General features: G+C 45.3%; 6 protein-coding genes across 33 annotated transcripts; 3 read left to right on the top strand and 3 right to left on the bottom strand.

The window, feature by feature from the left end:
• Window positions 1-7,651: 7,651 nt before the first annotated feature.
• LOC101726560 (uncharacterized) lies at window positions 7,652-14,215 on the bottom strand. The gene is made up of 3 exons (XM_021237389.2): window positions 14,129-14,215; window positions 12,539-12,964; window positions 7,652-10,257 (listed from the first exon to the last, which is right to left on the bottom strand). Exons 1-3 carry the CDS (start codon window positions 14,213-14,215, stop codon window positions 9,637-9,639), a joined length of 1,134 nt encoding a protein of 377 aa, XP_021093048.2. The 3' UTR covers window positions 7,652-9,636.
• Window positions 14,150-20,991, top strand: Proc (protein C, inactivator of coagulation factors Va and VIIIa). Of its 4 annotated transcripts, XM_004835952.3 has the most exons (9): window positions 14,150-14,259; window positions 14,531-14,617; window positions 15,680-15,846; window positions 16,786-16,810; window positions 16,923-17,060; window positions 17,133-17,267; window positions 18,779-18,936; window positions 19,388-19,505; window positions 20,313-20,991. In XM_004835952.3, exons 1-9 carry the CDS (start codon window positions 14,214-14,216, stop codon window positions 20,900-20,902), a joined length of 1,464 nt encoding a protein of 487 aa, XP_004836009.1. In that variant the 5' UTR covers window positions 14,150-14,213; the 3' UTR covers window positions 20,903-20,991. The 4 variants fall into 4 exon arrangements, with proteins under 4 accessions (XP_004836009.1, XP_087054595.1, XP_012931910.1 ...); XM_087198469.1 differs by having other exon boundaries at window positions 16,923-17,267; XM_013076456.3 differs by lacking the exon at window positions 17,133-17,267.
• Window positions 20,992-60,774: 39,783 nt separating this feature from the next.
• On the bottom strand, window positions 60,775-100,551 carry Iws1 (interacts with SUPT6H, CTD assembly factor 1). 10 transcript variants are annotated; one of them, XM_087198521.1, is made up of 15 exons: window positions 100,410-100,551; window positions 98,235-98,350; window positions 88,478-89,621; window positions 86,790-86,976; window positions 86,185-86,242; window positions 79,015-79,112; window positions 77,740-77,890; window positions 74,171-74,253; window positions 72,919-73,048; window positions 71,961-72,078; window positions 69,639-69,750; window positions 69,015-69,071; window positions 65,968-66,079; window positions 65,207-65,364; window positions 60,775-61,144 (listed from the first exon to the last, which is right to left on the bottom strand). In XM_087198521.1, exons 1-14 carry the CDS (start codon window positions 100,441-100,443, stop codon window positions 65,236-65,238), a joined length of 2,529 nt encoding a protein of 842 aa, XP_087054647.1. In that variant the 5' UTR covers window positions 100,444-100,551; the 3' UTR covers window positions 60,775-61,144; window positions 65,207-65,235. The 10 variants fall into 10 exon arrangements, 7 of the variants coding, with proteins under 7 accessions (XP_087054647.1, XP_087054654.1, XP_021121981.1 ...); XM_087198528.1 differs by lacking the exon at window positions 65,207-65,364 and adding an exon at window positions 93,255-93,375; XM_021266322.2 differs by lacking the exons at window positions 65,207-65,364; window positions 100,410-100,551 and adding exons at window positions 93,255-93,375; window positions 100,132-100,358.
• Window positions 100,552-100,702: 151 nt separating this feature from the next.
• Window positions 100,703-201,135, top strand: Myo7b (myosin VIIB). 8 transcript variants are annotated; one of them, XM_021266307.2, is made up of 48 exons: window positions 100,725-100,853; window positions 110,168-110,321; window positions 132,498-132,611; window positions 133,625-133,777; window positions 134,874-135,058; window positions 146,871-146,992; window positions 149,743-149,885; window positions 151,132-151,245; window positions 152,460-152,613; window positions 154,638-154,714; window positions 156,196-156,315; window positions 156,576-156,718; window positions 160,258-160,468; window positions 160,934-161,069; window positions 161,778-161,941; window positions 162,221-162,358; window positions 164,378-164,530; window positions 165,198-165,296; window positions 166,727-166,821; window positions 174,282-174,366; window positions 175,769-176,014; window positions 177,209-177,382; window positions 178,147-178,356; window positions 178,469-178,636; window positions 180,258-180,335; window positions 180,464-180,591; window positions 184,677-184,803; window positions 186,156-186,275; window positions 187,487-187,660; window positions 187,864-188,091; window positions 188,985-189,152; window positions 190,528-190,645; window positions 190,729-190,855; window positions 192,330-192,496; window positions 193,306-193,487; window positions 194,358-194,488; window positions 194,678-194,835; window positions 195,127-195,280; window positions 195,703-195,858; window positions 196,733-196,838; window positions 197,535-197,648; window positions 197,980-198,067; window positions 198,386-198,492; window positions 198,884-199,069; window positions 199,337-199,453; window positions 199,637-199,720; window positions 199,892-200,011; window positions 200,334-201,135. In XM_021266307.2, exons 2-48 carry the CDS (start codon window positions 110,175-110,177, stop codon window positions 200,433-200,435), a joined length of 6,591 nt encoding a protein of 2,196 aa, XP_021121966.2. In that variant the 5' UTR covers window positions 100,725-100,853; window positions 110,168-110,174; the 3' UTR covers window positions 200,436-201,135. The 8 variants fall into 8 exon arrangements, with proteins under 8 accessions (XP_087054627.1, XP_021121966.2, XP_087054612.1 ...); XM_013076461.3 differs by lacking the exons at window positions 100,725-100,853; window positions 110,168-110,321 and adding exons at window positions 115,472-115,689; window positions 122,579-122,621 and having other exon boundaries at window positions 162,218-162,358; XM_087198486.1 differs by having other exon boundaries at window positions 199,892-201,135.
• A 129-nt stretch (window positions 201,136-201,264) lies between these two features.
• Lims2 (LIM zinc finger domain containing 2) lies at window positions 201,265-243,485 on the bottom strand. 7 transcript variants are annotated; one of them, XM_004835968.3, is made up of 11 exons: window positions 242,910-243,130; window positions 239,982-240,136; window positions 229,405-229,564; window positions 227,321-227,387; window positions 226,956-227,076; window positions 205,012-205,161; window positions 204,237-204,387; window positions 203,298-203,390; window positions 202,778-202,826; window positions 202,591-202,666; window positions 201,265-202,113 (listed from the first exon to the last, which is right to left on the bottom strand). In XM_004835968.3, the coding sequence occupies exons 2-11, from the start codon at window positions 240,032-240,034 to the stop codon at window positions 201,966-201,968; spliced, it is 1,068 nt and encodes a 355-aa protein (XP_004836025.1). In that variant the 5' UTR covers window positions 240,035-240,136; window positions 242,910-243,130; the 3' UTR covers window positions 201,265-201,965. The 7 variants fall into 7 exon arrangements, 6 of the variants coding, with proteins under 6 accessions (XP_004836025.1, XP_004836023.3, XP_004836024.1 ...); XM_004835966.4 differs by lacking the exon at window positions 239,982-240,136 and having other exon boundaries at window positions 242,910-243,400; XM_004835967.3 differs by lacking the exons at window positions 239,982-240,136; window positions 242,910-243,130 and adding an exon at window positions 235,121-235,744.
• On the top strand, window positions 214,020-228,497 carry Gpr17 (G protein-coupled receptor 17). 3 transcript variants are annotated; one of them, XM_004835965.4, is made up of 3 exons: window positions 214,020-214,384; window positions 222,664-222,811; window positions 223,473-228,497. In XM_004835965.4, exon 3 carries the CDS (start codon window positions 223,503-223,505, stop codon window positions 224,517-224,519), a length of 1,017 nt encoding a protein of 338 aa, XP_004836022.1. In that variant the 5' UTR covers window positions 214,020-214,384; window positions 222,664-222,811; window positions 223,473-223,502; the 3' UTR covers window positions 224,520-228,497. The 3 variants fall into 3 exon arrangements, with proteins under 3 accessions (XP_004836022.1, XP_004836021.1, XP_087054688.1); XM_004835964.4 differs by having other exon boundaries at window positions 214,021-214,384; window positions 222,664-222,844; XM_087198562.1 differs by lacking the exon at window positions 214,020-214,384 and having other exon boundaries at window positions 222,647-222,811.
• Window positions 243,486-243,793: the final 308 nt, after the last annotated feature.

Here is a 243,793-nt window from a genome sequence, read left to right on the forward strand (position 1 = left end):
AGAGCCAGTAACCCATGAAGAATGAGCATTATTTAGCTCGGAGCTCAGGAGGCTGGAAGTCCAAGAGTGGGGTTGGTGTCTGATGTGGACTTTCCTGCCACATCCTAACGTGCAGAGGATGTCATTGGCAAGACAGCAAATATGCTGGAGAGGGCTTGCTTTCCTTACAAAGCCACTCCACAAGTAACCAGGTAGCCCAGTCACCTCCCAACAGTTCCACCTTCAAATACCGAACATGTATGATTTCTTATACATTCAGACCTTAGCAAATTGCAATCCTTTCCTCCATCTTCATTCTCAATATATTTCCAAATTAGTGGACACTGTTCTTGTCCCATACCTTGAAAATATGATTTTGGGGTTGCTATCTAAGTGGCACAGTGCATGTGTAGTACACACAAGACCCTGGGTGTGATCTCCAGCATGGGAAAAGAAAGGAGAAAGGAAAAAGGAAAGAAAGATGTGATAGCAGGCTGACTTTTTAGCCTGGCAACAATGACAGCCACCTTCCAGGAGTACGTTAAAAAGATACAGTATTGGGGCCGGAGATTTAGCTCAGTGGTTTCACCACCTGCTGCACAAGCACAAGGACCTGAGTTTGATCCCTGGTACCAAAAAAAAAAAAAAAAAAAAAGACACAGTATGGAGCTGGGGATGCGGCTCCATGGTACAGTGCTTGCCTAGCACACATGATGCCTGGGTCCCATCCTAAGAAAAACAAAAAAAGGATAGAGAAACACATCTTTTCCTTCCATTTTTTTAGAATCTCAAAAATCTCAGTAAGCAGCCAAGGATTTAGCTCAGTGGTGCCACCACCTGCCTCAGTAAGAGCTTTGGCATGTTTTGAGGAAACTGAAAAGTAGCCAAAAGCTTTTATTCTGAAAGCCTCAGTATCACCAGGAATCTAAGCCCACTCCCCTTGGTAGTGGTTGAGCACAGGGTGTGTAGGACATTTAATGGCTAACATCTTTTTGTTTTCTTTGGGGAAGAGTTCATAAACTGAATGGAATTTGCAAAAATTTACTTTGCCCAAATAGGCAGACAGATGGGCAAAGTCTCCTTTATATTTAGACAAGATATCATCAATGTTCTTTTGTTTTATATTTTATTTTCTACTATTTCATTAAAACCTTCATAGAAAAAATTTTAAAACTATCTGAAATTTCATTTCTCAAGTCAAGTACTTAAGCAGCAGGGGAACTTTTTAAAAAATTGAGACAGGGACTTGCCATAGTCCAGGCTGGCCTCAAACTCACTATGTAGCCCAGGCTGGCCTCAGCCTCCAAAGTGCTGGGATTACAGGAGTGCACCACCATACCTGGCAGTAAGGGAACATTTTTATTGGAATAATTTGCTGCAGCTCTTGGTAAATTGTCAAGTATGACTGTTTGGTGGATCTGACAGACTCAGCTCTGTGCTGTAAAGGACCACACAGGTGTCATCAGAATTTCTTCTTTTGTTCACCCACAGGGTATTTCAGTTACAGCCTTTGAAAGAAGAAATGTGACTTAACTTTTCATAGAATACTCCAAGGAGCAATATAAGCATGCAAGTTCATTGATCTGGCTTGTTCAAGCTAATTAAGTGGCCACTCATTTCAACTAAGATTGGGATCTTTGGAGGAGAAAACACATTTTGGTTTTAATTTAGAAATCTTTGCCTGCCTCATTGGGCACTTGTGAGACTCACTCTCACATTTATTTCTCAAATGCCCAATCCCAAATTCTTTTTTTTTTCCTTTTGGTGCCAGGGATTAAACTCGGGACCTTGTGCTTGCCAGGCAGGGTGGTCCCATTAAGCTAAATCCCCGGCCCTTTTTTTTTTTTTTTTTTGAGACAGGGTCTCGCTATGTATTTCAAGCTAGCATTGAACTCACTAGGTAGCCCATTCTTTTCTGCATGTTGTGCAGTATGCTCTGTCTTGATCTTTTTTTTTTTTTTTTTTGGTGCCGGGGATCAAACTTGGGACCTTGTGCTGCAAGACAGGCGCCAGAACCACTGAGGTAAATCCCTGGCCCTTGAGATCTTTTTTTTTCTTATATATATAGTATTTTTACTATCACTCAGCCCATACATATATACTATATATGCAATGCATCAACATAGAACAATTTCTTATCCTTGGGCTTTTATTTTACTGTTTTCTTTTCTTTCTTTCTTTCTTTCTTTCTTTCTTTCTTTCTTTCTTTCTTTCTTTCTTTCTTTCTTTCTTTTCTTTTCTTTCCTTTCTTTCCTTTCTTTTTGCGGTACCGGGGATCGGTACCACTGAGCTACATCCCCAGCCCTTATGTCTTGATCTCTATCTCAGGTGTATGTGTTATTCCAACTCTCACTGAAATAATGGTCCTTTAGCCTTGCAAATGACCATTGTAGTTATTAGCATTTTAATTATCCTAATTCTTAAAAAGCATGGTTCCAATATTCACCATGTTAAAATTAAACCAGTACTCCATCAATACAAAGCATCACAATGAATCCACAGGCAGGTGGATGTTCGTGCTCAGGATGACAGTCCACAAGTTGCATCACTCAGAGTGATGCAATAATGGATGATCCATGATTGTGATTACAAATCATGGTTACTGTCACCAGCAGCAGAGACCAAGGAAGATGCTGTCCCCATTTGGTACTAAAACTAGTGTTCCTCTCAAACTCTATCTTTGGGGTTGCCATTTCAGGCTTTGTATTTTTCCCTTAATCTTGTGCATTCATCACTGAAAACCAGGAATTTCTCAATCTAGGAAATAGTTTTTAAGTTCTAAAAATTTTAGTGCTGAAATTGGGACAGTCTCAGACACACTGGGATGGCTGGTCACTTTAGCACACCAATAAAGTCTAGAAATAATGTCTTAATAAAAATTAATTGCATTTCTGTATACTAACAACACACAATAACAAATTCAAATCTTTGAAATGCCACTTACAAAAGCATTATTAAAACATTAAATAAGAAAGGATAAACTACCAAACATTAATGAAAGAAATGAATAAAGACCTAAATGGAGAGAAATACCATGCTGATGCACCAGAAGATTTGATACTAAGATGTATCTTCTCTCCAGATTGTTCTATAAACAACTCAATCCCAATCAAAATCTCGGCAAGCATTTTTTTGTAGAAACTGATAATCTGATTCTAAAATGTATCCATAGAAATAGAAAGAACCAGGGCCAGGGATTTAGCTCAGTGGCTCTGCCGCATGTCTCGCAAGTGCAAGGTCCCGAGTTTGATCCCTGGTACCAAAAAAAAAAGAAATAGAAAGGACCTGATACTAAAACCAGAGAAGGTGACAACAAAAAGCTATAGACTAATAGGTTTCATGGACATAGATACAAAACTCCTTAATTAAATACTTACAAACCAAATTCAACAACACATTAAAAAAGATTATACACTATGATCAAGGTGGTTTCATTCCAGGAAAGCAAGAATGGCTGAAAATATGCAAATTAATAAACATGACACATGATACAAATCAAGACTAAAAATCACATAGTCATCTCAATTGAAAAAGACTTTGACAAAATTCAACATCCCTTCATGATAAAAACCCTGAAGAAACTAGGTACTGAAGGATCATACCTCAATATAGTAAAGGCCATATATGGCAAACCTACAGCCAATAGTGTTTTAAATGGGTTTCCTCTAAAATCAGGAACCATGCAAGTATATCCACTCCTACCACTTGTAATATAGTAGTTGAAATTTTAAAGCAATTATGCAACAAAAATTAAAGGGATACAAATGGGAAAAGTAAAAGTCAAATTACCCTTATTTATAGATGATATAATCCTATGCTTAGAAGACCCTACACACTCTACCAAAATACTTTTAAAGCTTAGAAATGAATTCAGCAAAAGAGCAGGACATAAAATCAACATTTAAACACCAATAGCTTTTTTAGTGGTTCCGCCACCTGCCTCGCAAGTGCAAGGACCCGAGTTCCATCCCTGGTACCAAAAAACCCACAAAAACCAAAAACCAGTAGCTTTTGTATATAACAAACTACCTGAGAAAGAAATCAGGAAAACAATACCATTCACAATAGTTTTGAAAAGTCGGGTGTGGTGGCGCACACCTGTAGTCCCAGCACTGGGGAGGCTGAGGCAGGAGGATCACTGGGAGTTTGAGACCAGCCTAGGCTACATAGTGAGTTCAAGGCCAGCCTGAACTACATAATGAGACCCTGTCTCAAAAAAAAAAAAAAAGAAAGAAAGAAAATAGTTTCAAAAAATAAATTACCTTGGTTAGATAACCAAGGAGGTAAAAAAAAATTTTGAGACAGCGTAATTTAGGCTTGCCTTGAACTCACTATGTAGTCCAGGCTGGCCTCAAACGTGAGGCAATCCTCCTGCCTCAGACTTCAGGAGTGCTGGGATTACAGGTGTGCACCACCAAGTCCACCAAGGAGGTTAAATTTAATCAGGGAGTTTAAATTTCAGAACACTGGGCCAGGGATTTAGCTCAGTGGTGCCACTGCCTCCCTCACAAGTGCAAGGTCCCGAGTTCCATCCCCAATACCAAAAAAAAAAAAAAATTCAGAGCATTGAAGAAAGAAATTGAAGAAGACAGTAGAAGATGGAAAGGCTTCCCATGTTCATGGATCAGAAGAATTAGTACTTGTTAAAATGGTCATATCACCAAAAATGATCTACAAAGTCAGTGTAGTCCCTATCTAAATACGAATTATATTATTCATAGAACTAGAAAAAAACGACCTTAAAACTCATATGGAAACCCAAAAGACCCAGAATAGCCAAAGCAATCCTAACCAAGGCTGGAGTGATCAGAATACCTGATTTCAAATTATACTATAAATCCATAGTAACAACATCATGGTAGACCGGGGATTTAACTCAGTGGTTCCGCCGCCTGCCTCGCAAGTGGAAGGAAGGTCCCGAGTTTGATCCCCAGTACCCAAAAACAAACAAACAAACAAAAACATCATGGTACTGGCACAAAAATAGACCAATGGAACAGAATACAGGGCACAGAAACAAACCAACAAAACTATAGCCATTTGGTTCTTGACAAAGGAACCAAAAATATGTTGGACAAAAGATGGCCACTTTATAAATGGTGCTGGGGAAACTGGATACTCATATGCAGAAGATTGAAACTAGATCCCAATCTCTCACCCTGTAATAAAGGAAACCCAAAATGAATCAAAGACCTAGGTATAAGACCGGAAACTTTGACAGGGCCAGGGATTTAGCTCAGTGGCACCATGCCTGTCTTGCAAGCGCAAGGCCCTAAAAAGACCAAAAAAAAAAAAAAAGACCCGAAACTTTGAAACTGCTAAAAGAAAACATAAAGGAAATACTTAAAGCCATAGGAACAGGTAAAGACTTCCTGAATTGGACTCCAATAGCACAGAAAATAATCATCAAGAATCAACAAATAGAATTTCATCAAATTAAAAAGTTTCTGCACGGGAAAGGAAACAACTAACAGCGTGAGGAGAGAGCCTAGAGAATGGGAGAAAATCTTTGCCATTCTACTTTTCTGACAGAGGATTAATATGTAGAATATATAAAGAACTCAAAAAATCAAATGGCCCAATCAATAAATGGGCAAATGACTTGAATAGATACTTCTCAAAAGAAGTACAAATGGCCAATAAGTGTATGAAAAATTGTTCATAACATCTGTAGTCATTAGGGAAAAGCAAATCAAAACTATATTAAGATTTCATCTCACCTAAGTCAGAATGGTTAACATCAATAATACAAAAAAAAAACCAAATGTTTTTGTAAAGGGACTCTTTTATACTCTTTTACAGTCTCTATGGAAATCAGTATGAACTTTCCTTAAAAAACCTAAAAATAACACAACTGTTTTGTCCATCTATACCACTTCTTGGTAATACCCAAAGAAATTAAAGTCAGCACACTGTAGGGATACCTGCATACCCATGTTTATTGTGGCATAATTCACAATAGCCAAGATATAGAACCAGCCTAGGTGCCCATCAACAGATGAATGCATAAGGAAAATGTGTATATATACAATGGAGTGTTATTCAGCCATAAGAAGATTGAAACTTTGTCATTTCCAAGAAAATAGATGGAACTGGGGGTCATCTTGTTAACCAAAATAAGCCAGACTCAGAAAGACAAGTATAATTAATTCTTCATAATTACAGTTAGTATAAATAGTTCTCCCTAATATGTGGGATTTTTAAAAAATGACATGAAAGTAGAAAGGAGACTATTATTAAACAAGAGGAAAGGAATAAGGGGGAAGGGAAGGTGATTGCAAGGAGGTAGGGGAAGGGATAATAGGAGGAATGGATATGATCAAAATATACACTTGAAGCCAAATATTTTTTTAAAAGACACAAAAATTTAATATTCTGTAAATATAGCATTACAAATGAAAATAGTGGCTTACAATACCGAAGCAATTGATAAACTCTTTGCAAAGATTAACCTTACATCCTCACCTCACACAGTATCTCCAAATAAACTTGAGATTGATCAAAATTTCCTTTTCATTTCATTTATGTAGATTAAATGAGTTATGTGTATAAACAAAATAAAATTCCTACTGAATTAAAGACAATTGTAAAAAAGGAAAAAAGAAAACAAAAACCCAAAACAAAACCAAAACTAGTATATTTACCCATACCTGGGTTAAGATAAGTATGTTCAAGGACACATGTAAAGGCAGACTTCTAAAGAAAACTATGCTGAAATATCGTAAGCTGTACAAAAAGGCAACTAACACATTAAAATGTTATATGACAAAGGATGGATGTTCTTAATTTATAAAGAATTTAAACCAAGATAAAGGGCAAGCTCTCCAAAACAGTAACAGGACAAAAACATATGAATAAGCAGTTCTCAAAAGAAGGAATAGAAATGGAAAATAAACATGAAAAAACACCCTTCACTAAGATTTTTCTGTAATAAACTTGCAAATATCTTAAATAGTAATTTTAAATTCTGGATGATTGATAGATTGCTAAAGGGAATAGAAGTGGACACAATCTCTGAAATTAGTGATATATAACAAGATTCTCAAAAGCTTATATACCTTTCCTCTAGCAATTTAACTTCTTAAAAAATGTCTCTGGAAATAAATGTATGCATGTTTTTTTCTGGGGTTTTGGTTTTTTTGAGGGGGGATACCAGGAATTGAACCCAGAGTTTGCATTGAGCTACATTCCTACATTCCTCTGCCCTTTTTAAATTGAGACAGGGTCTCAATAAGGCACTACATTGCCCAAACTAGGCTCCAACTTGTGATCCTTCTGCCTCAGCCTCTCAGAGTGCTGGGATTACAGGTATGCACCACCACACCTGGTAGATGTGATTATCTTTTAAGATACTGATCAAATCATTATTGAGATTACATAATGAACAATTTTTACACAATAAGAAATTCTTTTAAAAATTATGATACACCCATGAAAAATATTCTGCTATCTAAAATGCAAATATTTAATGAAGACAAATGTTTGTGATGTTCAAGTATTCATATTGTCTATGAAACATATGGTATGACTGCATTTTCAAAATATAAATGTACAGCTATACATAAAAAATTAAACAACAGTACGAAAGCTTAAATGTTACAGGCTTGTGTCTGGCTGGTGGGTTTCAAGACAATGAAAGAAGCAAAATTTAGATACCAGTAAAATATCAACATTAGCATTTGAAGTTGCTCTAATATTTTATTCTTTTCTTTCAGTACTGAATTTTTTGATAACATAAGTGTTAATTCCTTTGGAGACAACTATCATTTAAAATGACAGGGGGCCGGGAATTTAGCTCAGTGGTTTCACCGCCTGCTGCGTAAGCGCAAGGACCCGTGTTTGATCCCCGGTACCAAAATAAATAAATAAATAAATAATAAAAAAATAAAATGACAGGAACATGTGTATATATATGTATAGAAGGACCCTAGTTAGCAAGACAGCCTCCATATTGCTGCTTGACTCACCTGCCTGCCCTTTAGATAAACTCAGAAGGAGGAAGCTTAAAAACCTCCTCCCCTTAGAAAGTCTCTTTAGAAATAACAATTAATCAACTATTGTTTTACAAATGTCCTAACAGCAGGACGTTCTGCTTCTGTACCTTTTGCTTGCTTTACTAGTTCTATCCCATAGGGGGGCCTAGAAACTGTTGGCCTCAAAGGTGTATAAAACATGTTTGTCAACCCCCAGAATCTGATGCTCGGCTCAGGTCCCAGCTGGTAATAAACTCCTGTGTGGATTTAATATTGGTCTCTGGTTGGTTCTCTCTCACTGGTTGTAACATATATATATGACATTTTTTGGGGAAAAAGAAAGCAATGTATTGACAGCTCAACTGTAACTTTTACAAACTGGTTTCCTTATCAGACACATATGTCCCACACATGGACAAACAGCACCAATGCCCGAGACACACCTCCTTTCACCTAGCTCAGTCGGGGCTTGGACATATCCTGTACCAAAAGTTACTCCAGGCAAATCCGACCTTCTAGTAAGACACCCGCCCCCCAGGATCTCCTCAAAGTACCCCTTTTTCCTGAAGAGAAGGGAACAGCTTTCTAACGTAAGACAGGGGAAGGAAACAAACACCTGCTGAGGTTTTCCTGAGTGTCCTCCTAGATACTTCACCTCCAACAGCTCAGGATTCCATGCAGGCTGCATTGTCTTCTCAAGACAGCTCCTTCCATTGCTTAGGAAAGGAGGGAACTGACTTCCTCGTTCACTTTAGCTGTCTAGGACAACTGTGTACTTTATTGAAAGATATGATAAATGCTATTTGATAGAAGTAAGATTAAGGAAAAAGTCATCTGATTTCATTTGGCTTACAGAAAAGAAAAATGTGCTCTACCACATATCAAAATACCAGATCAATGCACAACAAACTGCAAAACTTTAATACAATATGGTTAAGCACAATATTCAAATATTAAACTTTCCAAGCACATGAAGATCATCATCTGAAAGACAAACTGGGCTTCTTCTTGTAGCTACCTTTGTGTAACTATAAAATGTTTCCCTCAACTACGTCTGACACTGATCTTGATACTTGTTAGAAAGTCTGGTGATATTAGGTAATGACATCTCAACCATCAGAGACTTAGGAGATTACCCCAACGCCCATCTTCAGAATTCCTCATTCCTCATCCGAGGACAGAACATCATCTTCATCCCTTACTTCTCGGTTCTTCCTCAAGGACTCCCCTTCTGGATTGTAACTCTGCATTTTAATATTCAGTTTTTCTGCTAATTTTTGTGCTACGAGCTTCGCTTGGATCTCCTCAAAATTCTGTTTCTGCTGTCGCTGAAGTGCCAAAGTTTCTTCTATGGTCAGCAGCTGTGAGGGCAGATGGTGCAGCAGCAAGAGCCGCGCTGCCATGATGTCATCAAGATGCTGCCTGTCTCTGCGTCGCCGCTCCTCGGAGGAGATAGGAGACTCCCCTCTGGCAGTGACCAAGTGTGCCACTGTCCTGTTACGGTACCACATAGGTTTTAAACTTTTGTGGCGGGGGCACTGGGTTTTTGACTCGCATTTCTAGCACTTCCATGTAATGAGGTCTCTTAGGAGGCCCAGTACAGAGGCTCGTCAAGATCTCTGCACCCGTGCTTGCTCCTGAGTGGCGTTCACCTTGGTCTCCAATCGTGATCCTTTGCAACCTGTCAATAAACAGGTTGTCCAAGCCGCTGGAAATATCGTCTGTGTGACCGGAAACAGCGCTGTGGGAGATGCTCCGCCTCCTCCGTTGGGGAAAGTGTCCCGGCCCGGCCGTTGGGAGCTGGGTGCTGATTCACTGTGGACTCAGCCTCCGGAGTCTCTTCATTATCTTTGTGAGTAGGAGGCACAAGTCCCTGTTTTTCAGAAATTGTTTTGGATGATTTGATTTTATCTACAAGCGAACAGCCAGGAACTAGTGACGAAGTATCAAGCATCTGGTCAGAACTCGGGGTCTTATCTATGTTCACATCAACTCCTGCAATTGCCTTTTGCCTTAGCTCAAAGTCTACACTAACAAGGTAAAACAGTTCACTTTTTCTTCTGTCCTCTTCACGTTCTGTAATGGCAGCTTTCAGTTTGGCAACGGTGTCTGAGATCTCTTTAGCTTTCTCGAACAATTTGCAAATGAATTTTCCCTTGCGCAAAAGTCTCTCCGGCGCCTCAGCATCTCCTGCAGCTCCGCCGAACTCTGGCGCCCCCAGCCCTCGGGAACTCGGGGCTCGAGGCTGTGCGGCGGCAAGGACTTGCTGCGGGGGCTGCGGCGGGCCGAGCGGCGGGCGCCGAATCTGCCGAAGCCAAATATTTTGTAAAATTAATAGGCACTAATAATTAAAAAGGAAAATTAAAAAAGAAAAAGAAAAGACAGCGTAGGCAAAACAATTTTGAAAAGGAAGAAAAAAAATTAGAGCACTTACATTACCTGATTTCATGACCTGAGTCTTGTAACAGCAATTCAGCAATTAAGAGACTATGGTCTTGGCATAAGAATGGACAGACAGAACAGCAAAGCAAAATGGAGCCCAGAAGTGATCCATACATATGATCCATACATATAGGGTTGATTTCTGATGAACGGCCAAGGCAATTCAATGTGGAAAAGGAGAGTGTTTGCCACAATTAGGTAGCTATATGGGTGTGGGGGGGGGGAGCTTGCCATTCACCTCACAAAATATACAAAAAAGTAATAAATTCAAAATGAGTCAGAGATCTAAATGTAAGAGCTAAAACCATAAAGCTTCTAAATGAAAATGTAAAGAAAACGTTTGTGAGCTTGGATTAGGCAGATTTATTTGATAGGACACAAAAATATGAATTACAAAAGAAAATGTAGACAATGACTTCATCAAAATTAAAAACATTTGCTCATCAAATCGTCAGTAGCACGGGAACTTGCACAAAGAATCAACAACTGGGATCTCATCTTATTAAAAAGCTTCTGCACTGCAAGAGAAACCACCAACAGAGCTAAGAGACAACCTACAATGTGGGAAAAAATTTTTACCAGCTGTTCCTCAGACAAAGGTCTACTATTTGGAACATATAAAGAACTCAAAAAAAAGTCAGACACACCAGGGATTTAGCTCAGTGGTTCTGCCACCTACCTCGAAAACACAAGGAACTGAGTTCAATCCCTGGTACCAAAAGAAAAAAATCAGACCCCCAAAATATAAAAACCTGATTCAAAAACGGGCATCTGAAATGAACAGACATTTCTCAGACAAACAAGTAAAAGCAGCAAATAAATATATGAAAAAATGTTCAACATCACTGGTCATTGGAGAGATGCAGATGAAAACAACACTGAGATTCCATCTCACTCCAGAAAGAATGGCTGCTATCAAGAAATCAACCAGTAACAAATGTGGGTGGGGCTGTGGGGGGAAAGAAACCCTTCTCCATTGTTGGTGGGAGTGCAGACTGGTGCAACCACTGTGGAAATCAATATGGAAATACCTCAAAAAACTAGGATTAGAGGTCCCGTTTGACCCAGCCATCCATCTGCTGGGTATCTTTCCAAAAGAATTAGAAGAATCGTACCACAGTAATATATGCACACCCATGTTTATAGCGGCACAGTTTGTAATAGCTGAAACTTGGAAACAGCCCAAATGCCCACCAGCTGAAGACTGGATAAAGAAGATGTGGTTTTTCTATAAAATGGAGTACTACTCAGCCATAAAGAATGAGAAACTAGTCATTTATAGCTAAATGGATGCACATTGAGGCCATACTCGTAAATGAAATAAATAGGACACACATGTGTAAATACTAAATAGTTTCTCTGGCATGAAATACTAAGAGTGTTAATAAGGGTCAAATGATATAATTGATAATAGCAAATAGGAAGAAAAGGTCTAAAGGGGCAGGGGAAGTGGGAAGGGTAGGGGAAAGGAAAGATGGGAAAAGAAAAAATATGAGAAAAGGAAAAAATGGTAACAAAGTCTCTAAATAGGGAAGGGTGGAGGAGGTGAAGGGAGGTCAGGGAACTGGGGAAAAAATAAGAACTAAGATACATCATGTAAAGGTACAAGATCCCAACGATGAATGTAACTTTTTATACCAAAAATGTACCAATAAACTTAATGAAAAAAATATAGAATATCTTTTTTAAAACCACCTTGATCGTCGCAACAGCCATCTGAGGTAGATGCTAATATCAACCCCATTTTACAGATGTGGAAAGTTAGGCTCTGGGAAATTAACCAGGGGAGAAGCAGCCAAGTTGGGGTTTGAGCCCATGGGAGCCTAACTAGAAAGATGGGGTTCCTGGAACATCCAGACTGAGTATCCGCCTCTTTCTCACAACCCCTCCGCCCCCACGGTTGCTCAGCCCCTCGCTCAGACCCTGAATCCCAGCCCTGCACGCCTTCTACTCTCCCTGTCACGGTGTGCTAGTTGCCCACACCACCCTGTACCTGGGGTCGCTCTGAGGAACTCGGCCACGCGAGCTGACTCGGCTCTGTGAGGAGAATCCGAGTGGGGCCTTCTGAGCCCGTCCCGCGGCGGGCACCACCTGCAAACGAACGCACTTCCCCGCGTGGAGGAGCCGCGGGCCGTATGGCTCACCAGGCTGGCTGCTTCTCGCACTGGCCCTGGGGGCACTGTAGCGGCCCTGGCGGGATGGACACCGGCGCTCTGGACCCCAGCCGTTGTGGACGCGGGTGCTCCCTGACCCAGGGCTGGGCGCCGGCGGGGAGAAGCGCGGAGGTGCGGGTGGGCGTGGGGGGCGGCGAGTTCCCCACGCTCCCGGCAGGCTGGGGTGGCTCTGTGGCTGACCACTGGCTTGGCAGAAGCGACGCCCTGGCTTCCTTCCCCAGCACTGCAGACCCAAACAAAAACAAGAAACGTCCCCGCGTGCGAGCCGCTGCTCTCATGGGGCCTCACTGGGCCTCCGGCTTCTGCCTGGCAGGATCTCGGCTCCCCTCCTCCAGCCGGCCTCCGCAGCTCCACACATGGCCACCGGCTCCCCACCACCCGTAGGCTCCATCCTGCCTACCTCCTCTCCACCCCTCCAAGCCCAGCACTGTCCCCACGGCCTGTCTTTTGAGCCTCCTGCTTCCCTCCCCAAGGCGCAATGGGAGATCAGGCCCCAGCTTCAAAATCCTCTGGGCTCAGGTTTGCACCACAGAAAGAAGGCATGAGGCTGGGACTTCCGGGCCAGGTGACTTCCTTGTCAATCACCAGAGGCCAGCAGGGAGGGCCACACGGCCCGTTGCGGGCACAGCCTTTGAGGGGCCACAGGGTCAAGTCCTCCGGGAAGGCAGCAGGGCAGGGAGAAGTGTGGGCTGCTCTGGGAAGCCCATCCAGGGAAGGAAGATGCTCAACAAAGGCTGGCGGACTTCCGGGCACACCAAGGCTTCGAGCCAGGCCCTTTATTTCTGCTCTTTTCCTGACATTCCAGCTAGAAACTTCCTGCAGCCTTTCCAGAATCCTGTTTCTTTTTCTCACATTTTCACAAAATGGCTTCTTTTCCTACTTCTTTTACTGACCTAAACTTGCTTTGCAGAGCATGTTTCATTAATCAATGTACAACCTCCCTACTTTTTGCATTTGGCTTGACCAATTCTTTGCTCAGGACACAAAGAACTTAGAAATCACCTGTAGAAGGAGACTTAACACCCAAAAACCTGGTAACATAGCCAGTATTCCACAGGAATTTGTCTTTATCAAGCTAGGTGTGACAGCACATGCCTGTAATCCCAGCTGTTTCTGAGTCTGAGGCAGTACTATCCCAAGTTCAAGGACAGCCTGGGCAACTTAGCAAGACCCTGTTGAAAGAAAGGAAGGGGAGAGGGGGAGAGGAGAAAAGAAAAAGGGCTGGAGATTGAGCTCATCATTCCCTGGATTCAATCCCTAGTACAGGGAAGAAAAAGAGAGAAAAGAAATTGTCATTGTATAATAGATTGTCTTTCTTCTTTTATAGTAGCACATAAACAACCTCTTTATTTGATGAAATATGAAATTACTATGTATTCTGTTGATTTTGGACAAATTGTAGTATTTTGTAGTAAAACATCCCTCCCTTAGCCCACCACACTGAGGTGAAAAGAGACCACATCTGTCACTGGTTTTAAGAGTGCTGGCCCTCCCTCCCTCCCAGATGGCAACCTTGTGGGCAGAGGTGAGCCCTGAGTGACCCGGGTGTCAGGGCCAGACCAGAGTGTCAGCATCGCTTGTTTGTTTTTCTGAGGAGAGGCCCGAGCAAATACCTGGGTTATGGATTAACCCAGTTCCAGCTGTCATGGCAGCGGGAAGGCAGACTTACCGTCTCTCCAGGGCCCACCCCTGTAAGTCCCCCTCAAGGCAGATGGGAGGGTGTAGAAGGGCAAGAAGGGCTCAGCCCTGATGGAGGTAGAACCCTTCAAGCACAGCTTGGGGTCAAAGAAGCTAGGCCCTGCCTGGACCAGGCCAGAGCATGGGTTGGCATTCCTAGGCCTAAGTGCCACAGTCCACAGGCCCTGTACCATGTGCCCCTGCACTCAGCTTCCTCCTAGAAGGCTGCGGGCAGAGCAGTACAGGGTAGGGGCTGCCAGAAGCTCAGACAACCTCCTCAGACAGGTGTCAGCGACTGCAGAATGTGGCGGCTGGCAGGTTTGCTGCTGTTCGTGACCACCTGGGGCATTTCCAGCACCCCAGTCCCTCCTGGTAAGGCCACCCTCCCATACCCTGTAGTCTCTGCAGGGGACCCTCAAATATCAAGGAATTTTCAGGACTCTAGAAGCCTTGGCCTTTATACCTTCCCCTGCCTTTGAGCTTAAGTGAGCTGAAGGGAGTCAGGGGCAGCAGGAATTGGTTGGCAAGGCCCAAGGGCTGTGAGGGCAGACACAGGTGATGGCAGGGCTTGGGGTGGATCACAGAGTCACCTGGGCTTTCCCACCAACACTTACTCACAGAGCTCAGGCCCAGGCCTCTGCCCACACTACTCTGCATGCCTCACCTAAAATGCCCATCAGTGCCCACAGCCAACAGGAGGCAGCCATGATTCTGTGGGAGGACCACGGGACCCAGAATTGCATCTGTGCCTTTTCCAGAGCTGCCTATCTTCCTAGATAGGCACTTTCTCACTCCCCTGCCCCACCACACCTTCGGTCTACTTCATCTGCCACCTCGGCTCAAGCACATCTTCCTCTTCTCTCTCCAACCACTGTTGCTCACTACCCTTACTGGGCCCTCTCTCCTAGCATCCCCTTGCCAAGACAGACACCTGCCAGAGCCCAGGAGACATGTGGGGACGCACGCTGAGGGACAGGTCTCTGTCTTCCAGGTGTTCCTGACCAAGGGGAAGAGATGAGAAACACTCTGTGGTGGGAGGGCAGGGAGGGTCAGTCAAGTCAAGAAAGGATTGTACCAGAGCTGCTGGAGAATAACACTCAAACTTTGCAGTCTTGGTGGCAGCAGCAGCAGCAGGTGGCATTTGTCACTGAGTACTTATTTCCACGCCAGGCATTTTTACATGATTATGTGTACCTATTTTCTGGATGAGTAAACCAAAGTTTAAAGACATAAAAGCTCAAGGTCACACCATCAGGGTGGTATTCATAGGGAGGGCCATCCGTCTCTGAACAGTCAAGGCTCCTGTTCTCCTCCAGTCTGCTTCATGTGGAGGGACAGAGTAGTGTGGACACAGTGACACCATTAGGAATTAGATTAAGCCCACAGGAGCCATAGACAATGCCTCTCCAGGCCCTCTCACTCCCCTGAATCCAGACTCAGTATTCTCCAGCAGCCAGCGTGCCCACCAGGTGCTGAGGATCCAAAAACGTGCCAACACCTTCTTGGAGGAGGTCCGGCCTGGCAACCTGGAGCGTGAGTGCTATGAGGAGGTCTGTGACTTCGAGGAGGCCAAGGAAATTTTCCAGAATGTGGATGACACAGTAAGACCCCCAGCTGGCCCCTGAAGATGAGGCTCCGTGGTGAGGGGGGAGGTGGCTTGGGCCTAGATGAGCAGGCAGGGACCAACTGCTGAGGCTCTGCTGGGAATCCAGGGGGTGGGAGGCACCAGCCCCTATTCCTCCCAGCTTGTTGGGGTGGCCAAGTAGACACTGGCCTTATAGTCTTAGTCAGGGCACAAGAAGCAGGCTTCTGCAGTGAGCTCCAGGAAAAAGAGTTTGGGGCTCTGAGATACCCAGCAGCCCCTTGGCCTGGGAGCTCAATCCGCCCTCCAGCAGCCACTACGCCCTGCTCACCACAAGGCCACAGGCCGCTTCTACCCATGCACCTGCAGTGCTGGCCAGGGCGAGTGTGACAGAGAGGGCCTGAAATCTGCCCACACTTATACTTATGCTGTGCCTCAGCTCATATTTGTAGGGAGCCACTCTAGTCGTTTGGGAGAGCAGAGGTGAGGTCTGGGTCCTCTCTAACCTAAAGGTCAAAGCCAGCAGCCCCAGCAGCATTTGGGACCTAGTTAGAAACAAGACTCTGCCACCTCAGACTTTCTGAGTTGGCAACACTGGCTTAGGGAAAGACTGGACTATGAGGGGACCCCAAAAGCTGGGTAGGGAGTGAGGGGCTAGGAGGAAGCAGAGCAGCCTGGTGCAGATGGGGTTCCTGCCTGCCCCTGTGCTGTGGAAGCCCCCGAGAGCAGGGTGCCAGTAGCACGATGCCCACACCTGAGGAGGGGTGTTATTGATGGTCTGTTGGGTGGAGGTGGGGTGGGGAAAGGAGCACGGCAAACTAGGTGCTAGGAGCTGGTGATCATCAATAAATGACCCCTGCTTAGATGGACCAGCCCAGTGGGCGCCAAGGGTCACACCCAGGAGGAGCAGGGCACCTATCCACACACAGGCTGGCTGACGCTGCCCTTCTCCCCACAGCTAGACTTCTGGTCCACGTACTTCGGTGAGTGCCTTTTATACTGGCGGGGCTCCCCTTGGGTCTCTAGATGCTGCTGCGGGGCGAGAGAGGAGCCGGCGGGACTGCTGACCTCCACTCCTACCCGCCCACGTGGCAGACGGTGACCAGTGCATAAGCCTGCCGCCGGAGCACCTGTGCGTCAGTTCCTGCTGCGGACACGGCACGTGCATCGACGGCCTTGGCGGCTTCACCTGCGCCTGCAGCAGGGGCTGGGAGGGGCGCTTCTGCCAGAACGGTGAGGGGCGGCCGGGGCGGCCGGGGCAACCGGGGGTGGCCGGGCGGCCGGTGCTGACTCGCATCCCCGCAGAGGTGGGCTTCAGCAACTGCTCGGCCGACAACGGCGGGTGCGCGCACTACTGCCTGGAGGAAGGGGAGGCGCGGCGCTGCTACTGCGCGCCGGGTTACCAGCTGGCCGATAACCACCTGCAGTGCGAGCCCACGGGTGAGCCGCCGGTCTGTCTGGGGGCCTCCTGCCGTTTCCTTTTGCTTGCCTGCTTACCCGCATCCCTCCAGGCCCTGCTACCTCCGGAACGACTCCTGGAGCAGAAACCCAGCATCTCCCTCTGTCTAGCCTGGAGGTGTTTAATTTCCTCTTTGTACCTCCTTAGCCGCACATCCCCTTTCGATCTTTACCATTACCCTTAGCTTCTCCAGGGGAGAACAGCCCCTGATTCTGCCTTCCTTTATATTTTCCTTTTTACGTTTTTGTTTTTGTTTTTTTTAAAGACAGGGTCTTGTTAGGTAGTTCAAGCTGTCCTTGAACTTTCTGTGTAGCCCAGTCTATCCTCAAACCCACGGTGATCCTTCTGCCTCAGCCTTTGGAATGTTGGGATTACAGGCATGAGCCATCACGCCTGGCCACTTCTTTGTGTTCTTCCAGAGAACTTTTACAACTTTATGATTCTTCTGTAACTCATTTTTTTAAAAACTTGGTATTTTGAAATAATGAGGTTCACAGGAACTTGCAGAGAAATGCCTGGTGGAACCGTGGGCCTGTGAGTTTTCTTGCATGGCCAATGAGAGGCCACAGTCATTGGCAGAGCCCTGCTGTTCAGAGAGCCCTGTGGCTTTGTATTTAGGTGAATTTGGAGAGGCTGGAGGACATGCTGTGGGGTATTAATGGCTGGCTTCCAGCCACTTAGAGCAGACTGGCAGAGGACCTGGTGTCTGTGTGGCCTGATTTTGTGCAACTCCGTGTGATCAGCCAAGTGTGACACTTTTTGCCTCCCTCGTGCCTTGCCCGGAGTCCCCAGCTTTTGTTCACCCCCTGCAGGGGAGGGAGTGGAGTACTGAGGAGGGCCAGGCACCAGTCCCCAGCACACTCGCCTCTGAGGTCCCAAGGCTCCGGAGGGGCCGAGTTGCAGTCCCTGGCTGGGGGCTGCTTTCCCAGTCTGCCAGTGTGAGTCTGCTTGCTGTCCAGCTTCTGTCTCCTTTCCCTGCTGTCATTCCAGAGCCCCCTGCCGATGGTGCCCCACTGCCATACAAGTCTAGACCCCCCAACCTAGCATTCGGGCACTATTAGGAGCAGATCCTGGAAGACCACCTGACTCTGGCCCTAGAAGGAGGCCTCACCAGATTGCTCCAGCTGCTTTGGGCTGTCCAAGAATGTTCATCTCCTCTGCCCCGGAATTTCTTACCTCTTTTAGAAGACCTTACTCATGTATCTCAAGGATTCCCACAACAGCTCCAGGGTATCATGAACCTCAGAAGTTTGCCAGCCTGTGAAAGGACAGTTACAGTGATGTGGCTTGGTCTGTGTCTTGCCATTAGGTGGCACCGTTTGTTTACTGACAGTGGAAGGGGTTTCACAGCTAATATTGAGTGTTCTAAGCATTATTTATCCTTTGAATCCTACCATGTAGCAAACTTTGAATCCCACAGTGTAGTGATATAGCCTGTAGGCCGGGGGAGGACCAAGATGGGAGGGCCCTTACCACCTCCTTCCATGTTCAGTGATGTTCCCATGTGGGAGGATACAGAAGCAAACGCAGAAGAAGCGAAGTAACTTCAAACGGGACACAGACCAAGTAGAGCAAGAAGATCAAGAAGATCAGTTAGATCCAAGGATTGTCAACGGGACTGAGACCAGACAGGGAGAGAGTCCCTGGCAGGTGGGCAGAGAGGCAGAGCAGTCTGTCATTTGGTGGGCCTGGGGTCACAGAGCCTTCCTGGGAGTTCTCACTCGCTCAGATGCAGAGGGGAGGGAAGTATCTTGCTACTGGGGCCATTGAGGCATGAGGAGGGCAGACCAGGGAAAGACAGGGGTAACCCCATCAGGGCAGGGACAGCAGGAGGGCAGGTAGGCTGTGGGCCGTGGAGGGGCCATGCAAGGAGTTTGGTTTTGTTTGTTTGGTACTGTGGATCGAATTCAAGTCCTTGTGCCTGCAAAGCAGGCAGCAGAACCACTGAGCTAAATCCCCAGCCCCAGGTGTTCTGTTTTTAAAAGAGCCAGAGAGGCACATGTGGCCAGGGCATCCAGAGCCATGCTTGAGAACGGTGCCTGGGCCTGTGCAGGAGCTGTCGGAGCAGCCCTGTGATGCCGCTGCTGTGCGTCCATCCCAGGTGATCCTGCTGGACTCCAAGAGGAAGCTGGCCTGCGGCGGGGTGCTCATTCATGCCTCCTGGGTACTGACTGCAGCCCACTGCATGGATGGATCCAGGAAGCTCACTGTCAGGCTTGGTGCGGGCTGCAGCCCAGCAGCTGTCGGGGTTGGGAGACTGGTCCGGGGAACCTGGGCTCCACACTGCTATTTGGGAAAACAGGCCTTGGCACCTTTGAGCCCCGGCAAGGAGGGACTGTCTGGTGCTCATTTGTCTGGGCATGGGTGTGAAAGAGAGGGGGTTCCACACATCCTGAGCGCCTCACTCCCACTTGCATGCAGCCTCAGCACACCGGGGTGCTGCTTTCCCCAGCAGGTTGGGGGTTGCCAGATGGAGGCCCCACACTATCAGTTTCTGGAGGGAGGTCTCATTATACTCTACATGTCAAAAAGAAGGGACAGGTGGGCTAAGAATGTCCAAATTCATGCTTATTACAATTATTTTCAGCACAACCAGTGGCCCGTGGCCCCACTGGGGCTAGGTGTGGGATTTCCACACCCTCTTTTCCAGGGACCATCAGACTTGGCTGGAAGGAACCTGTCTCTTACATGTGATCCTGACAGTTCTTCCCCCTCAGTGCCCTGTCCTGTTGGTCCTCCTCTGTGGGTCTTGCTGCTCCTGCCCTTGTCCTTCCCCATGTCCAAGGGCCCTGTGCTTCCTTGGTCTCCACTGCTCCACTGAGTCCTCAATCCAGATCAGAATCCTGTTCCTTTGAGATCAACACAATAGGCCACTCCTTCCGTCAGGAACAGTTGCTTGTGATAAGGATCCAGGGCACAGAGAGGCCTGTGAACACTGTCTAGTCATGGGCCAGTCCTGGCCCACAGGGGTGCAGCAGCCAGATACCCCTGGCCAGGCCACTCTGATGATGCCCTCTGCCCTGCAGGTGAGTACGACCTGAGGCGCAGAGACAAAGGGGAAGTGGACCTGGCCATCAAAGAGATCCTCATCCACCCCAACTACACGCGGAGAACCACCAACAACGACATTGCACTGCTCCGCCTGGCACGGCCCACCATCCTCTCCAAGACCATCGTGCCCATCTGCCTCCCAGACAACGGCCTTGCAGAGCGAGAGCTCACTCAGGCTGGCCAGGAGACAGTAGTGACAGGCTGGGGCTACCAGTCTGAGCGGAAAGGGGATGCCAAGAGGAGCCCCACCTTCATCCTCAACTTCATCAGGATTCCCGTGGCCCCTCGAAACGAGTGCATCCAGGTCATGAAGAATGTGGTCTCTGAGAACATGCTGTGTGCAGGCATCCTTGGGGACCCCCGGGATGCCTGCGATGGTGACAGTGGGGGGCCCATGGTTGCCTCCTTCCAAGGCACCTGGTTCCTGGTGGGCCTAGTGAGCTGGGGCGAGGGCTGTGGGCTGCCTAACAACTATGGCATCTACACCAAAGTCAGCCGCTACCTTGACTGGATCCACAGCCACATTGGGAAGGAGGACAACTCCCCCCATGGCCATGTGCCATAGCCCCCTGCTCATCTCTGGACCCCAGAGGCCCTTGTGTGGGGCTGGGTGGCCGGTGGCAGTGTATGAGCCATTAAAGTGGCATACAGTAAGCACATGGGCCTGCAGGTGCATCTGTGCATCATCTTTTCTGAACTTTCTTTACAGAAGTAACATTTATTGAACATCTACTGTATACCACACACTTTATGAACTAAATTTTATTTAACTCCCAAAGCAATACTGCAGGGCAGGGAAAAGCAACTCCAACTTTTATGGAGACTAAAGCTGATACAGTAGGAGGATACGTGTACTCTCTTTAAAAAGAATAGGAAATATAACCAAAGAGCTGCTGGAGCCTTTCCCAAGGCCTTGGGAAGAGCAGGTGTGAGTCGTGGATCCTGAAGCTGGAGCTTGACTTGCTTCACAATGAGCCCAGTGGAGGGGGCACATAAGACTCAAGAGGGCTTGGTAGGGGCAGGGTTTCAATTGAGGTCTGACTCCAAAACCAGGGGCTTTTCTCTATTCTCCACTGTTCTCTGAAGGTGGCTGTTTTACACCTGTTAGGTAGGAAATAGCCAGAGACCCATAAGGAATTGTTTAGAATTAATTCACAATTTAGTTGAGGAAGCTAACTCAAGAAGAATGGTTATAAGGAGGGCTAGAACGGATGCCTGGGGCCCCAGCCACTCTGGAGGCTGAGACTGGAGGCTGAGATGGGAGGCTGTGGAGTCCAAGAGTTAGGGGCTAGGCTGGACAACACAGTAAAACCCTGCCTTGGAGGGGGGAGAAGGGAGAAAGTTAAATAATCATGCAGAAAGCTGTCTTGTCCTTATAGGCATACTGGGTGAGACAGAGAAATAAATCAGGATGTCCTGATTTGAAATCATTAAGTAACCAAGGCAAGAAAAGCTAGAAAATCAGTCCAAAAGTGAAAACTAGTGGAGCTGTCTGAATGGCCTCAGGCAGGTCATTTATCTCTGTGTGTGACGGTTCTTTAAGGAAAACTCTAATGGCTGGTATATTCCCTCATCTTTTGTTACAAGAGGCAGGCTAACTTCATAAAGAGAAGGTCTATTCCATTCAGGCTAGAAGGCTGAGCATCCAAGACCGGGGAGCCCTCTGGTTTAGCCTCTGGTGAGGGCCCTGGGGCAGAGGATGTCCTGGCAGGAGCACATGCAAAAGCAGACCCTGCTGCCAGACAGAGCAAAGAGCTCAGGCCTTGTGCTCACTTGCATTACCACTCACTGTTGGGACAGCACAGGGGCCCAAGAGAACCACCTGGTCCCTTCCAAGGGCAGCACCCCAATGGCCAGAAACCCTCCCTCAGGCTCCCTCTTTCAAAGGTTTCACACCATTTCCCAGGACTGCCAAGCTTGGGGTACACACTAGGCCGTAGTAGCCAGTAAAGCATTATTTCTGAGTGTGTCTGTGTGTGTGTCTCTGGAGGCCCAGCGTGTGAGTTGGTGGACTGGGTGGGACCATCCAGTCAGTTGGGGGGCCAGAGAGAACAAAAAGGAGGAGAAAAGGGGAATGCGTCCTCGCTTCTGGAGCTAGGACACCAGGACACCAGAACACCAGGCCTTCCAGCCTCTGGACTCTAGGACTTGCACCAGTGGCTGTGGGCTTTCTTTTACTCTCGGGCTGAGGGTGACACCATCAGCTTCCCTGCTTCTGAGGCCATTTGATGTAGACTGAGATCTGCCACTGAATTCTCTGGTTCTGCAGCTTACAAACAGTCTGGTAGTGAGTGGTGAGGATGTTCAGCCTCCACAGTCACAGGAGTCCCAATTCCAATAAATCCGTCTTACTTGTTTCTCCATCCATCCATCATACATCCACCCATCTGTCCATCTGTCCATCCATCCATCCCATGGGTTCTGGCTCTCTGGAGAACCCTAATGCCCTAAGCAGTAGTACAATGAAGGGTTTTCAAGCCTGGCTGCACATACTTGACTTTTCCTGAGAGCTTTCAGTGATACCCATGACCTGTCTGACCCTCACAGATTTTGATTTAATTGATTGGGGTGGGGGTGGGGCAGACTCAGATTTTTTTTTTTTTCCTTCCTTCCTTCCTTCTTCTTTTTTTTTTTGGTGCTGAAGATCAAACCCAGGTTAGAGGTAGCACAAGCACTGTTGCTGGGCTGCACCCCCAGCCCTACACATTATTTTTACAGCTCGCCATTTCATTTTTATGTGTGGCTGTGATTAAAAGCTACTGGACCATGGGCCAGGGATTTAGCTCAGTGGTTTCGCCGCCCAAGGACCCGAGATCAATCCCCAGTACCAAAAAAAAAAAAAAAAGCTACTGGACCAAATGGTTTACTCTTTCTATGGGTCCTGTTCTAGGACTATCAGGGCCAAGAAGGATGATCAGAATTCTCAGAAAGCACAGCACAGCCCAGTCAACAGTAGGGGAAGACTGAGTGATTCTGCCCAGACTATCAGGCCATAGCTGTTGCTCACAGACCAGAAGGGACACTAGGATACACCGAGTTAGTAATCTGTGTGCAGCTACAAGAAAAGAGGCCACCCTGAGACAGGCCTGCAGGATCCATCCCCTATTGATCTGGGGAAGGAAAAGGTGAGTCTGTTTGGAAATGGGAGTAAGCCAAGCCAGAGCCACTGCCAAGTAGTGGGGTGGGGTGGGGGATGGGGTGTGTGTGTGTGTGTGTGTGTGTGTATGAGAAAGAGAAAGGCAGAGGAGGAGGGGGATGGAGAAGGAGGAGGAGGGGAGAAGAAGAGAAGAGAGAATTGGCTCCCTGTTGTGGAAGCAAACAAAATCTGCAGGCAAGACCAAAGGCATCATACTGAAAGGATTCCTTCTGGCCTGGGGGAGGTCAGTCTGTGTTTTATTAAATCCTTCAAGGGATTGGATGAGGTGCACCCATATTATGGATAGCAGTCTGCTTTACTCAGAGTCCACTGGTTTAAATGTTAATCTTGTCCAAAAAAATATATGCACAGGAAACATTCCAAATAATGTGTGACCATGTATCTAGGCACTATGGCCTAGCCAAATGACACATAAAATTAACACGCAAAGTGTGTGAGATTGAACTGTGTTCTGCAGTCATATGTTGAATTCCTAAACACTAGACATTTTGAATGCAATCTTATTTGGAAATACAGTTGCTGCAGATGTAATTAGTCATCATGGTCATACTGGGATAGGGTAGACTCCTAGGGTGATGTTCTTATAAAAAGGGAAATTTGAGCTGGGCACAGCTGGGCTACTTGGCAGGCTGAGGCAAGAGGATGGCAAGTTCAAGACCAGCCTTGGCAAGTCTGTCTGAAAATAAAATTCAATCAAATTAAATAAAGAGCTGGGGATGTAGCTCTGTGGAAAAGTGCTTGCCTAGCACATGTGAGTCTCTAGTTTCAATCCCCAGTGGACACACACACATAGGAAAGGGCTATCTGGACATATACACACATAGGGGGATGACAATATGAATACACAAGAAGGCCATGTGAAAAGGAAGGCAGAGGTCAGGATGATGTACTGCAAGCCAAGGAATGCCAGCAAAACCACCAGCAGCTGGAAGCAAGGCACACATCAGAGGGAACCAGCCCTGCTGACACCTTGAAATTTCAGCCTCCAAAACTGTGGAACAATAAATCTCTATTGCTTCAGTCACTCAATTTGTGGTACTTTTTATTGAAGCCCTGGCAAATACAGAGGTAACCTAAGAAATTGAGGAACACAAACCCAAAGAAACAAGGAAGGAAGGAAGGAAGGAAGGAAATATAAAGACAGAGGCCAGAAATCCATGTAACAGAGGGTGTCTTAGTTACTTTTCTCATTGCTGAGACAAAATACCTGACATGCAAAGTTAAAGGAGGAAAAGTTTATTTAGCTCACAGGAGAGGTTTCAGTCTATAATCAGCTGGCTCCAAGGCAGGGTGGCATGGCAAACAGGCATCAAAGAGGAGAAACAGTTCATGGTGGGCAGAAGGCAGCAAAGCAACAAGGGTTGACCACAGCTCTTTCTCTCCCTTTTATCTTATCCAGGCTACTTAGAGCAGGTAGTGCTCACACCCTTAATCCTAGTGCCCTTGATCCTAGCATTGCACCATGAATCAGTCCCAGCATCACATACTCTACATCCAACCACCTCTGAAAAAGCCCCACTTATGCCCACATGAGGCTTTGTGGGGACATCTAGACACAATCCATAAAGGGGGAAATGAAACAGAGATGAGAAATAAAACCCAAACCAGCACTTTGAAAAGGTAGAGAGGCAAGCCTCTTGCAAGCAGAAAAGTGGGAAATGCAAATTAAAAATATAAAGTGCAAAGAGAGGTGGGTGATTAGGAACTTTTTTTTTTTTTGTACCAGGGATCAAACTCGGGACCGTGTGGTTGCAAGGCAGGCACCAGAACCACTGAGCTAAATCCTCGGCCCATAGGAACTAATTTTTATTATGGGCCAATAAATTTGAAAACTTGGATGAAATAGATACACTCCTGACAAATACAAAATATTCACTGCAATGATAGTAAAAGCCTGTTCCTCTCAGAAGCCTTGACTTTCTGGGTTTTATGAGAGTTCTACCAACTTAGTTCTACCTAGTTAGTTCTCATCTTAAATAAGTTTCCCCCTAAAAAGGAAAAGAAGAAAAATCACCCAGCTCATTCTTTATTTAGGCACCACGTAGCTAGACTGCTGCTTGGCCAGGCTGGCTGGCTGAAGACTGCCTTTCCTGGAGAGTGGGGGCCCACAATTCCCCATGTGCCACAGCTCAGTCAACTCAGTCACTTAGATGTTCTCCTATACATTCTATGGGTTAGCTCTTGAAATTAGGTCTATGATTCATTTGAGGGTTTTTTTTGTATGTGGTATGAGTTAATATCAGATATTTAATTTTTTGCATATCTAGTTATAAAAGTTTCCCTTTTGCCAGGTGTAACAGCACACACCTGTAATACCAGCTACTTGGGAAGATGAGGCAGGAGGATAGCAAGTTCAAAGCCAGCCTGGGCAATTTAGCAAGATCTTGTCTCAAAGTGAAAAAAAGGGTTGGGGACGTAGCTCAGTGGTAGAGTGGCTGGTCAGCACGTACAAGGCCCCAGTTCAATCCCCAGTACTGCTAAAAAAGTTAAAAAGTGAAATAAGGATTATTTTTTCTCAGTTAATTGACACCTTTGGCAAAAACTCTACCTGTGTGAGTCTTGCCTGGACTTTTGGTTCTGCTCCATTGATCTATTTGTCTCTGTGCCAATATCACATTTTCATCATAAGCCTCCAAATGATGTAGGATAAGTCATCCAACTTTTAAAGTCATTTTTCAAGATTTTTTGGCTATTCTAGGCCTTTTGCATTTCAATATAAATTTTACAATCAGCTTATCAAATTTTATTTAAAAACCTGTATTTGATTGGTATTTTAAATTTATAGGTCAATTTGGAGAATTGAGACCTTAACAATATTATCTTCTAAAACATGATCAGAGCATAGCTCTCAATTTATTTAGGTCTTTAATTTTTCCTACCAATTGTTTCTTTTTTTTTTGGTACCAGGGATTGAACTCGGGACCTTGTGCTTGCAAGACAGGGTGCGGCACCACTGAGATCAATCCCCAGCCCCCAATTGTCTCAACACACAAGACTTAAACAACTTTTGTCAAAGCAATTCATAAATATTTCCTAATTTTGAGACTATTTAAAAATATGTATTTTTAAAAATTCAATTTCCAATTGTTTGTTGCTAATATACTGACATATAATTGAATTTTCATATTGATATTATATCCTGAAACTATGCTATTCACTTATTAATGCTAAGAATTCTTCAGCATATCACTTGAAATTCTTTACATAATTACATTGTTTGTGCTCATTTTGGTAGCACATATACTAAAATTGCGTTGTTTGTGAATCAAGACTTTTATTCTTTTTCAAACTGTGTGTGTGTGTGTGTGTGTGTGTGTGTGTGTGTGTGTGTCTGGGGACTGAACCCATGGCCTTTGTACTGAGTTACATCCCCATCCCTTTTTATGTTTTTATTTTGAGACAGTGTCCTGTTAAGTCTCTAAGTTGCCCAGGCTGAACTTGTGATGCTTCTGCCTCAGCTTCCCACAGTGCTGGGATTATAGGTGTGCAGCACCATGCCTGGCTATATCTTACCCTATTGCACTGGCTAGGAACACCCAATTCTCCAATTGCGTAGAACTGACATTATTTCTTCTTTAAATGTTTAATAGAATTCACTAGTAAAGGCATCTTGGTATGGAATATTCCTTGTGGGGAGGTCTTCAGCTACAAATTTAATTTTTAAAAAAATAGTGTAGGGCTATTCAAATTATTTCTTCTTGAGGTAGCTCTGGTAATGTTTTACAAAAAGTTGTCGAAGTTGTAAAATTTATTGGCATACGGTTGTTTATAATATTTCCTTTTTATCCTTTTGATATAAATAAAACAGCCATGTTCTCATTCCTGATATTAACTTGTATCTTCTGTTTCTTGATCAGGCTGAGCTACCTACATAAATAAACCAAAGATAGCTGCCACTCTTTCCTTCTGCTTGTGCTCTTCCCTCCCACCTTCCCCCTCTCTCTGCCCTATCCCTTTCCCTCCATCCCTCACTCCTTTTCCTTCCTTCAATACTGCTGAGGATGGAACCCATGCTTGCAAATGCAAGGCAAGTGCTTTACCACTGAGCTCTACACCAGCCCAAAGATATTTTCTGCATATTGGCTTTACTTCTTCAGAACAAGCTGGGACAAGTTATTGCAAAAGCCACCCATCCCAAAATCAAATTGTACACATCTAATTATTTTAAATATAGCCCAAAGAAGCATCGTTTTAGCCATTTAGAGCTTGTCTACTTTGCATACTCCAGGAAACTGATTCATCATCTGCTAGCCACAGACAAGATAAACCTGGTGGTGTGAAAAAACCACAAACCACAGCTGCCCTTTGGAAACCACTGTGCTGCTGGACAACATTATCCAGACACAGCAGCCCTGTCTTCAATTCTCCTTCCTCCTTGGGAGTTTCCTACAGTCCCTGGCTGTAAGTGCTGGGTGGCCTTGTGATGTAAGGAACTTTCCCAAATAAAAAGTGCTGGCCAAATAAAGTTCATTATTACTACCTTGTGGTCAGATGTTTTTTGTTAGACCTCAAATCCTTTAAGCTCACTACAAATGGTGATGAGGAAAGAGGAAGATTTGGGAAATGCTGAAGAAACTGATGGGGGGCAATCAATTGGAAAAATGATCCTGGGGACCTGCAGGTGGTTTGAAGATCAAAATCTAGAACATTTTCACCTCAGTTTGGTATAGTTGTGCTCTGTGCAGTATGTAATTCTGTATGTTTTGTGGTCTTTCCCAGTGACTCATTAGCTTAGGTAGTGGTAACACCAATGTCAGACTGACCCTGCACCACTTGAACTGACTTTTGGAGTTGGAGGTACCAAGGTGGCCCCAAGAGAGAGGCCAGCTCAAGCCCTGGCTCTTCCAGCAGGCAAGTGCTGGACTAAGACATCCAGGGGGACCTGAGTAATAAAAGTGGGGCAGAAAAGAGGTGGCTATTCCAGTAAACAAGTGCTCTAAGCCATAGCATGCATGTTGGGCCATGCTTGTGGCCAATTCTCACCAGAATGCCCCTGGATAGGAGGCAGGAGCTTTAACTCCCAGGAAAGTGGAGTTTAGGAAAAGCTCCTGAGAAAGAGAGCTCTAGAAGAGAGGGCAGCAGCACACTACCACCATGAGAGCCATGATGGGCATGATTTACACCCTCTGCTTTGCTGAAAACTGTCACAAAGTAGTACAAAGAGAAAAGGCAAATGGAGGGACCAAGAGGAAGGGGCTGATTCTTGCTTGGAAGAAGAAATGGGTCCTCTCTCACCCTGAGTCATGGTTTCTCCTAGACCAGGAACCAAAAAAATAGGGGCTATCTAGCATACAGAGTGTATCTGGTGGGGTACCACGTAACAGGGACTGAAATCCAACAGCCAGCTGCCACAGTATGGGATGGAAAATGGTGTCTCTACAAAAGGACTGTGCACAATTGGTAAGGAAGGTGGTAAGGATGCCTAAAAGAGGCTTTGGTCACTGACTCACAGACACCTTGATGATGAGAATTTTTATAGCTAGGGGAGGGTACTGTTCATCCTAAACTAGGCCTCATAAATGACTGGGCAGACCATTGAGTGGAAATGTCACCCAAGGCCAAAGATCACCCAGGTCACCTGGGGATGTTGGGTAGGCTTATCAGGCAACAGACTGAATGGAGCAAGATTTGGAAAGCCCAATGGGAGTCCTGGGTCCCCTCAGCTGTTTCTTAGGAAACTTCTGACAAAGTCCTGTTTACTAGCAATTATGGCTAATGCTAAAACAATTCAAGAGATATCACTGCTCTGGATTTAATGGAAACATGTAAAACACAAACTCAGAACCAATCTACTGCCTACTCATTCTATGAACAATACTATACCTGGCTTAAATAAAAATTACTATCAACAGAGAGGCTGTCCTGCTCCCAAACAAACCACTTACAGCCAGACCCCTACTTAAATGTGAACCTTGAGATCATATGGAATCCTGAAGGTAAATTGGAGTATTTACAACACTCATTGGGGTTAAACTACAATCCTCAGTAGGTATCTTCTTTGGAAACAGCCCCATCTTGCCATTGTCTGAGCCTGCACCTACAGGAATCAGATGATCAGAGAAGTCCAACCTTTTTAGCAGGCTAGTTTAGACTCCAAAAACAAACAAAAAACAACCACTGCCAAAATACACACACACACACACACACACACACACACAACAACAACAACAACAGTGGATGCCCAAATCTGCCAAATACTAGGAAACAATCACATTTTAAAAGGACTCCTCCCCAAGAAGGGGACCATCTTGGAAGGATTAACAAAAGGAGTAACCACCTACTTATCTATTATTATTGGTCCAGTTTTACTAAAAGATACTTCTTCCTATTATTGGTACACTCAAGAGCAGGAGTGGTTTAGCTGGGTAGAGGGTGTGGACAGAGGACTGGACTGGAAGAGGTGTGGACAGAGAGGTATGCAGGACACAGCCTCTGCCTCCCTGATCTGTTGCTTGTGTGAACTTCTCAGATCAATTCCCACAGACACATCTCTCTAGGAGGCTTTCTAGTGGCAGAAACCATTGTCTTTGGATGGAGCTGCTGGAAAAGAGAAGCTTGGCTTTTTCTCTCTCCTTTTCCCTGCCTGCCCTCCCTCCCTTCTTTCCTTCCTATTGAGTTATTTAGTTTGTAGGAATGTATGGCTAGAACTTCTTGGTGAGCCTGCCTATGCAAAACTCAACAGCAGATTTGAACTGGCAGATTAAAAAAAAAATCAGTGAACATGAAGATAGGTCAGTTGGGATTAGCCAGTCTGATTTCAGAAAGAAGTGAAGATTAATACACTGAGCCTTACAACGGGACGTGGTGGCGCACACCTGTAATCCTAGCACTCAGGAGGCCGAGGCAGGAGGATTGCTGTGAGTTTGAGGCCAGCCTGGGCTACAGAGTGAGTTCAAGGCAAGCCTGAACTACATAATGAGACCCTGTCTCAAAAACAAACAAACCAAAAAAACCTGAGTCTTAGAGACCTGTTGCAGAGCATCACGTGTATCAAATGTTCATAATAAAGGCCAAGAATGAGAGGAGTAAGAGAATGAGAAAGAATATTTGAAGAAACAATAGCCAAATGTCTGCCAAATTTGATGAAAAACATTAATCTGCATATCAAAAAACCCCAGTGAACTCCATGTAGATTAAATTCAAGAAGACCTACACTTGAAAGAAAAAAAAAAAAAAAGAAGAAGACCTATACCTTGATACATGGTTAAACTGTCAAAAGCCAAGGGAGGGGAGAGAAAATGAATTTTTTTTTTTTTTTTGGTACCAGGGATTGAACTCAGGACCTTGAACTAAATCCCCGGTCCAGAAAATGAATCTTGAAAATACCAAGACATTTAAAGAATAATTAATTTAAACTCCCAACTCATTCTAGGGAGCCAATATACAGCCTAATGTCAAAAGCAAAGACTTCCAAGAAAACTACAGATCAATATCCCTTATGAATATAGATGAAAAACTCCTTACAGAAAATCAGCAATCCCATTCTAGCAATTGACAAGCTTATCTTAAAATTTATATGGAACTATAAAGGACTGAATGGCTGAAACAATTTTGAACAGTTGGGAGGATTCACATTTTGATTTCAAATTTTGCTACAAGCTACACTCATCACTTACTTGTCTGGCATGCACAAAGCCTTGGGTTCAATCTCTAGTGCCCCATCCATCCACTCCCCCAAAAGACAGCATAGTATTTGCAAAATGCTACACAAATAGATGAAAGAAATAGAATGGAGAGCCCAGAAGTAAACCCTTACATATGTTCAACTGATTTTTTTGAAGCAAAACATTTATTGGTACATTTTAGATACACATGATAACATTCCTCATAGGGAATTTGTACCTGTACATGATATAGCTTGGTTCTTTTTTTTCCATTCCCCTCCTCTCCTTTCAATCCTCTTCTCATTTACAAAGGGTTTGTTTACATTTTTTCCTTCTGTTGTTTTTTTCTTATGCCCTCTTTCCTATCTCCCTCCTCCCTCCCTTGTTCCCCTTCTTATTTGAACATTTTCTTCCCATTTCCCAGTATCTATTATACATTTTGGTCCTTATTTCCATTTTCAGTTTTGCACATCAGAGAAACAATGTGGTATTTAAACATGTGTGTCTGATTTATCTCACTTAAGAGTATGGTCTCAAGGTCTACCCATTTAACTATAAATGTCTGAAGCTTACCCTTCTTTATGGTAGAGAAGTACTACATTATATTAAAAAACACATCTTCTTTATCTGTTCATCAGTCGATGGGCATTTGGGCTGTTTCCAGGATTTAGTTACTACAAACTGTGCTTCTATAAACATGGGTGTGCATATATTGCTATGATAGCATGCTTTTAATTCTTTTTGGAAGATATCAAGAAGAATAGCTGGGTTGAATGGAACCTCTAGTTTTAGTTTTCTGTCTCCACACTGATTTCCACCGTGGTTACATCAGTCTATACTTCCACCAACAGTGGAGAAAGGTTCCTTTTTACCCACAGCCTCTCCAGAATTTGTTATTGGTTGATTTCATGAAAACAGCCATTCTTTCTGGAGTGAAATGGAATCTCAGAGTTGTTTTAATTTGCATCTCTTGAGTGACTAATGATGCTGAACATTTTTTCATATATTTATTTGCCATTTGTAATTCTTCATCTGAGAAATATATTTTCATTTTAGATGCCCTTTTTTTTTTTTTTTTTTGGTACCGGGGATCGAACTTGAGACCTTGCGCTATCTATCCTTCCCTCCCCAACTCCTTCTAAGTCCTCATCCTGAAGGGTAAAGTTGATATATTGAAAAGTTTATTCACTATAAATATATTTTGGGCTGATTCTCAATTTTTATTTAATTCACATGGTTAAAGGTGATAGATTAATTGCTACCACAAATTGTCATTTTCTAAGCTGTGCTTGATGCTATTGTTGTTGCTGATTATATCACTTGGGCTAAGGTGTTGTGATTTATCTAATCAGTTGTCCTTCCTGGTATAATGAAAATGAGATCGCCTAAGAGTCACTAGAGACTCAAAACCTAAAGACCAACTATATCTGGAAGACACCTCTGAGAAGCAATCATTCCATACGGGTTCTAAATACAAGCAAAAAAAGATACTTACAATAAGCATAATTGAAGTATCAACCCAGGAATTAAACCAAAAACAGTACCAACAACAAAAACAGAAATGAGAAGACACCTAAGCAAGGCGTAAACCCAGACTTCTAGCTCACCAAAGGCAAATTCTGGGAGAAATGAGGTGGAAAAATCTGACAAGACACCCTGAACTGATAGCACAGGAAGTAACAAAACAGAGAACGAGGGTCTAGAAAAATTCAAAACAGAAATAATCTCCCAGATAACTACAGAGATGGTGAGCAGAGTGAAAGACATGATTAGAGGCTCTAGAACCAAAACAGATTAAAAAAAAAGTAGATGAGCTCAGAAATATGCTGGAAGCCATGAATGGCCAGCATAAGAAAGAAATGGAAACCATGATCACCCAACATAAGAAAGAAATGGAATCCATGAAACAGATTCAAACAGATATTCAGGAGATTAAAAACTCCACTGAAAGCATGCAGAGAAGATTAAGGGAATCTGAAGATAGACTATCAGATACAGAAGACAGGATTGCAGTTAAGGACCATGAAAACAGATATTTCTTTAAAATGGTAAAGGACCACGAGAAATCAATCCAGAAGCTGCTAGATGATGCAAAGAAGAATAACATAAGACTGATAGGAGTCCATGAAAAAACAGGAGAAAGTACAATTGACATAAAAAAAACTTCACAGAAGTAATAGTAGAAAATTTCCCACACAGAGGTGGAGAATTGGACATACAGATAATTGAGGCATATAGAACTCCAATTAGCCATGATCAAAAAAAATCTACACCTAGACATATAATAGTCAAGATCCCAGAAACCCAACAGAAGAACAAAATCCTACAGGCAGTCAGAGAAAAGAAACAAATCACCTACAAAGGAAAGCCCATCAGAATCACAGCAGACTTTTCAACACAAACCCTCAAATCAAGGAGACCCTGGAGTAAAGTATTTCAAGCCCTAAAAGAAAATAACTTCCAACCTAGACTGTTGTATCTTGCAAAATTATCCTTAAAATCGATGGGGAAATTAGATACTTCCATGACAAAGAACACCTGAGAAATTTCCTGAACACCAAACCAGCACTCCAAACAATTTTAAGCAATAGCCTAGAAAAAGACAATGAAGGTCACAACTCCATGAGGCCCAACAGAGGGAAGCCACCAGGCAAGGTAAGACACTAAAGGGAAAGGGGGAAGAAATAAGAAATAAAAGAGCCAACAACAGTAAAACATCATGACAAGGATGAGTCAATATCTATCAATTATAACTACCAATGTTAATGGCCCTAATTCACCAATCAAAAGAAACAGACTGACAGAATGGATTAAGAAGCAAAATCCAGCAATATGCTGTATACAAGAAATATGCCTAACTCAAAAGGAAATTCATAGACTGAAAGTAAAAGGATGGAAAACAGTTCTCCAAGTGACAGGAACCCAGAAAAGAGCAGGTGTAGTAATCTTATTTGCAGACAAAGTATATTTCAAACCAAAACTAATTAAGAGACAAAGATGGTCACTACATCCTTGTGAAGGGAACAATCCAAGAGGAAGAGATGACAATCCTAAATATATATGCACCAAATACAAATGACCCCAACTATACAAAACAAATATTAATGGACATGAAAAACGAAATAAGCACTAATACAATTGTAGTGGGGGACCTCAATACCAACTGTCACAAATAGACAGATCATCTAGACAAAAAAATCAACAACAAATTACTAGAACTCAACCAAGCTTTTGAACAAATTGACCTAATAATGTCTATAGAGTCTTCCACCACACAAAATCAGAATATACATTCTTTTTGGCTGCACATGGGTCATTCTCCAAAATAGATCACATGCTAGCTCATAGGACATGTCTAAGTAAGTGCAGAGGAATTGAAGTTATCCCCTCTATATTATCAGACCAGAGTGCAATTAAATTGGAGATCAGTAGCGTAAGAAACCACAAGAACACCACAAACACATGGAAATTGAATGACACTTTCCTGAAAAACCAATGGGTCACAGAGGAAATTAAGAAATTAGACAGTTTCTACAATTAAATGATTATGCCAATACAACATACAGGAATCTATGGGACACAATGAAAGCAGCTCTACAAGGGAAATTCATAGCAGTGAATGCCCACGTTGGGAAAACAGACCAAGTTCAAATAAACAACCCAATGCTGAACCTCAAGCTCCTAGAAAAAGTAGAACAAGACAAATCCAAAGTTCATACAAGGGAGGAAATTATAAAGATCAGAGCAGAAATCAACGCAATGGAGTCTAAGAGAACAATACAAAAAAATCAATGAATCGAAGAGTTGGTTTTTCAAAAGAATAAATAAAATTGATAAACCCTTAGCTAACCTTATCAAAAAAGGAAAGAAAAGGCTAAACTCCATGCAATTAGGAATGAAAAAGGTGAAGTCACAACAGATCCCAGCAGCAATCCAGAGGATCATCAATACCTACTTCAAGAACCTGTACTCCAATAAAATGGAAAACAGAAGAAATGGACAGATTCCTAGATACATATGAATTACCAAAGTTAAAAGAAGGGATATAAAAAGTCTAAACACCCCAATCACAATCAGTGAAATTGAAAACATAATTAAAAATTTACCAACAAAGAAAAGCCCAGGTCCTGATGACTTCACTACTGAATTCTACACGACATTTAGAGAAGAACTATTGCCACTATTCTTTAAACTCTTGGATGAAATTGAAAGGGAAGCAAGGCTTTCAAATTCATTCCTGGAAGCAAGTGTTACTTTGTTTCCAAAAGCAGAGAAAGACCCAACCCCAAAAGAGAACTACAGGCCAATCTCCCTAATGAACATAGATGCAAAAATCCTCAGTAAGATCCTGGCAAACAGAATACAGAGGGTCATCAAGAAGATTACAGACCCTGATCAAGTCGGATTTATCCCAGGGATGCAAGGATGGTTCAGCATATATAAATCAATAAATGTAATACACTATATTAACAGAGCCACGGACAAAAACCATATGATCATCTCAATAGATGCAGAAAAAACATTGGACAAAATCCAATACCCATTCATGATTAAAAACCCTACAGAAAATTGGAATAGATGGTCTTTATCTCAACTTGATAAAGGCTATCTATAAAAAATCAACAGCCAACATTATACTAAAGGGTGAAAAATTGAAAACTTTCATGCTAAAATCAGGAACAAGACAAGGATGTCCACTATCACTATCCTGTTCAATATAGTTCTGTAAACATTAACCACAGCAATTAGACAAGAGAAATAAATAAAAGGAATAAAGATAGAAAAGGAAGAAGTTAAACTATCATTATTTGCTGATGACATGTTACTCTACATAGAAGACCCAAAAAACTCCACCAAAAGACTTCTAGACTTAATTGACAAATTCTGTAGAGTAGCTGGATACAAGGTCAACACTCAAAAATCAATAGCTGGGCTGGGGATTTAGCTCAGTGGTTCCACCACCTGCCTCGCAAGCACAAGGTCCCAAGTTCGATCCCTGGTACCAAAAAAAAAAAAAATCAATATCCTTCTTGTACACAAATAACAGACTCACTGAGAGAGAAATTAGGGAAGCAATTTCTTTCACAGTACCATCCAAAAAAATGAAATATCTAGGAATCAATCTAATGAAGGAAGCAAAGGACCTCTACATTGAAAACTATAGCACTCTGAAAAAAGAGATCGAAAGGATGTAAGAAAATGGAAAGACATCCCTTGTTCCTGGATAGGAAGAACCAATATAGTGAAAATGGCCATACTTCCCAAACCACTATACAGATTCAATGCAATCCCAATTGAAATCTCAACAGTATATTTCACAGAACTAGAAAAAGCAATCCAAAAATTCATTTGGAACCAGAAGAGACCTAGATTAGCAAAAGCAATTCTAGGCAATAGAGACATGACAAGGTGTATCACAATCCCCAGCTTGAAACTATACTATAAAGCCACTGTGATAAAAACAGCAAGGTACTGGCAAAGAAACAGACCCAAGGATCAGTGGAATAGATTAGAAGATGCAGAAACAACTCCAAACATACTCAGCTACCTCATCTTTGAAAAGGAGCCAACCGTCCTCACTGGAGGAAAGACAGTTTTTTTAATAAATGGCGTGGGAAAAACTGGATTTCATCCTGCCAAAGATTAAAACTAGGCCCCTGTCTTTCACCATGCACTAAACTAAAATTGAAGTGGATTAAAGATCTAAATATTAAAACAGAAACACTAAACTTGGTGGAAGATAAGTTAGGTAAAACTCTCGAAGACATTGTCATAGGAAAAGACTTTATGATAAAAACCTCAGTAGCACGGGAACTAGCAAAAAGAATCAATAACTGTGATCTTATTAAAAAGCTTCTGCACTGCAAGAAAAACCACCAACAGAGCTAAGAGACAACCTTCAATGTGGGAAGAAATTTTTATCAGCTGTTCCTCAGACAAAGGACTACTATCTAGAATATATAAAGAACTTTAAAAAATCAGACTCTCCAAATATAAAGACCCAATTCAAAAATGAACAGACATTTCTCAGGCAAAGAAGTAAAAGTAGCAAATAAACATATGACAAAAATGTTCAACATCTCTGATCATTCAAAGATGGAAATGAAAACGACGCTGAGATTCCACCTCACCCCAAAAAGAATGGCTACTATCAAGAAATCAACCAATAACAAATGCTGGTGGGGCTCTGGGGAGAAAGGAACCCTTCTCCATTGTTGGTGGGAGTGCAGACTGGTGCAACCACTGTGGAAATCAATATGAAGATCCTCAAAAACTAGGATTAGAGGTCCCATTTGACCCAGCTATTCCTCTGCTGGGTATCTTCCCAAAAGAATTAAAAGAATCACACCACAGCTATATATGTGCACCCATGTTTATAGTGGCACAGTTTGTAATAGCTAAAGCTTGGAAACAGCCCAATTGCCCATCAACTGGAAAATGGATAAAGAAGATGTGGTTTTTGTTTTATGAAATGGAGTACTCCGCCATAAAGAATGAGAAACTAGACAGTTATAGCTAAATGGATGCACACTGAGGCCACACTCTTAAGTGAAATAAATAGGACACACATGTGTAAATACCGAATACTTTCTCTGGTGTGAGAAACTAAAAGTGTAAATAAGGATCAAAATGTATAATTGATAATGTGAAATAGGAAGAAAATATCTAAAGGGCCTGGGGAAGTGGGAGGGGTAGGGGAAAGAAAAGAAGGGAAAGAAAAAATGAGAAAGGGAAAACATGGAAACGAAGTCTTTGTAAATAGGGAGGGGTGGAGGGGTTGAAGGGAGGGCAGGAGAGTGGGGGAAAAAAACCCCAAGATACATACATCACGTAAAGGTACAAGTTCCCAATGATGACTGAAACTGTATTGTATACCTAAAATATACCAATAACCTTAATGAAAAAAAAAAAGATGAGAGGGCTGGGGATTTAGCTCAGTGGTTTTGTCGCCTGCTGTGCAAGCACAAGGACCCAAGTTTGATCCCTGGTACCAAACAAAAAACAAACAAAAAAAAGATGAGTTCCCATTTGTTGATTCCTTGTGATATTTCCCATGTGATCAGGTTTTGTTCATAAAATCTTTGCCTACATCAATGTCTTCCAGGGTTTTACCTAGTCTATCTTCCAGCAGATTTAGTGTTTCCATTTTATTAGATCTTTAATCCATTTTGATTTCAGTTTAGTGCATGGTGAAAGATATGGGACTACTCTTTTTTGTTTTGTTTTCTGTTATGGGGATTGAACTCAGGACCTTGCACTTGCAAGGCAGGCACAGCGCCACTGTGCTACATTTCTAGTTTTAATCTTTTGCATAAGGAAAGCCAGTTTCTCCAGCACCATTTACCAAAGAGGCTATTTTTCTTCCAGTGAAGGTGTTTGGCTCTTTTGTCAAAGATGAGGTGGCTGAGTATGTCTGGAGTTCTTTCTGCATCTTCTAATCTGTTCTATTAGTTCTCAAGTATGTTTTTTTTGCTAGTACCATGTTGTTTTTATCACAGTACCTTTATAGGATAATTTCAAGTCAAAGATTGTGATCCCCCTGCCTTGCCTTTGTTGATCAAAATTGCCTTTGCTATTCCAGGTCTCTTTTGCTTACAAATGGATTTTAGGGTTTTTTTCTCTAATTCTGTTTATTGGTATTGTGATTGTGACTGCATTAAATCTGTATAACAATTTTGGAAGTATGGCCATTTTCACTATATTTGTTCTTCCTACCCTAAAACATCTTTCAATTTTCTGATATCCTCTTCCATCTCCTTTTTTAGAGTAATGTAGTTTTCAATGTAAAGTCCTTTACTTCTCTCCTTAGACTGATTCCTAGGTTTTTTTTGTTTTTTTGCTGCTATTGTGAAAAGTGTTATTTCCCTAATTTTCTCTCAGCAAGTTTGTTGTTCGTGTACAGGAAGGCTATTGATTTTTGAATGTTGATTTTGTATCCAGCTATGCTGAATTTGGCTATTAAATCTAAAAATCTTTTGGTGGAGCTTTTGGGATCTTCTATGTAGAGTATCGTATCATCCACAAATAATGATAATTTAACTTCTTCCTTTCCTATCCTTATTCCTTTATTTTTTCTCTTGTGTAAATGCTCTGGCTTATGTTTCCAGAACTATATTGAGTAAGAATGGTGACAGTGGACATCCTTGTCTTGTTTCTGATTTTAGGGGGAAAGCTTTCAGTTTTTGTCCATTTAGTATGATGGTTGTTGATTTGTTCCTGTCACATGTAATATTGTATTCCATCCCTTGCCTTTCAGTCTACAAATTTCTTTTTAAATTAAATGTGTTTCTTGTATGCAGCGTATTGTTGGCTCTTGCTTCCTGATCCATTCTACCAGTCTGCTTCTTTTGATTGGTAAATTCAGACAATTTACATTGATGCCTATAACTGATATGTATTGACTTATCCTTGTCATATTATTTTCCTGTTGTTGGATCCCTTTTTCCATTTAATTGCTTGCCTTATCTGGTGGATTCATTCTGTTGGAGTTCATGGAGTTGTAGTCCTTGTTATCTCTTTCTAGAATGTCCTTCAGAACATTTTGGAGTGCTGGTTTGATGGTCATGAATTTCTTCAGGTGCTCTTTGTCACGGAAGTATTTTATTTCTCTGTCAATTTTTTTTTTTGTACCAGGGATTGAAATTGGGACCCTGTGCCCCTGTGCTTGTGAGGTAGACACTGGAACCACTGAGCTAAACCCCTGGCAAGAATTTCTCTGTCAATTTTGAAAGATAGTTTTCTAGGGTACAGGAATCTAGGTTGGAGGTTGTTTTCTTTTAGGGCTTGAAATACTTCATTCCAAGCTCTCCTTGACTTGCGGGTTTGTGTTGAGAAGCCTTCTGTGATTCTGATGGGCTTTCCTTTATAGGTGATTTGTTTCTTTTCTCTAACCACTTTTAATATTCTGTTCTTGTATTGAATTTCTGGAATCTTGACTATAATATGCCTTGGTGTAGATTTTTTTCCATCATGGCTAATTGGGGTTCTATATGCCTCACTTATCTGTATGTCAAATTCTTTTTCCCTACTTGGGAATTTGTCTCCCATTACTTCTGTGAACAGGTTTTTTATGTCATTTGAGCTATCTCCTGCTTTTTCATTGACTCAGATCAATCTTATGTTATTCTGTGCATCATCTACCAGCTGTTGGATTGATTTTTTTTTGTGGTCCCTTAGTTTTTAAAGAAATCTTTCTTTTCATGATTGCTAACCGCAATCCCGTCTTCTGTATTTGATAATCTCTCCTCACATTGGCTCATTCTGCTGCATATACTTTCAATAGAATTTTTAATCTTCTAGGTATCTGTTTTAATCTGTTTCATGGATTCCATTTCTTTCCTATTTTAGGTGTTCACAGTTTCCATCATTTTCCTAAGCTTCTCTCTCTTTTTTTTTTTTAAATCTGTATCTTCTCTAGAGTCACTAACCATTTCTTTCATTATGGTCACCATCTCTGTAGTCATCTGAGTCATCAAGTCATCTGAATTGATTTTTTCTAGAGCTCATTCATGTGCTTTGTTACTTCTGCTGTTACCACTTCAGAGTCCAAGTGGGTGGCTTTCAAATTGTTCTGCCTCATTGCCCCCTGGGTTTGCCATTGGTGAGCTAGAAGTTTGGGGTTGCATCTTGCTTAAGTTTCTTCTCATTTTCTTTTTTTATTTTATTTTTTTTGGTACCAGGGATCAAACTCAGGTCCTTGCACTTGTGCAGCAGGCAGTGAAACCACTGAGCTAAATCCCCGGCCCTCTTTTTTTTTTTTTTTAGTTTAATTCCTGGGTTGATGCTTATACATTGCTTATGGCAAGTAGCTTTCTTGCTAGTATTTAGAACCCTTAGGAAATGACTACTTCTAAGAGGTGTCTTCCAGGTGTAGCTAGCTTTTGAGTTTTGAGTCTCTTGCAAGATCCTATCTCTTCAATTTATTGGGAATGAGAAGTTGCTGCCTATTTGGCCTAGACCCTGGTTCTTTGGCACTGCCCTATAGTATTGCTTATGACACGTAGGCAATCTCAGTCCTCGCATATCAGGAAGAACAACTGACTAGAACAATTATGATCCCTTGGCTATGATCCACAAAACAATATCATCAAACACAGCCTAGAAAGTGACGAACTGTGGTAACTATTAATTTGCTACCTTTAACCATATGAAAGAAATAAAAACAAGAACAGAACAACAACAAAATTAGAAACAATGTTCACATTTATATAAGAAGAACAATCAAGAAAAAAGAAAAGAAAACAAGCCCCAAAAGAAAAGAATAAAATAAGAAAAAAAAATCTACTTTAAGGTGTGTCTCTGCTGTCATTGGTAGACAAGTTGGGCACTCAGAGCCCAGATCTGTGTTGATTAATCCCAATAAGCCAGCCATAGATTCATGGTAGGGTAATGGATAATCCCAGCAAGCCTGTATTTTTGGTTCTAAAGTCCAGGCTGGTTTCTGGCTGTGAGGCTGGAACCTGATTTGTTCAGCCTACAACACTCTGTGCCTCCTGTTGGCTTGAACTTGGATTCTTGACCTCCTGCCAACTTGAACTCACATCCACCTCACCCTGATGGAGCAAGCCTGCAGTTTCTCTGAGTTCTGAGCTCAGATGGGTCCTCTCCAAGATGGCTATTGGCCAAACACCCTCTCCTGGGGGACATCTGAACCTAAATAACTCACCAGACACTGCAGTCCCCTGTATCCACTACTACATTCCACTGATGCATCTCTCCACAGAGGCCTCTGGGGTTGCTATCAGTCACTGTGCATCTGCAGGTTTAGCCATGCAGTGAGTCAGGGCTCAGGGAGAAAGCACTGCTTGCCACCTCCTTCTTCTTTGTTGAAGTCTCTCTCCTCACTCTCCCCATGGGCCTCAATTCTTGCTTCAGATGCTTGCTGGGTCCTGGGGACCCATGTCTCTCCTTCCTGTCTTCCTCACATTGCTATATTCCAACATCTGGAACCAAATCTCAGAGAGGTTGTTTCTCTGATGTTCACCACTCCGCCACCTTCCTGGAAGTCCTCTGTTCAATTTATTTTTAAAAGTTAATAGATTTTATTTTTTAGAACAATTTTAGACAAATAGAAAAACTGAGCAGAAAATAATTTTCCATACACCCACAGCTTCCCCTGCATTAATGTCTCCCATTAGCATGACACATTTGTTATAACTGCTAAGCCAATATTGAGAAATTACAGTCTGAGCCTGATTTAGGATAGTTTGACTTATGATTCTCCAGTTTCACAATGGTGGAAGAGTGATACATATTCAGTAGAAAGTATATTTTGAATTTTGACCTTTTCCCAGGCTAAACACATGTAAAACAATCCTCTTTTGATGCTAGGAATGGCAGTAAGTCATGGCTCCCAATTAGCCACATGATCAGAAGGGTAAACAACCTATACACAAGAGAAGTGATGGCAAACATTTTAGAGTTTTCAATGATTCAAACAGCATGCTGCAGCACACATGCCATAGGTGTTCCACTACTGTACTAGACTGTACTGCTAAGCTATCGTGGGTTTTTTGTTTGTTTTATGAGACAGGGTCATACTTTGTAGAGCAGGCTGAGCTTGAACTCTCTATGTAGCCCAGGCTGGCCTTAAACTTGAGGTGAACCCCCTACCCTCAGCCTCTTGAGTGCTGGGATTTACAGGCATGTGCCACCATACGCAGCCTAAACTATGGTGTTTGGTAGGTCAGCTTTCTAAATGTATCTTTGACTTACAATATTTTCAACTAATAATGGACTTATTGGGATGTAACCCCACCGGTATTATTATTATTGCTAAAGTTTAACGTTTTACAAGTATACCAAGCCATTCAATGGAAGAAAGAATAGTCCTTTCAACAAATGAAGGAGCTTATCCTTCATTTGTTTAACTGGGTAGTTACAAAAATTAACTCAATATGATGTAAAACTCTTAGAAGAAAATCTAGGAGTAAATCATGGAATCAATAGTGGGTCTTAGATATGACACCAAAAACACAAGCAACATAAAAAAAAAATAGGTAAACTGGATTCTACCAAAATTTAAAATGTTTGTGCTTCAAAGGAGAATGTGAAGAAAGGGAAAAGATAACCATTGACTGGGAAGATATTTTTTCAAATCATGTCTAAGGAACTTTCATGAAGAATTTATGAAAAACTCATATCTCCCACAATAAAAAGACAACTGCATTTTTTAAAAAAGACAACTGAATTTTTAAAATGGACCAAAAGATCTGAATAAATGTTTGTCCAAAGAAGAGATACGAACCACGAGACAAGATGTTCAATATCAATATTCATCAGGGAAATGTAAATCAAATCTACCCTAAGACACCACTTCACTATAATGGCTATAACAACAGCAACAAAAGACCCAACACAATAGGTGAAGATGTGGAGAAATCTGAATCTTCATATGTTTGCTGGCAGGAATGTAAAATGTTGCAGGCACTTTGGAAAACGGTTTGGTAATTCATCGAAAGGTTGATCACAAAGTTATCATATGATCTGGTGATTACCTTCTTAGTTATAAATCCATGAAAATTGAAAACATATGTCCACACAAAAACTTGTGGATGAATGTTCATAGCATTACTTATAAGAGTCAAAAAGTGTAAATAATAAAAATGTTCATAAACTGACTAAATAAGCACCATGTGGTATGCATCTGATACACAATGAAATATTATTGGCATAAAAATAAATGAGGTACTGATTCATGTCACAATGTGAATGACCCTTGAAAATACTGTGCTAAGTAAAAGAAGCCAGATAAAAAAGCTATGTACAGAATAGTCAAATCTCTAGAGACTGAAAGTAGATTAACGGTTGCCAGAGGCTGGAATAAGAGATAATGGGGAGTATTATAATGCATATTTAAAATGTCCCCCAAAACTTCTTGCACTCCTAGGTGGGGCCTTTGGGAGTGACTGGATCATGGGTGCATGACACTGGATAACTGGTGTGACAACTGGACCAGTTCACTGATTGAATTAGCATAGTTCTGTATATGACTAGATGGATTTACTGAAGACAGGAGACCCACTCTGGGTGTGAGTGGCATCAACCAATAGGCTTGTAGCCTGAATGGAATATAAAGGAAAAGAGAGGCTCACTAGTGCTGATTTTTCTTTTCCCTGCCTACCCTGCCATGGACTATTCCTCTTCTGCCATGCCCCTCTGCCATGCCCTCTGCCATGTTGCCCTTACTTGGACCCAGCTGAAACCTCTACAAACTATGAGCTAAAATAAACCTTTCCTCCTTTAACTTGTGGATGTTGTGTATTTTGTCCCAGCAATGAGGAAGTAACTAAGATGAAATGATTCCCAATAGTTATGGGGTTTTCTTTTTGGGGTGATGAGAATGTTCTAACCAGAAATTGAGGTGACAGTGGTACAACTATAAATATACTAACAAAATACTAAAATAAACACACTCAAATGATATATTTTATATCTTGTGAATTCTATCTCAAGAAAGCTGTTGTGTTTTTTAAAAAGCTAAAGTGAAAATAGTATTATTCAGGAATTGCAAGGCTATAAAACAATATGATGAAATCCTCAAAAGAATAAGGCAGACAGTGAGGCCTGGCCAAGCTTCATGGAAAGGACTCTCTGGAAGGGAGTCTGGCATCCATTTTGAAGGAGCTGAGGAATGTGGGACAACGATATGCTGTGGGTAGGGAAATCTCTTTGTTCTGAGAAAGTGGAGGACAGGAGCCTCTCCATGTTTTTCCCAGGCCCTGATATGGAATGATCAAAACAAGGTTTTCTGTGGTGGAGGCCTCATCAGTGGATGCTGAGTAGCTACTGTGGCATGTCTTGGTGAATAGGCTGCCTCACCATGTCATGTCGGGTGGACTGGCCTGTGTGTGGTCTCTCTCCATCTGAGACTGGCAGCCTTCACTTAGCCTAGAATTCCAGACCCTCCTGTGCCCTCTTATCTGCTGAAGTAAAAATTAGAGACACCTGCTTGACTCAAGGGGCTTCTAACTAGGCCACTCTGCTCAGACATTGATAGAAGAATACTTCAAGGAGATCTCATGTTTTCAGATATTTTAATTATTTGTTTATTTGTTTATTTTTTGTTTTGCTGAGACAGGGTCTCACTCTGTAGTTCAGGCTGGCTTTGAACTCATTATATAGTCTAGGCTAGCCTCCAGATATTTTATTTATTTATTTATTTATTTAGGGTGGGTTTTTTTGGTACCTGGGATCGAACTTGGGACCTTGTGCTTGCGAGGCAGGCAGAAGCATGACTGAGCTAACTCCCTGGCCCTAGATATTTTTTTAAACCAAGAAAATTTCAAAAAACTCCCTGAAAAGTATAAATAATGTATTTGTCTGATAATTATCTCACAACAAGTCATCTGAAAATAATATAATACTGGTCTAAAGCTGTCAGTGCCAAGAAGATTCCTAGCATCCCTATGGCTGGTTCTTATGTGCTAGGGCTCCCAAAAGTCCCATTCCTAGCCTTTTGGTTGTTCTCTCAGGCTCTCCTCTTGGGCAATAACAAATTTGGAGAAGCTGATTTTCGTCAGCTCTGTGACTCCACCCAGAGCTCCAGCCTTCTCCATCCAGATCAGCACTGAGCACCTCCTTGCTCCACGAGTCACAGGCTCTTCACATCAGCATCACCTCATCTCCCCCTCTCCTCAGCTCTCTCCTGCATGCTCTGTTCTGGCTAGTGGCACTGTTATCCCCCTACTCACCCCGGCCTAGCCTCTTGCCTCTCTAACACCCATATGGGGACCAAACTCAAGCAGTTCTGTCTCTAAACATCATTCCCATCTGTCATCTCTCCTTTATTCTCACAGTTACTATCCTAATCAAGGACTTACTCTCCCATCTGAGCAACTACAAAGACACAGTTCAGTTTCTGCTTCAGTCATGAAACTCTTTGTACGGAGCAAAGCAAATTCAGAAGCCCAGTACAGTAACAAGAGCAAGCTACTCTAGAAGGAAGATGAAAGGTATCAGATGATAGAGGTATGAGAAATCTGTGCAAGGTTAGTCCATTTTTGGTCACTGCAACAAAATACCCAATGTTAGTACTTTATAAAGCAATGCTCTTTATTTAGTTCACAGTTTGGGATTCTGAAGATGGTGGGCCCATTTGTTCAGCCTATGGTCAAGGCTCCTTAATTGCATCACATTCTGTCACATGGTATCATGGCAAGGGTGAATAAGGGAGAGACCAAATGGCAAGGCAGGAAGTCAGAAACTGAGGAGGGGCCAATTCTATTCTTTTTATAACAATCCAGTCTCGTGAGAATTAATCTGGGTCTTGTGTAAATACCAAATAGTTTCTCTAGTGTGAGAAACTGAAAGTGTAAATAAGAATCAAAATGTATAATAGATAATGTGAAATATGAAGAAAAGGTCTAAAGGGGAGGAGGGAGGGGGAGGAGTAGGGGAAAGGAAAGAAGGGAAAGGAATAAATATGAGAAAAGGAAAAAATGGAAACAAAGTCTTTGTAAATAGGGAAGGGTGGAAGGGTTGAAGGGAGGGCTAGGAATGGGGAAAAATAACCAAGATACATCATGTAAAGGTACAAATTCCCAATGATGAATGTCATTATATTATACACCTAAAATGTACCAATAAAGTTAATGAAAACAAAAGAATTAACCTGGGTCTTGTAAAATGTATATGAATCCCTTCTGAGGCAGTGCTTCCAGTGGCCTAATTACCTCCCACCAGTTCTCCCTCTTAAAGGTTCCTCCGCCTCTTACATTGCCACAGTAGGGACCCCCAATTTATGATTTTTTGGGCCACACAATCAAACCATATCCAAACCACAGGATGTGGCCAGGTGAAGTATGCTTCTACCGCTTCTCTTTCTATACTTTCTAGAATTCCTACAGCTCCCTGAAATACGCCACAGAGTTTCAAGTCTTGGTATATATTATTTCTTCTGTTCACAATGTATAACCTTCTTGTCTGCCCATATATGTTAAAAAATGAGACCTAGAATCAGAAAGAACCAGGTTTGAATCTCAGTTCCACCAAGTTGACCTTGGTTCTTTCTGAGTTTGCTTCCTTATCCCACCCCATCCCCCCAAAATATAGTATCAGCACTTATGTTATAAAACAACATTAAATGATGCTGTTTTTAAGTTGCCTAGCAGAGAGACAGTGAGCAATCAGTAAGTGTTAACAAGTCATAACTACTCTCACCTTTCATGGGTCAACCTAATACCACCTCCTCCATGAAACTTTCCCAGGTCTTCTTCAGTTACATCCACATGGAAACTACCACACTGTATTTAAAGTTAGGGTCATTTATCTGCTTCCCTCCTCACACCATGCTTATTTGGTGCTGAGGCTATCCTGTTCATCTTTGGTTCTCTGCTATTCAGTAGTATCTGGCATTTAGGGCTCAGTGTTTGCTAAGTGAGTAAATGAATGAATGAAAAAAAGAAGAAAGGAAGGCCACTGGTTAACAAGTTTATTGGTTGTACACTGTGACACACAATGTTCTGGTTGCTAGGGGTACATGAATACACAGATGGAGTCCCTGCCCTCATTGGGGCTCCCATTTTGATGAGGATACACTCAATAAACAAATAAATGCTTTGGAGAAAAATAAAACCAATTAAGGGGCAGCTGTTGCTCTTTTGTTAAGGAGGTCTTGGAAGGCCTAACAGGTAAGGTGACACCTGAACAGAGGCATGAAGGAAGCGAGACATATGGGTATTTGAGGAGATGGGGGCAGTTTAGGGGAGGAGCATGATCCAGATCAAGGGAACAGGCCAAGCACAAAGCTCCTGAGGTGAGTGTGCTGGGTATGTATGAAGAACAGGAAGCTGGCCAGTGGTCCTGGAGCTGCAGGAGTATGAGACAAGCTCAGAGAAGAAGTGGGGGCAGAACTTTTAGTTTTCTGTGAGGTACATATCATGGGCTATATGGGGCTCAACCATTCCTTAATAAAGAGGTAAGCTATCACTTTTTTGGGCATCTTGAAAAATCCTACTTATTTTTAAATGCAGCAAAAAGAAAAACCTTCCCAGCCTCAGTTAGCCTTAATGAGTTCAAATGAAACTACTCATATGATCTAAATCTCAATGGCTTTTGAGTTCTTGCCTGTGCAAACCAGAAAGCCCCATCTCAAGAACAATCCTTCTCCAAGTGTTCGTAGGAATCCTAACAGTGTGCACATGATCCCAATTGGTTGCTATGGCTAGTCAAATGTTTGCAGCTTCAGGCCTGATGGTCCCACAGATGTGTCACAGTGGTAAGCTCCCCTCATGTCATCATTCCCTAGGCTGGCCAGAGGATCTGCAATTCCAGAACTCACAGAGGTGGATCCAGAAAGCTACCACTGTCCTTTAATACAAGAACCCTGCTCTTGTCAGGTGAGAATATTCCTTCTGGTTCAGATGAATGAAGCTGGAACTCAGCAAAACTTTGAACTGCAGCGTTACAGTGTCTATTGACACAGCTTTTGGTTTATACCTACAGCCCTTCTCTCCCCAGGCTGCACATTTACCTTCAAGTTGGTTGGATCAGGACATACCTGGAACCATGGCTCACCTCAATACTGTACTCCGTGGGGAGATGGGTCTGCTGTCAGCTTGTTCCTTCTTGCATGCCAAGTGTTCCTTTGGGACTGCTGTAGTTTCTGTAAGTAGGCCTCTGCCAAAGCCACTGCAACCTGTTGGACCTGTCAATAACCAAGCCCAAAGGAGGACAAAGTTCAAGACCTTCACCCAGGATCCTCGGCCCCAATAACAATCAACAAACACGAAATCTGAAGACAGTCATCACTCAAATATGTACCAGTATGGCTGAATCACATTTCCTTCTTGGCTGGGCCCACTGAATATCTTCTTTGGGATATCAGCTCTATCAACATCTTAACATTTTCCATTCCATTTGTTATCCACCAATGTGTGATTATGTTGAGCAGTAGCATCAAACCTGGAAAAGAAGGGGACCCATGTTCATTTCAGCTGGTCCAAGTACAACAAGGTCCAAGAACATCTTAAGTTCAACACAAAAATGCTAAACTTGTAAGTAAATCCTAGTATTTCATTCAGAAAACACCGTAACATAACACAGCTTTGGAGGCAGAGAGAATAGACTTTGGATCTGCAATTTTTGGGTGACCCTTCACTTTGGACCCATTTTTCTCATGAAAATGTAATGACAACTATTTCTTGCAAAACTGAAATATGTAAAGTGTGACCTGACGAGAACATTCCAGAGGGGAGTGGGGAGGGGTGGCACCCTTGCTCAGCATTCCTGCAGGCTGTCACAGCTCAGTTGTGTCCCTCAATAGGTCATCAGGCGCTGATGCTGGTGTGGACAGAGGCATTGGTGGACAGCCACTAGATCTGCCGTATAAGACATGTTAAAGGGAGTCCTTCAAGTTCTAAGGAAAGGAAATTAGACCGAAACTGAAAGCCATATTTTATAAGATTTTCCAATAAAGGTAAATACATAGACAAGTATAAAAACCTACATTATTGTAATTTTGCTTCATAACTCCACTTTTTATTCTTTTACATGATTTAAGATAGAAAAGCATAAAAGTTATAAATTTTTGTTAGTGGGCAAACAATATATAAAGTTATAGTTTGTGGTGTCAATAACATAAAAGGGGACAGAGTTATAAAGAGTAGAAGCTTTGTATGATGGAAATTATTATTTTAAAAAAAGATTATTATAACTTTAGGAAGTTTTAGGTAAGTTCCATTGTAACTACAAAGAAAAAAACATACAGAATATATGAGAAGGGAATCAAACATACCATTCCCCCAAAAAATCAACTAAACACAAAGGAAGGCTGAGGCAGGAGGCAGTAAGGGAGGAAATGAGGGACAGGAAAAGATAAACAGAAAACAAGTAACAAAAGAGTGATAGTAAATCCATCTCTAACAGTAATTACTTTAAATATAAATGGATTTAACTTCAAAATAAAATGCATGTTGGCAGAATAGATTTAAAAAACGGTATCTGAAGCCAGGTGTGGTGGCACATGCCTGTAATCCCAGCACTCAGGAGGCCGAGGCAGGAGGATTGCCACAAGTTTGAGCCAGCCTAGACTACATAGTGAGTTCAAGGGCAGCCTGAGCTAAATAGCAAGACCCTGTCTCAAAAAAAGAATAGGGCCAGGGATTTAGCTCAGTGCACTGTGCCTGCCTCACAAGTTCAAGGTCCTCAGTTCAATCCCCGGTACCAAAAAAAAAAGAACAAACAAACAAACAAAAAGCCAGTTTCACCGCCTGCTGCGCAAGCGCAAGGACCCAAGTTCGATCCCCAGTACCAAAAAACCCAAAAAAACAAAAAGCCAGGATGCGAATATATGCTCCCTTCAAGACTCATTTTAGACCTAAGTACACATAAGTTGACAATAAAAGGATGAAGAAAGATATTCCATAAAAACAATAACCAAAAGAGTAAGAGTAGCTATAGTAATATCAGACAAAAAAGACTAAGTAAAAAACTGTTACAAGAGACAATGAAGAAAATTATATAATAAAATAAAGGTCAATTTAGTAAGTAGATTTAACAATTATAAACATATATGCACCAAACACCATAGATACTAGAAGCAAATATTGACAGAAACAAAGAGAAAAGTAGACAGCTATATGATTATTGTGGTGGGCTTCAGTATCCACTGTCAATTATATATAAGACAGTAAGACAGAAGATCAATAAGGAAATAGAAGACTTAAACAACACCATAGGTTACTTGAACCTAATACTCATATATACAACATTATCAGCTAATAATAAATAGAATAAACATTTTTTGCAGTGCACATGGTTGTGGGATATGTAACGCCAAAAAATGAATCTTAATGAATTTTAAAATGCTGAAACTATACAAAGTAGCTTTCTAATCACAATCATAATACATTAAAACTAGAAATCAATAGCAGAAGGAAAACTAGAAAATTCCTAAATATGTGGAAATTAAACAGTACATTCTTTTTTTTCTTCTTCTTCTTCATTTTTGGTAACAGTACTGGGAACTAAACCCAAGATCTTGCACATGCTAGGCAAGCACTCTACTTCTGAGCTACATACCTAGTCCTTTTAAATTTTATTTTGAGACAGGGTCTTGCTAAGTTGCCTATGGTGGATTTGAACTGGAATCCTTCTGTCTCAGCCTTTCAAGTAACTAGGATTACAAGTATGTATTACCATGCCTAGTAAAACAGTTTATTCTTAAACAACCAATGGGTCACAACAAAAATCACAATGGATATTAGAAAATACCTTGAGACAAATTTGAAAAACACACAAAATACTAAAACTTAATGAACACGACAAAAGCAATGCTGAAAGAGAAATTTATAGCTATAAATGCTTTTAAAAAGATTTTAGCAGCAGCAACAACAAAAATAATGCAATGACACGAATAAGTCAGTACCTTTCAGTAATAACTCAGTGTGAATGGTCTCAAATCCCCAACTAAGACAGTGATGAGCAGACTGGATCAAAAAGCAAAACCCTGGGCTGGGGATTTAGCTCAGTGGTTCCACTGCCTGCTTTGCAAGCACAAGGACCCAAGTTCAATCCCCAGCACCAAAAAAAAAAAAAAAAAGCAAAACCAATGATATGCTGTATGCAAGAAACACATTTAATCAAAAAGGAAATTCACAGACTAAAATCTAAAGGATGGAAAACAATATTCCAGGCCATGGGACCCTGAAAATAAGTAGGAATACCTATTCTATTTTAGACAAAGTGAACTTCAAGCCAAAACTGATAGAATAGGTAAAGAAGGTCACTACATATTGGCAAAGGAACAAATCAACAGGAAACAGTAACAATTACAAAAATATACGCAATGAAGGCCAGGGATTTAGCTCAGTGGTACTGCACCTGCCTCACAAGCACAAGGTTGTGAGTTCGATCCCTGGTACTGCAAAATAAATAAATAAAATTATATATATATATTTTTATATATGAACATATGCACTGAACACTGGCACACCCAACTTCATTAAACAAACTACTGGACATAAAAGATCACATAAACATCAATACAATAGGGAACCTCAATACCCCACTATCACAAACAGTTCAACTAGAGAAAAAAATCTAATGAAGAAATGTCAGAGTTGGACCACACCTTCAAACGAATGGACTAATAGATACCTACAGTGCTTCAACCAACAACAAAATATACATTCTCAGCAGCACAGGAAACTTTCTCTAAAATAGACCATATACTTGCCCATAAAGCATGCTTAAATGAACACAAAATAATCAAAATTATCCAGGCATATTATAAGATCACACTACAATGAAACTACAAATATAGGGTGAGCTAGACAGGGTGAGCCCTTGAGGGAGACAATACAGAAGACAACTGAGGCCAATTTACTGAAGGCCAGGAATCAAAAAAGAGGAACTACTGTCTATACTCACATACTTACCTTAGGAACCAACTGCAGTGATTAATATCCTAAATAGGTATCAATCACCAGGGTGGATGGGGGACCAAAACCTCCCTAGCCCATTGCTTACTAGAAAATCCTTATTCATTGCTTGCTACATGACTTGCCTCCTCATTTGATCTCCATTTAATCAATATTATCTAAGTGACTATACTTGTAATCTTATTGGTTGATCCTAGTTTTGTTCTACTTCATACCCACCTTGTGATTTCCCATTGGATTAATACTATCTAAGTGACTATACTTTTGATCTTATTAGTTGACTACAGTTTTGTCCCACTTTGAACCTGCCTAACCTCATGGCTTTGCTCAAAACACCCTTGAGGAGTGAGGTCAGTGGCCAACCCATTTTCCGAATGTCCCCTCCTGTTCCTCTCAGGCAGGAGCGGTCCTTCCCTCAATAAATATTCCCTACTCTTAACCTTTCCTGTTCCTAGAATTCATTCTTCAGTTTTAGAGAACATGAACTCAGTGTTTCAGATATTTAACAGGTTGGGAGTTATAATATTTGGATTATTTGGACGTCCTATATCATATGCCCTATATCACTATAGGCCAATCTCTTAAATGAACTTAGATGCAAAGATCCTCAACAAGATACTAGCAAACAGAATGGAACAAAACATTAAAAAGATCATACACCATGACCAAGTAAGATTCATTCCAGGGATGCAAGGATGGATCAACATATGCAAATCAAATGTTATACATCACATGAATAGAAGTAAAGACAAAAATCACGTGACCATCTCAATAGATGTAAAAAAAACCCCAACCCTTTGACAAAATCCAATATCCACTCATTAAAACAAACAAAAACAAACAAACAAAAAACCCTGAGTAAGTATTGTCAGACCCCCACCCAGGCAGAAGAGAAAAACTTCCCAGGCAATGCAGTTACACAACCGCAAGGTGCAAAGGATATCAGGAAGCTAAGGCCTGGGTTGAGATAAGCAGCCTGCCCCATGCAGCAACATCTGCGGTGGAGATACCCCCTGGAGACCACCAGACTTCCTCTGCCCCAGAACAAAGACTTCCTCCACTCCAGGACAAAATTTTCCACTCCTCCTGGTACTACCCCTCCCCTACCCAAACTCTTCTATAAGGTTTCCCCTCACCCAAGCTCCCAGGGTCAACATTGCCCTTGACTGGCCTGTCCCCAGGCTGAAAAATAAAACCTCGCTTGTTGCTTCATTTTTGCCTGCTCTGGTGGTCTTGAACATGCCTCAGTTCACCCTAACAGGTATAGAAGGACTTTATCTCAATCTGATAAAAGCCATTTATGACACATCATATTAAATGGGGGAAAAACTGAAAGCTTTCCCTCTAAAATCAGAAACAAGACAAGGACATTCCCTATCACCATGCCATTTCAATATAGTTACATACATGAAACTTTAGACAGAACAATCAGACAAGGACATAAAAGAGGTATGTTCCATGAGGAATGTAATCATGTACTGCAAACATTTACCAATAAAAATAAAAATTTTAAAAATGGGATATGTATAGGACACGATGAAGTCAAACTATCCTAATTTGTAGACAACATGGAAGACCCCAGAAAACCTCCACTAAAAGACTCCTAGAACTAATAAATTCAGTAAGATAGCAAGATACAAAATCAGCACACAAAAATCAGTAGTTTTGTTTGTTTTTGGTTTTTTGAGACAGGGTCTTGCTATATAGTCCAGGCTAGCCTTGAATTCACTGTGTAACCCAGGCTGGCCTCAAACTAGCTGGGATCCTCCTGCCTCAGCTTCTCCAGTGCTGGGATTACAGGGGTGTGCAACCATGCCCAGTTATCAATAGTGTTCTTATACACCAATAAAACCACTGAAAGACAAATTAGGAAAAGAAGGAGCTGAAAGAGTTCTATAAGGTAAACTACAATACTCAGAAAAAGGAGATTAAAGAGGACGTGAGAAAAATGGAAAGATGTCCTCTGTTCCTTGATAAGCAGAACCAATTTTGTCAAAACAGCCATATTTCCATAACTGATATACAGACTCAAGATATCTAAATCAAAGTATCAATGGCATTCCTCCAAGAACTAGAGAAAACAATCCTAAATTCATATGGAACCAGAAGACATGCAGAATGGCAAAAGCAACCATGGACAACAAGAGCAAAGCATGAGGTATCAACAACCCCAGATTTAAAGTTACATTACAAAGCTACAGTGATAAAAACAGCATTGTACTGGCAGAAAAACAGATATGTGGATCAATGGAACAGAACAGAGGATGCAGAAACCACCTCAGGCACATTCAATCATCTGATCTTTGACAAAGGGGCCAAAACCATACACTGGAGGAAAGATAGTCTTTTAATAAATGGTGTTAGGAAAAGTGGCTATCCACATGCAGAAGAATGAATTTAGACCTGTATCTCTCCATGTACTAAACTAGAATAAGAACAGATAAAAGAACTAAATGTTAAAACAGAAATGATCTTCTGGAAGATAAAAATTGTACAATTCTTGAAGGTACAGGCAAGGACTTTCTGAACATAACCTTAAGTGGACCAAAATCATCAAGAAGTCAACAAATGGGAGTGCACCAAATAAAAAAGCTGTGCAGCAAAGAAAACAATCAAGTGAAGAGACAACTGACAGAACAATAATGATAATGATAATAATAATAATAATAAAAACCTGCCAGCTACTCCAGCTACTCCTTGGACAGAAGCCTAATATCTAGAACATAGAATGAACTAAAAAAATTAGACCTCCCAAAATAAAAGACCTAATTTAAAAAAATGGGCACCTGAAATGAATAGATACTGCTCAGTACAAATGGCCAGTAAATACATGAAAAAATGTTCAACATCTCTGGCCATTAGAGAAATGCAAATTAAAACAATGCTGAGATTCCATATCACTCCAGAAAGAATGGCTATCATCAAGAAATCAAATAATAACAAATCCTGGTAAGGCTTCTGGGAAAAAGGAGCTTTTCTACATTGTTGCTGTGAATGTAAGTAGTACAACCACTACAGCTATCAGTATGGAGATTCTTCAAAAAATTTAAACTAGAAATTCCTTTCAATCTAGCTGTTCCTCTTCTAGGTATCTTCCTGAAAAAGTTAAACATGTCATATTAAAATGATGCACACATATCCATGTGTATAGCAATATAACTCCTAAAAGCTAAATCTTGGAAGCAGCCTATATGTCTATCAATAGATGAATAAGTAAAGAAAATGTGTTTATACACAATGGAGTAGTACTCTGCTTTAAAGAGTAACTTTGACCATTTGTAGGTAAATGGATAGACCTTGAGACCATGTTAAGTGAAACAAACCAGACATACATATCACACAGTTTATCTTATATGAGAAACCCAAAGCCAAGACAAATGGAGGAAACAGTGAGACACATCTCTTGCAAATGGGAAGGGACCAATCTGGAAGGATAGAGGGAAGGGAAACGAGACATAAAAAGAATTAAGATGTTATATACATGTACAAATTTCCCAGGATGAATGTAATTACTATGTATTATAAATGTGTACTAAAAAAATAAAAATTTGAAAGAAAAAAATTTCAAATTAAGAACCTAATTTTATACCTTAAGGAATTAGAAAAAGAACAAACTAAACACAAAGCAAATACCAGGAAAAAAATGGTGAAGATCAGAGCAGAGATAAATAGACTAGAAAAAAGAAAAACACAAGGAAAACCAAGAGTTGGTTCTTCAAAAATATCAGCAAAATTGACAAACCTTTAGGTTAAGCAAGAGAGGGAAATAAAAATTAGAATAAAAAGGAGCCAGGCACTCCTATAATCCCAGGGCTCGAGAGGCTGAGGCAGAATTGCCATGAGTTCAAGGCCAGCCTGGGCTACATAGTGACTTCAAAACCAGCCTGAATGACACAGTGAGACCCTGTCTTAAAAAACCAAAATTAAAAAAAAAAAAGAAAAAAGAAAAAGGAGACATTATGATCAATTGTACAGAAATAAAAGAGTATAGAGTACTGTGACCATCTATATATCATCAAATTGGGTAACAGATAAAATGAACAAAGTCCTATGCACAACCTACCAACTCTGAGTCATTTAGAAGTGTAAATCTGAGTAGATCTGTAACTAGTACGGAGATGGGATCAGTTACCAAAAACCTCCCAACAAAGAAAAGTTCAGGACCAGATGGCTTTACTGGTGAAGTCTACCAAACATTTAAAGAAGGAACACCAGTCCTCCTCAAATTATTCCAAGAGATTTGAGAGAGTACTTCCAAACTAAGGGCAGGATTATTGTGATACCAAAACCAGACATACCCTACAAGAAAACTACAGACCAATATTCTTGATGAATATTTTTCCAAAACTTCTCAACAAAATACTAGCAAACAAAATTCAGCAGTACATTAAAAGGATTATATACCATGGCCAAGAAGGGTTTACTTCCAGAATGCAAAGATGATTCAACATAACAAAAATCAGTGTAATATACCACATTAACAGAAGGAAGGAAAAAATCTATGATCATCTGGGTGCAGAAAAAAAACATTTGACAAGCCCAAATTTCTTATAAAAACACTTCAATAAATTAGGAACAGGAGAAAAGTCAGCATAATAAAGGGCATCTATGAAAATCCCACAGTGATAAAAGACTGAAAACTGGTTCTCTAACATCGGAAATAAAACAAGGGTGCCCACTTTCACCATCATATATTCAACATAGTATTGGAAATCTCAGCCAAATCAACTAGGCAAGAAAAATAAATAAAAGATATCCAAATAGAAAAGTAAAATTATGTACAGATGACATATTAAATGAAGAAATGCCCAAAGATTCCACAAAACAAACAAAACACCCTCCAAAACAACAAAACCAACTGTTAGAACTAATAAATTCAGCACAGCTGTAGGATGAGAAATCAACACAAAAATCAGTTGCATTTGTATATGCAAACAATGAACAATTCTAAAGGAAATTAAGAAAATAACTTACAATAGCATAAAAAAATAATTTGGAGTAAACTTAACCAAGGATGCAGAAGACTTGTATACTGAAAATGGTGCTGAAATTAAAAATAATTTAAAATAAATGGAAAATCCCAGATGAGCCCCCACCCCAAAATAAAATAAACGGAAAGATACTGTGCTTATGTACTAGAAGACTTAATATTATAAGGATGTTGCTACTACCTGAAATGATCTACAGATTCAATGGAATCCTTATCAAAATCCCAACAACGTTTACTGCAGAAACAGAAAAATTTATCCTAATGTTCATATGAAACCGTGAGGAACCTCAAGCAGCCAAACAAATCTTAAGAAAAAAAGGTAGGGCTGGGGGTTTAGCTCAGTGGTTCCGGTGCCTGCCTCACAAGCGCAAGGTCCCGAGTCTGATCCCTGGTACCAAAAAAAAAAAGGTAAGAGGACTCACATTTCCTGAATGCAAAGCTACAGTAAGCAAAACAGGGTTATCTTGGGGAGAAAGACAGAGCAACTGAACAGAAAAAACTACAAAAATAAATCCTCATATGTGATGAAATGATTCTAGGAATGGTATCAAGAGTACTCACTGGGAAAAGGATACTCTTTTTTAACAAATGGTGTTGGGAAAATTGTATATCCACATTCAAAGAATGAAACTGGAGTCTTATCTCAAAATGGATCAAATACCTAAATATAAGAGCTAAAGCTACAAATTCTAGAAAACATAGGGCAAAAGCTTTATAACCCTCAATTTGGCAATGATTTTCAGATGACATCAAAAAAGCACAAGCAATAAATGAAACAGATAAACTATATGAAAATTATAATTATTCATGTATCAAAGGACACACTCAACAAACTGAAAGGCAACCTAGGATAGAAAAAATGATTCGCAAATAATATATCTAAAACATTAATACCAGAATATAGAAAGAAGTTGCTACCTAGAATAGTCAAAATCACAGCGATGGAAAGTATGGTTGTCGACAACTGGAAGAGAAAACAGGGACTTGTTTAAGGTAAGCTATGTTTTGCAAGACGAAAAGATTTCTGGAGATGGATAGTACTGATAGCTGCATAACAATGTGGATGCACTCAAATACCACTAACTACATCTAAAAATGGTTGAAATGGTAAACTTTATGTAACTTTTTACACAATTAAAAATATTTTACCAAAAAAAATAGAAAAATAAAAGTGATTTGCCCAGCAAGGCGGTACACCCTATAATCCTAGTACTCAGGAGGCTGAGGCAGGATTGCATCAAGCTTGAGGCCAGCCTAAACTACATAGCGATAACCTGTCTCAACTTCCTCCCCTCAAAAAGTGACTGTATTATTCTATCCAAGTGATTAAAGTTAGTAACACTAATTCTTGGACAAACTAAAATCCATGTTCTTGAGAGAAATGGATTTGCAAACCAACAATATGCTTATGTAAGATGACATAAATGTGGCAAAATGGTAAATACCAGAACTTGAATACGGGAGTTAATCTTACCATTCTCAAAGTACTATAAATTGGAAATATCTCCAAATTATTTTTTAGAAAAATTATTCTGGTAGGCCAAGCTTCATACTTCCCCAAATAAATCATGTACAGTACTCAGGATGATGTAGGCAGGAACTAGCAATTTCCCCTTCCAAAACCAGTAGAAGAGAATGAATTTCCCAAGTATGATCATCACTTTATTACCTGATGCCATCACTTGCCCTGATGTCATTAAGTGGTATTTTCAGATAACTGGAACTTGCCCTACTAAAGGCCAAAATGTTGGTATCTTTAAAATATTCCTGAAAAACTTGTCTTTTTTGTTTATAATGGTAAGCATCTGTAAGGTTTCACTAGATGTGCATTTTTTTGCGCTCAAGTATTTTTGATGGTAAATAAAACTGCCAAAAGTAGTTTAGATTTTTGTCTCCACCTAGTGGTCAGCATTACCGTTGACTGCCTTTGCATACTTGCTTTGTACGTCCCATTTGTGAATCTGAGTTTGTTGAAAGTTAAGTGTAAAAACATTGAGAGGTCCTTTCAGTAAAAGTTTTTGTGCATTAGCTTTCTGAAAGGTCTTCATGGCCAGTAATATTCTCATGTGTTCCCAATTTGTATCAGAGTAGGATTTCTATAATTTAAATGGTTACTGATTAAGTTTTCTTGGGCTTACTCATCTTGACCCATCAGAGTTCTCATAAATCTTGCAGACTAACAATTTAAAATATCACAAAAATAAAGCAGTAAGAAACACAACTTTAAACTGTAATTTCTCCCTCTTCTGTAACTGCCCAACTTTCATAAGCAATTGGTGTATTTTCAATTATATCCATGTTTCTAGGGTTTTTTTCAAGACAGGGTCTTGTTATGTAATGTAAGCTGGTCTTGAACTCACTATGCAGCCCAGCCTGGACTCAAATTTGTGTGAACCTCCTGCTTTAGCCTGAGTGCTGGAATTACAGGTGTGCACTGCCACACCCAGCCACATCCATACTTCTAAGACATTCTCTCTTTTTTGGAAGGCGGCATCTATGTAGTCCAAGCTGGCCTCAAATTCCCAATCCTCCTGCCTCAGCCTCCTGAGTGCTGGAATTACTGGTGTGTACCACCATATCCCTCTAAGGCAGTATTTAACCTATTCCTGGAGAGAAATTAAAATGTATTAAAATAAACTATTTCCTAACAAGAGAAACACATAGATTTTGTTGGTATTGTATTTCAACTCCAACTGGGATACTGCAATTCAGCTGATACTAAATGCCCGGGGTTAGTACTGGGCTGCACAAATTTAAGGCATAGCCCTCCCTTCATAAGACTCCCTCCAGTTCAGATGTTAGCTCCAAGTGAGGTCTCCATGCCATCAATAGTTCTGACTGATTACAAATCTGGGGTACCCATGAGTCTCTTCATTCAAGAATTTGCTAAAATCAGTCACAGAATTCAGACCATCTATATAATGGCCTGGAACGTCTGTATACAGAAAGTCTGTAATCAAAGCTCTTAATTGAGGTTGCACTACAAAGGCAAAAACAAAAACAAAAGCCCCATGAATGGACCTCTACAATCTGACTTGGTTAAAGATCTTTATGGTGACCATTCTTCAATCTAAAGCTACCTAGGGACCAGCCCTGAGTTGCTCTTATCAGCATAACAAAGACACACATCATTTAGGAAAACCAAGGGACCCAAGGGTTTATCACCTTTCTTGTCAGAAACCAGGGACAAAAACCAAACAAATTCCTTATTATGCCAGTCAGTATGAGATATTTTTTACTCACCAAAAACCAATCTCTGGCTCCAGCAAGAATGCATTCTGTAAGACAATGAATAGACGGCCCTCCAAACCAGAATGAAATTTTATTGTGTAAAGCTTATAGAGGGACAACTACTATTTTTCTGTACAAAGTACACAACAGTTTTAAATACAACTAAGAGAAATGTGAGTCCTATGACAACATGTGATACAAGCTGAACCATTTACAGACATACTAAAAAAAAATTTTAAAATATCTTCTTTCTCCAAAGAGTCCATTGTGCATCTCTTAGAGCAGAGATAGGGACATATCCCAGGCAAGGTCACAACGGCATTTTATTGCCCTCGATGCTGATTTTCACTGCGTGTGCAGATCTGCTTTTTTTCCTGATATCTGTGAATTTTCTCATCTGCTTATCCAGTCGACTGATACCTTTCTTGGAAGTTGCCTGAAACTAAGAGTGGGGGAGAAATTAAAGAGCAAATTATTAAAATATGTAAATCCAGTTTTGTCTTTCATCTTTTATTGAAGGTTAGCAGTCAGAGAGTTCTTAGCTCTAGAATAATCAGAATATGCTTTCGTGACTTGAAGAACAGAACAAGTACACACAGCAGTGTTAGAAACACATTAAATTTCCAAAGACAAGTTTGGTTGTTCCCTATGCCTTATTTCCAGTCCATGGGAATCTAGAGGAGAGAAGGGGAAATATTTTGACTACAAATCCTCCCAGATCCATCATTTGCATTACATCTAACTTTCTCCCTGTCAAAGAGTAATGTGGGGGGGATGGCCACCTGACATTTTCAAACAGTGCAGCATAAAAAAACCCTAATTCTAAATATTATATCAATCTCAACACGTGGCACTAAGTATTATGAGTTGGCATAAAAATTCATTGTCACATGAGAAAGAGCTATGCCACCATCACACTATTCCTCAGATTTCCTGGGCTGTCCTGAATATCTGACCTCTTTTTGGTTAATGTGCTCTAATTTTAGTACTTAGAATCAGTCCACTCAGAAAGCTCAGCTGCTCAGATCTCTGACAACCACCCAGCACCAAGCAGCTCCACACACTAGGCTGGCCTTCTCTTTCCCACTCCTGGATCCTCCCTCCAAACTCTGAGACCTGACAGATCTGTTCAGGCCCAGCATCAGGGACACACTTAGGAGGGGTCAATCTACTCCTGCTGATGCTTAGTTGTTCCATGCCTGAAAACACACAGATCCCCACAGTACCTAACATAGTTCTAATCTCCCCTCCTAATTCATCAATTCTATATCACACTTCTTCAGGACACCAAAAGTATGTGATATATACAGTTTTATCAGTGAAAAAAAAAAGGAACTTAAAGGACTAGCAAGGAGAGTTTGCTTTAAAAAATTATGGTATGATTGTATGACAACAGAGTATTAAATCACATTCAGTCAAATGGAATTCTACTATGTTGAGTAAAAATCCAATAAGGCATATGAATATGATCACATTACTCCTCAGAAAAAAAACAAAAGAACAAAAAAACAGTAATAATATTTTTGCATGCATATAAAAAGGAGCAGAAAGGAATAATCCAAAATGCTAATATTAAGTTGTGGCAAGATTTCAGGTAGCATTAATTTTGTGCTTTTTGTATTTTTAAGAAGTTTATACAAAAGCATGGATTGCTTCTGCCATTTATTGTTAATTTTAAAAAGCACTCCACAAACTTGACAAACATACAAGAGACAGTGTAGTACATGTTACTGCCTTACTTAATAAACAGTGAAAAATCAGAAACCAGAGGAAAGACTAAATTATTACATATTCATGCAAAGGTCACATAGAGTATTATGTAGCCATTAAAAATACTCTACGGGTGGCTTAACAGGTGAAATGACCAGCTGGGCATGGTGGAGCATACCTGTACTCCCAGCACTCAGGAGGCTGAGGCAGAGGGATCGCTGTGTGCTTGAGACTAGCCTAGGCTACAAAGTGAGTTCAAGGCCAGCCTGAATTAGAGTGAGACCCAGTCTCAAAAAATAAAAATGAAACGAAAAAAACCCAAAAAACAAAAAAGTGAAATGACCAAAATTATAGTAGTACAATTTCAATTATATGAAGTATCAAAAGAAAAAAGGGCAGCAAATCTATCAAACTGGTTTGAATGTTGAGACCATAGATGATTTCTTTTTTTAACCATCTCAAATTTTTCCACAAGTATAAAAGTTAAGTTTCAGGTATAACTGGAAATACATTTAAAACATTAAATTGTTAACAGTGGTGACTTAGTGGAAGAGCAGAGCTTTGGGAATGGAGGTTAATTCACAGTTTCACAATTAAAACTAAAAATGTTTAAAACAAAAGGTTTCATTTGAAAGCTATTTATCACTCCAGTTTTCTTCATGGACAATATGATTTCTAGTAATACTCATTAGTGTCTATACAATGTAAGCATTAAGAGAATATGCAAGAAACCTTCCTGAAGAGGGAAATAGTGTCAGGTAGTTTAAGGACAGTAAGAAAGAAGGTAATATCAGATCATCAGCCCCTAAAACATTAGCTCTTTTCCTTCTTTCTGAGACAGGGCCTTACTGTGTAATGCAGGCTGGCCTTGAACTCACTATGTAGCCCAGGCTGGCCTTAAACTCACAGCAATCCCCCTGCCTCAGCCTCTCAAATGCTGGGATTACAGGCGTGCAGCACCACACCTGATTTCTTACTTTGGCAGGGATTGAATCCAGGGCCTTGAGCACGCTAGGCAAGCACTCTACCACTGAGCCATACCCCTAGATCAAAATATGACTGGATAGAGCTCCAAGGCCAAACTACAGCCCCAATAAAAACCAGCACATTATGACTGTGGTGTGCTGAGAGCTTCTAACTGGAGGTCAGGCCACTCTTCTGCACCTACCCCAGGGTGGTGAGACCAGGACCAGCAGCAGCGGCAGATAGGCATACAGCCCCGGGGAACAGGACTGCTTCCAAAGACTGGCCATTGAGCTCCTATTATGCTTTCTTGGTCATACTATACTGTATTTCCCTGAAAATAAGTCCTAACCAGAAAATAAACCCTAGCATGAATTTTCCTCAAAAATAAGCCCCAGTTAAGACTGTCAGCCAGATTGATGCATTTCATATGCGCACTGCAACACATGATGATGTACTGAATTATAAAATAATATGGATTTCATATGACTAACATTAAATTTTAAAATAAATATAAATCATAATTAAGATGAACTCGAGACTCACCAAGTGACCAATCCGACCAATGCATGAATGACGTGTGCACTTGGTAACAAACGGATGTGCCTGTGTGTAATGTGAATCTTCATAATTCAGTATGTCATGTGTTATAATAATCCACTACGAGTAGGCTACATGGACAAGAAGTACTCATTTAAGGAGAGCTCTACTGCTGGATGTGAGAGGTTGGGGCCAATGGTTCTAGGGGAAATGGAGTTGCAAAAAGTTCTGGCTAGAACTCAGGGTTTGCAGAGTTATGATGATGCTCCAGAAGATGACACGACTATAGATTTTTATACACGAATAAATGAATAAATGTAATTGTTGTACATGAAAAAATAAGATATCCCCTGAAAATAAGTCCTACTGCATCTTTTAGAGCAAAAATTAATATAAGACCTAGTCTTATTTTGGGGGAAACACAGAAGTTTCCAATTCTAAGAAAAGTATTGGGCAAGAAAATAATACAAATGGAGTTTAGAAAGAGGTTAAGAGATAGCAAGAAAAAAGGAGAAGTTAAAAAAAGAAATGGAGAGAGGATACCAAAGGACATATAGATGGTATCAGTTTTTTAAAAAAAGAAGTACTACAGAGGAAGAAGTCCTTGGCACAGAAGTAATCCTCCTCTATCCTTATTTATTCTCAGTAAGTAAGAAAGCAGGCTCTGTCTTGACAGTTGCTTGACAGCGTAGTTAACTGGAAGGAAGGTAAGTGGAGCCTGTGCAAATAATTGCCAAAGCAGAGGTCAGAGAAGCACAAAAGGCAGGCAACATGCATAAACTCTGTACACTGCAGCAAAGGTGCTGCCATGAATCTCAGAGCACACAGGGTCAAGGGGTACGGCTTATGAATCTTCTCAAGTCACTTCTGACCATGTACTGAATGAGCTTTGTATCATGAGTTCTCAATTGCATGTTACTGAGCCACTGACAACTGGAAACTCTCCCTTCTACCAAGAAGCCACCAGCCAGTTTATATGCCTGTATGCAGACTACTATGATGCTTGGCCCTGACAGAAGTCTTTTTTATAAAAAAACAGGTACTGGACAGGAAGAACAAAATGCCTACCAGGGAAGTAATGGCCTATTAGTCTCTAGGGCACTGCCAAAGGAAGGAACTTCCATGATAACTTCTAAATATCAGAGAGGCCACGCCTGTCTCAAGGGGCCTGTCAGGGTCACTACTTCAGAAACTAACACAGAGAGGCCTTTCTGGTTAAGAAAGCACATGCGCACCTGCCTTCACTCTGCTGACAATGCAAGCCCATGCACCCATGCTTCCTTGAGGATACCTCTCAGATACACTCTGGGAGGGCCAGGCCTACAAGGGCATCCTGTTGCCTTCAATACTGAACTTGACAGCACGGTGCACTTTGCTGAGCCGTTTCTGTTCTGCAAATCGCCGTTTATGCTTTTCCAATCGGCTTAAGCCTTTTTTAAGAATACCAGGCTAGAAAGAGTGGTTTAATTAGAGAATAAGAAAGATTACCAAGAAGCGGTGTTTGAGAAATGTCTACAATGATGACAGAGGAAGTGTCTAACCTAACAATTTCACAACAGAATTGCTTAAACAGCTGGAAGAGAAAGGGAGGGGGGACTCTGTGGAAGCATGAAAACTGGTACTTACGTTGTTCTTAACAACAAACATCACTGCACCAGAACACTCTAGGCTTCAAAATTCCCTTGAAATAGGGGCTAGGGATTTAGCTCAGTGGCACCGTGCCTATCTTGCAAGGGCAAGGTCCTGAGTTTGATCCCCAGTACTAGAAAAAAAAAATTCCTTTGAAATAAAGGGATTAATAGGGAGAAACTTCTGGTCACATGATACTGGTTTAAGTGAAGAAAAGCTTATCAGCAATGAACTTTAATCTTGGGTAATACTTTTCCCTATCTTGATTGTTTGACCTGTGATTTGGCTACATAAAAGGTCAATAAACAGATGTTTATAAATGAGATAAACCTTAAGAGATGTAAGGATTCTTAAACACAAAGAAAAAATATTAAATGGTAATATGCATCTGAAGTCCACCCTGCTCCTCCTCTGCTTGCTTACCCGAGATGACTCCATTTCCACATTCCACTTGGGCCTGACAACATAGTCCTTATTTGAAGGCATTGGGACCCTTGCTCGGGCACAGAATCCAGGATCTCCAGGCCTAAGAGCTCTGAGAAAAAGGAAAAGGAAAAGCATGCTGATTGCAGTGCAGTCAGCCACTGTGGAGCCCAGAAGCCAACCTCCTGCTCCCAGTCCTACACTATCCAGCTGCAATGCTTCAAAACTGTCCTCTGCCCTCCCAAAGTCACTGCCTTATGCTCCTGCCCTCTAAGTTAAGTGTGTTATCAGATACACTGCTGTCCTGTGTGAATCTCCCAAAGCCAAGTTCCTCTGCATTCACAGGAATCTTCTTTGCTCTCTGTAGGATGGATATCATCATATCCTCTCCTTCCAAGACTGGTCCTCCAGCAGGACTCTGAATCCTAAGTTCACAGGTCTCGTGGAGTTACTCAGGAGTTCACTTGTGAGGTGAAAAATCATGTAGTCAAAATGAGCCCCAAGACCCTATGATGAATGTTATGATTACACATATCTAAAATGTACTAAGAAATGTTTTGCTTTAAGAAAAAGAGCCAAGAGGGCTGGGGAGGCCCAGTGGTTCCACCGCCTGCCTTGCAAGTGCAAGGTCCCAAGTTTAATCCCCAGTACCAAAAAAAAAAAAAAAGCCCCTGTGTAGATGGCTGGGCACTCCACTTTTGGGTAACTTCCTCTAGTGGTGAATGGAAAGTGGTGTATCTTGTGAGTGAGGAGACAAGGATAGACTCTCTAAATTGTTTCTATTCCCTTGTATGGTTTGCCCTCCATTCTCCACTCTTTATAGTTTTTTTGTGTAGTACTAGGGATTGAACCTAAGGCATCACACATGTTAAATAAGCAAGCACTCTACCACTTGCCTTTTACACTGTATTTTGAAACAAGGTTTCATTAAGTTGCCCAAGGTGGTCTTCAATTTGCAATCCTCCTGCCTAACCTCGAGTTGCTGAGATCTCAGGCATGTGTCACTGTATCCAGCTCTAGTTTGCCCCATGTTTTAACATTAAGCTTTCTATAATTTTCCATATATCTGACTAGCCAGCGAAAATTCTCAACTCTTCTTTGCTCCTTGAAACCACTGTCTCAACACCAAAACTTATCTATAAACATGTTTGCACTTTGCTTTTTCTAGCTCATCTCCCACCCTCCTCTTGCAATGTGGATGCTGACTGCCAATACTCCCAGCACTCTTCTGTACCTGGATTCTGTGCCCTGCTTTACCACTGCCCACCTCACATGCACCCTCAATCCTCTTCTGGCATTGCTCTAACATGCGTGAGCACATTCTCTCTCTCCACTAGTCACTTTGCTTTCCAAAGTTGATTCATTTCTTTTCTTTTCTGCAATACTAGGGATTGAACCCAGGGCTTTGCACATGCCAGGCAAGTGCTCTACTACTGAGCTACCTCTTCAGCCCAGCTTAATTTCTTTCTTTCTCTACACTCTTTCCTTTTTTTTGCGGTACCAGGAATTGAACTCAGAACTTTTGCTTGTGAGGCAATTGTGGTGCTACTGAGCTAAATCCCCGGCCCTCTCTACCCTCTCTTAATTCAACAATTTTTCTGATGATAACAATCAAATACATGTCTCTAGCCCAAATCCCAATTTCTAGACCTATGATATAGAAGTTCTTCATTAGGCACCTCATATTTAATAGCTTGAAATGATACTCACCAATGACCACAAATTTGTCCCTTCTTTAATTTTAATGAATGGTAATTATCACTGTCTCAGTATGTGGCTTAAAATTTTGGTTGGAGCCTTCAATTCTAGCCAAATTCTCCCCTACTAGGTTACCAGCTCTGGTAGTGTTGCTGCTGCCATGTCCTCCCAACCTTCTGCTCCTACATGTCTCTGTTGACTTGGTTTAACAGTGTGACTATTTTCTAATAACAGCAAGAAAAATGTAGCTATCAACACGCTTTCACAATAATGGAAAATAAGTTTCAGAATTTTCAGTCAGATGCTATGGGCCAGTTACTGGTTTAATATCTAATCATAATAATTTTTTTTCCTTTTGCAAAATACATCAAAATGTGTTCCTAATAAAACATGTCACATACAAAAAATTTTGATATAAATTTGATATCTTAATATCTTCTTTGGGGCACTGTTTTGGAGTGAACACATTATGTTTTACACAATGTGTAGATGTGATTGTTCTACAAGAATCTCAACTCCAGAAGATGTTCTTACAGGTGAAATAGTTTCACACATCAGTATTAGGGATCAGCTGAAACTGTGCTGAGCAGGCTATAAAGTATTATTGAATTGGCTTATCAATTAGCTCTTGATTAAACTGTGAGTCTTTCCTAGGCCTGCGTGACTTGCTACATGAGCCTTCGGCTGCCATGTAGAAGCAGAATTCCCTATGCCAGCATCACAGTTGAGGCCTCAATGGTCGGTGAAACTGTGGTGTCCTTGATAGCAAGATGACACTGCAGCTGAGGATTTATGACTCTTATGTAGCCATTCTCCCAGAACAAATGTTAGTTCTACCAACTCTTCTTCCTGGTTCTGTTGATTTGTTTCACAGCATCCAGTTACATTGGCCTTAGCCCTTCCTATACAATGCTCTGGACATCAGCATTCCAAATTAAACCTGGTGGCTTTATATCTAGGCTTAAAAGTGTTCTATGGCATCACAAAGAGAAGTGAAAATGCCTCATCTTGATTTTATCCCTCACTAAGCCACATCAGTCTCTCCAATTTTGTTTTGCACCACTCCCGACCCCACACTGCTGCTCACTCACTTCCATCTACTTGCCACTCTGAGACCAAACCTTGTTCACTGACCCCATGTCCTAGCCCATTATCCCTCTCTACACTTACACCTGAGAGCATGGGCTGTCTGCTTTTGTATTCAGAAAACTTAAGAAGACTAGCACCTTAAAACAGCAACAAAAATTTAATGAATGAACTGTTAATTTTCCAAAGTACTATTTTTCTTAAGGTAGCAAACAGAAATCCTCTATACACTCTAGTAAGAAAAATTAATACAAAAACCTTACTTCTCCTCTCCTGTTAGCACCTTTTCTAGGTCTCTTCGGGGTGTCTGGCCACCAGTGCTAGGAAAAGAGTAAAGTGAGATTACTGAGAACCTTTAGACCCTTTTAACTAAGCAAAGAACAAACCAGAATATCAGTTTGACCATAATTAGTTCCTTTATACTGGATCAGGGAAAATAACTTCTAGTCATTTAGAAGTACTGTTCATTTGCCTAACAGGTTTCATGCTGTGTGAGGCAACTCCGTATGTGACCATCCTCTTGGATGCAACTGTGTCCAGTATATTCACCCAAACAGAATAGTAACTTCATTTTCTCCCAGGATTTTGGAAATGGACTAGGAAAGTAATTTTGTGCAAGTGGCTGGATCAACACATTCCCCAGAACCATGAAAGAGGGCCCATAGGAACAAATTTACCCAGAAAGGTCTTGGTATGGGGGGAAGACCCTTACCATACACTACCATATTTAACTAAAAGGATATTATAAACTGCTTTCTTCTCAGACATAACAAATAAGAGGAAAGACAAAATTCTATCAGCTTGCAGATGATCCCAAGATCCTATGATCTCCTCTCCCCAACACAGGTAATGATATTACCCCACTTACTCATACCTGTCCTTCATACCTGCTCAGTCGTCGTCGTTGAGGCATTTGTTCTAGATCTCTCTGCTCCCTTTCTTCTCTTGTCATTCCTTTGTAGTTTGAGGTAAGACCAAATATAGGCCGAGACCACTCATCTGTAACAAGAAAAAAAAATCAATTACTTAGTCCACAAAACAGAATTTTCTCCTGCTAGGCTTTTAAATAATCACACCCTTGTACAGTGATGGTGAACCTTTTAGAGCTTTCAATGATACAAACAGCCTGCTACAGCACACATACTGTAGGTTTGCCACCATTGCTCTAGATCCTTAACATATGCTCTTCTTAATAATGCTATTATTTCAGGACCATTCACAGGATAAACACAGCATAATATCAGTATGGTAACAAACCCTAGATAACTCAGGAAAATAGTGAAAAAAGACCAATTCAATCAGTAATCACCAGAGATGTAAAGAAAGAAACATCTGACCTGCTTTGACAGTCATAAATGAGCTGGGATGATACTTCAAAAAAATCTAATTTTCTTTTTAAAAAGTATTTCTAAAAAGCAGCTTAATTTCTAGGCTTACTCTGCTGAAAACAGGAAATATTTAAATTCTTCTACTTTCTTATCCTAACCAAAAACAGCCTCCCTATCACTTGTCAAAATGGTCTAAATCTTTAAAAATTACATTTCTAAGCCAGGTGTGGTAGCATATACCTGTAATCCTAGCACTTGGGAGGCTGAGGCAGGAGGATTGTTATGAGTTTGAGGCCAGCTGGGGCTACACAGAATTCAAGGCCAGCCTCACTGCAAAGTGAGACCCTGTCTCAAAAAAGCAAACAAACAAATAAATAAAATAAATAATAAAAATTACATTTTAATAGTATGGTGTAGACTATATTTCCTTAATTCTAATACAGTTGCTCAGTAACCATGAAAAAAAGTACAACATGTATATTCTTCACTCACTAAAGGTCCAGAGGTGCTAAATGATGAGTCTGTCTGAAACATAATGTAGTTTACTGCTGCATTAATACACTATATAAACCAGAAAGCACGTTTACAGACAAAAAACAGACATAGTCACACTAAGAAAAGAGGTAGGGATTCTCAGGGGTCTACATTATATTCTAAAACTGTCCCACTGATTCCACCCCAGGATTCAGAATCACTATTGTAACTCAGGTATACTAGAAAGAATACTCTTTCTCTCAGTCTGGGGGGAGCTGAGAAACACTGCTTTAAAGCAATCCAAAGTTTATCATTCAATAGACAGTAAATTGCAGACCAAAGATGGTATTTTGGCTCTGGTTTATAAGAGAAATTTATATTTCTCTCAACATTTTGATAATCTTAAAAATTTAACAGTTTCCAAATACAGAAGCTTAAATATCTTTCCAATGTGAAGCATGGGAAGAGTTGAGCGAGATAATGAAAACAAATACAGATTTCATTCTTAAAACTGAAGGATTTCAGAAATAATACGGCACTTGAATAAATGTATTTCAGTTAGGCTCTGGATTTCTATGTTAAGATTTCACTATTAAGAACATGAGGGCCGGGGATTTAGCTCAGTGGTTTTGCCATGTGCTGCACAAGCGCAAGGACCTGAGTTCAATCCCTGGTACCATTAAAAAAAAAAAGAACATGAAAAAGGTTCTGGAGATCATTAAGAAGTAATAACTGCAGTGGTAGTAACTATAACAGGGCTAATATTTCTTGAGTACTTACTATGTGCTAGACATTGTGCTTTCTAAACTCTCACCTAATCTTTTTTTTTTTTTTTTTTTTTTTTAAGAGTAGGCAAATTTATTGAGAGAAAGATAGCTTCTGTCCAAGACAGACAGAAGGTGGACCGGAAAGTGGGTTGCCCCTCATCTAATCTTTATAATAACCCAAAGAAAACACATGTCAACTTTACAAAGGAGGAGACCAAGCATGGAGTGTAAATCATTAACTAAGGATATGCAGTAAGGGAGTAGTGGACCCATGCTGGAACCAGGTATGGCTAACTCCAGGGCCTGAATTCTACCCTCTCCATGTTTGTGATCCATGACTAGATAATACATGCTACAAATTCCCTATGATGAATGTGATCATTATGTATGGCAAATGTGTACCTAAAAAGGGTAATACATGCTTTTACTTGCTATATTTAACACTGGAGAGCATATTAAGTATGCTGAGAAGCATTTTAAGTGTAAAAAAAAGCTGGTATTTACAAGAAGCTACTAAAATGTTTCTATTCTACTTAACTGACTCATTTAAAATAAATATTGGTAAAAAATACAGTTAGCTTTTATATACATGTCTCTCTATACAGACAAAAACAACAAACAAAAAGCAAAATTTACATACTGATTAATTTCCCTGCCATGTCCTTGTTGGACCTTGATTCCTTGGGGTGTTTATAGAGATACATCACTGCTCGTCCAATCCCACTATGCTTCAGGGTCTCCTGGCTCACACTAGGTAGCTGGGGAACATAAACACATACACACAAATTAATCACTCAGAAGCTGGGAGCTTTGCTAATCTATGCTAAAGGACCTTTAAGACCTGGTTCATTCACATCAGAACAAATTTTAAAAGTTCATTTCCAAGATTTATAGATACTGAACACATAGATCCTTTGTGTTCACATCAGAAGTTGAGAGTTTAATATTATCATTAAGTTGAACTAAAACTGACCAGTGTGAGAAAGTGTGAACCAAGCATACTTACAAGTAGCAGTTTAATACAGGAGTTGGCACAGGCCTCAGAAGTCAACACACCTAAGACTGAACCCAAGCACAGCCACCTGCCTGCTATCTGACCTTGGACAAGCCATTTAACTTCTGAGTCTTCATTTCCTCATCTGTAAAATGGAGACAATACGTCTACCTTACAGGTTTATTGTGAGGAATAGGTGAGGCAATACATACACAAAGCACCTGGCACAGTGCCTGGCACATAGATTCCTCAGGAATTCCTTGGCAAGTTAAGGAGCTGGCCCAAGGCATCAAAGTCATGCAAGGAAGCATAGCTCGAGTCCGTACAGGTTCACATGACTCTGAACTTAAATGTCCACTACTGGATTGTTCTTCACAGAGACACCATTGCTACTTCAAAATCTTTTGTTCAACACTACAGTTACAAGAAGTTTTATGGCCTCTTCCTTTTTATGTTCATTTTATTAGGTAGTTCCTTTTTCCAGTCCCTTTTTGGAAGGCTTTGGCAGAAAGAATTCATAAATACACAGTAAAATAGAGAGGTCAAGCAAATACAAGCCACATCAGATAATTAATGAAGCACAATCAGATTATCTGCTGCTAACCTCTTGCAGAATCTTCAACAGCTCCTCCCGAATCTTAAGCGCTGGCAAACTCCTATCTGGTAGAGGTGAGAGCCACTCTTTGATAGCAGACATCACACCACTGTCAATAAATGTTTCTTTAAGGTCCTGTCTGCAATAATAACAATAAAAAAGTCAGGTCTATGAACCTTAGTTCCACTGCCTCTCTGTCAGACTTTTCTTACATGTTTAGTGATATTTCAAAATATCACTTAAAAAACTATAATATACATTCAATATTACTGGGCCTCTATTCTGGTCTCAAAAGCAGAATAAAATTTTTTATTTTCTAGAAAAATATATACTTGACCAGCAAAGATGATTTGTTAAAAACAAAATCAGAATAAACTCTAATCACACAAGACAGATTAATGCTGATAGGAATGGTACATTGCTCACTCTATCAGAATAATAATTCTTAAAACAGTTTGAGGAGGCAGAGAAACCAGAATTGTGCTATTCTTTGCAGGACACAAGTTGGTAATTAAATTCCACTTTAAGCAACAGAATCGATTACATTTATAGAAAACCTAGCCACACAGTTCTGCCTGTTGGGACTGAAGCAGCAATTGTTAGTCACAGTTGTCTGAAGTCATGCTGGGGGCTCATTAATGTACTAATGCATTTCAGCCATCAAAAACAGGCTGTGACTTTATTCAAAGAGAAAGCAAAACTGCCAATGAACAAGAGAAAACCAATGAAAAAATTTCTTAACAAGGACCTAATAAGAAGGGCATCATTATTATAGAAAGATTAATGGTCATGATTTATAGGGACATACAAGTTTTGAATAATATATATTTCAAGTTGCCTTCCAAGATTTGTCTTGTTTTTAATCACACTGAGAAAACAGAAGCAATTTTACCAGACCCCAAACTGTCTATGAAGAATAAAATTAGTAGTTTTCAAGATTTCCTTTCATTAAGTCAGTTTTTTGTTTCTATCAGGCATCAAAGTTTAAGAAAAATTAATGAAATGTAATTTAGGAAATTTTATTTATTATTGTATTTCTGTGATCTGACAGATACTATCATTATTTAATACCCTAGAATACCAGTACATAGTTTGAATATTACACCATTAAATGAAAAACTTTTTCAAGAAAAGAAAATACTGGGCCAGGGGTTTAGCTCAGTGGCACCACGCCTGCCTCGCAACTACAAGGTCCTAAATTTGATCCCCAGTACCAGAAAAAAAAAAAAAAAGAAAGAAAGAAAGAAAAGAAAATACTTACTTCTTAAGATGCATAACCACAGTAGGCAATAAAGTTAATTTTTTCAGAGCTGGCTTTTTTTGATTGTTCAACTGTCTGTCTTCCTATTCAGAAAAAACAAAAAAGATTTTTAAAATATAGAACTAATTGTTACTAATGAATTATTACCACTGTAATTCTGAACCTTAGTGTAGCAGTTTCTCAAAGAAACTGCAACTTTTTGCCAGATGTGGTGGAACATGCTTGTAATCCTAGCACTCTGGGAGCAGAGGCATGAGGATTCCAAGATTAAGGCCCACCTGCACAACTAAGTAAGATCGTCTCAAAACAAGTCAAAAAACCAACACCACCAGCACTACCCACCACCACCACCAACGGGTGGGATACAGATCAGTATGAAGGCTCTGGGTTCAATCTTCAGTTCTGAAAAAAACTACAATTTTTCCTATGAGACAGGATAATTAAATATTAATATACAGACATTCTTCATTTAACAACCTACTTATGGCCCTGCATCTACGTCATTAAATGACTTGGTTGCTAAATGAGGAATCCTATATAGCATGTACATTAAAATATTCAGAACAATGAAATGGTCAAAGGAAACTCCAACTTGATGACTTTGCTTTTACTTGCATAACTCTTACATGCAGTACTGTAATGTGTAACAAAACATAAAACTGCAGTACTGTACAGTACAATCGGCAAAAATTACAGTACTATATAAACAAGGTGTATGGCACCAAAAAAATAAATGGATCCTAAGTCTGAACAGCGCACCTCAATTATAAGCCCAATTATAAGACATTAAACAGATAGGTTGTTATATGAGGAATGTCTGTATTATGAATATACATATTTTTTCTATCTGTGTTAGTCAAACCCATAAAATTATTACAGTAGTTACCTTCAAAAATTCTAAATCAAGAGGTACAATTTTAATTTCAAATACTGGCAGAATTATCAAGTTTTCAGTTCATTCAAAGGACAAATTATTATAGCTGGTAAGTTTTAGTTCATCTTCAAGAATTAATCTTCCACATATAAGACATGTATGCTATATTACCAAATAAGAGTTTTGGTAGTTACTTGGGTAATTTTTATATTTTAGTTATGAAAAATGTCAAATTCTATAAATATAGAATGTACCTGGTCCTGTACATTTAAACAAGTAATCACATAGGGCAGTCTTACTTTAGCTAGATCTTGACCTATTTTCCCCTCTGCTCTTGTTCTTAAACAGATCCCAGACATGGATCATTGAATCCATTAATACTTCAGCAAGTATGTCTAAAAGAACTGGTACTAGTTACTAATGAATTATAGCTATTGTAACTGGTTTTTAAAGTTAACACTTGGACAATTTTTACAATTTGGACAGATTTTTAATATGTAATGAATTAGATGTGATCTCTTGATAACAGGCAAGAGAATGACACAATTGTATCTTTAAAATTTATTTCAGATGATTTAGCCAACTTCTATCATCACTTTTTGCTCCTCCCCCTACAAAAGAAAAGCTCTTTTCTGCCTGCTGAGATGCTTGCAGATCTCATAGATAGGGCTTTCCCCCTACTGTATTACTCTTTTCTTGAACAGTCATGTCTTATGTCAACCAGCATTTCATCTAGAACAATGTCTAGAAACCGAATGAGGACAATAACAATTATGGCAGCACAACTCCCCTTCCACTTAACCCCAACTACATATGCATAGGAATCCTCCTTTCCAATGAGTTTGGAAAAGTGGGGAAGCATATAAAAAGCACTGAGCTGAGGGATAGGTTGTGGATATATGTCCTCACTTCCCAAACATTTAGAAATTCAGGGTAATCAGGTCCACCCTGGGGAAAATGAAAGAACCAGGAACCACACACCATAGTTCCTCCTGATATAAACCCACATGTTGAGTGGGGAGTCTCCTCCTGACTCTCCTGCAGCCAACCTATGCAGTTCAAGGAGATAGGAGCTATGGAGGTAGCCCAAAAATACTGCAACTGGGCCCAAGTCACTGCACAGGAGACAGGACAGGACAATGGCATGGTGCCCACCACCCCAGCCCCACACTACATGGGATGGAGGGCAGAGCAGTGTATCAGTGATGGACTTGCACTGCAGACCCTGGGAGGTTGGGTCCCTCCAAAGTCAGATCCTGATGGTTTCAACCAATCCCTCTCTCAGCCTTGGGATGCTAGTCTCCCCTCAGCAGTTCACCATTTCCAGATTCCAGGTTTTTCATGTCCAACACATGCAACCTGTGGCCAGAGTGATGGAGGCTTGGCCACCTGGGGCTGCTTTCAGCAGCATACAGGGTTGCCAGTATGGTGGTGCCACAGTGAAGACTCTCAGGGCTATGGAGCATCACCTCCTCCCTAATGACACAATCTTATGACCCTTTTTATATATAAAGATTTGTCGAACTTGGTGGTGGAATAGTCAAACCTGAGAACAAGTTAAACCAGCAAAGCCATTCATCCAAAAAAGTTTGTTTCACTTAATACTTGGTCTTTTCATTTTTTTCCCTAAACATAACTAAAATATTTAAATTATTTCCAAGTTTAAAATTTAGAATATTAAAACATCATAAAAAATTATTAGCACTGAATCTAATAAGGGATTCCTTTGAAATGTCCTCTGAAAATGTTCATGGGACAGATGCAGTTTAGAATCTGCCTCATTCTGAACCCGATTTCACAGGTTTTTCTATGAGCTAAAATTTACATCAGCTATGACAGAATCTAACGCTACTGAGATACTTTAGTTCAACAAATCAATTGTCATTTATTGTTTTAATGTTCTTGCTATTTTAACCTGTTTTCTTTGTTAGGGACTTGAGAAAAGAAAGAAAATAGCTTGGGTAGGAATGATGAGACAGGCAGAGATGTAATGAATCAGTTTGTTTGGGAAGCTGATCCAACTCTCTCATCTTTCTGTATTAAGCCTGTTCTCAAATGAAAATGACTGTTTCCTCATGAGTTCCTCTGAGTTTTGTTAATGTCTGCATTGCTGGATTTATGGTCAAATGTAACATATAGATGAAATGTGAACTTTCAGAGTTTTCACACTGTCCTGAACTTCTCTTTATAAACTTTAGTCCCTGACTGATTGTGCTAAATCTGTTGTAAGAATGTTTAATTGCAGACTCCACTAATTATTCAGTACTGCAGCAGCAAAGTATTATTTGTAAGAATTTGGTTATTTTTATACTTATACCGACTATAAATCTGCTCCTCTAGTCAGTAAAATGATGCAATAAAACGCCATTTTCAAAAAAATTCAGAGGTCTGGGGATTTAGCTCAGTGGTGCCGCCGCCTGCCTTGCAAGCACAAGGTCCCCAGTTCGATCCCTGGTACCAAAAAAAAAAAAAAATTCTTTAACATTTACTGCTCTGAATTTTTTTTTTTTTTTGTACCAGGGATCGAACTGGGGACCTTGTGCTTGCAAGGCAGGCGGCGGCACCACTGAGCTAAATCCCCGGCCCTCAAAAAGTAAATTATTTTTAACCTAGTTTAAGGATTAAGCATTTAAAAAAACACCACCCAACCATTACTAAGGGAGAAAGAAGTGAATCTGGAAGAGAATCCTCTCACCTCGGCAGCTTCATTCATCTTGACAATCATGGCGCTAACGACATCATCAGCATCACTAATAAAGGTGCCACCATCACGATTACGTCTACGCTTGCCACTCATGCTTTTTTTCCGCTGCAACATCATCTCAAAATCCGACAGGAAGTCCATACTAAGCAGTAACATAAAATTAAGTGACATCCAAGTTCTTTTAATCACACATTTATCACAAGAAAACTAAATTCCTTAACTCTAACTCAACGGGATGCTGCTTTTTAAAAGTGCAAGTTCTTATAACCTGTTATTAAAACAGCTTACTGCAGCCCTTATATCCACCTTCTGTTCTACCCCATGGGCTATACATTAATCACCAACAGCCTTAACCACCTCACACTTGCATCTATCAGCTTTGAGAAGAAACATTTCAAGTTTTCATTCAGCTGTAGATGCATTGCCTTTTTTTGGAATAGGTGTTCAAGTAATTATTTGTATGTTTCTATCTTTTTTTTTTTTTGGTACTGGGGATTGAACTCGGGACCTTGCGCTTGCAAGGCAGGCTGCAGAACCACTGAGCTAAACCCCTGGCCCTGTATGTTTCTATCTTATACTGCTTAAGCAGAAAAAAAAAACAACTATTGCTTTTTCATGATAAGAGAACAACTCACAACAATGACACTGAGATAAAAGATGAAAATTTATATAGGCTTATTAAGAATCTCAGACATTTATAGCTTTTAAGTCACACTTAAAAGAGGAAGTTGGGGCAGGGGATTTAGCTCAGTGATTCCAGCACCTGCCTTGAAAGCACAAGGTCCTGAGTTCGATTTCCGGTACCAAAAAAAAAAAAGAAGTTGACTCACTCTCTGACACTATTTGTATAAATTTAAATTTCTAAGTACTGTACTGCCAAACTCAGCTTAATTCTAGAATATGTGAGTACAATACGATCACATACTCAGTTGTTAAGACTTCAGAATTATTTCCTTCCCCCTCAAAATCAGCTTTCTCTAAAACAAACATATTTTTAAAGTTTTTTTTTTTGGAAGAGTTGCTTGGTGAGACATAAATTAAGAGTCTGATGTCATATAAAAGTAACATCACAAATTAGGACATCTAAGCACAGGCAAATAATAAATAATTCACTGACAACAGCATATACACTGAAGATAGAGAAAAATGGAACAGATGTTTTCCTAAATTTAGAAATCAAAATGAAACCATAAAGTTTAAGTTTCTACCTTCATTTATTTAGCTTCCTTTAAACAAATTCCTTAAAAAACAAATATCAAAACTTACTGCTTGCCTCTCTTGATGTTATCATCAGAATCTGAATCTTCTACTTCTTTCACCTGTGTTTCACCTTTTTCTTCTTCCAAATCTTCTTGATTAAAACCCTAAAGACAGAGTTAGTTATTACATCCCCCTTACAGATTTTTCTTCTGTAAACTACTCTTAATTTTTTGCAATGTATCCACAAAGAACAAAAATAGGTATCAAAAAGGATGTAGCAAAAACTCCCTCCCTAGCCATTAGTGTTACTAGTTTTCTTATTTCCTTCCAAAAACAGTCTTTTTATATAAGTATTTCTGCCTATATATTTAGTATCTTTTAGTATATGAATAGATTATTCACAGAGGGTATGAGACATTGCTCTGCACTTCCCAAAATTAACAAGAAAATGTACACACCAATCCATATCAGCATGAAGTATCCTCATTCTTTTTAAGGCTTTGGGTTATTTCACCAGATAGGGCTGTGACAATAATTTGCTTAACACATTTGCCTGCCATTGTTATGCGTATCTGAAATTCTTAGACATATTTGCCACACTGTCTTCCACAGATGTTATGCCAATTATCCATCCTTCCAGCAAAATGTCAGCGTATGCTTCCCTAATCTCCTCATACAGCAGGTTATCAAACACTGATATCCACCAATCTCTGGACCAAAACACAAAAAGCTTTTCAGTATGGTTTTATTTTCATTCTCTTATTATGACTGAATTGGGACTTTTTTCATGTTTAAGAAGCCATTTGTAATCCTTTCTCTGTAGGGGACCGCAATATTGATTATGTCCAAAGCAGGCTGTAAGCAGTACAGGCTATAAAGAGTTAACCCCTCAATTGGCTTATTTTGAAAAGTGAGTCTGGCTGAGGCCAAAGTGCCAAGGTCAAAGTAACTCACACCCAAATTCTGTTCCAATTAAAATCTTCTTGATTAGGACAAGGATTTAATTATAACCATATTTTATCTATTCTGTTCCTAATTTAAGAGTGCTTTGTCCTTTTCCTTTACAAACCTTGCCTGCATTAGTTTCCACAGAAACTGCATGACTGCATGTCCTCGCACATAGTTTGCCTTTACCTCAACTGATCACCAATAAAAATGAGTGGCTTGGTCTGACCAGTGCTTTTGGTGATTAAGCAGCATCAGCCATCTTGGCTCCCTGGTATCTCTGTCTCTTTAGTTCTGTCTTTTTAGTTTTTTTTCTTAGCCTTGCGCCGTAGCACTGAGCAGATGAGAACCTACTGCAGAGGTCTCTGATATTTCTCTATGAATTCTACTTTCCATTTTTATGGAAATGAAATGGCCAGTCTTTTCAGTACAGCTTCTCATTTTTGTTAGAAGCTCTCATACTTCAAGATGCCTTAATGGTTCACCTTAGTATGTTCTTTTTCTCAGTAAACTAAACTACAGCAAGGTGACGTTAACTCTCTAAACTAGATAAATACATCTTACTGTTGTTCTGTAATGCTGTATGAGTGAACTACATTAGGGCAGTAGCTGATGTCTGTGGCATACAGTCTTTCAAAAATTGTTAAATGAATTATTTCTTAGTATTTTCCTTAGCTTTGTTACTTTTTTACTACTTTGAATTAAATTCCCAATTCATCTACTTTCACTTTTTTTTTTTGGTACCGGGGATTGAACTTGGGACCTTGCACTTTTGAGGCAGGCAGCAGAACCACTGAGCTAAATCCCTGGGCCCCATCTACTTTCACTTTTGCTTTCATAAACTAACTTGATTTCTCTTCTGACTCAAGAACTATTTTTTTTTTTTGTACTGGGGATGGAACTCAGGAATTTGCACTTGTGAGGCAGGTGGCAGAACCACTGAGCTAAATCCCCAACCATCAAGAACCATTTTAACAAGGCGTCAAAATTTCCTAGTGGCAAGATGTTTTATTAATTGTTATTTTTAATTTCATTGCACTGGATTCAGAAAATATTAACTGTACTTCCTACTTTTTGGAAAAACTTAGTTTAAAATATATGTGGAAATGCAAAGAACCAAGAAAAGCCAAAGAAATGCTGATTATTAACAAGGTTTGAGGACATGACCAATTATTCAGAACTAATAATGTGCTAAAAGTACAACGATAGAGACCAACAGAACTGAGAAGATGGTACAGAAACAGTATGGAAAATATGTAATTAACTTATGAGAGAGATGGAAACACTGAGTACTAGGAAAGAATGATCATTTTTTTTTGTTGGTACTGGGGATCAAACTCAGGACCTTGTACTTTCGAGGCAGGCACCAGAACCACTGAGCGAAAAATCCCCAGCCCAAGAATGATCATTTCAATAAACTGTGCTAGGTAAACCACATATTCCAAACTGGGTGTGTTTATATAATGATTTTAACTTCTACTTCAAATCAAAAACCAATTCTAGGTGGACTGTACAGATATGAAAAGTAAAAAATAACTTTCTAGAAGATAACCTGTTAGAAAATCTTCATGACCTTGGGGATAGGCCAAAATTTTATTCATCGAAAGGTTCCATTAAGAAACGGTGGGGCCAGGGATTTAGCTCAGCGGGTGCCTGCCTTGCAAGCACAAGGTTCTGAGTTTGATCCCCAGGTATCAAAAAAAAAAAGAAAGGGTGGTGGTACACGCCTATAATCCCAGCATTTGGGAGGCTAAAGCAGGAAGACTGTCACAAGTTTGAGGCCAGCCTGGACTACATAGTAAGTTCAAAGCCAGACTGAATTACATAGTGAGACTGTCTCAAAACAAACAAACAAACAAACAAACAAAAAACAGGGAGAGAGAAAAGGTGGGCTGGGAATGGGATGTAGCTCATCAAGAGTACTTGCCTAGTGCATACAAGGTCCTGAGTTCATCCCTAGTACCAAACTAATGGATGAAGTAGGCAAACAAATGGAAGATCTTGTTAAAGGGTCCATATCCAGATTATATACAGAAAAATTTCCTGTGGCTTTTTGGGCTGTTTGTTCTGTTAGTTACATTCCTCTTTGTTCATGGATTTGCCCATTTCTCTTTGCAGTTTTGTAGATATTTAGAGCCATATTATCAAGCTCACAGAAGTAATGTTTTCTGCCTTAAGTCCACCTCTCTGACTAAATGTAGCTATATTTTCTTTTTTTTTTGGTACTGGGGATGAACTCAGGACCCTGCGCCTGCGAGACAGGTGCGTTGCCACTGAGATAAATCCCCAGCCCGATTTTCTTTTGCTAAGTGTTGATTTGGAGCATCTTTTCTTACTTTTATTTTCAATATTCATGTCAGATGATTCTCTTGCAATGTATAATTGGTTTTAAAATCCTGTCTTGATCATCTTTGTCCTTTATTAGAGTTTTTTTTTTTTTTTGGTGTGGTACAAGGATCAAACTCAGGACCTTGTACTTGCAAGGCAGGCGTGGTGCCACTGAGCTAAATCCCCGGCCCTAACATTTAATATATTTACGTTTTATTAATATCTGATATTATCAAAGGTTAAGTCTGTATCATTACTACATGCTACTTTATAACTGCTCTCTACTCTACATTTCTTTCCTCTTTTCCTGCATCCTTTTGGATTGATTAGCTTTTTTTTTTTGTAGTACTGGGGATCAAACTTGGGACCTTGCGCTTGCAAGGCAGACGGCAGAACCAGAGCTAAATCCCCGGCCCCTGATTAGCTTATATTATTCCATTATTTCTCCCAAAGTCTACTAGTGTACATTTCCATTCATTTGCAAAGACCTACAAACTCTGCAATTCCATATATATTCTCAGCTTGTTACTGCTGTCACATTTTAATTCTATATTTTAAAATGCACCAGACATAAATTTGTTTTCTTCAGTCAATGTTGAGACTAAGCCACATACTTTTTCATTTTCATTTTTCTTCCTTTTTACATCTCCCACCTTCTACTTGAGATCATTTTCTTCCTGTTAATTTCTTTAGGTTCTTCCTTTAGTTAATATATTGTTAATTCATTCCCTCTTTTATTTCACACTTATTCCTAAGAAGCACTTCTGCTGGATATAACAGATTTTTTAACTTCACAGCTATTGGATTCTACTGTTTCTGCTGAAAAGTTGGCTATTAGTCTAGTTGCTGCTTCCATGCATGCAGGCATGCACTCATTCATTCATTTACTCTATAGGGGACTGAAGCCAAGTAGGCTCTACCAGTACACAGGCTACAACCCCATCCTAGACTAGACTAGAGGATTCCGCTACCCTACCCAGCTGGTTGTTGCTTTCCTTAATGTTTTAATTCTTTTTTACTGTTATTGCTTTTAAGACTTTCTCATTTTCTTTGATCTACTCAAGTTTTACTGTAATGTTCTCAGATATAGATTTCTTTTTACTGTATTTACCCTGCATGCAATTTGTAGGACTTTCATAGTATATAGTTTTTTGTATTATTTCTGTAAACACTGCTTCAATTATATGTTTTTCCTTCTCTACTGGTACTCCAATTGGTTATGTTAAACTTTATCAAGAACTATGTCTTTTGTTTTTTTACATTTCCAATAATATATCTCAATTCTTCATTGTAGATATTTCCTTGTAACTTATCTTACAGTTTACCAACTCTCTTTTGAAATATGTTTCTTGTTAAACTCATTTGTTGAATTTTTAATTTTAGCTATTACATATTGTAGTTCTGAAACTTCTACTTGTTTCTTGTTTTTATATTTTTGGTTTTGGTTTTTGAGACAGGGTCTCACTATGGAGTTCAGGTTGGCCTTGAATTCACTGTGTAGCCCACGGTGGCCTTGAACTCTCTGCAATCCTCCTGCCTCAGTCTCCAGAGTGCTGGGATTACAGGCATGTGCCACCATGCCTGGCTTTTACTTGGGTCTTTCCTAGATCTGTCTTGTCCTTCTAAGTATGCTTTGCTCTGATGAAATTTTTCTTTTTTTTCTCCTTGAACATATTTTTAAGGTTGTGTCTGAAATTCCTGTATTAAAAGCCCCTGGGTCTATTTTTTTTTTTTGATACCGGGAATCAAACTCCAGTCCTTGCGCTTTCGAGGCAGGCGGCGGAACCACTGAGCTAAATCCCCAGCCCAACCCTGGGTCTATTTTTATTGTCTTCAGTTACTATTGTTTCCTTTTATCTTTCACTGAATACTGTATTGTATATATGAAAAACCTGAATCATTAAAATCTGATTTCTGAGCTAAGATTTACTAGCCTTCTAGATGACTCAAGTTGACCTAAAACTCAAGCAAAGGCTATTTTTCTTCAGTTCACTCTTAATCCTTTGGTGCTGCTCTTGGAGTCCCAATCTACAGCATGGGGTTTTCAGGGTCTTCTAACCTCCCCAGGCCTGGAACTTTAAATTTTGTTCTTTTTTTTTTTTTTTTTAATTTATTGGTACATTTTAGGTATACAATACATTTACATTTATCAATGGGTGCTTGTACCTGAACATATATTAGTTATTTTTTCCCCCATTACCTATGCGCCCTTCACCCTCTCCACCCTTCCCTATTTACATATACTTTGTTTCCATTTTTTTTTTTCTTCCTCATAATTTTTCATTTCCCTTCTTCTCTTTCCCCTTCCACTCCCACCACCCCTACACCTTTGGACCTTTTCTTTCTATTTCAAATTATCAATTATTCATTTTAATCATTTTCATCCTTATTTACACTTTCAGTTTCTCACACTAGAGAAACTTTTCAGTATTTACACGTGTGTCCTATTTATTTTACTTAAGAGTATGGCCTCAATATGCATTCATTTAGCTATAAATGTCTCTAGTTTTTCATTCTTTATGGCTGAGTAATACTCCATTTATAAAAAAAACCACATCTTCTTTATCCAGTTTCCAGTTGATGGGCACTTGGGCTGTTGCCAAGCTTTAGCTATTACAAAAGAAAGAAAAGTAAAAATTTGAAAAGAGTAGAAAAAAGTAAACACTAAGAATTAAAAATAAGAGGAAAAGAAAATTTTTTTTCCTTTTTTGCAAATACCAAAAAATAAAAATGATGGGCCTCCTTCAGGGTATGTCTCTGCTGTCACAGTAGGCAACATAGGCATCCATGTGCGTATACGAGTCAATGAGTCTCAGCAAGCCAGCAGCAGACCTGTGAGATTCAGGCAGATTTCTAGCTGCTAGTCCCAAGTTGAGCTCCCTGTCCTCCTGCAGGGTTGAACTCTGCAAAGTTCTACTGCAGGTTCCAGTTGCCCTTCCCCTGAAGATAATGCAGGTTTTGATGGGAGGTAATGGTCCCAGGTGATGATCCCTCCAACTTACCAAGTACGGTGGTATGGTGTGCCTTTATTATAGAGATTTTCTTTATTTTTCCGCTGAGCTTCAGTTTTCATCAAGGAGCCTGAGAAGCCCTCTTTCTGTTACTAACTTCTGCTCTATCTTGTGGTGCTCAGGACAAGGGCCTTTATAATCCCCTGTGCCTCTGTAGTGTGGGACCAGGTAGCAGAAGAGCCGGAAGGCCAGAGGCGGGGTGGGGGTGGGGGTGGAAGTGGGCCTTGGAGGCATCCACGGGGCTAAGCTGAGTGCCGGATGGGAACGGAGCTCCAAGCCTCGCCTAGGACCTCACCGTGGTGTGGGCAGGGCCCGGGATGGGAGCTGGGGAGCTTCACACTGCTTGTCTCACCGGCTTGTGCTGGCTAGTTGCGCTGAGCAGAGTGCCAGATCTAAATTTTGTTCTTAAGGCCTGGTTTGCAGTGGGGCAAACACTCCTGAAGAAAAAGCAGTCTCAACTGCTGTTACCTTTCCAGGTTTCTATCTGCTGCCTTAGTAATTCCTTGCTACTTTGTTCCTTAGATGATGATTTCCAAATGTTTTTCTAGTTGTCTGTTTAATCCAAAATACCTAAACTGCCAATGGCAAAAGGAGAAGCTCCACAACTACTGTGACTCTAATTTTTAGCATAGTGCCTGTCTCTCTTTTTTTGGTCCCGGGGATCGAACTCAGGACCTTATGCTTGCGAGGCAGGCAGCAGAACCACTGAGCTAAATCTCAGGCCCAGCCTTTGCCTCTTAAAGTATTCCTTCACCCCACTATCTCAATTGGTACTTTCATGTCTTTTCATTTCATTTTGTGTTTTACTATTTCACTTTCTGAATCATTTTCTTCTGGATTTTTCTCCTGAATACATCATAGTGATTTATTCCTACTTATTGTAATAGTGTAATAGATAACTACTACCATAAAATAGAAAAAAAAGCAGTTAAAGTATTTCCATCATACTTACTGTGAATTCTTCTTCTTCTTCATCACCAGATTCTCCAAATATGTCTGCAATAAGATTTCTAGAAAAGAAACAAATTATAAAAGCATTAATCTGCTTTTTCCCCATTTGCAGAGAAATCATTTTTTAATAGGGTATAATTTATACATAGTAAAATTTGCATATCTTAAAAGTGTCCAATTCAATGGGCTTTAAGAATTTATGCATTCATTTAACCCATACCCCTATCAACATGCAAAACAATCCCATCTCCCCAGAAAGTTCCCCATCCACCCTTCTAGTCAGTCCCCCTACATCAACATCCTGGGAGCAATCAGTACTCTGATTCCCATCATCACAAATTAGTTTCGGCTGTTCTTAAACTTTACATAAATAGAATCATATGTCTCTGTGCTCTCTGCTTTCTTCATTTACTATCTTATTTTTGGGATCCAACCATGTATATATAGTATGTGTACAGGTAGCTCAGGAACTAAAATCCTAATTTCCAAAGTCATGAAATTAGGCAGTATCTCATCATGAAATCTTTATGCAAGTTTAAAAATTTTGCAAGACAAACACTCCATACTACCTAATAACTAGAAAAGTTACATTATACTGTCACTTACTCTTCATCATTGCCCGACTCACTATCACTGCCAAACAGATCCTTCTCTTCATTTTTCTTATCAGACAATTCTTTCCCTCCTTCTTCGCTGTCTGATGCTACAGTCTTCTCTCTTTTGCTTGACTTGTCTGACACAACATCACTGTCAGAGTCATCAGCGTCAGAGGCAACACGACTCTTCTTTGCTGCTTTTGAGGAAGAAAATCATCATTAATCTTACTCTGTCATGGTCATTCTACTACTAAAAATAATGAAGCCGGGTGTGGTGGCACATGCCTGTAATTCTAGTACTCAGGAGGCTGAAGGAGGAGGATTGCCAGGAGTTTGAGGCCAGCCTGGGCTACACAGTGAGTTCAAGGTCAGCCTGAACTACATCACGAAAAGACTCTGTCTCAATAAATAAATAAATAAATAAATAAACAAACAAACAAACATAATGGGTGCTCTCAGGTGTCAGTATTGTGACACTGAAAAAAAAAGAAACAAAAAACAAAGGATCTCCTAACACATGGTTAAAAAGTGAAAATAAATAAAAAAGAAAGAGGGCCGGGGATTTAGCTCAGTGGTTTCGCCGCCTGTTGTGCAAGTGCAAGGACTCGAGTTCGATCCCCAGTACCAAAAAAAAAAAAAAAGAAAGAAAGAACTAGCAGTAAGTGTAGCTCAGTGGTAGAGCTTGCTTAGTATGCCCAAGGTCCTGCATTCAACCCTCAGTACTGCAAAAACAAAAACAAAACCTCCCAAATACCTCACATTCAGAGTCATCTTACAAACTGTGTTATTTTGCTTAGGAAAAAAATGGTCAAAAGATGAAGAAAGAAATCATCATTATAAAGCTGGTATTAAAAATCACCTTTCCTTTTAAGGTCAGCAAGTAAGGATAGCAACTGGCATCGTTTTCACACTGGCTAGTATTACAACTAATAAGGCATGAGGATCGCCACGAGTTCGACATCAGCCTGGGCTACACAGTGAGTTCATGGCCAGACTGAACCACATAGTGAGACTCCAACTCAAAAAAACCAAAGAGGGGAAAAAGAGACTGGCTATTCCTTTCTAGGACTATTCATGTTTCTTAATTATTGCTTATCAGTTTAACATTTCTCATCCTTCTTGATAAACTGACAGTATGTGTGAGACTCTTTTAACCTTCTCCTCCTGTAACTGTCAAGTTATTATGGAATGTTTTTTTCCAAAGACGTCAAGTTTCACAAGAAAGTAATCAAGTAAAATTACTACCTGTGAAAATGGGGTCTCAGGTAGCCAAGGCTGGAATACCCTGTAGACAATCTCTTCCAAACCTCCCACTATCTGGGTACTCAATGGTGTTTAACAAACAAAGAGAAATACCCACGGAGCCTCAGTTACTATCTGGTGGGAACCTACTGAACCAGCCATTAGAGACCCACAGCCAACTCTTGAAACACTTGGGTTTTCGCGTGAACTCATTTCTCTGGAACATTCCCCTTTCTGGTAAAGACAATCTAAGTCTTACACTCAGTCTACCTTATCACTCTGACCAGCCAAAAGGTAACAGATGCTGCCAGAACATGTCAAAGGGTGTTTAAATAAGCTCAGGCAATGAGAACCAGGAATAGAGAGTATCAAGTGAAGAATATGGATCTAACATAACAGAAAAGGACATAGCTAAAAGCTTGGGCAATAAGGAAAGCTACCCAAAATAACCCTTACAGGCTCTTTCTTCATCTTCACTATCAGAAAGCACAGCGGCTTTCCGCTTTGCTACTCTTTCTTCCTCGTCTTCTTTTTCTTCATCTTCATCACTGTCCATTTTCTGCCTTTTGGGCACTTCGTCCTCGCTGTCAGAACTGTGAAACTTTTTTCTGGCTGTATGGCTATCTGAGTAGGAGTCATTCTGAACCTCTGCATCCGCTCCCTTATTCTCCCCGTCACTGTCATCATCTGACTGTGGCTTCTGTTTGAGGGGGGCAGCGTCCTCAGCTTCAGAGTCACTAGCCGGTCCCTTCTGAGGCTCCTCATTCTCAGAGTCGCTGACTTGTGGTTTGGGGAGCTCCTCATTTTCTGAGTCACTGGCCTGGTGCCTTGGGGGTTCCTCACTTTCCGAGTCACTAATTTGGGGCTTGGGGAGCTCCTCATTTTCTGAGTCACTGGCCTGGTGCCTTGGGGGGTCTTCACTTTCAGAGTCACTAACTCGGGGCTTGGGGAGCTCTTCATTTTCTGAGTCACTGGCCTGGTGTCTTGGAGGGTCCTCACTTTCTGAGTCACTTATCCGGGGTTTGGAGAGCTCCTCATTTTCTGAGTCACTGGCCTGGTGCCTCGGGGGTTCCTCACTTTCTGAGTCACTGACCCGAGGCTTAGGAAGCTCCTCACTTTCTGAATCACTCATTTGTGGTTTGGGGGCCTCCTCGTTTTCCGAGTCACTGGCCTGGTGCTGTGGCAGCTCCTCACTCTCAGAGTCAGTGCCTTGAGGTTTTAGAGCCTCAGTCTCAGAGTCACTGGTGGGACTCTTCTGGACCTCTTCTATCTCTGAGTCACTGGCAGCATGCTTTTGAACCTCTTCATTTTCAGAGTCACTTGCATGTCCATTAAGCAGCTCCTCATTTTCAGAGTCACTCCCAGGTAATTTCTGGGTCTCCTCACTCTCTGAGTCACTCCCGTGCTGATTGGCATCCTCATTTTCAGAATCACTCACAGGAGGCTCTGCCCGCTCCTCAGACTCAGAGTCACTGTCCTTGGGCCTGTGAAGCTCCTCACTTTCAGAGTCACTAGCATTAAGATTTGAGGGCTCATCATTCTCAGAGTCTGTCATGTGATGTCTTTTGATGAGACCATCTTCTGGATCGCTACGTTCATTCTGAAAAAAAAGAACACCTTAGCACCACGCAAAACAAATTTGATAGTCAAATGTTTAAATTTTTCAACAATTCTTTAAATGTAGGAATATATACACTTAAATGTGTAATTCTTATCCCATACCTATAGAGAAACATCCCACTTTAGAGGCCAATCTGTGAAATGGCTTACTATACATAGTGTGAACATCTGAAAGAGGAAAGATAACTAAAACTAATCTGTACAGCATGAGGTTAATTCTGAAGAGCTAGATTTTTTAAAAAAGGAAAGAATGAATTCCTAACTTCCTCATATAATTCTAGTTCCCAAAATCCTATTTTTCAGATTAGTGTAACAAAGTTCTTTTACATATAAGCATTCTTGGGTTTTATTTTAGGGAAAAAGATCATAAAACTTAATTGTATTAAAAGGTCAAATAATACACATTCTCCAATGAGAATCTAAACAAGGAAAGGAGGAGTTACCATTTTCTAAGCATTTATTAGGAGCTCATAGTATTTTGTGCTCTCATGTACATTGTTTCCTCACAACATTACTTCATGTAAGAAAACAGGCTTTGCATAGTCACAGTTACACACCTTCTACCTCTGGAACAAAAGCTTAGTTTTAGGGAGAACATGATTAATCTAAACTAACACATAATGTAACCTGAAATAACTACTTTGAAAACATGCTCCAGGGCACAAACTTAACAAACACATGCTATATAAAAATACAGAAAAGATATACGAAACTAAACACATCAAAATACCAGTAACAAGTATTTTAGGATTTAGAAAATCTCTAGAATCTCTACAGAAACACAAAGTATTTCTGTGTTTGAATGTTCTGTCTTAAAAAACCTACTGAGCCAAATATTTCTTGAGAACATATGACTGAGGATACATGGACTTAGCACAGACTAATATTCAAGAATCAGAGTCTCTAATAACAAATATGCCCGTCATCACACTATGAACAGTTAAGTGATGAGAGAATTCAATGACAAGAAAAAATGGCACGAAGATATTTTCATAAAACTGATTCTTCAACTTCCTTGGGCTCATTTAAAGACTGAGTACGCTGTGTTTACAACTTTAAAGACCACATAAGCAAGCCTACAAAGCAAAGTTTGTTTTTATTACTGTGACAACACAGCATGCCAAAGAAACAATTGCTATATAAATTAACTGAAATATGAACTCACCAAAATCATAAAAATTTCAAAATTCCCAAGGGCATTTTCTTGACTTCTCACTCAGCATGGTACTAGACTCCCTGTCACATACCTACTATCCCAGTGAAAGTGGTATTTACCTATTAAGTGTGGCATCAGCATAGGAGGGAGAACACAGAATCTTGCCAGTATAGTGCAATACTCCATATACTCAAGGTTTACTTTAGCCATACTTCCTAACTTAAAAGAATGTAGATGAAAAATTTATCTAGAATGTAAGCTCTAAGAACACAGGTAGTATTGGGTTTATTTTCTTCACTAAGATATGCCTAGAGCATAGAATGGTTTCCAGCCACATATATTCACAATAAAGTACTTACTGAATGGATGATAATAAAAAAGTAGAAATAATATAAAGTAAGGAATAATTAATTCCATAAGCATGTGTAAGGTCTACTGTGTGCAAGGCACTAACAATCAAAGCTAAGTATGTTTCTCAGTGCCTGACCCTGAGGAGCTATTATCTAATGAGAAACCAGCCAAACATACCATAAACCCACTGATACAATAGTATACATACTATTATGAAAGTCTGTACACGGCATTTTGAAAACCTATAGGAAATGAGTGTATTTATGAAACCGAATTGTAAAAGGTGTGAAGACCACAGGTATTTCTCCACTTAGTTTGTGATGACTACATAGTTAATTAGGATGGAGAAGGAACCAGAAGAAGGCAAAATGGAAAGTGCAAACTGGCCTTTGGAAAGCTTTTCATGGCACACACCTCATATAACTTGTTTATGCGTGAGTCAACTTATTTTAGCTGCAAACGGTAACCATCATGGTTAGGTCCAGAAACAGGAATGATCTTCAGAACCAAAATGAGAAAAATGACTAATAGAAAGTAAGAATCTGGGCAGCTCAGAGAACTCAGAAAAGGGAACTCCAGATCTTTTCACTAGAATACTATCAATAACATGACTCAGCTCTAATCATGCTACTTCACTGTCTAAAATCTAACTTTTAAATGTCTAGGGGAGGTGACCTAGTTGGCCAACACAGTTTCAGATGTAACTCAAAGGCCAAAGTAGAAGGCAGCACTGGGAGCCACTCCCAAAGCACAGAGATACCATCACTGGACAAGGGCCCTAGAACTTACAGACAACCCTCTATCCTGGATATCCTGACACACAATGTATGCACTGCAAAACAAACAGTACAAGGACATTACATATGAAAACAATTGTAAAACTTATGGATTTCCATCAACTTTAAAGGAGTTTCACAAGAGCCTGGGTATCATGTGGCAACACAGGGAGAAATCAGTGAGGCAAGAAAGTGCTAGTCAACAGACTCAAGCGAGAAGATAAATAGCCAATGACACAGAACTTGGGAAAAATACGTTATAAATTATACAGCTAATTCAAAGTTATAATATTCAAAAGTTTCAGGCCAGTTTTGGCAATTAAATTGTAAATTTGGAATACAAGTTTTTAGAAGTCAAATAATAAGCACAACATACAGTAGAAAGTGCAAGTGAAATGGTATTTTTTTAATAACACAAGAAACACTCTGGTTGGCACTGTCAGAAAAACAGAACATACTGAGGCTTTAGAAATGTCTATAACGCCTCACACCTCACTTTACACTGCAGTTGTAAAGTACTACTGGTTACCCATTGTAAGGAAAAATCTTGTTTAATTTAGCATACAACTCTTTTCCAGACCAAGGCCACAATACACAGAGAAATAACTGATATTCTTTTTTTGTCCCAGTACCAGGGATTAAACTCAGGACCTTACACTTATGAAGCAGGTGGGGCACCACTAAGCTACATCCCCAGCCCTCTAACTGACATTGTTAAACCAAAAAGCAAATATTAAAACTGTGGTAAACGTTAATTTGGACATTTCAAAGTAGTCTAAAAACTGTCAAACAAGATACTTGTTTTTCTTCACCCATCAGAAATGTCAAACTCAAAACAACTGAAATTGTATACAACCTTAACATTATAAATTAGTAAAACACTGAACAAACAGTAAGTTACACAGTAAATTCCATGAGGAAATAACTATAGGACAATTTTGAAAAACATGTTTCACCTGATCCTACATCCAGAAAATCTTAACATCCCTCTACTGGAATTTGTCAATGCAGGAAAGAAGCTGAGAGAGGCTGGGGATATATCTCCGTGGTAACACACTTGCCTAGCATGTGTGAGATGTTCGCAGCAACACAAAATAAATAAATACAAGTTTAAAAAAGAAAGAAAGAATCTGAGAAAACCAACAACAAAATAATACAATGTTGTTAATCCACTGTAGTACTTGGGCAGCTGCTCAAGAGAAACTCCATTTTTATTAGAACACACCTAAAATGAAGCTACACAGAGTGAAAAACACTCCTAATGAGTACTGGGAAGAAAGAGTCTATATAATGAATGCTTAAGATTTACAAAAAGTCAAATCTTGCCTACCTCTCCAGACTCATTTCTGCCAGCTCAGCAACATTAATAAAAGATACATCCAAAGTTCCCAGGAATCTCTTGAGGAGCTTTGGTGAAAGCTTCTCACCTCCAGATACCAATTTCATTAGATCTGGGGAATGAGTCAAAGAATTTTCATTTTGACAAGTGATCTACATGACTGACCACATTTAAAAAATCCTATTCCAGCAATCTGGAAGTACTGATTTCAGTTAGCTTCATCCATGCATTTACAAATGTTGTTCCATTTGCCTAGATGCTCTGATCTTTACCTTGTCCTTTTCATAACTTTAAACCTGGCAAAAATATTCCTCTCCTGAAGCCTCTTCCATCTGTCTAGGTGCAACAGAACGTGACAGTTAAGAACACAGATTTTAGAGTCAGAAAGGCCTGGGGTCCAAACTCAAGCTCTGCCACATTCTACTGTGTGATGGCTAGAAATTTTCTCAATTCCTCAAACCTCCATGGTCTCAATGTGATGGGTATCCCTGGCTCCTCACCCAAGTGGCAGTAAACAATGTGAAGAGGCCATTTTGGGTTGTCCATGACAGGGGTGGATGTGTTACTAGCATTTCATTTCATGCCTGAGGGACCAAAAATGCAAAATAATCTGTAATACAGGTATGTTCAAGCACCCACAGCTGCCCTGGAAGAATGTCTTGATTGGGAAGCAACATGACATGTCTTGATTGGGAGGCCAAGGATAGGACCTGGAGATCTGACCAATGCATACACAGACAGGAGGCCTCATGAGTTTAAAGAATTCACAAGGTCCAAAAGAGACTGTGGCAAGAGATAAGCAAAGGACACTGGTCCCTATGAGATCTGAGAAGGTGAATATGGTCAGGGAACAAGAGAGAAAAATGAAGCCAAATGAGGAGTTCTGGTATCACAGCATGTCAAGTTCTCTAGACCTGCTCCCCAGGAAAATAGTGACAGATCATTCAAAAGCAACGATTACTTAAGCCTCTAGAAATGGTCCTAAGGGGCAAAGAGAAAATGAAGAAATATCTATAAAATTTTGGCAAAAGAAACAAGAGCTAGTTTCTGGTATTCGAACCAAGATTACTGTCTCCTTCCAACCTCAAAGCTAGCTCAGCAAGGCAGAACCCCTTCTCCGGACTACTGCAGACAAAACACAGGGCTCCCCATCTCCACTACTCTGAGCCTGAGGTCGTTCTTCCTTGGGAGATCTGGACATTCTGCCTTCAGATGTCTAAGTCCTGGGCAAGTGGACTTCAGAGGTGGGTGCTCGCATCTTCAGCTCAGCCCTTACTTAATGAAAGGGGTCGCTACTGAGAACAGGTGCCTCACACAGAGAATACAAGGGTTCTTGTCACCCTTACCTCGGCTTGTGACCCATGTCAGGAGAACAGCTGGCATCTCATTCCCACCCAGCAACTTCTAGAGGTGGGATGTCGCTGAAGGAGAAACTAGCCATTATCTTAAGCCCAGGGTGAGAGATTTTGCTGGGAGAAAAAAGACCACAACCAGACAACTCCTAATCTCTCCTTAAATAATATGAGTTCACTGGCAACTAGATTGGGGAAGTTATGGAGGAAAACATTTTGGGAAGGATTCTAGACACAGATTAAACTGCAAGCCAGCTAGTTTGCAGGAAAGAACCAAGGACTGGGACAGCTAGGAGGAGCCATCCTGAGGTTAGAATACCTACCAAACACTGTTCTCAGATTATCATTCCTTCAAAGCAGCCAGAATTTGATGAGATTAATACACAGAGCAATTTGTGCCCAGGGCACTGTTATACACAACAGCAGAACTGAGGAGCAACAAGGAATTTAAACACAGGAAGCAGGGAATTTAATCTCAAAGAAAAAGAGACCTGACAGCCTAAAAGTTAACAATTTAAGAAATGCTGAATAAGTATTCAACCAAGCACAGATCTCAGATTGAAAGTATCTGAAGAAACAGTATCTTACCTGGGTATAGTCTACTATGTAATAGGCCCTAGAACAATTTTTTCTTGTTATTATTCCCCTGACAATACAGTGTCACAACTACTTACATCGAATTTTCATTGTAGTATAGGCATAAGCACCTAGAAGATAACTAAAATTCTACAGGAGAATGCCCATAGGTCATATGCAAATATTACGCCATTTTAATTATTTCTGTTTGGGGCTTTGAGGCCCTAACCCATTTAAGTGTGCACTCTACCACTGAGCTATAGCCTAGCCCTTATGCTACTTTATGTAAGGGGGTTAGAGTATCCTGACTTTTGATAACCCCTGGGCACAGGCAACAGAGTTTTGGAACCAAGCCCCAGGCTCACAGAGGAAGGAGTGTGATGCTGCATCCATATCGTGCAACCACTAAAATTACACTTAGTGAGATTCTTTAATGCCATGGAGAAATACTTAAGGCATAATCTTAAGTCTAGACATAAAATATACACAATAAAGTCTTGAGTAACTTAAAATACTTTACATGTAAAGTACTTTATATGCATGGGGAGAATTAAAACATAGAAGATATATCATTTGTTTAGGTCATTTTCATTCTATGACTCATGTATTTTTTTGTTCTGTTTTGTTTTGGTACTGGGGATCGAACTTGGGACCTTGCGTTTTCGAGGTGTGCGGCAGAACCAGAGCTAAATCCCCGGCCCTAAAACGTAGAAGAAATAAGTCAAAAGATTAACAGTCATTTCTGTGATAGGAGTATGTTGATTTTAACTTTCTTCTTTAAACTTTAATATAATTTCCATTTTTTCAACAATATGGACATTTATTTAGAATTCATTATTATTACAAAAAGCAGCTAAAGTTGAGCTACATTACATTTATGTATAACTGAGGCAAGAAACCACGAACTGATACTGATCAAACTAATATTGCTTCCAAGGTAGAAATATTACACACCAAATGTAATAATGTTTATATTATCAAATAATTCCTATAATTAATATATTGGAATCTAGCCTAAATATCTAAGAGCCTATAAACAGAGAAGTGACATCAAAATAACCACAGGATGAGCCATCGCTGCACTTGTGTTTAGCTCTCTGACCTTCTCGTCCCTTACAGACTCCACTCTAGCCGCGCTGACTCCTTGGTGCTTGCTCGGGTTTAAGTCTAAAACGCCCTCCTAAAGGTTCACAGGTTCAGGGACAGCGTTTCTGCAAGTTCAGGCCTGGATCCTGAGGGCTCTACCTCCATCATTGGGTTAATCCCTTGATGAGATCACAATTTAATGGCATAACTGACAGCTGACAGAAACCGGTGGGGGCCTACATGAAGGGAATGAAACCTGGTCCCAGGCCCCTTCTCCTCAGACTCTTTCCCTCTCTCCTTGGCTGCCACAAAGTGAGGGGCTTTCCTCCACTAAGATATGTCTACATCATCCCAGGCCTAAAAGCAATGGAGCTGGCATTGCTATGGACTGAAACTTCTGAAACTGTTAACCAAATCTTTAAGTTGTTTTTCTCAGAGACTTGGTCACAGTGATGAAAGACCAACTCATATTGAGCCCTTTAATACTTCAAGCACACTCCCACCCTGGGGCCCTTGACTCAAATGTTCTCCCCTACAGACACTTTCCACATGGCTATTTCCTGCTTCCCTTCCTGCCTTCGCTCCAATGCCAGATTCCAGATAGGCCTACAGAGACTTCCCTATTCAACAGTGAAGCCCCTTCATCCTGGCAGCTGACAACATTCTCACCCTTTTTTGCTTCTTAGCAGTACTGAGATTGAAGCCAGGGCCTCGAATATGCCAGATAGGTGGCTCTACCACTGAGATACAACCCAGGCGTCTAGTTTTCTTCTTTGTCCACAGCACTTGTCACCTTCTAACAAACTATACAACTTTTAAAAACATGTATAGTCTGCATGTCTTTCTCTACCCACTGCAAAATAAATCCAAGAGAAAGATTTTTACTTTTAGTCATTGATATGTTCAAGGCACCAAAAGAGCACCATGCATATTAAGTGCTCAAAAAGCACATGATAAATGTATTAATACCTAATAACACAAATGTATAAATATAAAAATGACATGACAGAATTCTATCTACTACTTAAAATTGCACAATTTTCTGTGTATGTGTAATCAAGCAAAATATAACACACATACAGTTCTTAGAAAATCTGTCCATCTTTATCATTCTTACTTGTTTCAGTTTGTGTCTACTAAAAAACTTATGTTGACTTACTGAAAAATGTCTCAATTTTATTTCGCTAACACTGTGTAGGAGAGGCTGTACATAACAGGGAGGTACATTACGTAGTTTCAAAAGTATTTATAGGGAGGCCGGGGATTTAGCTCAGTGGTGCTGCCGCTTGCCTTGCAAGTGCAAGGTCCTGAGTTCGATCCCCCGTACCACAAAAAAAAAAAAAAAAATTATAGGGGCCAGGGATTTAGCTCAGTGGTACCGCCACCTGCCTCGCAAGCACAAGGTCCTGAGTTCAATCCCCGGTACCAAAAAAAAAAATCATGTATTAGGCCAAATATATTAACATGTATAAGATCTATTTTGTATTATTAAACAAAAGCAACTCTTAAAACTACACTTGCTTTATTATATGCACTGTAACAGTTCAAAGAAGGCCAACTCTTGATATAAAGTTTGAGAGGTGATAACCTTGTAACTATTTTAACTTTTCTTCAGATTGCAAATGATCACTGCTCCAATGAGACATTATTTGGAATGGGGAACCCCAGTCAAATTTGAAAGGCCTAGGTTATTTTCAAAATAGATTATGTGTTGTTAAAAAGATGCCTAATACTTGAAATTCGACCCAATCGGAACTTATTTACCTGTGAATATATCAGTAACAAGAACATCCCATTTCTTTTAAGAGCAGTTTTCTATTACTATTTATTTCTACTTCCTTTACTATCAAAGATTAAAACCTAAACCCTGTGGTAGGGACTCTACAACCCCTAAATGAAAGACACCTTATAGAGACATAAGGGAAAAGCTTCCTCAAAGATGTTGCTTAGCCAATACCTCTGAATGCCGTTCTAAGCTTCCAGTGTCGGATCCGGAATGCTGCTCATTGATATCATCCTCACCGTCTGACCCTGAATCCCGTTCATCCTGTACTGGGGTAGCACCACCATCATCTGCTTCAAAAAAAACAAAAAAAACAAAAAAAAACAAAGGTGGATGACATCTACAGGTGAAATGAACACAATGAATCAAGAATATCAGAGCAGGGCTTGGGATTTAGCTCAGTGGTGCCACCACCTGCCTCGAAAGTGCAAGGTCCTGAGTTCGATCCCCGATACCAAAAAAAAAAAGCGTATCAGAGCAAAAGTTACCGCTGACAAAAGTATAAGTAATGATACTAATATTCTGAACAAAACAATATTCATACAAATTCCAACAATTACTAACACATAATGTGTCATAAGTGGTAGCAAAAATACTTGAGGAATTATGAACCTTTAGAAAATCACTAAAGTTGGATGTGGTGGCAAATGCCTGTAATCCCAGCACTCAGGAGGCTCGGATAGGAGGATTGACACAAGTTCAAGACCAGCCTGGGCTACATAATGAGTTCAGGGTCAGCCTGGACCACAGAGAAAGAACTTGTCTCAAAAAAATAAAGACTATCACTAAAAACCAAGTTAGTAACTTCTAAATAATAGTGTGTTGCTCAATTATTTCAATTTTTATGCTAAAAACGTCTTTCTACAGCACTTACCACCTTCTAATGCATTACATGATTTTTCAAATTATTTTATTTCAGGTGGGTCTTTCACTTTACTGTCCAATCCTTGGAGCCTAGAACACTGCCTGACACATGATACACTGTTTATGCATGAAGAGTGCAATAACTCCAGTCTGGAAAGTGAAAATTTATTTAAGTAAAGCATACACTATTACAAAATGAGCTGTAAATATGAATTGCTACCTCACTTTAACCAATGCTTTAAAAATATGAACTAAAAACTAGGATTTAGGGCTGTTTAAGGCTATAGGAAGATTTGGTGAGATATTTAACAAAAATATTTTACTTCAACTTTGTTACCTCTTAACCTATGAACTATATTACACATAATTATTTTTTTTAAAGTAATTTAAGGGGGCCGGAGATTTAGCTCAGTGGTTCTGTCGCCTGCCTCACAAGCACAAGGTCCCGAGTTCGATCCCCGGTACCAAAAAAATAAAAAATAAAAAGTAATTTAAGGGCCGGGGATTTAGCTCAGTGGTTCCGCTGCCTGCCTCGAAAGCTTAAGGTCCCGAGTTCGATCCTTGGTACCAAAAAAAGAAAAAAAAAAAATTTAAAAACACAAATGAATTGAAAAAACTTCTGAAAACATTACAAAAAGCTTTAAGCAAAACAGCAGTACACTACTGAAAGGCATTTGCGGTCATTTTTATTTGCTGTCATAATAAGGAATGGAGATGAACTCAAAGCAATAACATCTTAAAAAAAAAAAAAAGCAGTAACATGTTAAGGCTTAACCAACTACTTAAGCACTTTGATATAGAACACCCAAATGGAAGGATACGAAGGGAAAGCAAACAACCTATGTCTTCCCACTACGTCCTGTCCTGTGAGTCTTTGTGTTCTGGGTGCCTGGCACAGTGTTAGCAGAGTGGGCCCCAGTGTGTGTACCTGAATAAACAAGGAAGACCAAACGTAAGTGAGGAGGAAAAAGAAAGATCTCCAAGTGAAGGAAAAGCACAACAATCGCCAATAGCCTTACTCTAAAATATTTATGCAACTCAAACAAGGGTGATGAATGTTCTCGCTGGGGAGCCAGCACTGCAGAAGAAATTAAACTAGCCCTAAATCGAGTGAAAAGTCTAGGAAGGATCCCTGACCCCTAGTGAACATTTCTTTGGATTCTCGATAAACTCATCTCAAAAAACCCCTTCAACCAGAAAGACGTACCTTCCCTAGCAGTGTTCCACAGTACCGTAGTAGGTGCTTCATTTGTGGAAGTGGCTCCCCTATTTCAGCAAAACTTCGCCAGTTCCGAAGACCGCTTTCCCTCTAACTCCCTTCTCCAAAGTTCTACCCCGAGGCCGCGGCTGGTTGCTTGCTAGGTGCGTCCCGCTCCGCCCCGCTGTCCCCTTCGGGACAGGTCCAGGAGGAAGGGTCTGCGGATCTCTCCCTCCCCTCCCGCCGGGAACCGCTCTGCCCCCTGCCACGTCCCGGCCCCTGCCCACCTGACTGGTCGCCGCTGTAGTACTCAGAGTCCATTGCAGGCGGGCTCTCCGCGGGGAGTGTCCGCACTCCGCGCCGCCCCCGTCACCTCCTTTCAAGTGTTGTGACCTCCGATGGCGCGGCTCAGTGCTCCGAGGCTCCCACCTAATCGGAGAGTTCGGAGAAAAAGGAGAATAAAAAAAGAGCGGCTGCAGGGCTGAAAGCTTCGACCGGAAGCCGGCGCAGAAAGGGCCGTACCGAGAAGCCGGCAGGCGTGCGGGTCAAGGCTCTACTTCCGAGAAGCACCGCTGGGGCCAAAATGGCGTCTACTCACGACCCTCAAAGGGATGCAGTGCGCAGGCGCTGTCGTGCGTCAAATCGGCCAATGAGAAGACGCGACAGTAACGAGGCAAGGCGCGGCCGAAATGGAGACTACTGGGAAAACTGAGCGGGAGTTCTGGTTTCGGGTAAGTTTAACTTCCTCTCCAGAAGCTTTGTCTGTTTTCCGTGGAAAGGATGTTACTTGCTTACGTCTGCGTCTACACTTTCATTGAGGAGTATTTGAGTTACTGTTCCGAAAAATGAAGACCTGTCAAAATTATACCTTACATCAGCCAAATAAACTATCATTCCCATCCTGCAGCTAGGCTCTTGATTCCCGCCCCAGGTTCGTGGAGGAAGTGGCGCGTCACGTGCTGGGACTTGTAGTTCAGAGCCTGCGGCGCTACGATGCATTAGTTTATAAGAACAAAGTATTGATTATTGAAGAAAAGGAAAAAGAGACAAATGAGTGAGAAGCGTTTACTTCTTTTATCATACATAATACTTTTGCCCCAAATGATATTTTCTGTTTGGTTCTATTTAATTTTGTTATTGTGATAGTTTATTTTAGCTGTCAACTTGACCAGGGTTTTGGTATTAGACAGAATTATACCACCATCTTCCCTACTTTAGATCTTCAGACTTAGACTGAGCCTTCTACTAGCATCTCAGTATCGCAAGCTGCAGATTTGTCAGCCTCCATAATCTTGTGATCCAATTCTGCTAGTAAATCCCCTGCCATCTATCTTGTCTGTCTGCCTGTCCATCCATCCATCCATCCATCCATCCATCCTACTATCCTACTGCTTTTCTCTTTGGACAACTCTAATAAAGTCATAGCATACCACGTTAACGCCTCAACTCACTAATAGTTTAGAGCCCACAGTTTTAAAACTTTAGAAGTGGCAGTCTTCAGTTACCCAAAATATGGAAGCCACCCATTGGCCAAGATGAGGATACATCTCCTAGCTCAGACAATGTAAGCAGCAGTACAGTAAATATGGATGTGTGCCCAGTCTAAGAAAAGCTCTATTTCTAGCCACACTTATGTATGTGTGTACATCTATATGGGTAGATAAGGATTCTTTGTTTTTGTTTTGTTTTAGTTTAGTTTAGTTTTGGTTGGTGGTGAGTTCTACATCACTAAGCATAGGAGCAGAGACCACACGTATGTTTTACAGGAATTATGATAGCCAGCTTTGCACTGTGGTACCAAAATACCTGAAAATATCAACTTAAAGGAAGTCAAATTTTATTTTGGTTTCATCCCATGATCAGCTGATTCTGTTGCTTTTAGGAGTGAGGTGCAGTAGAAATATCATGGCAGTAAAGCCAGACATGGTGGCATACACCTGTAATCCCAGCTCTCAAGAGGCTGAGGCAGGAGGATCGCCAAGATTTTGAGGCAGCCTGGGCTACATAATGAGTTCAAGGCCAGCCTGAACTGCATACTGAGACCCGGTATCCAAAACAAAACAACAACAACAACAACAACAAAAAGAAATATCATGGCACCAAGGCATGGCAGAGGAAAGCTGCTCACCTCATAGCAGCCCACAGAAAGAGACAGAGACAGAGAAGAGAGGAGAGAGAGAGGCAAATAGCCAGAGGGGATAGGCTGGGGACCCCAGTGACCCACTTCTTCCAATAAGGTCCTGCCTCCTAATAACCCATTCTACTGTGAACTCATCATGGATCTATTGATGAAGTCAGTACCTTCATGATCCAGTCACCTCTAGGCCCCACCTCTGAACACTGCTGCATTAAGGATTAAGCCCTCAATATTGTACATGAGTCTTTGGAGAAAATACTTCATATTTATTTATTTATTTTGATTTTTGGAGACACTATGTAATTCAGGCTGTCCTTGAACTCACTATATAGCCAAGGCTAGCCTCAAACTCACAGTGATCCTCCTGCCTCAGCTTTCCAAGTGCTGGGATTACAGGCACTTCATAGTAAACAATAGTATAGATTAAGCTTTGGGACCATGATTGAACCCTGTGTTCTTCCCAGCTTTTTTTTCTAAACTATTATTTATTGTGAATATATATATTCACAGAATTTACCATTTTAACTATTTTAAGTGTACAGTTACACATCATTTATTACATTCACAGTATTATGTAATCATCACCACTGTCTGTTTTCAAAAATTTCCATCAGTATAAACAGAAACTCTATATCCAGTAAGTAATACTCTCCTTTTCCTTTTTGCCATAGCCCTGAGTAACTTTTACTTTCTTTCTCAATGAATTTGCCTATTTTAGAGATTTCTCATAAGTGGAAGCATGCAATATTTGTCCTTTTGTGACTGGCTTATTTCACTTAGCATATTTTCAAGGTTCTTCCACATCGTAGTAACTATCAAGGTTTCATTCATTTTTTTTTTTTTGTACTGAGGATCGAACTCAGGTCCTTGCACTTGTGAGGCAGTTGGCAGAACCACTGAGCTAAATCCCCGGCCCAAGGTTTCATTCATTTTTGTGAATAATATTCCATCAGATACATTCATTCATCTGTTTTTTTTTTAAGTTATATATTGGACACTCACAATGCGTTAGATGTAGTTCTGGGTATTGTGATTTTTATTGGTTTGTGGGTACCGGGAATTGAACTCGGGACCTTGCACTTGTAAGGCAGGCGCCGAAACCACTGAGTTAAATCCCCAGCCCTCATTCATCTGTTGATAGACAATTGGATAGTTTATGCCTTTTGACTACTGTGAATAATAGTGCTAAGACCAGTAGAATTTCAGGATATAAAAATTAATATATAAAAATCTGTTGTATTTCTATACAATAATAATAATGAGCAAACTGCTCAGAAAAGAATGATAACAACCCCATTTACAATAATGTCCAAAATAATACTATACTTAGGAAATTTAACCAAGGGGATGTGCACTGAAAACTACAAAACTGCTAAGAGAAATGAAAGAAGATATAGATTAAAAAAAAATACCTTGTGCTCATGGATTGCAACACTTAATATTATTAAGATGATCTACAGTTTCAATCACAAAGTGACCGATAGTTTAAATGCAATCTCTATCTAAATATCAATGGGCATCTTTTTACAGGAATAAAAAAACACATACTGAAATTTACATGTAAGTTCAAGGAGCTTCTGAATAGCTAAAACTGTCTTGAATAAGAACAATATTGGAGGGCTGGGTATTTAGCTCAGTGGCTCCACCCCCTGCCTCGAAAGCACAAGGTCTTGAGTTCAATCCCCAGTACCAAAAAAAAAGAGAACAATATTGGAGGACTCATACTTCCTGATTTCAAAGTTTACTAATGAAAAAAAAAAAGTGTGGTGTTTGTATAAGGATAGACATATAGACCAGTGGAATAGAATTAAAAGCCCTGAAATAAATCCCTACATATTTAATCCACTGATTTTTGACAAAGGTAGCAATACCATTTGATGAGGGAAAGAGCAGTTACATCAACAAATGATGCCAGGAAAACTGGATATCTACATGGAAAAGAATAAACTTGGACCCTTATCTTATACTATATACAAATATTAGCTAATAATGGATCAAAGACCTAAATTTAGGAGTTGAAACTATAAAACTCTAAGAAGATAACATAGATGTGTATCTGCATGACCTTGAAATTTGCAGTGGTTCCTTTTTTTTTTTTTAAACAGGGTCTTGCCATGTTGCCCTGGCTATGTGTAGCTGAGGCTGCCCTTGAACTCACAGCAATCCTCCTGCGTCAGCCTCCCCAGTGCTGGGATTACAGGCATGCACCACCATACTCAGGCCTCTAATGGTTTCTTAAACATGACACTGAAAGTGTGGGCAACAAAAGAAAAATAAATAAATAAATTGAAACTTATAGAAATAAAAACTTCTGCACATCAAAGAACAGCTATCAAGAAAGTAATGAAACAACTCCCAGAATGGGAGAGTAGTTATGTAAATTATATATCTGATAAGGGTTTAATATCTAGAATATATGAAGAGCTCCTAAATCTCAATAACAAGAAGATAACCCAATTAGGAAATGGGCAAAATAACTCAATAGACATTTCTCAAAGAAGATGAACAAATGGCTAATAAGCATATGAAAAGATGTTCATCTTCATTAGTCATTAGGGATGTACACATCAAAACCACAATGGGATACCACTTCATATCAACTGCAATAGCCATAGTAAAATAATAGAAACTAACTGGATCTTCATACATTTGTTGGTGAAATGTTAAATGACTCAAACACTGTGAAACCAGTTTGGTGATTCCTCAAAAAGTTAAACAGTTATTCTGTGAACCAATGATTGGTAGTCCTGTGAACTCAAAGGAATTGTACATAGCAGCTCAAATGGATTCTTTGGGGGTTTTGTTTGTTGCTTTTTGTTTTTGAGATGGGGGGTCTCCTGATGCTGCCCATTAATTCCTGAGATCAAATGATTGTCCTACATTGGCCTCCCAGATGTCTGGGATTACAGATGTGAGCCACTGTGTCCAGGTAGATTCTTCAATACACTTTTTATTTTGGAGAAATTTTAGATTTACAGAAAATCTACTGAAATTTCAGGTTTCTGTATATTCCTCATCAAGTCACCTTCAACATTAACTTCTTACACTACCATTTTTCATTATATTACATTTGTCAAAGTTAAGAAACCAACATTGGTGTATACTAGTAGTATAACTCTAGATTAATTTAGATTTCAGCAGTTTTTTATTAGCATCTTTCTTCTGTCTCAGGATCCTTTCTAGGATAAAACATTGCATTTAATCATCACGTCTCCTTAGTCTTCTCTAGTCTACAAAAGTTTATCAAACTTCTTTTTTTTCATAATGACATCATAGGTGATGTTAAACTTGATCATTTGGTGTGTTGGTCTGCTAGTGCTATCACAAGAAATATCACACTCTGTTTACCTTCATGACAGAAATTTATTTCTTCACATTATTTCTGGAGACTAGAAGTCTAAGATCAATATGTGAGAAGGCTGGCTTCTTCTGAGGGCTCTCTCTGTGGTGTGTAGAGGGCCATCTTCTCCCTGTGTCCTCACTGGGTCTTCCCTCTGGTGTTTGTGTCCTAATCTCTTCTTATAAGATTGAATTAGGGCCCACTCTCCTAACCTCATTTGACCTTAACCACCTCTTTAGATGTCTTATCTCCAAATACACTCACATTCTGAGGCCCTGGAGGTGAGGGTTTTAATATATAAGTTGGGGAAAGGACACATTCATCCTATAACACTTCGTTAGTCACTTAATAATATCTTCTAGTTTTCAGCAAGATAAAGTTACTACCTTTCTCTTTCCAAACTTGATTCTTCGGAAATGAATCACTAAGCCAAGCCCACAAGAGATGTGGAATTGTCTGATTAAATTTTCCAGGATTCCCTGAGAAATTCTTCCCAGGAGCCCTGTTCATGTGAACTCCAAAGTGAGAAGACCTACTGTGTATCTCCCCGGTCTCCTTCTGCTACCCACAATGGTTTGAAGAGGAACAGGCTCAGCAAACAGTCTCTGGGGATATGACTGACTGACAGGTCAGAGAGGGAGTTCCACAGTAGGTAACGTTGAGGCCCTAAATGACCTTTTGGCTCCAACAGTCTATTTGAAGATGGTTTTGAGGGCTAGGTTTCACAGGAGCTTAATTATATGGGAAGATAATTAAGAAAAAATTTAGAAATAACAGTGGGGTTATAATCGGCTTTGAGAGATTATGCAGAAATAAAAATTATTCATACTACTTTTAAGAAGCAGAGAATTTTTGTGGACAGTTTGACACTTTCCACTGCACTGGATGGTAAATACATACCAGCACCAAGAGCAAATCCTTTCTTTTCCTGCCCTGCCCTGCCTACCCTGCCTTGCCCTCTTGGCTTCCAGCTGGCCTGCACCATGGGTGGCAGCTTCTCTGTTTCTGGTTCTCACATACTAGAGGGAATGAGATGGGCAATACTGGTTCCTGACTGCAAAGGGTCTGAGGTTACACTGGACCTACAAGCTGATAATCAGTTCCTGAAGTAACTGTGGTTAAGTTGACATAATTACTGGATGCTCATTTGTTACTCAAGTTTACGGGTTTGAATTCTGTCTCTGTTACTTACTAGGTGTATGACTTTGAGCAAGTTTTTTTAAACCTCTTTGTGCTTCCCTTCCTTATCCATAAGTTGGGAATAAAGTACCACTTGTCTCATGGAGTTGTTATAAGGATTATTGGCAATTACTATGTATAAACAATGATTCACAGGACATAAGATATATGTTAGCATTATTGTTATTTATTACTGTGAAGTCACAAAAGAATCTAACACATGATTCCTACATTAGTCTGTTTTTTGTTGCCATATTCCTAAGACTGAATACTTTATGAAGAAAAAGAGTTCTATTTAGCTCAGTTTTGGATGTTCAAGGGCATGGTGCTGGTGTCCACTGGGCACTGGCAAGCCTTGTGACGGATGGCATGATGAAGCAAGCATGAGAGATGACATAGTGAGACAGGAGGCCAGAGGGTGCGAGGTGGGGTCCTGCTGTTCTAAAACAGCCTCTCATGAGAACTAAGCAGGGTCCTGTGACAGTAACAACAAATTTTGGTGGCTTGTACAGTGACCTAACAACATCTCACTAGGCCCCACCTCTTAAGGATTCCACCTCTTCAACACCACCATCCTCACAGTTTGTAGAAGTTTCAGTTTCCACAGTTGGCTGGCTCCAAGGGAAAGATGGCAAACAAGCATCGCAGAGGAGAAACAAGTGCACACAGGTAGCAGAGGTAACAAAGGTCCTCAACAGAGTCTTTCTGTTCCTTATTCAGACTGATATAGGGGAAATAGATGTAACTCACACACCTACTAGATATCTGAAACTGGAGTTCTTGTTGTCTAAAATCGAAGAATGAATTCTAGGAAGAACAGAGGTTAAGAGTAGGAAAAATTTATTGAAAGAAAGATAGCTTCTGTCTAGAGAGACAGAAGGGGGACTGGAAAGTGGGTTCCCCCGACACCATGATTCTGAGACCAAGCCTCCAGCTCATTAACCCTTTGGGAGACAAACAACATTCAAGCCAGAGGATTTCCTGTTTTTAGGAAATTTACAATCTACCAGGAAAAAATACATGTTAAGAAGTGAATTATGTGATGTGGTTGATAAAAGCCATGGAAATTAGAAGGAGTGTGAGGCTAGAATCATCTGTAGAGTCAGGACTGACTTCCTGAGAAAGGCTGTTCGAGTGGTATTTAAAGAACAAGGCATGGTTGAATGGAAGAGGGATCCTGTTCTGTTACGGTTTGGCTCTGAGATGTTCCCCCAAAGGCTCTTGTATTGAAGGATTGGTCTCCAGTGCAGCAGTGTTCAAGGTGGTGTCTTTGGGAGGAGATTGGTTTATGAGGGCTCCGACCCAGTGAGTGGATTAATCCATTTACAGACTATAGTTTAAAGGACTTGGGTGGAAGGATTTTGTTATAGAAGCAAGTTCTCTCTTTCTGGATCCTGCCTCCCTTGGGTTGAGAAGCTTTCCTCTACCACACTTTCTGTTTCTGCCTTGCCACAGGTATAAAAGCAAACAGCCCAAGCAACCATGGACTGAACCCTCTGAATCCATAAGCCAAAATAAATCTTTCCTCATTTCATTTTAAGTTGATTTTCTTTTATTTTTCCTTTTTTTTTTTTTTCTGATACCGGGGATTGAACTCAGGACTTTGCACTTGCCAGGCAGGTGTGGCACCACTGAGCTACATCCCCAGCCCTTAAATTGATATTCTCAAGTATTTTGTCACAGCAATGGAAACCTAACACATATTTTAATCACAATAGGCTAACTACCTGCCATATTATTACAAATACAACAACAAGTTTTGGTGGTTTGGCACACTTTCTTTCTTATCAATAGGCAGGAGCGTCAATGGAAGGGTGGAGGAAGCACTCTGCTCCCTGCAGTCAGTCAAGGGTCTAGCTCTTTCAATTCCATGTCTCTACCATTCCCCTGGGGTTCAGAATCCACTACTGGGTGCTCTACAGGCCACCAGTAGGTGGGAAGAGAGAGTGCAGGATGACACAAAAGGTTTTAATGGCCTAGCCTGGATGTATAGTTGCTCTGTTTTGAATATGATTTGTCCCCTCTGAAACCCATGTTGACATTTTAATTGCCTTTGTGGTAGTATTGGCAGATGGGGCCTTTAAGAGATAATTAGGTTCAAAAAAAAAGAGAGAAATAATTAAGTTCATAAAAGGAATTGACACCTTCCCACCACAACAGGTTGTTATGAGGCAAGGCTATCCCCGTGGTCTGTCTCTTCTGCATGTGCTTGTCCACACTTTTGCCTTCCATCATGACATGAAGTCCTTGCCAGACATCACTGCTGTGCCCTTCAACTGCCCACTCCCCAGATCTGTGAGCCAAGATAAGCTTCTTTATTCTTTTTTCCTTAAATTTTTTTATTGGTACATTTTAGGTATACAATATGTTTACATTTATCATTGGGTGCTTATACCTGTACATGATGTATCTTGGTTCTTATTTTTTTCCCCATTACCTGTGTGCCCTTCACCCCCTTCACCCTTCCCTATTTACATAGACTTTGTTTCCTTTTTTTTCTTTTCTCATAATTTTTCCTTTCCCTTCTTTCCTTTCCCCTTCCCCTCCCACCACCCCTTCCCCTTTGGACCTTTTCTTCCAACTTCTTTCCTTTATAATTACCCAGTCTCAAGTATTCAGTTTTATCAACAGAAAACAGACCAAGAAGTGTATCACTTATCCTCATTCCATGGCTACTCCTAACTTTGAGTGAGGCTGGGAAGAATATTCCAGCTGTAGAAACAGGAGGCAAAGGAAATTGACCTTAGTGCACATGGAGCACTTCAGGCAGGGGAGTACTTCTTTTTCCAGAAATGAAGCCTTACCAATGAGCCTAAGCTCCTCACCTTCAACCGCTTCCAAGAGCTGGGTGACTGTTATCATCAGAATCATGAGCATCATTTAGCTAGTTTATTGAGTTGTCACGTGACCAAATTTCCCTCCCAGTACTCAGTCTCCTCAGGGCAATAAGATTAGTCACTAAGCTTTGTAAATAGGGAAGGGTGGAGAGCGTGAAGGGAGGTCTAGGAATGGGGAAAAAATAAGAACCAAGATGCATTACGTAAAGGTACAATTCCCAATGAGAAATGTAATTGTGTTGTATACCTACAATGTACCAATAAAAGAATTTAATACAAAAAAAAAAATTCCCAGGGCACCAATAAACTGACTTTTTTTTCTGCCACAAAAAAAAAAAAAAGATTAGTCACTAAGATGCCATTGACCCTGGTTGTGAGGCAGAGAGCCCTTGTTTATGACCAGTGGCCTAAGTTGAAATTCCAGGGCCTAAGACAGAGCTATGCACTGGATTGCCCAGAGATCTCTGGAGAGGAGGAGAATATGACCCTTTTATTCTATGCCCCTCTTTTCCCTCTCCTGCTGCCTTGGACAAATCTGGATGGCTTCCTCAGAAGTTTCATGGCAATAAACACCATCAATGATGAGTCTTTTCCTGCTGGTCTGAAGTTGTGGATACTACCTGGCCCAGAAGGACTTTGGATCCCAGGTCTGCCTGGCATAGGAGCACCTATCTCTGCTGATCCAGGAGGGTGGAGTCATTTCTTGGTATGTTGGAACCAAGTTTCTCTAAGAAGCACAGGTCAAAACTCCCTCCCTCACGTCCTCCCTCTGCATATATCTTCCTGCCATTCAAGGGAAGCCAAGGGCAGGGTCACCTCTTCCAGGAGGGTATTTGTCCTGGCCCTTGCTGGCCTTCTCTTTTTCCCAGCCTTCATCCTTCATTGCAGCCAGGCCTATGATATATACGTAAGTTCCCACCTAAAAACAATCTTTTCCCCCCCAGTAGTGGTGATTTAACCCAGGGGGAGCTGAGCTACATCCCCAACCCTTTTTATTTTGCTAAGTTGCCTAAGATGATCTCAAATTGGCAATCCTGTTGCCTCAGCTTTCCAAATACCTGAGACTACTGGTGTGCACCACTGTTCTGGCCTTTGAGATGTCCTTGTTACCCAAGAGACATTTGGTATAATGATGCCTGGGGACATTTTGCTTTGTTGTCAATGGGTGGGGCACAGTAGTGTGTAGAGGCCAGGGATGCTGCTAAACATCCTGCTGTGCCCAAGACAGCTCCTCCTTTTAATTTATTTTTTATGAAAAAATAAAACAAAATTTCATAACCACATAAGAGAATAACAGTAGTTATTATCCTGTGTATCATCTTCAAAGCAGTTGAAGAGTGTGAGACATAAACCAAAAAGATTCTTACAAAAAAAGAAACAAAGATAACATAAATCTTTCTTTTCAATGAACTAAGATAAACTAGTAGTATAAATGAAACAAATTAGCATATACTGAAATATTTTTTCTTTTATTTGGTGCCAGGAATCAAACTCATGTCCTTGCGCTTGTGAGGCAGATGGTGGAAACACTAAGCTAAATCCCTGGCCCCTGAAATATTTTTAAAACAACAGAATATATAATTAGGGGAAGTATTTGAATGTCTCTCCACTTCCTATTTATATCTCTTTATTTTGCTCTTTATTTGTATATGTGTGTGTTTTTCATATAAGAGAAACCATGCAATATTTTTGATCAGGTCTTTTATTTTGGGTGGTCTGATTTTTTTAGCTAGTTCTAAGATAGCTCCTCCTATCCCAGCAAGGAAGAGCAACCCAATCCAGTATGTCAGCAGAGCCAATGTTGAGAAACCCTGAATTACCTCGGTAGAATGTGCTTCGTGAGCTACACTTTTGGACTGTGCATAATAGTGGTTCTAGGGAAGCATTTAGCTCTGCTTCTCTTCCCAGATAGTCCTCTGACCTTGCATCTCAGAGACCAAGGAAACAAGAAGGGTGATGCCCTTTAGATGCTGGGCCAGCAAGCAATTTGGGGAAACATCTTCTCTAAAAGTCTCTAAAATAGGATATTGCAAATAAAATTTTAAAAATAGGATGTTTCTTCCATCATTGGAAGAGAGAGAGGAGGGACCTAGGTTTGGTTGAAGGTCGGCATGATACAATGCAGTGCAATAAGTGCTGGACATGGAGTCAGGAAAGCCTCTGTTCTCATCTTATCTCTGCACTTTGGGCCATGTGCCCCACAATGTGTTTTTTTTAACCTTTTGGACTTTAACTTTCTTATTATGAATGAGATCAGCACCCTCACACATCAAGATTTGATGAGGATTGGAAGAGATGGCACATACAAAGAGGCCAACACAGAGAACACACTCATTAAATTCTGGCTCCTTTTGAAATGGAGAATTCTACAATGTTTTGAAGAGTGCCTCAGTCACAGAGATCTATGCTAACAGCCATGATATTTTATAGTATTAATGGTTAATGTGGCTAGTATAAGTTACATAGGAAGATGTACCATAGCACCACCAGGAAGCAAGTGACTGCACACAACTCTATGATGTGATGCTAGAGGCACAATGAACTGCTTGCTAACTCTGTCTGAGTTGCTGTGATGACACTACAGTGGGCTCTGTCATTAAATAGGAAAGTAATGAACCACAAGTTTTTCTATGGATGCCTTTTGGCTCAGCTCAAAAACATTTTTAGAGATTAGCAGCATATTTGCATCATGGGGAGAATTGTGAATGTAGTACTAGGCTGGGAGAAAGCCACCCTTGATTTCGAGGGTAGAGTTCCCTCAGTGATGGAAACCTGAGGCTCCAGGAGCACTGTCCCAACAGATGTCATGCTTTGCACCCAGCTGATCTTACAGCAGTCAGGCCAGGACCTTCCAATTGCATGGATTCTTTAGGTTGGGAAGGAGGACTTGCATGCTGCTTAAGAAAGATTAGCAGCAATATGTTCACGCCCTTGGTTTAATAAGATCCCTTCTGGATCTTTCTGTAAATGACAAAATATAAACAAAGCTATGAGCTCAGATTTGTTTGTTGCAGTGTCATGTAGGATAGCAAAGGACTGGATGGCTCTGAGTGTCCATCTAGGGAGGGTAGGTATACAAATGATGAAGCCCCTATATGACAGACTGTCACTTTGTCTTTAAAGTCTTGTGATCTAATGTTGGACGAGAGAGAGGAGTTTGTACATCTATAAAATGAATTGCTACCAAATATTGTTTAAGGCGGGCACTGGACAAGAATATCTTGGTTTTGGTTTACACAGGTGCCTGTTAGCTTGGTTTCTTCTTCTTTTTTTTTTCCCCCCGGTACCAGGGATCAAACTGAGGACCTTGTGCTTTCCAGGCAGGTGTGGCAGCACTGAGCTATATCCCTGGTCCCTCGGCTGTTTTCTGGTCTAAAGGCAGTGGAAGACGGCTGTGCAGGACCACCTGGAGTCCCAGAGTAAGGGCTTGCCATCTCTGGGTGCTTTATGGGAGAAACAGTCTAATCCTGTAGGCGTGAGATGGTGTTTTCCAAAACCAGCGGAACCATGAACAGCAAGCATGAAGCCCCAAAAGTGAAACTGGGGAGAAAGGGAATAAACCCTTTAACTCACTTCTCTTATTTTTATTTATTTGCTTTTATCATCAATGTTAGAGGTCCTGTAGCTGAACAACATACTATTAGACCCTCATCAGCTTTGCTATAGAAAACACCTCTGGCATGTGGGTCATGATAGTAAGAATGATTGCTTAAGCTGTTTTCCAGGAGCCCAGAGGCCACTTTTGTTGAGACCACCAACACTTCACTTAGGCCTGACCAAGTGTCCCATGAGTGACATCTTTGATGTTTGAGAGCCCAAAACTCCACCCTAAGATGATGCTAATACCACCATTTTCTGAACATGCATCCTATGAAGAGCCTTAAAGTTTAACTACATATTTGCAATAACCATGACTTCACTTTTCCCTTCCTCCAGTCAGCTTTTGCCACACTTTTTTATCCCATAAATACCCCAAAACCCCAACCTCTAGGAGGTAGATTTGGGATTTGCTCCCCTGTATCTTCCACTGGATGCCTTGTCAATAAACTCTCTTTCGCCAAACTTGTCATTGCGGTAACTGTGCAATGGGCAAAGTAGGGCTGGTTCAGTAACAAAACCAAGTGTGGGTTTAGTGGGGGAATGCAGGGCTGGCTGGAGAGCAGGGACTGAAAGGCTCAGAGCACACAACCTTCTCCAAACCATTCTGAAAGTCATCTCCCAACTCCCTGTCCTTGTCATGGGCTGTTTGACTGTAAGGTACAGAAATGCCTTTAAATCATTTCCACCAAAGAAACATTTGGTAGGAGCCTGGGATTCTGTGAGGCCTACCCCCAGAGGCACTCAGGAAAGGGGTCTTTGGCAGAAAGTCTCTGCCCCTCTCTGGGCTCTCTTGGTCTCTGCCTCTGAAGCTTGACAACTTTTCCCTTCTCTCCCTCAGCAGAGCTTGGTCTGTCCCCAGAAAAGGCCCTTGGTCCCTGTTGCTTCCCTGTCTTGGTCTCAACTCTATTCAAAAAGATGACAGTTCCTTCCCACATCTCTGCCTGCAGGGCTCAAGTTCATCGCAGGTCTTGTCAGAGAGAAGGAACTTGACTGGCTCTAATTGGGCCAATTGTGAGGACCGCAGAGTCCTCTCTTCACCAGGAAAGGGCTGTGGCTGGGCAGGCATCTCCGTTCACCCACCGTCAGCTTGCCTTCATAAGCAGACTTCTCTGGCCTGCACAATCATCAACTGCCTGCCCCTTAGTTTGACCCTACCCAGGTTACACTGTCTGATGCACTTCCTTCCAAAAGTATATATATTTCCTCAGAGCCCAAATTGCCCTGAATTCAAGTCCCAGGCCAAACCAGCCCTCTGTTCTCATGGATCCTCCTGGGAGTCTAGTTATTCCCGATTGCCCTGGCATCCTGTATATGTTTCCCTGACACGCAAAAGAAAAAACAAACTTTTTCCCCCTACTTTCCTAATCAACATAGAAATCTTCTGTGACCAGGTGTCCAAGCAATTTTCCAGGGGACTCCAACTAAGTGTCCTATAATTCAATTTGATTCTGACACTATCTACCTGGATTTAGAGCTAGATTTCAGGTTAAGGGTTCTCAATCCCCCCAAACTGACCCTACTTCAGACACTAATTGCAAGCTACAGATTGTCACTTTCTGACTGATGACGTGCTACAAATCAAGAGTTCCCACTACCCCTTCCTCCTTGGTTTTCATTAAGGACAGAGTCACAGAACTCAGGGAAATGCTTGTTTACCAGCTTATTATAAAGTATTCGGATGAATAGCCAGATAAAGAGATTTGTAGGCAAGGAAGGGGAAAGGGATGCAGGGCCTCCACACCCTCTCTGGGCGCTGCCCTTCAGGCACCTACTCTACTTCCGCTGTCTGGAAGCTAATCAAATCTTGTTCAAGATTTGAACGGGAAGTTAAGGAGGGCTAAAGGTTCTAACTCATCTGGCCTTTCTGGTGCCTGGCCCCTTCCTGAGGCCCCAACACAAGTCGCCTCATTAGCATAATCCCAGATGTTATCAGAGGCTCATTGTGGATTATGAATAACTAACAAAAAACCACTCCTCTCACTTAGGAAATCTAATTGTTTTAGGAGCTCTGTGAGATGAACCAAGGAGAAAGACTAAATATATTTCATGCCATGGTCCCCAGTTAGTACTCAAATACTTGGGAGCAGAGCTCCTGCCATCGGCTCCCCTGGAGTCTTGAGACACCTGGAAAGACTCTGAGTCCCTGGGCGGATTTGGCTGGTGGCCAGATGCAGATTTGCAGAGTGCAGACCCTAATACCATCTGCTGCTCTGAAGAGCAAACCTGTGTGAGGCCCTGCTGGCTGGGGCCGCAGCAGGCATGTGGGAGTGGATGTGCCTGGAGATCGAGGACAAAGTCCTTGTAATAAATTACGTGTGCTTATAGTGCTCAGCCATTTCCTCCTGAGGCCCTTCCGCCTCTTATTCCGTGCCTTGCTCTATGACACACTGGAGCCCTGGCACTGCTCCTTTTCCAGCTCTTTTGGGTGCTCAGAGTAGAGGGAAAGGGAGTCAGCAGAATCGCATCCTGACAAGGTAAGGGAACCCCAGAATGAGCTCCTCCAGCTGGGAAGAGGGGAGGAGAGAGGGGCTCATCTCCTGGTAGGATTACCGGTCAGGAGGCACAGATCTGGAAACAAGGTGGGGTAGACCTATGGGATAGAGGACAGAAATACTCTTCTCAGGACCCTGAAACCAGAAACTTCAGCCTGGGGACTCTGTCCATCAGCTTCCTGCCGGGCCGACCCTGGAAGTCAAGGAGGAGGCGGTGAAGCTGCCTTGGCCCTCTGTTATGGGCAGGCAGATGCTGGCACAGGGGAATGGTCTTGCTGGGCCGCCCCCCATCCTCCCGAAGCCACCTCACAACAGGAAGGTCTCACTGCAGAATCAAGGCATGCCAAGGACAGCCCAGGTGCAGATGACAAGCCCCAGGTGTGCCATACTTAATGGCACGCTGCATTCTTCCCACACTCTGGTGGCATTGCCTCCATTTTAGGGACACAGAGCCTAAGGACTGTGAAAGTTAAGGTTCCCACAGGAAGAAATGGAACCCAGGCTTAGCTGACTGGTCCATATTCCTTGGCCAACTGAATGTTGTCACCCCTGAAAGCCCTGGGCCCTGGTGTGAGGCAGGACAGGACTTCCTGGCCTCAGAGCCTCCTCAGCCTGAGTCACTGGGGGAATGAGGTGGCTGAGGAGAGAGATGTGGCCTGTTGGCTCAGCCAGGCTGCCTCCTTTGAGCTGCTGGCATGGTGTGTGTCCCCTCCTCATTTTACAGAGCAGGAAGTTTGTGACAGAAGTCAGGAGGGACTGGCAGCTGGCAGGTGTAGCCCCCACCCCAAACCTCCTAAACTGGGCACTTGGGCCCCTTTCCCTATAAATTAGCCACCTCTTTGGGCTCCACTTCGTAACTGTGGACTTGAATTTGTTCTAGTCTATAAGACCCCTGAATTTTGTTTGAGAGTTTACAATTTTTGTTTCTCAAAGTATTTCAAAGGGAACCCAAGACCCCTTGCATGTTAGGTAAGTGCTGTATCACTGAGGTACTCCCCAGCCCTCTGCTCAGGATTTTAGTTCAAAGAAAACTAACCCTCTGAGTGTGGCTCTGGAACACTCTCCACTGGAAAAGTCTTGTTAAGAATCTTTCAGCTCAGCAGCTCTTTGGGCAGGAAGGCTTCCCCATCTCTCTGGACCTGCTGGGCACCTGCTGCCTGCCCCTCAGGTGACACCTCTCAGAGGACCACCCCGTGGGTGTTTGTCTTGGGCCTGCTGCACCCTCAGCTTTCAGTGTGGGGCTCTGCAGGACATCTCCCTGTTACCTCTGCTGCTATAGGCTCCTCACTGTATACAGCTTGCTTCCTCATTCTCACTCAGTTCTGTAACAAGTTGTTCAAGGAAAAAGAGCAGGAATGGTAGTGTATTTTTCACAGAGGAGGACACTGAGATTAAATTGGGTAAGATGACTTGCATAGGGCCACTTGACTACGAGCTCCTGAGGGCCTGGCCTGGGCTTCTTCAGGATTTCCAGATCTCCACAAAGAATAGGCACTCTGCACATGTATGACACATGCACAAATGGAATAGTTAGAAGCAATCAAGCTGGAGCAAACTCAAGTTTTCAATCCAATTTCATTTTAGACTCTTGTCTATCTAATCAAGCAGTGAGTATTGCACTCCTTCATCATCAGCTGGTGAGATGAGATTGTGCAAAGGAGAAATGGCCAGTGAACACCGTGGACATAGAACTCGGGACACCAAGAATCAGGAGAGGACATGATGTGGTAGAGAGTGGGTAGGCGGAACACCTGGGTGAACTCTGAAAGAAAGGTCGCCTTGATGATGGAGGAGGAGAGCAAGAGATATTTTAGGCAAAGAAAATGGTGTCTGCAAAATGCAGAGGAAAGAAAGGACCAGTCCAGCTTGGACACTGTTGGTGCCCAATGGAACTAAGTACAGGTGTAGGGGAGTGGTGGTAGATGCTCTATTACTATGTTAGTCCATTTTCTATGGCTAATAACCTGGTATCACAGATTGGGTATGTTACAAAGAAGAAGTTCATTACGGCTCATGGTTCTGGCCCAATGTTAAGGGGCTTCATGTGATGACCTTCTTGCCGACAGAGGCACCACATGGAAAGAGCCAGGATTCATGTGTGTGAGCTCCAGTCACCCTCTTCTCAAGAACTTATCTAATCCTAATCACCTGCCAAAGGCTCCACCTGTCTCCAGGTGACACCTGTCCACATCAGAGACAGACCAAGTTTCTGCCCCACTAATACCTCATAGAGGGGTTAAATTTCAACATGAGTTTCAGAGGGGACAAACCATATTCAAACTATACGAGTTACTTCCAAAGTGATAGGAATATTCTTTACTGTCCAAAACAGTAACCATTAGCTACATATGGCTATTGAAATGTGACTAGTACAGTGGAGGTTCTGACTTGTAATTAAGTTAGATTTAAATAGACACATATAGCAAGTGGCTACCACCTTGCACAGTGCAGCCATACAGGGTCTTGCATATCAGACTGAGGAAAGAGGTAAAGTAGAATAAGCACCAACTTTGGAAGTAATCATGGATGCAGATCCTGATTCAGCCACCTATTCAGTGTGGGACCTGAGCCTCTGTTTCCTCATCTGTCAAATGGGTCCCCATTATTTACCTTGCAGGTTGCTGTGCAATTAAAATTCATGAGCTACTGCTTGAAAATTTGCCTGTCTGGGCCTCTACTCTGTGTGGGGGCCTTGGAAGACAGAGGTAATGGTATGACAAGGAACCACAATGCAGTGAAAGAGAGTGGCATGCACAAGTATATGTACCTATCCATTCCCTTTCATCCACCACCTGTCTTATTCACAGAGCAAACAAAACAGAATGGTTTGAGAAATCTTACAGGTATACCTATAATGCAACATAATCAAAAATAACATAGATGAAGGGCTAGGGATTTAGCTCAGTGATTCTACCGCCTGCCTCACAAGCCCAAGGTCCAGAGTTCGATCCCCGGTACCTAAATAAATAAAATAGATGAAAAACTAAGATGAAAGGAAAATTAAGTTAAGAAAATACAGTGCAGCTGGGGAAAAGTTAGCAAACAAAACACACACCAGAAAGTCCTGTATATTTTCTAGGCAAAGACACCAAACGTATTCTAAAGCACAACAAAGCAGTGAAAGACTAATAATGGTGTTCTCAAGTTAGGAAGAGTTGCCAAGGCAAAGATCAGCTCTCCAACAAAATATCATGAAAGGGATATCAAGGGAGGAAAAGACATTGTCAGTAGCAATGAATTCAGAATTCTCAAAGGGCTATTTGTTGAAATGAAGGCTAGTCCCTCAAGGGCTATCTCTATATGAATGAGCCATCTCTACTGTTTCTATGAGGATGGGGGAAGCTTCTCTAAGAGTCTTTGTAAAATGAAGGAAATTTCTCAGGGGCTATCTATAGAATGAAGCAGGGTTTCTTGGGATACCCTACAAATGAAGGGGGGTTTCTCAAGGGCTGTCTCTATAATGAAGAAGGGCTGCTGGAGGGCTGTTTCTTCCAAGTTGTCTCTGGGCAGTCTAACAACATTTTTCCAAAGAAAGAAAGGAAAGGAAAGAAAAGAAAAAGAAGGAGAGAGAGAGCGCGCGCAAAGAAAAAGCTATTCCCTGGAGAGGTGCAAGCCAAGCATTTCAATGCAGTGTGGTAAATATCAGGGTTGGACAGGGTCTAATGGGAGCAGAGAGGGACAGACTTTAGCTCTGACTGGGGAGCAGCATCAAGGAGGCTGTAAGGGAACAGCTGACCAGGTCTGAAAGAGTGGGCTGGAGATGAAGCCAAACAGGCCAGTGCCTAGCCCATACCCACAGGGATCCATAACACACCCAAGCCCAGTTATGAGTGTCAGGTATGTGTGTATGCAGCAGGGGAAGGATAAATCTGGCCAAATATGCTCATCCTGTGAAGTTGCAGGGGGCAAACAGGATCTTTGCCAAGTTCTCAGGCCCCCATTTTCCCCTTGGAGGGGTAGTAGAGCTCTACCAGGGGGAGAGAGTGTCTTCACCAGGCTGCCCTGCCATGGCTGACTTCCCCAGGAGGAGTGGGCCAGGCTCTGAGGGAGCTGAGTCTCTCTAGCTTCACTGTCACATGTTATGGACTTTTGGGCAGCAGGGTAGCCAGGCCCCATGCCCATTATGGAAGGCAGAGTGGAGATCTGTGATTTCATGTCCTTATTCTGATCTTACCTGGGAAGGATGAAAGGCAGCCTTTGTGGTGACTTGGCTCAGGCCATAGACCTCCTGGGCTGCCGCTCACACAGTGTTCATGATTTTCTTTGCCCTGAAGTCTGATCTCTCTGAAATTGATACAGCTATTCCAGCTTTCTTTTTATTTGTGTTAGCATAATATTTTAAACCATCTTTATTTTAAATCTAAGTGTCTTTATATTTAATGCATGTTTCTTATGGATAACATATAGTGGTGAGTCTCAAGCTAGACAAAATCTTCAGGTCATAGTGGTCATTTGGATGTGAGGAGTAGGATGACCGACAGTGTTTTCTTCAGCAGTTGCCATCATTCATTGAGCTAAAGAATGAAGGGATGAAGCAAGTCTGGGGAGTGAGGAAAGAAAGGCTAAGGTCACATTGAGTTTGACACCCCGGAGGCACATATGTGGAGATGTCTGGAGGAATGGGGTCTTGCTGGGACTGGGGCTGGGAAGGGAATGAGGGTTGGAGGTGTTCGCTTGGGACTCAGCTGTGCTAGGATCCTGGAATGGCCTGGAGAAAGAGTACCCAAGGGGAGTGTGCAGGCTGAATGAGAATAGAGGGCCACAAGATCAGTGAGAATACTTTGGTTTCAATGACAGAATCGAAATGACTTAGCTTAAACAATCAAACGATAAAGAGCAAGGATAAGATTTCTTTTGAATTTTAGTTTAGTAATTTTAAAATTTGTGCATGTTAGTTACACCGTCTAGTGGGTTTCACTTTGGTATATCATGTATGCATATAACACACTTTTTTACCCCTTTACCCTCCTCTCTCTTTCCTTGCCCCACCCCTCATTCCTTGCCTCTTCTCTAATAGAGACAAGATTTCTGTCTTTCGATTCCTTCTCTCCACACCCGCCAACCTTATTCTCTCAACCCAGCTCTTTTCAAGAAGCTTGAATCATCATCCCTAACACTTCTGAAATCATATTCCCAAACTTCAAGACTACAGAGGAAAACCAATCCCCTGCTCCAACTCGGAACATCCCAGGGGCAGTTGTGCCTGGCCATAGTGTGGGCCACATGGCCACTCTGGTACCATGAGTCACGGTCCCCATCAGAAACACAGTTTGGGCCAGGGGACGAGAAGTGCTCCAGAAAGACACAAAAGGAAGCCACACCAGGAAGACCAAAGCCACCATCATTTCTTTCACTCACCAGGAGATTAAAGTGATAGAAGGGGCTCTGGGAGATCAAGAGACACCTCCAGAGAGAAAGGGAAAGGCAGGGGCAGTGGGAGGACAGGGCTTCTGGAGCCCAGCAGCTCTGGGTCACAGGAAGATGGGACAAGCCATGGGGGAATGCAAGGCACTGGAGTCTGGGCTCAGAGGAGTGGCCATCTGAGGTGTGTGAGAGGGCATGCTTGTGTCTGGCAGGACCAACCCTGGGCGCCATGAGGTGGATGCCATGGGGGTGAGGAGGGTAGACAGGCACTGAGCTGGAGACTTCGGATTTCCACTTGGGGTGGAGAGGCCAGGAGCAGGAAAGGACAATGGCAGCCAGAGCAAGGCCATGTCCTTCTGTGTCTTCTCTTTCCCCACCTGCCCTGGGTTATGTGAGGTGGAAAGAGGACCAGCCTTCCCTCAAAAGAGCCGTGTGGGGCTCAGAGTTCCATCAAGGCCTTTTCTGCACTTTGATATGGACTCTTAAACCTTCCCAAGGCAGAGGATATAGGGCAAAGAGGTAGATTTTGGAGCTGGGGAGAAGACTCCTCTTGCTTGCCAGTTGAACAGCTTTGGCAAACACCTGGCATTTCTCAGGCTTTGTGTTCTCACCTGTAAGATGGGGATGATGGCATTTGTCCCCAGGGCACCTCACTGTACACCTCACTCATCCATCCAAGCCACTATCACAGTAGCACCCTCTCCAGGGGCTTCACACTCTTTCAGGGGACAAATATTGACTGAGTCCCTTCAGTGTTGAGCCAGTGCTAGTTGTAGGCAATAGGGTGATGAATACCACAGACCCAGGACCTGCCCTTTGCTGCTCAGTGCAAGGACTGGAAAGCCAGCTTTCAAGTCTGGGTGAGGTGGGGGACTTCTTTCAGCTGGGGCAGAGTGGGGCCTTGGTCTTCCTGCATTGCTGACTGCTGATCACACCTGCCTGGGTGCTCCCGAAGCATCCGGGTCTGGGACAGATTGAAAATAGAAAAAATCTGGATTTGGGAAGGGAGGAGTGGCAGGGCTAAGGGCCCAGTGTGGAATCAAACAACAGTTGCCCACAGCGGCAAGCTGGCGCTGGAGGGTTATGGTCCACAGGGGCAGCCACCCTTCCTTTGAGGAATCCCATGTAAAAAGTGGGGCAGCACCCATGCTGAGGGGTGCTATGAGGTTTAAAGTATGTGATCTGTGTGTGGCTCTGGCAGCTGCTTAGCTGAGGACTTCCCACGATGTGTGCTGGTGACCGGTTCTTGGGAGGTCAGACCAGGTAAAATTTGAGCTTCTGGAGGACAGGCACCTCCACCCACTCCCTGTTGAGCCCAAGCCTGAGTTCAATAAAAATGGGACAGGACCAAGAGGCTGAGGGGCACCTTCTCACTCTTGCCTGGGACTGTGACTCCTGCAGCCAGAGCCAGGCACCCAAAAATGCGCTGGTGAGCATGTGCAGCCCTGCACATCGACTCCACATCGGGAAATGCACCGCACTGACCTTCTGCTTTCTCTCTACTCAGAGGCTGTGTGGAGCTGCTGACCAGGATGTTGGCATTCAGGCTGGTGAGAATTACATTTATGCATCTAAGACTTATTTATGGAAGTTACCCAAGGTCTTCCAAGGAAAGAAGAAAGGCAAAGACCCTACAACGAAAATACCAGAGCCAAGGGATTTTGGGAAACCAGGCACTTTTTATTATCTAGAGAAACAAGGCAGCCTCTGGGCCTGGCAAGGGTGTCAGGTGCACAGCGAGCTCTCCATATCTCAGGGCTGAGAAAGGGGTTTCTCATTATTGTCTTGTGGCATTTGCAGAGAGCTCGCTCAGGAAAAACAGGTGACTGGATGACTGCGGGACAGGATGGGACTCAACACTTTGGGCTCTGCATCCTTGTTCCCTTCTCTCAGCAAATGTCACCATCCCAGTGGCAGACAGGCAGCTTTGTCTACAGGAAGTGGGGAGTTTTGCATTTACTGTTGAGCACCAGGAGCAGTGTGTGCTTGGCAGGGAGAAGCTGGGAGGCTGGAGGAGATCTGAGAAGAGCCCCCAAACCAGCCTGGGCATCCCTTCCTGACCTCCAGATTTCTACCCTTACCCCACCAATCCCAGAGCAGTGCTGCAAAGTCCTTTTTTTTTTTTTTTTTTTTTTTTTGGTACTGGGGATCAAACTAGGGACCTTGCACTTGTGAGACAGGCGCCGGAACCACTGAGCTAAATCCCTGGCTCTGAAAAGTCCTCTTTGATAAAAAGTGTCTGCAGTATTCTCCTCCTCAGTACAAAGCCATATAATAGCTATCGTCCCTTGCTGCTGGATCCTCACTGCTGAGAGGAGACCCTATCACCAAGCAGGAGCCTGGGGGCTCCCAGAACTGACCCCTGGCATCTTCTGACCAATAGAATGGGCAGTGAGGGTTTGTTGTTATTACTGTTTTTCAGCTAGGGAGTAGAAATAAGCCTGTCTTAGGCTAGAGAAAGGATCGCTGTGAAGTGAAAATTTGAGTTATAAGGGTTTTGGGTAGCTATTACATCACACGCATAAGAACTTGGCACCATGTTGGAATACAATTTGGTGTTTAAAAAAAAATTTTTAAGCTGGACATGGTGGCACACACCTATAAGTCCCAGCACTCCGGAGGCTGAGGCAGGAGGATCACCACTAGTTAGAGACTAGCCAGGGCTACATAGTGAGTTCAAGGCCAGCATAGACTACACAAAGAGACCCTCCCTCAACAACAAAAAAAAATTTTGGTTGTTTTTTTTTTTTTTGAGACAGAGTCTCACTATGTAGTTGGCCTTGAACTCACTATGTAGCCCAGTCTGGCTTCAAACTCATGGCAATCCTCTTGCCTCAGCCTCCTGAGTGCTGGGATTACAGGTGTGCACCATCACACCTGGAAAAATAAAATTTTAAAACTGACACATAAAACATAAAAACTACATATTTACAAGGTGCCATGTGATGTTTTGATACATGTAAACATTGTGTAATGTTCAAACCAGGGTAAACATTATTTATCTCCTCATACACATAATATAGCTTTAAGGCAAAACCAGATTCGCCACACAAAGGAATCTATCCATGGGCATCAATTGCTCAAATGACTCCCTGAGAACATGACTAACTTCAAGCAGAATTTAGAAAGACACCAGGCTGTGTTACTTATTAGTATAGCAGTGGGCCTGTCCTGTCTTCTAAGATCTCAAGTTCTTTGAGAGGAGGGTGGTGTCTTAGTTACTTTTCTTCTTTCTAGGACAAAATATTCAACACTCAAAGTTAAAGGAAGAAAGGTTTATTTAGCCCACAGTTTTTAGAGGTTTCAGTCCATAGTTGGCTGGCTCCAAGAAAGGGTAACATGGCAGAGGGGCATCACAGAGGAGAAACGGTCCATGACAGGGCAGGCAGGAGGCAGCAAGCAGCAAAGCTGCCTTCTTTATTCCTCTTTTTATTCCACCCAGGCTACAAGCCTATTGATTGGTGCCATCCACACCAAGGGTAGGGCTTCAATTATCCACACCCAGAACTATGCTAAACTAATTTAGTAATCACACACCCTTAATCCATATTCACACACCCTAGATCCAGCCACCTCCAAAAAGCCCCACCTATGTGCACATCAGGCTTTGGGGGGACATCTAGGTACAAGCCTTAATGGGTGATCATCTTATTCATCAATCCTGCAAAAGCCCCAGCTAGTAGTTGAATAAAGGGCAGTGCTTTAATGAGCTTACTACTGATATACTGTCTTCCTATACCTGTACTCTGCTGGGCAATTGTGCTGTGTCCTTTCACAGCAGCCAAAGGGAAGGAATGAGTGGGCCTGGGTCACTTGTCCCATCCCTGGGCCAGGGGTGCTGCTCCCTGAGAAACACATGGACCAAGAACTGGGATGGAGTGAGTCCCCAAAAAGAGCCTGAAAACTTTCACAGAAGGTGAAGAGACCCTGCTTGCCTATATGTAGCTTCAACCATTTGCTTTTCCCTGATTTTGGCTTTGATTTTCCATCAGACATGTGCATGCACACACACACACAAAACCGGTGACTTAAGGATGAACATGCAGATAGACCTTTGTCTCCCCATGATCATAGCCTTTCATCTTCCACCTCAGGGTGAGTGAAAGAGCCGAGCCCTGTGCTGCCACTCACTCTGCACCATGCCCAGGGTCTGGGTACCACCTGGTTTATAACCACTTTAATAACATCTCCTCTTCCTTCCAAATGAGCACTGTGATTGCCAACCTGCATACATGCAGAGGAACTGGGGGCCCTTCCTGAGTGAGACTGGGTGGAGATATTTTGATCTTCAAAGTGTCTCTTTGTTAGATTGGCACGGTCCCTAATTAATCAAGCCATGAATTTTTATTCATTGAATCTAGTGGTAAACCAATCATTTTTTTACTGTTCAGGTAATCCATTCCTTAACAGATGGGGAAATGATCTAATGACTGAATATAGGGGGATGTGGTATACCACCTGTCCCTGTGGATGGGGAGGGTCCCACTTTCATTCAACTGACCTGAGCAGGGACATTGCTACTGGAGCCTCCTTGACCCCACTGCAGGCTCCTGCAGCCCATCTCTCCTACCAGAGGAGGAGAGGGACGTGGAAAGTGGGCACACATAGCAGCAGGGCACAGCGCATGCTGCCTGTGCTAGTGTGTGGACCAAGAAGCCGTTCATCTTAGCAGACATTGGCATGACAGCCTCTGAGGACCAGGTCTCCTGGGAGTGGGCAGCTCACAGCTTAAGCTGGCAGTCCCATCCTCTCTGCAGGCAAAGCTCTGCCACAGTAGGAGTAGTGGCAATTGCTGGGGGTTCTTCCCACAAAAAGCAGTGCAGGCTTTGGAGGTCTCTCCTTTCTGTAGCTCAGTTTCTCTCAAATCTCAACGTATTCTTTTACTTTCTTTGCAGCTGGCTGCTTTGATTTTTCTCTTCTCACCCATTCTTATCTTGATTCAGCTGCTTTTCATGGTCCTCTTTTTCGGGCAAGAGTTCATGAAGAATCTTTTCTGCCACTTGGCTTTTCAATTATTTCTTAATAGCGCTTTGCCCACACTCTGATTCTTATTCTTCCAGCTCCCTTGGAACCAACATCTCATCACTGTCTGCATTGGAAATGGTCTCTTTTTCATCTCTGGCTAAGCTCAATTTTGCTGTGAGATGCTTATCAGTCTGTCTTCAGCTTTTAATTTTCTTGCTTTGATGCTTGGCCACCTGTTTCCACTGCCCAGTGCAATCATTCACACTGAAAGTTCATCCTGGAGGGTCTGATGAGATTTAATTAATTCGTTCAGTATACTGCATGAGTCAAGCCGTTTACTGTTCCTTTTAATTTAGCTTTTTTGGGAGGCGGGGTTGCTATGGATGGATCCCAGAGCTTTTCACATGCTCTACTGCTGACATACATCCCCACTCCTTAATTTAGTTTTTATTTTTCCAAAGTTACAAACACACAGTTCAGAGTCATCTCCCACCTCCTCTTCCCTACGAGTGACCACTGTCAACCCTTTCAGTTGATCCCTTTGATTTTCCCCTGGACATCTTGAAAGCGCCTGCAGAGCTATTGATATTTTGGTGTCAGGCATTATCTGTTACTGATTTCCCTCTATATCTGAAAGGACTTAGCTCCCCACCTGGAATCTCCAGCCTGGGCATTCATACAATTACCATCTGTCTCTCCTCCCAAAAGTATTAAATCCTAGTTTTAACCAGATCCACATGCAGAGTTCAATCTACTCTTATCAAAATGAATACTACTCTCAACTAAGCTATGCAGTGTACAGTAAGCACAATGTGTATCGCTTAATGAGGTGATAACTTCTGAGAAATATGTTGTTAGGCAATTTTGTTGTGCAAACATCATAGGGTGTCTTATATAAACTAAGACAGTTACAGTGTCACTCAGATGTGTAATCTTGTGGGCCTGCCATTGTGTATCTGGCTGAACATCCAATTGTGAGCTGGGACTGAACATGTCCTTTCTTTTGCTACACGTTATAATCATCCTCCCCCATTTACTGCAGTTTTTTTAATCACTGCTTTAACCTCTGATTTTCTCCTGGGTATGTCAGTCTTCTTTCAAAATGTCCCAATTCATCAAGAGTCCCATCAATTTCATCTTTAGGAAGAAACTGCCCCTCGAACTGTCAACCTGTGACACCTAGATGATGTCCTCTGTGCTTGGGACACATCTGTCATCTCAGGACCATCCCAAGTTGGCTTGTATCCTCCTTCACATTGATTCTCTTCTCCTGGACCCTAATTGCCTTGTTTTGACCTGGCATGTTTTGTAACTGCTGTCTGAGAAAGGGAACACAGAAACTACAAGTAAATGTTTCTAAGAACTCCCATATCTAGAAATGTCTTAGTCACATTTGAAGTCTGCTGGTCATGGAATTTCAAATAGGATTTAATTTTCTCTGAGAATAACCAAGTGGTTTGCTGCGTTCTGCCTTCTGGCTTCCAGCAATGCTGTTCTCAAATCTGATATCAACCTACTGCTCTAATTTTTAATTCTTTGTATAAAATTTATCCCTCCTTCTCCTTGTTACATCCTGTGAGTCTGGGGTTTAGGGGTCCCCAGACTCACCCTTGCTGGGCCTGTCTCTCTCTCTCTCTGACTCAGAGGAAGGGGAGTCAGAGAAGACCAGGGCAAAGCAAGAACTTTATTGTAGGTATTAAAAGAAGTGGTACACAACCACTTTGGAGGAAGAGTGGGGTATCCAGAGCTGAGTGTGGGCCAGCAATCCTGTTCTTATAGGGTTAGAGTCCCAACCCCACACCCTCACCTATCCCCTAGAAGCATTTATAATCTTCTCTTTGTCACCATGGACTTTGAAACTTCATGATGATGTGTCATGGGGTAGATCTATCTTCATTCTTTTTCACGACAAAGTTTGTCTTTAAGTTTTTTCCAGAAGGCTATGTGAATAGTAATGCCATATCTTCAAAAACATTTGTGGGCCAGGGATTTAGCTCAGTGGCACTGCATCTGCCTCGCAAGTACAAGGTCATGAATTTGATCTCTGGTACCAAAAAAAAAAAAAAGTTTGTTACTTTTATACTTGAATGACTATTTAGCTGGGTAAAAAAACACGTATCAGATTGTTATTTTTTTTAAGTGTGATTAAAAACATGACACTAAATTTGTATCTTAACCATTTAAGTGTACAGTTCAGTAGTGCTATCTTCACACTGCATTTTTTCATCTTGCAAAAACTTTGCACTCACTGAACATTAATTGCCCCTCCCCTAGGCCTTTGGCAACCACCTTTCTACCTTCCCTTTCTATGAATTTCACCACTTCAGAAACGTCATATGAATGGAATCACACAAGTTCATCCATGTAGCATAGGAAAGGATTTCCTTCTTTTCAAAAGCTGAAGAACATTCCATTGTATGTATATCTTACATTTTCTTTACCCAGTCACCAGTTGATAGACACTGGAGTACATCCATTTTTTGGATACTGCACATAGTGCTGCAGTGAATGTGAGTGTGCGAATGTATTTTTGAGATCCTACTTTGAACTCTTTTGTATTAGTACCTAGAAATGGGATTGTTGGATCATATGGTAGCTCTATTTTGATTTCTTGAGGACTCTATACACTTTTCCATAATGGCTGCACCATTTTATATTCCCACCAAGAGGGCACAATAGTTCCAATTTCTCTCCATTGTTGCCAACATGTTATTTTATGTTCTTTTGATAGTGGGCATCCTACTGGATAGATTGCTCTTTTCTTGAGATTTCTGAAGGAATTGCTCAGCCCTCTTAAGGGATCTGAATTTGTCCTGACTCTTCTCTTTGTAAGTTAACTGGGTATTTTCTTTTTTCTTTTTTCTTTTTCTTTTTCTTTTTTTTTTTTTTTGGTACTGGGGATCAAACACAGGACCTTATGCTTTCAAGGTGGGCGGCTGAACCACTGAGCTATATCCCCCGCCTAGAACATCTTACTCCTAGTAACTGCATCTTAGAATCCATCAATCAGCTTTTTCCGGGCCTCCTCCCTGCTGCTCCTCCCAGCCTCTGGTAACCACCATTTTACTTTCAACTTCTATGAGGTGAACTTTTTAGATTCCGTGTATGAATGCAATAATGCAGTTCATGTCTTTCTGTGCCTGGTCTATTTTACTTAATTTCAGTTTCACCTATGTTTTTGCAAATGACAGTGCTGTGGGATTTTCGTGCAGAGAGGGGACATCGAGGACTTTTTCTCAGGAAGTGGTTTTATTCCTGCTGGCACTGACTCAGCAGATTCATAGCCAAAGACTGAGGGCAGAACATGGTGCAGTTGCACCCTTTTATACAATTTTTGTGTCTTTGCCTCCCTTATATGGGCATACACTAACATTTTACAGTCTGGCTGAGTCCACATTAACATTCTACAGTCTGGTTGGGTATGATTTATGTTACAGAGTTACATCAGGACTACACTTGTACACAGAGGCTAATATCAATACATTGTAAAAAGTTCCCGGGCTGGGGATTTAACTCAGTGGTTTCGCCTCCTGCTGCGCAAGGGCAAGGACCTGAGTTCGATCCCCAGTACCAAAAAAAAGCAAAAACAAAAGTTCCCGCCCTACATATCTACCACAACAAGACGTTATTCTTTTTTATGGATGATAGTATTCTAATGTGTATAAATACCACATTTTCTTTGTCCAATCCTCAGTTGTGGTTTCCATTTCTTGGCTATTGTGAACAGTGCTGAAATAAACCAGAGTGCAGATGTTTCTTTGGCATAATGAATTCACTTCCTTTGAATTTATACCTAGTAGTGGAATTGCTCGATCATATTTTAATTTTTTGCCAAAACTCCATCCTGTTTTTCATAATGGCTGTGCTAATTTGCAAGGCTTCCTTTTCTCCCCATTCTCACCAACATTTGTGGTCTTTGTCTTTTTGATAATAGCAACTCTTACCAAGGTAAGGTGACATTGTGGCTTTTATTTACACTTCCCTGACGGTTAATGATGTTAATAATTTCTTATGTACTTGTTAGCCATTTGTATGTCTTCTTTTGTGAATATCTATTTAGGTGTGTAGCTCATTTTTAAATTGAGTTATTTGGGTTTTGGTGTTGAGCTTTTAGAGATACTTAAATATTCTGGATATTAACCCCTTGTCAAATGCACGGTTCACAAATATTTTTTTCCATTTTGTAGGTTATCTCTTTATTTTGGTTATTGTTTCCTTTGCTGTGCAGAAACTTTCTAGTTTTATGTAATCTCGTTAATCTATTTTTGCTTTTGTGGTCTTGTAAAAAAAAAATCCTTACAAATTTCAGTGTCCTGAACCATTTTTCTTATATTTTGTTCTAGTAGTTTCATAATTTCAGGTCTTACATTTATGTCTTTAACTTATTTTGAATTGAATGTAGTAACTTGGTGGTAGATAGGGTTCTACTTTCATTCTTCTACATATGGATATCCAATTTTCCCAGCACCATTTATCGAAAAGACTGGCCTTTCTCCAATGTGTGCTCTTAGAATCTTTGTCAGAAACCAGTTGATGCATGGATTTATTTCTAGATTCTCTATTCAGTTCCATTGGTCTGTGTGTCTGTATTTTTATGCCAGCACCATGCTGTTTGGATTTCTACAGAGTTGTAGTATATTTAGAGATAAATGGTCTAACACCTGCTGCTTTGTTCTTTTTGCTCAAAAGGACTGGCTATTTGTGTGTGTGTGTGTGTGTGTGTGTGTGTGTGTGTGTGTGTGTGTGTTGTGGCTCCATACAAACTTTAGGACAATTCTATTTTTAAAATGCCATTGATATTTTGATAGGGATTGCACTGAGTTTGTACTGAAGTTGATTTTTATTTTTCCTGGTCCAGGTCTTATTTTAAATTTTATTTTCTTGGTACCTGTACATGTTTTCTCTCTGTAGATCCAAGTCTTCTTTAATTTCTGGAAAGAAATAGTATCTCTAATAATCTTTCTATACCCCCACCTCAGTTTTCTTTTGGATACTCTATACTTTTCCTGTCTTCTGCATCTATTGTTTTCTTCCTAATCCTTTTTTTTTTTGGTACCGGGGGTCAAACTTGGGTCCTTGCGCTTGCGCAGCAGGTGGCGAAACCACTGAGCTAAATCCCTGGCCCATCCTTTTTTTTTTTTTTTTTTAACCAGTGCATAGCCTCCTGTTGTTTCCAGTTTTGCTTTCAGTTTCTGGTCTGTGTTTATTTCTTTCCCCTGTTTCTTTTTTGAGCTCTGCTAACTCATGTCTCATTCTCCTCAGGTGTCTCACCATCAAATCCCTGACCTCTCCCTCTAATTTGCACTTTGACACATTTTTATAACTAATGGTAAAATACTTGGACCTTGCTCTCCACTGCTCTGGTAGCTTTTTTCTTTCTTGGCTGCACCTTTCCTCCCTGTGGATTTGTGTTTTCCTGTGTAGACCTACATGGTATCTTTGGATTACTCCTCTTGGGATAGTGAGAGTGTTCTTTTTGTTTGTGTGTTTGGTTTTTGTTTATTTGTTTTGTTTTGTTTTTGGTACCAGGGATCGAACTCAGGACCTTGCACTTTCCAGGTGGGTGAAGGCTCCACTGAGATAAATCCCCAGCATGAGAGCACTCTTGAATCAGAAGGAGTTCTCACAAATCAGTGCTCCATTCAAGACAGCAGAAACCTTGAACTTGAGCTTTTGGTCCACACTTCTCCCACCCAGTGAATTTGGGCAGTAAGGGCTTTTCCCCGGGGAAAGCGTCCCTATTCCCACCTCAATGAGAGACTGCTTCCACAAATATGGTTTACCTGTTTCTCAGAACAGATGCAGGCCCAGGAGTACCCACTGCCACCTCAAGTCCTTGCTCCTGCTGGTGCAGCAAGGCAGTCACGACAAGATGCGCCTGGACCTGGGAGAAACAAACATTCTGGGCTTTTTCTGGAAGCTACAGTCAGGGTTATCTTTTCAGCTTCCTCCTGCATTTTCCAGCAGCCCTCCTGCCTGCTCTATGATTTAGCCATTTCCCGGCTTCACTGAAGACAGTGTTTTGGTTTTGCTTCTCTCTGCTTGCAGGCAACCTGGAGAGGTTGCAAGAGAAAAGTTTGACTCTTATTGCCGTGTTCGACTTTGAGGAGCACTCTGCTCTAAACCACTCTGTTCCACTGGCTTTGTAAATAGTGGCTGATTTCGGGGGGTGTGCATTTTCCTTTGTGAGAGGGGCTATGGGAGACTCTGAGTTTCTGTCTTTGGTGAGCTTATTGTCCCAGACAAGACACAGAAACATGGCAAGAGGTTGCACAGGCAGTGTTTGGCACCTGTCCAGTAAGCAGTGTGGGTGACATACATACAGTCAGAGGGAAGAGAGGTGGGGGTGGGGAGACACCCAGGAGCTCACAGTTGAAGGCAGCTGCAGGACAGGTAAGTCTCCAGCAGGAAGGGGAAGGGGAGGACAGGAATCGGACCATTGTTTCCTCTCTGCCCTCCAGGGCGACCATGTGTGGCTAGACCCTCCCTCCACCGATAAGAGCAATGTGGCCATTGGAGGCATCATCAAAGAAACAAAGCCAGGCAAGATCTTGGTTGAGGATGACGAGGGCAAGGTAAGTGCCACAGGACTCCTCTTGGCTCCTTCTGCTGCTCCCTAACACCAGGGGTTCCCAAGCCCCAGGGGTGTAAGTGAGGCAGGAGAGACCACAGTGGAGTCCCACCCTGGTGCATGTTGGGTGTTTGTCTTGGGGATGTTTCCAGATTGCATTCAAGGGAGACTAGGAGACCAGGGGGAACAGGAAGAGGTGAGGTGCAAGAGGGCTGTGGAGGGGAAGGCAAAGCAGCTGTGCAGAGGGCAGAGTAGTTGGAGGGAAAGGTAGATGAGAACAGTGTGTGGAGGGGGAAGGGGCAAAACACACAAATGAGAGATGGGCAGCTCATCCTCCTGGGGGAGACAGGACAGCCCTGGGTGAAGAGGGGAGGCACGGGCTGCAGGGTGAGCATTCAGCTGACCTCCCTGTCCAGCCCGAAGCAGTAAGATGAGGCACTTGCAGAAGTGGCCTTTGGGAAAAGGTTCTAGACTGTGACTGAAACTCCAGATTATAGAAGCCAGAAAAATAGTAATATCTTCTATTTGCATAAAGCTGTATGGTTTTTCAAAAAACACTTTTACTTGCATGCTTTTATTCTTTTTTTTTTTTTTTTTTCTTTTGGTACCGGGGATCCAACTCAGGTCCTTGTGTTTGCACAGCAGGCATCAAAACCACTAAGCTAAATCCCCGGCCCTGCATGCTTTTATTCTAACAACTGGTGAGGCCCCCATTGCAACCTGATCATTAAATCGGGCTTCCAGCCACTATGTAGCTCCCCTCCTCAGCCTGAAGTTGAACCCCAGCCCAGCTGCACATGGACCCCAAGCCCTAGACACATGCTGACAAAGTTGTAGATGGACCTGGTTTTCCCACAGGTACCCCTGGACCTAAAGCACAGACTGACTCTGTCAAGAGACTGGCCACTGTCCCCAGGTCAGCTGATCTGTTCACTGCAAAGGACCTGAAGGACACAGGTGCAAGAGGCTGGCCATAGGGCGGCTGCCCCTGAGGGAAGTCTGTGCCTGTCATTCCAGGAACACTGGATCCAAGCAGAGGACCTTGGTGCCCTCAGCCCCATGCATCCCAACTCAGCTCAGGGTGTGGACGACATGATCCGCCTGGGAGATTTGCATGAGGCGGGTATTGTGCACAACCTCCTGATCCGCTACCAGCAGCATAAGATCTATGTGAGTCCTCCTACCTTGTGTCCACAGGGAGCCCCTACAGGCAGAAGAAAGCAATGCACCAGAGAGTCTGGAGCCAGGCACTGCTCCACTGTCCTTCCTCCCTGAGGGAAGACAAACCCCAACCTTTCTCAACCTCTGGTCCCAGTCTGAAAGGAGCAAGGAAGTCACACCCTTGAGGGGGGGAAAGTGATGCTGGTGAAGCTCGGTGCCTGACACAAAGTAGGTGCTTGATGGCACACAGTAGGTGCTGCTCCCTTCCCTCTGTCTGTGGCTGAACAGAAGGCTTGCTCTGACTGGTCAGGTAGCTGCCAGAGGACAGTGAGGTGGGCAAGCCTTTAGCCCAGGTCACCCAACAAAACACCCCTGCCCACCTGAGATGAGACCTGTGACAGCTGGAGTTCCAGACCCCCACCCGCCACTTATGCGGGATCATGTGGGTAAATGGGAGACCTCCTCCCAAGCCTGGCAGTAGATACAGGTCTACCCCACCCCAAATCCCTCTAACCAGTCCCCTGGGAGAGATGGGGTTCAAAACTGACACCAGCTCCCCAGGGTGCTTGGGGCTCCACCCAAGTAGGTGTGTCCTGGGCCTCTTGCATATCTGAACTGCACAGAGGAGTCCAGAAGTGAGCTGGAGACCCTAAACACAAGACAACCAGAGGGGAGGAAAAGGACCCTGAGGAGGGCAGAGCAGGTTGAATGGGGGTCAGAACACCTGGAACTGATGATAACAGTGCTAAGCTAAACTGAACTGTCGCTGGCCCTTTCCAAATTGCCTGCATGCATCCTTTATCCGGTCCTCATGGCCTTCAAAGCAGAGGATGGATAATCCAGCTGGGCTTCTCCAGGCTCCCAAAGAGCAGGTGGTGCTGGGCCCCCTGCCCCTGAAGCTCATGTTCCTGGTGGCCACTCCCTCTTCCCTGAGGAAGGGTCTGAGCAGTTGAGGGTCTTATTGCCACCTCCCAACGTACAGTCAGATCCCACTTTGGCACCAGAGTTGTGGGTCCTGGGAGCTCTCAAGGGTTGCACCCAAGGCTGGGCCAGGGCCATCATTCCTCCCTGGGGAGGGGCCCCTAACCACCTCCTCCTTCCCCAGACCTACACAGGATCCATCCTGGTGGCCGTGAACCCATTCCAGCTGCTGCCGCTATACACCCTGGAACAGGTGCAGCTCTACTACGGCCGCCACGTGGGTGAGCTGCCCCCACATGTCTTTGCCATCGCCAACACTTGCTATTTCAACCTGAGGAAGAACAAGAGGGACCAGTGCTGTATCATCAGGTGGGGCTCAGCTCCCCTTGTTCCTGGGGGCAGACTGGGCAGATGAGGGCACAGGGGTCAAATAGGTGAGGTCTCACCCCCTAGAACCTCAGAGTAGCCGCAGGTGAGGACCAGGTGGCAGCCACTCCAGGAGCAGCTGTCAGGTCACTGGAGCCCAGGAGGGACTCCATTTCCGGTCCACCTGTTGGTCTGGTCTGGCCTGGCCTGGGACTGACCACAGGCCCTCTTGCTGCCAAGGGGAGGGAGTTCAAGAGGGAAGAGGAGGTGCAGTGGAAAGTTGGTTCCTGAGCATCTGGCTTGGTGCTGAGTAGTCATTCATGTATTCATTTTTATTCATTTGTTGTTCATTCTAGATGTAATAGAGCCCCCACTGTGCCCCTCATTGTTCTAACAAGATAACAGCAGCATAAAAAAGGAACTAAAATCTCTGTCTCATGGAGCTGCCATGCTGGAAGGGGAAACAGGGAGGCAATAAATAAATATACTTTTATGCAGATACTAAGAGCTTTGAAAAAAAGCATGGCAGGAGAAGAGGAAACAGAGTAGGTGCTTTAAGTGGACAGGAGACTAGGCACGGCCTCCCTGAGCAGAGACAGTGTTTTAAACAGAAACCAGAATGATGTCCTGGACCGTAGGTGACCCCTAATGTCCTCGACCACCCAGCAAAACAGATATTCTTATTCCCACGTTATGGTGGGGAATCCTACAATGAGGGAGGTAGGGATCATTTCCTAGGGGCACATAGCAGTGGAGTGGGGGATTTAAACTCAGGGCTCTGGAGATGAAGATAGAAAGGTGCCCTGGGACGGAGCTGTCCCAATTTGTCCCCCAAGACAGGGCCTCAAAAGACCTCCTAAACCAAGCTGGAGCACAGGGCGGCCAGCCAGGAAGCCCCCAGGGCCAGCTTCCTCCAGATGGCAGGAGTGCTGATGGAGACTGAGTCCAAAGGGAGAGGCCAGGGACCTGGTATGCTGCACTGAACAAGACGTCATTCTGAGTCACACTGGGTTCAAAGGGTTGACTGAGCTGAGAGTCTGAGACCAGCCTGGGCAACACAGCAAGAACCTAACTCAAAAACTAAATGGAAAATTATTTATTTATTTATTTATTGGTACCAAGGATCAAACTCAGGACTTTGCACTTGCAAGGCAGGCACAGTGCCACTGAGCTAAATCCCTGGCAGAAAAATAATTTTAAACATGAGCTTTGGAGGGAATATTCAAACCATAGCACTGAAACCACTGGGTCCTTTGACCCAGCCATATCTGAGATTAGGAACCAGGCCAGGAAGGATGAGAACACAAAGACTTTAATTGATTTTTTTTTTCTGGCTTTTTTTTTTTTGGAACCCAGGATCAAACTCGGGACCTTGCACTTGCGAGGCAGGTGGCAGAACCACTGAGCTAAATCCCCAGCCCCAAAGATTTTAACTGAAAAGGAAGAGAAAATGGGGAAGGGACTTCAGTTTAAGAAGAAGAGCTGGAAGGGGCACAGCTGTGATGCAGAAGATCAGGCTGGGCCATTAACAAAGGAAAGGGATCAGCTTTTGGGTGGTTCCTGGGGTGGGCTAGGGTGTGGTTTATCTTTTATTAAAAAATTTTTATTAGTACGTATCTTCCATACATAGTGGTCACATTCATCATAGGGAATTTGTACCTTACACAATATATCTTAATTCTTCTTTTTTTTTTCTAATTTCCCATCCCCTCCCTTCAACTCTTCTTCCCCTTCCCATTTACAGAAGGTTTGTTTCCATTTTTTCCTTCCATTCTTTGTTTTTTAATCCCTTTTCCCTTTCTTCCTGTCCCCATCCCTACTCCTTTGTTCCCATTTGTTCCTACTCCTCAATATCTGTCCTCCATTTTGCTTCTTGTTTATCCTTAAGGTTTCTCACACAAGAGAAATAATGTAATATTTAAACTTGGGTCTGATTGATTTTACTTAAAATTATGATATCAAAGTCCATCCATTTACCTACAGATGACTCGAGTTTATCTTTCTTTATGGCAGAGTAGTACTCCATTGTATATAAATATCACATTTTCTTTATCCATTCATCTTCTGATGGTCATATGGGCTGTCTCCAAGATTTAGCTATCATAAATTGTGCTGCTATAGACATGGGTGTGCACATATAACTGTGGTGTAATGCTTTCATTTCTTTTGGGAATATACCAACAAGAGGAATAGCTAGGTCAAATAGGACCTCTAGTTTTAGCTTTTGAGGAATCTCCATACTGATTTCTATAGTAGTAGTACCAGTTTAAACTCCCACCAACAATGGAGAAGAGTTCGTTTTTCCCCAGAGCCTTGCCAGCATTTGTTATTGGTTGATTTCTTGATAGCAGCCATTCTTTCTGGAGTGAGATGGAATCTAAGTGTTATTTTAATTTGCATTTCTCTAATGATCAGCGGTGTAGAACATTTTTTTCATGTAGTTATTGCTTTTTGTACTTCTTCACCTGCTAAGTGTCTATTCATTTTAGAGATTGATTTTTTTTTTTTGTACTGGGATTGAACTCGGGACCTTGTACTTGGGAAGCGGGCAGCAGAACTACTGAGCTAAATCCCCAGCCCCAGTGTCTATTCATTTTAGATGCCCGTTTTTGGACTGGGTCTTTGAATTTGGGGGGCCTGGTTTTTTTTTAGTTCTTTATATATTTTAGATATTAGTCCTTTGTCTGAGGAGTAACTGGTAAAAAAAATTTCCCATTCTGTGGGTTATCTCTTCATTCTGTTGGTGTTTTCTTTTGCTGTGCAAAAGCTTTTAATTTCGTGTGATCTCAGTTATTGATTCTGTGTAATATTTCCTGTGTGATCAAGGTTTTGTTCATGAATTCTTTACCTTCGCCTATGTCTTCAAGAAGTTCACCTATTCTATTTTCCAGCAAATTAAGTGTTTCTATTTTTATACTTAGATCTTTGATCCATTTCAATTTTAGTTTAGCTCATGGTGAGTGATGTGCATCTAGGGTAAATCTTTGGCATGTGGAAAGCCAGTTTTCCCAGTACCATTTATAAAGGAGGCTATCTCCCAGTGAAGGTGTTTGACACCTTTGTCAAAGACAAAGTTGCTGAGTGTGCTTGGAGTTGTTTCTGCATCTTCTCTTCTGTTGCATTGATTGTTAGGTCTGTTTTTTTGTTTTGGTTTGGTTTTTTGCCAGTACCATGCTGTTTTTATCATGGTAGCTTTGTAGTATAACTTCAGATCAGGGATTGTAATGCTCCTTTGTGCCCAGAATTACATTTGCTATTCTGTGAAGTATACTATTGTTATTTTTATTTGGATTGCATTAAATCTATGTAATATTTTTGGAAGTATGGCCATTTTCACTATATTGGTTCTGTCTATCCAAGAACAGAGGATATCTTTCCATTTTCTGATATCCTCTTTGATCTCCTTTTTTCAGAGTACTGTAGTTTTCAATGTAAAGATCTACTTCTTTCATTTAATTGATTATTAAGTATTTCATTTTTCTTGATGCTATTATGAAAGGTGTTATTTCCCTAATTTCTCCCTCAGTGAGTTTGTTACTTGTATACAGGAAGACTATTGATTTTTGAGTGTTCACTTTGTATTCTGCTATGGTACAGAATTTGGTTATAAATTCTAGATGTATTTTGATGAGGGTTTTGGGGTCTTCTATGTAGAGTATCATGTCATCAGCAAATGGTGATAATTTAACTTTTTCATTTCCTATCCATATTCCTTTTATTTCTTTCTCTTTTTTTATTTCTTTCTCTTGTCTGATTGCTCTGGGTAATGTTTCCAGAAGTATATTGAATTAAGAGTGGTGACAGTGGAATCCTTGTCTGGTTTCTGATTTTAGGGTGAAAGCTTTCCATTTTTAACCATTTAGTATGATGTTGGCTGTTGGTTTGTCATAGATGGCTTTTATTAGACTGAGATAAAGATCTTCTATTCAAATTTTCTATAGGGTTTTTATCCTGAATGGGTGTTGGACTTTGTGAAATGCTTTTTCTGTGTCTATTGAGATAATCATGTGGTTTTTGTCCTTGGTTCTATTAATGTATTACATTTATTGATTTGCATATAGAGAACCATCCCTGCATCTCTGGGATGAGTCCTACTTGGTCAAGATGTGTGATCTTCTTGATGATTTGCTGCCTTCTATTTGCCAGTATCTTATTGAGGATTTTTGTGTCTATATTCATTAGATAGTTTGGCCTGTAGTTCTCTTTTCTGATTGGATCCTTCTCTGGTTTTGGTATCAGGGTAATGCTTGCTTCCAAGAATGACTTTAGGAAGATTGCTTTCCTTTCAATTTCATTTGAGTTTGGGCCAGGAATTTAGCTCAGTGGTGCCACCGCCTGCCTTGTAAGCACAAGGTCCCGAGTTTGATCCCCCGTATTAAAAAAAAAAAAAAAGATTTGGATCAATTTCATTAGAGTTTGAGGAGTAGTGGGATTAAATCTTCTCTAAATTTCTTGCAGAATTTAGCAGTGAATCCTTCAGGACCAGGCTTTTCTTTGGTGGTAGTTTTTAAATTACTTCTTCAATTTCATTGATTGATATTGGGTTACTTGGAATTTTTCTATCTTCTTGATTCTGGTTTGGTAATTCATATGTTCCTAGGAATCTGTCCATTTCTTCTGAGTTTTCCATCTTATTAGAATACAGGTTCTAAAAGTAGTTACTAATGATCTTCTGAATTTCTGCAGGTTCTGTTGTGATTTTCATTTCTAATTGCATGGATTTGGGTCCTGTTTTGATGAGATTGGCTAAGAGTTTGTCTATTTTATTTAATCTTTCAAAGAACCAACACTTTGATTCATTGATTCTTTGTATTGTTTTCTTAGTCTCAATTACATTAATTTCTACTCTCATCTTTATAATTTCCTTCCTCATATGAGCTTTGGGTTTAACGTGCTCTTCTTTTTCTATAGCCTTGAGGTTCAATGTTAGGTTGTTTATTTGTGCTCACTCTGTTTTTCTGATGTGGGAATTCACCACTATACATTTCCCTCATAGGACTGCTTTCACTGTGTCCCATAAGTTCTGGTACGTCATATTGGCATTATTGTTTAATTGTAGAAATTGTCTAATTTCTTCTTTAATTTCATCTGTGATTCATTGGTTGTTCAGGAGGGTATTATTTAATTTCCATGTGTTTATGTAGTTTTTGTCATTTCTTTTGCTGTTTATTTCCAATTTTACTGTACTATGATCTGATAATATGCATGGAATAATTTCAATTCCTTTGCATTTACTTAAGCATTTTTTATGAGTTAGTGTGTGGTCTACTTTATAGAAAGTCCTGTGTGCTGCTGAGAAGAATGTGTATTCTGTTTTGGGGTGACACACTCTGCAGATATCTACTAAGTCCATTTGTTCAAAGGTTTGGTTCAGCTCTGACATTTCATTGTTGATTTTTTTTTGTCTAGTTGATCTTTGTATTTGTGACAGTGGGGTATTGAGGCCCCTCATTACAGTGGTATTAGTGCCTATCTGATTTTTCATATCTAGTAGTGTTTGTTTTATATAATTGGTTGCTCTGGTATTTGGTGCATATATATCTATGATTGTCATCTCTTCCTCTTGGATTGTTCCCTTAACAAGTATGTAGTGACCTTGTCTCTTCTGATCAGTCTTGTCTTGAAATCTGCTTTGTCTGCAAATAGAGTAGCTACCCCTGCTTTTTTCTGGGTTCCCATTGCATGAAGTATTGTTTTCTATGCTTTGACCTTCAGTCTATGAGGAGTTTTGTTTGTTTGTTTGTTTGTTGTTTAGTTAATGTGTTTCTCATGTGCAGCATACTATTTGATCTTGTTTTTTTGATCCATTCTGCCAATCTGTTTCTTCCCCCGCCCCCCATTAAGTTTATTGGTACATTTTCAGTATAAAATACAGTTACATTCATCATTGGGATCTTGTACCATTACATGAGTTTCTTGGTTCTTTTTTTTCCCCTTCCCTTGCCCTCCCTTCACCCCCTCCACCCTTCCCTATGTGCAAAGACTTTGTTTCCATTTTTTTCATTTTCTCATATTTTTTCTTTTCCCTTTTTTCCTTTCCCCTACCCCTCCCACTTCCCCTACTCCTTTAGACCTTTACTTCCTGTTACACAATATCAATTATACATTTTAAAAATTACAATATCAAGATCTAGGAGACATTACCACAGATTTTACAGAATTTAAAAGGATATAAAAAGCATATTTCAAAAATCTTTTTTGAAATAAATTTGACAACTTCTAAGAAGTACCTTGGAAGACAAATTAATGAAACTAACTGTGGAGGAAATATAAAATTTGAATAGCACCTATTAAAGAAAGTATATTCCTAGCTTGAAAACCTACCTATATGACAACAGCAGGCTCATATACATTTTAACTGATAAATTATATCAAACAGTTAAAGCAGAAAAAAGAAGGAACACTTCTCCCCTCATTTTAGGAACTCAACATTGTGCTAATCCTAAAACTGGATAAAGATAATAGAAGAAAAAAGTATGAACATAGATAGAAATTTGTTTAACAAAACAAACTATTAGAAGTCAGATCCGGCAGGATGTAAAAAGTGGTTTTATTATAGGGATTGCAGTGTTGGTTCAGCATTGGAAGAACCAACCCCATAAGTCATCATTTTAACAGAGGAAAGGAAAAAGCCATATGATCCTGTCAGTAGTTGCAGAAAAAGTATTGGACTAAATTCTACAGCTGTTCATGGTAAAAGCTATCCAGAGACTAGAAGTAGAACAGAACCTTCTCAACAGATCAAAGACATGTACTCCATACTTTCAGCAAAAACGCCTTATATGAATGGAAAAGATACAATGCTTTCTCCCTAAGGTGGGGAACAAGGGCAGATATGCCTACTGTTCATCTGTCCATTAAACTTTGAAACATAGGCCCAAACCAAAATAGTCTGGCAATAAAAAGAAACAAATAGCATAGGATTGGCAAGGTAGAAGCAAAATCTTTGTATGTAGATGAAATGATCATCTACAGAGAAAATACTAAGAAATCCCTAGGAGCTCCTAGAACTTGTATTTGAATTTAGTGGGATTGGAAAACACAAGGTATATATAAAAATTCAGGTCTGTGTATACTTGCTATAAATGAAGAATTGGATATTGAAACTTAAAAGTTAAGTAGGAGTAAAAGGACCTAGAAAAGTAAAAGAAAAAAAAACAGTGTTTGAAGACATTTAGTACCTAATTTTAAGACTTCCTCTAAAGCTACAGTAATCAAGGCAGTGTTGGTGTAAGGAAAGACATATAGATCAATGGAATAAAACAGAGAATCTAGAAATAGAACCACACATATATGGTCCACTGAGTTTTGAAAGATTATTTAACATTAGCATTTTATTGAACATAAACTCAAGAGCAGAGAAAAAGATAGTGTTTTCAACAAATGGTACTAGAACACCTAGTATCTGTAAGTAAAAAATTAAAGAAGGTTGTTTTCTTTTAGGGCTTGAAAGATTTCAGGTCTGCTGTGATTCTGATGGGTTTTCCTTTATAAGTGATTTGTTTCTTTTCTCTAACAGCTTTTAATATGTCTTTGTGCTTATTTTCTGGAATCTTGACTATTATATGCTTTGGTGTAGGTTTTTTTTTCTGATCATGGCTAATTGGAGTTCTATATGTCTCACTTATCTGTATATCAGATTCCATGCTTGAGAAGTTTTCTGCTTGTGAACAGGTTCTTTATGTCCTTTATGCTATCTTGTGATTTTTCATTGATTCCAGTTAATCTTATGTTGTTCTTTGCACCATCTAGAAGTTGTTGGATTGATTTTTCATGGTCCCTTGCCATTTTTAAGAAGTCTTTCATTTGATGAGCACCAACCACAACCCTGTCTTCTAGGTCTGATATTCTATTTCCACACCAGTTGATTCTGCTGTGTATACTTTCGATAGTTTTTTTTTTGTTTTTTTTTGCTACTGGGGATTGAACTCAGGACCTTGCACTTTCGAGGCAGGCAGCAGAACCAGGGAGCTAAATCCCCAGCCCTTGATAGAATTTTTTTTTTTTTTGGTACCAGGGATTGAATTCGTGTCCTTGTGCTTGAGCAGCAGGCGGCAAAACCACTGAGCTAAACCACTGAGCTAAATCCCCGGCCCCCTTGATAGAATTTTTAATGTCCTGGATATCTGTTTGAATCTGGGTGTTTTTTGTTTGTTTTTGGGATTTTGTTTTGTTTTGTTGTTTCTGAGACAGAGTCTCACTGTGTAGCTCCAGCTAGCCATGAACTTGGAGCAGTCATCTCCTGCCTCTGCCTCTTGGGTGCTGGGATTACTGGCATGCACCACCATACCCAGCTTGAATCTATTTTATGGAATCCACTTCTTTCCTATGTTGGTCATTCAGGTTTTCATCACTTTCCTAAACTCTTCTATTTTTTTTTTTAATCTGTATCTACTCTAGATTTACTATGTCCTTCATTATGGTTCATCATCTCTTTAGTTATCTGTGTAATTATTTCTGATTTTTTTTTAGAGACTCATGCGTCTGTTTTGTTACTTCCACTGCTACCATTTCAGAGTTCAGCTGGGCGGCTTTTTATTTCTTCCACCTCAATGCTTCCTAGATTTGCCTTGGGTGAGCTAGAGGTCTGGGGTTGCATCTTGCTTCCATGTTTTCTCATTTTCTTTTTTTGTTATTCTTATTTATTTGTTTTCTGCATTGATGTTTGTAAATTGCCTATAGTAGCTAGCTTTATTGCTAATATAGAGACCTCTTTAGGAAATGATTACTTTTCAGAGCTGTCTTCTAGCTGTAACTGGCTCTTGGCCTTTGAGTCTGTCCCAGGGTCCTGCCTCTTCTGTTTATTTGGGATGAGCAGTTGTAGCCTGTTTGACCCAGCACCCAGTTCTTTGGTACTGTACTGTAGGATTGTTTATGTCCCACAGACAATGTAGGTATTGGCATACAAGGAATAATATACAAAGTGATAACCTTGGCTAAAGTAGTACAATCAGCAATAACAATAGCATCAAACACAGACTGGAAATGAAAATTGATAACTAACAATTTGCCACTTTTAACCATATGTACAAGATTTATAGTTATATAAAAAAAACTAAGACAAGTCAGAAAATTATATACAGTAAACATCCACTCAATAAAGAAGTTTTACCCTGAGGGGACAAAGTTAAAAGGAAGAAGGGGAAAAATAGAGAAATAAAAGAAGAAAAAGGGATTAGAAGCAAAGCTAAAGAACAGAGGAAGATTACCCAAGCTTCAGGAAACTAGTGAAGAAGACAGAAGGGAAGGAAAGCACGAAAAAACAAAAACAGGGATGAAACAAAACAAAAACACTACAAACAGTATTCACCCTCACAAAGAAATAAAAACAATCAAAGAAAAAAGAAACTCCAAGTGAGCAAAAACAAATAACAACAACACAAACCCAAAAGCAAAGAAAAAACAAAAAGCAAAGAAAGCTAGGCATGGTGGCACATGCCTGTAATCCCAGCAATGCTGAGGCAGGAGGATTGCTGTGAGTTCAAGACCAGCTTGGGCTACATAGTGAGTTCCAGGCCAGTCTGAACTACACCGTGATACTCTGTTGCAAAACAAACAAACAAACAAGCAAAGGAAAAAATGAAAGAAGTTTCTCTGTGATTTCAAGCTTGTGGTTATCTTTTGGGGTCTATAGGGTTGTGGCAGTGTCCAATTCAAGGTGTGACTCTGCTCTTGACAAAGGAGGCTATCAGAGCCCAGATCTGTGCTGGATAATCCCAGCAAATTGGCAGTAGGATTAGGGTGCAGTGTTGGATAATCTCAGTAAATTGCCAGTAAGATTAGGGAATGGTATTGGTTCTGGGACTTTCAAATCCACAGAAATTTAGGCTGAAACTGACATCTGGTTTTGCAGTTGGGGCCTGAGTCATTTAGTTTATAACCCTCTGGGTGTCACTTGCTAGCCCCCTGTGGTTCCGTGTCTGTGGATGAGTCCTGTGATCATCCCTTACCCATTCATTGTGGTAGTTTAACCCTGGGAACCTTGAGATGAAGCTGATCGAGGTTGTTCTGAGTCCTGGACTTAGTGGGCCTCTTCCTGAAATGGTGCCTGACCAAGCACTCTCCAGGGAACATGGCAGTCACTTGGACAGGAGTCACTCACCAGCTGTTGTAGCATACACCATCCACTGCTCTGTTCCACTGATGCATTTCTCCCTGAAGGCCCCTGGAATTGCCTGTTTTCACTGTGTCTCTGTAGATTCAATCTTCCTTTCTCATGCCTTGAGCCAGCAGCCAGAGAGAAAGTCCAGATTGCTTCTTCCTTTTTCTTCATTGTGGTCTGTCTCTTCAATGTCTCTGTAGACTCCAATTTCCCTTTCAGGTCCTTCCTCAGTCCCAGGGATCCACCTCTCTCCCTTCCTTCCTCAAGTTGTTTTCCAATGTCTGTATCGCAAATTCTGGAGAGGCTGATTTGTTGCTGCTTCCAGCTCTTCCACAGTCCCAGAAGTTCATGGTTGATCTTTGTCTCAGTTCTGGTTCTGTGAGGTGACTCTGAAGAAGTCATTATCACTTGATGGGTAATGCAGTCCTCATGAGATAACAGCCCTGCTTACTGGGCAGCCTCCATTTCTGTCATGGAGCAATTGCTCCCTTTAGGGGGACAGTCTCATCCTGGGGCAATCTATCTGCTTTTCCTTGAATCCAAGGATACTTAAGCTTTAGAATAATGACTGGAGACCTCCAGGAACCACTCAAAGAGGTCTGGAATAGGACTTTGTAAAAGCTGGCAGTTGAATGTCCCTGCAAATCTTGAGACTACTTTAGTTATTCTTGGTGTCTTTAATCAGGAAGTTATAAAATAGGCTAGGTAAATTTAAAGCTTGTATTGCCAGTTTTTAGAGACACTCCTTAAGTGATTAACATGCCTACATGAAGAGTTGAGGAGGAATCTTACCCAAAGTTGTAGGTCATAAAAGAGACAGGTGAAAATGAAGGTTCCAAACTTTATCCTGCTTTTAGTTAACCACAGGAGAGCTGTAGGACCAAGTGAAGAGTCTGTGCTTTTTAGCAAGAGCAACCTTTAAGCCCCTAACTGAGCACTTGGCTTCCCCAGGGCCATGAGCATCATTTTTAAGCTCACTTCTCTCTGTGGTCTGTCTACATTGGCAGATTATTTAAAGAGCCTGTGTTTGTAAAATCACCTGCATGCAGCACGTGTTCACAGGAGCCTGTGACTACCAGGACAAGTTTGCTAGTCTAACTGCTTTGCTGCCATAGCAATTGTGGATCTTTCAATCATGATTTTTTCAAAAGGTTATATTTTTAGAGGAAACAATTTTTTGTGGGATTTGCATAAAAATAGTACAAGAGGGAAAACAAAATTGACCAGAAGTTGAAGTGGGGTAAAGTGATTGTGGGAGTTCATTTTGTAAACTTTAAAGTGTAGAAATCATTCTCAGAGGTCTTTCAAAAATGCAGACTCTAATTCAGAAGCACTAGATGGAGTCTGGGAATCTTCCTTTAGGGCCAGGTGACAGACATTGTTGGGCTGTGGGCCACACTTTTATGAGCAAGACATTAAGTCATCTTATTCATTCATTTGTATTTATGGAGCATTATGTCCCTGGAATGTTCCAGATTCTACTGTGCCAAAGATCTTGTAGCCAAGAAGGGAAGAAAAGATAAACACACCAATAACTTGGATACCACGAACAATATGAGAATTACAGGGGACTTCAGGGCACATGGGGTGGGATTTCTGCATGGGGAAAGGGTGTTCCTATCAGATTGGCCCAGAAAGTGGGCCAGAGGTGGGTTTGCAGGACAGTTGAGAAGCCTTTCCATGCACTCATGTACCCACGTGCCCTCTTGGCAGCGGTGAGTCTGGGGCTGGGAAGACGGAGACCACCAAGCTCATCCTGCAGTTCCTAGCCACTGTCAGTGGCCAGCATTCATGGATTGAACAGCAGGTCCTGGAGGCCAATCCCATATTGGAAGGTAAGTGGTAACTCTGGGGATGTGCCCTCCCCACCACCTGTTTTTTTTTTTTTGGTACTGGGGTTCGAACTCAGGACCTTGCACTTGCGAGGCAGGCGGCGGCACCACTGAGCTAAATCCTGGCCCCCCACTACCTCTTGATAGGGGCCTTCCTGTAGGAAGTGGCCATTGAGAGGGACAGGATAAATCACAGACCTGCAAGCAAGGAGGGTGGTGGACAGGAGTATGGGGCTCCCAGGAAGCATGCGGGAGACCGACCAACTGATGATTTTATAAGCTTTCACTGTGTGTTTGCCACAGAATGTAAGAAGCTTTCCTCTTAAAAGGGGCTCTGAGATAAGATCAAATTGGGAAACACTGGTCGTGCTCATTCAGGTCCCCTGAGAAGTGGTTCCTGAGCTATGTACAATTAGGACTGCAAGGGGCTTATTGATGGGATGATCTTTGCAGAAGAAGCTAAAGGAGGAGGAAGCAGTAATGGGCAGGGCAAGACTTCAGACTGGGATGCTGATTGGACACTTCTGAGAGGACACTTCAGGGGAAGAAGAAGTAGGCAGGGGAGATTCTAACTGGAAGCCTCACGTTTGGTTTGCTATTCAGCTTTGCTATCTTGTAATTCTTCCTAACACAGTTGCATTTTGTGGTGGGCCTGCAATCTTGGCCAACCCGGTGATGGGCTCTAGATCACCCTACCCCTCTGAGGAGTCCTACATAGCTCCGCATGTCTGGGGTTCAGTTCCTGGTGGGGATGGCCGATAAACTCATGACCTTATTCCTGAGCCTGTCAGCTGTTGGTCAGCACAATCTCTCTTGTTTCTTTATGAATGAGATATGCTTTATGTACAATAAAAACTTACCTTTTCTGTGTAGTCCTATAATTCCCCATCATAATTATGAAATAGGATGTCTTCATCTCCAATAACTTTCCTCAGGTCCCTTTGTAGTGAACCCATCGTCCCAATCCCAGGGCCTGGCAACTATTGATTTGTCTCCCCACCCCCTTAAGTTCTGTCTGTTTCAGAATCAGAATCATTGAGTCAGTAGCCTTTGCATCTGGCTACTTTCATTAGTGGAATTCACTTGGGATTCTTCCATGCTATTGTCCATATCCTCAACTCATTCCTTTCTAAAGCTGAGCAGAATTCCCTTATGTGGAGATACCATAGTTCATCTATTCACCAACTGAAGGACATCTGGCTGGTCTATAGTTCTTAGCAATGGTGAATAGAGCCTTTATAAACAGTTGTTTACATAGATTTTTGTGTGGACACATTTTTTTTCTCTTGGATAAATATTCAGGAGTGAAATTGCTGGCTCAATGGTGAGTGAGCCATTGAGCTTGGTCAGAAACTGTGGAGGTTTCCAGAGTTGCCGTCCCATTTTGCATTCCCACCTGAAGAGGATGAGCATACTTGTTCTGGCCTGGCTGGCACCTGACGCTGTCCAGGCTATTGGACGATAACTGGATCGATGTCCTTATGACTATGTGGCCAGGTGCAATTTGAAAGTCCTTGGCAGAAGTGCTAGTCACAGGTGTAGGTTGGTAAGACCCTTCAGGGGTTCTTATAACAGTGCTCATTATAGGCCTATGTGTACAAGAGCCCTCCCTTCATGTTCTGGCTTCATTAATTATTTGGTTAGGGTTTGACACGAGTGACATCATTTTGATTCTGACAACTTTCACAGCACACAGAGACATAATGTAAAATCTTTCTTACTGTGAGTCATATTAGAAAAGCCTTCGGCAATAGCTCTGCAAGAGGCACTTTGGATCATGCTACAACCCAGACACCTCCCACTCTGACCACCTCACCCACTTGCTGGCTGTGCCAGCTCTTGTTGCTCCTGAGCAAGCTCACTCTCTTCATCCCAATCTCAACCTGCAGCCTGGGCCTCTCTCTAAAGTCCAGATCAGCTCCCTTGATCTGCCTTCCTGCTTCCCTCAGCACCTGCAGAATGAATACCCAGTTCCTGATCCTGTTGGGAATATGCCCCCAGACTCAATTTGTTGATGCTGATGATAAAGCACTCAGACAACAAAACATCTTGACAAGGTCAGGTTGTTTTACTTCTGCAAAAGGGCGAGAGTACACTCTAGCATGAGGTAGCAGGTGCCCAGAGATGCAACAGAAGGTTCTTTTTATTTCCTAACACATGAGAAGCAGCTGACTTTCTCCCCATTGACTGGTCTGAAATTCACAGTCTATCCTCATTGGCTAGTTTAAGTGGCGTGAGGGGAGGGGAGAGTGGGGTATGGGGAACTGAAACCCTTGGCTGTTGATAAACTATCTTTGGTGGTCAGTAGTGTTCCCAGTATCTAAGCTGAGCAGACATTTCCTTAACCCTGGGGTAAGGGGCATAAGGGGTGGTGACCTGCCCTCATGTCGACTAGAGTTTAAGGTGGAGGTGCTCCTGTTTATATCCTTTGGTAGAAAATCCATGATTTCTCACAATCCTGGCATTCAGGTCTTGGTGCCAGCTGCTCTCTGCCACTGACCAGCTCTGTCCACCTCCTGTCTCCTGTCCCACACTGGTTCAGTTTCTACCCCATAACCCCCCACCCCGACCTCCAAGCTTGTCCAACACTTTTCCTTCTTCTCAGTATCCCCCAGGCTGCCTTTGCTAACCAGGACAATCTGTCCCATCCTTCTGTTCTGCACTCGCTCCTGCTCTGTGAGACCTACCTGATGATCCCTCTAAAAGTGAGTTTTCTCCTCTGTTGTTATTATGGGCCTTGCCCACTCACTCAGCCTTTGGAAATGCCAAGACGGTCCACAATGACAACTCCAGCCGCTTCGGGAAGTACATCGACATCTACATCAACCCCAGTGGTGTGATTGAGGGCGCACGGATCGAGCAGTTCCTCCTGGAGAAGTCCCGGGTCTGCCACCAGGTGAGGCCTGGCAGCCCAGGGAGGCTCCTGAGAGCCAGTGTCCCCTGCCTCACCCTCTCCTCCTTCTACCCTGGGGACCTCCTTGGTTTTCCAGCAAAGGATTTGCTCAGTTTCGAATTTTCATCCATTTAATTTTCATTATTCTTTAGTGCATACCTTGCCTCACCTTTGTTAGAATTAATTTGGAGGCTGGGCCATTCCGACACATCTGGATGGAGGTGGTCGTCACTCTGTGAGGCTGTAGTCCCTAACATGGGTATGCACAGGAGCAAAAAGGCCAACAGGGGGCCTGGCTGTTGGTGAGGAGCGCTCCTCACAAGCTGGGCATGCTGGAGAAGGACGTTCACATCAGTGGCCGCCCTACCCTGTCCCAGGCCAGGCAGCTCTCATTTGGCCTTCACAACAGCTGGGAGAGCTGGGTCTCCCCACCTGCCATGCCCCAGTGTATAGATGCAGAAATGAGTGCCAGGGCTGTACGTGGCAGAGTCTCCCTGACACCAGGCCTTGTCCTTCCCAGAAGCCCACACTTCTGGTAGAATTTATCACCCAGAGAGGTACCCAAGAATGGATAGGAAGCACCTAAGCAGATTAGAGACAAGCCTTGTCCACGATAAGAAAAAGATTAGAAAACTTTGGCATGGACTAGGGGTGTAGCTCAGTGGTAGACCATGTGCTCTGGGTTTGATCTCCAGAAACACACACACACACACACACACACACACACACACACACACACACATTAAGGCATATTTATATTGCGGGATGCTGAGTAGAATTCAAAAAGAGGGGTCTGTATATGTCAATGTGTAGAGATCACCCAAAATCAGATGAATAGAGCCTGGGCTACATAGTGAGACCCTGTCTCAAAATTTAAAAAAAAAAAAAAGGGATGAGGATGTAGCTCAGCAGTACAGTTTAAAAAACAAAGACTCCGTTGCCCTATGAAAGCCCATGGCTGTCAGATCTCCATGGGGTCACTAACTTACTGCAAAGCATGTGGCATTGTGAGTCAGAGAGCCCCATGTGGCTTTGGGCAGCTTCAGCGCTGGGAGGGGCACTCAAGAGGCAAGAAACAAGGTACAGAATGAACCTGCCCAGAACAAGGATAGCAGCCAGGCCAGGCCTCCCTTGGGTCAATGCCAGAGCCACACCTGGAGGGGAGACCTTAAAGGTAAACCTGGGCTGGTGCTGGGGCTCAGGGCCTGCAAGGGATTGGCTTATGTGTCTCAGACACCCTCTCTCCCAGGCCCTGGAGGAACGAAACTACCACATCTTCTACTGCATGCTCATGGGGATGAGTGAGGCAGAGAAGAAGCTGTTGGACTTGGGGACACCCTCCGAGTACCACTACCTGACCATGGTGAGCCCCCCGCCCCATCTACTCCTCAACTATGAGCAGAGAGAGGAAACAGGCCAGTGCCTGCTCAGACATTCCCGACTCTAGTGGGCCTCTGAGGCAGGGCTAAGGGTCCACTTTCCCTTCTGCTCCAGCTCCTTTTGTATTTGGAATCTTTGTGCCTACCAGGGGCCTCCTCCTTCCTTTGTGGTGAGTTTACCCTGGGTTCCCAGTGGTCCTCCCGACACACCTCATCTTCCTTTTTCCCCTCTGGACTGACTGACAGAGGGCTCCTAGGAGCTGGGTCTCAGGCAGTCATCCACATGCCTCCTGCATCTGTCCTGGCAGGTGCCCCAAGGCATATGGCTCTAGGAAAGCTAGGGCCTTCCTGTCCCTGCCTCTGGGACAGGATGGCACAGGGAGCCACATGCTCACAGTGGCTGACAAGAGAGTAAAAAGTCTTACCCTGTAGGTCTCTGTCCAGTGGTCACTGCCACAAACCTTCCTCAGCCCTTGCCTGGACTGTGGTGGTGCTTTCCTCAGGGCTCCCCTGTTGCCATCCCTGACAGCCAAAGGACAACTCTGATGACCTCCCATCTCTCAGTAGAAGTCCAAGCTCCTCAGTTCCCGGGTCCCTCCCAGGACCCTTCCCTCTGACACCACTCCCATCCAATTCTGACTCCAGCCCCTTGCACCCTTGCTCCCACCATTATCCACCCCATGTAGCTGTGAGGATTAGTGTGCAAGGCCAGCTGAGGCACCTGTCATAGCCTGGGATATTGTTACTTGCCTCCTGCTGGCTCCTGTTGGATGTGCAAAGCCTGGAGCAGGTCTGGGCTCACTGAGACCGAGTTTCCAGTGGGTAATCCAGGTCCTGGCCTGTGGTGATCTGTGGGAAGTGTTTGTCAGAGGAACAAGCCTGCAGCATTCCCTGGAGACAGACAAGGCAGGTTTAAGCATGGATGGATGACCCACAGAGGCTCAGCGAGGTCACGCGGTGGCCAAGTGCTGCTGCTGGTGGCCCAGGCATACTATGTCATGGTGCCATGGCTCTGCCTTGGAAGGACTCCTTTTTCTGGGCTTCCACTTGGCTGTGGCCTTTCGGGGTCCACCTAGAGCCGGTGAAGAGTGATTTCCCAGAGACCTTAGCTGAGTCCTTCGGGGTCTTAGCTTTTCTGGCCCTGATGAAGTAGGGGGGACTGGGGTAACCCTGTTACCTGAAGTGCTCTGTTTTACAGGGAAACTGCACAACTGTCAAGGGGCTCAATGATACCATGGACTATGCTCACATCCGCTCAGCCATGAAGATCCTCCTGTTCTCCGACTCCGAGAACTGGGACATCAGCAAATTGCTGGCAGCCATTCTCCACCTGGGAAACATAGAGTTTATGGGTAATGCTACTTCTGTCCTCGCTACATCCAAGGAGAAAGAGTGGGGGACTGGGACATCAGGAGGAAGAAGTCTCTGGGGGTTCACACTGGCCCAAGGGTCATGTGGCCCAACCTGGTCCTGGGAAATTATATCTGAAAAATGAAGCTATAATTTTGGAGGCCACATGGCAAGGGAAAGATATCAAAGTTTAGAGCCCTAGAAAAGTGAAGAGTCAAGTCAGTCACCCCCTTCTTTTTGCCAGGAGCCCAAAGTGCTATGCCTTCAGTTTCAAAGTGAACCAGAGTAAACAATATATGTACAAACTGTGAAAGTCCCCAAGCACCTGATGGAATTACTGGCAATAATGAGGAAGGCACCTGCAACCTAGATTCTTAATGATTCCTTCCAATAATTTTTCAAACACAATGTCTAGCATGCAGCCAAAAATAAATAGGAACAGGAGAATAAGGTATCATGAGCAAGAACCATCAGAAATGCTAAACAATAGAAATAGATCCACAAAAGTTTTAGGTATTGGAATTATTGGATACAGGTCACAGAATATCTCTGCTTGCTGTGTTCCAGAAAAGAAAAGGCCATGCTGGAAAATGTAGACAGGGAACTGAAAACTCTAAAAAGTGGCATTAAGCCTGGGATTTAGCTCAGTGGTTCTACTGCCTGCCTCACAAGTGCAAGGTCCCGAGTTCAATCTCCAGTACCAAATAAATAAAAATAAAAAGTGTCATTACATGTTTTAAAAGGAACTACATACAAATGCTAACATTAAAAAAACTAAGAACTCATTGGAAAGGTTTAGCACCTGAGGGAATGTGTGAGCTTGAGGAAGTCACAAGAAACTAGGGAGAGGCAAAAAGAAGGCAAATAGAAAAGAGAAGGGAGGAAACCTACAGGATGCAGTGAGAAGATGAAGCAAAGCTCTCATTGGAGTTCTAATGGAAAAGAAAGGCAGTGTTTGGAGAGATTGTGGCTTGTTCTAGACAGCAACTCACAGAGCACTGGGGAAAGACAGATTTTTCAGGAAACTGATTTGGACTGGAGGATATCCATATGGAAAACAGGAGCTTGGGCCACGACCTCACATCATATGGGAACACTGACTCCAGGTGAAGGGAGAGAGGGCTACCATCATCTATCAGCCAAACCCAGCTCTCCTGCGATGCTGACCAGAGGGTCGCTGAGCAGGAAGAGTATCAGAAACTGATCTCGAGGAAGTGACCGAGCACAGGAGAACGCAGGCAGTGAGGTCACATGAAACATAACACTTAGCACAGGTAGAACTAAATGGTAGAGGGGACTATGTTTTTCCACAAAAGCTGAAAAATGTGGGTCACCTCTAGGGGAAGGAACACTGTCTTCACAAGAAAAGACAGCAGAGGGCTTTGGTGCTGCCAAGTTCTATTTGGCTTTACTGTTACATGATGTTGACTTTATTTTTCACAGCACACCTTTGTGTTCAAGGCACTTTTTTATCTGTATGTTTTATCTTACAATTTTTTAAGTTTAAAAAAGAACAATAAACCACACCTGTATCCTTCCCATCCTGGAAGTCCTAAGGTGGATGCTGGCTCAAAGAGGAGGACATGGCAGTGGAGAGGTGGTCAGAGAATATTCATTCGACTGAATGAACAAACTAATGCCCAGGTTTCTATGAACAGTGGAGGGGGTGAGGGGGCTGGTGCTCATCTCATGTAACAGATCCTGTTGGCCCTGCCAGCCCCATGCCTACTGGGCATCCTAGTTCAGTCCTCTCCCTCCAGATGAGCCCGAGGTTCCTCCAGCTTCCCTTTGACCCAGAGCCCTGAGCTCACCAGGCAGAGGAAGCCGTAGTCTGTGCCACTCATGCACAGCTGAGGTTCTCGTGATGAGCAGTCACAGGGAACATTCACACCTCCATGAAGAGGTCGGGGAATGAAGAGGCCATGGCTCACTCCCAGGGATAGTTCCTGCTGAGATGTAGATTAGGGGCTGCCACAGGCCTCAGCCTTCCAGGGTTCCTGCTCAGGGTTGCTGCTCCTCTTTCTAGCTGCCATCTTTGAGAACCTGGACTCCTCTGAAGTGATGGAGACACCCACCTTTCCCATCGTGGTGAAGTTGCTGGAGGTAGTAAGCCGTCGTGTCTGCTAGCTCTCTCTTGGTTTTTGTTTGTTTGCTTCCTTGTTCTTGCAGTACTGAGGTCTTTACACTGAGTTACATCCCCAACCTGTTTTTATTTTAAAATTTTGAAACAGAGTCTCACTAAATTGCTCAGGCTGGGCTTGAATTTGTGATCCTCCTGCTTCAACTTCCTAGGATTACAGGCGTGTACCACACACTCAGCTTCGCCATTTTTGTGAGAAGCACTGGGGGCCTGAGTTAATAGATCCTGGCCTTGTGATCTTGCCCAGGCCCCCATCTCAGCCTCCCCTTGCTCTCCTCGGTTGTCACTCTGCCTCTGTGCCCTTCTGCACACTACAGGACCTGGAGGGAAGCACTGTGAGCTGATCATTAACACAGCAGTGTAGCTATACTGAGTGCTTCTTCCCTGTTCCCGTGCCCTCTCTTGTCCCTCAGTGTCCCTACGCTCAGCACCTCACTCTACCCCATCAAGTCCTTCAGCTTCCTGCCCCACCGTGTGTCCTTGTCCCCCAGGACTTCTCTGTAAGTTGTGCTTCTCTAGGAAAGTGGCCTGTGCCAATGTTTCTGGTTCATTCCATCAGCCATCCACATCCCTGGGAGGGAGGGCAGCAGCTCTGGGTGGAGACATTTGCCCTACGGATAGTTTTCTGAGAAATTAATAGAACCAGAAGCAAAACCACAAGCATATTTTACTGTTAATGTTCATTTGGTTAAGTGTACTGTCTTAGTCCATCTTTGTTGCTATAACACAATACTTGATTCTGGGTAACTTACAGAGAACAGTGGGTTATTAAGCTCACAGTTCTGGAGGCTGAAAGAACAAGGACACGGCTCCAGAGTCTGCTTGGGTCTGACAAGGGCCTTCCCACTACATTAAAGCATGGTAGAGGCATCAGACATCCACATAGAGCAACTGTACCAGAGAGCTGCTTTGGTAGTAAAACCACTTCCTAGAGAACCCAGTGACCTGGTCACCTGAGTCCATTTCTGAGGGTAGAGCCCTCATGCTTCCCCAAGCCCCACCTTCAAATACTGTAAACATATGAGTTTGGGGAGTGAGTTTCCATCACAGGAACTTTTGGGGACACATTCACACCACCACAGGTACTCAGGAAGTTTGGGTTTTGCTGGCTTAGTCTTCCCCTCCTGGTGGGGAGGGCCTGGCCCATCAGACTCCTCTTGGTCCTTAGGTCTTCAGCCTCCAGTGGGGGTGATTTGGGTTGGCCTCAGAGCCCTCCCTGTTCCAGCCAATTTCCTGGACCCTAGGGACCATGCTAGGCCCCACTGACCATTCACCCTTCCTGAGTGCTCTGTGCCCCAGCACTGCCAGGACCTGGCTATGTCCCCAACTCACCTGGCCCTGGTCAAAGGGCTACCCACCACCAGGTCCTAGGCATGGGTGTCTGGTCATAAGACACAGCAGGAACCTGCTCCACAGGCAGGTACAGCCCTACCTTCCTTCCAAGGTGGAGCACCAGCCACTCCGGGACTGTCTGATCAAGCACACCATCCTCATCCGAGGGGAGTATGTCACCAGGCCCCTGAACATCGGCCAGGCCTCTGACCGCAGGGACGCCTTTGTCAAGGTACTGGGCCTGCTTTCCACCCTGTTGGTATAGAGCAGGAAAGAAAAAACATGGGTGGGCAGGTCCAGCTCTGCCAGTCACCTACTGGTGTCCAAGATTCCCATCCTCCCTGGTGTTGTTTTCTTGCCTTTAAAGCAGGAATAACATCCCTCAGTGAGTCTGTCATATCTGATTGGCAACCAGCCTTTCCGGGTGAAGTTGGAGAAAGGGCAGCTTCTCCTGTGCCTCAAAGCCCAAGGGCTTTACCCCATGTCTCCCAGGGCATCTATGGGCATCTCTTCCTATGGATCGTCAAGAAGATCAATGCTGTGGTCTTCACACCACCAGCCCAGGACCCCAAAATTGTGCGAAGAGCCATCGGCCTCCTGGATATATTTGGCTTTGAAAATTTCCAGAACAATAGGTATGAAGATCTCAGTCCACCTGCTTTCAGAAAATGGAAACACTGTGATTTCCCTCTAACTGAGCAAGCTGGAGGGAAGCCACCCCATCTCGCATCCTACCCACCCCCCTTGCTGCCAGACTAGGAGCTGGGGCCTGTCATTTTCACTCATGATGCCAGGCTGTGAGCCAGCAAGACAAGTCTTTCTGTATGAGATGCCTGTGTGCATCCCTCAGCACCTCCAGTGTGTCCAGGGGAGGCCATGTTGCTGAAAGCCAGCCCCCAGAGCCAGGCTGAAGCCCCAGCATTTGCCACCATTCTTTTTTTTTGGTACCAGGGATCGAACTCGGGTCCTTGCACCTGCACAGCAGGCGGTGAAACCACTGAGCTAAATCCCTGGCCCTTTGCCACCGTTCTTAAGCCATCAGCTCTCCTCATTAACCAGAGTGATTTATGACATGAGGTCAGGGTGGCAATGGGAATCCATAACATTGATTCCACTGGGGGCATTTGTAGCCACCATCCCTGACTTTGGAGTTTGGAGCGGGTAAGGTAAGGCAGGACGGCTCTGACCCAGTGTCCAGTGTGACTAGAAGCTGAAGAGCTGTGGCCAGAAGGCAGATGTGATTGTGACCAAGCTAGGAGTGGAGTAGACAAGGGGGAAGGACCAGACAGGGAAGCCAAACCTGGGCAGATGATGTCCTAGCATTATCAGGGCTTAGGTGGTCAAATGGGAAGTGAGGGTTCTGGGACATACAGGCAGGAAGCACTCAGGATGTAGCCAGCTTGCCTGAGCCTGGTTCATTTAAAGGACTGGGCAAGACAGAGCCCAGCCCACTGGTTCCAAGAAGTCAAGGCCTCTGGCCACTGTCGAAAGAGCCAAAGGGATAACCTGACGTTGCCATGCCCCTGCCCAGGACCTATCTCCAGCCCAAAGTTGGCCTTAGGACATATTTAGATTCCCCCTATCCACCAGGGTCAATGAGTCAGAAGCCACTCTCAAGTGCAAACACACCAGGATCTCAGCCAGCTGGGCCAGCTAAGGGCAGGGAAGAGGCCTACTCACTATTGTCAGTGGGGAGGGAGCAGACCTAAGCCTTAATTGTGTGGAAACACAAAGGCAGAGTAGACTCAAGTGGTTTCTGCCCTAGGGGAAAGGGACAGGTAAGCAGACCAACCATATCTGTGGACACCTTAGATAAGGATGGGTGGTTCTAGGGATCAAGCCAAACGTGCAGGAACCCCTCCCTGATGAAAGGCCATCAGTGGTCAGCAGCTGTGATGAGGCTGCACCCTGGGGGTTTGGGCAGGAGGTGCTGTGGGGCACTGGGTCTCCATTTGGTTATGACTTCTGCAAGTGTTCAGGGAGCCCCTCCAAGCAGTGTGCTTGGCCCGGGGGACCTGGACCTGTTCCCTCATCCCCTGGGTTAACAGACATTGAACAAGCGGTTTCAGGAGCAATGAGGTCTTGCCCAAATAGGTGACCACCCTGAGGAGGAATCATAAAGAAAGAAAGCAGACTCTGGCAGGAAAGAACTTAGTAGTAGTAAAGAATGGGAGCACTCAGGATACAGCAAGAATTCCAGTCCAGATACAGGACCTGCCAGATTCCTGTGCTACCAAGTTCGAATCCCAGCCCCGCTGGTGGACCACTAAGATCTGAGGCTTGGATCCCCAGGTGGTCATGGTGAACTCATCCTAGAAGCTGTTGAACAACACATTCCAGCCTTGTACTTGGTGGCTGTAGCAATTGACTTCTCCTTGTTGGACAAAATATCTGACACCCACAACTTAAGAGAAGTTTGTTTGGCTCCCTGTTTCAAAGGGTTTCAGTCTGTGATTGGCTGGTCCAAGGCAGAAATGGCAAGGTGGAAGGACCCGAGGAGGCTCAAGCCATAGAAACCAGGAAGCAGAAAGAAAGCAAGAGAACCAGAGGAAGAGAAAGGCCTAGGGGATAAAAATGCATCCTCCAGGCCACATCCCCAGTGACCCACCTTCTCCAACCAGGGCCACCTCACCGCACATTCAGTCACACACTCATGAATGGATTTATCCATTGATGAGCATAGCACCCCCAGGACCCAATTACCTTCCAAAAACCCCACTTCTGAATATGTGGTGCTTTTGGGGGACATTTTAAATCTAAACCATAACAGTGGGCTAACAGGAAGTCAACTTCACTCAGAAACTACCGAGTTATTCTCATGGCTAGCATCATCATTTTGTAATATTATTCAGTGGGGGACCTACTGAAGAAGCACGTACCAGCAACAACGGTGACAGGCTAAGCTAGCCCTGTATCATAATCTTAGACAAAACATTTCTTAACTGATAACCGTCTGTGCGCAGAGCTGAGCACAATCTGACTCAAGGGTTGAGACTGCAAAGGGGACAGACACAGTATGAAGACAGAGATGCCACAGCTTTTACCCCATTCTCGTCCCCCATCCGACATCTGTGGGCCCAAGTGAACAGTCAGGGTACCCAGCAAAAGTGGCCTTCAGACTCCTGGGAAGTAACCCGGGGAACCATTACCATAACCCACACGTCAGAGCGTTATCTGCAGCAAAGCTTGTAATGCCCAGTTGTGTGACCTCCAGAATTAGTGGTTTTAAGTTGACCGAGAGCAAGTGAAGCTAGAGGGATTGTTTAGGTTTTCTACTTGGTAACAATTTCTCATTTCATCTGCATCTGTGCTTTTAGCAGAGTCTCATGACTGCCCTGTTGAAATATCCCATGTTAGGGGCCGGGGATTTAGCTCAGTGGTTCTACCACCTGCCTCAAAAGTGCAAGGTCCCAAGTTTGATCCCCAGTACCAAAAAAAAAAAAAAAAAAAAAAAGAATTCCAGTCCAGCCAGAGTGGTCCCAGGGAGACTGGAGAGGTGGCTGAGGGTGCTTTCCACTGTGGTCACTTTCCAGATCCTGAAAACAGTGGGAAGTGGGAGGATTTGAAGCACAGGGCAAGATCAGATGTGCACGTCTGAAAATGCTGATGATGTAGGGAGAGCCAAGACAAGGCTGCCACTGCGCTCCAGGTGAGCAGTGAAGCTGGCCAGGACTAAGTTAGCAGCAGTGGGGACAAAAAGGAACAGATGGAGGTGCTGTGTTGGAGACAGTATGGACCAACTTTGGCCAGCAGTAGGTATAGAGGCAGAGGACAGAGTCAAGCATGACTCCTTGTTTTCTGATTTGGGCCAGGGTGGTGAGTAGAGACCATTTCTCAAAGCAGGGAACCCAGGAGGAAGATCAGGCTGGAGGGTTGGTGGGCTTGAAGATAGGGAGTACGTCTGGTTGACCCAGAGGGACTGGGCAGACATTACTGGGTCTCTGGAAGCTCGTCTCAATACCAAGTCCACTGTCCTGTGGGGCAGGGTCTTCCTGCATCCACTTGGCCCAATGCAGAGTCTCAGTGTCAGGATAGGGCAGCTCCATGTATGTAAGGGTGTGCATCTGTGTGCACGTGGCTGTATGCGGACAGTGGTGAGTGCAGGGCTCCCACCAGCTGTGGTGGGGACCTAGCTATACCCACCCCACCCTGGATGGTGGTGTTGTCTCCACAGCTTTGAGCAGCTCTGCATCAACCTCGCCAATGAGCACCTGCAGCAGTTCTTTGTGCAGCATGTATTCACTATGGAGCAGGAGGAGTACCGCTCGGAGAACCTCACCTGGGACTACATCCACTACACCAATAACCAGCCCACCCTGGATCTGCTGGCTCTCAAGCCCATGAGTGTCATCTCCCTCCTAGATGAAGAGAGCCGCTTCCCAAAGGTGTGTGTCTGACCTTCTACTGGAGCCCCTGCTCATGGGTCTCCTCTCTGAGACCCAGAAATGGCATTGGGGTGGCCCACTTGTTCCCAGAGATGCTGAACTCTCCAGGAGGAATAATCACATGAGCCCTAGCCTAACCAGATCCTCCTCTCCTTCAATGTCCACTTCAGCCCACTTCCTGCAGTAAGGCTTCCCTAACTATTGGGCTCCTGGACAGCTGTTCAGAGAGTAGAGCAGGAGAGGTGGAAGTGAGGGGTGGCAAACTTAGCTTCTGTTCCCAGCTACACTATCACTCAGTGTGACATATCCAGATGAGGGTTAGAGTCTATCTGTTGGGAGCCATCAGTCACTTGAGTCCAGCTTGCTTTGTCCCTGTGGGGGAGCCCCTGAGCCCTGTGGGTAGGCCACCTGAGCCCGTGGCTGGACTCTTGGACCTCAGCCCACAGAGCATCCCTGTTTTTCCAGGGGACAGATCTCACCATGCTGCAAAAACTGAACAATGTCCATACCAACAACAAGGCTTTCCTGAAACCCAAGAGCATCCATGATGCCAGATTTGGCATTGCCCACTTTGCTGGTGAGGTGTACTACCAGACGAAAGGTGAGTACAGCTTCCCTCATGTCCTGCCATATCTGGAATGGGCTCCAGGAAGACCATGGAAAGAAGCTTAGAGGACAGATTATTTTGCAAGTCTAGTAATGGGATGGTAAGATAAGTAGTATGGCTTTTACTGGAGAAAGGAAATGGAATGGGCCAGGCATCTGTTTTTATAATCAATCTACTGAGTATAGTTCACATACCATATTATTCACCTATTTCAAATGGACCACTCAGTGGTGTTAGTATATTCACAGAGCTGTGCAATCATTCCCACAAATTTAGAGCATTTTTATCACCCCGAGAAGAAACCAGCCATTAGCAATCACTGTCCAGTTCCTCCCAAACGTTAAGCAAGAAATAATTCCCACCTCTACAAATTTACCTATCTCAGATACTTCATATAATATGTGGCCTTTTGTAGCCAGTTGCTTTCATTTGTCATAATGTTTTCAAGGCTTGTCTATGTTGTAATTTATATCAGTATTTCAGCTCTTTTTATTGTGGAATAATAGTTTTTATATGGATAGACCATATTTTGTTTGTTCCTTCATCAATTGATGGCTATTTGGGTTGTTTCCACTTTTTTGGCTACTCTGCATAATGCAGCTACCAACATCCATATACAGGGTGATCATGAGGTGTCTCCTTCCTTATGGATGGGGGTGATGGCTTAGCTGGCCTGCTGGATGGGCTCTGTTGTCCCCACAGGCTTCCTGGAGAAGAACCGAGATGTGCTAAGCACAGATATCCTCACCCTCGTTCACTCCTCCAAAAACAAGTTCCTGAGGCAGATATTCAATCTGGAGTCGGCAGAAACCAAGCTGGGCCATGGCACCATCCGTCAGGCAAAGACAGGAAGCCAGCTCTTCAAGGTGTGCTCCAGTACCCTCCTTGGTCTCCTGGGTCTCTCACCCCCAAGGACCATAGGGACAGACAGATGTGTATGGGGAAAAAACATTTTGCTTACCAATTGGTCCCCAGCACACAGCCAGGTGCCTCTAAAATGGCTACTCAGGAGATCTGTACTGGATGAATGAATGAATGAATGAATGAATGCATGCACTTGGCACTGTGCAGGGGAGGAGGGGTGTTAGCTATGACCCAAGCCTCAGCTCCCCGCCCCCTCTCAGGCCCAGTGTTCCCATTAGCAGTCTACAGACTCTGCCAAGCAGTCCCCGACCTTGGCAGGCCAGTTCAAGCAGTCACTGGAGCAGCTGATGAAAATCCTGACCAGATGCCAGCCCTGCTTCGTCCGCTGCATTAAACCCAATGAGTATAAGAAGCCCCTGGTAAGGAGAAGGGAGGGGATAAGGGGGGAGGGGGGAGTCTGAAACATTTAGGGCTATGACTGCTCCTTCACCAGTCCTGGCTGGCCTTAGAGATGCTATGTGCCCCACATTTGACTGCAAGTCAATGACTTGCAAGTCTTTGGAGCACCCAGAGGTGTTCAGTTCTCTTAGCCCTGCTGTTCATCTGCTGTATGTACTTGGCCAGGTTCTGGACCTCTCTGAGCCTGATTTTTCTCTTCCATAAAGTCAGATTCACTCCGCCTGAGAGTCAGATGTAATATTGGGGCACTCAGTAGCAGCAGAAGCCAGTCCCAGGACTTCAGTCTGGTGCTGGGAGTGCAGTGGCTTTATCCGGATGTGTGTGGTAAGGGGTGGGAGCCCAGGAGTCCTTGATCCATGGGATCTTTCTGGAGGCTGCAGATACAGGGACTCCCCAAACTGGGAAATGCCATTTGGAGGAATAAAAGGTAATTTGAAAAAATCTTATAAAGGGATGAAAATAAATACTACATCAACTCTAGTGTCTTTCTCAAAAGATGAAATTATATGAAATTGGGACTATCCTACAAAAACTAGGATGTCCCTCCTTACAGATGAAATGGGCAGCTGTTAGACAACTTCTCCTATTCCTTAGCTGCTAGGTGAACTCCCTGTGCTTCCAGAGGCCCTCTGCCTACATCCATAGTGCCTGCCCCGGGAGCTCCAGGTCAGGCGGGCAGGCCTGGGGCTGAGGTACAGCTTTGTGGGTGTGTCTGACTGGGGCACCTCTCAGGAGGGACAGCTTCCTGCTGAGTGATGGGGAAGAGAAGCCTCTGCTGAGGGGCCAGACCCTGGCTTGGGTACTTATCCAGTGCCCCAATCACACGGGGCAGCTGTGAAGATCGAGTGAGAGCAGGAAATAATCAATTGCCACTATCTGCTTAGCCAAGGGTGACCACTATGTGCTTCAGACCCAATGAGTAGTTGGCTCTTGGCCTTAGGGCTTTGCGGGGTCTAGGACAAGGGGGACAGAACTGTTAGTGGGTTGGCTCAGCCAGAGGGAGTTTCCTCCAGAGCCCCAGTTTGAGGGGGCTCTCAGAGGCCCAGTAAGCCAGTCTGGGGACAGCTGACCCCCTAGGAAAGCATCATGCACACATTCTTCTGCTGGCCACACCAGCCCCTATATGGGGCAGCCCAACTCTCCAGGACCAGCTGCCCCCTCCAGCTGTCCAGTATCTGCCTTGGCGAAGGGGGATGTTAGCTTTTCATCGCTGTGACCAGATACCTGAGAAAAATAACTTAGAGGAGAAATCAGGGGTTTTAGTTCATGGTTGGTTGGCTCCATTGTTTTAAGGCCTGTGACAGAGGGCATGGCAGGGGAAAGCTGCTCAGCTTGTGGCACCCAGGAAGTGAAGCAAGGACAGAGCCAGAGAGAAAGGAGCCAGGGACCAGACAGAGCACCCAAGTTCACATCCCATGGTCCACTCCCTTCAGCCAGGCCACACCTATCACCTTCCAAAACCCCCTTCAGATTATGACCTCATCTTCAGATAAATCCACTGAGAAAGTTAGACCCCTTGTGATCCAATCACCTTCGAGATCCCCATCTCTAAACGCGTTGGGAGATATTTTAGATCTAAACCATAACATAATAAGCTGTCAAGAAGGGTCTCTGCCTCTAAGCAGTATTTCTTCATTGCTCTGCAGTGTGGGGCAGACCCCAGCCTGCTGCAAGCCAGGGATTGTGACAAGCATTTCCAAGAGGGCATATGCAGCTGTCTTTTCCATTCATTGTCCTTTGCATATCTTGAGACTGATGAAAGTGTGCCATTCTTATGGGCTCAGTAATCTATTGATTATCAACTTTTATCCTCCTGGAAACACTCTGAAGTCTTTTCAGCTACTTCCACTGTCTCTTTAAAAAATGCCATTTAATTTCAGTAAGGCATTTATTTAGTTCCTCCCATCTTTGGGGCACAGCCCAGTGGGTCCCAGGTCCACTGACCTCTCTGAATGTGGGCTCTGCTTCTCCACCTATAGCTCTTCAACCGGGAGCTATGCCTCCGGCAGCTGCGCTACTCAGGCATGATGGAGACCGTGCGAATCCGAAAGTCAGGCTTCCCAGTCCGCTACACGTTTGAGGAGTTCACACAGAGGTTCTGGGTGCTGCTGCCCACCACCCAGCGCACTCAGGTGTGTGTCCTGCACCTGCACCTCACCCTACCCAGTTCTCCCTGTTCTCTGGGCACCTCCAGCTCCCCAGTTCAAGGGACTCCTCCTACTGCCCTCCCGAGTGATGTTCACACACCCAGACCCCAGCCTTAACATGGCCCCGTCTGCCTCCCTCCGTCCTCGATGTTATCTCTCACCTGGCAGCATCTCTCAGTCTCTCCATGCTGTGATGAACAGCAGGGCGGACTCACAGTGGTGCCAGGGGTCAGGAGGCTGGGGGTTTTCCTCCACAGAGACATCTACAGTTTTACTGTGAACGGTTACGCTCTCCTGGCAGGGCGTCAAGGAGCTGGGATGTAAGGGTGGGGGGAGGTTGAGGCAGGAAGTCTTTCCTGGAGCCTTCGACCGTCCTAGGGTTTGGGCTGCTCTAAGGCGAGTGTTCCACAGCTGCATGGAAGCCCCAGCCCCAGCAAGGTGGCCTTAGAGCCCAAGCCTGGAGCGCTCTCCTCAACCAGCCCTGTGATCAGAGACCCTGGTCATGTCTGTGGCCAATAGGGTGGACTCTGTGGTGAAGCCAGTGAGAGGAGGAGGGAGACACAGCTCCCCAGGAAACTTGGGAGGAGTCTCCTCAACCCTCCACCCAGGCCCTGCTCCAACCAGCCCTTGGCACCCTGTTTTACCTCTGCAGCTTCGAGACAATTTCCGTCAGATGACCCTGAGCATTGCTGACCTGTGTGTGGAGTCAGACAAGGCCTGGAAAGTGGGAAAGACCAAAATTTTCCTAAAGGTGAGACCCTGAAGAACCAGTGGGTCATCAGCCTCCTGGATTGTGCGGGGCAGGTCAGCTCACACCTCACGCTGAGCAGTGGTGCTGGCACCCACTCTGCACCCTCAGGGTCCCTCTGGCCCTAGGAAGTTCACAGATCCAGAGCCCAGAGGAGCTCAGGGCAGGCTCCCAGAGTCCCAAGAACTGGCACCAACATGCCAGGAGAAGCAGCCTACAGCAGAGGGCTTGCCCCACCTGAGAAGGCTCACTGGGGGACTGACTCTGTGTGTTGACACCCAGGGAAGCAGCTATCCTTAGGGAGCTTGTGGAACACCCTGGCCTCCCCACAACATACAGGGCAGGCAGATGTAGCCTTGTTGCCCTCCAAGATTACCAGTGGGCTCAGGGAGTCTCCACAGAGAGGACCTCCATGTCCCCCTAGCCTCTTAAGCCTGAGGTGGGTGAGCAAAGTGAGGAGAGGAAGGCGAGATCGAAGCTGGGAGGAGGGTTGACAGCTTGGACAAGCTTCCACACATCCTCGTGACTTTTCTCCTTCCCCTTGAGAGCCTGCCCACCTGCTTCTGCCCCCTCAGGGGCCTCCTGCCCCCACCTCCAGTTGGTTCATCTGTCTGTCTGTCTGTGCATTAGTCAGGCCCGAGCTGGGGCTCTGGGACACAGACAGGAGGAAGAAGAAGAGGGACTTTTGATTTGTTTGGGAGGCAAGGCTCCAGAGGAAGCATCCAGGGCACTGCCCAAGAGGGCGGGTAGCCAGTGAGGCTCCAGGGGCATCGGTGTGGGCAGGTCAGCGTGGGCAGGTGGTCAAGGAGAAGAGGGGAGCACCACCACTCTGTGGCCCTCCCTGGCTGTTCTGGAGGCCACGGCCAAAGCCCAGTCTGTCTTTGTGTTCCAATGCTCACCCAGGGAGCACAGGGAGGCTTGATGCCTCCTGACCTGCATTGAGGGAGTCAGGACGCCCCATCCTCTTCCTACCCACCACAGAACAATCCCTTCAGAGCTAAGGTGGCAGGCTCTAGCCTCATCCCAGAGCACAGGGATTGAGCCAGAAAACGGAGGGTGGGGAAAGTCACACTCAGGGATAAACACTTCGTGCTGTGAACCCTACTCACAGGCTATGGGAAAAATTTCTATATTCAAACAAGCATAGGTCCACTGTATAGTTGAATGCAAATATTGCATGAATTTTGGGAAATAAAACAACTTCAGAGAAATTTTATGACAACTTCCTCTGATCCTTGGGTTCCATTAACAAGAAGGAAGAGCTCCAATAGGAAGTTCATGGATCTCTTTCTCTGAGTCCCCTCAGGATCTTTGCTGGCCTCCTGGGAAAGCCTGGAGACACTGATTTCTAGAGGCTGAGCCCTAGCCCCAGGCAGGTACTGTGGGAATGGCGGCAGGGACAGCCTCACAATTGGTGTCGTTCCTGCCCACAGGACCACCAGGACACTCTGCTGGAGATACAGAGGAGCCAGGCGCTGGACAGAGCTGCAGTCCGAATCCAGAGAGTCCTTCGGGGCTACAAACACAGGTGCTGGTCCCACCTCTGCCCCCGCCCTGCCCACGCACCTGTCCTCTGGGCAGGCTTGGGAGGGAAACTGAGCCGCAAGACCTCCTGACCAGGACAGTGCAGCCTGTGTTGGCCAGAGAATGTCTCATCAAAATGTTTGGAAAACACAAAAACCACTCCCTAAACAAGAGTTGTGAGGGCCGAGGATTTAGCTCAGTGGTTTCGCCGCCTGCCTTGCAAGTGCAAGGTCCCAAGTTTGACAGCTGGTACCAAAAAAACCCCCCAAAAGCATGAATTGTGAGCCAAATGATTTTGATGCTCAATTAATCATCTTAAAGAGTACCCGGGCTTGGGGTGTGAGGTAGTCTGGTTTTAGAGGTTAAAAAAATGCTCATAACTTTGCCTCAGTTCACTGGTCGGAAAGAAGGCACCACAGCCAGGTACCACATTTTATGTATGTGTCAGTATCCTAGTGACATCACACCCATCTTCTTTTTTTTGGTACCTGGGATCAAACTCAAGACCTTGCGCTTGTGAGGCAGGCGGTGGAACCGCTGAGCTAAATCCCCAGCTTTCTTCTTTTGTATAAGTACAGTTGACCCTTAAACAACATAGTTTTTAACTGTGGGGGTCCACTTACATATGGATTTTTTTGGGAAATTTGTGACAATTTGAAAAGAACATAGATGGACCTCATAGCCTAGAAATATCCAAAAAATTACAAAAAGGCATGTCATGTAAACATAAAATATGTATTTACTACCATCTGTTAAACAGAAATCTATTATTAAAAGGTGAAACTTAGGCACACAAGCCAGGCTTGGGGCACATGTCTATAATCTCAGCACTCAGGAGGCTGAGACAGCAGGATTGCCTCAAGTTCAAGGCCAGCCTGGGCTACATAGTGGGTTCAAGACAGCCCGAACTACATAGTGAGACACTGTCTCAAAAAAAAAAGTATTCACACAAACACAGATCATGGTGCCATTCACAATTAGGGGAAATTTAAACAAATGGAAACATGCAGGTCTAAATAACTGCATAAAATTAACCAACCCACACTGTACTGTTGTAATAAGTTTGTAGCCACCTCCTGTTGGTGTTTCAGGAAGTCCGAAGTTATATTCAGATTTTTGACTGTGCAAGGGCTCAGCACCCCAACCCTCAAGCTGTGCAAACATCAACCGTACGCTCTCAGATTTGCACAGGAGTAAAATCGCCCAACAGTGCATTTTTCAGAGCACAACCTCTTGTTAGAGTGACACTTGACTGCATCTGGATCTCAGCAGGTCAGCGATGCCCCTGCCCTCATCATGCCCACAGAATTTGCCCGGCTCCACTGCACTGTTTCCCACCAGCCACAGGCAGGGTGGAAACTCCAGCATGAGAAAATGAAGGCAAAGTTTTGTGTCAACATAAGTTGCTATTTCTCTGGGAGAAATGTCCAAGAATGATATGCTTGGGTCAAATGGTAGTAACATGTTTCATTTTTTAAGAAACCTCCAAGCTGGATGTAGATGCTGTCATCCTAGCACTCTGGGGGGCTCAGGTAGGAGGATCCATCACAAGTTCCAGCTCACCCTGGTCAACTTAGTCATTTATTGAGACCCTATTTCTAAGAAATAAAAAGAGCCGAGGATGTAGCTCAGTGCAAAGACCCTGGGTTCAATCCCCAGTACAAAGAGAGAAGGGGTGGGGGGGAGCCACCAAACTGTTTTCAAGAGTGACTGTATCATTTCATGTTCTCACTGGCAAAGTATGAATTATTCAGTTTCTCTGCATCCTCACCAGCATCGATGCTATCTCCATTCACACACAGCTACTCTGATGCGTGTATACTGATGTCCTATTGTGGGCACAGCTTACATTCCCGCCTTGGCTAGTGAAGTTGAACATCCTTTATGTGCTTATTTGCCATAGGTATGCACTCTCTTTGGTGAAATGTCTGCATATATTGCTTGCCCATTTTCTAATTAGTTTGTTGAGCTTTGAAAGTTCTTTAGATATTCTAGATACTAGTGCTTTGTTGGTTATGTGGCATGTAAATATTCTTTCCCAGTCTATAGCTTATCTTTTCTTCCTCTTAAAAGGGTCTTTGCAGAGTAAAACTTTTTAATTTTGATAAAGTCTAGTAGATAAATTTTCCTCTTATGAATCATTTTTTTTGGTTTTGAGTCTAAAAACTTTCCAATGTAGATAACCATGTCATCTGCAACTAAGGACAGTTTTCTTTCTTCCTTTCCAGTCTATGTGTCTTTTATTTCCTTTTCTTGCCTTATCATACAAGTTGGAACTACCAGTAGTATTAGAGAGCACTGACTGCAGACATCTTCACTGTGTCCCACACTTGGGAGAAAATATTCAATTCTTAACCATTATTCAGTGTTTTTTTTTTATTTTTATAATGTAAAATGACATGACTCTCTCTGTCAGCACTGCTTTAGCTGAGTTTCACTAATTTTGGTATGATATAGTTTCATTTTAAGTCAGTGTATTTTTTAAAATTTCTCCTTTGGGCCATGGATTATTTCTGAAATATGTTGTTTAGTTTCCAAGTGTTTGGAGATTTTCCTGTTATCTTTCTGTTATTGATTTGTAGTTTAATTCCACTGTGGTCAGAGATGCATTCCATATATGTTAAATTTTATTAAATATGTTGAGAGTTCCTTCATGACCCAGGATGTGGTCTGTCTTGATATGTATATTCTAAAGGGTGCTTGAAAAAAAACCCCATATATTCTGCTTTTGTTGGATGAAGTATTCTAAAAGAATGTCAAATAGGTCTTGTTGGTTGGTAGTGGAGTTAAACTCCACATTCTTATTAATATTCTGTCTAATTGTCCTATCAGTTGTTGAGTAGTGTTGAGCTGTCCCACTACAACTGTGATTTGCCTTTATCATTTTACTTTTATTAGTTTTTGCTTCTTCTGTTTTGTAGCTCTGTTTTTAGATGCACACACATTTAGGGTTCAGTGTCTTCCTGGTGAATACACATTTTTTTTATGTTTTTATTTTTTGAATACACATTTTTATACTCATGTAATTGCCTTCTCTATCTTGAATTGTTTTCTTTGCTGTGAAGACTGCTTTACCTGACATATATGTAGCCACTCTTGTTTGATTACTATTTGCATGATAACATTTTTCATCCTTTTGCTTTCAGCCTACTTACATTAGTACACTTTTAGTGAGTTTTTCATGGATAGTATGTAATTGGGTCATGATTTTTAATCCATCCTGCCAATTTCTGTCTTTTAATTAGTGTATTTAGGCCTTTTAACTTTAATGCAGTTATTCACATCTTGGAGCTTCCGTCTCCCATTTTATTTTTGTTTTCTGTTTTTATTTTCCTGGGTGTTTTTCTACCTTTCTGAGGGTTATTTAAATATTTCTTTAGGATTCCATTTTGATTTATGCATGGTGTGTTAAAGCATATCCTTTTAAGTGATTGCTTTAGGTATTATGTGTTAGTTATTACATATTACTGTTACTATATTCATTATATACTTCAAATGAAGTATAGAAACCTTTTATATCTGTTTGTCCTTTCCCATTTGTAATATAATTTTCTCAAATATTTTCTCTACATACATTTAGAACCACATCAGAGAATGTTACAAATTTTGCCTGATTATTAAATACATTTTAGCAAACTCAGGAAGACAGGAAATTTTATTTGCCCATATTATTGCTTATTATTCTTTTCTCCTTCCTGACATTCCAAGGTTTCTTCTTTCATTGTTTCTTTTCTATTCAGAGGACTTTCTTCAGTCATCCTTCTAGAGCAGGTCTACTCTCAGTTCTCTTCCTCTTCCTCCACCTGAGAATGTCTTGATCTCCCTTTTATGTTGCTGCATATGAAGCTCTATTGACATTCCTTCCTTCAGATGCTTGGGAGAGGTTGTGCCACTTCTTGCTGGCTGCCTCAGTTTCTGATAAGAAATCTGGTGTCTTTTGAATTGTTTTCCTCCTAAGATAGTGTGCTGTTTCTTTTTCATTGCTCTCAAGGTTTTATTGCCTTTGGTTTTCAGAAATTTGGCATGTGGATTTATTTGGTTTTTAGTTTTTTCAGCTTCTCATCTATAAGTTTGTGTCTCTTGCCCAATTTATGAGCATTTTGACTATCATTTCTTTAATTACTTTTTTATTGTTATTGTTTTTGTTTGTTTGGTTGGTTGGTTTTTTTGGTACCAGGGATCGAACTCGGGTCCTTGCGCTTGTGAGGCAGGCGGCGGAACCACTGAGTTAAATCCCTGGCACTTTTAATTACTTTTTTAGCCCTACCTCTCTCTCCTTTCTTTCCAGGACTCTGATGACAAAAATATTAGACCTTTTATTATAGTTGCTCTGGTTCCTGGGATCCCGTTCTCCCTCCCTCCCTCCCTCCTCTCTCTCTCTCTCTCTCTCTCTCTCTCTCTCTCTGAGTCTCACTGTGTAGTCCAGCCTGGCCTCGAACTCGTAATGATCCTCCTGCCTCTGCTCCCAATAGCTGGGATTATAGGCATGTGCCACCACGCCTTGTGGCCCTGTTCACTTTCTTCAGTTTATTTTCTTTTTGTTCTTCAGTTTGAGTAATTTCTACAGGTCTGTCTTCAAACTCATTGATTTATTCCTCTGATATCTCTGTCGTGTTGCTGGGCCCATCAATTTAGGTGGGGTTTTTTTCAATTGTATTTTTCAGTTCTAAAGTTTCCCTTTTTTTTTTTTTGTATCTTCTATTTCTTTACAGAGACTCTGTTTTCCTGTTTATTTCAGGTTGTGTTCACAACTGCTCTTTGAAGCATTTTTTTTGTTTTTTTCAGAGCAACTTTTAAAATTTTTTATTTTATTTTATGAGTACATGCTTATAGTTCATGCAGTTTACAGTCATCTCAGGGAGGAGTTACATGTACACACTACAGTTTGGGTCTTTTTTTAAATCCCCTTTGCCCTCCCTGTCCCTTCCAGAATTTTTGTATGATGGTTGACATCTCTGTCACTTCAGGGTTGGCATCTATTTATTGTCTTTTGTTTTTCAAGTTGAATTCTTCTGGTTCTTAGTATGATAAATGATTTTGGATTGAAATATGGACACTTTGGGTATTGCATTATGAGAACTTTGGGTCTTTAAATATTCTGCTTTTGGTGCTTCCTCTCCACTCAGGCCCCACTTGGCAGGGGCATGTGAGGTACCATCTGTTACCATCACCTCAGGTTCTCCACATGGCCTCTGTCAAGTCTCAAGGTGGCCACAGGTTCCTTGTTACTGCTGGCTGAGGCTGGGGAGTCTGACCAGGAAGGCAGAGAGCACTTTGTTACTGCTGGGTAGATGGCCTCCCCTGACACCAAGGGGGTAGAGGTGAAAAACCTGCCTTTCCACTAGGTCTCCTCTGATACAACCCCAGCATGGAAGGGAAGATGCCTCATTACTGTCCAGCAGGGGTCAAGTCTACGATCCCTGGAGGCTCCACTGACACTAGGGGATGGGCTCATAACTGCCATCGCAGGTGGAAATCCTGGTTTCCTTTTCATCCTTCTCAGACATGACTTTGGCAGGAGGTGCACCTCATTACAGGCTGGTCAGGGTAGAAGTCTCAGCTCCCCACATGACACTTCCTGGTGTAGGTGGGGTGGTGCTGCAGTTGTCTTATGCATTGTATCACTGGAGTAGAGTGGTTATTATTTTAAGTTTTCTATCTTACTAGGGTACCTCTTTCCTGATTCTTTGAGTAGAGAGAAAATGCTCTTCTAGGGGCTTTTTGGTCTACATCTTTTGGTGTTTCTGGGTTGCCGAGTCCCTCAGTTCTAGCTTGGGTAGATGAGGCAAAAAGAAGTCCTGAAGAAGTTACCGTTGTGTCATTTCTTGAGGTATGGTGTCCCTACATGATCCGCTTTCTTCTCTGCTTTCAGAGTTGTCTTATGTTTGTTTTGATATAATGCCCAAGGATTTTAGTTATACTTAGCAGGAGGATTAGGTCAAAGTACGTCTACCCCATCTTCTTGGAGGTGATGACCATTGATATTTCACCATGCTTTTGCTGGTCTAGTCAATGAAACTGGACAAAAAGAGATAAAGAAAAGATAGATTCATGGCTTCTCAGTAACATTTTTGACTGTGTGTGTGTGTGTGTGTGTGTGTGTGTGTGTGTGTGCATGTGTAAAGGGGATTGAACACAGGGCCTCATGCATGCTAAGCCTGCACTTTGTGCTTGACCTACAACAGCCCTACCCCATAGAATGATTTTTGTTTTGGGAGAGTCATGTACATTATAGGGTGTTTAGAAGAATTCCTAGCCTCTGCTCCCTGGCTGTCAATACCATCCTCTCCCACCCTTCCTGCCATTGTGACAACCAAAATATCTCTAGACTTTTCCAAATGTGCTCTGGAGGGTAGCTATATTCAGTTAGGAACTGCTGTATAGATACTGGAAAGGAGATAGATTATCTTTATTTTGGGATTATTTAATTGTTTACTTTGACTCTGTTAGAATACTGGGGAGTTAAATATATATAGTTATCCTTTAGTATCTTTGGAGGGTTAGTTCCACCATTCAGTAATCCAATATCCATAGATGCTCATATCTCTTATATAAAATGGTATAATATTTGCATGTAACCTACATGCATTATCCTATATGATTTCAGTAATGTCTAGATTACCTATAATTCCTAATACAATGGAAATGCTATGTAAATAGCTATTATACAGTGTTATTTAGGGAATGATGCATGACAAGAAAGAAGCTCTATATAGGTTCAGTGCAGATGTAATTTTTTTATTCAAATACTTTCAACCTGCAGGTGATTGAATCTGTAGAGGCAGAACCTGTATATACAGAGGGCCATGTGTGTGTGTGTGTGTGTGTGTGTGTGTGTGTGTGTGTGTGTTTATAGACACACTAAACAAATATCAAAAGTTCTGACTTAATTGGACTGGGTGCAACCCAGGCATCAATAAATGTGGAAGTTTTTTAGATGGTTTTAGCATGGTTGTGGTCTACTGTTCTAAACTTAAGAAAATCCTCTGAAAAAGTTACTAGAAGTGAAAAAGAAAACTCATCCCACTGTCAAATGAATGATCTGTATGGCCTGAACTCACCTGGACCTGTCTCTGTCCCCCAAAAGCCCAACATCCAGATCCTTTTCTCTCGGTCCAGCCTTGGGCTAAGAGGCCATAAGGAGGGTTTTGATAAGGAACAAAATATTAGAAATGAACTTTATTCCTTCACAGATCCTGGGGGGGTTAAGGAAGGTCTTCTTGATTATTTTAAAAACTATACTGTCTTCATTCTGAAATTTGGGTTGTTCCCAGTAGATTTCATGTCCTAACCTGCCTGTGGACCATTTGGTTTGTAATGGCTTCTGAGAAGGTACTGTAGGGATTCTCTCTCCCCAGCAGTTTATTATCCCGCTTCCCTTCCAAATAAGTTCCCCAGCCCTCACAGGCTTTCCAATCCTCTGACTTGTTACATGCCTCTTACTTGCACCCTCCTCTCCCCCAGGAAGGAGTTCCTGAGGCAGAAGCAGGCAGCTGTGACCCTCCAGGCCAGGTGGCGAGGCTACTGCAACAGAAGAAATTTCAAAATGGTGAGAGAGAGCTTGGGAACCTGGGCCTTTGGGAGAAGTGGGTAGATTTTAAGAGTTTGTTTCTCTGAGTAGAGATATCAAGCAGGAAGTGTCCCATCCCTAACACATGAAATATAGATTTTCAGTAATGGACATCAGCACCTGTCATCTCAGGCCCATGTTCATGTTCTCCTACAGAGCTCAGGACATCTCCAAAGCAGGACTGAGGAATCCTGCTCTGAAATGAGATCAGGACTCTTTATTTCCCAACTTGCAGGCAACGACATGATGCTGAGCAACTGTGGCTGCACTCATTTGAGCTTCATTTGACTTTATCGTGGTGATGACTGTGCCCAGGATATAAAATGGTCTCATTAGCAAAATTGGCCCCAGAGATTTCTGTGTTCCACGTTCATATAGTGTGTGATGGAGGCCAGTGGGTATGGAAAGGCTACTTGGGGCCTGTTGCTTTATTTAGTATTAAACCAACCCTATAAGTCAAGGAACTGAGGCATGGAGGAGTTCAGTAGAGTTCCCAAGAGTACATGGTTAGTAAGCAGTGAGCTGATACTGGATGTGAATCTACATGACTTCCAGGCCCCTAAGCTGACCCAGACTGGCTTGATCTCTAAGTAGCCAACAAAGCTTATCCTAGGAGCTCAGGAACTATTGTGACCTGGGGACATTTGCAGCATACATATGGCCACTCATCCACTTTCTGCTTTCCTTCTGTTTTAAAGACCCCCAGAGATGAGCTTGATGGAGCCAACCACACCCTCTCCCCAGCCCACAGGTTTGCCAGCCTTGGCTGACACAGTAGCTGAACTTGGCTGGCAGTATCAATGAAAAGAAAAGCTCTGAAATAGAATTGCCCATGTCAGACCCAAGCCTATTCTTTCTTTCTGGCCCTCAGGAGGCCACTTTAGGATTTAACAAATGCTTAGTTAGTACTTCCCTGCATAGCAGGCTCTTTTCTAAGGACTTTACAAATAGTAATTCACTTCGTAGGCTCATGCTCATATGTAGCACTGGCCCTCTCCCAAGAAGCAGATGACTGTCAAGCTAACTTTCCAGGTCCCCTGGGAACTGCCTTAGTGTTCCTTAGAAAGGCTTTCTGGTAAAGGGGGCAAAGGGAAAGGGGAAGTAGGGGGAGGGGGGAGGAGAAAGGAAAGAAGGGAATGGAATTAATATGAGAAAATGAAAAAATGGAAACAAAGTCTTTGTAAATAGCGAGGGATGGAGGGGTTGAAGGGAGGGCAGGGGAAGGGGGAAAGAATAAGAACCAAGAGGGATTATGTAAAGTTGCACATTTCCAATGATAAATGTCATTATATTGTATATCTAAAGGGTACCAATAAAATTAATTAAAAAAAAAAAAGAAAGGCCTTCTGGTTCTGAGCCCTCTTCTCTCCTCTCCCCACAGATCCTGGTGGGCTTTGAACGCCTGCAGGCCATTGCCCAGAGCCACATACTGGCGAGACAGTTCCAGGCCATGCGGCAGAGGATGGTGCAACTGCAGGCCCGCTGCAGGGGCTACCTGGTGCGGAAGCAAGTCCAGGCTAAGAGGAGGGCAGTGGTGGTCATCCAGGCACACACCCGGGGCATGGCTGCTCGGCGGTGCTTCCAGAGGCAGAAAGCCAGTGTGGGTGCTCATCCAGCCTTTGAACAGGTGGGACTGGCAGCAGCCCAGGTGGGCAAGGGTAAGTGGGAGGAGAGAGTGGCAATGAAAAGCTCTTATCAAAGTCCCCTTTTGAAAGTCCACACTTTCAAGCTAAGATGTTTAAATCTGTTTCAGTTTCTCAAGACCACAGCAAGAATACAGAAGTCATACTAAGCAATACCTGGGCTGCCATTAAGATAGTACAAGAGGCACCTCTTTCTTCTCCTTGTCCCAAGTCAGTAGGGCAGGGGCCATCACACCATCTGGGAAGACTCAGCTACCACCCAGGACTTTGTAGAATGTAGCATAAACAGGCAGCAGCGGAGGAGGACAGCCTTATACCTGTAATCCGGAAGTGAAACTCTTCATTCCTTTCCCTTTACTAAACCTTGGGGACAATTTCTTGGCAGGGAAAGTTTCCTGGAAGGCACAGAAAACTTGGGCCAGATGAGCTGTAGGAGGCCATGGTTCCACGTAGGAGAGCAGAGCCCTGGGCACGGGGCTGTGTGATAGCTCAGGTGACAGAGAAACACCAAGAGGAGCCATTCATTTTTCTGGGAGGTTGGGAGGGTAGGGACCATCAGACTAGTTCCAAGAAGCATGCTCCTGCATTTTGAAATCTCACTCTTACACAATCTCGTACCCGCTATAAATTATTCTAGACTTAACCTTATTGCTTTTCATTTGGCTCGTTTGGTGTTGTGATAAGGCAAAGGGGCTGGGTGACATTTGCCTCTGCCCCATAGATGAAAATTAGGTCTACCGCATAAAGTACCAGGGCAATGGACAGGCCAAGTGAGAAGCAGACCCTCAGACAAGTCAGCAGAATGCTTCTGCTCTGGCAACCCCAGCCTGGCTGCAGGGCACTCTGACCTGTGTACTCCTTAGTACAGGCCTGGACTTTTCCTGAAAGACCCTGCGAATGAAAGGACGCAAGAGGTGGTTTGGGGCTTCCTGGAGTTTGAGGTGGTGCTGCAGGGATCAGGCCAACAATTTCACCTCTCTCCAGACCTCTGATTATCACTGTGAAATGAAAACTCCTGGCTGATTTCCACTCACCCTAGATCTTATTGCCTTGGACAAATGGTACTAGGACAGGGTTTACCAGGCTTCTGGAAGATATTTGTCATGTGAGAGTAGACAGAGTGGGACCCTTTTAGCCCAGCCTGTAGGTCACAGTCTTCCCATGGGGTATGTGTGCAGGGACCTGTGATCATCCCAGCTGAAGAGCAGAAGAACCAAAGTGCTCTCCCCACCAAGAAGCGCAGCAAGTCCATATATGACACTGTCACTGACACAGAGATGGTGGAGAAAGTGTTTGGCTTCCTCCCATCCATGCTTGGAGGCCAGGAAGGCCAGGCCCCAGCACGCTTTGAGGTAAGACAGCCCTGGATGGGGGCTGGGCCCTTGGCTCCTGGAAAGTCTGCCACAGTGAGCAGTCAAGTGAATTCTGTTCCCTGTGTGGTCACACAAAGAGCAGACAGGCAGCTGAGTGGTCAGACCCTTCAGAGCCAGGCAGCTTGCTCCCCTGCAAGACTTCCTAGAGCCCCCACAGGGCTGCTTCAGCCAGGCAGCACCTTCCACATGTGCCTGGAGCCCTGCAGACTGCTGCTGTGCACATGTGACCAGGGAGCCAAAATGCAGAGGATAAAACTGAGGCAGCAGGATGTAGGGTGAGGGCAGTGGCAGGGCAGGAGCTGCATCCAGCACTGTGCTGTGGACCCTTATCCCACCCCACTCTGGGTTCTGAGCCCTGGGGACCCTCACACTGCCTTCCTCTCAGTGCTCAAGGTCTCTGTGTAGTGGGGCAGCTGGGATCACCTCCTCAAGAGGAGCACTGCCCGGCCCTGCTGGGCCTGCAGGGAGGCAGAGAGGAGGGCTGGGGGGTAGCTATAGATGGCTCATGTCTGCGGGGCAGAAGAGTCAAGACTATGACAGCAGCCCACTGCCCCCCACCAAGTGTGGGAGTTGGGGGAGGGCTCAATCCCAGGTCCAGGTACACGCCTCTGCACCTGGCGATACCCAGATGGAGTCTTCCCAGGCTCCCTGAGCCCCAGCACTGCTCACTTTGCTGGACAGCTAGCTGAAGTTTCAGCTGATATCTAAAAGGACACCCACCTTTCCTCCCTCACGGTCCCCAGGATCTGGAAACCAAGACCCCCAAACTCCCCGAGATTGACCTGGACACAGTCCCCATGGTGGAGGAGCCGAAGGAAGACATGGATGACCTGGCAGAGTACTCCTTTCACAAGTTCGCCGTGACTTACTTCCAGAAGTCAGCCAGCCACACACACATCCGGCGGCTTCTCCGCTACCCACTGCTCTACCACGATGACAACACTGACTACTCGGTACCCAGTTGTTCCCTGGTTCACAGTGGCTCAGTCTCCCCTAGAACCCCGAGCCGAGGTTCAGAGAGAAGGTGCTCTGGCTCCAGTCAGCCCTCTGTCTGCCCCCCACCAGGCTGCTCTGGCTGTGTGGACCATCATCCTGAGGTTTATGGGTGACCTTCCAGAGCCAGTGCTGTACGCCAAGAACAGCCTTCGGGGCAGCCCAGTAATGCCACAGATCCATGACAGGCTGGGTCAGGAGGGCATGGCCCAGGGCGCACAGCACACTGGGCCTGTGCAGGTGAGTGGTGTGAGGGTCGTGGCTGGGGGTGTGGGCAGGATGGAGAGACGGACATAGGTCCCTCTCCTAAGTATCATCCAGAGCCAGCCCAAGCTGGGGCACCTGGGCATGCTCAGTCTTGAATTATACTTGAGACTTGGTGAGTTAAGAATCACACCCAGGATAGTTTGAATTATCCAGTCGTTAATAGAGAGAGTCCCCTGGGCTCTGAATATTGGGTTTGACTTGAGCCAAATTCAAATGTGTACAACAATAATAATACCAACCAACATCGTTGTTGATTGACCACCTGCTATGTGGCTGTTGCTCCTCTTTGTTCATTTCCCAGCTGGGCCAACCTTACAAGGTAGGGGTTAATATGTTTATGTATAGCTGGTGAAGTGGAGAAGTGAAGTGACTTCCCCCAAGTCACGGTGAGGGTGCTCATGAGAACTGGCTTTGCACCCAGCTTGCTGGATTCAGAGACCACATTCCTGTCTCTCATTTAGTTGTGCTCTCTGCTGGAAGGTTCATTTGCATCCATTTCTGGTCAGAGTGCTTGGCAAGACCTAGTTCCATGAGGAAATCTCCTCGAGGGAGCTCACCAGAGGGATGCGCAGCAGTCAGGGCACTCTGGCCATCAGCTGCAAGATGCTGCGTACCCCATGCACTGATTACACAGAAGTCTGCAGCCCAGTCACAGGCCATGCCAGGGCCCAGTGCAGGCCCTCTCCCCTGACCTCTGGAGCCACAGCCTCCACCAGAGTGCTAAGGATCTATTGCTGGGTGACATGTTAAGCCCCCAAAATAGCACATAGCTATAATTTACATGGTTTCTGATAGTCAGGATCAGCTTTGCTGGTTAGTTCTGGGTCAGAGTCTCTCATGAGGTTGCTGTGAACATGTCACCCAGAGCTGGTGTCACCTGAGGTGTGACTGGGGTGGAAGGTCTACTCTCAAGACGGCCACTCCTATGGCTGCTGTTAGGAGGCCTCTATTCCTGGCACAAGGACCTCTCCACAGAGCTGCCTCACAGCACAGCTTCCCCCAGAAAGAATGATCCAGGCAGGAGAGCAGAAAGAAGACTCAGTGTCCAGGCATGGAAGTAACAGAGCACAGAGGGCAACAATGTCAAGAGTAGGTGCCCCCAGAGGTCACCTTGGAGGCTGGCGGCCCCTCAGGGAAGAGGCTCTGAGAGGCAGCATGGCCACACTAAACCCCTGGAGGTGACACAGAGGCTACAGAATGACTTCTCAGGTAGATCTCAGGTTTTCCTGCCTGCACATGTGACCCACTAACAAAGCCCTGGGCCACAAGCCTACCCACCTCCCAGAGTGTGCCTGCCAATGTTGCACATTCAGTTGTGTGCCCCAAACCAGCTTTGCCCCAACCAGAAGCTGATGCCCAGGCCCATACTGAGCTCTAATTTGGGCAGCACATTATTTTCATGACAAGGTATGACCTTGGCCTAAGGAGATCACAGACCCTAATGGCTGCCGGCAAACCTTTCCTCAGCAGCTTTGTAAATCAGGCCAGGAACATCTGGGTGACAGGGACGCTTGCTCCACACTAGGTGGCTGGAGGGTCAGTAGCACTGAGGGACCACCCAGGCTCCCTTCTCCTGTTGCCTGTGTCTCCACAGAGACTGAGCCACAGGGATAGAGGGACCAAGGACATCTCCTCCATGAAGCTGAAGCGGTCCTCCCGGATCACAGGCCAGGTGAGCCTGGGGCAGGGGCCCAGCCTGCTTCCGAGTTCGTGGCTATTGCTTCCACCCCTGTATGTCAGGTTCTCCTTGGCAAATGGGGAGAATGGCAGCTGTCCTAACAAACCTCTTTGGGCTTCAAGGTGGCTAGCCAGCTGGGCACCGGAGAGGAAGCGTTCAACCCCGATGGCCCCATCTCAGACAGACCTATGTCCAACCTGGAGAAGGTGCACTTCATTGTGGGCTACGCCATCCTTCGACCTGGCCTCAGGTCAGTCCCCACTGCTAACCCACCCTTCCTCAGAGCACCAGCTTCCCCCCTGGCTCCCAGCCTCCTCCTCTGTCCCCAAGAAACCCCCCTCCTCCTCCTATTCCCTGGCCTGGGGCCTGCAGCCTCAGTCTAGGACAGCAGAAGTTATAGCCACCAAGCATTCTCTGCTTGCTGTACATTAAGAAAACCCATGCATAAAACCCAGTTTTAGGAAAACAGATTTATTGCAGGCTGGTGATTCATCTTGGCTTTAGTGCAGGACTCTGAAAATGAGCAAGTTCCTCATTTACATTGTATGTAATATACATATGCTTTATATGCTGTTTGCTTTAGTTTTTCATATAAATTCTAAGAAAAAGTATACTACTTTATGGGAAAGACTACAGTATTCAGGGGGTTGCTTATTTTATTATTTTTAACCAAAAACTGGGAAATATTGCCCATTATTCTTCAAATATTCTGTCTTTCTCCTCTCTCTCCCAAACCCTTCAAACTCTAATTAAACCTACATAAAACTTTATGTTACTGTCCCTCAGGTCTCTAGAGTCTGTTCGTCTTTTCTTTCTTTTTTTCTCTGTTCTTTAGGTTGTATAGTTTCTGTTGATCTATCTTCAAATTTACTGATCTGGGGCTGGGGATTTAGCTCAGTTGTTCTGCTGCCTGCCTCGCAAGCACAAGGACCCGAGTTTGATCCCCGGTACCAAAAAACAAAACAAAACAAACAAATTTACTGATCTGTCTTCCTCAATCTACTGCTGCACCCACTCAGTAGGTTTTTATATCAGATATCATAATTTGAGTTATACCTGTATTATTATGTTTTCTTGGACATTTATAATTATATTTATCTGCCAAGATTTCCTATTTGTTCATTTGCTGTGCATGTAGTTTCCTTTATGTCCTTGAGCATAGTTACGGGAGTTTTTAGGCCTTTTCTGAAACTTTGACATCCAGGTCACACTGGAGTCATCTCCACTGGCAGCTGTGTTGCGTGGGAATGGTCATGTTTTCCTGTTTCCTCATATGTCAGCCTTTTGGGTTGTATCCTGGACACTGAGGTGATATAGTTAGAGCCTCTGGATTCTGTTCTTTCAAAGTGTGGAGTTTTTGTTTCAGGGCAATTAATTTGGCTGAACTCAGAGTGTGTCAGTCTCATCGTGAGCAGCAGGTAGAATCCATATTCAGCTATTTTAGTCTGCTCAGAGTCTACCTCATCATGCACAGACACGGGGCCAGCAAAGATTTATATGCAAAATGTCGTACTCTTCTCTGGAGTTCTTCATACCAGGATTACCCCTCTCACATTCATGTTGCTTGGGAATCCCAAATTCTACCCTCTGCTTCTTCAAACCAGTAAGACGACAGGCCCTCTACCCAAGTGCTAGCCTCCGTGGGTTCTCTGCTGCTAGTTCCCCTCATGTTAATCCTTACCAGCCTCCACCTCCTCCAAAATGGCAGATACATAAGCTATGTCCAAATGAGGTATTATCATGGGTTCTTCAGATACCTCCACAGGCAATGCAACTCAGTGCTGGTGTCCGGCCAGGGCCAACACTTCATTGATCCCTTGGGATCTCCTGTTGACTCCATCCCCAGTGAAACATCCTACAGCCTTTTACTGCTGATTCTCCTGGAATAATGAGACTTGTATGGGACCCCACCAAGATGCCCAGATGTCAGCTCTTTCCACGGCATCCTCATGGTCAAGCTCTCATATGCCTCACCACAAGAGTGCAGCTCCCAGACCCTGCCTCTTGTGATGGGTTCAGGATTCCCTAGAAGGAACCAGCCCCTAGTCTTTTTATTCATGTATGTCCTCAACTACAGGAACAACAAGACAAGATCTTGGAAGGACTCTGTCACCACACTCCATTGCAGTGCCTTGGTCTGGGGACAGGTGGGGTGCAGTGGGCTTCTGGGGCTCAACTTGCCTCAGATGGGAGGGAGATGGGTCTCATATCTGGAAGGCAGCTCCATCCTAACAGCAGCTCTCCTGGGGTCCCCTCATTTCCCTGTCACTTGTAGTAGGAACAAGCCACAGATTTCTCTGTACCCATAAAGTCCTTTCCCAGAGTCACCTTCCCAATTCTTGGCTTAGTGCCGTGGTGGTGAACTGGTTCTTCCATCTTTTAGGAAACCCTATAAGAATTTCTCTCTTTAGAATGTTGGATACTACCATCCATTTGTCCTTGGATCTGAGGTGTTAACCAAATTCCAAGACAAAATAAATTCTCTGTTCCACATCTGTCACACATTTGATATATCTCATTACATACTTGCTCAGGGTGAGGCTCTGGCCTGAGGCTTAGGGATGCAGAGATGAAGAAAATATATCTCTATTTTCAAGGAACTCACCCTTTAGTTTGGGGCTGTGTTAGTCAGCTTTCCATGACAATCACAAAATACCCAAGACAATCAATTTTATAAGAAAGATATGTTTTGGCTCATGGTTTTTATCCATGGTCACTTGATCCTATTGTTTGGGGCCCATGGTGAAGCAGAACATCATGGCTGGAGCATGTGGAAAAAGAAGCTGTTCTTCATAGTGGCCAGGCAAAAAGAACCAAGAGAGGCAGAGCCAGGGCCCTCATAGTGCCTTCAAGTACACACCCCCAATGACATAACTTCCTCCTTCTGGGCCCCACCTCCTGAAGGTTCCACCACCTCCCAGGAGTGTCACAGGCTGACAACCAGCCCTTTACCACATGGACCTTGTGGGGACATTCATCCAAACCAAGGCTGGCAGCATGAGAGGACCAAGAAACTCCCAAGAGTGTGTGCTCAGATTGGGGTCTGCTCAGAACTAGAGGGGGTGTGACAAAAGGAATAGTCTTAATGCCCTCCTGAACAAGGTGGGAGGACAGGCCAGGCCTGGTCTGGGAGAGGGGATGCAGGAAGGAGGAAGGGTGTTCACCAGCCAGATGAGTAGGCCTCAGAGCCTTCACACCGCCATAAGGGTCTGCGGTTCTGAGTGGTTTGTCACAGTTAGGCCATGGATCTGGGTTCAATTCTAAGGCCAGTGGGGGAAAGTTTTAAGGAGAAGACCACAGTCAAATACAATTCCCAGACAAATCTCTCTGGCAACAACGTGGAGAGTAGAGCCTGGGAGTGGGGGGCTGAGAAGGGGCTGTGACAGAGGTCTAGAGACAGCTTGTGAGGAATGGCTCAGGCAACAGGAAAGACATCCAGGAGACAGGTGGTAGGACATGGTGGTTGATGGGATGTAGAAGATACAGGGACAGGAGAAGTTTAGGATGACTCCCAGATTTCCAGGCGGGGTACATGGTTGATTGTGGTGCCTGTGGATTAGAGAGAGGAACGGTGCTGGGGTTGGCCCTTACCAGCTTTCAAGAGCCAGTTGTGTGCATCTCTTTCCAATTCTGTGTTCAGAAATGTCACAGTGACAACTTAAAATTGGCTTTGGTGGGAACATTCACACCACAGAAGACAGCAAATGCAGAGAAGCCAGGAAAATTGGTGGACAGACATTCACAAGCACACTGCTGAAAACGAGGGGAGGTGCTGGCTTCTGGATGCTTGGGGACTGAGAGGCTAAGGGAGCCCTTTTGTGAGGAAGGGTCCAGGAGAGCCCCTCACCAAGAGGAGACAAGAGGGATGCTCATGAGTCTGTGGGGATGAGACAGGTCAGGAAGAGAAGGCCAAGAGGTTCTCCCATGAGACCTCCACCTTTCCCTCTGCAGTGCTGGGCTAACTCTTCAGGGAAGGAGCGTGGCCACCGGGTAGAGGGAGAAACAATTGTTGGAAATGACTGTGAGGTCTGAAAAGGAGCAGATAGACTTATTCAAGAAGCAGGGCAGAGAAGGCTGTGGCAGCAACACGGGTGAGAGTGTGGCCAGAGGGTGAGCGAGGGAGTAGAAACCCATGGGATGAGGTACCTGGTCTGCAGCCTCAAAGAGCTGGGAAATGGGGAGTGGAAGAAGCAGGACACAGAGCCCCAGAGACATTGGAAGAGGCTGGGGAGACTGAGTGCTGAGCGGTGCCCTGCAGGTGAGACCTCACCCGGGCATCTGTCCCCTCTCCCAGACCAGCCCCGGCCTGCCCTCTCACTGCTCTGTATCTTTCAGGGATGAGATCTACTGCCAGATCTGCAAGCAGCTCTCAGAGAACCCCAAAGTGAGCAGCCAGGCACGGGGCTGGATCCTGCTCAGCCTCTGCCTGGGCTGCTTCCCACCCTCAGAGAGGTTCCTGAAGGTGGGCAGGCTGGGGGTGGGCTGGGGGATGGGGAGGGTTGCAGCAGGACCATGGGTCACTGAGCAGGGCCAAAGACCTCTGCTCATGACTGGGTTTTCTGCACCTGTGAGCTGATGGCAGCAGTACCTGTGCTTCTTGGGGCTCAGTTTCCCCAGTAAAAGACAACACTTTGCCTGGCTCCTTCCATCCCTAGTGAAGGATTGTAGGGGTTCAGGTACCACAATGGCTTTTCAAAACTAAAAGAAGATGGGGGCCAGGGATTTAGCTCAGTGGTTTTGCCGCCTGCTGCGCAAGCACAAGGACCCAAGTTCAATCCCCAGTAACAAAAAAAAAAAAAAACTAAAAGAAGATGGCAGATGACATGCACCTTGAGGTGACAGGTGTCCAGGAGGGTGCTCCTGCTGGACACGAGTTGCAGTGCCTGTTTCTACTCCTTAGAACTAAAAATGTAGGCAAATGGGCAAGAGCTTCCAAGTATTCATGTGGGAATGTAGGACATCTAAAAAGAAAATAAAAGTCATGCCCATAGCCAGAGGTGACTCAGATTAATATTTTCCTCTGGCTTCTTGTTGGTATTACACCTGCGGCTGTACAGGAAACACTCATTTGCTCATGAGTCCCTGTGGTGACAACAGGAACATGGTCACCCGGCCGTCTGTCCAGGGCACTTGGGCCACTCTTGACACCAGTAAACCCTCCCAGCCTGTCTCCCTCACCTCCGTGAGGCAAAATGATTTTCAACACCTTTTGTCCAACATATTTTGGACATCAGCCCTTCTGCATTTTTCCCTTGTCTCCTGATTTTCCTCCTGGTATAAACTTCCCCCGTCCAATTTTGATGTCTAAGCAACAGCTATGAACTTATTAATGGATATTTAAGATCCACCTTCTCATTGCCATAGATACCAACCACTGCAATAAAAAAATACATGTCATTGCTCGTAGGATAGATTTGAATAATGGGGTCAGACAGCATGGATATTTTAAAACTATGCATTATTTAAAACATATTGCCCAACTGTACTGCAGAAACGTACCAATTTGTAGCTGGACATGGTGGCACTTGCCTATAACCCCAGCACTCAGGAGGCTAAGGCAGGAGGATCATCACGGGTTTGAGACCAGCCTGGGCTACATAGTGAATTCATACTGAATACATACTGAATACGTAGTGAGACCCCCCCCCATCACAAAAAATGTACTGGTTTATATTCCATCTCATGGTGAATGGAGAAGGCCCATCCCAGTGCACCTTCACAAACTGAGAGTGAACTTTTAAAAATCTGTCTGGGCAGAAAGTAGAAATCAGCCTACATTCTGAGTGTCCCCCCCCTTCTCTCTTTGCACCCCAGTTCCTCCTGAACTTTATTGGCCAAGGGCCGGCCGGCTACGGACCCTTCTGTGCAGAGCGCCTGCGGCGCACCTGTGCCAATGGGGTGCGCACGGAGCCCCCCACCTGGCTGGAGCTGCAGGTAGGGACTGGCAGGGGTGGTGGTGGGCAGTGTGGGGTGGCACAGGCCCCTGACCCCTGTAGCACAGCTGGTGGGGTGACCTGCCCTCAGTGTTCTTCCATCTCCTCCAAGGCATCTTCTGGCCAAGGTCCCTTGAACCCCAGGACTTGAACTCCCCATATCTAAATCCATCATCCTTTCTGCCCTCCTGGGTGAGGGGGAAATGAATCTGATGTGTCCACCAATGTGATTGGCAAGATTACCCCTCCAGAGGCACTGGGCTTGTCAGGAAGGCAGTGGTCCTGCTGAGGCTGTCACCGCTGGCACATTGCTTCTGGGAACCAGTGCCAACTTGTCCTTCTGTGGCAGCTGGGACACCTGCCAATGCCAGAAGTGTCCTCGGGAAGGGTCACTCTGAGCACTCAGGGTGGAGGGCCACCCTGCACTGGCTCTACCCCCATCTTTGGTCCCAACCCAAGCCTAGAAGCTGTGTGTGGCCCTGTGGTGCCCTGTACTGGGGTCTAAGGGTCACCTCCAGAGAACCCCCATCCTGCTCACACCCCACAACCCAAACCTGCAGAAGCTCCCTCCCACGAGCCCCAGAATTGCAGGTGAACTTGTAGCAGCTGTGAATATTCACATAGTGCTGTACATAGGAGCCCAGGACCCAAAAATGTCCCAAGGAGTTGCTTTGTGTGAGTCTGAGTCACTTAACCTCACCAAACTGAGTTTTCTTCTGAAAGTAGGACCATCACAGCCTGTGTTACAGACCCCAGGGCTGCTGAGGCAAACCTGGAGAAGCTCGAAAACCCTAGATATGCATGGCAGCATTGTTTTTGCCCCTGGCCAGCTGCCTGAACTTTGTTGTTGTTGTTGTTGTTTTTTATTTTGTATTAAATTCTTTTATTGGTACATTGTAGGTATACAACACAAATTACATTTCTCATTGGGAATTGTACCTTTACATAATGCATCTTGGTTCTTATTTTTTCCCCATTCCTAGCCCTCCCTTCACGCCCTCCACCCTTCCCTATTTACAAAGATGAACTTTGTTAGCATGGTGCTGAGCCACAGCTACCCTGAGGCTCTGGAAGGCTCCACCCTTGGGGACCCGGGAGGGTGGACAGGTGGGGTGAGGATGGTGAGCAGGCCTCCAGTCCAAGGCTTCATGGATCCAAGGTAGTCAGCCAGGGCCTCCACCCAGAGGGTTCTGAGCCTTCATCTGCTCCTAGGCTGTCAAGTCTAAGAAGCACATTCCCATCCAAGTGATCCTGGTGACTGGACAGAACCTGACTGTCACAGTGGACTCAGCCTCCACGTCTTGGGAAGTCTGCCTGCATATCGCCCAACAGCAGGACCTCATCGACCACCTGGGCTTCTCCCTCCAGGTTGCTGTGTATGACAAGGTACTGACCAGGTACCAAGGCACCACAGCCCAAGTGACAGAGCCAGCACTGATCTCTGCCTTCTTGGGAGGGGCCACAGGGAGGTGTGTCTGGAACTGGTGTGCCCCTCCCAGCCCCCTCCACATCCCGTGCTGAGAGTGGCTGTCCCCGGGGGTGTGGCATACAGCAGCTGCTCACCCCTGGGCCCCTGGTTCTGTCCTCAGTTCTGGTCCTTGGGCAGTGGGAAAGACCATGTGATGGATGCCGTGGCCCGGTGTGAACAGCTGACCCAGGAGAGGGGCGAGAGCCAGCGGCAGTCCCCCTGGCGCATCTACTTCCGGAAGGAGTTCTTCACCCCCTGGCATGACTCCCAGGAAGACCCTATCAGCACCAAGCTCATTTACCGTCAAATCCTCCATGGAGTCTGGTCTGGCGAGTACAGCTTCGAGAGGGTGAGGAGCCGGAAGAGGAACCACATTCAGGGGCCAGCCTGGCCTGTGGCCTCCTAGGCCTGGCCTCCTTGTCCTCCTCCCTTGGACCAAAGCTTTGCTCAAGCATCTGGGGCTTTAGTAGCAGCAGCAGCAGGCAGGCGAGGCCACCCCACCTCCCTGTCAGCCCCAGGCCAGAGTGCCCTCACTCAGCAGCTGTCTATGGAGTAGCAGGGGCTGGGAATCAGGAATGTGGCCCTGGAGCCCAGGTGCCCAAGTTCAAGTCCCACTTATGTCTCCCTGGCAGTGTGACCTTGGGAAGTCTTGTCACCTCCCAAGCCTAGGGCCCACATATGGATGCACAGAGTGCCGTGTAGTTGTGAGAACTGAGTTATGAGAACTGAGGACAAGGGACAGTGAGGGGGCAGCTAAGTTCAATGAGCAACAGATGCAAACTTCTCTGAACCAAGTCTGGAGGATGCTGCCTAGGGAGCCAAGGCGGCCACTGCTGTCCTGGAAACCTGCCTGGAAGGGGCATGGGCAGGGAGCAGTGGGCCCAGGGCTATAGTAGTGGCCACTGGTCTCCTGTGTGAGGCAAGACTGGAGCCAAAGCAGCATAAGGTCTTGTCTGACTGCACCCCATGCAGGCCAGCAACTCAGAGAGGAGCCCCTTGTCTTCACCAGAAGTCTCAGATGCCCAGAACCCCCTGGTGCTACAGGAGCAGTGGGGCCCCACTTGGGCCCGTGTGGCTGGCCCTGCCAAGAGGAGGTGGCAAGATGAGGTGGCTGTTCCTGCTGCCCAGTCCTCTTGAGTGTCTGGTCAGATGCACTGCAAGAGACAGGAGCTGGCCATGGGGCAGGGGCTAGACAGGGGCTCTCACTTGCCTCCCCTCTCCCGTGTGCCCCACACTGTGCAGGAAGAAGACCTGGTGGAACTGCTTGCCCGGCACTGCCACGTGCAGCTGGGTGCCTCATCGGGGACTGAGGCTGTCCGGGACCTACTGCCCAGCTGCATCCCCCCCAAGCTGTACAAGACCAAGCCCCCAGAAAAGTGGGCTAGCCTCGTCACTGCTGCTCAAGCCAAGGTCAGCCCTGAGCCCACCTGCAGGGTGGTGGAGCCCTAGGGATGGATTCCTCACCCTCTGCACAACAGAAAAGTTTAAACCTGACAGTTAGGGCAGCCCTGACCATGAGGTTTACAGTCTTTCTCAGTTCAGTCCCCAAGCACAGGCCCTGTCACTTGCCCTCCTCCATCTAAGCTGGGATCACTGGTGGGCCCCATGACAGTCTGCACTGCAGCACTGCAAGGCCCTGGCATCTCTGCCACCAACTGCTGCCATACCATAGCCTCAGAACAGTCCTGCCTCAGTGGGCTCCCTTCCTGTGCCCAGGCCTCTCGATGTCCCCTCCCAGGACACATCAGGGACACCCTAAATGCCTGGTACACAGTACATCTGGCCAAGTCCCCCTTCAGATAAGATGCATCCATTTACACCCCCAAAGTCACTTTTTAAAGTAGAAACAAGGGAAATAACATCTGACCCAACAAACAGGGAAAGGAAAGCTTGCTGTGGACACCATGCCATGGAGGTAGGAGAGAGGGGTCAGAAGAGGAGGGAGGCAAGCCATAAGAAGGAGAGAAGTGGAGGGGAAGGTGCAGAGGGAGGCCCACAAGACGCCCTCAACTATGTCTAAGAACCCTGAAGCAGAAAGAGAGAGGACTCGGGTCAGGGTCAGGGTCAGGGTCAGGACTCAGGGTCATGCAGCAAGATGGCCTTACTCATGGAGCCAGAGCCACAGGCATGCACTGCCAAGAGCAAGCCATGTTGGTCAGCTTTCCACCACTGTGCCAGAATACTAGTCTTAAAAGGAGGAAAGGTTCATTTTGGCTCAGGTGTCAAAGTGTTCAATCCATGGTCAGTTGGCTCTATTTTTAGGGTGGGCCAGAACATCATGGCAGGGAGCATATGGTGCAGCAAAGCGGCTTCCTCACAGACAGGAAGCAAAGCAGGGGGAGGTCCCAGTATCTCTTGAAGAACACAGCCCAGGGACCCAGATTCCTTCTATCCAGTCCCACCTCCTAAGCTGCTACCACCTGCCAGTAGTAGCACCATGGTCTTGGGGGTACATCTAAGATCCAAGCCATTCCAAGGCCCAGGCTGGGACCTGCAGGTACATGGACTCGTGGACAACCGGCGGCAGCAAAGCCTCTGGAACACTGCTGCTAATGAGGGGATGGCCTGCTACCCTCTGCAGGAGCCTTCTGAAGGGGACTCTCCCAGGACCCAGTTGGGCTGAGCCAACCCTGACACACACCCAGAGCATCCTTTACCAGGCACTGGCTTTCTATTAGGCAGAAGCTTCACAAAACAATCTATCAAATAATCACCCTACATACTGAACAAGGAACTAGCTACAGGAGCCTGGGTGATGGCACTGACACCTGGGATCCTCCCACAGGCTCTGTACACCCAGACAGGAGCAACAGCGCTGGCTGTGCGGCAGCAGGTAGTGGATGCCGCCCGTCTGCAATGGCCACTGCTCTTCTCTCGGCTCTTTGAAGTCACCACACTCTCCGGTAATGGCTCTGATGGGGTGAGGCGAGTATGGGCTGGGCACCCAGGGACAGGTGCAGCCCTCACTCCGGTCTCCTCGGGCCAGGGCCCCGCCTCCCCAAGACACAGCTGATCTTGGCCATCAACTGGAAGGGGCTACATTTCCTGGACCAGCGAGGGAGGATGCTGCTGGAACTCTTCTTCCCAGAGGTCACAAGTCTGGTCACCAACAGGTGAGGGCCTCTTCCCTCTTCTCACTCTCCTCACAAACTGAGACCTGGGGAGACAGGATAAGAGTGGTGTTGTCCCCAGAAGCTGGCTGGAGTGCAGAGACAGTCCACATGTATGGTGGCCACTGGTCCTGGGAATACTATATCACCCCCACCCCATACCAGGTCACACTGCCCATTAAGTACCATATCTGTAGTCCTGCTTTGTTTGGTTCTCCACTGTCTTAGTTACTTTTTTCATTGCTGAGACAAAAAACCCAACACTCACAAGTTAAGGGAGGAAAGGTTTATTTAGCTCACAGTTTAAGGAGGTTTTTGTCCATAATCGGCTGGCTCCAAGACAGGGTGGCATCACAGAGGGGCAGCAGTTCATGGTGGACAGAAGACAGCAAAAGCAAGCAAGCAAGCAAAAAAAAAAAAAAAAAATGCAAGCAATCAAGGGACCTTAGCAGCTTCTTTTTACCCCCCCCCCTTTTTTTTTTTTTTTTGAGTACCAGGGATTGAACTTGGGACCTTGTGCTTGCAAGGCAAGCGGCGGAACCACTGAGCTAAATCCCCAGCCTTTCTACCCCTTTTATACTCTCTCTTGGCTGCCAGGATGAGGACGGTGCCAAGCCGATCAGTGGACTGATTTAGTAATCACACACCCTTAATCCCAGCATCACACACTCTAGATTCAGCCACCTCTGAAAAGGCCCACCTATGACCACATGAGGCTTTGTGGGGACATCTAGACCCAAACCATAGCATCCACAAAACCCAGCCCTACTGGGAAGGTGATGGAGCACAACAACTTTCCAGCATGCAAACACTTAGCAGTTTCCTTCCCTGCTTGTGGGTGAGAACTGGCTACGAAGGACAGATAGCTCATCTCTGAGAGGAGTGAGGGACCAGACAGCCTACCAAACACCAGCACCACGGTTGTCCTGGATCCTGGGACTCCTCCAAGCCTTTTGAGAAGTCCCACCATGTCCTACTGGAATGCTGCTAGGTTAAACCCCACCCCAGTGTGGCATGACTATTGTAACTGTCACCACTGTTGGGCAGCCTGGGGCACACCAGCCACCATTCACTGAGGCTGACCATGTTGAACAATTCTTGGTTCCCATGAAGTCCTCCTGGCACCGTCCATTGTGCAGATGAGGAAAGTGAGGCACAGAGCTAAGGTCGCTCGCCAGGGCTCCAGAGCTAGCTGCAGCAGAACCAGCTCCTCCTCTCAGCACTAACATTCTTTGCAGTGCCCACCCCAGAGCTAACCCAACCCTCTTGGGCCCTGAGCCCTGGTAGTCACTTGATCACCACACACAGTGGTGGCTGGCACCTGGGCCAACCTAGGCTCAGACTCTGGCCCTGCCAGTGTTCCAGAGAAGCTACCCCTTGGCTGTGACTCTGGAGGGCTGCCCTTCTGGGCTGTCGAGGTGCTAAAACAGGGGAGGCAGGGAGCACATCACACCACATCCTTCCTCCTTCCCCACAGGGAATCCCGGGGTGGCCAGAGACTGCTGCTTTCCACGCTGCATGCAGAAGAGTACGAGTTCACCACTCCCAGCAGCGTGGCAGTCGCTGAGCTGGTGGCTCTGTTCCTGGAGGGCCTGAAGGAGAGGTCCGTGTTTGCCATGGCCCTGCAGGACAGGAAGACCACAGGTGCTGCTGGGGGGCTGCCCTAGGCCCACTGGGCCCAGCTGGCCCGTCTTCACACCGAAGCAGCAATGCAGTGCAGAACGGACTCAGAAACCAACCAAGGGAGGGAGGGCCGGGTCCCCACACTTTATGGGGTGGTGTTAGCAAGGCCGTGCCTTCCATCAGCTGGTATTTCCTCTCCTGCACCCTGGAAACTGGGGGTGCCACAGGAAACGATCTCAAATCCTCCGGAGCCAGCCCTGCCTGCAGAAACACAGGCAGGGCGGATCCCCATCTGAGGCTTGAGCACCATTCCCATGTGGGGCCACTTCATCATTCCGTGGTACAGACATGCCTTGGAGAGCGAAGTAGCTCACCCAGGGTCTCACCAGCCAGAGTTGGGACCAGCCACGGCAGGTGTACCAAGACCCAGGACCCGTGGCCTGTGTGGGCAAAGTGGAGGTGCAGCTCATGCAGGGATTAAGGAGAGGGGGTCAGGGATGAGGAGTGAGGGGCAGTGAAAAGCACTGCACTCACTTGGTCCTCACAGCCACCAGGAGGAGGAGCGGCTTTTACCTCCATTTCACAGAGCAGGAAATGGGCTCCCTGTGCCCACCTCACAGGCCAGGCTCCTGGGCAGGGCAGGCCTATCTCAAGGTCAGGGCTAAGTAAGAGGCTTGACTCGTTTCCAAGTGGCCTTGAACCCACACTCTGTGCCTCAGTTTCCTCATCTGCCAAGGGAGACACCCATGAAAGCCAGCATAGCCTCAGGCCCCTGCAGAGCCCTCAACAAACATCGCTTCTTTGTCCCTTTGTGTGTCCTGGACCTGCAGATGATGTCACCCTCCTGCCCTTCAAGAAGGGGGACTTGCTGGTCCTGACCAAGAAGCAAGGACTGCTGGTTTCTGAGAACTGGGCACTGGGCCAAAATGACAGGACAGGCAAGACGGGGCTGGTGCCCATGGCGTGCCTCTACACCATCCCCACGGTGATTAAGCCCTCCAGCCAGCTGCTGGTGAGTCGCACACTCATCACTGCCCCACTGAACACAGTAGGCACAGCTGGGTGCCCGGCCTAGGGACTGCACATCAGTCTGCATCCACCTCGAAGAGACCCAGAAGCTCTGTAGGGCACAGCCCCTCTGTCTCCTAGGCTGAATGTGAAGCGAGTGTGGTGTTTGCTTGGAGCTCCAAGCTTGGCACTTAGTAGGTGCCTCACAGATGCATGCCACCACCCTCTCCTGCTGGGGTATGACCTAGGGACAAACATCCTCCCCACCCTCAGCCTTAGTTTTAAGTGACCCCATGACTCCAGTGTGCCGGAGGCCCCTTCCACCCTAAGAACCTCCCCACCTCAAATTCCAAAGCAGCCTTTCGGAAGAGCCAGGAAGAGGCAGGCCTTTTTACATGCACACACTGAGTGCCAACCGTATGCCCTGTGCCTGTAGCACGGGGATGAATTCAGCAGCTCCAGCCCTCAGGGAGCGTGCAGACAAACTGATGGCAGGATGCACAGTGCCACTGAAAAGCAACACTGGTAGTTATAGGAACAAATGTAGGGTAGGGCTTTCCCTGGTTGGGGGAGGCATCCCTGAGGGGGTGGCTCTGAGGAGAGTGCCCTAGGGAAGGGCTGTGGGGGTCCTGAGAGGCCCAGGTGGACACCCCCTGAGAATGAGACCGGCCGGGCTCCAGCCATTGGCGCCAGTGGAAAGTGATTGGGAGAGGTTGAATCCCCAGGCTGAGGTCACATGGCAGGTGAAGCAGTGGGAGGCCAAGGCCAATCCAGCCTGTGGTCTGACCTTCCCAAGTCACAGAGGCCAGGGTTGCCTATGGAAAGGGCCTCATGGGAGTGGCTGCTGGGTACCCACAGGCCTGTGCCCCTACAGAGCTTGCTGGCCATGTCGCCGGAGAGGAGGAAGTTGGCAGCCCAAGAGGGGCTGCCCTCAGATCTGCTGCCGGAGGAACAGCCCAGGGAGAAGCCACACACCCTGGAGGAGTTCTCCTACAAGTTCTTCAGGTGCCCAACCACCCCTGGGGGCTGCAAGGAGGCCATGGGGCAGGTGTGGGCCTGCCATACTTTAGGGCAAGGCAGAGCCAGCAGGGACTTGCGGCAGGACAGGATCCCTGGTGCTCCCACAGCCACCCTGGGAGGTCACACAGTGAACCGAGGACAGCACAGTCCTCACGCCAGCTTCCTTCCCTGCAGGGCCCCGGAGAAGGAGACAGTGAGCAGAGCCATGATGCCCCTGGCCCGTACCCGGGGCCACCTGTGGTCCTACTCTATGGAGCCGCTGCGGCAGCCACTACTCAAGCATGTCCATGACAAAGCTGACCTGCGAGATGTCGCCTGCCAGATCTTCCTTGATATCCTTCCCTGCCAGCTGCCCTCACTGCCCACCAGCCTCCAGCACAGGCACCACGTCCCCTCCTGGGCCCACAGCTGCCCTGTGAGGGGTCAGGCTTCACCTCACAGAGCACAAGCTGGAGCCAGTGTCAGCTCCCTGTAGGGATGCTCAGAGATCAGTGTGGGGCCAGCACTGGGGATCAGTATGGGTCAGTGTTGGGGGTCAGTGTGGGTCAAGGTCAGGGTCACCATGTAGCCCTGGTCAAGGGTCAGCCTGGGGCCCCTAGAACTGTTCTCCTTGACAGTTGCACCCATCCTCAAGTACACAGGTGACTACCCATCTCGGCAGGCCTGGCCCACCCTGCAGCTCACAGACCAGATCTTCTCACTGGCCCTGCAGGAGCCATCCCTACAGGACGAGGTCTACTGCCAAATCCTCAAGCAGCTGACACACAACTCCAACAGGTCTTCGGGGACAACAGGGCAGAGGGCCCTGCCCACTGCCCAGGGGGAAGTGGCCTCTCGTGGTTGCCGGTGGTGGGGAGGCCTGCAGCCTAGCCTGCTCTCTCAGTGTCCTGGGGACAGTCAGCACATAGAGTAGACCTGCTGCATCCTGCCTGCGCCTCCCTCTCTCTGTATGACCTAGGCGGGCTTTGGCTTCTCCAGACTGCAGGGTCCATAAAACAAGCAGAGTGGAAGCCCTCCACATCTCCAGGGTGTGACAGCCCTGTGGCATGGGCAGTGGTGGCAGGCAGGTGTCCCATGCTCCTCCCTTGGCTGGACCCCCAGACCTCCAGGCCCAAGCAGGCTCACATCACTGCTCCCGGGGCCTGCCTGGCCTGGGTCCCCAGAAGGAGCCCTTCTCACTGATGGGTGCCACCCTCCAGGCACAGTGAGGAGCGAGGCTGGCAGCTGCTGTGGCTCTGCACAGGCCTCTTCCCTCCTGGAAAGGCACTGCTGCCCCACGCCCAGAAGTTCATAGACACTCGGAGGAAGAAGCTGTTGGCTCTGGACTGTAGCCGCCGCATCCAGAGGGTCCTGAGGTGAGCCCACCGCCTCATGTCTCTGAGGATCGCCATGGGCCCCGCCCAATGCCCCAGGATGTCATGTGTCAGGGGAGACCTACAGTGGGGTGGGCTTGGCATTCTCTCCAGAAATTAGTTTCAGTTTGGGGGTGGGACCTGAGCCACTGGGGAGAGGTAGGAAGGTGAGGCCCCAGAGGGCTCCAGGAGGTCCGGGAGGCTGTGGGAGGCTTCTGGCAGGCTCAGTGGAAGGTACCCTGCCTACAGTGTCCCTGCCCCACCTCCGCCCACCCAGGGACAAAATAACTCCCTGAAGCCCAGATGCCTCAGCCCAGCCCAGGTGGCCAAACCCAGAGGCCTGTCTCTCCAGTCCATGTGCCATCTCCCATCCCTACACAAGCAGAGGCTCTTCCTAGGCTGTCGGAGTCATCCCGCACATGTCTCACACCTCCTATGGCTGTGGGGAGGATGGGTGACCTGTGTGTGGTCGCATGTCTGTGGCAGCTGTCCTCATGGAGGGAGGTGGGCACTCTCAGAGAGGCCCTGCCAGAGTCCCTGCCCTGCCCACTACCATGGTGCATGAGAACAAACAGGACAGCATTGCCCACCTTCCTTCCTATGGGCATCCAGGCACCAGGCTTTCTGGGGCTGCTTCAGAACTGGGTCATCTGGGAGTCCAGACAAGCACACTTTTGTTATGGCCACCTCTGAGGCACATGTCAGTGCCACTAGGCCTGCATGTCCTGAGAAGTGTGAGGGGTGGGCACCCATCCACCCCCTACAGTAGCCACTTGGAGTTCTTCTGGCATCTGGCTTAGGGCCCCAGTAGAGGCAGGGGCAGGGGCAAAGGCAGGGGTGGCAAGGGGGGCACCTTCATTGTACACTCTCTGCTCAGGACAGGGCCCCGGAAGCAGCCCCCACATCAAGTCGAGGTGGAAGCTGCTGAGAAAAATGTCTCCCGAGTCTGCCATAAGATCTACTTCCCCAATGACACCAGCGAGGTGGGGCTCCTGGCCTGGTGTTCACAGCAGCATCCCCACCCACCCAGCCTGCTCCCTGCCCTCCACACTGTTCCCCCCCTTCCTACACCTGCCCCCAGGCTCCAGGCCAGACAGGGAGCACTGTCCTAAGGGAGCAGAGGCAGAGGGTGAGGACTGAGAGGGACTGCCAGTTCCAAAGGCAGCCAGGCCAAGGACACAGGAGAGAGGAGGCCAGAAGGATGGGCAGCAAGGTTGAATCCCAGGGTTTGGGGGTCCATCCGAGGACGATGGTGAGCAAGTGCCTGGGGTGGATATGCCCCGGGACAGAGGTGGGTGAGCAGGAGGCTTTGACTGAGAGGCAGCGAAGGACAGCAAGGCCAAGGGGACTGGGGCAGCCAGGACAGTGGTGGTGCCCTCGCACCTTCCCCAGCCTTGGGAACAGTTGAGTCCCTGTAACAGAAGTTTCCAGTCTTGTTGCAGGGTTCTCAAAGCAAGTTCCAAAGGCCAGGCCTCCTGGGAGGGTCCAAGGGACAGTGACAGCAGTGTGACCACCCAGGCGACTTTCTGGAAGGGAGGCCCACCCTTTCCAGCACAGAGCACAGCCAGCCACAAGAGTCACGCAGGAGCGCAAGCGCCAGGCTGTGAAGCCTGAGATAGCCTCCAGGAGCAGTCTGGCCCCATTCTGGCCCTGGGCCTTACCCGCTGCTCTCTGCCCAGATGCTGGAGGTGGGCACCAACAAGCGAGTGCGAGAAGTGTGCGAGCTCATCGCCACCAGGCTGCAGCTGGCCTCCTGGGAAGGCTGCAGCCTCTTCATCAAGATTGCGGATAAGGTGCGCAGTGGGCAGGCCAGGGGCTGGACAGATGCCGGTTGAGGGTCTCCCTCTGGGTGGTCTCCTGACGCCAGGGAGACTTCAGCCCATCCAGCACAGCTGTGCAGGCCCGGACCCCTCACTGCACAGCTGGGGCTGTCTAGGCAAAGAGGGTGGAGTCTCACAGCTGACCCTGACCCCATAGCATGGCCACCAGCAGTCCCGTTCTGACCCCAACTGAGCACCCTGCACCCTGGCCACCGGGCCAGGGTACATGGCTGCTGGACTCAAGCCCAAAGGGTTGTCCCTGGAAGCCACCCCACCTGCCTGCCTCTGTCCCTTCCCACTTCAGGTCATCAGCCAGAAGGAAGGAGACTTCTTCTTTGACTCCTTGAGGCAGGTGTCCGACTGGGTGAGGAGGAACAAGCCTCAGAAAGAAGGTGCGTTGGCGGGGGGGACTGTTGGACTCCTGCACATCCTTCACAGCCCCACCCCCTTCACTCACTCACCACGTGGATGTCCCTGAGTACAGAGCTGGCTGCAGCCCAGGGAGATAAAGGACCCTGGGCCCCATCCTCAGGGGAGTGTGGGAGCACCCCAGGAGGAGGTGGTCTCTACTCTAGTCTTGAAGGATGAGGAAGAGCTGGGAGCCAGGGAGGCCAAGGGTGGAGGCAATAGGAGGGCTCACAGAGAGTGGGGTGCCAGTGGGTGTGAGGCCTGAGGGACAGGCAAGGTACCCACTGCCACCCCTCCCCCAGGGACACTGGTGACGCTCCCCTACCAGGTGTACTTCATGCGGAAACTGTGGCTCAACGTGGTTCCAGGGAAGGATGTGAATGCAGACACCATACTGCATTACCACCAGGTACCTCAGGCCACTCCCACCCCAAACCACCCCTGAGCCATGGGAGAGGCAGCGGCCAGGGTGAGACCAACAATAGGTCCCATGAGGAAGGCAGGCCCAGTCCTGAGGGCTCTGGCAACAGGACCAGTGCACAGCAGTATCCAGGGACAGCGTCTCTGCTAGCACCGGTGTTATGACTGCCTATGGAGAACTGGCTTTGCCCTGAAAGCCAACCACATGTACATGGAGTAGGCATGACCTTGAGGCATGATGCCAGAGAGCCCTGTCCTCACTCCTGAGGATAGCCTGCTCAGTCTCCCCAACTGCAGGGACAACACCCCAGGCCCTGTCACCTGTGCATGAAGCTTCGGGATGGGCTGGCAGTCTGAGGCTTAGCATGTCCATTGCTCAGGAGCTGCCCAAGTACCTGCGTGGGTTCTACAAGTGTTCCCGGGAAGATGCCATCCACCTGGCTGGCCTCATTTACAAGGCCCAGTTTGACAATGACCGATCCCAGCTGGCGAGTGTCCCCAAGATCCTGAGGGATCTGGTGCCTGAAAACCTCACACGCCTGATGTCCTCCGAGGAATGGAGAAAGGTCCTAGGGGAACTGGGGAGGGTGCCTCAGGCCACTGCCCCCACCAGTACCCAGCCCGGTGCCAGGCACAAGGGCACACTGCTAGGCGTGGGAGGTGGGCTGCGTACTCCACACTTCTCTTCACCACATCCACACCCCTGATCCTTGCTCACAGACTGACCAGTGGCAGGTGGGGCCCCCTGGGGTGGCCGGTCTCCAGAGAGTGCCCTTCTGCCCTAGGTAGGCAGGGCAGCCCCAGGCAGGCCCTCATGACTCCTCCTTCCCCAGAGCCTCCTTCTTGAGTTCGATAAGCACCAGGACAAGACAGTACAGGAGGCCAAAGTGGACTTCCTCAAGTGGATCTGCCGCTGGCCCACCTTTGGGTCTGCCTTCTTCGAGGTGAAGGTAGGCCTCACCCTGCAGGGTCACTCACTCTGGCCCCAGGTGCACCCCAGGGTGGAGCAGGCCACCAGGCTTCTTGGGAGGGGCATGTGCTGCATGCATCTCAGATAGGCGTGTGGAAGGTGGCCATCTGGGAGATGCCACTTGGTCCAGACTAGGCTGTGACCACTGCACCCCTACCTCCAGCAAGCCTCGGAGCCCTCCTATCCAGATATTGTCCTCGTGGCCATCAACCGACATGGTGTGCTGCTCATCCACCCCAAGACCAAGGTAGAGCCGAGGCCCAGGGCAGGGCTGGCCCAAGACCCCTGCAGCAGGCTGTGGCACAGCTCCTGCACTTCCCCCTTGCCCTCCTGCACTTCCCCCTTGCCCTCCTGTCCCCAGTGTGGCAGCCTGCAGGCTCTGCTCCCTGCCCACCTGCCCTCTGCCTTCTGCCCCCAGGAGCTGCTCACCACCTACCCCTTCACCAAGATCTCCAGCTGGAGCAGTGGCAGCACCTACTTCCACATGGTGCTGGGGAGCCTGGGCCGCGGCAGCCGTCTGCTGTGCGAGACCTCGCTGGTGAGTCCATCTCTGCCCACAGGCAGGCGAGGGCTGGCCCGGGGCTGCCTGCCCATGTCCCTCTCTGCCATCCTGGGCATTTCTCACTTTGAGAGATGGATGGCCCAGGGACCAGACTGGGCTGGCAGAGGCTCGGAGAAGGCGGGGAGGGCTCTGAGGAGTGGGGAGGGCCCGGCAGCAGGGCTGGCACCACTGGAACCCTCCTCCCTCTTCTCTGCACCCACCCCACAGCATGGGCTGCAGCATAGACACCGATGTCCCAGGTCCCTGACCCCACCTGTCCTCCCTGCATCATAGCCTCTGACCCCACCCTCCTGTCCAGGGCTACAAGATGGATGACCTGCTGACCTCCTACGTACAGCAGCTCCTGAGTGTGGTGAACAAGCATCGAGGCTCCCGTGCCGCCCCCCTGGCCACCCCCTAGGAGTAGGTGGATCCTAGCTGCCCACTTAGTCACCTTCCTCGTCTGGGTCTCGCCAGCTCAGGGCCTGGCCTCTGCATGTAGCCTTCCAGCCCACCCTCTCCCAGCACACACCCCTGTCCTGAGTGCTGGCCACAGGGGCTGAAGGAGGTGTCAGGCCTCCAGGATGATGATGATGGCTCCCCTGAATCTTCAATAAAACCCACAGGGTGTGGAAGTGTGTCAGTGAGGGACAGGGTGGGCACCAGGTGTGTGGCGGGCCTAGGAGGCCCTGGTCCCTAGAGGGTTTTCTCCAGGCAAACAGGTGACAACTGCATTCTCCAGGAGGGACTTCACTTTGCTTGTCTCCTTCTTCCCTCCTTGCCCCTTTCTCCTTCCCTCTCTCCCTCCTTCTCTCCCTTCTTCCTTCTCTCCTCCCTTTCCCTCCCTTCCTATCCCTCTCTCCTTCCTCCCTCCTTCTTTCCTGTTCTCAGACTGTGGAGAGGGTGCTCACTGGAGATTCCTGCCCCGAGGCCCTCTATATTCTTTTCCTCCCCAGAGGCACAGGAATGGGTGCCAATCCTGAGGGGCAGTGTGGAGGGGCTCGAGGGCCTTGCTTGCTCTTGGGCTGCTGGCTTCCTCTAAGGCAGCAAAGGATAGGGCAGGATATGGGGCCCTGCAGCCTGGGCTCCCCACCTCATGACAGGCCCCACCCCCAGACCAGCCACCAGAGACTGCAAATTGCTCTCCGGCCTGCTGTCTGGACTTTTCTCTGCCCATTCAGCAAGCTCAGCCCCAGAGCCCACACAGCAACGTCCCCGATGCTGCCCCCACAGAGGATACAGACTGCTGCTGGTGGTTGATCAGGCTTCATTGTGTGAATGTGAGCCTCTAGCCAGGTGTTTGCTGGCCACTACGTGACCTTGAAGTGGGCAAGAGCCACCTGACCCCACCACTCCAGCTCTGCCCAGAGGTTCAGTGTGGCCTGAGGTGCAGCAGAGAGGAAGTGCAGTAGACCTGGGGCGCCACAGTGGATGTTGGGCTCTGAGGGGTGGAGGGAACAGCCCTTGTCCCTCCAGCTGACTCACGAGTTGGGGTGGCAGGACTTGCTGGCCAATGTGGGGACAGGGATCCTCGTGGCTGAGTGGCTGAGTGCTGAGGGTGTCCCAGAGGCCTCCACCTGCTTGGGCTGGGCTGCCAGGTGCATACAAGGGGGCCACATTGCTCCCCAGGACAGTGGGTGCCACTAGGGCCCACGGCAAGGACAGGTCAGCCGGGTGGGCAGGCAGCTATGCTCCAAGAGGGGAGCGGGCAACCCCAGCCTTGATTTGCTCCTGTCCCTGGAGCTCGTGGGGACAGGCAAAGTGGCGGTCAGGTGTGGGCCAGCCTCCACACAGACAGGAAGACAGGAGCTGCCAAAGGGGAAGGAAGATGACGCAGAGGGCACAGACATGGAGTGGAGAGGAGAGACAGGGAGCAACAAGAATGAGCAGGAAACAGAAGTGGGAGGCGCTGGGGAAGGAGGCCACTGGGCAGCTAGGAGGGCAGGAGCCTTTAGGTGGAGTTCACGTCCACAGCCGTGGGATGGGCCTTGCGGGAGGTGAGGTCCACCAGCTTCTTCAGCCGCTTCTTCAGCTCCAGTGGGAACTTCTCATAGCACTTCTTACACACGGGTTTCATGTCAAACTCCACAAACTTGTTCCTGTGGATGAATAGCAGTCTGTGCCCCAGAGACCCTGACCCCCGATGGTGCCCTGGAGCCAGAGGAGCAGACTCCTTCTGCCGCCCCACCCTAGGCTGCCCCCAGTCAGCATCCCAGACAACCCTTCTTTCTTATGAGCTTCTCTCAGGTTCTGATGCTCCAGAATCTTCTATGGCTCCCTGCTGCCCTTGAAAGCCCAGGTCCTACCTCATCTCTTACAGCTCCCCGCCCCCCAGACAGCCCAATGTCTGACATACTTCCTTTGCACCTGATGTTCCCTGGGCTGGGATGTCCTTCCCTCCCTCAAGCCAGAGTCCCTGCAGGTGTGTTACCACCCCTCTTTGTGCCCTGTGTCCCTAGGCCTGCCCTCATCTGCCTGGGCTGCATCTCCAGGGCTGACCACAGAGGAAGGTGGCTGAGGAAAGGGGGGCTACGAGGAGCCCCTGCCCTTGCTCCCAGCGAGAGGTGGCGACTCACTTCAGGGTGAGCTTGCTGTTGCAGGTGGAGCAGGAGAAGCAGTTCACACACCAGGCCTTGTTGAGGGCCGACACCACTGTGAGGGGAAAGGCAGCTTAGCAACCCTGCACAGGCACAGCTGTGTGAAGCCAAGGCCAGCTGGGCCCGCAGCTGCAGAGCAGGGGTGGGGGTGGGGGAGGGGGCTCACCATCACCCTCAATCACGTGGCTGCAGTTGTAGCAGACGTCTCCGAAGAGCTGTGAACAGAGCAACCTGTCAGTGCAGCTGCCGCTTCACGCCCAGCCCGGGTCCCTACACTCTTCCTCTGGGTGGCCCTGAGCCACTCCTCTGGGCACAACTTCAGCCTGTCAGAATGACCCTGGGAAGCCCCCAGGCTGAGGCATTGCTCCCCACAGCTGTTCCCACTAGTGTCCTGTGAGCGTGGGGTTCGGGAAGTGGCTCCATCCTGCAGCCTCCTCCACCTTCTGTACCAGAGCAGCGGGATGAGGGGAGGCTGGCAATATCACCCCACAAGCCCAGACTTCACACTGTCATCTGTTCCATCCTTACAACAGGTCTGGGCCAAAGGGTGCATTTCCAAATGAGGTTTTGGAGCCTGAGGCGAGACATCTCAGGAGCCTGAGCCAAGACCTAGGGCCTGGGCACAGATGGCCCACCTTCCTCCCAGCCACCCTCAGTCCACATGCCCACTGCCTGCCCTGGCCCACCTGGTTGTAGTGGGTCTCACAGTAGGCCAGGCCCTTTTTCTCATAGTGCCGGTGTCCCAGGAAGGGCTTCTCACACTTGGCGCAGACGAAGTGCTGGGGGGAGAAGGTAGTCAGGGAGCTGTCCAGGCCAAGCAGGAACCCCAGGAGCCAGGAAGCAGAGGGTGGGCAGATTCACAGCTGGCAGAGGGGCTGCCATCTCTGTGGATGCCCAGGGCCTTAAAAGACCCTGGTCCCCCTCAACAGCATCCATGATAACATCCTATGTCACTGTCCTCTCCTGGCCTGCTCCCCCTCAGCAACCTTAGCACAAGGCACCACGTACCTGTGGGGGCACTCTCACAGGTGGGAGCTGCCTTGCTGTCAATAGGATGTCCCCTCCAGTGTCCCCCATAGCCCAGGTCACCAGAAGCGTATGAGTTCTGTATGTGAGGACTCACCCTCCCCTGGGGTCAGGGACAGGCACCATGGACCATGGCCTCTTGAAGGGCCTTCTCAAACAGGCCACCAAAGCACAGCTTCTGGACACAGGTGGCCAGGCCCCTGGGGAATACAAACCTCCTTGCCAAGTATGTAAGGGCATTAGTACTCTCAGTCTGGGGAAAGCTCCAGGTGACCCGGCTCCCCACCTGAGGAGCCGGCCAGCTCCAGGTCTACAGAAGGCCCTGTGCATAGCAGTCCGCTAACCACAGCCCTCCAGGTTTCTTCCTGACTGAAATCTTCTAGAATCTTCCCATGAAGGCAAAGGTGGGGTTTTCTGCCCAACTGTGGCTTGTGGGCTCTGGTCTCCCAGTTCCCATGGATGGGCCGAGGTCCCAGGAGAGACAGCACCCACAGGCAGGTCCTTGCCGGAGCCAGGGCACTGCTTAGGCTGAGGTGTGACAGAGGGGGCTAGAAACCAGGGCACCCTCACCTGAAGCCCTGCACCCCTACCCAGCTCACCTCCACATGCCACTGCTTGCCCAACGCGTTGACCACACGGCCCTCAATGGGCCGGCGGCATGCCCCACAGATGGGGACACCCATCTTGTCATGGCAAGGCAGGCAGTAGAGCTCACCCTTCAGCTCCCGGGCCTCAGCGGTCAGCTCCTTTCTGGAAGACAGCAGGAGCCCCCAAGTGCCACCCTGCCCTTCTACAGGGTCACCCCAGCCCCTCCAGCCCAAGGGCCCCAGGCTCTGAGAGGCCCCACTCAGGCAAACAGGCAGCTCACTCTGATCTCTGGCCTCTTTAGAGACTTCCTGTGTGTGCCCAGACAGGCCCTGGAGCAGAGACTTCCTGCACAGGCCCGGCAGAAGGGCGCCTGTGTTCTGTCCCCCAAGCCCTCTGAGAAGCAGGTCTGTTCTCAGGCCACCTCCTCCTCCAAACCAGACTGGGTGTCTGGGACAGGCATGAAAGGGACCCAAGGGGACAGCTCTCCATCTTCCTTCCCACTCCCTTCTCCAACACCAGCTTGAACCTCACTCCCTCTACCCCTTCCTCTCCACTTCATCTCAGCTGGCGTCCTTGCAGTCTGTCCTCCCGAAAAGCTCTGCAGAAAGGAGCTTCCTGCTGTGGCCCATTCTAGCCCCACTCCATCTCTGCCTGGTGGCTCTGTGCTCAGCTCTCTGGAAACCCTCTGCCCACCTGGCTCACCTCTCCTGGCACATCATTGCCCCTGCTCTGTGACGGTCCTGGCCCTCCACCTGCCCAACTGGAGGGTCAGGGCTGGGTACCTACCCACAGTGGGTGCAGCTGAAGTGGTCTGGGTGGTAGGCGTCGTTCCTGAACATGAGGGGCTGCTCATCAATGACCAGATGGCACCGCTGACAGATGTACTTGCCCAAGCCCTTTGCCTTCTCACGGCTGTGGCAAGGCCGGCAGAGGTGCCTGCAGGAGGCAAAGGCTGTGTTAGGGACAGGCTGCCACATCCTGTGCCTCCTCCCAAGACAGCCCAGGTCACTTCCAGGAGAAGAGAGCCAGGACCCTGCCTGTGGCCTTGGCAAGAGCCTGGTGCTTCAAAGGGGCTCAGCCCAGAGTGTAGAAAAGTTAGCTGCCTGACCACAAGGCCAGGAGGGCCAGAAGTACTCCATCTATGAGGTATAATCAACAAATACAGCAAGTATTCAAATTTAAAATATTTTATTACAGTAAAAGACACATAGCCATTAATCCCCCTCAAAATGCTCCCCCTGGCTTCTGACACACTTATCCGATTGTTCTTGCCCACTTTCTGAAGCAGTTGTGGAAGTCCCCTTTCAGGAGTGCCTTTTGTGGCACCATCGTGGCTGCACTGATGTAGCAAACCAATTCAGAACATTTCTCTTTCATGGTCATTTTGACTTTGGGGAAGAGCCCAAAGTCACATGGTGCTGGACTGAGTGAACAGGGTGGATAAGGATGCGCTGTAATGTCTATGAGCCTGCCTTTCTGTTAGATGGCACTCGGCAGCAGCTCTGACCGTATTTTTGACCACATCTCATAAAGACACAAAAGAGGACATCCAGAACTGCTTTAGAAAGTGGCAAGAACAATAGAAAAAGTGTGTTTGAAGCAAGGGGGAAGATTTTGAGGGAGATTCATGTGTCTTTTACTGTGACAAATTTTTTTCTTAAATTTATTTTTTAAAATTAGTTTTATTGGTACATTTTAGGTATACAATACAATGATGTTCATCATTGGAAATTTGCACCTTTACATAATCCCTCTTGATTCTTATTTTTTCCCCATTCCCTGCTCAACCTTCAACCCCTCCATCCCTCCCTATTTACAAAGACTTTGTTTCCATTTTTTCATTTTCTCATATTAATTCCATTCCCTTCTTTCCTTTCTCCTACCTCTCCCACTTTCCCTTCCCCTTTGCCCTTTTATTCTTATTTCACATTATCTATTATACCTTTTAGTCCTTATTTACACTTTCAGTTTCTCACACTAGAGAAACAATTTGGTATTTACACGTGTGTCCTATTTATTTCACTTAAGAGTATCGCCTCAACATGCATCCATTTAGCTATAAATGTCCCTAGTTTCTCGTTCTTTATGGCTGAGTAGTACTCCATTTTATTTAAAAAACCCACATCTTCTTTATCCAGTTTCCAGTTGATGGGCATTTGGGTTGTTTCCAACCTTTAGCTATTACAAACTGTGTCGCTATAAACATGGGTGCACATATATTGCTGTGGTAAGATTCTTTTAATTCTTTGGGGAAGATCCCCGCAGGGGAATAGCTGGGTCAAATGGGACTTCCAGTCCTAGTTCTTTGAGGTATCTCCATATTGATTTCCACAGTGGTTGCACCAGTCTACACTCCCATCAGCAGTGGAGCAGTGTTCCTCTTTCCCCACAGCCCTGCCAGCATTTGTTATTGGTTGATTTCATGATAGCAGCCATTCCTTCTGGGGTGAGGTGGAATCTCAGCATTGTTTTCATTTGCATTTCTCGAATGACCTGTGATATTGAACATTTTTTCATATGTTTATTTGCTATTTCTACTTCTTTGTGTGAAAAATGTCTGTTCATTTCAGATGCCCATTTTTGGATTGGGTCTTTAAATTTGGGAGGTCTGATCTTTTTAAGTTCTTTATAGATTCGAGATAGTAGACCTTTGTCTGAGGAACAGTGGGTGAAAATTTTTTCCCACATTGTGGGTTGTCTCTTCACACTGCTGGTGGTTTCTCTTGCTGTGCAGAAGCTTTTTAGTAAGAAGAGATCCCACTTGTTGATTGTTTGTGCTAGTTCATGGGCAACTGAGGTTCTGACAAATTTTTTTAAAAAATTAAACATTCACCATATATTTTCAGCACATCTTGTCAAAGTAGGGCCGCTTATGCTCAGGGAGACTGGAATATACCAGAATGTTCATGGTTGCTATCTTTAGATGATATATTTCCTCTTTCTACTTTTGCTGAGCCTTGGCTATTGTGTGGAATAGAACAGACATTTAGTTGACATTTTCTGAAAAATCAGTTTTATTTCTCAAATGTCTTTTAACACAATGAGCGCTAGTGAATATGAGCCTGGGAACCCCACCATGCCCAGCAGAACAATGAGCGCAGGGCCATGCAGCCCACTCACCCCTTCCTTTGGGGTCTGCCAGATGAAGAGGGCTCTAACACGTACAGGCACTTTCTGTCCCCAGACACAAGCATGGCTGTCAGACGGAGGCCCCAGACCAGCGTCTTTTTTTGTAAAGGCAGTAGTCATTTCTGATGCTACTCCTTGCACTAGGCAACAGCTGTGGTCTTAACTGAGACAAACATCAACACTGTTTCTGTTTCCTGGCTTTCAAAGGTGGCAAGAATTTAGACTCAGAGTCCCCTGGCAAAGATGAACAAGACCCTGATCCAGCAGCCCTGGGCCCTGATTCCCACCCGCCACTCCAATCTCATGTGCTCCAGATGTAGCCAAACTCTCCCTTCCTGGGCCCCCAATCCAGGGGCTGCCCTTTACCGGCCTCCACAATGACCTGACCACAGGCCTTTTTAAAAGGAGTTCACACAAGAGACCAACACCTCTTAAGACCTCCAACCAGCGATGGCGGGCAGACTAGATGTCAGGGCACCACCTCAGAATCCCCAACCCGGCCCTGCCCATCTCTCTGTCCTTCCAGTCCACAGAGCACTGTTCTCTTGCCCTGGCATCTCATCTTCCCTGCAGGTGTGTGATGCAAGGGAGCCATCTGCTGACTGGTCACTGTGCCCCCTCCAAACTCCGGGTGCCCAGCACAGGGCAGTGGCTTCAAACCACTGTGCTGAGTATGTGAGTGAGTGCATGATGGTGCAAGAGAGGAAGGACAGTGAGCCTCACCTCATTGTGACAATGGCCTGTTGGCCCCTACCCCAGAGTGGGCAGCAGAGGTGGCTATAGCTGTGGCCTTCATCACCACATCCCTGGAGCACAACCTGCCCAAACACCTGTGCCCTGGTGCCCACCCAGCCCACTGCATGGCAGCCCAGGGAATGGCACCCACTGTGGCCAACCCACTCTTCCTCCTATGCCTCTGTCACAGTCGTGCATGGCTTTATTCCCCACCACACTCCCAATTTTGGTGACTCTTCTTTGCATGAAGACATTCTGGAGCCATTATAGAATAACTTTTGGGGAGCCTGACTCCCCAAAATTCTATTGCAATGGTTTTTTTCCCTTGAAGCTACTGTCAGTGGTCATTTCAATTACAGAAAATTGGCTGGAGTTTAGCTCAATGGTACCACCGCACTAAAAAGAAAAAAAAAGGAAGAAGGGAAGAGAGGACAGGGAAAGTTGGGAGACAGACAGGGAAAGTTAGAGGGGCTCAGTGAGGTTTCTGGCAAATAAAGAGTTAAACCCCTGCCAGAGAGAGAGTAGCTAAGAAAAACAGAGAGAGCTGATAAGGGCCCTGGCTGCCTGGCCTGGCTGCTTCATGCCAAGGCTCAGTTCCCTCCTCCCTCCACCTCCAGTTAAGCACAAAAGAAACAGGGGGCTAGACTGTATAAAATACACACCACCTGGACACTCACACACCTATATATAAGTACATAGGTATTTTATCATTCTCTCACCATATTAATAAACTAAAATGCACACATAGCCCTTTCACTAATTCGGCCCTGAGTGTAACTCTGCTATAAATCTCACAAGAACCTGGACAGCACACAGAGACCATAGAAGTGCTTATCCAAGAACGTACATGTAGGCAATGGAAGGGGCAATGGCCAAATCAGGGGTCTCAGAGCCCAGAACACCCCATCATGTTGTAGCAACCTCAAGGGGGAGTCCCTGTCTTACCGTGGAATCGGAGAGACTAAGAATAAAAACCTCTGAGTGTGGGCTTGGGGCTCTCTGCCTTACTCCGATAAGATAGCAAGCTGTAAGGTAGCAAGCTATCTATCTCCTTATTTTCTCCCTTTTCCAATAAAGTGATTTTGTTTCTTCTTTGTTTCTTTGTTTCTTCTTCTAAAACTTATATCTCTCCCATAGCAGCAGAAGCAGCCAAAGAGCTCTCACAGACATCTCAGCCCCCTTAAAGGGAAGAGCCTCTGGAGCTCTCTGCACTTGAGACATGGCACACTCATCGTCACGGAACACAAGAGGGGTTACTAAGGCTCTGGTCCAGTTTCCCAAAAAGAGAAAGACTCATCAGAGATACTGTCCTAAACCCCTTCGAAAGTAACTGTGGATAAATCCCAATGGTAGAGGCCAGGGAGGGAATTCAAGGCTGCACTTGGACTTCCTGATGGAGTGGAAGACGTCCTGTCTCAGCTTTGCAGAGCAGAAAGGGAGATGTCTAGGCAGAAACCTGCAGCAGGGCAGGCTGGGGCCTAGCCAGGCTTCTTCCCCCATTTTAACCTTAGAATTGAGGGAGATTTTGCCAGGGGACGCCCAAAGGTAAAGAGACCCTCACACTCAGTCTTTCTCTTTCTATACATGGGGACTGAACAATCAGTCATTCCACCACGTTCACCCCTGGAGAGAGCTGGACCCCCAAAGTTTGAGGGGAAAAAAAGCCCTTATACTGGAGTAGGGCTTAGCCAGGGTACCCATTAGGAGACCAAGCAAGGCGGCCAAGTTGGGGGAAGGGTAGAAATTACAATACCATGCATCAATTAGATCTATTTTTGCAAAAAGGAAGGAAATAGGGTAAGTGGCTTATGTCTAGTTAGTTTTTTTATCTCAGAAATCACCCTGAATGAATGTCTCAGCATTCCATTGACTCTCCTTCATTAGCTTCTTTGGGACCAATCCCCTGCCCTTGTCCCAGTGGGGCCCCAACAGGAAAAACCAAAACCCAGAAAGTCTTCTGGATAGGGGATCCACAGCCCCGTATCCTAGAGTCAGGCCCCACACCCCAGCTGCTAACCCAATGCCTCTCCATTCCAGTCACAGAGGACAGGCTGAGCCCACCCTATTCACTTATGCTGAGCTAGGAGAAGTTTCACAGATGATCCTGATAATATGTCCAAGCCTTTGAGAGAGTCGCCTCTTTTCAGACTCGCTTGGGATGACAGGATGTTTCAGTGAGACAATAAAGTCAGGAGAAAGAGAGGATTCTGAGAGCTGAGTGAGGACAGGAAACACCCATCACGGTAAATGAGGCAAATGAAGATGAGGAGGAGGTGTGTGCCTCTGTGGGAAAGGCTTGTCCCCCTGCCAAGCCCTGCTAGGCGAAGGAAGGACTAATATCACCTAAAGTCAAGCTGATAAACTATGAACCCTCATCAGTATTTTTACAAAGGTTCAGAGATGCTACGACCAAACATGCCCTCAAAAGCCCCAGTAGTAATGCAGGAGAAGTTGTCCTCACGGACAGATTCATCTCCCAGTCTGCTCCTGACATTCACCAGGAACTCTTTTATCTGATACCTGATCCTGACAGAGAAAGTGTAGGACTGGATGATTATCTCTGAGAGGCTACAGAGGTCCTTTACAATAGCAACTGGGAAATTCAACAGATAGGAAAAAGAGACAGGAGAATTAGCTGCTGCTTTCTAGGGCTGCCCAATTAGCAAGTCCAAACTTTGCAATAGTTGTAAAAAGCTAAGACATTTTAAAAAGGATTGCCCCAACAGGAGGAAGCCCAACAAAAAAGACCTCAGGTAAGCTTCCCAGCAGCCCCTGTCTCGCCTGCCAGAGAGATCACTGGAAAAACCAATGCCCCTCTGAACCAAGAAAACCCCCAATGAAGGTCCTTGGGGCTTCATATTCCTTTCATTCCTGTTCACACAGTGGAGTCCTGAGTTTACCTCATTGGAAGGAGCAGACTCATAATTGTTTTAGTGGACACTGTCACCCAGTTTTCTGTTCTTGCATTCTCCCCTGGACCATGCTCTACACAACTACCATTCAAGGCATCTCGAGACTCCCAGAGGAAAGAGTCTTCTCTAAGATACAGAAATTCTAAAAACCCCAATTACAATGAGTGAAATTGAAAATGTAACAAAATATTTACCAACAAAGAAAAGCCCAGGTCCGGATGGCTTCACTGCTGAATTTTACAAGACATTTAAAGAAGAACTAATGCCATTACTCTTTAAACTCATCAAGGAAATTGAAAGGGAAGCAATACTTTCAAATTCATTCCTGGAAGCAAGTGTTACTTTGCTTCCAAAACCAGGGAAAGACCCAACCCAAAAAGAGAACTACAGGCCAATCTCCCTAATGAACATAGATGCAAAAATCTTCAACAAGATACTGGCAAACAGAATACAGAGGGTCATCAAAAAGATCATACATCCTGACCAAGTCGGATTTACCCCAGGGATGCAAGGATGGTTCAACATTCGTAAATCAATAAATGTAATACACCATATTAACAGAGTCAAGGACAAAAAACCATATGATCATCCCAATAGATGCAGAAAAAGCATTCGACAAAATCCAGCACCCATTCATGATAAAAACCCTACAGAAAATTGGAATAGAAGGTCTTTATCTTAACCTGATTAAGGCTATCTATGAAAAACCAACAGCCAACATCATACTAAATGGTCAAAAACTGAAAACTTTCACGCTAAAATCAGGAACAAGACAAGGATGCCCACTATCACCACTCCTGTTCAATACAGTTCTGGAAACATTAGCCACAGCAATTAGAAAAGAGAAAGAAATAAAAGGAATAAAGATAGGAAAAGAAGTTAAACTGTCATTATTTGCTGACGATATGATACTTTACATAGAAGACCCAAAAAACTCCGTCAGAAGACTTCTAGACTTAATTGACAGGTTCAGTAGAGTAGCTGGATACAAGGTCAACACTCAGAAAAACAACAGCCTTCTTGTACACAAATAACAGACTCACTGAGAGAGAAATTAGGGAAACAATTCCTTTTACAATAGCATCCAAAAAAATGAAATATCTAGGAATCAACCTAACAAAGGAAGCAAAAGACCTCTACACTGAAAACTACAGCACTCTGAAAAAAGTGATCGAAGAGGATACAAGAAAATGGAAAGACATCCCTTGCTTCTGGGTAGGAAGAACCAATATAGTGAAAATGGCCATACTTCCAAAACTACTATATAGATTCAATGCAATGCCAATTGAAATTCCAACAATATACTTCACAGAACTAGAGAAAACAATCCAAAAATTCATTTAGAACCAGAAGAGACCTAGAATAGCTAAAGCAATTCGAAGCAACAGAGACATGGCTGAGGGTGTCACAATCCCCAACTTGAAACTATACTACAAAGCTACTGTGATAAAATCAGCATGGTACTGGCAAAGGAACAGACCTGAGGATCAGTGGAATACATTAGAAGATGCAGAAACAACTCCAGACATGCTCAGCCACCTCATCTTTGACAAAGGAGCCAACCACCATCATTGGAGGAAAGATAGCCTATTTAATAAATGGTGTTGGAAAAACCGGATTTCAACCTGCCAAAGATTAAAACTAGACCCATCCCTATCACCATGCACTAAACTAAGATTGAAGTGGATTAAAGATATAAATATTAAGACAGAAACACTAAACTTGCTGGAAGATAAGTTAGGTAGAATTCTTAAAGACATTGGCATAGGAAAAGACTTCATGAACAAAACCTCAGCAGCATGGGAACTAGCAGAAAGGATCAACAACTGGGATCTCATCTTATTAAAAAGCTTCTGCACTGCAAAAGAAACCACCAACAGAGCTAACAGACAGCCTACAATATGGGAAAAAATGTTTAGCAGCTGTACCTCAGACAAAGGACTACTATCTAGAATATATAAAGAACTGAAAAAAATCAGACCCCCCAAATTCAAAGACTCAATTCAAAAATGGGCATCTGAAATGAACAGACATTTCTCAGACAAAGAAGTAAAAGCAGCAAACAAATATATGAAAAAATGTTCAACATCACTGGTCATTCGAGAGATGCAGATGAAAACAACACTGAGATTCCATATCACCCCAGAAAGAATAGCTGCTATCAAGAAATCAACAAATAACAAATGCTGGCGGGGTTGTGGGGAGAAAGGAACCCTTCTCCATGGTTGGTGGGAGTGCAGACTGGTGCATGGAAGTCAGTATGGAGATACCTCAAAGACTAGAACTAGAGGTCCCATTTGACTACTTTGCCTCCCAGAGCCTCAGTTTCCCGGTCTGTCAAATAGAGCAATACTCCCAGCTGCACAGGCTTATGTGAAAAGACTAAGATAGTGTATGTGGTAGCTACATACAGTTTTAAGTGTTGTCACTAAAAAAATGTAAAAGTCTTTTGAAACTAGGACTGCTGACTTGGTCCCCAGTATATCATTCTAGAGGATGACAGGGAGAAATAAGCTTGGTCCATGTGGTCTTGGAGCAGCCACTAGTACCACCTAAATGCCCCTGGCTTGAACCACCCCAGGAGAGACACGGAGTCCAGTGCTTAGTGGGCCACAGTAGCTTTTGTGACCCCCGTTCTGTGCTGAGGAGGTGCACACACAGGCACAGGCCAGGCCTGAGGGCTGAGTTGCTTCCCCACGGGACAGACAGCGCCCCCATTATGAAGCAGCCTGCAGCTGTGGCTGGCCCCACATAAAGGCCATGATTTATTCTGCATGCCCAAATGGGGCCTAATTATGCGGGGCAGGACACAGGACCCTACAGCAAGTATCCTGAAAGAATCTTCTCTCATTGCGAGGAACAAAACTCCTCAGCCTCCCACCCTAGGCATTCACGACACCCTGCTCCAGAGGCCCAGAGCCGCCCTGGGAGTGTGGCTGGTTGCCATGGTGGCTGGGCCCTCCCTCCACCCCCCCACCCCGTAGGAACTCATCCCCTTCTCAAACGTCCTGTTGTGTCTGTCAGTTCCACCAGAGCCCCCCACCCAGCCCCAGCTTCGCCCACTCCCAGGCTCCCGAGACAGTCACACACTCAGCCTCTGTGACACTCAGTGGTCAAGCTGGGGGGAGGGGGGGTGCACAGGCTGGGGACACACTGGAATATTCACAGACCCTGTAGCAGCAGAAGCACCAGAAGAGTAGCCCACCCCATAAGGGACCCCTCAGGAATGAAGCAGCCTTTCAGGCCCAGAGGGGCTGCAGCCTCCCCTCTTCTCCTTAAATAGCCAGCCTTCCACTCACAGCTGCAAAGAGCCCACTGCCAGCACCACCAGTATCACCACCACGCTCAGACTCCTGCCCCTTCTGCTGGACCAGCTGCAAGAGGTAAGGGGTAGGGCCGGGTGTGCAAATGACAGTAAGCTAGGGCCAGGCAGAGGTGGACAGCTGGGACACAATGCAGGGGTCGAGGGGCTGCCTCCTGTCCCTGTGCCCTGGGCAATGGTGCAGTGAAGGCTGTCCATAGCTGAATTCTCAGCAGCCCATACAGCTTACTTAGTCCCTAGATCTAGGACTTACGGAGGGGATGGGATCTATCCACGGTCCCAGATGGGAAGCCCTCACCCACACTGCTAAGCACCAGAGCAGCAGATGAAGGAGACTGTCAGGAGCAGAGCTTGGGCTGAGGAGGGAGAAGGGCCCCATGCAGAGGCCTGACCAATGTGGAAGGCCATTTAGTTAGCTAGCTTATGAACAGGTAGCTAGCTAGGGAAGGGTCTGAGATAGGTGACATCAGCCACACTGACAAAACTTAAAACAAAAACAAGCAGTGGACCAGGACTTTGGCCAAGAGTGGGTTTCCTGCAGTGACGTGGAATGCAGCTGGTCCCTACTAAGGAAGTTGCAGTCCCTCCCGACTAAGTTCCTGAGTCCACTGATTGTCTTTAAGATCTCAGTTTCCTTTAAACTCTGCATGCTGAGTAGCTGGTTTAGAGAGCCTGAGTTCAATTGGTCATTTTAAACCCATAGAGCTACCTGGGACAAATAGTCCCAAAACAACTCAGCAGTTTACATATGCCGCTTGTCCATAAAGCTTCCAGACCTAGGGCCCATGAGATGAGCCACTGGGGCCCTCCTGGATACCCACCAAGAGCTGTTTTTCCTCTTCTTACTTCTAGTAAACACTTTCCTAACTTCTTCCTTTTTGTTCGCACTTCTGTTTTTCACGAGGCAATACATTGGGTTTACGCAGTTTGTACGGAGATAACAATTTTAGATTTGGAGAACTCACCGAGATTGACAGGAGGTAAGGCCCCAGTCAGGGAGTGTTTGTCTTTTTCCCTTTTTCCTCCATTTCCAATATGCTTTTGTTAACCATGATCACGTTTAGGAGATAGGTGAGGTTTGCAGTCTGCCTTCTTACTGGATAGCCTTATGTCTCTTCTGCCATTTCTCTGGTGTTTGAATAGATTGGGGAACAACAATATGCCTCCTATAAAAACCAGGACCAGCCAGGCAAGGTGGCACCTGCCTATAATCCCAGCACTTGGGAGGCTGAGGCAGGAGGATCACCACCATTTCAAGGTCAGATTGAACTACATAGGGAGACCCTGTCTCAAAAACAGAACCAAAAAAGCAGGATCCTGTCAACCAATTTTTTAAAAAGCTATTAGCACCAGCTGCTGTTGTCAAGTCTCGGGACAGGTTTCACTGGGGCAGTGTGACCTGTTCCCGAGCTTGGAAGGGAATGTGGGGCCTACTCTGTCTCCGCTTCCTTTCCGGGTTGCTCCTCCACTGGTGAGGGAACAGTATTAGCTCTTGACACCAGGTCTCCAGCGACTGTGTCTCTGGGGCAGATTGTTCTGTTAACCCCCACGAGCACTGATGGGATAAATCTCTTTCATTACTATGGCCTCTCAACTCTGACTTTCCCCTGCTGCTCTTTCTTTTCCTTTTCATTTTTCCAGAGGCTTATTTCACTAAAGCCCAGAGACTGGCCCTAAGAAAGCTTTTAATCCAAGTTGTCTTTCTACCGCTGGTGTAGTGAGGTTTGGGGAGACAGTGCCCCGCCTGGCAGGTAAGTTCCCCAGCCTTGCACAGAGTTACTGTTTGGTTAGGGTTTTCTCCCATCCCTCCTCCTCTGCCCACCCAGGAATAATGCTTGGTGAGGTCTTTACCAAACATCTGTGCTCCTAATGGAAAAAGGAAAACTATTAATCTTTTGAGGCGGGGCCATTACAATACAGATGATTTCACTGATAGAAAAAAAAAAAAAGCAGTTTTAGAGACCCTTAAGGTTTAATGGCAACTTTAGAAAACACAGATATTAAGGGACCTAATAGCCACAGCCCCTGGTCTCCACAGGACTGCCCCTCTCTTGTCATGAATTCTCTCCCAAACGTGTTGCCAGGCTGACAAATTCTGTCCTCAGAGAGTGTTAACTGGGGGCTGAGGAAGGAGTGGCCAACATCCAGTATGAGCCAAGGGGTCACAGGCTGCGAGGAAAGGGGACACGCAGGTGCCAGCAAGGGCAGAAAGGGGGGTCCTTGCCACTTCCTTCAGCAACTCCAGCGGCCACTGACAATGGAGGCCCAAGTGCTGGGGGACAACTTTCTGTTCTCTTGCACCTCCTAACTATGCCAAAAAGTCCAAACTCCCTGCTCGGACGAGACATCTTATCTCATCTAAATGCCATCCAAAATCAGTCCCCCGCCTTCCCCCAGTGGAGATGGGTTAATTCAGAAGTCCGGGCTGATTTTTTTTTTTTTTTTTTTTAAAGAAAGGACAGGCTTCCTTTCCTCACCAAAGACAATTCTGTTGAGAATGGAAGCTACAAAGAGATTACAGCCTGCAATGAACAACTTAAAGGCCCAAGTCCTCCTCTGACACTACAATAGCCCTCACAGCACTCCTGTTTTGGGCATTCAAAAGCCCATTGGACAGTAGATCTCTATCAGATGAGGTGGTGGTGCCCAATCCATCTGCCATTCTGTCCCAAATTCCTAAAAATGCTGGGTGGGTTACATTTTAGATGTAAAAGATACATTTTTCTACGCACCCCTCCATACTGAGTCACAATTTCGTTTGGCATTTAAAGATCTCTGATCTCCAGTTCACTTGCACTATGTTGCCCCAAGGGTTTAGAGGCAGCCCTCACTTATTTGGATAAGTTTTTTCCCAAGATTGTCCCTCTTTAACTCTCCACAGACTAGAGTCCTACAGTATGTGGATGACATCTTCGCAAGTGCCCACTTGAAAAACTCTCAAGCCAAAGTACCCAAACTTTATTCATCTGTTTAGCCAAGAGGTGATATAAAGTTCTGATCTAAGGCCCAAGTCTACAGGCCCTCTGTGAAACATCTTATTCTAATCCTCTCCAACAGAATGCAAAGATTAGGGAAGAGCATATTAAACCAATACCTTCCTTCCCCCGCCCCAAAACCATAAACAACGTAGGAGAGTTGGGGCACCACCAGCTTTAGCCATCTCTGGATTCCAGGTTACGGCAAGATAGCCAGACCTCTTTATCAGTTAATCAAAAAATCTAAAAAAACTAATACTTACATTTTAATTTGGGAACCAAGCTATAAAGAGGCCTTTTAGTTTCAAGACAAGGTCTCGCTGTGTAGTTCAGGCTGACCTTGAGGTCACTATGTGGCCAGGGCTGTCCTGGAGCTTGTGGCAATCCTCCTGCCTCAGCCTCCCAAATGCTAGGATTATAGGTGGGCACTATCACGCCCAGGTCAACAGACTTTTCAAAAACTCAAACACTTTACTTGCTCCTACATTAAGACTCCTCACAGGACAATGCTTTAACATATATGTTTCTGAGAAAAATAAAATGACCCTGAGAGTCTCAGTCCAAGACTGAGGCCTATAAAATGGATGGCAGAATATTTAAACCAAAAACTGGGCCCAATAGGTGAGGGATGGCCACCCTGTCTCCGAGCAATGGCAGCAGTGGCCTTTCTGGTTCCAGAAGCCTTTAAACCAGACTTTGGGAAGGATCTTACTGTTTTTACTCCTCATAATGTGGCTGTACTTCTCCCAAAGGGAGCTTATGGCTCTCAGATAGCTGCTTCTTAAATACCAGGCACTTCTTTTGGAAGGACCAGCTGTCCAGCTAGAGACCTATTCATCCTAAAATCAAGGAAACAGGGAATCCTCCCCACCTGCCGAGCTAAAAAGGACCCCAAGGTCCCCCTTAGCTAACCCTGGCATGATTCTTTTCTGTGACAGAAGCTCATGTATAAAATAAATGGGTTGTAAAAGGCAGAATATGCTATAATAACTATAGGCCACCCTTAAAAGTTCCCCTCTGACTCCTAAAATTAGCTCACAGCCCTTACCAGAGCACTAGAGCTCAGTAAAGGCCAAGGGTTAATATTTACACTGATTCAAAATATACTTTCTTGGTGCTACATACGGGCGTGGGGGGGGGTATTCTGTCAGCAAACAGATCCCTATTAAATATCACAGGGAAATAGATTCCCTCCTATCTCTGTCTACTTCCCATCTGAGTGACAGTTATACACTACCGAGGGCACCAAAAGGGAACACATGAGGTTATGCAGAAAACTGATTGCCAACCTAGCAGCCAGGGCAGCAGCTTAAGAGCCTTTCTGTCCAGAGCTCACCCAGGCACCCTTATTTTCAAAAAACAACCTGGGAGATGCTAGGCCTAACTATACCAAGGGCCTGATGATGGACACTATCACAGGAATACCAGCTCCTCCCTTCCTAGAGGTCTCAGACGGAGAAAGCTACATCTAACCAGTAAAATGTCATTAAAAGCCTCTTCACCAGGCTACTGACTTCCCAAATGGCTCAGAGATTATTTATAGAAAAGGGGCTCCTTCAAATGGCTCAACAAGTTGTACGTCAGAAAGTAACCCTCCTGCCCGTGTATGGCACATGCCTGTAGTCCCAGCACTCAGGAGACTGAGACAAGAGGATCACTGTGAGTTTGAGGGCAGCCTGGCCTACATAGTGAGTTCAACACCAGCCTGAACTGCATAGCAAGATTCTGACTCAAAAATAAATAAATAAATAACCCTCGCAATAAAAAGATCACATTCCCTGGTAGCCAACAAAGTGGAGGATCTTCAAGGAGGGACTGGTTAATAAGATTTCACCCACACACCCAAAAGTAAAGGGACACAGTACCTCCTAGTATGGGTGGATATCTTTACTATTTGGGGGGAAAGCTTTCCCTACTAGGACAAAAAATGGCTTCAGAGATGGTAAAGATCTTAACTTCAAAAGTTATTCCCTGGTCTGGACTCCCTAGGAACCTCCAGAGTGATAAGGGCCTTCTGGGCCCCAGTACAGGGCACACTCTACACCCCCTCCTCAGACACATGCTTAGTGGCAGCCTGAGAAGAGAACCAGAAAGTCCAGGACCAGGCTGGGGTTTCTAAGGGACATGGGAGAGAGAAGCAGGGGCCTATCTCAGCCCACACTGAAGAAATCAGTATCAAAACTCCTAAGATGGGGACAGAAATGGAGGGAGAAGCCTCAGCCAAGCAGAAATAACCCAGAAAGTGTTTTACAATCAAGTCTCTGTGGTGAGGGTAAAGCATTGGCAGCCTCCAGCAGGGGTGGGAGGACACCAGGTGGAGGCAGTACAGATGCTGCAGGCCCACCTTCACAGCAGGGTGTGCAAGTGCAGTAGTCACTCAGGCTGAGCTCAGCTTAATCCTCTGCTATTATGGGCTGGAAATTCTTACATTTTAAGCAAGGAGATGCATATTTTCACTTATACTGGGCCCCCAAATTAAGAGACTTATCTTGGAGCCAGGCCCCAAGGAAAGGACATTGAACCCAGGAAAAGACTCCAGTGCAAGCTCTGAGATGGGCCCAGGTCTCCCTGCCTGCCTTCCAAATCCAGGCCCATACAACCTCATGCAAGTGAGCAAGCTCAGCCTTGGCTACCTGCCTGTAAGAGGGAGCCACTGGTGCCCAACTGTTATGGCTTGTGTTTAGATGTTCCCTAAAGTTTCATGCAGATGAGGTGGGACTTTCTTTTTCAGATATGCTTGAATCTGGAATGTGTGATGCTTGGATTAAGGGCATGTGATTACTAAACCACTACATGTGAGTGACTGGTTCAGCACCACCCTAATCCCAGTAATCTGAATAAGATAAAAGGGGCAGAAAGACTCTGTTAAGGTCCCTTGTTGCCTTTGCTACCTTGTTCAAGCCATGTTGTTTCTCCTCTGTGAGGCCTGTTTGCCATCCTGTCTTGGAGCCAGCTAACTATGGACTGAAACCTCTATGAACTGTGAGCTAAATAAACCCTTTCTCCTTTAACTTTGGGTGTCAGGTATTTTGTCTCAGGAATGAGAGAAAAGCAACTAACACAGAAATTTGGTACCAGGAGTGGGGTCGTTGCTGTGACATCACCTGGCCATGTGGCTCAAGAGCCTTTGGAACTGGCTTGTGGGAAGGGAAAGAGTTAGGAAAGATTCAGAGATGTTGGCTGAAAAAACAGAGCTGAAACACCTTAGTCTGTGCTGTATGGGAGACTCTGGTCAGAGCTCAGAAGGCCAGAAAGCTGGTAAAGACCAGACTTAGGAGGTTTCTGCTGGGAAGGAGGAATGCACTGGCTGTTGGACTCCAGATGATATGTGTTATGGCTTGGCAGAAAGTTTGTCTGCATTTTGTTCACGTCCAGAGACTTTGCCTGAGACTGAGATTAGGGGCAGTGGACTAATTAATCTTGCAGAAGAAATTTCAAGGCAGTCAAATATTGAGACAGTGGCATGGCTACTGTTGGGGGCTTTTAGCCAGATCTATGTTGAGAATCAAGAGCAAAGAGCCCTGAGGAATGATTTTAAATGTTTTGAGTTTGGCCAGAAAAGAAGCTCCAGTAAAGCTATGGACTGTAAAGATAGAGCAGAGGAGATCTTAATTGCTGAGAAGAAACAGGAGAATAGAAAAGATGGCCTGAGGGCATCTCAAGAAGCAACAGGATTCCACCCTTTGCAGCCTCAGAGTTGTAAAGGTGAAAGAATTTACTTTGAGAAGAAAGACCCAGAGCACCAGGTTCCAGAATGGCAGCAGCCTAGAGAATTTGTTCCTCTAGATTGGGTTCAGAGTGTTCAGCAATCCAGGCACTCGACCCCTACAGCCAAGAGAGAAGGAAGCCTGGCTACTGCTCCAGCTGGCAGCAGACCTTGGCATCATCCACATGGCACTGGTTTTAGGCACATATAGAATACAAGAATTGTGAGGTCAGGAACGCTTCCACCCAAATTTCAGAAGAAGGCCTGGGAGGCCAGGAAGTGTGCCTGTGAGAGGGCAGTGTGTGAAGCTGTGAGTGTGAAACCAAAGGTGCAGTGGAGACCCCAGAAGTTTGGAGAAGCCAGAAGGTGGATTGTCTGAGGAAAGCTGCAAGGAGGGAGCAGAACAGGGGCAAGAGAGAAGCCATGGGAGCTGCAAATACCATAAGTGCCGTAGGGGTGGAGCCACCCACACACCCTTTGGAGTTTCCTGCTTGCCACAGATTTCCAGGAAGTGGAATTGTGGGATTTAATGTTTGCTCTGCTGGATTTTGGTCTTGCTTGGTCCCATTCCTTTGTATCCCCCTGCTTGTAACTTTAGGAATGGAAATGTTTATCTTGTGCCATTGTATGTAGGAAATGTTTAACTTTCTTTCCATTTGCATGGGGGCTTGCAGCTAAGAGTTTGCCTTAAATCTCAGAGGAAATCTGGGATTTGGACTTTTCAGCAATAGTGAAACTGTTAGGACTTTGACAACTCTCAGAGATGGACTAAGCATCTGTTGCATAAAGGGATGTGCGTGAGTCTTTGAGGGGCCAGGGTTGGAATGTTATGGCTTGTGTGTAGATGTCCCCCAAAGCCTCATGCAGACTGAAATGGGACTTTCTTTTTTAAATGTGGCTGAATCTGGAATGTGTGATGCTGGGATTAAGGGCGAGTGGCTACTAAACCACTACACCGTGAGTGACTGGTCTGGCACCACCCTAATCCCAGCAGTCTGGATGGGATCAAAGTGGCAGAAAGATTCTGTCAAGGTCCCTTGTTGCTTTTGCTACCTTGTTCGACCCTTGTTGTTTCTCCTCTTCGAGGCCTGTTTGGTAGCCCTGTCTTGGAGCCAGCTGACTATGGACTGAAATCTCTATCAACTGCGAGCTAAATAAACCCTTTCCCCTTTAACTTTGGGTGTTGGGTATTTTGTCTCAGCATCTAGACAAAAGTAACCAACACACCACCCCTTAGGCCAGTGGGAGCAATAGCAGACAGACCTTCACTTCAGGCACTGAACAGCCTTCCTGATGGGGTCAGGCCTGGTGGCGTGTGGCTACAGGTTACTTTGTTTCTGCCACCTGCCCAGTCCTGTCCACATTCCCACTCACAGGCTTAGGTGAAGGGAACAGGGTGTTGGGGACCACTCTTTTCCTCCTCAGATCTCTCAAATGGACTAAAAGTGAGACAAGAGTGGGTTTTCCTGTTGGGGAGAGGTAGGGAGCCCCCTACCCAGGTCTGGTATAAATGGCTTGCTACCAAGACCAGCAGGCCTCTGAGCTCCATCCGTAGCAGTGAGCATACCAGGTGGCCTCCCAGACCTCTCAGGACTGCAGATCTATAGAGGAAAACCCTGGCAAGTCTCACTGCTCTAAATGAGGTTTTTTCCTTCACAGAAAAGATCCTATCCTTGGCTGTGGAACACCCCTGCATGGAAAAACAGACCTGCTGGCCCGTGGCCCAAGCACAAGGCTAAGTCCAGGTCTCCACCTGCTAGGACATCTGAAACGGAGCTGTGGGCTGAGTACAGAAAGCTCCCAGGAGGTATTGGGACTCCAGTGAAGGTGGACAGAACAGGTCTGACCTCACCCTGGACACTGCCCACACTGCACTCCTGGTGGACTAGATATCAATGCAGTAGGGAGCAGAAAGCAGTGACACTCTGGTCCCCGAAGCTGTGCAACTGCCAAGAAGACCCAGGCAGGCAGGGTGGGGAGGGCAGCTCAGGACTAGCAGCTGAGGGAAAGGAACTGGCAAACTCTAAGCAAGGGGTTCTCAGGAACAGACTCTACCTCCACATCAGTGGCTGTGAGTTCAGGGGCCCCAAGAGCACATCTGGGTGTGGAACACAAAATGTAGGGCCCTCGTCTGCCTGCCAGAGCCTCACATCTCCTCCCCTCCACTGTGCTGAGGGAGTGGATAGGGGTAAGAGGAACTTTGGATTTCTTTGTCACCCCGGCCCCAGGCCCTCATCTGCTCAGCAGAGACTGGGTTGCACAGTGAGGGAGCTCCAAGCCCAGGCCTGGGGTGTGGTTCTTCTTTCCGCTTTCCTCACTCACATAGGAAGTGCCCTGAGTAGTCCCATTGATAATGCCAGTCCTGGAGCAGCTCTGCTCCTCTCAAGTCAGGGACAGGAGGTGCTGAAGGCTCAGAGGCTCACTTCTGAGTCTGGGGTCACACTCACCTGTCTGCTTGCTCCCTCCAGGCCCGCCCACAGCTCTGCTCCGGCCACAGCATGAATGGGCTGGAGGTGGCCTCCCTAAGTCTGACCAACAATTCCTCCCTGGCCACCGCTGAGCGATGTGGGCAGGAGACACCACTGGAGAACATGCTGTTTGCCTGCTTCTACCTCCTGGACTTCATCCTGGCTTTCGCGGGCAATGCCCTGGCCTTGTGGCTTTTTATCCGGGACCACAAGTCAGGCACCCCAGCCAACGTGTTCCTGATGCACCTGGCAGTGGCCGACCTATCCTGTGTGCTGGTCCTGCCCACCCGCCTTGTCTACCACTTCTCTGGGAACCACTGGCCATTTGGGGAGATCCCATGCAGACTCACTGGCTTCCTCTTCTACCTCAACATGTATGCCAGCATCTATTTCCTCACCTGCATCAGTGCTGACCGCTTCCTGGCCATTGTGCACCCAGTCAAGTCCCTCAAGCTGCGCAGGCCCCTCTATGCCCACCTGGCCTGTGCCTTCCTGTGGGTGGTGGTGGCCGTGGCCATGGCCCCACTGCTGGTCAGCCCACAGACAGTGCAGACCAACCACACGGTGGTCTGCCTGCAGCTGTACCGGGAGAAGGCCTCCCACAATGCCCTCACATCCCTGGCTGTGGCCTTCACCTTCCCATTTGTCACCACAGTCACCTGCTACCTGCTGATCATTCGCAGCCTGCGGCAGGGTCCCCGTGTGGAGAAGCGCCTCAAAAGCAAAGCTGTGCGCATGATTGCCATTGTGCTGGCCATCTTCCTGATCTGCTTCGTGCCCTACCATGTGCACCGCTCTGTCTATGTGCTACACTATGGTGGCAGCAAGACCTCCTGCACCGCTCAGCGCGTCCTGGCCCTGGGCAACCGAATCACCTCTTGCCTTACCAGCCTAAATGGGGCCCTGGACCCTGTCATGTACTTCTTCGTGGCTGAGAAGTTCCGCCACACCCTGTGCAACTTGCTCTGTGGGAAAAGGCTCACGGGCCCACCTGCCAGCTTTGAGGGGAAAACTGAGAGCTCCCTGAGTGCCAGGTCAGAGCTGTGAGTCACAAGGCACTGCCCCTGGATGACAACCTGGAGGCATGTGCCACCCAACCGGGCAAGAGAAATCCACCATCTCCCATCCGCCTCTGGCAAACAACCTGAAATCCCAGCAGGTCCCCACTCCTCCCTCCAAGGTCTGAACACCAAGATCACCCAGCCCCAAGGTCAGTCTTAACCACAAGCAAACCCCTAGAAAGGGAGAACTAATGATGGAGGCTGAATAGCCACTCCTCTTAAGGGACCATTTCTGGCCCTGCTAAACAAATCACCCAGACACTAGGGGACTTTACCCTAGTAAGAGGGGTCAGGGTTCCTTTTTGCCCACCAGGCTCAAAGCCTCCTACCCACTACAGTGAAGCCCTCCAGAAAGACACAAGGCTGCATGGGGCCCAGGAGAAGTAGCATGGACCGCGATGGAGTGGAAGGGGGAAAGGTATCCAAATATTTCCTTTCAACTGCAAGGTTTCTTGAGGTGACCTTTCTTTGCCAGATGACCTTTCTGAGTTTAGGGGACATAAACTAAATTATAGTCAAATGCTGTCAATGCATCTCAGACTGTTTACTGTGTGACACCAAGTAAGCCTGGTCCAGCTCAGCTCTGGGTTCCTGATCCGCTTGCTGTAAATCCATGCAGACTCGGCTATAGCCTGACAATCCTGAGCTCCTTGGCAGGAGAAAGTGGCCTCACCAAGTACATGGCGTGGTGGACAGTCAGTCACCAGGAGCCCACCTCAGGCAGGGAGCTGGTGTGGGAACCTCTCTCTCCCGCTAACCCAGGCCTGGCCCCACTCCCTCCCAAGAGGCCAGCAGCCTCAGCCAGCCTTGCTTTGCGCTTTCACTTGATAGCATGTTTGTACCATCCTAACATGTCCTTTGTGTACTTGTTAGTGCTGATCATAAATACAATTGTAGCTTTAAGATGAAGAAGATACTTATTTGCTCAATGTGATGCCCTCCCCAGAACTTTCTTCTCTTTGACCTGAGAATGGCAAACTGGCCACAGGTATCAGAGGCAGAAGCAGCACCATAGCTCCCTTGCCGTGGTTCCGGGGGCCCTGAGGGGTCCCTGCCCCACACAGACTCTGAAGTCCCACATGGTGGAGTTCTATGTGCCAGCCAGGGCCAGGAGGGTCCTAATAATGGCTCAGTACTTGGGACTCCAGCTGCTGCCCTCCCATCATTACAGCAGCTCTGTTTTTCTCCCACATTTTACTTTCCAGAGCACTTTAGCCTCCTCTGATTTTCCCAACCAGCCAGGTAGTGGCCCTGAGCAAGCCCTGATTCAGGAAACCCACAGGACTCGCTCCGAACACACCCAGTCTTCGACCCTGCTGATCAGCACTGGGCCCAGCCCTCTGGCCCCCACAGTCCTTCACCAAGACAACCTGCTGGATGCCAGACACTGTGCCGGCCATGTGCAGAAAGACATGATCACTGTGGGCCACATCAGGACGGGACAATGGAGGGACCGTGCTAGAGAAGCAAGTGTCCAGAGAGGGTGGGCAATCAGATGGACAGCTAGGGTGTCTCTGGAAGGTGGTCTTGCCTGTTCTGACACAGGGATACAGGTGGAGAAGCAGACCTGGTGATCAGCAGAAGCTCAGTGTGGGACCTGTTGCATCTGAACATCTGGGGACCCCAAGTGGAGATGGCACATGGGAACTGAGAGAGGAGGGAGAGGTCTGGGGTCTGCACTGACCAAAGACACTATTCAGAGGCCTGAGACCTGGTCATCACCAGCAGACAAGAGAGGTTGAGCCCCAAACAACCTGCCAGGGAGAAGAGAGGCATGTACATCGTGAGGCTGGAGGAAACCACAGGATCACAGGATTCAAACAGGGAGAGGAGCTGTGTCCACTAGGAGGAGGTGTGCTGTAGGGGAGGACCTGGCAGTGTCCCCAGGGGCCATGAAGCAGGGGGGGCATGGAGACACCAGAGGAGCTGGCAGGTGTGCAGGGAGGGCCACTGAGCAAGCAGCTGCCAAGCAGGACACCACTACAGCTGAATCCCCAGTCATGCTGTGGCGGGGTACCAGGCTGCAGAGGGAAAGGCAGGGATGAGAACTCACCGACCAGGTTCGTGGACCTGGATTTAGAGTAAAATCGGGCAACATTCAGCTGTGTGGGTGCAGGTAAGGAAAGGGGAGACCTGGGCCCAACACAGTGGGGGGGCCCAGGGGGAGTTAGCTCACCTCGAGGCCTGTAATCCACCCACTACCATCTCCCAGCTACTCTTCCTGCACCTGTGTTCTTGCTGTCCAGAGTGGGCTCCACCTCACGCTCACCCTCTCACACCTCAGCTGCGCCGTGAACTGGGGGTTTACTCTCTTCTTGCAAGGAGGAAGAAGGGCAGCACCCAGGTCAAGAGGGTGCCTGGGGCTCACACAAGGCACCTGCGTCTCCGGCCCTCCGCTCTGCCCAGGCCTCGCCCTCCTCACCTGCCTGCATTCTTCACAAAGCCCAGGTCAGCCAGCTCTACATCACACAGCTCACAGCGGAAGCACCCTGGGTGCCAGTTGGTGTTCATAGCCTTGATGACACGGCCAATGATGAACTCACCTGGAAAAGAAGAGTCCCTGCTTGCCAGGCAGGGCACAGGAATCCCGAGTCCTGACCACCCGCACCTTCCGCCCGAGTCTAGCCTGGTCTGAGGCACCCCACCTACAGCATAGGCACGGGGCACCTGATGGGCCCTGCAGCGTGGTCCTCAGAGGGTTGAGCCCCCAAGCTGGGCCAGTCCTGTGTTGCCCACGACCCCCTCCCACTTTCCAGCAGCACAGAAGTTACCATCACCAGCCCTTACCACAGGATCCGCAGCACGGAGCAAACAGCATCTGGAAGTCATGTTCACAGTACTTCCGGCCCTCAAACTGCAAAGGGGCAGAGACAGAAAATAAGCACAGCATCCAGCATTCCAAGGAGACCCCTGGGCCTCTGTCAGGTCAGGGGCCGATAGCAAGTGACAGAGGAGAGTTTTCCAGACCAAGGCTGAGCGGGCAACTGGCCCATGCCACATGTGGGTGCAGCATGAGAGCCCTCAGTGGGAGTCTCAGGAACCCCAAGGCCAGCTCTCAGAGGGCTGGGGCTGGGCACTAAGAATCTCACCCTGGGGGTCCTAAGAGCCTGGGGTGTGGCTTCAGCTAGGGAGGAATGAGGGCAACTTTGCCTGGTTTCCTGTGTCCTTTCTGTGTGAGAAGTTCAGCTCCCTGAGAGGTCACAAAAGACTCAAGGAGGGAAGAGAAAAGGGAGGGGACACAGGAAAGGGTGCAAGGGAGAACAACCAAGTCCTGCAGCCAGGGGAGCCACTGTGGACATAGCTGGTAGCCACTGTCTGACAGCGAGGGGCACTTGCCGGCCCCAGGCATGACGGCCAAAGCCTGCCTCTGCCTCCTTCTCCATTGACAATGTTTTTCACTTTCAAAAACTTGGTTTTCCTGTTTTCTAGAATGAGTGTCTCATTAGACTGCAGCTGCTGAGGCGGTGGGGGTTTATCTCCTGAGCACCTCCGGTGTGCCAGGCTTTGTTCCGGCGCTTGTCTCCTCGGAGTTCTGCCCATCCCTCCCGCCACCTCCCCTATGGGCCAACATTTCCAGAAGACTGCAAGTCCCCACTGTGCCAGTGGGCCATACACCCCACATCCAACTACCAATATGAGCTCCACCCCAAAATGCACGCAGCGCCCAGCCCTGGCCCCACTTTTCCAGCAGCTGCCAACTTGGGCTGGGAGACGTGCAGCAGCTGGCTCGCCATAGGGCAGCGGGGGAGTCTGGTGTGTGCCCACTGCTGTGGTGTAAATATCACCCTGGCCAACTTCAAGAGGCCACTGGCGTGGAGCTGCGAGATGTGCAATCCCCACAGCACAGGTACAGTGGACAGAAATAACCTCAGAAGCATAGATGATAGAGAAATATAACATAACCAGGAGGTAGGGAATTTTAAGTATTTCTTACCTTTGTTTTAATAAAATGTTATTTCGCCAAGCATGTATAACTTAATTTTTTTTATAACTTTTCTCTTTTTATTTTCCTATTGTCTGTCTTTTATTTTATTTTATTTTTTTGGTACACAGGATTGAACTCTGGACCTTGCTCTTGCAAGGCAGGCAGCAGAACCACTGAGCTAAATCCCTGGCCCTGTATACCTTAATTTTTAATAATGGCCATATTTAACAACAGTTTGCAAATTGAAGATTTAATCACCTGGTCTTGTGAGCCAGTATGTGTGGTCTGGGCTCCTTCCCTTTCATCTGGATTATAGCAATAACCCTGCTCTCTGAGCTTCTGTCCCTGCCACCCTCAGTCTGTCCTCCACACGGTGACCACAGGGATACTGTTCACATTATGAAAATGGTGTGACTCAGGGTTCCCCACCCTGGCTGATCCAGCCCCTTGCAAGGTGGAAGCCTATGGCCATATGCAGTGGCACAGGGTGAGAGGACAGCCACCTCTCTGCCCCTTCTTCCTGCTACTCTCCCTCTCATTCCCTGCTGCTCCCCCAAGAACCCCTGCATGCCTCCACTATGGGGCCTTTGGCTTGTGCCCTCTGCCAAATATTCTTCTGCCAGATGTGTGTGGCTCCCCTCCCTTTAGATCCCCTCCAATATTATCTTTCCTGATCATCAACTCCCACCCCAGGATTCCTTCTTACCAATGCATGCACACCATCTAATGGACCACTTAGTCACCATGTCTACTGCTGGGTCCTGAGGGCAGGCATGTACCACCAGGATAGCGGCTTCCTACTCCCCACACCTGCCCAGAGGAGCTGGAGGAAGTCTCACAGGTGAGATACCCCCCAGGTGCGCTGAGCATGGCTCTGTGCTGGTTTGGGCATGGCCCTGGCACTAGTCGGCCACAGGCTCCCAGCAGGTGGGCTGTACATGCTCACCTCGTAGAAGAGCCCCTCCGGGAATGGCCGAAAGCATTGGGCACACACGAAGCAGTGCTCATGGTACAGCTCCCCGTTGCTGTTGACAATGCGCTCAGCAGGAGCAAAGTGAGCCTGGCAGCGCTGGCACACTGCGTTGGCCAAGGCGTCAGACATGTTGCTGGAGAGCAGACAGGAGGAGAGAGGTCAGGACTTGGGAGGCCAGATGGGGCAGGTTCTATGAACGCTCCCTCCTCAACAGCTTACAGTGCTTTCCACCCCTAGGCCAGCCTTGGCTCCACAGGTGCTCAGTGGCACAAGGCCAGGGCCAGGCTGCCTGGCACCAGCTCGGGTCACTCAGTACAGCTGCCCGTATGCCTCTCTCCTGTGACCACAGTGCACAGCAGCACCCGAGTGCTGGTGTGCTGTAATGCAGTATGCATCCAGATTCAAGATGGCATCTCTAGTCACAGGAGTGGGAGCAGAGCATGGGTACCCAAGGTCCATGGGGCATATGCAAAGCTGGAGGGAAACCTGCCCCATTGCAAAGCCTCCAGTCTGCACCACACTGCTTGTCCACAGAGAGTCCCATGCAGGGCTGGGAGCAGTCAGGTGCACACTATGGGGTCGGAGCCATCAGAACACCGGGCAGAGACCCTCACTCCTGCCCATGGCCCCAGTGTGCAAGGACTGCTTGTATCATCTACCCAGGCTCCACACTGCTCGATCTTCACAGCTCCATCTCTTGGGGTCAGAGGCTACCCCAGCGCCCTCTTGTGCTCTCTTCTGGCCCCTTCCTCAGAGGACAGAATCACCCAGGCACAGACTATTCTCACCCTCCTTCAGTCCTCGAGGCAACTCTGCAGCTACTATTGTTGTCACTGTCCCAGGGAACAAAGTGTAAGACTTAGAGACATTAAGTAACTTGTCCAAGCTCACACAGCAGGTGACTGAGACCAGCTTGGAACCCAGATGTCAGGTGTCAGCGGTTCCTTCCTCTGGATCATGAGTTAGTGTCAAATTAACACACAGCCCCCCAGAAGTGTAACTACCTCACCATGAAGAAGGCAAGAGGAGAAGTCTTTGGAGTTGGAGTGGCAACAGAAGATCTCACCCGTGTGAGACAATCCCCGTCCCAAGGTAGGTGGTGGCCTTCCTTCTGGGAGGAGTAGAGTCCAAATTGCACTACAGTGGCTCCCCCTCACCCACAATTTCACTTTCCATGGCTTCACCCACCATCATGGGTCTGAAAATATTAAATAGAAAGTTCCAGGCTAGGGTGTAGCTTATCAGTGGTACAGTATATACTTAGCATGTGTGAAGCCCTGGATTCAATCCTTAGCACTAAAAAAATTTAACATTCCAGGGCAGGGGATTTAGCTCAGTGGTTCTGGTGCCTGCCTGGCAAGTGCAAGGTCCCGAGTTTAATCCCCGATACCAGAAAAAAAATTAATATCCAGGGCTGGAGACGTAGCAGTGGAGTAAGTACTTGCTGAGGGTGTGCGTGGCCCTGGTTCCATCCTCAACACCAAAATAAATGGAAGGAAAAATTTCTAGAAATAACTAATTCATGTTGTTGTGTTCTGCTTGTTTGTTTAAGGCACTGGAGGTTAGAGCCTTTGCACTGAACTACTCGCTTAACCCTTTCTTATATTTCATTTTGAGACCAGGTTTCATTAAGTTACCCATGCTGGGCTTGAACTAGCAACCCTCCTCCCCAGCCTCCCCAAAGGGATTATAGGTGTGAGCCACCACAGCCAGCTAAGAATTCCTAAGTTTTAAACTGTATGCCATTCTGAGCACCAAATGTTTAGAGGAACAGTGCAGGGAGGGTGCAGGACTAGCCACGGTTTCAGGCATCTACTAAAAGTCCTGTGATGTATCCCCCATGAACAGAATGAACCACCCTGAGCCAGGCCCATCTGAAGTCCAGCCCAGGGTCCCGAGACAGGGCTAGGAGAGGCTGGTCACCCTCCACAGATATGTTGCCCCAAACACCTTCACAGCTGCTACCCCTTCTGAGACTTTGAGGTCCACTCCTCTTGCCAGAGGGCAGCAAATAGGTTTTGTCTAAAGCATCAGTTCCAATGGGTTGACAGTAGCTGCCTGGAAAGCTGGGCAAAGAGGGATGTACAGCCTTATTATCGAGGAGTGATGCCATCGATTGGTCCTGCCATGGGTACAGCAGGGAAGGGCATGATGCAAGTGCACTATCTGTGAGAATGCCTTTCAGCCTATCCTGCCTCCCAGGGACCTGATCCTTCCATTGCTCATTCTCAGTCACACATCAGGAGAAAAGTGCTTGAGGGAAGAGTGTGGCCCCTGTGGGGCTATTCTGCAGCCTGTGGACCACAGGAAAGGGAGTCCTTGGACCAGATGAGCCAGGTAGGGAGGAAGGGGACTGCCTCTGGTTTGATGTGGGCTGTGGACCAAGGCTGTTAGAGCAGTTCATCCCCATGGAGACAGACTGGTGACTGGAAAGGCACTCCAGGTAGGATGTCCTGTCTTCCTTGTGTAGCAGGGCAAGACCAGAAAGCCATTTAACAAATCTTACCAGACATGCTGGACTTCTGTGTATCTCAGCCTAACTAACTGAGCTTTGGGGGCCAAAGCCACCTCCTGTGTCCATATTTAGACCAGATGAACAAAGAAGCAGGGGTGGTGGTAGCAGGGGTCAGGAAGAGCCCAAGACAAAAGGGAAGCAAGGTACCCAGCAGCCACTGCCCAGTCCTCCCTGCTTCCTGCTGGTCTCCACAAGGTGGCCCAGGCAGGCCATCAGGGACCAAGGATGAGCCACCCTGAGCCACCCTAGAGGGCTGGGTTGGGCTTGGTTAGGATGGACATGGTTTCATTCCCAGGCACACTGTGTGCCTTCTCTCCTGGAGCACACACCCAGTGACAGGAAGAACATTCCAACCTTTGACTGTGAACGTGACCTGTGGCTCTTGGAGAGATCAGAAATCAACAGGAAGTCCTGACTGTGGGCCTGGGAATGCCCCACTCCAAGGATCCGAAAAAGAAGCCAAAGTGAAGACTCAAGAGAACACACAGCACCGCCCACCAGCCACCTACCCTTCAAGATCCTCTGCAGACCCCAGGTGCTAACATTTGGGGCAGACACCCACAGACCCCTCACCCTCTGGCTTCCAGCTGAGCTAGAGGACAGCTGCATAAAGGGAGCTCTTGTTTCCCACCCACTCTGGCAGCCAGGCCAGAGGATCCCTACAGGCTGCCTGCGCTCCCCACAGAGGGCAGAGGGTCAGAGACATGGACATTCCAGCCTCCTTCTCACATTCGCCCAAGAACAGGGAGCAGAAAGCCAGCCCAGCTAGCCTCCAAGGAGACATCACCACCCTACTTCCAGCTGTATGGCACCACCTACCGCCAAGGGCCAGGCCCCAGAGCTGCTCCCAGTACCCGCACACTCTGTCTGGACAGACAACACAAGACAATGTACTGCACAGTGTCCTGAGCAGGCTGGTGACTGGCAGCCTCGGGAGAGGCAGAGAAAGACCTTTGAAGGGCGCCAGGTCCTTGTAAAAGGAGGCTGCTGGTTCAGATAAGGACAGTGAAGCATAGAGAGCATGAGTGACCTGGTGAGGGTCACATAGGACTGGAGTCATGCCACCTGCTGTCCCCTTGGCTCCCACTGCATCACACAGGCATGGTCATCCCAGACTCTTCAATAACCCCAGACCTTCCTCCATCCCAGCCTCCCATCCACTTGAGCCTAAAAGACAGTGGGAGGGCCTGGGAAGGACAGTATGGTCACACAGAAGATGAGGCAGAGTTACTGAGGCCATGTCCACCTGGCCAGTGGTCAGACCCACAGTGTGTGCCACACAGCCAAGCAGAACAGGCTGCAAACCTGGCTCCACACTCCCTGGCTGTGCAAGCTGCAGCAAAATCCTCTCCAAACCTCAGCTTCCTCATCTGTAAAATGGGCTCACACCAGCTATCACCAAGGATTGCTGGGAGGGCAGAGCAAGGCAATGCCTGCGAGCACAGCCCATATTGGGTGCTGTAACCAGGAGCACCCTTCCCCTCCTTCATGCAGCAGGTCTTTGCTCAGTGCCTGCTATTCCAGGCACTAACCCAGGCGCTGAGTCTTCAGAGTCTGCCTTCAGAACCCCAGGGGGAGCTTCCAGAGAGAGTAGCTCCCATCCCCCAGCACGCCCAGGCCCTTCTTCCTGCCCTTCCCCACCAGGGCCAGCCAGAGACCAGCATCAGGAGTCACTGGGCTGCACACAGTAAACAGGACTTTACACAAAGCCAGCCTCATGCTCTGCTAGGACACTAAAAAGTCAACAGGCTTCGAGAGCTACTGTACACATGATGCATTCCACCATCAGATACGTACACTGAGTCCCAAGAAACTCATCTGAAGTTCCCAAGCTCTTCCCAAATCTCTAGGGACACCTCTTTGCTCGAGCAGCTTCATTTCCTTTTATCAAAGACACTTAAAGTGTCACACTGACAACAGAACTGGCAAAAGGCACGAAGCAGAAATTCAAAGAAAAACTCAAGTGGTGTATACAGTGTGCATGGCACCTGCTTCGATCTGATTCTCATTGTCAGGCCCGTGGCCCCCTTAGCATCTTGGCCATGTTGTTGTGCTGCACTAACTCTGAAGCCCACCCTCCAGTATGACCTCTGGGCCACCCGTGCCCTGGCCACCCTGGTATCACAGGTCTAGGTACAGATGTACCAAGTACGGCACAGACCCAACCGCCAGGGTTCCCACTCCATCTGCGCCCCACTCTGGTGAGTTACCTGGTTTCTGGAGCCTCAGATTCCCTACCTGAGCAACAGGCTTGCCCCACGCTGTCCTGCAGGGATGGCCCTGAAGATATGAGCCCAGCAAGAGTGCCACAGATGGCTCTTCCGCAGCCTCAGTGCGCACCCCGCCTGACTCCTTCCCTCTGCCTTTCTTCAGCAGGTGACGTCTTCGAGGCTCAGCCTCCTGCTCCTTCCCAAACCTCCTCTGACCTGGGGCACCCAGGAGTCCTACTGCTGGGTATCATGGGCGGCTGGACTTCCTGTCCTCCAGGCCCTCCTCAACCTTTCCCTAAGACTGTTGCTCCAGGCTCCCTCCCAGCTCCCCCAGGGCCCTCTCTATCTCCTCCTTTGGGGCCACTGCCCCCTCCTTCTCTCCTCAGCTCTGTTCCCCAAGCTGGCCCCTGGGGGATTGCAAACTCAGTGCACCCAGATGCCCTCAAGGCCCTCCTCACCTGTTAACCCATCCTCTGAGATCCCCTGAGGACCACCCTGCACCCTGCTGTCCCCACCTCCCTGCCCAAAAGGAGGCATCTATACCCAAAGCCCTCCTAGGAATGAAGCAGCTCAGGCTTCAGAGTCATCCAGCCAGGGTTCAATCACAGCTCAGCCCTTGTTGGTGGGGTAATGCCCAGAGGTCCCCTGAGCACTTTGAGCCTATATTTACTCCTCTACAAAGTGACAATAAAATCTCCCCAACCTGAAATCAACAACGGGGTGAAAAGGTCAACTGCTCTATCACCATCCTCAGCTCGTCCTGCCCACGAAAGCCGATCACAGAGGACACCAAACCCAACTTTCAGCTGCACCACGCTCCTAGTCGCCAGCCAATGTCCCTGCACCCTGGGCAGCCAGGCCCAGCCTAGCGCCGTCTGAAGCCCCAGGCGGGTTTCCCAGGCCAGGCGGCAAGCCAGCCTTCCTGCCATTGTCCCGGGGACCCGCCCAGCCTCTCGCCACCTACCTGAGCGCGGGGGGTGGCGGGCCGGACCGGTGCTGGCGTCTCCGGTACAGCCGGGACTTGGCGAGCGCGCCCAGCCGGGTTGCCATGGCTCGACTGCCTGCCGTTGCGGGCGCAGGCGCCAGGCAGGTGGGGCTCGGACCCCAGCCCGAGCAAGCAGAGCAGCGGGCGTGGCCACCTCCGCCCACAGGAGCTCACGTTACACGCTGGGATCTCCAAAGGGCAGTGGAGTCAACTCCAAATAGAAGGATATTGTTCGCGCGCGCGGGGGCAGCGCAGTGAACACGAGGCTGGCTCTGTCGGGTCCCAGCTGGGGAGGGGACTGCCTTAGGAAGGTCCCAAACAACCCCGAGGTGCGTCCACAGTGACAGGGAAGGGTGCCCACGAGGTCTCAAGGCTGCCACCTGCACAGGAGGCAGGTGGACATCCACCTGGACTTCCAGCCCTGGACATCGTGAGGAGCAGTGTGACACTAGACCAGTTTAGGGATCCTCGAAACAGCACATTGGAGATGGAGCCCACACTCCACCATGCTGCCTTCCCCAAGGGCCTGTGGTCACAAATACCACTTAGGACGCCCAGACCTGGGAAGCCCCTAGCCTAGCCTAAGCCCTGGCCAATAAAGATCCAAGCACTCCAAAAGAGGTCTACAGTGTCCACCTTAGAGAAAGTGGTCCCCTAGCTGGCCGGGGAGAGCAGAAGCAGAGGGATTTTACCTGCAGAGACTGCAAGTACCCGAGGTCAGCGACAGAGCCATGGCCACTGTTGGCAGAGCAGGCACTAGGGTCAAAAATAAAACACAGACCCAGAGCACCCACAGAAATCTTTAACACTGCGTCCATTTCCCTGGAAAGTCTTTTCAATAAGGTCAGAAACTGTGTTTAGTATTTTCCTCTGCCTCCCCAAAGAAAGAGACAGTAGTCTCCACTCCAGATAGCAGATGGTTCCAGCTGGAGTGACAGAAAGCCCTGGGGCCTTCACTGGCACTCAAATGCCAGGCCCAAACAGCAAGGGACTCAACACCCAGAAAATCCTCCCATGGGGAAGAACTCATTAACCCCCTGGGATCAGCCTCAAAATACAGTCAAGAGACCACAAGGATTGCTTAACAATTTATAAATCCAGCCCAATTCCAAAGTTACCCAACACTAATCAATTCAACAAATATTCTTTAAAGGTGGCCCCAAGAGGCTAAAGGGCACATAGAAGCCAAGCTTGGTGAACCCAAAAGCACATCTACTCTGTGACTCAGGGAGTGGAGGGCTTCAGAGAACTTAGGCAGCAAGTTTCTTTAGGACAGCATGTAGTCAAAGCCTCAGGCATGGGCCTATCTCACCACCCAGGCTCAGCCCCTACCATGCAGAAATCCTGGACCCTAGGACCTGGAACTTTCTCCCAGAGCCACCATATTACTTAAGGAGGGAGCATTATTTGGGGCCCCTGGAGCCAGACATAGACCTGGGAGAGAGCTGATACAGTTTGGATCTGGAAGTCTCCTAGAGCCCCATGGGATAAAGGCTTGGTCCTCAGACCATGGTGCTATTAGAAGACAGTGGAACCTTTAAAAGGTGGAGCCTGAAGGGAGGTCTTCAGGACACTAAAGATGTGCCCTTGAAGAGGACAGCAGGACCCCAGGCCCTGCCTCTTTTTCTCTTACTTTCTGGGCATGCAGTGAGCAGTTTTGATCCCCACATGTTCCTGTCATGATGTGCTGCCACAGGCAAAAGCCACAGCATCAGTCAGTCAGAGACTGGAACCTCTGAAACCATGGGTCAAAATAATCCTTTTCTCTTTATAAGCTGATTACCTCAGGTATTTGCTACAGTAATGGAAAGCTGACTAGCACAGAAGCTATAGCCCCAGGTATTCTGTATAACATAATATGTAAATGAAGTTCAAGTAAAGGTTACCAACTACTAATCAATTCAACAAACATTTGCTATAAAACGGGACACCAGAGGCTAGAAATTGAGTGGCTTAGAGTATAATTGAGCCCAAATCCCCAATTTTTGTACCACCTTGCTACCATTCTACAGCTGGTCCTACTGCAGAGATGAAGGTGGAGTCACACTGGGCTCCCCACCCAGCACTCTGCAAAAACACAGTTGCAAAAACTTAGTAAGAGAGATGATAGGGAAACAAGTATGTCAGAGTAAGAGCCTATCATTATTTTTATCTCTCCATAAAAGAAAATAACTAGCAAAAATGGTCAGAATCTACTTTTTCAGAACTCTGCAAATTAACCAAAACCTTGCAATAACCTTGGGAGCTTTTGGTCAATAAAAACAGACCATAGTGGGGCTAAGATTTAGCTCAGTGGTTCTGCCACCTGCCTCAGAAGGGCAAGGTCCTGAGTTCGATCTCCAGTACCAAAAAAAAAAAAAACCAGACCATAGTAAGAACCATTATCTTGATGGTGTTTAACTGGTCCTAATCCCTGTTCTCTATCCCTAATTCCATGGCTGCCTTAAAAAATAACATTCTACACGCCCAGTAAGTAGGGAGTGGAACAGAATACTTTGAACAACTCTATGTCAACAAATCAAGTAACTTTACTTAAAATGAACAAATCCCTAGAAGGACATAAACTATCAAAACTGACTCAAGAAGATACAGAAAATACAAATAGATCACCAACAAGTCAAGAAACTGAGTTAGTAATCAAAAAAAAAAAACCCCACAAAGAAAAGCCAGGACCAGATGGCTTTACTGGGTAAAGATTATTGTTTCAAAATATTTGATGTCATCCTTTTATTTGTCTTTAAAAACTTCTCTTTGCTTCAACCTCTTTGAATACACTGACAGTTTCCTATGGCATACATATTCCTTTGGAGCACTCTTTTACTCTCAAATAAATATCATTACTCTTTGTAGAATCTCTCTCATTTTTTAAGTTGATACAAATATATAAAGACTCTTATAATTCAACAACAAAAAGACAACCCAATTTAAAAATGGGCAAAGGATTTAAATACAGATTTCTCCAAAGAAGATATACAAGTGGCCAGTACACACATTAAAAGATGCTTAACATCATTAATCATTAGAGAAATGCTAATTACAATGGGACACCACTTCACATATACTAACCCGACAATAAATGTTATCAAAGATATTGAGAAACTGGAACCCTAACATGTTCCTGGCCAAAACATTTTATTAATATGAATGTAAAATTATACAGTTACTTGGATAGCAGCTTGACAATTTCTTTCAAAAAGTTTAACATGGTTCAATGGAATAAACAAAGAAAAAAGTTTAACATGGAGTTATCACGTGACCTGTAAATTTCTGGTCTAGGTATTACGCTCAAGAAATAAGAAAATATGGGGCTAGGGTGTGGCTTAGTGTTAGGGCATTGCCTGGTATACACGAGGCCCTGGGTTCATTCTCCAATACCGGAAGGAAGGAAGGAAGGAAGGAAGGAGGGAGGGAGGGAGGGAGGGAGGGGAAGGAAATGGGAAAATGTATGTTTGTATAAAAACTTGTATAAGAACTCTTATAGCAACACTATTTCATAGTAAGCAAAAAGTTAAAACATGTCAAATGTCCACCAAGGGCAAATGAATAAACAAATCCATACAACAGAATATTATTTAGCCAAGAAAAGGAGTGAAGTACTAATTCATGCTACAATATGGATAAATTTTGAAAACATTATGCTAATGTGAAAGAAGCCAGACCCAAAAAAGTTACATAATGCATGACTTCATTTACAGGAAGTATTCAGAACAGGCTAATCTGTAGAAACAGAAAGTAGGTTAGCAGTTGTGAGGCTGGGAGGAGAGGAGAGTGGGGACTGACTGCCAGTGGGTACAGGGCTTCTTTGGGGGAGAATTAAAACGTTCTGGAGTCAGCAGTGAAGATTGTACAACCTCATGAATGTAAAAAACACTGATGTGTGCACTTATCAAGTTAATTTTATAATGTGCATTATATCTCAATATTTTAAAAGCACACACTTAGTGAAGAATGCAATGCTATGCTTACTAGAGGCAAGGCTGGCAGCGGCTAGTGGCTGTGAGGGTCCCCGGCCACAGCCTCGCCTGAGCGCTCTGCGGCACAACCTCTGCTCCAGTCTATTCCCCTACCAGATTCCTCATTCGAGCCCAAGGACAACCCAGGGAGGGCCCTGTGCATCTCAGTAGGCTGCCCAGTCCCACAGGGCATTTGATTCTGAATTTTTCCATTTTCTTAGTTTAAAATTTAAACATCAGCATGGACATATGCTTGGTTTCACAGTTGCTCATCTCAGTGATATGACATGTCTCACTAAAGTACTCATCTTGTTACATTATCTCAAGTAGAACCCCCAGAAATGGAAAAGCTGAGCTGCTTTGGTTGGAATGTACTCTGCAAAGGTTCCTCTGTTGGAAACTGAATCCCAGGTTCCTATACTGATGGTATCTGCAGAGGGGCCTTGGGCAGTAGCCAGGGTTAAATGAGATCTGAGGGTGGGACCCCAGCTCACCACTCTTGGCTTTACAGGAAGAGGAAGAGAGGCCCAACTGGCACCTGCTCTGTCCCTCCAAGATGCCCCTGCCATGCTGCCATGCAGCACAAGCCTCCAGAGCTGTGAACTGGGAAGAGGGAAAGCAACATCACTCCAGACCCAGACTGTCACTGTCACAGAAAGCCTGGGCCATCTCAGTCCGGCTTACAAGTGCTGTTCGAGTTCTCAAGATTTTGCAAACTGTTAATATCATGTCAGCAACTTAAAACAAGCCAGTGTGAGGAAGCTCACACCCCAGGATTAGATGCAAACCAGGCCCTCCCTGTCCCACCATATATTGCAGGCTAGGGAGAGAAATGAGTCAACCTCAGAAGAAGGGGGAACAGAGCAGGGGCCTTGGTTGGTGCTCACCTGGCCCTGTCCTGGGCTCCAGGATCAGCCAAGCCACACCTCACAAGCCCCATCCACTGTCCTGCGGGCTCTGGCTGCTCCTCTAGCCATGCCTGGGCTGGCTCCTTCTGGGGACTGCCTCACCCCAAGGAGAGGGGCCCAGCCCCCACTCTGCACTGTACCAAGCACAGGGCAAAACACACAATTAGGCACATGGAGGTCACACACTGAGAAACACCCATGCTACAGTAGGCCAGGCCACTGAGTTCATGCTGCTGTGGGGCCACCTCTCGGCCTCCAGTTTGGAATGCCAAGGGTGGCTGGTCTTCAGGCAGGTGCCCCTCCTATAAAACCATGGTGACGCCAAAGGTTCCTTCTGCTTTGACAATCAAAGAGCCTGGGTTTTAAATCCTGAAGTCACTGCATTGCAGGTTGGCCTGAGCCCCTCTCTTGCTGTCTCACACCCTCTCCTTCAGCACCCACACCATAGTCCAGGCCCCATTAGCCTTTCTGCCCTCAGCCTGGCCCTCTCCTGGCCCTCGATCATACCCACCCCAGCCACCCATCCCTGGTATTGTGCCCACTGCCTCCTCATGCTCCCCTTAGAAGTGCCAACTCCTCAGATGCCTCAGGCTTACATTCAACACTCCTTCTGCTCCCATACCACTCCCACCAGAGTGCTCTGCCCGCTGTGCCCCTGCTGTCCATAGCCAGAGTGTGGAATCCCATCCATCCCATCACCCAGAGCTCCTGATCCTGTTAGCCTGCTCCAACTCCCAGCCACCCAAGAGGGCTTCCCTGTCCCTGGCCTCCCGACTATCCGCTTGCCCATCTCCTTTCTCTGCACAGGCATCTGCAAAGGGGAGTCCCTAGAATGCCTGTCCAGGTCCCTCTGCTCTCTCCCATCATGGTCTTGGAGAGAGGTGGCAAGGAGAGCCCTGAAGGTGCATGAGGAGAGTAGGGGTCTCTAAAGGGCAGTGTGAGAGCTATAGGTGGGGGAACCAGGGTCCAAGCATGAGGAACAGGCCCGGTGTCACGTAGGACAGTGGACACCGGGAGGGGGTCACTGTGGCAGGAAACAGTGCAAGTGAACTCCACAGTCTTCAGGACAGGAAGAGTCACACCCACTGCAAAGGCCAGGTCAGATGGCCAGTCCTTGGTGGCAGGCCTGGCCCAAATCCCTGAGGGTGGAGGGACAGGAAACCGTGCTGGCACTAACTCTGTGGGCAGGCTGCAGGGAGCACTCCAAAGAAGGGCGTAAACTGCTCCCAGCTGCGCACAGCTTTATAAGAGGACCAAGCAGGGAAACACTGAGAACAGAACTGAAAAAAGCCACCAAAGTATCCGTGAAGGGTATCTCTGAGGAGTGGCACTGTGGGTGTGTTCTTTTTTTTCTTTTTAATGTCTCTGTTATCCCCCGTTTCTGGGTTTTACCTAATTCTCTGGGATAAACAGTATTATTTTGGCTGGGGATTTAGTTCAGTGGTTCTGGTGCCTGCCTCCTAAGTGCAAGGTTCCGAGTTCAATTCCCGGTACCAAAACCCCCCCCAAAACAACCAGTATTATTTTGACCAGCAAAGGTGTTCATGGTTCCTGTGTAATCCAGTGACAGCATTTCTCCTGGGCCACTGCAGCAGGCAGCCCCTGTTCCTACCCCCTGCTCCCCTCTCTCCCTCCCCAGGTTCTCTTGATCACTGTCCATGGCTAACCTGAGCCTCCATCCCCACGGGTGGGACAAGGGGCTCAGGCTTCAGAGACCCCTGCCAAGAGAACAGAGGTTGCTACAACTATTCCTGTTTCAATTCTTTCTTCCTCAGCTGAGAGGAGGGAACCAAGCAGCTGGAGGAGGTGGGGCTGTAGGGAAAGGGAGGTCAGGGCCTCACCAGCACTGGGCAGGAGTGTGGCACAGGGGCTGCCACCCTCCTGGAGATGGGTTTCTCCATCTCACTGCACAAAAGGCCCTGAGGCGCTGTATCTGAGCTGGGGGCCAGGCGGGGGTTGGGGAGCAGGTATCCAAGGCCATTTGAAGGGCCAGTCTCCTCAGTGACAGTTGGCATACTGTCCAGCTCCAGCACTGCCCTGAAGCATCCACCACAGCCAAGTGGCGATCAGAGGCATGTGGCCCTGTGGGAGGAGACTGTCCTGCACTCAGTACAGTTTGAGGCCACGGGCTGCACTCCCCGGGGCTCTCTCCACTCCACCAGCCCTTTCCCCAGCAAAGCCTGAAGGCGCTAGGGCTCCCCTCCTCTTCCTGGATCCCCAACTCAAGAGATGGCTAAGAAGAAAGTGTTTCCGCCAGGGTGTGGCCAGGAGAGGCCCCTGGGGCTCCTAAAGCAGTGCTTCCCACCCAGCTCTGAGTCACGCACTTGTCCCCAGTCACCATCCAGACAGCACTGCAGAGGCCAGCCCTGGCTGGACACTGGTGGACATGTGACTGGCCCGAGTCACTCACCCTCTGTCACCTCGGCTACCTCATCTGTAAAATGGCAACAAGGGGCCGGGAGCAGAGCCCTGGTCAGGCTGGGGAGCTCTCTGCCCCCACCCACCCTGCGTAGCGTGGCCCGGGGCCAATTCTGGCCAAGTCCCTACACTCCCTTTTCCATCTTTACCGTTTTAGGAAATGGAAGCCTCGGGAGGTGACCTCACCCAGGGCAACACAGCAGGGGTTGGGGGCAGCCGGTTCCCAGGATTTGCCCTTTGGCTGTGACCTCAGGCAAGCGCTCCGGCCTCCTGGTTCTGTTAGTGAGGGGTCACCGTCCGCCTGTGCCTGTCCCAAAGGAGCGCCACCTGCCACCGGCCGCCGCCGCCCGCCCGGGGGGAGCACAGCGGGCTGGGACCGGAGACGCCCGACGGCGCTGCCGAGCGAGGGAGCGCCGCAGGGAGCCGGACCAGGGTGGGGGGCCGAGTCTGCCCAGCAGGGGTCCCCCGCCGAACGACGCGGGCCGTTACCTTCCCGTCATGGTGCCGCCAAGCCGGCCGCTGGACTCTCGCCGCCGCCGGACTCTCGCCACCGACCGCCAGCCGCGCGCCCCTGCTCTCGAAGCAGAGGAGCTGACGCCTAAAAAGACCAGGGCGGCCCCGCCCGGGCCCGCGGAGGGGAGGGCCGCGGGGGCGGGGGAGGGGATGGGGAGAGCAACCCGCTCGCTCTGCACCGGCTCCCGAGGACACCGAGCTCGGCCGCGGGGCCGGGCATGGCCTTGCCACCCGGGCTTGCGGGCCACCTCCCGGATTCCGGACATAGTTTTCCTTTTAAAGGGAGTGAAGTTACAACAAACACGAACGAGCACCCCCATCCACCGTCCCAGGACCGCGAACACTTGTGAACACTTGCGGGGGGTTGTCCCGGGAGGACGCCGCACCAGGGAGGTCAGAGGCGGTGCTTTACGCGCGAGGAGACCTTCCTGGACAGACTCCCTCCTGAGACAGCAGGGACCCTTGTCCATGCAACGCCGTGCGCCCGCCCTCGAGCCCTCTTCTGTGGCAAGCGAACTGTGCGTATTTGAATGCCAGGTCAGGGCTCTCCCCAGGAAACACCCATTTCACCCAAGCAAGTGGAGAGGCACTAACTCGGCAGAAAGTGTTTTTAAAAGGACAAAACCCAGAGCAGAGAACCAGCAACTCCTTTCTATAATGAAGCACTACTGACAAGAAACAGTAAGAGATGTTAAAATGATCAGCAATATAAAATCACTTAAGGACTCTTCTTGAAAAAATTATTAGACAAAAAATAATCTTCACCTATATATAAAGACAGATCTGTAGTTCTACAGGAGGTAGAGTACAGCACATGATTGGTAACAGCTCAAATGTCACACGTGGGGCCAGGGCTGAGC

The sequence above is a fragment of the Heterocephalus glaber genome, unplaced genomic scaffold, assembly GCF_053883595.1.
Source record: "Heterocephalus glaber isolate CG9 unplaced genomic scaffold, H.glaber_assembly_v1.0 deba00000347, whole genome shotgun sequence".
Taxonomy (NCBI): domain Eukaryota; kingdom Metazoa; phylum Chordata; class Mammalia; order Rodentia; family Bathyergidae; genus Heterocephalus; species Heterocephalus glaber.

Coding starts and splice junctions, on each gene's coding strand:
- LOC101726560 (XM_021237389.2), bottom strand. CDS start 14,215: ATGACAGCTGGAACTGGGTTAATCCATAACCCAGGTATTTGCTCGGGC. Junction 12,965..14,128: donor CAAGCGATGCTGACACTCTG/GTCTGGCCCTGA, acceptor GAGAGGAGGTAG/GCAGGATGGAGCCTACGGGT. Junction 10,258..12,538: donor TGCGAGAAGCAGCCAGCCTG/GTGAGCCATACG, acceptor TGGCTTCGGCAG/ATTCGGCGCCCGCCGCTCGG.
- Gpr17 (XM_004835965.4), top strand. CDS start 223,503: ATGAATGGGCTGGAGGTGGCCTCCCTAAGTCTGACCAACAATTCCTCC.
- Proc (XM_087198469.1), top strand. CDS start 14,214: ATGGCAGCGGGAAGGCAGACTTACCGTCTCTCCAGGGCCCACCCCT. Junction 14,260..14,530: donor TCTCTCCAGGGCCCACCCCT/GTAAGTCCCCCT, acceptor CTCCTCAGACAG/GTGTCAGCGACTGCAGAATG. Junction 14,618..15,679: donor CAGCACCCCAGTCCCTCCTG/GTAAGGCCACCC, acceptor CCCTGAATCCAG/ACTCAGTATTCTCCAGCAGC.
- Iws1 (XM_004835957.4), bottom strand. CDS start 100,443: ATGGACTCTGAGTACTACAGCGGCGACCAGTCAG. Junction 69,751..71,960: donor CATGGCAGGGAAATTAATCA/GTATGTAAATTT, acceptor TTCTTGTTACAG/ATGAGTGGTCTCGGCCTATA. Junction 69,072..69,638: donor CAACGACGACGACTGAGCAG/GTATGAAGGACA, acceptor CTCTTTTCCTAG/CACTGGTGGCCAGACACCCC.
- Lims2 (XM_004835966.4), bottom strand. CDS start 243,253: ATGGGGGTGCTCGTTCGTGTTTGTTGTAACTTCACTCCCTTTAAAAGG. Junction 204,388..205,011: donor TTCAGCTGCACCCACTGTGG/GTAGGTACCCAG, acceptor GCTGTCTTCCAG/AAAGGAGCTGACCGCTGAGG. Junction 202,827..203,297: donor GTGAGACCCACTACAACCAG/GTGGGCCAGGGC, acceptor CTCTGTTCACAG/CTCTTCGGAGACGTCTGCTA.
- Myo7b (XM_087198486.1), top strand. CDS start 110,175: ATGGCAATAAACACCATCAATGATGAGTCTTTTCCTGCTGGTCTGAAG. Junction 160,469..160,933: donor AAGAGAGCCGCTTCCCAAAG/GTGTGTGTCTGA, acceptor CTGTTTTTCCAG/GGGACAGATCTCACCATGCT. Junction 165,297..166,726: donor AGACCAAAATTTTCCTAAAG/GTGAGACCCTGA, acceptor TCCTGCCCACAG/GACCACCAGGACACTCTGCT.